At 44.5% G+C, this 288358-nt stretch overlaps 2 protein-coding genes and 1 pseudogene across 4 annotated transcripts; all 3 read left to right on the forward strand.

Annotated features, from left to right (window-relative positions):
* The first annotated feature begins 1078 nt into the window (after positions 1-1078).
* TSPAN14 (tetraspanin 14) lies at positions 1079-78213 on the forward strand. 3 transcript variants are annotated; one of them, XM_066242872.1, is made up of 10 exons: positions 1099-1197; positions 10368-10522; positions 33269-33366; positions 58566-58616; positions 60669-60815; positions 62103-62273; positions 71687-71812; positions 72972-73016; positions 75369-75488; positions 76500-78213. In XM_066242872.1, exons 3-10 carry the CDS (start codon positions 33286-33288, stop codon positions 76569-76571), a joined length of 813 nt encoding a protein of 270 aa, XP_066098969.1. In that variant the 5' UTR covers positions 1099-1197; positions 10368-10522; positions 33269-33285; the 3' UTR covers positions 76572-78213. The 3 variants fall into 3 exon arrangements, with proteins under 3 accessions (XP_066098968.1, XP_066098969.1, XP_066098970.1); XM_066242871.1 differs by lacking the exon at positions 10368-10522 and having other exon boundaries at positions 1079-1197; XM_066242873.1 differs by lacking the exons at positions 1099-1197; positions 10368-10522 and adding an exon at positions 14458-14564.
* Positions 23656-24663, forward strand: LOC136313079 (mesoderm-specific transcript homolog protein pseudogene; annotated as a pseudogene).
* Positions 78214-91647: 13434 nt separating the features above from the next.
* SH2D4B (SH2 domain containing 4B) lies at positions 91648-211296 on the forward strand. Its single transcript, XM_066242741.1, has 9 exons — positions 91648-92643; positions 93459-94323; positions 119363-119522; positions 120921-121068; positions 134879-135026; positions 162887-163103; positions 167727-167854; positions 198919-199139; positions 210875-211296. The coding sequence occupies exons 2-9, from the start codon at positions 94140-94142 to the stop codon at positions 210965-210967; spliced, it is 1299 nt and encodes a 432-aa protein (XP_066098838.1). The 5' UTR covers positions 91648-92643; positions 93459-94139; the 3' UTR covers positions 210968-211296.
* Positions 211297-288358: the final 77062 nt, after the last annotated feature.

Genomic DNA, 288358 nt, shown 5'->3' on the forward strand with positions numbered 1-288358 from the left:
GCAGAAGTGAGTGAATGGACAGGGTCTCCAAGGAGGTCCTTGAGCTGCCTAGGGTGTCACAGACAGCTGCATGTAGCCCCCTTAATAATAACAATAAAAAACCCCAAACTGGGAATGGACTGGAGTCTCCTTTTCAAGATCTCTTCTTTACATTGGCTTAACCTGATAGCTGCTTGGACTAGAATGTGGAGCAACCAGTCTCTTGCCCAGTTTTAATAGATCCGTATTTTCTGTTGCCCAACAGGTCAAACCCCGCCCTCATCCCCCTGAATGATTTAAGAATCATTAGTGTTCCTGTAGGCCACCCCACAGGACGGGTGGGCTGCAATTGCAAAAATCAGCCTTTCTAAACACCAGAACCCAGCCAGCAGTGTGAGCACCCCTCCACCCCAGATGGTTTCTCCAGTCTCCCTCTCCTTCCTCAAGAATCCTTCCAGCCACCACCTCAGGATGAAAAGTGAGGAACAAATCTCAGTTGGCGACTCAAAGAAAAATAGGTATTTTTATTACCAAGGCCAAAAGGGGCGAGTCTTGACTGCCCAGTTGCAAAGAAATAAAACAATGTCAATTTACTACCCTTTTCTTTAAGCCTGCCCCACCACCACTAGTTTCCTAGGCACGGCAGAAACACCACGGATTCTCAGTACAGCCATTTTTCTAATTCCACGCCCACTTCTAACCGGTCACCCTGTACTCCTCGAGATGTGGCCTCCCCCTGGTTCCCACAAATCATCCGGGTCGGGCCGGACCCAAGGTTCGGCTGGGCTGAGCGCTCCCGGTGGCCACAAAGCCCGCCCCGGCCTGTTCGCCTGCGCCCCGCCACCACGCGAGGGGTCGGACCAGGGCCGCCCCCGCCTCTAGCACCGCCCAGGCAGCTCAAAGGGGCGGGCCCAGGAGAGGTCCCTCCACCTCCGCCGTCGCGCGGGCTGGGGGAGGGGCGATCCGGCAGGGGTGGGGCGAGCGGAGGGGCGTGGCCGGGGCGGGCCGGGAGCGCGGGGCGCACTGGGCGGTGCAGGGAGCGGCCCCCCCTTCTCTGCCACCGCCCGGCGCCGCGCCCCCGGGCCCGCCCCTCCGCGCCCCGCCCCCGCCGCTCGGTCGGCCGGAGTCGCGCCCTCCCACCCCGCGCCGCCGAACTTGCTCTAACTTCCTCGGCTGAGCCTGGCGGCCCGCCGCCCCTGTCTTCTCCGCTGCGCCCAGGTGAGTAGAGCGCCGAGCCCCCGATGGAACGTCGGGCCCTGCCCCCCTCATTGTTTGAGGCCGACCCCTCCGAGCGCCCTCTGGGGACGAAGACTGCTCCCCAGGTCCAGGTTCGGCCCCCGGGCTCCCTCGTCCCCACCCGGGGGCGGCCCTGCGGGCGTTGCTGGCTTTGTTCGCCCAGATCGCTCGCGAGGGGCTGAAGGCCTTGGCCCAAACCCCGCGGAGCCGAACTCTGGCGCCGGGCGCAGTGAGAGCCACCGCGGGCCACCCAGCTGGCACTCGGGGTTCTTTCGCTGTCGCCCTTTCCGCGTCCCCGGACGGGTGCGCGCGGGGCGGGGCGGGTGTGGAGCTCCCGGAGAGGGAGGGAGAGAGGGGCTGGGTCTCCGCGGTTCGGGGCTCTGCTCCTTGTCCCCAGCTACAAGCCCTGGGATGAGGAGGGCACTCCTTACGCTCCGTACGGACCCCTCGGCCACGCGGAACTGGGGCAGGGGTGGAGGGTGGTGCGGACCAGGGAGAGCCGTCCTATCCTTCCTCCGCCCCTGGGGGTGCTACAAATCGCCCACCCCTGCGGTGCGTCCCTCTCTGCCTTGCACGGGTTTGGACCGCCGAGTTGGAGTAGTTCGTGACCCAGCTTCTTCGTGTTGTCGTTTGGGATTGTGCCTGGGAGCAAAGCCCGACTGCTGAGCTAGCTGGAGTTTGGGTCGAGTTGGGTCTGTGGCTACTGAGTTGGCTTCTCCGGGCCGTTTCTATAGGGGAAGGGTGGTGGTGGTGCCGGTCGATAGGAAGTGAGTGAGAGTAAGTGAGTGTGTGTGTGTGTGTGTGTGTGTGTGTGTGTGTGTAGGGACTTGGGTCCTGGGACCGTCCGGACACGTATCTCGGGGAAATGAAGTTTGGTCTCTGGCTGGAAGTGGTCCATGCTGTGTGTGTGTGTTGGCAGGATGCAGGGTGAGGGGCTGGTAGTCAGTCCTCCGCCCTGGTACTACTGGCCTGGTGGCTGGCTGTCCCTGGGCGCTGGTATCTGCTGGCATCTAGTCATCCTGTGCAGTGAATGCAGGGCATTGCATTGGAACCTCTGCAGGTGTGCTCTCCTGTGGTCTGCTCTCTAGGGGTCTTCCTGCATTCAGAGATGGAATCCTCAAATAGTAGCCTTCCTTCTACCCCTTGACCTCAAAGTAGGGCAAGTTAGTGCCTTCTGAGTGCTTTGGTTCGGTCTGGTCCCTGTTTGTGAAGAGAAACCTGGGGCCAGGCCATCAGCACCTCCTGCACCTGCACACTTCTACATTCAGCCAGCCCCTTGGGAGGCTGAGGCACCCTCCTTTCAGGGATCCTCCTGGGCCCTGCCACCCTCAGAATGAAGCCCATACTCGTCCATTGTGCACCTGTATGCCCTTTGAGCTCCTCTGTCAGTTGTCACTTTTTTTTCTATCCTGAGGATCCATACTGTCTGGGAGACAGGCCTTGGAAGCCCAGGTTACCAGTGGGGTTTTCCCTCTTACTGCTTCATCTTTGTTGCACCCCACCCCCACTTTAGCTGGAGAATTTCTTGATCTCTTCATCCCCACATCCCTGAACCCCATTGCTGGGTCACCAGATATGATCTTCGATTCATTTAACAAAGTGTGATTGAGACTCTGGGGTGCCAGGTTGCCAGGTGCTTTTGCAAGCCCTGTTCCAGGCTCACAGCTCCTTGGCTGGCTGTAAGGTCTGTGTGGTCTTAGAGCCCAGGCTGGACACATAGTCAATGCTCATAGTGTTTACTGAACTAAGCTAGGGTTTAGCTTTGTAGCAGCACTTAGGCATACTGAAGTTTGAGCCCACTGGTACTTCTGGGGGTCTGTGGCTGCTTCTAGGAAGAAAGGGCATGGAGAGGAAGGTGCTGCAGGAGGGTTGGCTGCCCTGGGAAGTGCTTCTTTTACTAGCTGGGCAACTGTGCTAATCTCTTGGGAGTGGTGAGGGTGCCTTCCTTCCCATGTTTGGGAGTGGGAGGACGAAGCTCATGCTCTTTGTGGGAGGGAAGGAGGCCTTACTTTCTCTGCCTGCCTGTCCATGGTGGCAGTGAGGTTTTCATGGAGGTCAGGGAGCAGGGAGTTCTGCAAGCCTTGGGCTCTGGAAACATTTCCTAAGGCCTAACTCTAGGCCAGCAAGTCCTTAGAGATTTGACTTGTTGCTTAACTTCAGTTGAGGTAGAATTCAGTTTGGCAGTGCTTACAAAGTGCCATTGTGCCAGTCCTGGGTAAACCTTTGCTGGGTTTAAAATCTCCTGCAGATTATGGACAAGCTTACAATAGTTATGTGGAAGGTTTAGTGTCTTGTAACAGTGAATTTACTAATACCATTTGTTGAGACTTATAACAAACACTAACCTAGAAACTTCACTTGTGTTAACTCTCTTAATCCTTGAAATGACGGAGTATGGTAGATCATATATGAATGTCCCATTTTACAGATGAGGAAACTGGCCTGGAAAGGTCACTGAGTCATTTACTTAAAGTTTTATTATGAACCTGGTTTCCTCATTTCTAAGCTAGATAATGCTTTCTTCTCAGAAGTGATTAAAGTTGATAAGACACTGAATAAGCCTGGCCCATGGAGGAAGTAGGGAATGAGCAAGTTCTGTAGTGCAGATGTCCTGTATCCTCTACCTCTGAAAGCATCTCAACTGTCTGGGGGCATAGCAGGTGCTCCTGAACTCCTCTAACTGACTGATGATGGAGCTTTTGTCTCCCTAAGGCTGGGGAAGGGAAGACCTGCCTTGCCCTGCATAGAAGACTGGGGAGTGAGTCATTGTCTGTATCTGTTGAGATCAGGGTTTGCTATGGTATCATTCCCCAAATTTCAGAGTCTTAAAGCAACAAAGGGTTATTCCTTGCTTACACCACACCTATTGCATATCTGCTTTATGTTGTTCTCTGGGACGCAGCATTCCTGGTCACTTGGACAGAGGGACAGAAAGTATGATGAATCTCACTCTTGCTCTTGACTTCTACTTCGAAGTGGCATTTCAGTGGCCAATGTAGTCATATGACCATACTTACCTCCAAAGTGTAGAGGGGAAGAAAATTGGAAACGTTTGGTGAACATCATGAATGCTTACCATCTGCTACCATCATGCTTTACACCAGGGGTTCCCAAACTACGGCCCCGCGGGCCACATGCAGCCCCCTGAGGCCATTTATCTGGCCCCTGCCGCACTTCTGGAAGGGGCACCTCTTTCATTGGTGGTCAGTGAGAGGAGCATAGTTCCCATTGAAATACTGGTCAGTTCGTTGATTTAAATTGACTTGTTCTTTATTTTCAATATTGTATTTGTTCCTGTTTTGTTTTTTTTACTTTAAAATAAGGTATGTGCAGTGTGCATAGGGATTTGTTCATAGTTTTTTTATAGTCCGGCCCTCCAACGGTCTGAGGGACAGTGAACTGGCCCCCTGTGTAAAAAGTTTGGGGACCCCTGCCTTACACTGTGACTTTCCAAGGTTTGGGTGTTAAACATTTCTGTGTCACCAGGAACATTGATTGTGAGGTCAGAGATGAACTGGGGTGCCACATTTGAACAGCAGAGGCGTGGTGGATAAGAATGTATGTTACAGTAGTGACAGGTGGTGTGCAGAAGCAGCTTACTCCTGGACCCTGAGCAAATTACTTGAGTTCCTTGGGTCTAACTTTGCTCATTCATTCATTCGTAGGCCCAAGGACTAGTGGTTTGTCCCAGGTAAAGGATTCTTATCAAACCTGGGGCTGTGAACTGGGGTGATGATCTCCATTTCTTGGTGGCCTTGAAAGATGGGAAGGGAAGCTTGCTCTACCTGTATGTGGCCAGCAGGGGTAGTCACCTTTCCTAGAAGCAGAAGCATTTGGAGGCATCCCTACAGGCTTTGTCCTTTCACTTCCATTTTTGGGACTCTGGGCTTGAGCTTGTAGGCCTAGGGATGTGGAAAGGAGAGATGGAAGGTTAATAAAGGTCGAAATCACAGGCAGATCAGGCTTGAGAGTGGGGTTGGGCTGGTTCTCTGGGCTGTGGAAGGGGTAGGACCCCTTTGTTAATTGCATTTTTCACTTGAGTCACCCTTGGAAGGGTGTTAGAGAGCTGGCCACCCTATGGACCTTGTTTTTGTGCTTTGTCACTTGCTTGGTTTCTGGTGACATCCAGCAGGGCCAGGGAACACTGGTGGAGATGGTGAGACTTAAATTTCTTCTGCTTTGTGGTTAACTCAGTATCCTTAGTTATGTTTCCTCCTTCCTCAGGGCCTCTAGTTGGCTGTCTGGCATAGAGGGAGAGGTGACAGTAGCCTACAGCAGTGGTCACATTCTTGGTTGGTCATCAGAGAGTCCCCAGGAGATTGCGTAGACCAGTGCTTTGAGAATCTTTAGTGTGAGCAAAAATCAGCATTGCTGGTTTGTCTTAGCCTCCATTACAGCAGTGCACTCTCTGCCTGAATCTGTTTGGGGTGCTCATTATGTCTCCACATCCACTTTATCCCTTAACAGTGTATTTATTTTCGGTTCAGATAGGGCAGGTGTGGAACAGCACGGGCCTGGCCAATGGGAAGTGTTCAGTGCCTTGGCCAGTTACACGTGAGGATGAATAACATTGTTCAGCTTGTAGAGTGGATAGTGGTGAGGTCTTTTGAGGTTTGTCTACTTTCTAGCTGAGTGACCTAGAGAAGCCTTTGATTTTTATTGACTTTTTTTCTCCTGCATTTGGTTTTCTCATCTGTATAGTGGGCAGAATATGTCCTTTCCTGCCTCTCCTGGGGTTGGGGTTACTGTGAAGCGGAAGTACACACTTCAGACTGGTGAAGCAGAATCTGGAGCTGCCGGTTAGGCCTGACACTGGGCGCTGCCGTCACACGGATGGCTCTCAGCGAAGTGCTCGCCAGCAGCTGCTTCTGGGAACCCTACTTCCTCTACTCTTGGGCTTGGTGGATTTGGGGGGGGGCAGGGCCAGGCTAGGCAGTGCTGTGGTTTTTCTTTTAGAGGCGGTAGGCTTGGTAGTCTGAGCTTAAGTGGGTCTGGGTAGGCTGGAGTTTAAACTCTTCACTTCTTCTTGAGGTCTGTTCTGCCCCCTCTCTGTGCAGCCAGGGAGAACCCTGGTGTTCATCAGCTAGATAGCTGGAGGGACCGACTCCTCCCTCAGCCTGTGCTGAGTAGCTAAGAGCCATTGGCTCTGAAGAGGCCTCTGGGGTCCTGGGTAAGAGATGACTACTTGGTGCTACCTCAGACTCAGTGTCCCTGGAATCTGGGGGAGCTGAGGCTGGGCTTCCCTGTCTGGGCAAGGCTTGGGGTGGGGCAGGGCAGGAGTGGCCCTGAGGAGGGGTTGGGTGAGCCTCCTCTCTGGGCTTTCCCTAACTATATGTACCAGCTGCTGGGCCTGTGCTGACCCGCTCTGGAGAGCCCGGAGAACATCAAAAACAGACTTTGAGGAATTCCTAGTCCTGACACCCAGGAGAGGGGCCTTCACAGCAGCTGGAGTTATAAGAGAGGAGTATCTTCTGAATCTCTTGCATCTGTAGCTTGGGGTCTGAGTGGTGAGCCTGGGAGAGTCAGGCAGCAGCATTTTCCAGGACAGAGCCTAGGCAGGGTGTGGGCTTCTGGCTTCCAGCTTCGGAAGCCCACCTCAGGACACCTGGGCTTACTGGAAAGTGGTCAATGGAAAGAAGGAATACAGCCATGTGAGCTTCAGATTTGGGCCTCCCAGGGAGGGGTGATGGGCCCCCCACACCTACTGCAGCAGTACAGGCTGTCCTGTGACTCTCGCAGCAGGAGTGGTTTGGTCCCTGACCTGGAGTGTCTACTCAGCTCTGCCCAGGACCTTCTGTGCGTTCCCGCTGCTGCCACCAGCTGCTGCTCCAAGGAGAGGCTCTGGTTGCCCACTGAATAACCCTTGCTGTGAAGAGACCCTATTTCCTCTCCAGGTGACCTCCCTAATGTCTGACTAGCCTGTGGCTTAGCTGTCTGGTTTCAGCCCTGCACCCCCTAGCCAAGGCAGACAGGGTTTGTCCCTGGGGCTTGGTGAGGGAGGCCATCTCCAGTGTGGTTCTTACACTCTGGGGGAAGGGTCCAGAGAAGACTTGGAACTCTGTACTATTAAGAAAAAAATTAGGCGTGGTCTGTGGTGGTGCAGTGGAGAAAGCATCGACCTGGAATGCTGAGGTTGCAGGTTCAAAACCCTGGGTTTACCTGGTCAAAGCACATACCACAAGCAACCAATGAACAACTGAAGTGAAGCAACTCTGAGTTGATATTCTCACTTCCCCTCTCTCTGTAAAATCAATAAATAAAATCTTAAAAAAATAATAATGAAAGAAAATTATTCTGACACTTGTTAAAACAGTAAGACAGACTTTATTCAGGACTATCGTGATAGGTCTAAGGGCTGTTACAATGGGGTTTTGCAGTGGGGAGAGAGACTGGGCTCAGCTCAAAATATTAGGGAAAAAAAAAGGAATTTATAGCCAAGGAGCAGAGTGGGATGGGGTGGTGGGGTCAATGGATGGAAGTTTCTGAGAGGGTAATTCTTTGCTAGCTGACTCAACAGTTTTTTTGCTTATTCAACCTAATATTAGGCAGGTTAGGGTGACCAGGTGTTACCTGGGATATTCATTAGGAGAATGATAAGTTTTGTCAGATAAGGAGGGTGTTTAGAATGGAGGGTGAGGAATCTGGCCAAACTGACTTAAGCAGGATTCTTGCTAAGAACTAGACTCTACAAGGGCGCACACCCAAGTTTGGGCCTAGTTGAGCAGAGGGCTCAGAAGCCTGACTGAAGTTTGGTCAAGGAATGACTGTCAGTGTCCAGAAGTTAGGCTTTGGCCTGTTGTAAAGCCAATAGCCAGGACCACCATGATCACAGCAGCCCGGCCCATGCAGGTTCGCATGGGATTCGGACAGTTGGTAAAGAAACAACGGAGCCAAAACCTGATGGGCCGTCATCTTTAATCCTAGCTTGCACCCGGCGGGCAAGTAAAAACACACACTGGGCTCCAAAACCCACTCACATTCAGTGCTCACAAAGCTACTGACTTAGCCGAGTTTCCTAGAATCAAAGGTTTCTAGCTCATCAGACTTATGCACCTCTGTTCCCCATCTCCTTCCTTCTCCCTGCACAAACTCTGCACAAACTGGCTTCTCACTCAACACTCCTCCATCTTGGCTGCTTCTCCTGACCTCCTCCACGTGGCCTTTCTCTGCTCCCTGCTTTCTAATGCTAATCTCAGGAACCAAGATAGCAAGCTTCCATTCTGCCCCCGTTTTATAGTGTAGAAATCAAAACCTTTAATCCAATATACAAAATAGGGAAGTCTCTAATACAAAGTCACTTATCTTGGGCATGATGGGATTGTACCACCCCACATCAAAAAGGGTAGGAAAGGCTTAATCCCAAAACCAAGCCCCAGGCTACAAGGATTCTGCCTGCCCACAGCCCACCCCACACATTAATATCACCTGGGCAACGGCCTCCACGTGGGCAGCGCCATCTTTAACAAAGTGAGCATAATACATTTTATCTGCCTGTGGGCATCACTTCCTGGTTTCTGGAAACCCTAGTCCCTTTTTTTTCTGCATCTGCTGGCTCCTTGTCCCTTGGCTCCCTCACTCTGCTAACTGGACTGCCCCTCTGTACTCAGGACTCAGCACGGGCCTGGGGCCTCGGGTCCCTCAGCCCACCAGTGTGGGCTCCTGTTGCCAGATCTGTTGGGAGCCAGACCCTAGCCACTTGACTGGACTCTCCTCCCTGCTTAATAACCCTCTTTCTTTGGCCTCTGTGCCTTGTGTTTCCTGCTCTCCCTATTCTGGGCAAACCTGTCTGACAACTTGATGGCTCTCTCCCTCCCCCCACCCCCAGGGACTCATTGTCTGAGCTAGAGGGGGGAGGTGCTGGGGAGGTGGATCTCTTCCCCTGCCTGGACTGTGCTTTGCGGGGGGCCTTCTGTCTGGCTGGATCCCCTACCCCTCCCTTCCTCTGGCTGAGGCCTCCAGCGCTGTGCCAGCCAACCTTGTTCTCTCTCCATGCCTGAGGCCCTCCTGGTTCTCCCTTTGTCCCTGCTCTCTACTTGGCTCACATGCACAATTGACCCCGTTTGCTGTTTCTCCTCTTCCTGTCTCAACAGCCAGCGTTTTGAGGAACCAGGCCACCCGCTGTTGTAAGAAAAACGTGTGTGAAGAAAACCTGTTGGCTGTGGGAGGGGATGGGGTGGGGTGGGTCCTTCCAGTTTCCCAAAGGCTCTATTGGCTTCCACTCCTGCAGGGGAACAGTGGTGGTAACAGAAGCTGGCTCTGTGTAGCCATCCTGCCCACCATTATCATTTTCTGCTGTTGTCCTAGCAGCTTCCTGTGAAATACAAGTAACTGTATAAACACGGATAAGTTTTGAGAGTGCATGCTAATAAAAGAGTTGGTGGTAGCCGTGGGGCGTTCGTTCCCAAGGGAGCAGGAGGAGGGCGAGGTGTGCACACAGGTGCAGAGCTGGGGTTGGGCAGGGCCTGCAGCTTTCTCTGTGGGAAGACAGATGAGATGCTGGGCAGGTGCCACCTGAGGGGTTGCAGGATTTGGTGGAAATGTCCGAGAATCCAAGTCTCCTTCCTCTTCTGCATTTACAACACAATGCCATTGGCCATCTTGGTTTTATGCTAATCACATAAGTACAGAGATCAAACCAACAAAATATTCTTTAAACTTCCTAAAATATTAATATTAATTCTGTAGCTTTTGGCACCTTACAACACTAGGGTCTGTGGGTTTTTTACTTCTTTTTGCAGGAAAGACTTCACAACACGAGTCCAGGTCATCTTAAGTGTAAGTTTATTAAAACTAGGGGCAGTAAAGCAAGAAAGGGCCTAGAATAGAAGAACCAATAGGAGAGAGCCTAGGTGGGGCTTCCTTGCCTCTCTAGAAACCTTATGGGAAAGAAATGAGCGGAGAAAACGGGTCCTGGGAGACAGGTTCAGGAGGTTGGCCAGGGATAAACTGTCACTGCTCACTGCCCCCTTGGTTGCAAGTCTCTTGAGGCCCCTTAGAGTTTAAATGCGCAGCATGTGGAGGGGACAGAAAAGGGGAAGGGGGAAGGTGCAGGCGTGCTTCCTGGAGGGGAGAGCGTTGGCTACTTTATTTGAAGATTTTTAAGGACTGAGAGTTTAGGGGAGATTTTTAACAAAAGTATTCATCATTTCCAGGTGTGACCTTCAGGCTGTGGTCCCCACTGATGGTCTCTCTTCACTGACAGCCTGCCCCAGGGCCAGGTGCATCAGCCACTCCCCCCAGGCAAGACACAACTGAGGCCGAGATGTTATCTGTAAGGGGTGACACTCATCTGGCTGTAAATTGCTTGGTTAGTTTATTTAGCTATTTGTCTGTTTCCCCATTCTTCTTGCCAAGGAATTTTCCTAGCTGCTGCTGCTGCTGCTTTTTTTTTTTTTTTAAATTTCCCATTGATAAGAGAGAGAGAGAAGCATTAGCTCTTGTACCTAGTTATTCCATTTAGTTGTGCACTCATTGGTTGCTTCTCATATGTGCCCTGAGCTGGAATCAAACTCTTGACCTTGGTGCACCGGCATGATGCTCTATCCACTGTATACCCAGACAGGGCCCCTAGTTTCTTCTTATCCTGTCTCAGTAGGATTCTGTGCAAGAGCAGCTGGGGGCTTTGAGCTGGAGTGGACCTGGCTTGTGAGGGGGCCAGACTTGGTCCCGGCAGCTGATGTATGAGGGGGTCCATGTGCCAGTGTGATTCCACTTGTGAAATCTCATCTGTGCTTCTTAATTTGGGGGTTTCTGACTGAATATTGAGCAGTCTCCAGAAAGCATCTATGGAACAGGTGAGTCAAACACATGCCTTCCTTTTTCTAGTCTTTCTCTGTGGTCTGGGCAGTCTGTGAGCTTGAGGTTATTAGGAGACCTTAGTGCCTGCTGTGGTGGCCTGGGAAGCGGGACTGGGGAGTTCTGCTGGGTAGGAAGAGCCATTCTCACGCCCTGCCCCTCAAATGGTCCCACCCAAGTGGTCAGGCCATTCCTGGTTCTAATAGGCATGTGTCATACTCCAGATAAGCAGGAAAGAGATGGATGGTTATTATATTGTTCCTTAGAGGGAAAATCACTGGGAGGAAATACATCAGTGCTTCGAGTGCAGAGTACTTATTGATGTGTCTGTTAAAGGAAGCTTTCAGCTACATATGTGCATCCCTTTAGAAGGAATAAATACACAAATCCATCTTGTGACTGAATTTTACAGCTTCCATTTCCTGAAAGGTACGTGGAGTTTAGTGGTTAAGGGGTTGGGGTTTTGAGCTTGGATTTTGGAGACACTGTTATTAGCTTGCCCTTGGAGTTGGGCCAGGCCTAGAAATCTGTGGCAGTTGCTTTCTTTAGCTGCTGGCATTGGGATGGGCTTGGAACACTGGGGCCTTGGCCTCCCGAGTGACTTGGAGAGCCCCAAGGAGGGTGCCTGCTGAGGCCTGGGGGGTGTGCAGTTCAACACCACCCCTCTTGCCAGACAGAACTAGTCTTACGGTCTCCCCATGGACCTGGCTACAGATGGTCGTTTGCATGGAATACCTTCAGGTTTCCCATCTGCCTTGTCAGAATTTGCTCTTGGTCTTCTTAGAAAACTTTGTGTTTTTGGACTTGGGGAGGAGTTGTGAGCCAGGCACTAGCTAGCGCACCTGAGTTGGTAAGTCTTTGCTCTGGAGGCTGGTACCTCCTTCCCCTCCTCCCCCCACTGCTCCCTGTTGTAGAGAGACGGCAGACACTGCTTGCAGAGGGTAAAAGCCACAAACTTCAGGGATTTGAAATGTGAACTAGAATGTATACATGATGTAAAACACAGAAAGATATACAGTGCAGAGGAACGCTTCCGTCCCTGACCCCGCAGTTCTGCTCCCGAGGCCCCTCCCCAGATGTGGGCCGCTTGGTCTCTGTACCTCGCTCTTGTTTATTTCCTTGCTGGTATCCTAATTATGCTGTTCTGCACTTACTGATTTTTACTCTAAAGTTTATCTTGGGATTTCTCCATTGCAGACACACAGTTTGGGCCATTCTTTTGAACACTGGCATGCTATTCCTCTGTGTAGTAAACTGTGATGCACTTGATCAGCATCCTGTTGCTAGACATTGAAGTTGCTTCCAGTATTTTGTGGCTCATGCTCACAGCTCTATAGTAGAGGTGGCTAGCTGAGGATTCCAGGCATTGGGTGCTTAACAGGAAAAGAAACATGCTGTTTTGATTCCAAAAGGAAGAACGATAGCTCCTGAGTTTTCCTTTTGGAGGGGCATCTTGTATTTGTACAGCTGGAGCCCCGAGCTGGAGGGCTGACAGTGGGTGCTGGTGTGCTGGCTCCCACACGCTCTGTTTCAGCTCAGGTCAGCCAGTCTCCGCAGCACCTGTTTGCAGCCCTCGGCCCTGTGGGCCGTGAGACCCGTGTACCCAAAACTGTGATCTAAGAGGGTGAAGAGGCGGATAGGGTATGGGCCACAGGGAGGCTTCTCTGTGTGGGTTCGAGCGCTGCAGGAGTTTGCAGGACTTGGGCAGAGCATGAGGGGGAGTCTTGCTGAGAAACAGGCTGGAACTGGGAATCAGCTTTTAGCAGAGCAGATTCTCCCTGTTTCAGGGGTTGGTGTGAGGGTCAGGCCTCCCGTCCTGGCCTCACTGGACCTTGCATTGTAGTGAGATTCCTCCATCTCCTGCCTGCTCTGCAGCCCTGGCTTTGCACAGCTGCAGGCTGCTTTGGGCCTGATGGCCACCCTGATTGTAAAAGCCTGTGTAGAGGCACCTGGTGTAAGTAGTAGATGGGTGTTCTGTTTTGAGCAGGCAGCTTCCTTTCAGAGCAGAAGCGGGGGTGGGAGGGTGGGGGTGGATAAGGGCATATGAGTCTTTCTTTTTGGGAAAGGTTGGGCGATGGGAGGGAGTCATATGAACAAGGGCATGTGGTGGAGCCATCTGCTGGGATTCTCCTGGGAGTCCCACATCCTTGTGGCCACCGTGTGCCTCTGAGATGACCATAGTCTTTCCTGTGTGGCTCCAGCTGCCCCATACCTGGGCAAGGCAGGGCAGGGCAAGAACCGTGGAGATACTTTCCCCCACCCTCACCCCCAGCAGAAAGGTGCCTGAGATGACCTTGACCTGCTGGGTTTAAGGCCTGTGCCCCAGTCTGTTTCTCCCATCATTGCTGTTTTTGCTGCTCTGTGAGAAATCCAGAGCTTCCCATGCTCTCAGTTCTGTTGTGTGGGCTTGGGGCTTTGGCAGCACAGAGGTTTCTATTGTGGTGGGTGGCAGCGAGGACTGACCTGTGGGCTGAGGAGGTGGGGCCTGGGCACTGACAGTGGAGCTATTCATGGGCTCTGCCCTGGTTTCCTGCTGCCTCTCATTGTGGATCTTTTTGGGGGAAGGGGAGGAGGAAAGGGGGTGGCAAGTGTTGCTATTGTTGCTGGCAGCAGGGGCCTAAAGTCCTTTCGTGGATGGATCTTAGCCACTCCAGGGCCCCTGGGCCCTGCTCTCTCTTCATGCCCCCCCCAATGTTAAGAGGGGCCCTGTCCTTCTGGGTACCTCTGTCAAAGATCCCCTTTCAAGACCCCACACCGTGACCAGGACCCTTCCGGGGAAGAGTTCTGAGCAGCTGGGCAAGGGGCGGGAGTGTCCTGTGCTTGTCTTGTCAGCCACCTGCCGGCTGCCTTTGGGAGTGGGTTCTGCCTGAGCAGTCCCGGCCCAGCTGCGCCCTTGGGCTGGGGCCAGGCACGCGCCTGCGTTGTTAGAAGTCTTGCAGGCCCCCACTTTTCTTTGTGCCTCAGTGTTCAGCTCAGTGTCCCCTGTTCCTCACTGGAACACTCAGCTGCAGAAAAGCCTGCTTGCTGGCAGCCTGGCTCGTCACCTCCCCCACCGCCTGAGCCACAGCCGTATTCCTTTGTTCTGCCATCTCTGGGCTCTTGAATCGCAGGCAGGCAGGCAGGCTGGGCAGGCAGCAAGTGGCGGTCTCCTAATACTGGCAGAAGCCCTTGAGATAGAGATCTTTCCACTGAGCCAAAGTCCTGTCCCCTGGCTGCACCCTGGCTTCCCCCAGCTCTAACCCCATCTCCCCAATGGCGCCAAGATTTCTCTTTGTTTAGAGAGGGTCTAGCTTTCTTTGTGGATCAGAGTGATGGTTACGTGTACAGTGGGACAGAGAGGTCTAACCTGTTTGTGGCCACTGAAGGTGTGTCTGTGAGAGAGAGGGAGAATTTGGGAGGGGATAGGAGAAAGGAGAGAGATGTGAGGGACAGCGGGAGCTGCACAGGCGCCTTGGGAGCAGTAGCCTTCTGGTCTTTGGCAGAACAAGGCACTCCCAGGCACAGAATCTGATCTTCTTCTACTCCCTGCGTGATCATGGCATCTCCCTTGCCAGGTGAGTATTATATACTTCTACTCCCTGATCCTTTTGCAGGACTTCTGTGCAGGAGAGTGTTAGCATCAATGGCTGGTGTGGATGGGAAAACCATTTCTTTTGATTTTGGTCTCTGTATGGGTCCCATCATACATATACAGAGGAACCAAGAGGAACCAGACCCTGCCCCTTTGCGTAGGAATGTCTCTCTTCTCCCCTTGTTTTTGATGGGCAGGAGGAGCCCAGTTTCACCCAAGTGTGAGGTTGAAGGTGTAGCTGAGGACCACACCCTTTCTGGAGGTGTGCCTGCCCCAACCCCTCTCCTGCTTTCTACGCTGCAAGCCGGCTGTCTTAGTTACCTGCCTCTCACATCAAGCTGTACGAAAACTCGAGCTTGCCCTGCTTTTTCTGTTTAGTTTCTTATTGTACCCTTTCAAAACCCATTCATCTTGAGATCAGCCCAACTGTCTTATCTGACTCTCATTAGCAAGTCTCACACATTAGAAAGCAAGTCCCAGCCCTGGACAAGGTGGCCCCTTGAAGTGTCCTTACTTCAACAAAGGTTTCACAAGATTCAGCAAAAAGGACTCAGTCACTGTCAAATGCATTGAAACATAGATATTGTTTTTAGGAGGTAGTTGGTCCCAGATGATGTTGGCAAAGGTCATGATTGAGGCAGCCTGGTATTCTGGAAAAGCACATGGAAGGAGAAGTCTGGGATTGAGTCTTGGTTGTGTCACTGGACTCTAGGTGACCTTGGCAATTCATTTCCATGGGCGTTGATCTCAGGAAAATGGAATGGTTGCCTAGATGAACTTTGGAAACTTTTTAGCTGTGTGACTTTCAGTTCTATGAATCTAATTCCAAAATGGTTGGTTACTACCCTGAACCCCTCTTGTCAACTCAGGGTATCTTTTCAAAACAGTGTAAAGAGGTGAGATTAACAGGGCATCGCTACCGGGTCACTTTTTCCTCGGGTTCTTGAGGGGTTGGTGGTGGCAGTGACACCTCTGCAGATGTGTGCAGTGTTCACATGGAAGCCCACTGTAAAGCCAGCAGGCAGGGCCAGGGCCAGGGCCAGCATCAGAGCAGCCCAGCCCATGCAGGTTCGCATAGGATTCGGACAGTCGGTAAAGAAACAGCGGAGCCACAAACTGGTGGGCCATAGTCTTTAATTCTAGCTTGCACCCGGCAGGCAAGTAAAAACACACACTGGGCTCCAAAACCCAATCACATTCAGTGCTCACAAAGCCACTGACTTATCCGAGTTTAATCAAAGGTTTCTAGCTCACCAGCCTTATTTTCCTCAGTTCTCCATCTCCTTCCTTATCCCAGATACAAACTCTACACAAACTGGCATCTCACTCAGCACTCTGCCATCTTGGCTGCTTCTCCTGGCCTTCTCCACGTGGCCTTTCTCTGCTCTCCTCTGCTCTCTCTTCTAATGATAATCTCAGGAACCAAGCGCCCAAGCTCCTTTCTGCCCCTATTTTATAGTGTAGATTCAAAACCTTTAATCCAATATACAAAATAGGGAAGTCTCTAATACAAAGTAACTTCTCTGAGGCATGATTGGATTGTACTACCCCACATCCCAAAACCAAGCCCCAGGCTACAACGATTCTCAACACACATTAATATCACCTGGGCGACGGCCTCCTCATGGGCAGCGCCTTCTTTAACAAAGTGAGCATAATACATTTTATCTGCCCAACACCCACCCTCTCTGACCCTGACCCTGACCCTGACCCTAAGGCATGCGCACTGGCAGTTCCCAGGGGCTGGGTGTGGCACCAGGAGCCCACCCATAAATCAGCTGCCTCAGATCTTGGCACTGACTCTTTTCTTGGAAGTGCCCATTCCCATTCTGGTAAAATTGAGGGGAAGGAAGTAAAAGCTCTTTATTTTCCCTCCAGCCAAAGTGAGGGCAGGATGTTAAAAGTAAAAACAAAACCAAGATAGAGATACCTACCCTCTGTACTTAAAGATCCCCTTTCATCCTTCTGAGGGCCTGGGTATAAATTTTGTGTATTTTGTTACAGATTCCAGGAGGCGGAACCACCCTTTCACTGGGGCCCCTTCAGGGGTGGGTATTTGGCCCTTTATCTGCCTCCCCCACCCAGCCTCCACCCTCCATCCTCTGCTGGGTCAGGATCAGCCTCTGTGTCACTGCTCTGGGCTGTGTTTCTGCTATGCGTCACAGGAGCCCTGTGGTCTGGGAAGATGCCCAAGGAGCCACGAATCCAGCTTCCCTTATCACTTGGTTGGAATAGCTTCCACAGCTGTGAAATGGGAATAAAAAGCTATAGGAATCCAGTGGGATGCACTAAAGTAATGAAGAAACTCTAAAGTTAAAGCATTCCTCCAGGAAAGCAGAATACATCCCTGAAAGTCAACACATGATAGAGATGGGTAGGCTTTCCTCCCGTGACCTGCCTTAGTGGCTCTTTCCTTCCCCAGTGCTTTTGCTTTTCCCTTCCGCATCTTCCATCCTCACTGTTCAAAGCACTGCCCACAGGCCTCTCATGGGCAGTGTTGTATCACCTGGGAGCTAGTTCAGCTGAATAATCTGGGGGCAGAGGATGTCTCACCTACAGTTTGTGAATCAGAATATGTTTTAACAAGATTTCCAAGTGATTTGCATGCACTTTCAAGTTTGAGAAGCCCTGTCTTGTTGTCTAGTACCTTCTTCAGTCTGTTGTGGTTTTGCAGTCGTCACCCTCCTTTCCTCTTTAAAGGTTGTCGACTCTAACCGGGTCTGGCAGCCCTGGCCCTGGGGCCCTACCCTGTCAGGTGTGCAGGTTACAGCATGTATACCTGGGCACTGGGGGTATCTCAGAGGCGAGTCTGGGCACTGAGAAAGCTGCCTTGGCTGGCAGCTGCGGGCATCTCCCCGAGCCTGCTGGCAAGGTCATCTTTGGGGCACAGAGCCGAGGGGTAATTGGAGCCCTCCTTTGTGTAAGGGCAGTGCAGAGCCTCCCTTGACCATCTGGTGCCACTCGCCACGCCCCGCCCCTCCCAGCTGGAAGTCAGCATTCAAATCAGATTGTAAATGTTGCTTGCTTTTTGTATAAACAAAACATTCTATATAAAGATGTTTTGGTATATATTAAAGTTCAAAGACATAGTCCAGAAGGGGCACTATAAGTTTATTTTTTGTAGTAGTTTTGTAGTAGAGAAGTTTGAGAGGCCTCTCCTGACTTTGCCTGGTTGCCCTCCCACCCCCTGCATTCTGGTCAGGTGGGTGAGGGCCTGTGGGGAGGAGCTTGTGCCCACAGGCCTGGGGGTGAGAGTGCTGGTGGGCTAGAGGAGCCCTCGGCACCCCTGCTCAGCACCCCCTGCATTCCGGTCAGGTGGGTGGGGGCCTGTGGGGAGGAGCTTGTGCCCACAGGCCTGGGGGTGAGAGTGCTGGTGGGCTAGGGGAGCCCTCGGCTCCCCTGCTCAGCACGCCCTGCATTCCGGTCAGGTGGGTGGGGGCCTGTGGGGAGGAGCTTGTGCCCACAGGCCTGGGGGTGAGAGTGCTGGTGGGCTAGGGGAGCCCTCGGCCCCCCTGCTCAGCACGCCCTGCATTCCGGTCAGGTGGGTGGGGGCCTGTGGGGAGGAGCTTGTGCCCACAGGCCTGGGGGTGAGAGTGCTGGTGGGCTAGAGGAGCCCTCGGCTCCCTGCTCAGCACCCCCTGCATTCTGGTATATTGTTTAGCGGGCTGAACAGCTCAGGTTAGCTGACTCTTTCTAAATTCTGCTCAGACTTTTTCAGCACTTTCCAACTATTGATTTGCATTAAAAAAATAGAAAACTACACCTCTCCCCTCCTCCCCCCTTATTTCTTTTCTCTTAACATTTTCAAAGCACTTGGTTTTATTTATTTTTCTCCATCATGTTTGGGAAGTTTGTTTAGTTGGCTCTGGGAAGCTTTTCCCCAGGCTGTTTGCCTTGCTCAGAGGAGACTGGGAGGCAGGCGCTGCCCCGGCTGGGTTAGGGGTGCTCCCAGTGCTGACCCTAGAGTGAAGAAGGTTGTGTGTCTGGGCATATTGTAGTAGACCGCAATTAAGGATACACAGATTTTTGAAATCTCAGAGCCACAATCTTTGTCTTTCAGGCGTGGAAAATGGAAGAAAAGGAGTAAATATATATAATTCTAAATTCTTAATTTTTTTTAATTTTTAGATTTTATTTATTCATTTTAGAGAGAGGAGACAGAGAGAGAGAGAGACAGAGAGAGACAGAGAGAAGGAGGGAGGAGCAGGAAGCATCAACTCCCATATGTGCCTTGATCAGGCAAGCCCGGGCTTTTGGGCCAGCGACCTCAGTGTTCCAGGTCGATGCTTTTACCCACTGCGCCACCGCAGGTCAGGCTCTAAATTCTCTTATAGTTTCTTTGTATTGGGGGGGAGGAAAATGGGGGTAGGGCAACTGCTACAAAGAGAAGATTTCAAAAATCTACAGCAGGTCAAACCTTGCATCACACTGGAGCCGCTCCTTTAATGATGCTGAAGACTCAGTTATTGGAGGGTTTATTTCTCCCCAGGAGTGGGCCCAGTCATCACCCAGAACCTCTGTGGTGTGTAGCAATGGTTCCCACCCGAACTGTGTCAGCCCTGTAAGGGCAGCCACATGGGTTGTGTCTCAGTGCCACCTGCAGAGCGGGGGTGGGGACACACTCGGCTCCGTTGGTGGTCTGAATCCGAGAACCTTGTTGGCTGCCATCATCTTGGGTTGCAGTGTGGCCTCTGCGTCTCAGGGCTCCGTGGCCCCTCCCAGACTGTGGAGCTCTTATCTAGTTCATGTTTAGATCATCTGCTCTGTGTAGCATTTCCTGACCAGCTTCCCACCTCCTCCTTCCTTTCAGCGCTGGTCCTGCCCTCCATCACCTACCTGACTCCCTTCTTAGTAGAGAGACTTGTGTTCCGAGTAAGGCATGGGTCTTACTCCAACTTCTTGGTCTCCACAGTCTCATGCTGGGTGCCTGGCATGCTGGTGTTTGAACATGCCAAACCAAGTCCCGAGGTGTCTGTCTCCCACAACGGAAGCCTTTTCACCCTGCGGGAGTGGTCGAGTACTCGAGTCTGTATGCTGATGGATTGCTGTGCCGTTGTCTTCCATCTTACCAGGCAGGGAGCCCTTGGCCCTCAAGTCTGTAGTTGAGAGTTTCAGAGTGGATAGTTGACACGTTGGCGTCCTGGGTTCTTGTCCACGTTGGAGATTTCACTGTAACTGGGCCCAGATTCTCTACATCTATGTAAATGGCTTCTGGGTGTAAACGTTTCATGTTCACTTCAGGTTTTCAGAAACAGGCCTGCTGCCATTAGTGCCCTGTGGCAGCCTGGTCTCTTCACCCTCTCATGAGCTGGCAGTTGCAGAGCCAGTAAGGTGCCAGGCCTCCTTTCACCCGGCTTTGTGAGAAGTTGGGGGCAGCAGCTATGGGTGTTGAGGCCCTGCCTCACCTGGGTGAGCCAGTGCCACCCTGATGCTGCGGGCGCTGTTGAATGAGCTGCTTGATGAGTTTGTCTCAAGATCTGTGTTTGGGCCCTTGCTTGTTTGTTGCCTGAATATTTTATCTCCACACACCCCCACCCCCATTATTAAAGGGAAATGATCACAAGCTACATTTTGACGTGAGGCCAGCCATTTTGTAGAGTCTTCCTTAATTTGGGTGTCTTTGATATGTTCTTAAAATTTTTTATTTATTGATTTTAGAGAGAGGAAGGGGAAAGAGAGAGAGAGAAAGAAAGAGGAAGGGAAACCTTGATTTGTTGTTCTACTTAGTTGTGCATTCATTGGTTTTTTTCCATATGTGCCCTGACTAGGGATTGAACCACCAACCTTGGTGTGTTGGGGCAACACTAACCGAATGAGCTACCTGGCCAGGGGTGTTTCTCTGCTTTCTCCTCATTATGCAAGTATTCAGTTTTGTCAGGTGTCCTGCAGTGTCCTCAGTGCATCCTCTTAGGAGGAACCAATGTTGGCTTAATTCATTACCAGTGATGACAATTAATGTAGTGTCTGCTGGGTTTCTGCACTGTTGAGTTACTATTATACTCTCTTTTTTTTTTTTTTTTTTTTTTTTTTTAGAGAGAGACAGACAGACAGGAGGGGAGAGATGAGAAGCATCAACATGTGATTGCACCACTTTAGTTGTTCATTGATTTCATTGATTGCTTCCTCATCTCTTCCTTGAAGGGTGAGGGCTCCAGCTGAGCCAGTGACCCCTTGCTCAAGCCGGTGACCTTGGGCTCAAGCCAGCGACCTTTTATATCCTTTGTAATTAGTAAGTGTCCTATAGAGAGAGACAGAGACTGTGTAAAACGTGCTGTTTCTCATGGAACGCTCCTTAACTAGTTTTAGAATTCCTTATGGTCTGAGTGTTTGTGGGCACCCCCCCCCCCCCCCGCCCCTGCCATGCAGTATTGAAATTCTGATGCCCTATTTGATGGTGTTAGGAGTTGAGGCCTTGGGAGGTACCTCGGTCAGGAGAGTCAAGCCATTGTGTAAATAGGGTTAGTGCCCCAAAGAGCTCCAGTGCCCCTTCCACCAGGTGAGGACACAGTGAAAAGGTGGCAGCTTGGAACCAGGAAGAGGGCCCTCAGCTGACCATGCTGGTACCTTGACCTTGGACTTCCCAGCCCCTAGAACTGTGAGAAATAAGTTTCTGTTCTTCATCAGCCACCCAGTCGGTGGTATTTTGTTACGGGACCTAGACAGATTAGGACAGAACCCACTGATGATTCTTAATAGAATTCGTTATTTGTCCTGGCTGCTGAATGCTGATGACTGTAATTCGATTGAGCCATTCTATATTATTTGGCATTCTGCTGTACAGAACTTCCCCTTTCCCCCACTTGTTTATGTAGCCATTTAGCTTTATATTAGAATTGACTTATATTATTCAGTGTTAAAACCCATTACTATTACTGCTTATTTTGAAGCTCAGATTGTGCCAGATTCGGCCTCTCTGTGTGTGTGTGTGTGTGTGTTGTGTGTGTGGCGGGGGGGGGGGGGTCCCTTCACACAGATTGCTGTGAAGGACAGCTCTTCAAATGCAAGTTTCCAGGTCTGTCACAGCCCCCGTGCAGGCTCCGTGTGTGGTTGGGCGAAAGCTCCCTGAGTGGTTCTGATGCCTGTAGGATTGGGACCAGCCCAGCCACCCACCCTTTTCACATGTGCCCCTCACAGCGCTGTCCCTACTCCCCCAGCGACCTGAATCGGCAAGTGACCTGCTCTGCCTGCCTCCATGCTGGGTTTTTGGGTCAGGTCTTTTTTTTTTTTTTTTTTTTAAACAAAGGCTCCTGTAGCTTAAAAAGTAATAAAAATAGTAAGTTTGAAAATCATTGGATTAAAGTAACCTTCATTCCAGGCTCAGCACTTCTTCCGCTGAGCCGGCACCTCCCTGCTTTCCTCTGACCCACATCCCCCCTCCCTCTGCTTCCTTCCTGCTTATAGTAGGGAGGTGGACAAAGGTCTCCTCACCGGATAATGAAGAGGCTCCGCCGTGCTCCTTTAAAGTCAGCAGGCTTGGACTGTGGGTTGTGGGTGGTGGAAACTCATAGTGCTGTGTTTGCTCTGCTCAGAGTTTCATACAGGAAGCCAAGCAGTTCGAACCCCAGTCCTGTTGGAGGGGCTGGTGGGACTCAGAGCTGTGGCTTGGGCTTTCCTGGACCTCCACGTGGGGGTCATCCCAGGGCTGGCAGCCAAGGGCCTGAAGATTTCAGAACTCTGGGACTTCCCTTTCCCCACACCTGTGTGGCCCTCCCTGACCCCTGTGTGGCTTTGTAGTGTCTTCTGGCAGTGAAGAGCCAAACTTGCAGATCCCTGTGAGTGGTTGCTGCCACTGTCCAGTTTCAGGGTTTTGGGCAGACCCTGGGGGTAGGGAGTTGGGCCTTAAGGGGTATGGGTTAGAGTTGTATGTGGACACTTCTGACTCTGAGGGTGTCAGAGCTGAGTGGGGAGCTCGTGGACCTGAGCCCCTCCTTCCCCTCTCAGAGGGTTCCTCTGTGTGAGGTTCTCAAGGGCATTGAGGCATCCTGCTCTTGTCTGCCTTTGTCACCCCACTCCTTCCAAGGGGAATGGAACCCATTTCCCTTGCATGTTCACTTGTCTCTTCCTGGGTTTCTCTTCTTGGACCCCCCTGTTCCTTTGGCCTGTGAACATTCTCCAGCACCCACTGGGCTCAGAGGATTCTCTTCCTAAATAGTAGAAATGTCCAGGGCCTAAGGTATGCTACTTGGCAAGATGCCCAGCTCCCTTGGAAATATGGCTGCCCTTTCCTGAGAGTGACTTGTGACTAGATATGTTACTTAATACTGAAACTTCAAAGACCCAGTGGAAAAGTTGAATCTGGAGAAAGAGGGGGAGAGGATAACTTGGGTTGTAGCTTGGGGATATATGGGTTATGGTGTTATCCAGGTACAGTGTCGTTCAAGGAGTTTTTTTCTTGCTTAGGGTCTCACATGGCCTAAATCAAGGTATTGGCAGGTCTGTGTTTCTTTCTGAAAGGTCTGGGGAAGAATCCCACTTCCAAGCTCACTCAGGTTGTTGGCAGAATCCAGTTCCTTGCTGTTGTAGGACAGTTCCTGGCCCTTGCGGGCAGCTCTTCTGTCTTAGATCCCGCAAGCAACGCATTACGTCCTTCCCAGGCTTGGCATCTCTCGACTCCTCCCCTCAGCAGGCAGCAAGCTCTGCTTTGAAGGCTCTCACACACAGTTACATTGTACTCAGATACTTTTCCTTTTTTAAGGTCAGTTGATTAGTCACCTTAATTACATCTGCAGTGTATTTCCCTCTTTCTTTCATATGGTTATAAATTATCTTTTCTGTTTTATTTTATTTTTTAACTTTGCTCAATAAAGTGATGGCAGTTAAAAATATTTTGAAGACTTTTAGTGATCTGGGTAAAAATGATAGATTCAGTGGATGCCCCTTATTTTACTTTATCCTAAAATGCCATGAAAGTTAAGATATAGAGGATTTGAAAATAGTAGTGGGAATGGAGCAGACGGAGACGAACTTAGGAGATACTGGAGAATTAAGATGAAAAGGAGGGGGAAGAAGGGAACTTGCTGGGATTCGTATCCACGGCTGCCTGGCTCTTTAGCTTCGTTCCATTCTGCCACAGGATGAGGGAGTGGTGGGCACAGGTGGGGCTCCTGGCAGTGCCCCTGCTTGTGGCCTATCTGCACATCCTGCCCCCCCAACTCTCCCCTGCTCTTCACTCATGGAAGTCATCAGGCAAATTCTTCACCTACAAGGGACTGTGCATCTTCTCCCAAGACTCTGTGGGTGTGGTCGGAAGTCCGGAGATAGTCGTTCTCTTACACGGCTTTCCAACATCCAGCTACGATTGGTACAACATCTGGGAAGGTCTGACGCTGAGGTTCCACCCCGTGATTACCCTTGACTTCTTAGGCTTCGGCTTTAGTGACAAACCGAGGCCACACCACTGCTCCATATTTGAGCAGGCCAGCGTCATGGAGGCGCTGCTGTGGCATCTCTGTCTCCAGAACCGCAGGGTCAACCACCTGTCTCACGACTATGGCGACATCGTGGCTCAGGAGCTGCTCAACAGGTTCAAGCAGAATTGATCCGGCTGGCTTACCATAAAGAGTCTCTGTCGAATGGAGGGTATATTTCCTGAGACTCACCGTCCCCTCCTCCTCCAAAAGCTTCTCAAAGATGGAGGCGTGCTGTCGCCCATCCTCACACGACTGATGAACTTTCTTGTGTTCTCTCGCGGTCTCAGCCCAGTCTTTGGGCCACACACCGGCCCTCAGAGAGTGAGCTGTGGGACATGTGGGCAGGGATCTGCAGCAACAACAGAACTTAGAGATCGACGGTCTCTTACAGTAAGTACATCAGTCAGAGGAAGAAGTTTAGAAGACGCTGGGTGGGAGCTCTCGCCCCTGTGACTATTCCTATTCACGTTATCTGCTGGCCTCTGGATCCGGTGAACCCCACCCGGAGTTCCTGGAGCTGTACAGGAAAACGCTGCCGCGGTCCACAGTGTCCATTCTGGATGACCACATTAGCCACTACCCACAGCTAGAGGATCCCATGGGCTTCTTGAATGCATATATGGGCTTCATCAACTCCTTCTGAGCTGGCGAGAGTAGCTTCCCTGCATTACCTCCCCTACCCTCTGACCTGTTGTGTATTCCCTTTAGAAAGAAATGCCCTAAAGTGGTCCTGTCCACCCAACACTTCTCTCACAAAGGTCCACCTGACTCACATTGGTGAACAGCACACAGTAGCGACGAGCCAGTGGGAGCACCGACCAAGGGTGACCTAACAGTCCACCTCCTGTTCCTTTGACATCTGACCAAGCGTATGAACTTGCCTTTGTGTGATTAGGAAACTGGTGAGCACTACTGCTCATGGATGCAGACAGACAGATGCTCTTTTGCATAAAAAGGCTTAACCTTTGTGTAACCATTTAGACGTGCTCATTTCTGGCCCAGCCCTGATTGGAATCTCACAGGACGAGGAGATGGCGCCCGCGTGCCTCTCCGTGAGCCACTTTCAGGGCACATGATGTTTAAGTTTCCTAAGCAGCTCAGCTTCATGGGAGACCGCATCTCCCTCGTCAGACTTTGGATTTTGTTTCCTCTGCTGCATCTAATTATAGACATTTGTTAAAGTAGATTTTGCTTTAAATACTGCAGTATCCTAAGTGTGCTTTAAGACTATGATTTACTTCCGTGTATTGTATATATTTTAGAAGGGTACTAAGCCAGCAGACACGCACTCTGGCAGCATAGTGAACCCTGTTAAACATATTTAACTAACAAAAAAATTGAACTAAATCCAATCTATTTGCAAAATATCCTAAAAAAAAGAAAAGAAAAAAAAAAATAATTTTCACAGGACATTGAAGACCAAAAGCATCTGTGCCCGAGATGAACTGTTATTAGCTGGAAAGACCAGCTAACAACAGTCTTGATTTTTCATACCTCAGTGCTGCAAAGTGTGACCCTCCTGAGCGAGCATGGAGGGAGGGAGAGTGCAGTCCGCGTCACGCTGAGTGTACCCCGGTTCCTTACCTTCCCCCTGGCAACCCCACTGGCTCTAATTCCTGTCCGTTCTCGACAGGAAAGTTCCAGAAACTCTTAATTAAGAACAAATTCTAGCCTGACCTGTGGTGGCGCAGTGGATAAAGCGTCGACCTGGAAATACTGAGGTCGCCGGTTCGAAACCCTGGGCTTGCCTGGTCACGGCACATATGGGAGTTGATGCTTCTAGCTCCTCCCCGCTTCTCTCTCTCTGTCTCTCTCTCCTCTCCCTCTCTCTCCTTTCTATGAATGAATAAATAAAATAATAAAATAAGTTAAAAAATATTAGGACATTTAAAAAAAAAAAAAAAAGAACAAATTCTGAAAGACCTATGAACAAAATGGTGCTGAATACTTTTTTTCTTAAGCCAGTTTCATTGTTTTAGTCAAAATAGAGTTAAGTGATTATTTTAAATTCTTTTTTCCCTAAAGTTAGCAACTTCAAGTATAACAACTGAAAGTGGAACAAGTGTTTATTTTCTATTAATAAAAATGAATTTTGACAAAAAAAAAAAAGATATAGAGGATTTTAAAAAAGGAATCAGTCTGTGAGGACAGGGGGAAGGGTAAAGGAGACAAGAGCAAGAAATCATTTGCAAGCCAGGAATAGATGGATGAGTGACCCAGTTTAAAATGTAGATGATATTGTCACTATGTTATGATTCTGGGGCGGAGGAGGGAAGGAGCATCAGAGGTGCTTCATACAAGACTTGCTTGAGAGCAGTTGATGTGGTCACACTCTAGATCCTGGTCCTTCCTCTGTAGTTGGTGGCGGCTGCCTCTTCTTTTTAGCTGGAAGTGGGAGATTGAATCTGCAGAAGGAAAACCAAGGCCTGGAGACTCAAGGTATCCTTGGAGGTTTCTGTGAAGACCGTCCTTGTGCCCCAGCATCTAGACTCCTGACAGCCAGCCCCATCACTGTCCAGGCAGGAGATAAAAGAAATCCTACAGGCCCAAGGGGAAAGAAATGAAGATGCTGAACACAGGAACTTCCCAGAAGATGGCCTGGCCAGATCGCCTCACACAGAAAGACTTGCCTGCCCAAGGGCTTGGTGCTCCTCAGTCATGAGGGTTACAGTACCTGATTATGACGGTTACCAAGGGTTACCAACATCTGAAGAAAGTGCCTAACATGCAGGGAAGCAAAACAAAAAGGAAAAAAGCAACTTAAAAGAGAAGAACATTTTAGAAAAAAAAATTAGACATTTTCTCAGAGAGATAAGAGAAATATTGTATCTATGAAATAAGAACAGAAGCCTGACCAGGCTGTAGCACAGTGGATAGAGCATTGGCTAGCGATGGTGAGGACCCAGGTTTGAAACTCTGAGGCTGTCAGTTTGAGCGCGGGATCATAGACATGACCCCATGGTCTCTGGCTTGAGTCCAGAGGTCGCTGGCTTGAGCCCAGGATCACTGGCTCAACTGCAGCCCCTTCCAACACCCCTCCCGCCAGTCAAGGCACATATGAGAAAGCAATCAGTGAACAACTAAGGTGCCACAACTACGAGTTGATGCTTCTCATTTCTCTCCCTTCCTGTCTGTCTGCCCATGTCTGTCCCTCTCTCTCTTTCTAAAAAAAAAATAAAAGAAAAGAAGTAAAAATAATAGGATACTACAGAAACTTAGATTCCAAAAAAAAGTATTAAAAATAAAAAAAATGAAGTCAGAGCAAAACTATTAATAGAATTATTAGAAGATAACGGTGAAGGAGTCAGTCTAGAACCATGGCCCAGTTTGTCTGTGACCTCCCGGAGAAGGCCCCTGCACTTCTAGATGCTACTGTGACTTACTCAGAGCCTAAGCTTGAGTGGCCACATTTGGTCACTGTGCCAAAGTGGAGATTTTGTTTTTCACCCTCAGTTGAGGTCCCTGCAACTATTCAGAGCTTGAAAAATGTAGTCAGTTGTGCTCAGACTGGTAGCGTCAAGCAGTTCATGGTTAAAGGAGCTCTCTGAATGAAATGGTGACCACTCAGGTGTGGGTGTGGTTTTATGTCCACGAGATCATAGGCAAGCATGGTGTCATTAGCCGTAATGGTTGAAGACCAATCTTTAACATCTGTTTCTTTTTGGTTTATTATTTGAATGTTCTTGGACTGTGATTAAAATGATATTTGAATTAAAAAAAATGTCAAAAAAGACATGAAGGATTCTTCTAGAAGATGAAGATGAAAAAGTGGATAATAGAGCAAAAGAGTTAAGAAAATGAAAGAATCAGCCAGAGTTTCCACCATTAATAGGAAGGAGTTGCAGAGACAGAGAACAAAGGGAAAATGCAGGTGGGAAAAATCATCAAGAAAAATAATTTCCTGGAAGAGCAGGATATATTGATTTCCATATCAGAAGGGCTCATCAGATTGAGCCAAGTGGATGAAACAGACCCAGACCAGGACTCTGAATTTCCAGTATGCTGGGGAGAAAGAGATAAGCTCACAACTTTACAGAGAGAGATAACAGAGTCAGATGCAGGGATCTGAGTGGTTTGGGGCTTCTCAATGTACGGGAATATGGAAGAGGCTGGTAGACTAATGGTTTCATCATTCTCAGTGTCATTGATTTCCAACCTGGAATTCTGTACACAGCCAAACTGTCATTTAGGTAGGTAGAATAAAGCTATTTTCAGATATACAGGGTCTGAAAACTTGCCTTTTGCACTGAAGGATTCCTCCACAAAGGTGAGCAAAGATTGGATCTCTCATCGGCTGTATTCCGCAAGGTGAAGGGAATTCCATGCCCCGGCCCAGATGGAAGCAGCTCTGAAGGCTTCAGGAGAGAGATCTTCCAGGAGAAGTAAAAATAGAATACCTGATGTGAATGCATTCTTGAGAGGAGATTGGGACAACTGGCATTGAATTTGGGGTAGAATATTGGCAAATTTGTAGAAAAGTAAGCAAATAGAAGAATCAGAGAATTATTAACTCCAGAGAACAAAAAGTTGCACAGGAAAAGAAATCATGATTTATATGGCTCACTCTGATAGCTCACATGGTCATAATAATGTAAACTTTGAAAATTACTCTAGCCAAAGCTATAGTTTAACTCTAACTGGAGTTAACTCTAATTGAGGAAGAAGTGTGAGGTAGTGGTTTGGGGAAGAGGCAGTTTGTACGGGTGTAAAGAGTTGATCTATCCTTGTCTTCCGGGGTAGGAAGTGAACAGGTAATAACTAAAACTGAAAGTACAAGGATAGTAGTAATACAGCATATTATGTACAGAAATTGCTAAGAGATATTTGGGATATAAACATTATTAGAAAAAAAAATACTCAACTGAGTAAATTTGGAGATCTGATTAGCTTTATTAAGCGATTCATAAATGAGGCAGTGCCCCATCTAGCAACTAGGAGGATGCTCAGAGGAATTGTATAAAATAGAAAGTTTTTATTGGAAAAAGGTGAGACAGGGGAGCTATTAACAAAACACTGAATTATTCTGGGGCCTGGAAATCTTTTCTTTGGGGGAAAAGAAAGGGGTTGTTACCATGCAGATCACCTCCGCTTTCTAAGGAGGGGATAGGAGAGGGCCCATCTGACAGATTACTGGTATGTGATCAGAGAATTCAAGACTGATTAATTGAGATTATGTTTCTGGGAGAAGTAGAAGCTGCAATTAGATCAGGTATTAACTCGGTTTGGTTTCAGGAACTTCTAGCACATGGGACGACATGGTGGACCTGTGATTCTCGTCTTGAACAACATCAAGATAGTGAGAAGTTGCAAGTGTCCCAGGGAAAGTTGAAGGTCTGGCCCACGGCCTAGGAACTGCTGTTTTTCTCAGCAAAGCTTTTACAATAGTTGATTCTTAGATTATATACAGGGGTGTGTGTATATATATACACAAACACACAGTTTTTTGGGGGGGAAACAAACAACAGCAAGTCTAGAATGCATTCCATGTAATAAGGGGAAATACTGTTTTATGAGACTCATTTTAGTTGAGCATGCAAGAATGTGTGCACTAGATTGATTTTGTTAAATGTGTTACTGTGGGCCATGGTAAAAAATTTGAAAGCTATTGTTTAGTGCTTACTCATTGCCAGTTCACTTTTTGCACTCTGTTCTTTAAATATTTTATGATTAAGCATGTGCTACTTTTGCAGTTAGAGAGACAGGGAGAAGAGGAGGAAGAAATCGTACAGGTTAATGTAACCCTAAAGTAGACAAGCCCTGCTTATAATGACTGTTGAGGGCACCACCCTGGGCAGGGGCAGCATTCTCCAGGCAGGCAGGCAGGCAGGCAGCACAAGCCTCTTACCCTTGGCAATGGCTTCAGCTTACATACTGGTAATGGTAAGTGTGAGAATGGAAACCTTTTTAAAAAATCACTTGTAAATTCCCCACCCATGCAACCATTTTCATGCTTGCATGTTCCATTTTGGCCTTTAACCACATGCTACAAATTGTTTCGTAATTGCAAATCACAATGTGCAGATTTCCTCCTTAAAGCATGCCCTTCTTCTTCCTTTGGTTTATTTTTTTGAGGTAAATTCTTAGTCATGCGTTTATTGGATTAGGGGTAATGACCATTTCTATGAGGGGGAGGAGGTTTGAATGTCTGTAACCATACTGCTTGCTAAAGGTTGATAACAGCTGACTGTGCCACCCAAGTCTGAGCATACCAGCCTCACCATGGGCTTGCTGCGACAGTGGGGGTGATTTTGTTAAATTAAAGAGCATAAAAGAACATCTCTGGATTGTCTTTAAATTTCATTTCCGGTGCTGTTGCCTATGTTTCCGTCTGTTAACTATATTGTCCTTTCATTTCAGTATAGTATCCATTTTTTGGTCATTTTTCTAAAATGAGTATTTTAAGTGTGGAGAGCCTTCTCTGTTAGCAGTGGTAATTGGTATCTGGGTCATGTTTACCCATCTTTTAGGAGGCTAAGACTCTGTGTTTCAAGGAATATGGTCTTTGCGTAAATTGAATTCATTAGTTGGTAGAGAGCCAAGTTCCTCTGCCGTGAGGAGCCATCTTATTTTTCTTCGGTTGAGAAAATAAGATGAGATGTTGCGTCCACAGTCACTGTAGAGTCATTTTGGCTGAATTTTGGGTCTGATCTGGGTTGTAGTTTCATCATCACTGCCTTTAGTGCCTTCTTGTGGTTCTTTGTGACTGTCACCTCAGGTTGGCAGCTTTATTCCTTCATTGAAGTGCTGAGGGCACTGGGCCAGGAGTCCAGCACTGGTCTGTTCCCTTCAGTCGGCAGTGCTGGAGGATGTGGCTTAGGCTGGGGTTCAAACAAGTCCCCTTACCTCCTTCCGTTTACATTCTGGGTTGCGCCTCTGTGGACACTAGGCTCTTCTTGTGTGTGACATTGACGTTCAGGACCTCCTTCTCCATCCCTGGCCTGAGAAGCAGGAGTGCACTGGCTGGAGGCAGCCTTTCCTCCCTGCCCTTCAGGTTACCTGGGGGGCCGGGCCGGGCCGGGGGGGACTAGGGGTAGTAGAGTGTCTTCTCTCCCCTCCCCCCACCCTGGGGAGGAATCAGCTGTTCTGAAGTGGCCATCTGGTCTCTTCAACGGTGACTAAGAGCCTGATGAGAAGGCTGCGGCCTTCAGAGGGCAGGAACTTGCCCAGGGTCAGGACGTGTTGTCGGAAGGAGTCTGCTGGGAGCACCTGGGCCCCTCTCGACAGCCACCTATGTGGCCAGACTGTGCTCAGGCCTCCTGTGTGTCTTTGTGTCTGTCCTGCAGTGCCTTTTGGGGTTGTGCTCTCACTTGTTCTGAGAGGGGACTTTTGTAGAATGGCAGGATGGGGGTGGGGTGGGGCTACCTTCTCCCTGGCCGGTTCGTGAGCCCAGACTGGCCTGTCTCTCCCGGCCACTGACCACACTCTCACCCCTCTCGGTCAGAGGGGATGAGCGAAGAGTGGTGTCCAAACCGCCTGTTGATTCCGCCCTGTGGGAAGATGGTCGAGCAGTCAGCACCTGTTTCTAGAGGAATGCGGTTTGCATACCCTTCTTGGCCCCACTCAGGGCAGTGGGCAGGCCAGTGAGGCTGTTCCCAGGAGCAGATTTGGCAGTAGCCACTCTTGCGGCCCGGCAGAAGTTGGTTTCTTTTTTTTTTTTTCGTTTTTTGTGTTTTTTTTTTCATTTTTCTGAAGCTGGAAACGGGGAGAGACAGTCAGACAGACTCCCGCATGCGCCCGACCGGGATCCACCCGGCACGCCCACCAGGGGCGACGCTCTGCCCAGCAGGGGGCGATGCTCTGCCCATCCTGGGCGTCGCCATGTTGCGACCAGAGCCACTCTAGCGCCTGAGGTAGAGGCCACAGAGCCATCCCCAGCGCCCGGGCCATCTTTGCTCCAATGGAGCCTTGGCTGCGGGAGGGGAAGAGAGAGACAGAGAGGAAAGCGCGGCGGAGGGGTGGAGAAGCAAATGGGCGCTTCTCCTGTGTGCCCTGGCCGGGAATCGAACCTGGGTCCTCCGCACGCTAGGCCGACGCTCTACCGCTGAGCCAACCGGCCAGGGCAGAAGTTGGTTTCTTACTGGTAATTGTGGGCGGGCTGTGTCCTCACTGCCAGTAGCAGTGTTTGTTTTTGCCGTGGTCCTGTTCTGGTGTGCCCCTCTTCTCACCCTGGAAAGTAGGGCAGATGGGGCTGGGGGCACTGTTCCTTTGTAGGCCTCAGACCCACTTTGCCTTGGGGGTCAGCTGGAGGCATGCCCTCCTTCCTCCTCCTTCAGCCACTCCTTTGGCTGCAGCAGGTGGAGGACGAGGGTGGGGTTCACCTGGGTTACCGTTGGGTTCAACAAGGAAAATAATAAGGTGAGTCAGGCCCTCTGAGTTCCTTTGCGGGCACTTCCTTCGGTGGGATTCTCTGGGAGACTTTGGGGGTGGACACAGATAGAACAGAGTGGCCCTGCCCTGGGGGTGGGGGAGGTTAAGCAAGGGAGCAAGAGGAGGAAAGAGTGAGGTGGATGCTGGGCTCGTGGGGTCTCCCCCACCCAGGCCAGGAGCTCCACTTCCCTCACCTCTGTGAGGACTGAGCTTGGCAGGCTGTCTCAGAAAATCTGAGATGAACAGACACCGAGCCTTAATTCGGGCTTTTCCTTACTGGCCACTGTTGGATTAAGTCTTGTCTTCCTGAAGTGGTCGAGTCCCCATTTCTTTGTTTGGCTCTTAACTCCTGGCTGCTGTGCCCCAGGTTGTGGCAGGTGGAAAGAACGTAACCCAGGAATCCTGTCCTTGGTTCAGATCCTGGGGCCTGTCATATTTTTGCCTTGGCCCTGAGCAAGTCACATGACCTTCCTAAACTCCTATTTCTTCCACCATACAGTGAAAAATATCAGTACCCAGTGGACAAGTGATTGCTTTCTCATATGTGCCTTGACCAGGGGGCTACAGCAGAGCGAGTGACCCTTTACTCGAGCCAGCAACCTTAGGCTCAAGCCAGCGACCTTGGGCACCAAACAGAAGTCCTGCTATTTCGGAGACACATATAAAAATTTCAAAATTTCTCCTCTTGTTTTATTGGTGTTTTCAGAAAGTTGAGTTAATTTGACTTTTGCCTAAGTTATAGCTGTCATTGATAGTGCACCTGTGCCAGACAGGTGAAAGAAAACACAGGGTAACAGTTCGGAGGTCTCGAGTCTGTGTGTGCGCCTCCCCTTTGTTCTTCCCTTGTGGGGGTGGTCTTGGGGGGGTGCAAACCGAACCTGCTGCCTCATGGCTCCACGTCTCCCCACAGGTCCTGCTCCTTAGAAGATGCACTATTATCGATACTCTAATGCGGAGGTCAGCTGCTGGTACAAGTACCTCCTCTTCAGTTACAACATCATCTTCTGGGTGAGTGCACAGGAGCAGCCGCCTTCCCTGGCCTAGTCCTTTATGTAGTAAATCATGATTCTCCACACACTTGTGATTTGCCAGGCCTCTGAGGCTCTGGATGGAATGGTGGGCAGGGCCAATAAGTCCTGCTCTAGCAACAAGTAAATTATAAAGTAGACCTTTAAATTAAGTGCTATGATGTGGAAGGCTAGGGTGATTGAAAACCAAACGAATTAAATGGTCCAGGTACTCTGGTGATTGAGTACCAGACTGCCCCAGCCTGGCCCAGATATGTGGTAGTCTCCCCCAATCCCTGTCCCATCTCGGCCTCAGGAATGCCCCAGTAGGAATTGGAGCAGGGTATTTAGTGTATATCTGCCTGTGGACCAGGCCCTGTTCTAGGCTCTGGGAGTTAAGGTTGGGCAAGTGCGATAATGCCCTGCCCTGTGGTGCTGTCTTTAACCAGGAGTGGTGTTAGCCTACTGAGCAATGGAGTGGATAGAAAAGCTCAGCTCCTGATCAGGGTGGTCAGGAAAGGACATTCTGAGGAGGTGGCTTGTGGACTGAGACCTGAATATGTGAAGAGGCAGCCCTGTTGGAGCCTGGGGAGGAATGCTCTAGGCGGAGAGAACAGCGTCTGCAAAAGGCCTGAGGCAGGAATGAGTTTGGCATATGGGAGGTATGAAAAGAAGGCCCTGTGGCTGGAGCTGAGTGAGTGTAGAGGAGAGGAGACAAGGTAGGTGAGGGCAGGCGGGGGAGCCAGGTCTTGGAGGACCGGGCAGTTCTCAGTAAGTGGTTGGACTTATTTTCTACTCTTCTTCTTCTTCTTCTTCTTCTTTTTTTTTTTTTTTTGTCATAGAGACAGAGAGAGGGACAGATAGGGACAGACAGACAGAAAGGAGAGAGATGAGAAGCATCAATTCTTATGGCACCTTAGTTGTTCATCGATTGCTTTCTCATATGTGCCTTGAGCAGGGGCTACAGCAGAGCGAGTGACCCCTTACTCGAGCCAGTGACCTTGGGCTTCAAGCCAGCAACCTTTGGGCTCAAGCCAGAGACCATGGGGTTGTGTCTATGATCCCATGCTCAAGCCAGCGACCCCATGCTCAAGCTGGTAAGCCTGCACCGAAGCCGACGAGTTTGGGATTTTGAACATGGGTCCTCTGCATCCCGGTCTGACACTATCCACTGCTCCACCGTCTGGTCAGGCTTATTTTCTACTCTTCAAGTAACTCTTGACAGGTTTTCAGTGGGATAGTGTGATCTGATTTTGGAATGGTTCTGCAGTTAAGGGGATGGATGGTGGTACCCTGTTCTGAGATGGGATTTTGGGCAGAAGAGTTTGAACGGTCTCCTAGCTAGTTACATAGAGTGTCACTTTCATGTGTTAGTGACCATTCTGGAGTCACCGGAAGGGGTGGGCTGGATGGAATCATTGAAGAAGAGTGTGCTGACTGTGAAGATGGGGGCCTGGAGGCTGAGCGCTGGCTGGCGCACTGGAGGTGAGGTTGAGGTAGAAAGTCCCCCAGGTTGGCTGTGAGAGCATGTCTTGAGGTACAAGGAGGACGTGAAGACCCTGTGCCGTGGAAGTTGGAGAGGAAGCCTTTCAGGCAGAAAGGAGCAGTCCACTGTGCTGCAGGGGGGAGAAGTGGATGAGCACAGAAAATTGTCATTGGCTTTGATGAGGTGGGGGTTGTTGTTGACCTTGACCATAGCTGCTCTGGGGGGACTGAATCCCACCAGGAGTTGGCTGAGAAGCCAGTGGGATGTGAGGAAGTGGGGACTGGTGACTCATGACAGTACCTGCAAGGACTCTTGCCTGAGAGAGCAGCAGAACAGTTGGACACTGGCTGGAGATGGTTCTGGGGGCTAAGGAGATACAGCAGGAGATACAGATGCCACTTTTCACTTCTACTATAGATTTTGGCATTTATTTGGATTGGAACTTTTTTTTAAAACATTTGTTTATTTATTTTTGTATTTTTTTCCCCGAAGTTAGAAGCGGGGATGCAGTCAGACAGACTCCCACATGCACCTGACCAGGACCCACCCGGCATGCCCACCAGGGGGTCATGCATCTGGGGTGTTGCTCCGTTGCAGCTGGAGCCCTCTAGGGCCTGAGGCAGAGGCCATAGAGCCCTCCTCAGCGCCCGGGCCAACATTGCTCCAACGTAACCTTGTAACCTTGACCGCGGGAGGGGAAGAGAGAGACAGAGAGGAAGGAGAGGGGGAGGGGTGGAGAAGCAGATGGGCGCTTCTCCTGTGTGCCCTGACTGGAAATTGAACCCAGGACTTCCACATGCCAGGTCGATGCTCTACTGCTGAGCCAACTGGCCAGGGTCTATCTAACAGTTATTTGTAATTATAGTTGACATTTAGTATCATATTAGTTTCAGGTGTACAATGTAGTGATTTCACATTTATGAAGTGATTCAACCTTATGAAGTGATCTCCACAATAAGTCTAGTCACCATCTGTCACCACACATAGTTGTTAGGACTGAAACTCTTGAGAACAAGGCAGATTAACCAAGACTTATTAGTCTTTCACCGCTGATTACATGGCATCATCTCCTGACAGTTTATCTCAAGGTTTTGGGGTTTTCTGTCCTGGAGACATAGGGTGAGATTCAGTGGTTTGGCCGTTCACCCCAGGCTTTCCCTGTACTTACAAAAGTTTTCACTACGCTCATCCTTGCCTCTGCAGTAGGGCAGTACTGGCCGTCTGATAAGGTCCCTGTGGGCTCTCCCTAGTGGTAGGACCGCTATCCTATCCTATCCTATCCTGTCCTGTCCTGTCCTGTCCTGCCCTGCCCTGCCCTGCCCTGCCCTGCCCTATCCTATCCTATCCTATTCTATCCTATCCTATCCTATCCTTCCTGTCCTATCCTGTCCTATCCTGTCCTGTCCTGTCCTGCCCTGCCCTGCCCTGCCCTGCCCTATCCTATCCTATCCTATCCTGTCCTTCCTGTCCTATCCTATCCTATCCTATCCTATCCTATCCTATCCTTCCTGTCCTATCCTATCCTTCCTGTCCTATCCTATCCTGTCCTATCCTATCCTGTCCTGTCCTGTCCTGCCCTGCCCTATCCTATCCTATCCTGTCCTGTCCTGCCCTGCCCTGCCCTATCCTATCCTATCCTGTCCTGTCCTGCCCTATCCTATCCTGTCCTGTCCTGTCCTGCCCTGCCCTATCCTATCCTGTCCTGTCCTGCCCTGCCCTGCCCTATCCTATCCTATCCTGTCCTTCCTGTCCTATCCTATCCTATCCTATCCTATCCTATCCTATCCTATCCTATCCTTCCTGTCCTATCCTGTCCTATCCTATCCTGTCCTGTCCTATCCTGTCCTGTCCTGCCCTGCCCTGCCCTATCTTATCCTATCCTGTCCTTCCTGTCCTATACTGTCCTATCCTATCCTGTCCTGCCCTGCCCTGCCCTGCCCTGCCCTGCCCTGCCCTATCCTATCCTATCCTATCCTATCCTATCCTTCCTGTCCTATCCTATCCTATCCTATCCTTCCTGTCCTGTCCTATCCTATCCTATCCTTCTTGTTCTATCCTATCCTATCCTGTCCTTCCTGTCCTTCCTGTCCTATCCTGTCCTATCCTATCCTGTCCTGCCCTGCCCTGCCCTATCCTATCCTATCCTATCCTATCCTATCCTATCCTATCCTATCCTATCCTATCCTATCCTTCCTGTCCTATCCTGTCCTATCCTATCCTGTCCTGTCCTGTCCTATCCTATCCTGTCCTGCCCTGTCCTATCCTATCCTATCCTTCCTGTCCTATCCTATCCTATCCTGTCCTTCCTGTCCTTCCTATCCTATCCTGTCCTGTCCTGCCCTGTCCTGCCCTGCCCTGCCCTATCCTATCCTGTCCTTCCTGTCTTTCCTGTCCTATCTTATCCTATCCTATCCTATCCTATCCTATCCTATCCTGTCCTGTCCTGTCCTGTCCTGTCCTGTCCTGCCCTGCCCTATCCTATCCTATCCTGTCCTTCCTGTCCTATCCTATCCTATCCTATCCTGTCCTATCCTATCCTATCCTATCCTATCCTATCCTATCCTATCCTATCCTATCCTATCCTATCCTACATGTGACTTCCAGACCTGCATTGCTCCCTTTCTGGAGCGAGTCCTCTGGCCCCACCTGGAGACCCTCCCCTGGCCAGCTGTATGCAGAGAGCCATGTGGACTGGGCAGGCTAGTTTCACACTTTGGCCACTTGTACACACAGCTGTCATTATCCCTGCCGGCTGTGCTCACTTGGCCTTGTGCCTTGACCTCTGATTCTCGTCTTGATTTTTGCAGTTAGAGTGAAACTCTCTCATGCTGCCCTAGCTGCGGGCCCTGCACCTTTACAGCACCGAATTCAAATAGTGGAGCTCACGAATCCAGACTTGTAGTTGTCGGTGATTGAAAGGCGCTGAGGCTTTATCGGAGTTTTGCAGAATTGGCTATATGTAGCCATGAGTTAATCATTTTTTCAGTTCATGTGCACTGGGGCAGAACAGGAAGGGACAAAAAGGAACAGTCAGGAAAATGAACCCTGAGAGAGCTTGGTGGGGAAGCCAGGCGCCTGGCTGGGGGAGGCTACCTGGCCCCTCCCTGCCGAGCTCTGTTACAGATGGTGTAGTCTTTGTCTGCTCAGGAGCTGGGTGTGTGGAGTGAGGCCCGAGGATTGGGGTGCAGATCCAGCAGGGGTGCGTATGGTGCAGCAGGAGGCTTTGGGGGCCAGTCTGAACTCTCACCTGAACTAGTGACCTTGATAAATCTTTGTATTTTCATTGTGAAATATTGATCTCACCTACCTGCTGCCTGCCTTACAGGTTGTTGAAAATGTCTGAAATGATATGCCAAGCCCTTACCTTTTAAGGGAAGGTCTCTCTTTCTTTTTTTTTTGAAAGAGAATAATATAATGAATGCCTACGTTCCCATCACCTAGCTTCAAAAATGACCAACTCATCCAGTCTTGTGAGACCTCTGTGCCACTCCCACCTCCAGCTATTTTGAAGCAAAACACAGAGGGACCGATTGCAGGGAGAGTTTTTATAGTATTTATTTTGCTTTGATGAGTTAACAATGAGCAGTGGAGCAAGTGGAAGGATTGCCTGGGCTCAGCAGGTAGGTTTGAATATGCAGAAGGTAACCTGTCCTTTTTCTGACCTGTTCTAGGTGCTAGAACAAGCAGAGGTTTTATTTAGCAATTTGTGTCATTCAGGATGATTTTCACAGGAACCTTTTTTGTAACAAACACCTGTAATACTCTAATAGTTTTCTTTTTTTAAAATTTAATTTAATTTTTTACAGAGACAGAGAGAGAGAGTCAGAGAGGGATAGATAGGGACAGACAGACAGGAAGGGAGAGAGATGAGAAGAATCAATTATTAGTTTTTCGTTGCAACACCTTAGTTGTTCATTGATTGCTTTTTCATATGGGCCTTGACCATGGGGCTACAGCAGACCGAGTAACCCCTTGCTGGAGCCAGCGACCTTGGGTCCAAGCTGGTGAGCTTTGCTCAAACCAGATGAGCCCACGCTCAAGCTGGCGACCTCAGGATCTGGAACCTGGTTCCTCCGCATCCCAGTCCGACGCTCTATCCACTGCGCCACTGCCTGGTCAGGCTCTAATAGTTTTCTTAAGTTTCTCTTCCTCCAGTTTAGGGGCTGAGATTTTTTCCAGGAGGCAGGTAATGGTAATACTCTCTGACCGTGAGAAATGTGGATGCCGCCGCTGTCTTGTCTGAACTGCATGTTTTACCGAGTGAGCAGTGAGCTGGGCCTCATGGCGTTCTATTTCTTCTTTTTTCTAAAAGTTTATTTTACTGATTTTAGAAAGAGGAAGGAAGAAAGAGGGAGAGATAGGATCATCAGTCTGTTCCCGTATGTGCCCTGACTAGGGATTGAACCAGCAACCTTTGTGCTTTTGGGATGATGTTCTAACTCTAACCAACCAAGCTATCCGGCCAGGCCTCATGTCCTTCTTATCACAAGGATGTCAGGAAACAATGCTGTCAGCCAATATAGCATTTTGAGGGCACTAGCATTTTTTTTTACATTTTATTTATTTACTTATTTATTTTATTTATGATTTTGATTTGTGTTTACATAGATTCAGTGTCCCACCAAATATACCTCCCCCACCCCCTTATTCCTCTTGCCCCCCCATGCCCCTCCCCCCAAAACCTTCCCCCTTTCCCTCCAGGATTTGCTGTCCTGTTCTCTATAATGCTGTGTTATGTATATATAATTTCATTAATCTCTTCTCTAATCCCATCATCTTTTCTACTTTCCCTCTGTCCACTTTCCCTCTGGTCCTGTGATCCCGCCTCTGCCTCTGTCCCATTGCTCAGTTCACATTGTTCATTGGATTCCTCAAATGAGTGAGGTCATATGATATTTTTCTTTCTCTGCCTGGCTTATTTCACTTAGCATGATAGTTTCCAGCTCCATCCATGTTGTCGCGAAAGGTAAGATTTCCTTCTTCCTCACGGCCACGTAGTATTCCATTGTGTGTATGTACCACTGCTTTTTAATCCATTCATCCACTGATGGACACATTGGCTGTTTCCAGATCTTGGCTATTGTAAACAATGCTGCCATAAACATAGGGGTGCATTTCTTCTTTTGAATCAGTGATTTGGTGTTCTTAGGATATATTCCTAAAAGTGGGATAGCTGGGTCAAAGAGCAGTTCCATTTTTTTTTTTTTCTTTCATTTTTCTGAAGCTGGAAACAGGGAGAGACAGTCAGACAGACTCCCGCATGCGCCCGACCGGGATCCACCCGGCACACCCACCAGGGGCGATGCTCTGCCCAGCAGGGGGCGATGCTCTGCCCATCCTGGGCGTCGCCATGTTGCGACCAGAGCCACTCTAGCGCCTGAGGCAGAGGCCACAGAGCCATCCCCAGTGCCCGGGCCATCCTTGCTCCAATGGAGCCTTGGCTGCGGGAGGGGAAGAGAGAGACAGAGAGGAAAGTGCAGCGGAAGGGTGGAGAAGCAAATGGGCGCTTCTCCTGTGTGCCCTGGCCGGGAATCAAACCCGGGTCCTCCTCACGCTAGGCCGACGCTCTACCGCTGAGCCAACCGGCCAGGGCAAAGAGCAGTTCCATTTTTAATTTCTTGAGGAATCTCCATACTATTTTCCACAAGGCTGCACCAGTCTGTATTCCCACCAGCAGTGCAGGAGGGTTCCCTTTTCTCCACATCCTCGCCAGCAATTATTTATTCTGTGTTGTTTTGTTGATGAGCGCCATTCTGACTGGTGTAAGGCGGTATCTCATTGTGGTTTTAATTTGCATTTCTCTAATGATTAGTGATGTTGAACATTTCTTCATATGCCTATTGGCCATCTGTATGTCCTCTTTGGAGAAGTGTCTATTCATCTCTTTTGCCCATTTTTTTATTGGATTGTTTATCTTCCTGATGTTGAGTTTTACAAGTTCTTTATAAATTTTGGTTATTAACCCCTTATCAGATGTATTGGCAAATATGTTCTCCCATTGTGTGAGTTGTCTTTTTATTTTGTTAATGGTGTCTTTTGCTGTGCAAAAGCTTTTTAGTTTGATATAGTCCCATTTGTTCATCCTGTCTTTTATTTCACTTGCCCATGGAGGTAAATCAGCAAAAATATTGCTATGAGAGATATTGGAGAGTTTACTGCCTATGTTTTCTTACAAGATGTTTATGGTTTCACAATTTACATTTAAGTCTTTTATCCATTTTGAGTTTACTTTTGTGAATGGTGTAAGTTGGTGATCCAGTTTCATTTCTTTGCAAGTACCTGTCCAATTTTCCCAGCACCATATGTTAATGAGACTGTCTTTACTCCATTGTATGCTCTTATCTCCTTTGTCAAATATCAATTGACCATATAGGTATGGGTTTATTCCTGGGTTCTCTGTTCTGTTCCATTGATCTATATGCCTGTTCTTATGCCAGTACCAGGCTGTTTTGAGTACAGTGGCCTTGTAGTATAACTTGATGTCAGGAAATGTGATACCCCCCACTTTATTCTTCTTTTTCAGGATTGCTGAGGCTATTTGTGTTCTTTTTTGGTTCTATATAAATTTTGGAATATTTGTTCTATATCTTTGAAGTATGTCATTGGTATTTTAATAGGAACTGCACTGAATTTATAGATTACTTTGGGTAATATAGACATTTTAATGATGTTTATTCTTCCTATCTATGAACATGGTATATGCTTCCACTTGTTTGTATCTTCCTTGATTTCTTTTATCAATGTTTTATAATTTTCTGAGTACAAGTCTTTAAGCTCTTTGGTTAAATTTATTCCTAGGTACTTTATTTTTTTTTTGTTGCAATAGTGAAAGGGATTGTTTTCTTAATTTCTCTTTCTGACAGTTCATTGTTGGTGTATAAAAATGCCACTGATTTCTGAATATTGATTTTATTTCCCGCCACCTTGCTTTATTTATCAGGTCCAGTAGTTTTTTGACTGAGACTTTAGAGTTTTCTATGTACAGTGTCATATCATCAGCAAATAATGATAGTTTTACTTCTTCTTTTCCAATTTGGATGCCTTTTATCTCTTCTCCTTGTCTGATTGCTGTGGCTAGGACTTCCAGAACTATGTTGAATAAGAGTGGTGAAAGGGGGCACCCCTGCCTTGTTCCTTATCTTAAGGAGATTTCTTTTAATTTTTGCCCATTGAGTATGATGTTGGCTGTGGGTTTGTCATAAATGGTCTTTATCATGTTGAGGATGATCCCTGTATCCCCACTTTGCTGGGAATTTTTATCATAAATGGGTGCTGGATTTTATCAAATGCTTTTTCTATATCTATTGATATTATCATGTGATATTTATCTTTTGTTTATGTGTTGAATCACATTGATTGATTTGCGGATATTGTACCAACCTTGTCTTTCTAGAATAAATCCCATCTAATCATCATGTATGACTTTTTCATGTATTGCTGTATCTGGTTTGCTAATATTTTGTTGAGAATGTTAGCATCTAAGTTCATCAGGGATATGGTCTATAGTTTTCTTGCTTTGTGTTGTCTTTGCCTGGTTTTGGAATCAGTATTATGCTTGCCTCATAAAAGGAGTTTGGACTTCTTCCCTCCTCTTGAGTTTTTTCAAAATTCAAGAATAGGAGTTAGTTCTTCTTTGAATATTTGGTAAAATTCACACGTGAAGCCATCTGGCCCAGGAATTTTGTTTGTTTGGAGTTTTTTAATTACTGTTTCAATCTCATTTGATGAAATTGGTCTGTTTAGGTTTTCTGATTTTTCTATATTGATTTTTGAAAGATTATATGTTTTGAGGAATTTGTCCTTTTCACCTTAGGTTGTCTAATTTTATGGCATACAGGTCTTCATAGTATTTTCTTACAATCCTTTGTATTTCTGCTGTGTCAGTTACTTCTCTCTCATTTCTAATTTTATTTATTTGAGTCTTTCTTTTTTTCTTGGTGAGTCTGATTAAAGGTTCATCTATCTTGTTTACATTTTCAAAGAATCAGCTCTTGGTTTTATTGATCCTCTGTATTGTTTTTATAGCCTCTATGTCATTTATTTTCTCTCTGATTTTTATTATTTGCTTCCTTCTACTTCCTCTGGGTTTTTCTTGCTGTTCTTTTTCTAGTTGTTTTAGATGCAGGGTCAAGTTGTTTAAGTTTTTTCTAGCTTCTTGAGGTATGCCTATAGTGCTATGAACTTCCCTCTCAGGACTGCTTTTGCTGTGTCCTATAAAATTTGAGTTGTTGTATGTTTGATTTCATTTGTTTCAAAGAAATTTTTGATATCTTCCTTGATCTCATTGTTAATCTAATCGTTATTTAATAACATGCTATTTAGTTTCCATGTGTTTGAATGTTTTTCAGTTTTTCTGTTGTAGTTGATTTCTAGTTTCATGCCATTGTGATCAGAGAAGATACTTGATATGATTTCAGTCTTCTTAAATTTGTTGAGACTCGTTTTGTGTCCTAACATGTGGTCTACCCTAGAGAATGTACCATGAGCACTTGAAAAGAGTATATATTCTGCTGCTTTAGGGTGAAAGGTTTTGAAGATATCTATTAAATCCAGTTGATCTAGTATGTCCTTTAAGTCTGCTGTTTCTTCGTTAATTTTCTTTCTGATCTAACCAGTGATGTTAGTGGGGTATTAAAATCTCCTACTATTATAGTATTGCTGTTGATCTCGCCCTTTATGCCCATCGAAATCTGCTTTATATGTATTAGGTGCTCCTATATTAGTGCATAAATATTTATAGTGATTATATCTTCCTGTTGGATTGTTCCTTTTATCATTATGTAGTGGCCTTCTTTATCCCTTACTATAGCCTTGTTTTAAAATCTATTTTGTCTAAGTATTGCTAACCCAGTTTTTTTTTTTTTTCATTTCCATTTTCATGAAATATTTTTTTCCATCCCTTTACTTTCAGTCTATGTGTATCTTGTTTTGAAGTGTGTCTCTTGTAGACAGCATATGTACGGGTCTTGTTTTCTTATCCATTCAGCTACCTTATATCTTTTGATTGGATCATTTAATCCATTTACATTTAAGGTTTTTATTAATATGTAGTTGTTTATTGCCATCTTATTCTTTAAATCTACACTCCTCTTTTACTAGATTTCTCCCCCCTTTGTTCTGTTCACAGCAGGCCACTTAATATTTTTTGTAGCATTGATTTGGTTGTAATGAATTCCTTGAATTTTTTTTTTTTTTGGTCTGGGAAGCTTTTTATTTCTTTTTCAGTTTTAAACGATAGCCCTGCTGGATAGAAAAGTCTTGGTTGTAGGCTCTTGTTTTGCATTACTTTGAATATTTCTTGCCATTCCATTCTGGCCTTACATTTTATTTTTACTGTAAACATTCTTTGGTTGCATTAGACGTGTTTCTATTGCAGAATCTCATTTTGAATTAAGAAAATGCAAATCAAAACCACAGAGAAGTACCACTTTTCCCCCAAGAGGATAGCTATTATGAAAAGAACAGAATATAACAGACATTGGCAAGGATGTGGAGAAATCGGAACCCTTGGGCACTGTTTGTGAGACCGTAAAATGGTGCATCTGCTGTAGAAAAATCAGGGTGGTTCCATGAAAAGTTACAAGGTAGAACTGCCCTCTGACCCCTGGTTCCACTCCTGGTGTACACCCAAAAGAACAGAAAGCAAAGTCTTGAAGACATGTTCACATACCTATGTTCATAGTGGCATTTTCCCCAATAGCCAAGAGGTAGAAAGAACCCAGGTATCTGCTGACAGATGAATGGATCAGTGAAGTGTGGTCTCTATGTGCAATGGAATAATCAGTCTTACAAAGGAAGGAAGTCCTGACACATGCGACAACATGGATGAATCTTGAAGATATTATGCTAAGTATTCCACTTATGTGATGTACCTAGAGCAGTCAAATTCATAGGAACAGAACGTAGATTGGTGTTTACCAGGGGTTAGGGGAGAGGAGAATGGGAAGTTTTGCAAGATAAAAAGTAAACGGCCTGACCAGGCAGTGGTGCAGGGATAGAGAGTCAGACTGGGATGCAGGGTACCCAGGTTCAAAACCCTGAGGTTGCTGGCTTGAGTGTGGGATCATAGACATGAATGACTCCATGGTTGCTGGCTTGAGCCGAAAGGTGTCCGCCTTAAAGCCCAAGGTCGCTGGCTTGAGCCCAAGGTCGCTGGCTTGAGCCCAAGGTTGCTGGTTTGAGAAAGGGGTCACTTGCTCTGCTGGAGTCAAGGCACATATGAGAAAGCACTCAGTGAAAAACTAAGGAGACTAAGGAGCTGCAACGAAGAATTGATGCTTTTCTCTCTGCCTGCCTGTCCCTATCTGTCCCTCTCTCTGTCTCCTTCTCTGTCTTTGTCGCTAAAAAAAAAAAAAAAAAAAGTTCTGAGGATGGGTGCCTGTCCTGTGGATGCGCAGTGCATAAAGCTTTGACCAGCAATGCTGAGATCACTGGTTTGAAATCCCAGGCTTACCTAGTCAAGGCATATACGGGAAGCAACTATGAGTTAATGCTTCCCTTTCCTCACTCCCTTTTTCTCTCTCTCCTCTCTCTAAAAAATCAGTGAAGTGATATCCTTTTTAAAATGTTCTGTGGATGGTTGTGATGTGGCACAACACTGAGTGTGCTGAATCCTACTAAGCTGTATATGTAAAGTGGTTAATTTGATATTATGTACACTTAGTACAATTAAATATTTTTCAAAAATCTCACCTGCACTTGCAGAGGAAGGGAAGCTGGGGAGGTGGCCAGCCCTTTATCTTTGTTCATTCTCCCCAGACCTGGCTCCAAGAAGAATTTGAGCTTTATCGGTGTTTCTGCGTGGATTCTCCAGGGTGGTTCAGGTGGTGTCTGCAGCTCCAGGCACTTCCCACCACAGATGCCGCGTGTCATTTGCGAGGGTTTGGGTCAAGCCCTTGCCCACATCTGTTTCAGAGGAGGACTGATTAGAAGTGAAGAGCCGAGGCCACTTGTGAGCACAGACAGCCCTGTTATAGAGAGGAAGGCCCGTTGCTGCCCTCCTCAGTGATGTGGGCAGGTCTGAGCTCAAGCTTCCCTGCTTGTAAATGCAGGAGTTTGCTTCTGCACCTACTGTCCAGCCTGGGTCTGAGCGAGAGGTGAGTGTGACCAGCCTGGCTGAGGCCCTGTCCTTCAGAGTGACCAGATGCCTCCATGAGTATTGTGTGCATGTAATTTATGGTCCAAACTGGGAAACTTAATGTTATTAAGAATTTTGCCAGAACAATAGGTGTCCCCTAGGACTGTCCCAGGCAAACTAGAACATGTAGTCACCCTGCCCAAGAAAGGCAAAGCAGGTCTGATAGGAAAGAACTTAATGGTCCGCTCCCTCCCCCTGCCTCTGTTCACGGCATCTCTGTGGGTGGAAAGTCTAGTCCCTTCCTCTGGCCTTTACTGTGCCCTTCCTTTCATGGGGAAGAGCAGAAGGACCTCCTACGATGGCTAATAGAGAATTGCCCACGTGTAAGCTGGACTCTGTCTCTGTAACATTGAACCCGAAGCCCTGATCCCGGGTCCAAGTGGTTTTTCCTCTTCCCTCCCAGGTGATGGATGCTGTCAAAGAGGAAAACGCCTGTGTTCTCTCACGTAGTGTCTTTTCATTTTCACTGCTGAGAAGTAGTTCCTTTTCTCTTCCAGTTGTATTTAATAAACGTGTGTAATTGTATGGAAATTCTACACAGGGCGCCCCAGTTTGACTGTCTTCCCTTCTCCTTGCTCCACTCTCCTGTCTGCAGTCACACAGAGTGCCTCATCCTGTGACAGAGTCCTTGCAGACTTGAGTGTGCATTTTTGTATACACACACCTAGTGTGCAACATGCCAGGTTGCCTCACAGTTGTTTTGATTGTGTTTTTGGAAATTCCTATATTGGACATTTAGGTTGTTTCCATTTCCTTCTTTCTTTATTTTTACTATCCCAGATAAGGATGCATTGATTAGTTTTGTGTAACTGGAATTGATTCCCAGGAGGGAGAGAGGAAATGGATCAGAAGATGTGTACATTGTTTGTACTGGCCTGACATATTTATGTAATCCACATTGCTTCTCCAGAAGGGCTGTCTCAGTTCCTAAGAAATGGAACACCTTATCACATAGCAGGTGTGTGTACTTTTCCACATTTAGGCTTGCCAAGAGTGGTCAAGGATTGCTTAATAAGGGACTCTACCAGTGCCAAGAGCTGCATGGGGAGCCCACTTCCTGGTCCCACCAGCTCAGCACACACGAGGCTAAGGACCCAGTGGGTATTCCTGAGCAGAGGCTGTCTGTGGTGCCTGCTGCTCTGTGGTGCCTTGCACAGCGATCACTGCGTGCCCACAGGGTAGTGTCAGAGCCGTCCAACTGGTGTGTGAGTGCGTCCTCTGCCAGCATGTCGTCAGCGTGGCCCAGGCTGTGGGGGTGACTGTCTTCCACATGGGACTCATTCTCTTGTTTGTACCACCACCCCAGAAATGCTTTTTTAAAATATCACCACTATTGAGGTATAAATGCAATAGAATAATGTTTAGCCGTTTTAAGTGTCCGCATTGATGAGTTGACATCTGTATACCATGTAACCACCGATCACCACAGTGAGGACAGAGCCTTGCTCCACCTGGGGAACTTCCCTGTGCCCATCTGCAGTCACTGCCCCACCCCCTCCTCCCGGCAGCACAGATTAGACTGGACTCGCGAACCTGACTCTATTAGGGTTTTTTTTCTGTTGTTTTTCTTTTTTAACATTGATTTCTTTTTTAAAAAAATTAAAAATTATTTTTTATTGATTGCTTTCTCTTTATTTTTATTACTTCCTTCTATTTACTTTGGGATTATTTTGCTGTTTTCTACTATCTAAGGTAGAAGATTATTAGATCATTGATTTTGAATCTTTTTTCCTAGTGTACATACATATTTTTATGCCATATGTTTTCTGCATCCCATATATTTCAATGTTTTCATTTCATTTGGTTAAAATATCCTGTGTATGCAGATTGTGCGTGTAATGTGTCCTTTCTTCCCCCTTTGGCTCATTTCAAGAGTTTCTCTTTATTTCTAATAATTTCATTTGGATTTAAAATAATATCTTTTATTTCTCTTCTCATTTATGTTTATTTTTTCCTTTAAATCCCTGAGCCTATTTAGAATATCTGTTTTAAAATCTTTGCCAATTCCATTTTCTCTGTCATTCCTGTCTTTCTAGTTACTGATATTTTTTCCTTATTACAGGCCACAATTTTTCCTCCTTTTTGCTGAACTAGTAACTGACTAGATGCTAGATCTTGTTTCTTCCACCTGCGTGTTTCTCCCTTGTTCAGCGTGGGCGACATAGCAGCATGCCTCAGGCTGGTCGACTCCACAGAGACTTGCTTCTCAGTGTCTGGAGGCTGGCAGTCAGGCTGGTTGACTCCACAGAGACTTACTTCTCAGTGTCTGGAGGCTGGGAGGCTGGCAGTCTGAGAGCAGGGGGCCAGCGTGGTCGGGTCCCTGTGAGGACTGTGTCCTGGCATGCACGGGGTTGTCTTCTTGCTGTGTCCTCTCATTGTGGAGGGAGAGTGCCTAGCCTTCTTCTGATGAGACACTAATGAAGACACTAATTCAGAAGCCCCACCTTCAGGACCTTCCCTAACTCTGATCACCTTTCCAGAGCCCAACGCAATGCCATCACAGAGGGGCCAGGGCTTCAACATATGAATTTGAAGGTGGAGGACCACCACAGACACTCAAGTTAACACGTAATATTTCCTTAACAGTATCGTCATTTGTGTCTAACATCTTTTGTTAAATATTGTGTATGAGATTCATTGATGCCACTGTACGTAGTTATAGATCATTCGTTCTTATTGTGGGAATGTGTCATTTGGGTTATTTACAGTTTTAGGCTATTAAGATCTGTTGAAGCCATGGCCGGTGGCTAAGTGGATAGAGTGTCAGCTTGGTGTATGGATGTCCTGGGTTCAATTTCTGATCAGGGCACACAGAAGCAACCATTGGCTTCTCCACCCCTCCACCTCCCCCTTTCTCTCCCTCTTCCCTTCCTGCAGCCAGTCTCTCGATTGGTTCAATTGTGACCTGGGTGCTGAGGATAGCTCTGGTCAGAGCTTGACAGCTTCAGGCATTAAAAATAGCTTGGTGCTCGAGCATTGGCCCTAAACGGGAATGCTGGGTGCATCCCAGTTTGGGTGTATGCAGGAGTCTGCCTCACTGTCTCCCCTCCTCTACAAAATAGATATAAAAGACCTATTGAAATAATATAAAAGCATAGCAGGGTTGTAGACCTGAATTATAGGGATGTTTCTGGGTCTCTTGGAGCTGAGCTGAAGGAAATCCTTTCGTTTCCAGGTCCAGATGGTTGTAGCGTGATAGCTGAGTGTGGACAATCCTGGCTCTCTGCCTGTTCTTGCACATATAGTTTCAGTGGAACAGCTCTGTCCAATTGTTTACATATCATCAGTGGCTTCTTTCCTGCTGTAACAGGAGAGTTGAGCAATTGAAACAGTACGCAAAGCAGAAAGTATTCACTATCTGGCTTACAGGAATGTAGACTCCTGGCTTAGTATTTGTTTTTTTGCCCACTGTTAATCACTGAACCATGCCAGTGATGGCGGACACTGGGGTCGAGTGAGGCTGGGGCGGGGTCTCCTTCTCTCGGTTGCTTGGGGAGCTGCTTGCCACCTCCCTTGGATAACTCTGCCCTCCTTCCTTCCTTTCCAAGGCTCTGATATAGTCAGATTCCTGGACGAGGCGTGGGGGTGCTAGGCTCTGTTATCAGGGAACACAGGCATCTGTAGAAGCTGCCCCAGATCCCTCTGGGCAGTCCTCACCCCTCTTCTCTGGGTCCCCGAGTGTGGGTTCACTGGCTGTGCTGGGAAGGGCACACAGCTTCTCATTCTCAGAACCGCCCTTCCGGCACGAGGAAAAGCTGCTGTGTGACCCTGCGCAAGGCACCATCTGCGCCATTTCCCTCTGTACTGAGGGAGCTCTGGGCTCCAGCATCCCTTCTGGCTCCCAGAACTTCCTGAGAAGTGGCTTGGTTTAGACCATTTGGAAGGAACATTCCCTGCTCTGTACAGGGTTCAGAGTGGTCAGCATCTTGAGGGGCAGGGCCTTCTAACCGCTACAGATACCCTGGTACTCCTCAGCCCACTGTGTTCTCAGGGCCAAGTTGGGATTAGGGTCTGTGCTCTCTGGTGTCCTTGCTGGCCAGTATTTGAACTGTTGGCTTTTCAAGGGGCCACAAGCATCTCTGATGTTCTCCAAACTCCCCAGGCTTGGAGTCAGGATCTCTTGTTTCCGAGAGTGCCAGGACCATGGGGTTTCTACCTGGCATGACTTCTGATGGCAAAGTTTAGACAGAAGTAGGTGCATAGGCCTCTGGAGATCACTGGCCTCCAACTGCTTCATTTTGCAGATTGGCACCCTGAGCTCCATGAGAGGATCGCTAGCTCAGGGCTACAGGGTGAGCTGAGACTGGAGCTGGGGCTGCTGGCTTCTTCCACTCCGGCCTGTGCTCTCCCCTTCACTCTCTCCCGGCTCCAGAGAGAAGAGTGTCTAGAGGTTCTGTCTCCCTAAACTCTGGTGTGCTCTTGTCTCCAGAGACCAAATAAAACTGGAAGGAAGGACTGTCTTAGGGCAAAGACTAGAGCTGAGAGTATTCTTCTTGGGGGGGGGGGCAGAGAATGTTTTCAACCCAGCAGAGGATGCTGGTGTCCTGAGGCCCCTGCTGGCCTCAGCTCTGCCTCCCCAGCGGAAGGGCAGGGCCTGCTCAGAATGGCTCTCTGCCCCAGGAGGATGCTTCTTTCAATTCTGTAGCCCTCCTATGGCCCAGGGAGGGTCACCCCATTTTGTAGAGGAAGACAAGTTTAGAGATGCTCCTGGACTGTCTTGGAGTCCTATCTCCAGGAAGTTGCAGGGTGGGGACTGGAGCCGGACCACTGACCTCTGCCATTGCACTTTCAGTGCTGCTCCAGACTGCCTTAAGTTTCAGTGGTTCACCCCTCGGGTTTCCTTCTGGTTTTCTTTCTTTCTTTTCTTTTTTTTTTTTTTTTTTGGTGACAGAGACAGAGTCAGAGAGAGGGATAGATAGGGACAGACAGACAGGAACAGAGAGGATGAGAAGCATCAATTCTTCATTGTGGCATCTTAGTTATTCATTGATTGCTTTCTTACATGTGCCTTGACTGCGGGCCTTCAGCAAACCGATTAACTCCTTGCTCGAGCCAGTGACCTTGGGTCCAAGCTGGTGAGCTTTTTGCTCAAATCAGATGAGCCCGCGCTCAAGCTGGCGACCTTGGGGTCTGGAACCTGGCTCCTCTGCATCCCAGTCCTATGCTCTATCCACTGCACCACCGCCTGGTCAGGCGCCTTCTGGTTTTCTCTGAGGCTCCCATAAGTGGCCCAGGGGAGGGGGCTTTGTGAATATTAGCCTCCATCAGGAGGCCGGAAGGGCAGAGCCTGAACGTGGTGTGCCTGCTGCTGCTTAGACTCGAGCGTGTTGAGTAAAGACCGGGCCACACAAATTGCCTAAGTACTTTCACACACACTGGGACAGACTTGTACAAGAAGCTGCTTTGGCATTCTTGATTTGAAACCGTCCTCCAACCCAGTAGGGCCTGGCCAGCTGTCTGCACACTGTTGTGACTTGAACCTCCTTGGGTGAGCGTGGCAGGCATGCTCACATGGTAAGTGGATCAGTGTGTCTTCTATGACAAGTTGGAGCTGGGTCAGCCTACAGTGCCCCAGAGAACCCCTCACCTTAGAGGGCCCTTTGCCTAAGGTGGAAAGGTCAATACTGAATCTTTACAGCCACAGTGATCTTCACCACCTGATGGACGATGGAGTCCTTGGCTTTAGAGGTGCATAGCTTTGAAGCCCCTTCTGTGAAACTCCCACATCCCCAGGTCCCTGTGGCTGGCCGCTCTTCTTGGCATGGGTGGCTGCCCTGTGGGTGGTGAAATGATGGATATCAGAAGGGTCAGAGACACTCAGGTTTGGTTTTAACTCATGGCCACCAGCTAGACATGTGACTTTGGGCAAATAACCAAATCATACTATATCTGAGTTTTTGTACTTGAAAAGGGGGGGCAATAGTACCAACGTTGTGGACACGGAAGGGCCTCTGTCGGGGTATTCAGTGTTTAACGCCGCGCCTGGCGCCCAAGGAAGGGCAGTGCTACTGCTGCAGTGGTCACTGCAGTGCATGTACCTGGCGGCCTGAGGCTGGCCTGCCTTTGGGCTTGTTGGGAGTGGGACCCTATTCTTTGGGAGGGAATTTAATCATAGGAGAGAGACAAGGAAGGTTACTCTAAAGCTGCAGGCTACCCAGCTGAACTGTCATGCCCAGAGGGTTGGCAGCCTGTGAGGACAACCCAGTCCCTTGACCATCTGTCTGAGAGTCCCTATGGGAGCTGGCAACGGTCCTGGCTCATTCACAGGGCTGTTGTGTGAGCTCCCAGACAGGTTACTTCCCGGTCTCGTCCTTCCTCAGTTAGCTCGTCTCTGAAACAAGTGTTGGTCCCCAGAGTTTCTGCCCTGGGCCAGAATTCACTAAACCCATGATCTGCCATGTGACCCCCTAGTTCCTGTCTTTTGTGGTGCAAGTTAACTATAGTTCTTCCTTTAAAACAGGATGGAAAAAAACACAAGCCCTTCTTTGAGCCCAGCCCTTTTGAGAGGAGAGCTGTGCTGGTGGTGGGGAGCTGGCACTAGTGGGCGCGATTGAGTGAGGGGTTTCTGGGGGGCAGGCCTTCCTCACCACCCCACATGGTGCCAGGCGGTGGGTGCGCTGTCATAGAATGCAGTGATCTGGGCTGGAATGCTTGTTGGGACACTGCATAGGGCATAGGGATGGACGGCCTCCAGGCCCTATCCTGCTCTGATCCTCGCTTCCTGGTTAGGGCTTGGCCTTGGCCCTGGGCTAGCCTGGGTGTTGGCTTGGCCCTCTCTTGCTTTGAATGCACTGGGATTGAGTGAGAGCTGTGAGAGCTGGGAGCGCCGGGGGGAGAGCAGGAGGACCCCAGGTAGGGACTGCTCTGCTTTGGGAGCTCTGGTGACTCACTCATTCGTGCCCACTCTACACAAAGGCCAGTACTTCTCCAAAACAAATCTGCCCTTAGAGGGCCTAGGTGGGGGAGACCCAGTAGACAGACAGACAGCTCATGTGGTCCTGGGTGGTTGCCACGAGGAAAGTCAAGCAGGGCAGGCGGGCAGGACAGTAAGGGGGGCATCTCTGAGGAGGTGAAATTCGAAGAGACTGGAATGAAGTGAGGGAGGAAGCCAGGAAGTGATCGGAGGAAGAACATTCAAGGCCAGGGGTCAGGAACCTTTTTGGCTGAGAGAGCCATGAATGCCACATATTTTAAAATGTAATTCCGTGAGAGCCATACAATATGTTTAACACTAAATACAAGTAAACGTGTGCATTTTATGTAAGACCAACACTTCTAAAGTATAATAAGTCTCTGAATTCTTTTTAATAGCATTGTTATGCTGTTGCTAACCAGTGATGAATAAAGTACTTCTTACCATTAATGAGACTTCTGGTGCTGCATGGTTTTGCTGATGGCTTTGTAGTCTGGTTGATATATGGTGAGGTTAAGCTTCATGCAGGCGTTGAGGCTTCCATCCGTTAAACGTGATCGTAGGTTGGTCTTAACGTTCTTTAGATGTGAGAAGACTGCTCACATGCATACGTAGAGCCAAACATTGTCAGTACAGCAATACTCACACACTGCAGTGTGTGGTATGTGATGGGAAGCGCAATCCAAGTTTTGACAATCAGCTGGTCCGTGGGTTGAAGTTTTTTCATTTCTCCCCACTTGTGTTTGCTCGCCAACTCTGCTTGCTGTCGTTCAAGTCTTTCCAAATCTTCATTCAGTGACTTGAACTTATTCAGCCACATGTCTGAGGGCTTTAGGTCAGCAGCTTGTAGCTCAAAATCTCTGACAGAGACACCGGGGGTGTAACTCAGTTTGGCACTGTCACTACACACTTGTGAGGATGGGTGATGAACTTAAAAAGATGAGTGTGCTAACGAAATTCTCCAAAGCGCGCTTTGAATGACTGCAGGAGATTAGATGCGAAGCCCGCTAGCTGCTGGAGATCAAGATGTTGAGCAGGGTCACTTGCTATGCATGCATCTTTAAACTCTCCCAGTTTTTCAAAGTGTAGTAAACGACTTGTTTCAATGTCTGTGATGAAGAGTTCCAGCTTGTTTTCAAATGCAAACACTGCTAGTTGAAGGGATAAGATTGTATTTCCAACACCTTGCATTTTCACATTGAGCTGGTTCAGATGTTCAGTCATGTCCACAAGATAGTAGAACTTCAGGAGCCACTCAGTTTAGCTAACTCAGGATGCTTGACATTTTTCATTTCAAGAAAAGTCTGGATTTTGCTCAGACAAGCTGCAAAATGGCTGAGCACCTTCCCTCTTGACAACAACACACATTGCTGTGCAGAAGCAGACCAGGATAATTATTCCCAACTTCATCCAGCAGTGTTTTAAACTGGCGATCATTTAAAGCTCAGGCAACAATAAAGTTGACCACCTGAATGACCAGCAACATCACCTCACCACGCTGCTCGTCACACATCTGAACACAAAGCGCCTCTTGATGTAGGATGCAGTGAAAACTTAGGATGGGTCTCTTTTCATGTTTACGAAGAAGCGCTATGAATCCTGTTTTTCCCCACCATGCACAGAGGACCATCAGCACACACCGAAATAAGTTTATCCATCGGTAGATTTTTTTTCTTTAGCGAACTCAGTGAAAGACTTGAATAAATCCTCACCTCTTAGGGGGTTGGCTCTTTCATAGGCAAAACAGCAAGACTTTCCTCATGTAGTGCGTCACGTCACCGACAGCATACCTTGCAGTCATGCTGAACTGGGATAAATGGCTTACGTCTGTTGACTTACAAAGCGAGAGAAAAGAATGGTGCTGCATTTATGTCCTTCACTTGTGTTGCCTCAGTTTGATTTGCCATCATGATGGTGCGATTGTGAACAGTTCTTGCCGACAGAGGCATGTCTTTTATTCTTTTGATTATCTTGTATTTATCCAAAAAGTCATCAAAAAGTTCATTGGCAACATCAAGCATGAATGTTTTGGCATAGTCCCCATCTGTGAATGGCTTTCTGTTTCTCACAATTGGTAAAGCACCAGCAAAGCTAGCCGAATTCCAGTCACCTTGTTGTGTCCAAACAGGGAGTTGCTGCTGACTAGCTTGCACCCTGCACAGTAGGTCTTGACATGCTTTCTTCCTGCTGTCCCCTGCTGGATATTTTGATGCAAATGTAGTATGGCGTGTGTCGAAGTGCCACTTTATATTTGACCATTTCATCAATGCAATTTTATCACTGCATATTAGACACACTGCAGAACCTACTCTCTCCACAAAGGCAAATTCCTCTGTCCATTCCTGCTGAAAAGTACGATACTTCTCATCTTTTTTTCTTTTAGCCATCTTCTTCATCAAAAGGATTCCCGCAATTAGCTAGCTGACTACTTGATTAAAAGGAGGGAAGTTTACTTCCTGACCTCACAATGACCCATGTACATTATCCAATAAAAATTTGGTGTTGTCCCGGAGGACAGCTGTGATTGGCTCCAGCCACCCGCAACCATGAACATGAGTGGTAGGAAATGAATGGATTGTAATACATGAGAATGTTTTATATGTTTAACATTATTTTTTTATTAAAGATTTGTCTGCGAGCCAGATGCAGCCATCAAAAGAGCCACATCTGGTTTGTGAGCCATAGGTTCCCGACCCTTGTTCTAGGCCAAGGAAATAGTGTCAGGTCTGTGAGAAAGGATGAATTTGGCAATTTCAAGGATTAGTAACAACTCCAGGGTGGTCCGGGAGTAGGGTTGGGGCACAGAGAGGAGTCGGAGATGATGTTGGTGATGTGGGTGAAGCCTGGCCATGCAGGCTTTTGTGGGCTGTTGCAAGGAGCTTGAAATTTACTCTGAGTGTAAAAGGAAGTCATGGAGGGGTTGGAGGAGTGGACTTATGTCCTGCTTTAAAGGGTTATTCTAGTTGGTTGGGGATTGATGAGGAGACCTTGTGGAGGCCCCTGAGGGGGTGGAGCATGGACCAGTAGGATCGGGGAGTTGGGTAGAAAACTGGCCAAATACACTACGAGTTCTAGAGATAGAGGGCCCTGGTAGGCGACTTTGGAAATGGAGGGAGAGAGAGGCGTCAAGTACAAGGTCTAGGTTTTCTGTCGTAAACAAATGAGTAGGTGGACGGTGTTGCTGAAACTAACAAGGAAAGAGTTGTAGAGGAGCTGGTTGGGGTTGGAGACCAAGGCTCCATTGGGGACATGGTGAGACTGAAATGTCTTTAGATCTCTCGGGTGGACGGGTCAGGTAGACATTATAGAGCACTTGACTGGGGAGCTGCAGCTGGGTTGGGATTTGTGGGCCAGTGGTGTACGGTAGAGATGGAATTTAGAGCCAGGGGAGTTCAGAGATCACCAAAATGACACAGGGGAAGGCAGGTCGAGGACTGAGCTGTGAGTTTCGCAGCATTTAGAGAACTCCGAAGAGGAAGACAAGCCAACAGAAGGGACTGAGAAGTGACAGGGAGGGTGAGGGGCAGCTGTGAATGTGTGTTTCATGGTCCCAGAGCTGAGTGGTCTGTGCAGAAGGGGATGAGCAGCTGTGCCCGAGGAGATTAGAAAAGCTGAAAAGAAAACTTAGGGCCCTGGCCAGTTGGCTCAGTGGTAGATTGTCGGCCTGGCGTGCAGAAGTCCCGGGTTTGATTCCCAGCCAGGGCACACAGGAGAAGCACCCATCTGCTTCTCCACCCCTCCCCCTCTCCTTCCTCTCTGTCTCTCTCTTCCCCTCCCACAGCCAAGGCTCCATTGGAGCGAAGATGGCCCGGGCGCTGGGGATGGCTCCTTGGCCTCTGCCCCAGGCGCTAGAGTGGCTCTGGTTGCAACAGAGCGACGCCCCGGAGGGGCAGAGCGTTGCCCCCTGGTGGGCGTGCCGGGTGGATCCCGGTCGGGCGCATGCGGGAGTCTGTCTGACTGTCTGTCCCCGTTTCCAGCTTCAGAAAAATACAAAAAAAAAAAAAAAAAGAAAGAAAAAAGAAAACTTGACTTCCAGCTTTGGCAAGAGGGGAGTCAGTCATCGGGGCTCTGCAGAATGGTGGGGAGGGGAGCCTGCACGATTCCGTCGGCAGCAACTGGTCGCCTTCACACTGGCTTACCATGCAGTGAGACACAGGAGAGGAAATGGTCACTTGCCCCATCAAGAAAACAAAGACCTTCATCAGCTGGTTGATTCCTGGAGGTGTGAGCAGCACAGTGTCCTGTGATGAAGGGGCCTGGCTGGTCCCGAGGGTGGAGCTCCTGTGCCGTGGGCACCCTGGCTGTGTGCTCAGCACTGGCTCTGGCGCCTGAGATGGTGCCTGACACTCAGGATGTACTCAGTCAGGGTGCTGGAGTAGAGTGAGTGAGTTAAACAGAGGTTTGGGATTGGGGCCCTTCTCTGCCACTGTTTGGTGTTTTGATCTTGGCCCTTTTTGGCCTGCGTTCCCCTTTGTAAAGTGGAGAGATCAAGGCCTGGCAGGACTTCCTCACTTGGGGTCCACAGGCTGTGTGGGAACCAACTATGAGAAGTACGCAAACCCTCTGAAATTCCCTCTAAAATATTGGGCGTACATGCACTTTCTGAAATTGGTCTGTGTTGCAAAAGAGGTGAAGAACTCCTTGGGCTTTCCTTACAAGGCCTTTCCTTCCTACTCCAGCCACCTGGGCTCAGTGGTGACATTGGCAGGTACGTCCTGAAGCTGGAGAATACACTTAGCAAAGTTGAGAGCCATAGACTCCTAGCTTCATTATTTATCAGGGGGTCCTGATACATGACAGCTAAATGCTGGCATGGTATAAAAGAGTTCAACAGAAAAACAGGAGGCTGAACAATGTGCAGATTGTGAGGTGTTCTATTTTATGTGGGAAAACCCTCCCTGGTCAGGAGTCTGGGTAGTATATTGGGTGTGGGGGTGGTGGGGTGCATGTGAGACAGCCTAGCCCCAGTGGGCTCCTGCAGGTGGGACGTTGGGATTGCTAGTTTCTTGGTGTGAACATATTGTGTAGTGCAGGTCTGTAATGACCTAGCATAGCCCAAGCATGTATGCCCTGAGGAGGAGGCTTGGCCCTGGTTATTTAGCAAGTGGCCTTGGCATCTGCCTGTCAGTGTTTGAGTCTGTCTCCAGGACTAGAGGCCTGAGGTGGGTGGCACAGGTGGTGCTGGGCTCTGCGCCCTTTACAGTGGTGCTGCTCAGTCCTATGTAGAGCCTCAGCTGGCACAGGGAGCCGGTGAAGGCACCTGGGGCAAGTGGCACAAGGAGTGATGTCTTCTTACACACCAGACAGTGTGTTGCAGTGGAATGGGAGGAAATAGCATAGCTCTATGTCTTTGACTGGAATCTCTCCAGGACAGTGTGTCCTGGACCCTTTCCTCTAGATGGAGCTCTGGGGGTTGAAAGAGTTTGTCCGAATGTTCAGTGAAGGTAGGTGCGGGTTATCCAGAGAGCCGTGCTGTCCCTTTGTTCTGGGGTATAGACCCTGCCATCTGCAGGGGCCAAGGGGCTTTCTTGCCTTTGACCTACCCAGCACGGACCTGAGCCATTGACAATCTCCTACCAGCAGTGTCGATCGTCCTCTCAGAAGCAAGCATGGTGCTGGTTTCCAGTCTGACTGTCTCTCTCTCTCTTCCCATCCCCTGTTCAGTTGGCTGGAGTTGCCTTCCTTGGAGCTGGACTGTGGGCATGGAGCGAAAAGGTAAGTGTAACTGTTACTAGGTCCCTGAACTTCATAGAGTCAGAACCAGGTTGGTCCAGCTTTAATCGTCTCTTCCTCCTTGACAAGCATTTCTGGTGCAAGGTAATCATTGTAGTCAGTAATCTTTACAGAGCCAGCTCTTGAAAACACTGAACTTATTATGAAAGCTGCTTCCCCATACTAGGGTCTCTGCAGGAGGCCAGGCTGGGCTGGCTCACAGTTTGAGCTCTGAGCATGGAGAGCCCTCTTTTCTGTTCCTGGAAGCTCCACATCGCCATGGGGCTTGTCACAGCTGTGTTCTGGGCAGGGCGGGGGCCACCTCCCTGACCCTGTCTGTGTCTCTGGGAGCAAGCGGGTCCCTGTGTTTGTTCCCAGAGCTCTTGTCCTTGCCCACAGAGAACTCCTGAATCAGGGTGCAGGGCTCCGTTCTGTGCCCTGTGGGGCAGCGCCGGGGCTCCTGCACCTCTGCACCAGCTTGCCCAGCCTGTGCAGGACAGGTAGGACGGAGACCAGGCTCTTCCTGTGCTGCCACATTTTGCTCTGTGGGTGGGTGGCTGCTGGGGAGCTGGTGAGGGCTGAACAGGGCCCTCACTACAGGGAAGGAGGAGAAGGGGAGAGAGGAGCAAGGTCCAGCAGGCCAGGCAGGAAACAGTGGAAACTGAAGCTTCCTCTTGAGCCTCAGGCCCAGGGCTCTTTCTTCAGTGGAGCTTCCCTTTGCCTCCAGATGGAGAAGGCAGGAGTGTTAGCTCTGTGGGTTTTCTTGCCATGGCCTTAGGCACTGGATAAGGTTCTCCTTTGGGTCTGGGCACCTTCAGGGTAGCCTGTGAACCCCTTAAGGCAGGGGTCCCCAAAATTTTTACACAGGGGGCCAGTTCACTGTCCCTCAGACCATTGGAGGGCCAGACTATAAAAAAAACTATAAACAAATCCCTGTGCACACTGCACAGATCTTATTTTAAAGTAAAAAACCAAATGAGAACAAATACAATATTTAAAATAAAGAACAAGTAAATTTAAATCAACCAACTGACCAGTATTTCAATGGGAACTATGCTCCTCTCACTGACCACCAATGAAAGAGGTGCCCCTTCCGGAAGTGCGGCGGGGGCCGGATAAATGGCCTCAGGGGGCCGCATGTGGCGTAGTTTGGGGACCCCTGCCTTAAGGGCAGAGGCTGAGGTGCAGTGTCACTTGGTCCTAGTGATCTGGAAGCAGGTGCAAGTCATGACTCATAGCACCATCGTGTGGCCACGGGACAGGAGGCAGCTTAGCCTTAGAGCCCTGTGTTAGGCTGATCTGTCTGCCACCTAGTCCCAGTTGGGTTGCCTGGTCTGGCTGCTGCCTTCTCCTCCCTCCTTTGAATCCTGTAGAATTGCTCTGTCCATTTTGGTTGCCACGAGTCGCGTGTGAGTATTTATATTTAAATTAATTAAAATGAAATACAAATTACATTTCATTTCTTCATTTCTACTTGCCACATTTCAAGTGCTCAGTAGCACATGTGATCAGTGGCTACCGTTTTAGACAGTGCACATACGGAACACTACCATCACCCAAAAAGATTTGTGGACAGTGCTGCCTTTGGTGCCCCTGCTGAGCGTGCTTTCCATAAGAGTGCCCAGACGGAAGCCACTTTGTGATGCTCTTCATGCCCCGAGCGCAGAGTCAGTGCCCGACATCCAGGGTGAGGCTGGCAGCGTGAGGGCGCCCTGAGCACAGGCCACGGGGCCCTCAAGGCTGCCTCCACGCTGGCCTGGCACAGGGACCCTGCAGGCTGCAAAAGGAGCACGGGGTCTGCCTCCGAGGAACCCCCAGCCTGGGTAGAGAGATCAGCAGTGCTGCATGGGAAGGCCCTGGGGCTGAGGTGGCCAGGGATCTGCTGGGGAGAGAGGCCTCTGAAGGGCAGGGGCCACACTCTTGCTCAGCTTTTTGATGACACGATTGAGCCGCGCAAATAGGTCCCTGTCCTCCGTTTCTTTCTGGGCACAGCCACTCCCCCCCAGGGCATCCTTGACTCTGAGGCTGATGGTGCTCCTCTTTCTGTTCTTTCAGGGGGTGCTCTCCGACCTCACCAAAGTGACCCGGCTGCATGGCATCGACCCCGTGGTACTGGTGCTGATGGTGGGCGTCGTGATGTTCACACTGGGGTTTGCTGGCTGTGTGGGGGCCCTGCGGGAGAACATCTGCCTGCTCAAGTTTGTGAGTGGCCCCAGGGATGGGGTGGGGTGGGGGGCCGGTAGGGGTGGGCTCTGCTGGGCAGGCTTATACCTTATCTGGATGCTTTGGTAGCAGCTTTCCAAGCCTTCTTGGGCCCCATCAGTGGTGGGAGGAGGCAGCCCTTTGTACCCCGCTGCCCCATCCTTTAGTAAGACTGCGGAAAGTGAGCTGAGCCAGTCCCAGCTGAGCCAGTCCCGCATCCCTATAGAAAAAGAAGGCTGCTTCTCTAGTTTCCAGCTCCCAGGGGGAGGAGTCAGCTGCTCCCAGGCCAACTCCCCTCCTCCTCTCCTGCCTTTTATCTTCCCACTGGAGTTCTAAAGGAATTGTTTGTTTGCTGCTAACTTTTGCCCTTCCTGGCTAAGATCAAAAGATGTTGTCAGTAACATTAGGAAATCATTTCCTTCCTCCAGGGTGTGTAGAATGTGCAGTGTAGAATCCTTAATTTGCTGGCAGAACTGCGAGTCACCAAGAGTTTAGTTTTGTGTTTACACACACATTCATTTTGGAATGCTTTCTGTTAAAATTAAATAGCACCTGATAGGGGAACACATAATTGTGTTTCGCGGCATATTATTCGTTGAATTCATTAAATCAAGCTTCTTCTGGGCTTAATTTAAAAAGCAAAATGTGTTTTTTCCTTTAAAAGTGTTATGGTTTATATCTTGTTTCTGTGTAAATGGAGATTCCATTTTGGAAGGCCTTGCGTGTGTGTGTGTGTGTGTGTGTGTGTGTGAGCGCGCTTGTGTGTGTATTACTCTTTCTCTTAGGCTGCTGTGTGGCCAATGGAAATGGTGGAGGGAAGTTGGCCCAGTTGGCGTGGAGGGGTGTGGGCCTATGGCTGTGCGGGCCCTTGCAAAATGCCACCACTGTTGTGGCAAGGGGCAGCCATGCTTCCGGAGATGGCTTTGTGCAGCTGACTATCATAAACTCGCATGCTAAGTGGGTACTGCCAACATTGGCAACTCCAGAGTTGTACAGATCCCTGCCAGGAAACTCACATGTCCTTTGTGAGCTCTGCAACTTCAGGCACGCTGTGTGCATGAGTGAGCCTCAGTCTTATTCACAAGAAATGGCTGACACACGGGCTTGGAGCTTTCTCACACTTTTACTCGCATGACTTTTAAACCAAGAGTGCAGTGATGTGGGCAGGGAGGAGTCTCCATTTTTAGATGTGGCGGGGTGGCCAGGATCACCCAGCTAATGATGTGATCTCTGGTCTGAGGCTGTGAGGCTGGCCGAGGGTCACCTGCTCTTCTCCTCGTTCCCCAGTTTTGCGGCACCATCGTGCTCATCTTCTTCCTGGAGCTGGCTGTGGCTGTGCTGGCCTTCTTGTTCCAGGACTGGGTGAGGGATCGCTTCCGGGAGTTCTTCGAGAGCAACATCAGGTCCTATCGGGACGACATTGACCTGCAAAACCTCATCGACTCCCTTCAGAAAGCCGTAAGTACCGCCCGCAGCGGCACCCTGACAGAGAGCATGCTTTCCTGGTTCGAGTCTGTGTGTGCCACTTGGGAACCAGGCCGGTTGGAACGTGGAGCACGGGAGCCCTGGGGGTCCACCTCTGCCGCTGGTCAGTTTAGCCTAGCTTGCTCATGGTTGCCTGGCGTCCAGGGTCTTTGTGTACCCTCCCTCCATTTGGATTGGGCAGGCAGCCCAGCCATCCCCGTGGCCACCCTCCCCCAGGAGCCAGTCCTCTCCTTTCTCCTAGGCGCCCAGACCTCTCCAGCCCTGGCCACGCAGGTGGCTGCGGTCCCCTGGGTGCTGTGGGCACCAAGGGGCAGGGCTTCATCTGCTAAGCGCGTGACTCACTGTCTTCCTCCCCGGGACCTTTTCCCCTTCCTGTTTGAGAGGGCAGAGCGGCTTGGAGGAAGCTTCCTGAGATTGAGAGGAATGTAACCACCCTGAAACATGTCCCTGGGGCTTTGAGCAGTCCCAGGCCTGAATGACCTTTTCTCTAGCTGGCTTCTGGCCGCTTTGTGCAGCTGCACCTGGAGGCTGGGATCACAACCAGCCCATCCCCTGGGAGGAATTCACTCCCCAGCACACCGGCCTCTGCAAGTCTCTCCTTTGATCTGTGCTCCACCAGAAAGCCCAGCTCCCTCAGGAACATTGTTTTTTTTAAAGAAAATTAAATGTAATGGGTGACATTGATCAATAAGAGTACATAGGTTTCAGGTAAACATCTCTATAGCATTTGAACTCTTGTTTGCATTGTGTGCCCATCATCCAAAGTCAGGTCATTTTTTATCACTATATATTTGTCCCTCTTTACTCCGCTCCCTTCCCACCTGGCCTCCCTGGTCACCACTTCACTTTTATCTATGTCCATGAGTCTCAGTTTTATGTCCCACCTATGTGTGAAATCATGCAGTTCTTAGCTTTTTCTGATTTATTTTTTTCACTTAGTATAATGTTCTCAAAGTCCATCCATGTTGTCGTAAATGGCAATATGTCATCATTTCTTAGGGCTGAGTAATATTCCGTAGTATATATGTACCACATCTTCTTTATTCAGTTATCTACCAAAGGACACTGGTTGTTTCCATGTCTTGGCCACTGTGAATAATGTTGAGATGAACCGTGGGGTGCATGGGTCTTTACATACCAGTGTTTTTGAGTTTTGGGGGTATATACTCAGTAGAAGGATTGCTGGGTCATATGGTAGTTGTATTCTTAATTTTTTGAGAAACCACCATACTTTCTTCTATAATGGTTGTACTACTTTACATTCCCACCAACAGTGAATGAGGGTTCCTTTTTCCTCCACAGCCTCTCCAACACTTGTTATTACCTGTCTTGTTGATAACAGCCAATCTAACAGCATTTCTCTAATAGCTAGCAAAGATGAGCATCTTTTCATGTATCTGTTGGCTATTTGTATGTCTTCTTGGGAGAAGTGTCTGTTCAGGTCCTCTCCCCATTTTTTAATTGGATTGTTTGCTGGTTCCTTGTTAAGCTTTGTGAGTTCTTTATATATATTTTGAATATTAACCCCTTATTGCAGCTGTTGTTTGTAAATATCATCTCCCATTTGGTTGGCTGCCTTTTTTGTTTTGTTGTCAGTTTCTTTTGCTGTGCTGAAGCTTTTTAGTTTGATATAGTCCCAATTCATTAAATTTTGCCTTTACTTCCCTTGCCTCTGGGGCAAATTTATAAAATATTTTCTATGACCAAGGTCTGTAAGTTTAGTATCTATGTTTTCTTCTATGTACTTCATTGTTTCAGATCTTATATTTAGATCCATTTTGAATTAATTTTTGTGCATGGAGACAAACTAGTCAAGTTTCATTCTTTTCCATGTGGCTTTCCAGTGTTCTCAGCACTGTTTATTAAAGAGGCTTTCTTTTCTCTATTGTGTGTTTTTGGCTCCTTTGTGAAAGATTATTTGTCTATATATAATATATGTGGTTTTATTTCTGGGCTCTCAATTGTCTACCTATGCCATGCTGTTTTGATTGTCATGGCTCTGTAGTATAACTTGAAGTCAGGTAGTGTGATAGCTCTGGCTTCAATCTTTTTTCTCAGGATTGCTTTGGGTATTTGGGGTTTTATATGGTTCCATACAAGAACGGTGATTTCTTTGTTCTATTTCTTGAAAAACAAAAACAAAAACAAAATTGAGATTTTAATGGGGATTGCATTGAATTTATATATTACTTTGGGTAATATGGCCATTTTAATTTTCACTATGTTAATTCTTCTGATCCATGAACATGATATAGTTTTCCATTTCATTGTGTCTTTTTCTTTCCTTTTAAATTTTATTTAGACAGTTAATTTTAAATTTTAAAATTTAATGTTTTCTCTGAATCTATGTACTCTAACTAGAGTACATAGATTCAGAGCAAACATCTCCAGATCATTTTGACATTTGATTATGTTGTATACCTATCACCCAAAGTCAAATTGTCCTGTCACCTTTTATTTGGTTTTCTTTATGCCCCTTCCCTCCCCCCACCCCCCCTTTCCTCCCTTCCCCTCCCCCTTGTAACCACTGCACCCATATCTATATCCATGAGTCTCAATTTTGTATCCCACCTATGTATGGAATCATACAGTTCTTAGTTTTTTCTGATTTATTTATTTCACTCAGTAGTTTTCAATATATAGGACCTTCACATTGTTTGTTAAGTTTATTCGTAGATTTTTAAAATTGTTGCAGTTGTAAAATGAATTGTGTTTTTGAGTTCATTTTTGAGTTCATTTTCTGAAGTTTTATTGTTGGCGTATAGGAAAGCAGTAGACTTTTGCATGTTGATTTTGTATTCTGTGACTTTATTCGCTTACTGTTTCTAATAGTTTTTGGGTGTAGTCTTTTGGGTTTTTTATATATAGGATCTGCAGAAATTGATGCCTTTACATCTTTCCTGATATGGATACCATTAATTTCTTTTTCTTGCCTGATTCCTCTGGCTAAGACTTCCAGAGCTATATATGTTGAATAGGAGTGCAGAGAGTGGGCAGCCTTGTCTTGTTACTGATTTTAGGGGAAAAGCCTCGGTTTTCACTATTTAGTTTGATATTGGCTGATGGTTTGTCATATATGGCTTTTATTATGTTGAGGTACTTTCTTTGTATACCCATTTTTTGAGTGTTTTAAGCATAAATGGACGTAGTATTTTATCAAATGCCTTTTCTGCATCTATTGATAGAATCATGATTTTTGTCCGTTTTGTTGATGTGGTGTCTTACTTTGATTGATTTACATATGTTGAGCCATCCTTGATGAATGAATGAATCCCAGTCGACAGTGACGTATTTTTTCTTTAAATATATTGTATTTGATTTGCTAGTATTTTGTTTAGGATTTTTACATGGGTAGGCATTAGAGATAATGGCCTGTAGTTGTTTTTGTGTGTGTGTTTTCCTTGCTAGATTTTGATATCAGGGTTATGTTGGCCTCATAAAATGTGTTAGGGAGTATTGCTTCTTCTTCAACTTTTTCGAAGACTTTGAGAAGGATTAGTACCAAGTCTTCTTGGAATGTTTGGTAGAATTCACTAGTGTAGGCATTTGGTCCTGGACTTATACTTGGGGGAGGTTTTTGATAGTTGTTTCTATTTCCTCCCTGCTTATGAATCTATTAAGGTTTTCTACTAGTAAGATTATATAGTTCTAGGAACTTACCCATTTCTTCTAGATTGTTGAATTTGGTGGGATATAGTCTTTTACAGTATTCTTATATGATGCTTTGTATATCTGTGATGTCTGTGGTAATTTCTTCTTTCATTTCAGATTTTGTTTATATGAGTCATTTCTCTTTTTTACTTAGTGAGTCTAGCCAGAGGTTTGTCAATTTTACTGATCTTTTCAAAGAACCAGCTCTTTGTTGTATTGATTTTTTCCCTATAGTTTTGTTTTTGTTTTCTTTTCCATTTAGTTCTGCTCTAATTTTTACTATTTCCTTTCTTTTGCCGACTTTGGGTTGCCTTTGTTCTTCTTTTTCTAGTTCTTTCAGATGTAATATAAGGGTGTTTACCTGGGATCTCTTTTGTTTCTTGAAATAAGCCTGTAATGATATATAAACCTCCCTCTTATTACTGCTTTTGCTGTGTCCCAAAAGTTTTGATATGTTTTGTTGTCATTCTCATTTGTATTTTTCTTTTCTTTTTTTTTTTTTTTTACACAGAATCAGAGCGAGAGTCAGAGAGAGGGATAGATAGGGACAGACAGACAGGAATGGAGAGAGATGAGAAGCATCAATCATCAGTTTTTCATTGTGGCACTTTAGTTGTACATTGCTTGCTTTCTCTCATGTGCCTTGACCAGGGGGCTACAGCAGACTGAGTAACCCCTTGCTCAAGCCAGTGATTTTGGGTCCAAGCTGGTGAGCTTTGCTCAAACAACATGAGCCTGCGCTCAAGCTGGCGACCTCGAGGTCTCAAACCTGGGTCCTCCACATCCCAGTTCAACACTCTATCCACTGCGCCACTGCCTGGTCAGGCTGTATTTCTTTTGATCTCTGCTTTTATTTATTCTTTGACTCAGTCAATTTTTTGAAGTATGTTGTTTAATATCCACATTTTTATGGGGTTTTTTACTTCCATTTTGTAGTTGAATTCTAATTTCAAAGCCTTATGGTCAGAGAATAGGTTTGATATAATTTCAATCTTCTTGAATTTGTTGAGGTTAGTTTTGTGGCCCAATATATAGTCTATCCTTGAGAATGTTCTATGCACCTGGAAAAAAATTATATAATTTGTTGTTTTGGGATGAAATGTTCTGTAAATGTCTATTATGTCCATTTAGTCTACAGTGTGTCATATAAGGTTGATATTTCTTTATTAATTTTCTGTTTGGATGATCTTTCTAAAGCCATCATGGTGTGTTGAGTTCTCCAAGTATGATTATTTTTGTCTGTATTTTTAAATCTGTTAGTAGATGTCTTATATATTTTAGTGCTCTCTGATTTACTGCATATATGTTGTGTTATGTCTTCTTGATATAGTGTCCGTTTACCATTATGAAATGTCCATTTTTGTCTCTTGTTACCTTTATTATCTTAAAAGTCAGTATTATGAGATATTAGTGTGGCTGTACCTGCTTTTCTCTGGGTATTATTTGCTTGAAGAATCATTTTCTAACCTTTCACTTTGAGTCTACTTTTGTACTTGCAACTTAGGTGTATCTCCTGAAGTCATCATATAGTTGGGTTTTGCTTGTTCATCCAATCTGCTACCCTGCCTTTTTATTAGTGTGTCAGTCCATTTACATTTGGGGTAGTTATTGACACCTGAGGGTTTCCTATAGCCATTTTATGTTTTGTTTCTTGGTAGCTCTGGGTCCCCTTTGGTTTTTCTCCTTTGTGTCTGTCAGTTGTTTTTGTCTGGTGATATTCCATACTTTATTCCTCTGTTAACTCTATTTTTTTTTATTTTTTATTTTTCTGAAGTAAGAAGCTGGGAAGCAGAGAGACAGACTTCTGCATGTGCCCAACTGGGATCCACCTGGCAAGCTGGCAAGCCCCAAGAGGGGGTGATGCTCTGCCCATCTGGAGTATTGCTTTGTTGCAACTGGAGCCATTCAGGCACCTGAGGCAGAGGCCATGGAACCATCCTCAGTGCCCGGGCCAACTTTGCTCCAGTGGAACCTTGGCTGTGGGAGGGGAAGAGAGAAATAGAGAGAAAGGAAAGGGGGAAGGGTGGAGAAGCAGATGGATGCTTCTTCTGTGTGCCTTAGCTGGGAATTGAACCTGGGACTTCCATATGCCAGGCTGATGCTCTACCACTGAGCCAACTGGCCAGGGCCTCTGTTAACTCTGTTTTTAAGTTACATGTTTCAGTAGTAGTTTTTCATAGGTGGTTACCATTAAGTTATTAAGTGAAAAATTTTCATATATACGAGAGTACTTTGTCTTATGAGTGCTTCTGCACTTCATCTTCCTTTGATACTGTAGATCTTTATCCTTTCCCTGTTTGTTATTATTGTCACAGATTATCCTTGTTTTTACTGTAATCTTGTTGAAACTTTTATTTGTAGTTTTGTTTTGTTCTTTGTATCTGATAGAATAATCCCCTTGAGTATTTCCTATAGTAGGGGTTTTCTGGGTGATAAATTCCCTCAGCTTCTGTATATCTGGAAAATTTTTTATTTTTCCTTTGTATTTGGAGGATAACTTTGATGAATATAGTATTCTTGGCTGTAATTCCACTCTTTCAGTACTTTGAATTTTGGGTCTACTCTCTTCTGGCTTGCAGAGTTTTTGCAAAGTCTGATGGTAACCTAATGGGCCTTCCTTTATAGGTTATGGTCCTGTTTTTCCTAGCTGCCTTGAAGATTCTTTATTGATTTTTGACAATTTTATTACAAGATGCCTTGGTGAATGTCTGTTTGGGTTGAGGTAACTCAGTGTTCTGTTTGCTTCTTACATTCAAGGATCTAACCCTTTCCATAGGCTTAGGAAGTTCTCATCAATTATTTGTTTGAATAGGCTCTCCATTTCCTTCTTCCTCTCTTATTTTTTTGATATATACCCATTATTCTTATATTACTCTTTCTGATGGGTCAGACAATTCTTGTAGAGCTCTCTCATTTTTCAAAATTCTTGAGTCTCTTTCTTCTGCCCTCTGTATCATCTCTTGTTGCCCGTCTTCAATGTCAATGATTCTCTCCTCTATCTGGCCTGTTCTGTTAGCTAAACTTGCTAGCTCATTTTTCAGTTCATAAATTGAGTTCTTTGTCTCTGTTTGGTTCTTTTTAAAAGTTTTAGTCTCCTTGGTGAAGTACTCGTTTTACTCATTAATTTGTTTTCTGAGTGCATTAAATTGCCTGTCAGTGTTTTCTTGCATCTCATTGAGTATTTTCAGAACTTTAATTTTGAATTTTCAATCATTTAACTTCAGGGTTTCCATGTGATTGAGTTTGCTTTCTGGAAAGTTTTCATTTCTCTCTAAACTATGTCTCTTTATTGTGTAGTCATGGTATTCCTTTTCTTCTTCCTTGATGGCATTTGAGAGTGTTATTGTTAAAAAATCAAGCACAAAACAACTACAAAAGAATAAAAATACAATAAAAATAGAAAATATAGAAAAATAAAAATTAAAAGAGAAAAAACAAAACACAAGAAATAAAAATAAAAATTAGAGAAACATAAAATTCAAAAGTAAAAAAGAAAAACAAAAATTTTAATTCTGGAATGTTTTCCTGTTTTATTCCAGTTAGTGGTGTTGCATTATAAGTGTTAACTCTGTCAAATTCCTCCACTGACTTCTGCTGAGATTTTGCTGTCACATTGGTAGGTGGGAGAAGTCGTGAGGGCTTTACAGCATTACAGCTTTAGCAATGGTGATCTCAGGCCTCTGGATGCTCCTCCCCACATTTCAACAGAGCAGGGGACCAGACACAGAGCACCTCTGTCCATCAGGGGAGAGAGTGGCTCTGGAGAGCTAGCTGTGTGGTCTGTCTCTGCAACTCTCTGTAACCATGAGGTGAGGGAGGTGATTCTGGGAGGTTGGGAGGCTGCACTTTGGTTTTCTCTGTCTCTGTCCCAGTGCAGGCTGCCGGCAGACCACAGGAGTGTTGGCTGCAATCCCTTGTTCTGGTGTGACTTTGGTTTAGTATTTCCCCTGCTACCCCTCCCAGCAGAAGGAGACCCAGTCATTACGGGCTCCTCCCCTTCCAGAGGCAGCCTCGAGTGCGTCTTCTGCCCCCACCTCAACTTTTCTCACCTTTAGTAGATTCCATGCACAGATCTTTTCAGGCAAACCTGCAAGCCCAGCTGGGGTTCCTTCACTGCATTATAGCTGTTCAATTTGTTGAAATTTCAAGGGGGAGAGCTCAAGGGTAACTCTTATGCCACCATTACTCAGATGTCTCTTAGTAAATTATATACGAAACATTTTAGTTCTGACAAGAAGATAAATTAGAGAGCATTAGAAATAACTTGACTTGCTGTTAATAACCAAAATTTGTTTACCCTTATTTCACATATTATGGGATACACAAAACTTTATTTATATGACCACAGAGATCCTTCCTGTGTTGTTAACAGTGACCTGTATTAGTTGGTGAGAGTCACCATATCCCAGCCATTTCTAATGTCCCTCAATGTACCTTTTCTGTCCAATGCCTCCATTCTTTTTCTACTGTGTATCTCAGGCTCACTGGTGTTAGGCATGCCTGGTGGCTCTTTCCCCATTGGCCTGAAAGACATTATAATTTTTCCCATTGCCTTCCTTTCCTTTTAAAAATAGAATTCCCCAGAGGTTTTCATTAAATTACGGTAATCATTAGAGCAGCTGGAGAGGTGGTGGGTGGAAAGTGGAATTTTACCGTAGAATTTAAACCAGAAACCATGGTTGTATGTTTATCCAGACTGCAGCCATAACACGTCAGCTATAAGAGCAGTGCAGAGACAACTTCTGCTTGAGGAGGGGGTGCTGTGAACGTCAGTGCTGCTTTCAGTGTGTTTGGTTTTACAATTTTTTAGACAAACGGAGATTCTCTTTGTAGCTACACAAGATAGTAGGGGTGGTGGGAAGGGGTGGACAGAGCTCTGGTTGTGTTCCCATTCACCCCAGTTGTGATTCTTTCCTTGGGAGTAGACTTTCAGCCACTGTTTTTTGTAAAGAAGCAAAAATGGTAAGTGAGACCAGCTTGGAAATTTCTTGGGGAGGAAGACATACTGTCTACATGGTGTTCTTTTGGGGAATGGTAGAAGACCACATCAGAGGTGCTGAGGGCCCCATAGGACAGTGAGATGCTCTGGGCTGGGGGTGGGACCAGAGTGAATGAATGTTTTGCCAATGTGCCACGACTGGGGCACAGTGGAGCCCGCTCTGCACTTTGGACCCAGGAGGCATCATGATCGCAGTTTCTTTTATAAAGAGCTACTTGGCACATTGCTTGGCATCTCTGTGCATGTGAGAGTCAGTAGGGTGGGCCTTGGTTTCTCTGGGATAGAGAGGCACTTAACCCTGTTGTCCCTGAGGCTGACATCGTGTGCTGGGCAGCCAATGCCCTGGCCAGGGGTCCTGAAACTTTTTACACAGGGGGCCAGTTCACTGTCCCTCAGACCGTTGGAGGGCCGGACTATAAAAAAAACTGTGAACAAATCCCTACGCACACTGCACATATCTTATTTTAAAGTAAAAAAAACGGGAACAAATATATACAATATTTAAAATAAAGAACAAGTAAACTTAAATCAACAAACTGACCAGTATTTCAATGGGAACTATGGGCCTGCTTTTGGCTAATGAGATGGTCAATGTGCTCCTCTCACTGACCACCAATGAAAGAGGTACCCCTTCTGGAAGTGCGGCGGGGGCCGGATAAATGGCCTCGGGGCCGCAGTTTGGGGACTCCTGGCCCTGGCTCAGGACCCCTGATGGTTCTTGGCTTTACAATTGCAGAACCAGTGCTGTGGGGCATACGGCCCTGAAGACTGGGACCTTAATGTCTACTTCAACTGCAGTGGTGCCAGCTACAGTCGTGAGAAGTGTGGGGTGCCCTTCTCCTGCTGCGTGCCGGACCCTGCGGTGAGTCGGCCTGTGCCTGGCAGGGAGCAGACGGCTGTCCGGGAGCGAGCCGCCCTGACTCTGGCTGATCTGGGCTGCTGCTCTGCAGATGGGACAAGTGCCTGCTCGCTCTCTGTGCACTGCCCCGGAACTCTGTGGCTCCGAAGTCTTCCATGGATAGGTTCCAGGAACATTTGTGCATGGGCCACCCGGGCTCTAGTGTCCTGGGTGAAGCAGGAGAAAACCGGCTTTGTTCCTCCCTGGGGGGGGGGGGTCTTACTCCGGTGCCTGGACACGCTGTTCTGAGTGTATCCAGCCCTGGCCTGCCCTCTTCACCCTCCTTTCTCTAGAGAAAACGCTCAGTTCTTAGGGTCCGCAGGGCCAGTGGGTGTACTACCACCTGGGGGTGGCAGAGAATTCTGCTCTGTTCTTTCTTCACCTGTCTTCATTCCCAAAGGAGCCCTGAATGTTTGCCTACTGAGTCTGAGTGGCACTGAGCCCTGTACAGAACCTGGGAGAGTTACCACATGGGCCTGGTGCCGGGCCACAGGGCTCTGGGCAGCTGGGGCATCAGGTCGCTGTGTGGGCGAGCTTCCCGGCTCAGGGAGGCTTGGGGTTGCTGGGGTTGCACGCTGGTGTCTGAGGTCCCTGCTGTCACCGTGAAATACTGAGCAGGTATAACTTCTCTCAGCACAGGGACCAGCAGACTATGACCCACGGGCAGATCTGGCCTGCTGTCTGTCTTTATGTGACCTTGAGCCAAGAATGGTTTTAGCCATTTATACGTGATTGAAAATTAAAAGAAAAAAGAATACTATTTTATGACTCGTGAATATTATATGAAATTTAGTTTTCATTGTCCATAATCCAAGTTGTAACAAAATATAACTGTGCCTGTTCCATTTTTATGTTGGCACGGGCCTCTCCCGTGCCCCTCTGACAGACAGCCAAATGGTTTTCACAGAGACGCTTCAGGAATACTTACTGTCTGGACTTTCACACAGGGAGTTTGCCCACCCATCCTAGCATGAAAGGTTAGTCGGCAGCGTGATTGTAGGACATGAGTTATAACAGAATTTGTGCAGATGTTTTCTGGTGTTTGGTTGTGACTTTTAGAGCCTTCTACCACTAACTTCTCAGGGGGAAAAAAATGACTAATTTTTCCTGATTTTTTTTACAGCAAAAAGTTGTGAACACACAGTGTGGATATGATGTCAGGACTCAGGTGAGAGCCCCAATCCATAACTCTGAGTTCTCCTGGTTTATTCTCTGTGGCCAAGCTTCCCAATATAGCGCATCTTCAAATTGGAGTGGGAAAACCAGGGTCGATGATGCTTAGAGGTGCTGTCTGAGCTGGAAGTGAGGTGACCAGTAGTGTGCCACTTGCTGCTGCCAGCGGGACTAAGGGGAATAGTGATGGGTGTGGTTTCAAGCCCTGTGAGTTCCGATCACAGAACCTTGTAGTTGTTGCATTAGTGGAAAGAGATCAGACAAAAGTTGTGGGAAACGAAGACTCCATTTTCCTTCTTTCCTTCCTCACTCTCTCCTTCTTTCCTTCCCTCCCTCTCTCCCTCTCTTCGTCTCCCCCCCTTCCCTCCCCTCCGTTCTTCTTCTTTTTTTTTTTCAATTAAGTGAGAAGTGGAGAGGCAGAGACAGACTCCTGCATGCACCCTGACTGGGATCCACCTGGCAAGCCCCTACCAGGCGATACTCTGCCTTGCTGGGCCTCAGAACTGTTGCTCGGCAACCAAGCTATTTTCATGGCTGAGGCTGAGACCATGGAGCCATCCTCAGTGCCTGGGGCCAACTTTGCTTGAACCATTCAAGCCATGACTGCAGGAGGGGAAGAAAGAAAGAGAGAGAGAGAGACAGAGAGAGAGAGAGAGAGAGATGGAGGGGGGAAGGAGTGAAGAAGCAGATGGGCACTTCTCTTGTGTGTCCTGACCAGGAATCGAACCCAGGACTTCCACACTTTGGGATGATGCTCTACCGCTGAGCCAACTGGCCAGGGCCACAAAAAATTTTAAGCGATTATTTGGAGCCCCAGAAGGTGTCTTTTATTTTTAGGGTTCAGGATGAAGCTGTAAGATCTTGTGGTGTAGTCCAGCTGCCACCTGGAGGCGGTGGTGACAGCTAAGAGGAAGCAAGCTCACGGGAAGAGCGGCTCCATCCTCTGGGGCTTTCTTTAGGCTGCAGGGAATGTGCACTTGGATGTGAAGAAAGTGGCTCTGGCGGCCTTTGGTGAATGACTTATGAATAACTGCTCTGAAGAAGAGGGATCTATACATACCCCTTTAGGCCATAGACAGCCTAAAGTCCTTCTGTACTGAGCTCCATGTCACAAGGATGGGTCTGTATCAACAGTAACTTCTCCGGTGATGGTTTTTCTTTTAATATGTGTTTTATTAATATTGGGGAGAGAGAGAGAGAGAGAGAGAGAGAGAGGAACGTCAGTCTGTTCCTGTCTTTGTTCTGACTGGGGATCGAACCAGCAGCCTCTGCGCTTCGGATGATGCTCTAAACAACTGAGCTATGTGGCCAGGGCTCCAGTTATGAATTGATTGCCACTCGTATTGGGTGCTAGGGCTCCCATAGTGAAGTACTGCAGACTATGTGCCTTAAACAACAGAAGTGTATTTTCTCAGCATCTTGCAGGTAGAAGTCCAGGATCAAGGTATCTGCAGGGTTCGTTTCTTCTGAGGCTTTTCTCCTTATTCTCACATGGTCTTCCCTCTGTGTCTTGGTGTCCTAAAATCAGGGCACTGGTCATATTGGATAGGACCCACCCCAGTGACTTCATTTTAACTTATTTGCCTCTTTAAACACACTCTTTCCAAACACAGTCACATTCTGAGTTATTGGGAGTTAAGACTTTACCATATGAGTTTTAGGGGGACAGTTTAGCCCCTAACACCACTAAAATAAGGGAAGGTCCCACCAGTGATGCCACAGCCGGGGCTGCTGGGTAAGGGGCAGGGCTGCTTGCTGGCATAGGGTGGGTGAGGGTGTGCATGTTCCCGGGAGATCCCCTTGTGCTTATGAGCCTCCTAGGGGTTGGGACCAGCACATTCAGAATCAGGGGAAACCCTGTTTTTATTACGGAATTCAGGACTTGTGTCTGGTCCTGCTAGGTCTGGCTTCCAGAGCCAAGCCTACTTGGACTGAGGGACATACTATGAGAAGCCACAGTCCTTCCCTCCTCTAGCCAGCTCCTCTGACTTGAAAGACACTAAACCCCCTTCTCCCAGTTTCTCTCTTGAAAAACAGCTTCCTTCTCCTAGCATTTAAGCCGCCTCCACCCGCCCCTTTCTCCGGGTGTGGGCTGTGGATGGGTGGGTGCACAAGGTGACTTATTTACCCCTGTGGGGCCCTCATGAAAATGGGTTAAAGGCCATAGTCTTGGTTAGGCAGGTTATTGATGCAAACCCCCGGGTAGGGGCAGGGACTGAGACAAGTCATAGTTCCTCCCGGTGGGTTCTCCCTGTCCTTGGCACTCGCCTTCCTGCTCCCTGAAGGAGCCCTCTGCAGGGTGGGGGCATCCTGCGGGGTTAGGCTCAGGTGTTGGGTTTTCCTGCAGCTGAAGAGCAAGTGGGATGAGTTCATCTTCACGAAGGGCTGCATCCAGGCGTTGGAGGGCTGGCTCCCGCGGAACATTTACATCGTGGCTGGCATCTTCATCGCCATCTCACTGCTGCAGGTCTGTTCCCACTGCCCCGGGTGCTGCCTTTCCGCTGCGACTGCACCTGTGTGTGTGACCCAGATTTCACGTGTGGGGATGGCGGTGGCCGAGGGGGTGGTGAGAGTTGGGTGAGTAGCTGGCAAGGGTCCGCCCGAAGCTCTGTCAGGAGAGTCAGCAGCTGGGAGCGCCGGAGGGGAGCCAGCTCGTCCAGCGCACAAAACTCGGGACGGGTGGGCAGCCCGAGCCGGTTCTGGGGCAGCGGCGGCTGCTGTGTAGGAAACACACACAGGAAAACATTGGGCTCTCACCTCACCTTGAAGACGGTGACTGGCCTGGACCTGCCGCCAGCCGGCCATCCACGCACTCCCTCCTTCACTCCCAAATGTGTCGAGGGATCGCAAAGCGAGGCTGAGGCAGAGCGGCTAGAAAAAGAAAGGAAAGATGTGCTTGCACAGGGGCCAGGGGGTCAGCTTTCAGAAGGACCGGCTTGTCAATTACAAACCACAGATTTAAAGGAGGGAAAGCAAAGCTCCTGTGGGGACCAAGTTCACATGAGTCTGTTCGTGGTAGAAAAACATCAGTCTTTCCGCAGCAGCGTCCAGTTGTCAGGATGTAGCCTCAGCTACCAGCTCAGTCAGAATCAGGGACAACCATGGTTTTATTAGAGGATTCAGGTTCAGGGGAAACGTCCAGGATTATTATTTTGGGAATCAGAACCAGTCAGTATGCCCGTGTTATTTTTGGTTTAACCCCGGGCTAACCCCGGGCACAGGGTGTGTCCCGGCCCGTCATGTGTGACATGCCGTTTATATTGGAGCTGAGAAGGGTCCGCCTGCTTTTATCCCCTTCAGGCTGTAGGGATTCAGTCTTATTGTTGGGCTGGTTTTGTTTTGCCACATGCCCCTCGCTTACTCTCCCCGCATCCTCAGTCTGTGGGGTGGGGTGGGAGTGCTGTGCCAGGTACCCCACATCACCTGTCTCTCCGGGTTCCGACCCTGACGCTGCTGCCTCTGCTGCCCTGGCTTTCAGATATTTGGCATATTCCTGGCAAAGACCCTGATCTCAGACATTGAGGCGGTGAAGGCCGGCCATCACTTCTGAGGAGCGGAGCTGAGCGCGCAGAGCTAAGCCACACTGTGGGGGCAAGCCCTTCTCTGTTGTCACCTTTATGTCCAGTGGGAGACAAGTGGACGCCCCCTGCCAGAGCCAGTGCCCCATCTTCAGCATCAGTGTGACGTGACCTCTTTGATCCTGGTTGCTGGTGCCGAAGACCGAGAGGCCTCGTCTTAACAAAAGGAACTGTGACCAAGACCTCTGCTGGGGTCTGCCAGAGACGGAATATGCCTTTGAGTGGGGACTGAGGGACAGGCAGATCAGAGGGTTTGACTTGGTCCTCCTGGAGCCCAAGTGTGTCTCCATGGAACCCTGGCCTCCTCACCACTCGTGACTCGGTGCTGGGCTGGAGGGCAGCCCTGTCCTCTGTGAGTGGGACATGGGTTGGGGGCCAGCGGGTGTGGAGAAGGCTTCTCCTGTAGCATAGGCGTGCTGCCTGTCACTGGGGGGGATAAGGGGACAAGTGGGTCCCAGAGGCTGGTGGTGGGGCCTGTGGTATCTGCATGAGCCCCATGTTGCAGAACCCTCAGCCGTGTCCATGTGAAGTAAGCCTGAGCCAGCGTGTGGACTGGGGCGCGGGGCGCCTGGTCTGCTGCCCCTCTAGCCAAGAGCCACCTCCAGTCTCAACAGCATTATGCCCGGAAGGCACGAGGGGGACTGTGGGCATGGTTCCTCTCTGAGAGTGGGCTCTCTTTTCTTAGTGTGTACATAGTTTATTTATAGGGGTAAGTACGTCCTCACACATCCCTTCATTTCCTCTGGCATCTCCTCCAAGCAGCCTTACACGGTGTCTGGGACAGATGCTGTCCCTTTCAGTTCCCTTGCGTGTCTCCAGAAGCAGCCCGTCAGCTTCTCTTTTCTGTCCCTAACAGCCCAGGTGCACACGCGTGTTCCCCCTCCCTCTGCACCCCCAGTGCACACAGCCATGCCTCCCCAGCCTGGCCTCATGTCTTTGGTCTTGGTGCTACTGAAACTGCCACCCGGAACTTGAATGCTGACTCTTCACTCACTGCGAGGCCAAGGACCCCGCCAGACAGCCAGCCTGGGACCTTTGGCCAGGGCTCCTCTTGAGGCTACATGCTAGCAACCAGCTGGCCAGCCTGGCACTGCCTCTTCCTGGAGAGAGAACTCTGTGACCAGTCCCCTGTGCCGTGGCTCAGACCCCTGCCTGCCATGGCGGAGAAGCTCGGGACATTTTGTTGCCAACTTTTGAGGTGACTCTCTCCTTCCCAACTGGGATGTCTGTGGTCACCATGTCCACCCCAGCTGTTGGGGGTATTCTGGGCTTGTTCTTAGAAATGAAGTCTGTGTTGTGTACTGAGCCCCCCAGGGATGGCCAGGCATCTGTGCTCCTTGGGCGAGGCTACCTTCTACTGCTTCTCTGGACCTTGTACTAGTTCTGTCCTCCTCATTCAGGGATTGAGCGCCACCTTCACTGACTTGCCGAAGTGTACACGCTAGTGTGGCGTGTACTGCTGGGTGTTTGTTGATGATGATGTCATTTTTTTCTTTTTTTTTTTTTTTCTCATTTTTTCCCCCTGTAGACTAGGGGAAGAAGAATGCTTGTGTTTTTAGGAAGTTTGATGCTTTTCTTTGCCAAACTCTTTTATGGAATATATCTTTATAATAATGCTGTTGTTTTGGTGGTTTTTGTTTTGGATCCCATCAAGATGGCTTAAGCATCTCGGTGGTAAACTCGCTTCCAAGGGAACCAGGACAGGGTGTGGCGAGACATAACAGAAGAGCAGATGGTAAAGGCCGTCCATTGTTGACACAATAGGAAATAAATTTTATCAAGTGATTTTTTAGATTCTGTGAGCCACTTTCAGTTATGCTTTGCATGGCAGTTACACTGGTGTAAGGGGACTGGAGGCCGAGCGGAAATGTTATTTCAGGTTCTTCCTGTCCAGACCCAGGCTGTAGGATCCAGGCAGAATGGCGGGGCAACACTGTGCACGGACCTCAGACCTGTGGGCCTGTCTGTGGCAGGGTGAGTGGTGTGCCCACCGCACCAGGCGCCTCTGACTCAGCCTGCCCTGGCACAAGCTGGTGGCCCCAGACCCGCCCTGCCAGTGTGTGGGCACCAGCAGCTTCAGGACAGCTCCTGCTGTCCCATTTATCCCCACAGAGCAGGTGGGTAGACCCCTTGCAAGTCTTTTCATTGGGTCACAGCCCCTTTCATAGGCAAGTTTAGAGTTGGGTTTGTTTTCCAATTAGTTTATGCAACTTTTTGGCCATTTTTTATTGTCTCATCTGATGCTGAGTAGTTGGATGAGAATAGAAAAATAAGCCTAGGATTGGGAGGAGGGTCTTCAACAAACACGGGCTCTGTGCAGACTGCCCTCTGGTCACTCCCCACCCACCTCCTCTCCCTTGACCCCACACAAACCCCCATCCCCACCCTCTTGCCTGCCCCCTTTCCTTCCCAGGCAGCTTCCTGTCTGGGCTCTGTGCCCTTCCTCACCACAGCCTGCCACTCTTCTCCCCGACTGATGCTGTTCCCTGTCACCAGACTCGCCACCCTCCTTGGCCTCTGCCGTGCCTGATATTGGGCCACTCCTTCGCAGAGCCTTCCACTTCTGTGGCTCAGGCTTGCCCGATCCCTGCCCTCTCCCACCCGTCCTCGTCATGCCTCCAGCCACACTGCTGTTGCCCGGGTCGCCCGTGTTTAGGGGCTCCTGCTGTCCACGGGCCCGGGAGCCGGCAGGAAGATCACCTGCACTGTATGTGAGGAGCCCGTGTGAGAGTCCCCACATGCACAACAATAAAAGCGAATGGATCAAGAACCTTCCTGGAACACAGGAAAGCTCAGAATACCTAATGGTAAATAAACCCAGCTCTGAGGAGGTCTTTTTGTGCCCCAAATCTGAAACTTGGAGAAAGGTAAGTTAGTGCCAAAGTTTTGGAAACTATCCTGGAGGTTTGGTGCCACCAGCCCTGAATTCTGAGGCTCTGATCGGCTCCTGCTGAGCAAAACCAAGGCAGGGCAGCCGGAGAAGCAGTTCCTGGGGACCATCCTGTTCACTGGGCTCTGGCAGGCAACAGGCATTTATTTAAAGAAGGCCAGAGTGCTGATTCCTACCTCTGTACATAGATTGGTGTGCTGGGTTTTGTTTCAGGGGCCTTTGGAGCAGAGCAGGGTGTGGCCCCCAGAGATCTCAGCGCCACCCTGCACTGGAGGCCCTGGCTCTGGGCAGCAGGCGCACTGCTCTGCCAAACCAGAGGGCGCTCTGTGTGGCACGGTGAGAACTTGGATGCAGCCTTTCTCTAGGGGACACTTACTATGCAGGGCTGCCCCTGGGACAGTAATGGGCATGCATATGAGTGCAGGCCACTGCAGCCCTAGGGACCCCTGGGGGGTGCTCCTCAGAAGAGGAGGAGGGCCTCGAGTCATGGAGAAAGGGAGGGAGGGTCTGCTGCAGTAGTCCCAACACCCAGGGTCTGTCCTGGGGAGAGCCTGTCACCCAATGTCCAGTGCCCTCAGCTGTACCAGGTGAGTGGGGTGGCTGTGTGACCTTCCTACGTAGACCTTTTCTGTTCTGCGGTCATCCTCGGGGTCTGTCCTGGGGAGAGCCTGTCACCCAATGTCCAGTGCCCTCAGCTGTACCAGGTGAGTGGGGTGGCTGTGTGACCTTCCTACGTAGACCTTGTCTGTTCTGCGGTCATCCTCGGGTCTGTCCACAGGCCACAGAGTTTTCCGGTCGTCTGCCTCTGAGTTGTGCTAACCTGTCCCCCATGATGGAGCTTGTGTCTGTCATTCAAGAGGGTGCCACCTGCCCTTCCAGGGCACACTGGCCTCTTGTAGCACTGTCCTCATGCGTTTGGGTGTGCTCTCCAAAAGTCCGGAGACCTGTACACCCTTAGGGCCTTTCAGCTTCTTCTAAAGTCGGCATGACCTGGCTTTTCCTCCTCAAAGACTGCAGTAAAGGTATGTTCGTTCTGAAACTACTTTGGGGCTCTCCAGGGTGGCTCACAAAAACAAAACATAAAAAAACAAAATAAAGCCCTGCAGCGCACGCTGTTGATGGGGACTGTGGCACAACTTTGGGAGGAAGAAAAAGGTGAAGGTACTTGTGAGTGGGTACGATACCCGTGAGTGGGTACAATACCTGTAAATGGTGATGCTTCTAGTGAAATTAGCGGCTTTGGAGAAGGAGGAAGGACGCATTCTGGACGGGTCTGCAACAATTCTCCTCCCCTCCCCTCCCCTCCCCTCCCCCCCTCCCCTCCCCTCTCCTCCCCTGCCCTGCCCTCTTTGTCAGCAGGGACTCCTAAAGCATGGTTTAATAAGCACCAAAAGCCTGACCAGGTGGTGGTACAGTGGATTGAGCGTCGGACTAGGATGTGGAGGATCCAAGTTCGAGACTCGAGGTCGCCAGCTTGAGCATGGGTTCATCTGGTTTGAGCAAAGCTCACCAGCTTGGACCCCAGGTCGCTGGCTTGAGCAAGGGGTCACTCACTCTGCTGTAGCCCCACGGTCAAGGCACATATGAGAAAGCAATCAATGAACAACGAAAGTGCCGCAATGAAGAATTGATGCTTCTCATCTCTCCCTTCCTGCCTGTCTGTCCCTCTCTCTGACTCTCTGTCTCTATCAATAAAAATTAAAAAAACAAAACCCAAAATAAATTACCACCTTTGACTGTGATTTTATCACCTCAAATGACTTCTAAGTAAAAGTTTAAGCATAGGAGAGTTAAGTGTGTCTTCTGTTCCCAGAGGCAGCCACCATGAAGTACCCATCCAGAAAATGTCCATGCATGTTCACGTCTTTTTCCCACAGATGAGAATCACGTTTAACATAGTAGTCTACAATTCATTTTATTTCATGTGTGTCAGAACTGTTTCCATCAGTGCAGAGCCGTCCGCCATGCGTTTGCGCGGTCACGCTGTCCCTTGCGGACTGCCCCACATGAATGAACCTTGTTCTGTACGTGGGAGTATGTTTACAGACCCAGGTAACAGGAACCCCGTTCAAACTGGTCTGAACAATGAGGGGAGGTTTTTGGCTCCTGAAACTGGAAAGTCCAGAGGTGGGGTGAGTTTCAGGGCTGGTTTGATCTGAGTGGCTCAGTGACGCCAGCAGGATCTGGTTTCCTTCCTTGTCTGCTTTGCCTTTCACGGTGTCCCCCTCACTCAGGCCAGGGAGAGGAGACCCTCCATGGATGACCCCAGGCCTCGCTGAAGGGGATGGTGTGGTGGAGAAGCTCCGGAGGGAAGAGGCTCCTCAATCCCCACGTAGCAGGGAAACAGCTCCCTGCAGGTGGGATACTGGAGAGAATGCCAACAATACGTCAGGCTTCCGTTAATGGGTGTTTAGTTGCTGCCGTGTTTTGCTCTTACAAGCGCTTATAAAAACCCAATGGTATGTTATTACTGGGACCACTTCCTAGAAGTGTTTGTAAGGAAAACATGTTTTAAGAGTTCTCAGGAAGGTAAGTTGATATAGTAATGCTCAGGGTTGGGCCGTCGCTGGTGTGTGACAAGGGTGCCCAGAGCATCCCATGAATGGGTTAGTTCTGGGCCTGAGGGGTGGCAGGGAGGGGTGAGGTCCCTCCAGGGACTGGCCCCCTCCCTGTAGCCCCTAGCTGAGCCAGATGGGCAGGGGAGCCCAAGCTCTCTGCCTTTGCCTTGGGAGATGGCTGGTTCTGTGGGAACAGACTGGGTGGCATTCTCCTGCAAGTAGGGCAGACTCGAGATTCCATGCTGCCCTCAAAGTTGCACATGGAGGGAGCCTGGGCAGACACTAGGAGCCTGGCACCGGCCAGACTGGTTGCACCTGGGATGTGGCAGTTGTGACATCAGAAGGAGCCTCATCTCACTGAAGACCCCAGTGCCCTGCAATGGGGCGTTAGAGTCCAGACACCGCTCCGCCTGCCCCGATGGCTGTGTGCTGTTCCTGGGTTCAGGCGGCACCCGGGCTGATGGGCTCTACTTGCCTGCCTGGCCGCTTCCCTGGAGAGCCGGCTACATGGCACATGGCAGGGGGACCCCAGGAAAGTGGGGAAGGGGTCAGGGAGGTCTCAGCTCTGGGATTGCCTCCTTAGGGGGACAGGGATGGGACTGTTGTGGGACTGTCCATTTCCTCCGGTGCCAGGCAGATTCCTGTGTGTTGAGACCTGTGCCCGGCTGGGAAGAGTACTGAGCATGAGTTTGAGCTTGGGCTCAAAACGAAACACCCCGAATACCTTAAGTGCCTCTGTTTCTTCCTTCCTAAAGTGGAGGTAATTATCTTTAGTTCACAAGGGTTCCAGGAGTGTTTAGAGGAGTGTCAGTGAGAGTCTTGGTCAACTTGAAAGGTGGTATTGAATCCTCAGTCACCTTACTAGCCCTGTGGCCTTTGATAAGTTATTTAAACTCTTAGAGCCTTTTTCATAAAATGAGGTTAATAATACACTAATGTGGGGTGGTTTCAAGGGGTAAGCAAGGTGAGATGGGTAAGCATTTAACATAGGACCTGGTTACTTGGTACAGATCTCCAACAGCACTGCTAATAAAATCATTGAAGAGGTTTTATCAGTAGCTACCACTTTCCCCCAGGCTGAGCCGCTTGAGTTACATGTGACACAGTGCAAACTCCCACCGGGCTGAAATAACACCCGCTTCCCTGTCCTTTAGGAACAACTTTTGAGGTCTGTGGGAAGCTTCCCCAGCATGTGGATTTTAAGATTTGTTTTCTCTGTTGTAAGGGTGGGAGGTGTGAGAAGGGGCTGCTGCTTGCCTGGAGAGTGGATCCTGCAGGGAACCAACTCAACCTGAGGAGTTGCCCCTGGACCCCCCGAGGAAGCAGAGTGGCCCTCACCTGCCAAGGAGCCCAGGGCTGTCTATGTAGAGGCCAGCCGCAAGGATCCCGCAGAGGGGCCACTGCCTGCCTTTGAGCGGTCTGGGTGGGATGGTCTGTGGGAGAAAGGAGGTTAGTAAGAATGGGAAAGAGAAAAGGGTCTGGAAGCAGGCATTGCACGTGCTCTGCCACCTTCCGGGGAAAAAAATCTTTATGTCTGAAAACGTGCTGGAAGGGAAGTCAGCCAAGAAGTGCGGCTACATCGGGTTCTGTTGGAAGGCAGTGTGAGCCCAGCGACCTCACTTTGGTGGCCTTGGCCGGGGCTCGGGTTGCTGGCTCTACTGTGGATTCTTCGGGCACAGCAGCCTTTCAGCTGTAGTGGTGGTGGGGTGGGAGCATTGTGCTTTCTTTTAGTTTCATATCTGTTTTTCTTTTCTGTTTTTTACAATCCACACAGCTGAGGTCCAATATGAGAAGTGGAGCGGCCTCTGGGAGGAACTGAGCCTCTTGTCCCTGGATGTACACAGACCCCTCCTGCTGCTGGGGTTTTGGGGATGGGGCAGGGAGGGGGTTTGCTTTGCACGGACCATGGCAAGTCTTTCCTTCTCTGATGGGCAGCGGTTCTTTCTGTGCCCTCTGTTAGAGATGATGCCCTTTCCCCCCAAAAGGCATCATTTATAGAAATATTATACAGTATATGCATATGTCAAATATTTTATATAACTAATTAAATGAGAGCTGGTAAGACTCACACAGTTTAAAGGAGAAATCACAATGAACCTATGTTGAGTCAAGGAATGTTTGACTGCCTTTTTTATTTTCCTGGGGAAGAGGGGTCAATTAAGCCACATTGGGATATACTACATATATGTCCATAGACAAGAAGTATTTTGCATGAACTCTACAGCTTAGAGTAGAAGAGCTCACCGGCTGAATTCAGAATCAGGGCCAGATAAGTGGAGGGTGTGCTCTAAGCAATGTATCGTTTTCAACCAGACACACCCAGAATCTTGCTTCCTTGTCCAAATTTTCTTCCACTCCTGTCCATCTGGCAGAGGTCACTTTTTAAAATAGTGAGCTCGGAGGCTAATCTAGAGCAGCCACTTTCTCACTACAAAGTGGAGGCTGGGGGTAGGGCCTGCCAGGTGCCCTAGGGGAGGGGCAGCCCTTGTGGGAGGCGTCCCCAGAGCACCGGCTGCCCCTCAGTAAGGAATGGATGAAGGACTCGGGCTGTCTGCTGCCCGGAGAACCTGGTGTCAGCAAAGCTGCTTTAGACTGTTTCCCTGTCCACTCCCAGAGACACCTCAGTCGCTGGGTCCCAAATCGAATTTGTCTTCTCTTCCCCAACCCCAAATGTTACCCATACCCCATCCTGTTCCTTCCATCTTCCCAACCTTAGCCAAAGGCACCGCGATGCATCCACCCAATGGCCAGATTCAGGAGTGTGGGTATCACCTCGGCTCTGAGGACCAAATCAACTCCATAGGCAACAGAATATTAACTCACCTATTCTAAGAATTAAACCTTTCATCAAACCAAGAGATCCCAATGTTGCACTCCCTGGAAACCTGTCATGACAGTTTGGTGTCCCTCTCTCTTTTTTCCTTCTGAACCATTCCTGGATGACTTGATTGCAGTATGTGCATTCAAATCTCTTTTCCAAGACAAATGCATTTTGCAGTGAGTTGACCTTCCTTCTGTGGCTCTCGAAGCCATTCTGAGAAGCTCAGGGCGGGAGGACTTTGGTAGTATTCTCATATGAGAGCCTTACTGGAAGTTTGAAGAACCTGTAATAGAAGTTCTTCCATTAGGAAGTTCTAAGAAACTGGGGCAGTATTTCCATAGGAAAGAGAACCTGTAGTTGAAGCTCTCCCCCTGGCTGATGATCTTTGGTTGCCCCTGAGGCGGACATGGGGGCGAGCCCAGGGCTCCGCAGTGTGCCAGTACCTGGTCCAGGAGCCGGACACGCTTGGGTTCTCAGCTGCTGGCCGGGCAAGGGCACTGTTGCATGTTTCTAGTGGTCAGGACTGGGGGCTTGCTGGGGCTGGGTCCATGGTTTAGCTGGGATTGCAGCTGAGAGGAACAGTTGTAAACTGTCTGTAGTTGGTCCTGGGGAACGTGGGGGGTTTGGTGGTGATGCTCTGCCTGCCGGGGATGAGCCTCTTTGCCATCTGGGGCCTGGAGTTGCTTCCTGCCCTTAGAGTTAAGAATTAGTCCTGGGCTGAGCGGGTCAATCTGTTAGACTGCAGAGCGGCCTCATTCCGAGGGCATTCAGATGGAGTAGAACGGTTTTTAATTATCAGGGCTGGGGCTTCAGGAGAGGTTTATGGGGCCAAGGATGTGGGCGAGGGGAGGCCAGCTGTTCGTGTCAGACAGCTGAAGGAGAGGCGGCGGCCCGCTCTCTGCCCCGAGGACCCAGGGCTTCCTACTCCACTAGCTGTGTGCAGGCACACGGGTCTCCGCTTCCCAGGAGCAGGGGACTCCCCTCTAGAAAGTGCCTCTCTTCACTGTGTCACTGTCTCTTCACCATGAGGCTGAGAAAGAGGGGCTGGGCAGTGAGAAAGTGGACTGGTTGCATTCAGAGGGACCTGAGCCTGGGAGGACTTCCAGGAAGGGGCCTTAGAGATGGTCTGGCCCACGTGCCCCACCTTAGTGTTCCATTCTGGCCATCTCCGAGCATCCTTGGCAAGTTGAAGAGAGAGAGAGCCTAGCCACTGACCTGGTCAGGACATGTGGGTTGTGATGCTCTTAACTCACACAAGATTAAGTAAAAGAGAGTTGACCAGCTCCAGTGGCAGGGAGGGACAGGTCGTCCACAGAGGGACCAGGCCTTATGGACTAGAACGCACTTGACCCTGCCAGGGTGTTTCCATCGGCATCTGCCTCTTTGTGCACGTCGGCCCGTCTCTCCTACCTTGCACAGGCTGGTGCCAGCAGCCCTGAGATAGCACCTGTTTAGAAAATTAGCTGACTTCTTCTAGTGTTTCCCTATCAATGCCAGGTCTAAGCCTGTCTGGGACTCAGGACTTTCCCCTTTAAACCAGGGGAGTCTGGGAAGCTTGCTGGGCAGACAGAATCAGCTACCACAGCCCACCACCCCCATCTAATATTTTGATTAACCAAGTTAGTGAGGAGTCAGGTTCCTGATTAAGGAGCAGGAAAACAGAACTCACGTTGTCACCTACCGTGACATATAACTTGGCACACTCACTCAATGCTGACAGAAGCCCCTGAGCACTCTGATGACTTACGCAGATATAGAAGAAGTGAAGGAGTTGTGGAGACTGCCCAAGTAGTCAGACCCGCTGGCTGCAGCCCTGGGCTCTGAAGTTAAAACCATAAATGCATATGTTTGTGCTGTTGTCTCTTCATTTACAAATGTCGTTTACAAATGTCTAGAGACCCGTGCTCTCTGGAGGTACTCCGATCCCACCAATTCCATGGGGGCAAAAAGCCTAAGCCCTCCCATGAATTCTGCTAATTGCAGGGACTCATGTTCCTTGCAGCCCGTGTGCCTTCAACTTCTGTGCCCGTTAGTGGTCTCTGTTTTGTCCCTCCTGTGTTCTGGCAGAACTGGATAAACTTCACTTCCCTCCCACCCCCACATCCCCAAATAAGAAATCTACTTACAGCAAGTGTTTTGTGTATGATATCATTTCGGTGAATGTTTGGTGGGAATGTAAACTGGTGCAGGCACTCTGAAAAATAGTAAGGAGGTTCCTCAAAAAATTAGGAATAGAACTACCGTATGACCCCGCAACTTCGCTTCTGGGTATTTATCTGAAGGATACAAAAACTCTCATTTTAAAAGATATCTGCACCTCAGTGTTCAATGCAGCATTATTTACAATAGCCAAGACATGGAAGTAACCCAAATGTCCACTGATTGATGAATGGGTAAAGAAGATGTGTATGTATGCAATGGAATATGACTCAGTCTTAATAAAGGTGGAATCTTGCCATTTGCAACAACATGGTTGGATCTTGAGGATTTATGGTAAGTAAAGTAAGTCAGACAGAAAAAGACAAGTACTGTATGATGTCACTTATACTGGAATATGAAACAAACAAAAATAAACTCAGAGGCAGACAACAGATTGGTGGTTACCAGAGGGGAAGAAGGGTAGAGGGAGGGTGAAATGGGTAAAGGAGATGATTGCATGGTGAAGAATGGAAACTGGCCTTCGTGGTGAGCACATGGGGTATATACAGGTGCTGAGTTATAATGGTGCGTGCCTGAAACTTACGTTACAAACCAATTTTACCTCAATTAAAAAAAGGATTTGGGGCAGGGTGGTCTGCAGTTTCAGGTGGCAGCTCACCGTAGTTCAGCCTCCCATACATGCATGTCCAAACCTAGTAAGGTTTCTAGATCACGGGCCTTTCCTTTTAATAGAATCTGCTTAAGCCTGACTGGTGGTGGCATAGTGGATAGAGTGTTGACCGTGAACGCTGAGGTAGCCTGCTTGAAACCCTGAGGTCGCTGGCTTGAGCACGGGGTTATGGGCTTGAGTGTGGGATCATCGACATGATCCCAAGGTCAGCATCTTGAGCCCAAGGTCACTGGCTTGAGCAAGTGGTCACTGGTTCAGCTGGACTCCCTGGTCGAGGCACGTATGAGAAGCAATCAATGAACAACTAAAGTGAAGCAACTATGAATTGATGCTTCTCACTCTCCTCTCTTTTAAATCAGAATAAATAAATAATCTGCTTAATCTCCTTAGAGAGGAGTAGGGTTTAAAATATTCTTTTTCTTGATGCGTAAAACAGGGGTCATACTACACATAATATTTTACAGGTTACCTTCCCCCTTAGTAATAGTGTGAGCACCCTCTTATACTAACAAATATTCTTTTCTAATGGCTGTGGAGCATTTTATCCTACAGATGTGCCATGATTTATTCACCTAAACCCTGTTTATTGAACCCATCAATTATTTTGAAATGTTCACTATTGTGACTAGGTTGTGGTAATTACTCTTACATATGCCACAGAACCCACAGAGACCACGACCACTGAGGACGTCCTAGTAGGATTCCAGGTAACAGGAGAGGGTCTAGTCAGTTGTTCCTGCTCTGCTCGTTGAATGACTAGCCATCCTTCCCCTTGCTCCCTGATATTAATCGCCACTTTGAGCAAATGCTAAATAATTACATATGTACTTGGATCTGTGTCTAGGCTTTCTCACTTCAATCTGCCTGTGCTTGTGTCAGAACTAAAATGTTTGATTTTGTGTGTTTGAATACTGGCAATAGTGTTCAATTTTCCTCATTATTTTCTAGGCTGTTCTCATCTGTTAATTCTTTTGGCTAACTTGGGAATCATTTTATCAAGCCTGTTCCCCACTTCCCAATTAATTTTCAGGTTTGGCTTGAAATTGTATCAAATGTTTAAGGTAATTTGAGATTTTATTATTTATGTATTGATGCTGAACAATTCCTCGGAAGTTTAGCAGCTTAAGACTACCTAGCTATGTTCTGAGGGGTTATAGCAACCGCTTTGCAGGGTGGTTCTGGCGCAGTCCCCCTTGTGAGGGTTCGGTGAATCTCCTGGCCGGGGCTGCAGCCTCACTTGCCTAGGCCCTCTGCCTGCCTCACTCACGTGACTGCTGGCAGGAGGCTGTAGTTCCTCGCCCCGTGGGTCTCAGACATGGTTTTCCCGGAGTGAATGAAGAGAGGAGAGAGAAAGTGAGAGAGCACGAGAAAGAACCCAAAGGGGAAACAAAAATGTCTTTTATTGCCTGGTCTCAAAGATGACAGATCATCACTTCTGGAATATCCCACTGACCACACAGACCAACTCTGATATGAGTAATGTGGCCACACAAGGTCATGAATACCATGGCAGGGATTCCCGAAGGCCTCTTGGGGGCTCACGAACACAGATGAGTTGAACACTAGCCGTAGATCTTCCCAGTTGTGAATGTGCTGTGTTCCTGTACCTACTTACATCCCACGTATGCTTTCAGTGAAGACTTTTATTTTTCTTAACGTAGGTCCCCACACTGTTAAACTCTTTCCCAGTATTTCATAGCTGGTTCCTACTGTGAACGGGATCTTTTTCACCTTGTATTTTCTAAGTAATTGTTGCACTCATACAGGGACACCATTGATTTTTATGGCCGTAATTTTTCAGTAGAGCTTAACTGGTGACAAGCCAGAAACTACTCTAGACTTTCACTGAGCCCTTGGATTGCAAAACTGAGACCAGGCAAGATCCTAAATGTGCTCTTGGGAGCAGCTTCCCCAGGTGACTATGTACAGGGGAGGTGGCAAATGTAAGAAGAGCCTTCCTGTAGCTCAATGGTCCCCAACCCCCGGGCCGCGGACCAGTACCAGTCCGCAGAGAAAGAATAAATAACTTACATTATTTCCGTTTTATTTATATTTAAGTCTGAGCGATGTTTTTTTTATTTTTTTTTATTTTAAAGATTTTTTTAAAATTTATTTTAGAGAGGAGAGAGAAAGGGAGAGAGAGACACAGAGAGGGAGAGAGAGAGGAGAGAGAGACAGAGAGAGAAGGTGGGGAGGAGCTGGAAGCATCAACTCCCATATGTGCCTTGACCAGGCAAACCCAGGGTTTTGAACCGGCGACCTCAGCATTTCCAGGTCGACGCTTTATCCACTGCGCCACCACAGGTCAGGCGAGATGTTTTATTTTTAAAAAATGACCAGATTCCCTCTGTTACATCCGTCTAAGACTCACTCTTGACGCTTGTCTCGGTCACGTGATACATTTATCTGTCCCACCCTAAAGGCCGGTCCGTGAAAATATTTTCTGACATTAAACCTGTCCGTGGCCCAAAAAAGGTTGGGGACCACTGCTGTAGCTGATCCTTACGTGATGGCTGTGCCAAGGCATTTCCAAGGCCAAGGTGATGGAGTTCTCTGGCCAACATTTGATCCTGTCTTTGAGGTTAGTGTAGGAGAGAACAGCCATGGCAGGCAGCCTCTGCCTGTCCACCTAGTGTCCCACAGAGTCAGCCCATCTGCCTGTGACTGGTTCTGCCTCCAGCAGAATCCTGCTCTGGATGCCTCCCCAATTTGTACAGGGCTCTCATCAATTCCACCTGGAAAATTCCTCCATTCATTCTCTTTTCTGCTAGGTGCTTATGTAGCACCTGCTTTATGCCAAGCAGTGTTCTAGGTCCTGAAGGCATCAGTGGAAACCTGCCCTTGTGTCGCTTGTTATCTACTAAGGAGACATAGACAGAAATACAGATGAGTAAGTAAAATGATTATTTTACAGTATCATTGTAAAATTGATAAAGGAAAAGAGCAGAATAAGGAGTCTCAGAAGTATAGGGAGCTAAAAGTTTGAGCCAAGACCTGAAGGAGGCGAGTGAGCCATGTGAAATCCCATGAGTGTCAGGAAGAAGAAACAACTGGTATAAGTAAGGCCCTGGGGAGGGACAGTGTCCTGGTTCCAGGTGTGTCTGCAGAAAGCCAAGGAGACTGGCAGGATGGAGCTAGTGATGGAGGGTGAGTGCTGAGGGGCTCTCTGAGGTGGGGGCAGATCACCGGTTCCTGTAAAGGCTTTGCCTCTGAATAAAGGGGAACCATGGTAAGATTTTTAGCAAAGAATGACATGATCTGAGTTTAAAACGGATTTTAGGTGGAAGCAGTGACACCTGACAGGAGGCTCTGGGATGAGGAATGTTCCCCAAGTCTGCGCTCCTTGATTACCCCTAGCTACTCCCCTATGTAAGCATCACCTCTGTTGTTGACTTTGGCCAAAGTTTGTCTACTGTTTTCCCTGCTGCCTGCTCTTCCTGACTCCTCTTGAAGCCAACACCAGAGCTGCAGAGAAACTCCTCCAAGCCCTTCTCCAGCTTCTGACCTCTGGTGACAGACTAGCCTCCCAGGCTAGGGACGCCTGGCTTTGCCTGCACCTGTCCCGCTCTGGGCATGGGTGCTGGTATGGACAAGGCTGTGCCCGCTGCCCACCAGCACTGACTTCTAGAGGGCAATATTTTGGAGTCACATTTTTAAAGGACTTTTGAAATACAATTTATTTCTTCATATGGATTATGTATCTTACTGCCTAAAACAATAGCGTTGTCTAAAGTGGCCACCCTCCCCATATCCAGAAGAAAGCAAAACCCATGTGCGTTCTTCCATATGTTCTTCGTCTGCACAGAATAGACACAGAATTTAAAAAATGCACTGCACTGTGCACAGTATTCAGCACGTCTCCTTTTCATTGCATCTGCCGTGGCTATCTTCCCTCGCCAAAGCAGACGTGGCAACTGCACCCTCCTTTATCACAGGTGTCATGGTCCGTCCTCAGCAGCCCCCGACGCCACAGAGGGGACTTTCAGGTTGTGTACCGTCACTTGCACGGTATTGTGTGTGCGCAGTCCTGCCCCAGAAAAAATTGCGCTGGCATGCAAAATTAAACACAACACATAGGCCAATGGAAAATAGAAACAAAATAAAACCAGTGGGGAGGCGGCAGAAACCTACATCTGAACATCCCAGGGTACCTGGCCTCTCTTCAGTCACCAGGTACTCTCCCGATGGAACCGCCGCGGGCTCCTTTCGTGCGTGGGCCCTGCCGGGGAAGTCCGGGGCATTGGCAGTCACTGTGTCCCGCTGCTCTCAAATCTCGGAACGTCCCCACGCGGTGCGCTTAGCCAGGGTGCCCTACACGCAGGTTGTCCTTTTCCTCTGGGCCGCCAGGCGGCGCCCCAGGCCGGGCCGAGCGACTTGCTCCGCCAGGTGGGCGCTGGCGGGCGGGCGCCAGCAGGGGGCGGTGTCACCCGGCCGGCAGCTCCCGGCCGTGCCCGCTGCAGCGAGTCTGCGAAGAACGGTCCGGCCGGCGCCAGGTGCGCGCGGCGCCTGGCCCTTTCCCCACTGCCCCCGGGTTTCCCCCTGCGGCACACAACCGGAGGTCCTTCCTGTCTGGCTACTGCCCACTTCCCCGAACAGTGTCACCACCGCAAGGGTGACACGATCACCGCTCCGCCGGGACGCAGGATCTCACACCACACGCTTTCTGCCTGCTCCGGCCACGGCGCGCAGCGCCCTCCCGCCCTCCGCGCTGCGTATGCGGCTGGGGGCCCAGAAAGAAGGGAGGAAGTCGCCGCCAGCAGCTCTCTTCGTGTTCCTTCTCTCCTGTCTCCTCTTCGGGCCCGGCTCCCACCCAGCCACGCAGAGGGCACGAAAGAGAACAGATGTGTGGGAGACGAGAGGAGGCTGTAGAGGGTTCTGGGTCTAAGAACCTGAGAGGGACCAGGACGCCCGGTGGGGGACGAGGGGTAGTTGCTGAAAGTGTGAGGTGAGGAGGACAGAGAAGAGGGCGTGGTGGGACAGAGTCCAGGGCCACAGTGCTGCTTGGCAGGAGCCTCCTGTGGAAGCGCCAGGGTATGGGTCACGCTGGGACAAGCCACTAGATGGCGGGGAGGGGCAGCCTGCCCCTCTTGCTTAAAGTGCATCTGAGCCTCCTTAATTTTTCTTCCTGTCACCTGTGTTCCAGCACTCTTGAGTGCCTGATCCACCTTTGGTCCTCATGGGGTGAACTGGGACATGAAGATCAGCGATGCAACCAGGCCACAATGCCAAATGCCAAATCCTGTTTATTTTCTCCTGGTTGGGTTACATTTTTAAACCCTCAAAAGATTCATAGTTGCCATTGGATGTCAAATTTGAAAATTGGGTCCAGTCCCAGTGTAGCAGCTTATTGATTGGGTAGCCATAGCCACGCCACTTACACCTCTGAACCCCAGTTTCCTTATCTGAATACAAGGGCAGCTGTGAGGAGCTCAGAGCACCTATTAGGCTGGGTTTTTGGTCTCAGCAACAGCAGCTCCTACCTATCTGAAAGCCAACTGGGTCCGTCTGTCCAGGGTGCTTCCAATTCTGCTCACAGAGAAGATGCAACAAACAACAGAAAGATCAGTGACAGCAAGCAGAATGGACGGCTATTGAAAGCACATGCATGGCTTTAGAACCTCCTTACAGGGAAAGGGGAGAGGATGTCTGCCTCCTCCTGTCCTTGAACTCCACAATAAAGCTCCTTTAGTTAGCCCTCCTGATGGCATTTTATTTTCTTTCTTGGCTATAATACAGAAGGAAGCTCTTTCTTCCCCTCAGGCAGAGTTTTAAAAGCATTACCTCAGGATGCCAGATGTCCTGGAGAAGAAGGGAGGAAATGTGGAGCGTGACGGGACGACAGAGGAGCCGGAGGCTGCTGGCTGGCTGCTCTGGCCTGTTTGAAATTGGCTCAAAAGACATGGAATCAGTCGGCAAAGCTGCCTCCTCCTCCTCCTCCTCTTACCTGCGGAGGAGAGATCGGTTCCTGGCTGGCCGGGGCAGTGTCATCGATACAGCTGGTGTCATCGTTACCTTCCACTAACAGATCACTCGACACCTGTGGCCCAGACAGGGCTGTGCCTGGGCATTGTCCCTTGGAGCTGAAGGCTTTGACCCTCCGCATTGTCCCTGAACCTCAAGGAAAGCCGAGATACAGGCACGGCTGGGATGCGATGCTTGGTCACCCAGCAGAAGGACGAGGTTGTTCCTGGTGCCTGCGTCCCCTTGTAGGGTCCCCGCTGCCTCTTGGCTTCCTGCTACCTTGCCCCTGCTGCCGTTCTGGGCAGAGGAGACGAATTTGTTCCTTCCGGGGAGCTGAGACAGAATGACGATGCTGGACAGAGAAGGGGCTCTTGGAGTGGCCCTGGAGTGAGGAGCCAGGCTGAGGAGTAGGCTGGCGTGTCCCACCTGTCCGGGTTTGCCGGCTGGCTGCCCTTCTGGCGTGTGCATCCAGGTGGCACCATGCTGCAGCAGATCCTGTACGATGGGTACCTCGACCCTGAGCTCCTCGGAGAGCTCAGTGATGTGCAGAAGCACATTCTCTTCTACAAAATGCGAGAGGAACAGCTGCGGCGCTGGCGGGAGCGCGAGGCTTGGGAGGCCCTGGCCCAGGCGGAGGGCCTCAGGCCCCCGAAGGTCAAGCGAGGTATGTGCTGGGGAGTTACACGGGGTCCGGTTGTTGATGCCAGGCTACGTTCTTCTTTAAAATGGGCCCTGGCATGATGCGGGGTTGGAGCTTGAAACCCTTGTTCCATGAGTGTCTGTTCCCATTAGCATGAACCTCTAGTTTTTGACTAGATCTGTAGGGCTCCAAGGCTGCAGACGGGGCTACCCAGAGGGTATGATGGTGTTGAGGAATGGGACTTGCTTTGTCTGTGGGAAGCTCGAGTTCTGGGAGGCCTGAATTCTGGGTGGACACCAGTGAGGTCTCAGATTGTCTTAGACACAGTTGGTGATTGCCTGGGGATGAAGAACCATATTCTTGACCCTCATTCGTGGTTCTGGGACAGAGGCCAGGTGCAACCAAGATGCGCAGTTGCTCCCTGCCTTGTGTGGGCAGCACAGGGGTTCTCAGTGAGGGCCAACACCGGACAGTTTCCCGCCTCCCTGACCTCATGTGAGAGTGTGCTCCAGTGGGCATCTGGGGAGGGCGTGTCAGGGAATTTCCTGCACAATAAGTAACCAGCCCCAAGTGGCAGTGGCAAGGGCCCAACCTTCATTTTAGTTGGCTTACCTGCTCTCATGTGCCAGTCAAGCCCAGGGACTGGCGCACCTTGAATGAGGGCACCCTGAAGCAGGTGGGCTTCTGTGGCTTGGGGTGGGCTTTGAGATCTGCCAGGGGTGGTCCTCCGTGTGAATGCTCACATCAGAGTGTGCAGAACCCATTCTTCTTCTCTCTGGCTCACTCCCCACCAGTTTCCTTTTGGCCTCCATCTGTTCTCTGGAGTGAAGTGCAGACTTGATCTGTTTAAAGTTTTCAGTCTTGGACAGAGTCCTGTTTCTGCACGGGGCGTGCTGGCCTCTTGCGCATCTAGCTCCTGCTCTCCACTCCAGGCCCCTGCTGGACAGTCCCCGGCCACGTGCCACAGGCTCCACTCTCCCCATCGGGACTCGCTCACTGTAGCTCTGTCTCTGCAGGAATAGTTCTTCCTGTTGGAATGCCCCTGCCTTCACCCTCCTGACAGCCTCCTTCAGGACCAGTCACCTGCCCTGACGGGGAGGTTCCTGGCACAGGGAACTACTTACTCCCCTGCAGCTGCTTGGCGTGTGGGACCCACCTTGACCCTAGCGCTTGTCACATTGTCATTGTCATTCATCATCTGCTTACCTAGCTCCCCCAGGGGACTCAAAGCGCCTGGAGTGTGGGACCTTACTCCATTCTGTCTTCCCTTTCTGGGTCTGGCACAGACTGTTAAATTCTCATTTTGAACAAGACACAGCAGGACCTCCAGGGGGCAGAGCTATGACTTGGCTGCGCATGGCTGGTGCTGAGCCCAGGGCCTCTGGGCTGGGCTGTGTGGGCAGCAGAGTCGCGAGCTAGGGAAGATGACAGGCTGCCTCTCCGGCCCCACCCGGCCTGAGCCCCGGGGCCTCGCATGGGCTGTGCAGAGCCTCTTCTGGGAGGAAGACAGATGCCTGAAAATTTAACTGCAAAAATATTTTTACGGTGATTTGTCACACAATGACATCTACATTTTCATGTATAAATTATACATTAAACTCATTTGGGTTTCTGGTGCAGATGACTCTTTTCTGGGTAATTAATTTTCTGATTTATAAAGAATGGAAAAGGAATGTGTGTATTCCAGGTCAGGGTCCCATTCAGGTCTCAGCCCTGTGCTTCAGTGCCGCCTGTGCACTGTCTGGGCAGATGGGGGCGCTCTGGGGGCTGGCTGTGCCCCAGCGGCTGAGAAGCTTCTTGCTGCAGGGTCCAGGATGCATAGTGCCTGCTCCCTACCCTTGGCCCATGACAGAACTTTTCAACAACCTTGTCAGTGAACTTCGCATTTACCAGATGTCTGCCCCCACTGAATGCTCTTGTAGTCCTGTGACTCCATTGTAAATGAAGCCACCGCTCACAAAAGTGACACAATCCATCCAAGGTCATCTAAATCCTAAGAAATGGAGTTGGGATATACATTCCATGACTTTGACCTTGGGTCTAGTGACCAGTGTTTTTCTATTCACTCACTCATTTATTTATTTATTTCATGAGAGAGACAGAGAGAGGGACAGATAGGGACAGACAGACAGAAAGGGAGAGAGATGAGAAGTATCAATTCCTCTCTGTGGCAACTTAGTTGTTCATTGATTACTTTCTCATAAGTGCCTTGACTGGAGGTGTGACCTTGGGCTCAAGCTGGTGAGCCTTGCTCAAACCAGATGAGCCTGCACTCAAGCTGGCACCCTCAGGGTTTAGAACCTGGGTCCTCCGGGTCCCAGTCTAATGCTCTATCCACTGTGCCACCGCCTGGTCAGGCTATTCATTCACTTTTGAATTATGACTTAAGTTCAACAGATGATCTGTGTACTCATTCATTTCCTCATTTATTCTCTTACCCAACATTGTAAGTGCTGACTTTGGTGCACTGGACAGAGCTTTAGCAGGGAACGCAGCCAAGTAGAGTGCCAGGAGTTAGGCTTGGTGGAGGCAGCCACATGGTGGCTCAGGGCAGGAGTGTGTGGGGACAGGCTCCATTGATGGATATTTCCTCTTCCTTACCTTCATAGTCATCCCTTCCCATTTTTTGCCCCTCCTCACCAAGTTTGTCCTGAAGGAAGCATCTGCTATGCCTTGTTGAGCTGTGCTCCAGCCCCTCGGGACTTCAGTACAACTTAGTTCTGGTAAACTTGGGATGAGGCTTCACCTCCTGCTGCCCATTGACCTAGTCCCACTGGTCTGCTAAGGCCTCCATCCCACCCTGTCATTTCTGGAGACATTGCCTAGCTCTTAGCAGGCCTATGGTGCTGTCTCTGGGGCTCAGGTGTTAGAAGGCAGGGCAGGGCAGGGCAGAGCAGGGCAGGGCAGGACCGGGAAGAGCAGGGCAGGGCAGAGCAGGGCAGGGCAGGGCAGGGCAGAGCAGGGCAGGGCAGGACAGGGCAGGGCAGGGCAGGGCAGGGCAGGGCAGGGCAGGGCAGGGAAGAGCAGGGCAGGGCAGAGCAGGACCGGGAAGAGCAGAGCAGGGCAGAGCAGGGCAGGACCGGGAAGAGCAGGGCAGAGCAGGGCAGGGCAGGGCAGGACCGGGAAGAGCAGGGCAGGGCAGGGCAGAGCAGGGCAGGGCAGGGCAGGACCGGGAAGAGCAGGGCAGAGCAGGGCAGGGCAGGACAGGGCAGGGCAGAGCAGGGCAGGGCAGGGCAGAGCAGGGCAGAGCAGGGCAGGGCAGAGCAGGACAGGGCAGGGCAGGGCAGAGCAGGACAGGGCAGAGCAGGGCAGAGCAGGACAGGGCAGAGCAGGGCAGGGCAGGACAGGGCAGGGCAGAGCAGGGCAGGGCAGGGCAGAGCAGGGCAGAGCAGGACAGGGCAGAGCAGGACAGGGCAGGGCAGGGCAGAGCAGGACAGGGCAGGGCAGAGCAGAGCAGGGCAGGGCAGGGCAGAGCAGAGCAGGGCAGGGTAGGGCAGGGCAGAGCAGAGCAGGGCAGGGCAGGGCAGAGCAGGGCAGAGCAGGACAGGGCAGGGCAGGGCAGAGCAGGACAGGGCAGAGCAGGACCGGGAAGAGCAGAGCAGGGCAGGACCGGGAAGAGCAGGGCAGGGCAGAGCAGGACCGGGAAGAGCAGGGCAGGGCAGAGCAGGACCGGGAAGAGCAGAGCAGGGCAGAGCAGGGCAGGACCGGGAAGAACAGGGCAGGGCAGAGCAGGGCAGGGCAGAGCAGGGCAGGACAGGGCAGAGCAGGGCAGAGCAGAGCAGGGCAGGGCAGGGCAGGACCAGGAAGAGCAGGGCAGGGCAGGGCAGAGCAGGGCAGGGCAGGACAGGGCAGGGCAGAGCAGGACAGGGCAGGGCAGGACAGGGCAGGGCAGAGCAGGACAGGGCAGGGCAGGGCAGGGCAGAGCAGAGCAGAGCAGGACAGGGCAGGGCAGGGCAGAGCAGGACAGGGCAGGGCAGGGCAGAGCAGGACCGGGAAGAGCAGAGCAGGGCAGGACCGGGAAGAGCAGGGCAGGGCAGGGCAGAGCAGGGCAGAGCAGGGCAGGGCAGGGCAGGGCAGAGCAGGACAGGGCAGAGCAGGGCAGAGCAGGACCGGGAAGAGCAGAGCAGGGCAGAGCAGGGCAGGACCGGGAAGAGCAGGGCAGGGCAGGGCAGAGCAGGGCAGGGCAGAGCAGGGCAGGGCAGGGCAGAGCAGGGCAGGGCAGGGCAGGACCGGGAAGAACAGGGCAGGGCAGAGCAGAGCAGGGCAGGGCAGGGCAGGGCAGGGCAGGGCAGGGCAGGGCAGGGCAGGGCAGGGCAGGACAGGGCAGGGCAGAGCAGGACAGGGCAGGGCAGAGCAGGGCAGGGCAGGGCAGAGCAGGGCAGAGCAGGACAGGGCAGGGCAGGGCAGGGCAGAGCAGGGCAGGGCAGGGCAGGGCAGAGCAGGGCAGGGCAGGGCAGAGCAGGGCAGAGCAGGACAGGGCAGGGCAGAGCAGGGCAGGGCAGGGCAGAGCAGGGCAGAGCAGGACAGGGCAGGGCAGGGCAGGGCAGAGCAGGGCAGGGCAGGGCAGGGCAGGGCAGAGCAGGGCAGGGCAGGGCAGGGCAGGGCAGGGCATGGTGTGTCTTATTCCTATGAATCTCTGCTCTTCGGCTATGCCTGCAGAGAGGGTAGGAGTAAATTCTGGTGATATGGCTCATTCCAGTTTACAGAAGCTTAGGGTTTTCCATTAATCCTGGAACACACGTTTGAGGGTCGCACAGACATAAGCTTGAGTGAAAGGTGACAGTTATGGCCAGACACACAGTCCCCTGATGATGCAGGCATGTCTCTGCTTTCTTCCCTTTGTATTGTGGTGAGAACCTCGTGATGCACCGCCCTGTTGTGGAAGATGTACTTGTGGCTTAGGGTGTTTCCTCATCAGCCCTCATGCTTGCTGTTTTGTTCCGTTTCTGCCAACCTTTGGTGTTCGACAGGAGTTGGTGTTGTCAGGTTGAGACTGGGAAGGCATGCAACATTTTGTTCCTGCAAGACTTAAGCCAAGCCCCCACAATTACTGTGACCTCCGCAATCTCTTTACCTTCTAGAGGCCTTTCAGCAGCACAGGGACCCACAGCCCATCTCCGGAGCGCGGCTGCCCAACCTCCGGCCCCTGTGCTTGCTCTGTCCTGCCAGGCTCCTGGGGCTGGAGTGGGTGTTGCCCGGGACACGGGACTCGGGGCACCTGTGTTCAGACTGCTCTGAGGACTCACAGAGCTTCCCCACTTGGCCCTGTCAGTTCTCCCAAAATTGGCAGCTTCTGTCGGAGTTTCATCCATTCCTCCGTGGCCACCTCCTTATCCGTCTGGACGTCCTTTGCCCGGGAGCCAGACATCTTTCTCCACTCTCCTTCCCACTCTCCTTTAACGTGGCTGACCACGGCCACACTGTGACCCAGACCCGTGCACGCGGGGAGCTGGCTTATTGTCCTCTGTGTTTCTTGCTCTCACAGCCTGCCCTGCATTAGAACCTCCACGTGCCTTCCATGCTGGCCCCTGGCCTGTCCCTTACTCTGCCCTGTGGAGTGCTCTGCATCCAGCTGGCTTCCAGCCCTGGGCCTCTGTTCTCCACGGCTGGGGTCAGCAGTGGCTCCCACCTCCTCACCCCCTCTCTCTTCAGCTCAGCCTGGGCAGCTCCCAGAAGCAGCTCTGACCTGGGTCTGAGGGAGACGCCCTCCTTAGCATCCTCTGTTTGTCGCTGCGTTAAGTTACTCTTGCTGCCTACCTGCCCAGGCTCTGGTGCCCCACGGGGGCCTTGTCCATGACTAATGAAGATGTGGGACACAGTCCTTCTAGCTGGGCATCTGCCTTCTCTCTGTTACCTGGGAACCACTCAGTAACTATGACAACCTTGCCTGGAGCCCTGATCCTTCCTAGCCTCAGTGTGTTCCCTTCCCCAGAATGGAAGTCCTGACCTTGAACGCCAGTCCTGGCTGCAAACCTGTACTTGCTCGCAGACGTTCCTACTGCAGCCCTGTTCTCAGGGGCCCCTGCCGCACGCTTTCCTCATGACCCTCTCTCTGCGCAGCAGCCCGAGTGCCTGCTCAGGAGATGAATTAGCTCACGCATACCCCTTCCGCAGTGGCGTCCATTCTCACAGAAAATACAAATGTCTTCTGCTGCCCTCTGCCCCCTCTCCAGCCTCACGCCCCCCACTGTGCTCCTCTGCTCTTCTTCCTAACCCTCCCAGGCTGCTCCCACCCCTCGCTCATTCCTCACGTAAATGTTGGGTTCTGACCACCCACTCTCAGAGAACCCCATCCCAGTCTCTTTTATTTTTTATTTTTTTTTAATTTTTATTTTATTTATTCATTTTAGAGAGGAGAGAGAGAGATAGAGAGAGAGAAGAGGGGGGGGGGGGAGGAGCTGGAAGCATCAACTCCCATATGTGCCTTGACCAGGCAAGCTCAGGGTTTTGAACCGGCGACCTCAGCATTTCCAGGTCGACGCTTTATCCACTGCGCCACCACAGGTCAGGTCAGGCCCATCCCAGTCTCTTTTAAAACACCCTGCCTAGTTTTCTCCATAGCATTCACCACTTCTAAAAGTATCTTTTTATTTTTAATGATGGTCCAATCCACACAACATAAAATTTACTATTTTAACCATTAAAATGTGTACAATCCAATGATATTTAGTACATTCAAAATGTGCTTCCACCGCATCCATCTTGTTCTAGAACATTTTCATCACCCCAAAAGGAAAGCCTGAGCCCCTTAGGCAGTCCCTTTCCTCAGCCCCTGGCACCACTAGTCTCCTTTCTGGCTCCACGGATTTGCCCTTCTCTTCCTTCTCCCCTCCCCCTCCTTCTCTCCTCTCCCCCTCCACCTTCTCCTGCTGAGTCAGTTTGTCCAGTTGCGGTCAGTCTCTTCCACTAGCCTAAAAGTGCCATGAGACCGTGGGGGTTGCTGGCACGTTCCTGTCCAGGTGAGGGGACGAAGACTAGGGTGTGGGTGGGTGAGTGGCTGCCAACACCCTTGCGTCCCTTCTGCGCTCGAGGGGATTGACAGAGCGGCAGGTATTAACAGATTTCCTTTGAATGGAAACCTGCATGTTGGGCGGTGTGACTCCCCTAGACTTTGAAAATCTTCCATAGAGTATAAAGATCCCAGTGTGCTCGAGTGGGGCAGGGGTCCCCAAACTATGGCCCGCGGGCCACATGCAGCCCCCTGAGGCCATTTATCCGGCCCCAGCCGCACTTCCGGAAGGGGCACCTCTTTCATTGGTGGTCAGTGAAAGGAGCACATTGACCATCTCATTAGCCAAAAGCAGGCCCATAGTTCCCATTGAAATACTGGTCAGTTTCGTGATTTAAATTTACTTGTTTTTTATTTTAAATATTGTATTTGTTCCCGTTTTGTTTTTTTACTTTAAAATAAGATATGTGCAGCGTGCATAGGGATTTGTTCATTAGTCCGGCCCTCCAACGGTCTGAGGGACAGTGAACTGGCCCCCTGTGTAAAAAGTTTGGGGACCCCTGGTGTGGGGGATATACTACAGAAGCCAAAGCCCAGCCTGTGATGTGTGTGTAGTGTGCTCACGTGGGGGATGTACTACAGAAGCCAAAGCCCAGCCTGTGATGTGTGTGTAGTGTGCTCACGTGGGGGATGTACTACAGAAGCCAAAGCCCAGCCTGTGATGTGTGTGTAGTGTGCTCGCGTGGGGGATGTACTACAGAAGCCAAAGCCCAGCCTGTGATGTGTGTGGAGTGGCAGGTCTGTCATTCTTCTCCTCATGCAGATAACTCATTTCGTTCTCATTCCTTGTTTTAGGATTTTGACTTAGATTTTAGTTCGACCAGTCCTGCCTTTTGTCTTTGCATTTGCTTAGTGTATGTTGCCTAAATCTTTTTTTCCCTCCACTTTTGGTTACCGTTTTGTTTTAGGAGAATCTATTGGAAAATATATAGCATATACTATTTTAAAACTTTTTTTAAAAATGTACTCAAATTTATTTTATCATTAACATTATTTATTGAAGATGAGCAACAAGGATATTTAAAAATTCTTCTTCATAATACAAGAACACAGTAGATAGATAATACATACAACATAAAAATATGTATTAACTTATTGTTTTTATTCAGGCTTTAAGTTCTGTTAATAATTTAGGAGTAAGGCTGGGAAGAGATCCCATTAGTTTTCCCTAACTTCACTCTTGCCTCATTTGTAAGACATATCCTGATTTCAGAAATGTTAAAATATGTTTTCAAATCAATGAAATATGTGTTTATTTCTGTTTGAGTCAAAAGATAAATATGAAAAGTTTTTTTTAATTTTTATTTATTTATTTATTTATTTATTTTTTACAGAGACAGATAGAGAGTCAGAGAGAGGGATAGACAGGGACAGACAGACAGGAACAGAGAAAGATGAGAAGCATCAATCATCAGTTTTTCGTTGTGACACCTTAGTTGTTCACTGGTTGCTTTCTCATATGTGCCTTGACTGCGGGCCTTCAGCAGATCGAGTAACCCCTTGCTGGAGCCAGAGACCTGGGGTTCAAGCTGATGGGATTTTGCTCAAACCAGATGAGTCCATGCTCAAGCTGGCAACTTCGGGGTCTCAAACTTGGGTCTTCTGCATCCCAGTCCGACGCTCTATCCATTGTGCCACCGCCTGGTCAGGCAATATGAAAAGATTTTAAAAATTGTCTTGATAAAAGATACCAAACCGAGGTTCAAAAAGAATAAAACAAGAGATAAAGGAGAGAAAAATATTTGTAATACATATTTATAACAGACAAAGGATTAGTATCCAGAGAACATGCAAATGCTCTCCAAATCAGTGGCAAAGATAAACAATAAAAAAATGGGAAAAGGAGATGGATGTGCAGTTCACAGGAGTGAAATTTCAAATCACAATGACCATGTGGACAGGTGTTCAAACTCACTAGTAAACCACATCAAAGCAAATTAAAACAGTAAAAATGGCAAAAAGTTTATAAAGTTTGATAGTAGTCATGTTGATGAGGATCCAGGCAAACAGATATTTCCTCTCCTGCTTTCAAGAACTTGGGCACATGGGGATGGGGTAGACCCAAAGGCCAGTGCCTGCATTGCCAATGGAAATGGGACTCTCCTACAGAGTCACGAGAACAGCATAGGAAGATGAGGTGTAGTGGTAAGATTTTACTGGAGCAAAACTAAAGGACTCCCCAGATGCCTGGTGTCTCATCCATGACCAGATGGCTCAGCTCTGTTCTGTTATGGAAAAAGTACTGGGCCTGGTTGTTAAGCCTTATCCGGAGGGACCCAAAACATTGAAGACATGAACAAAGTCCATCGATTACACATCAAAGCTTTATTGTCTAGCTTGGCCAAGCGGCGGCAACTCCGTCTGAGGGAGAGCACGCTGGTCCTTTGTCCTACTTAGTTTTTATAGTTTTGTAAGTGGGAAGTACAGAAGGAAAAATTGTAATTAGGAGCCCTTTACCACTATTGGTTATAGTCATATGTCCTTTAACACGATAGAACCATGTTCAATTTGGAAGCCATACATCATTTTGGAGAAAACAAAATTTACAAATCAACACAATGATAGAAAGATGTCTCTTTACATATTAAAAGGCATTCCTATATTTTCTAGTGTTCATCCGCCATCTCTCTGTCCAGAGTCACACGTGTTAACCACACGCATTTACATAAGAGAGGTAGTTTCTGTGGGGACAAATGCCCGCAAATGGCTCATTGCTATAAGAAAAGGTTTATTTTGGCTTTTCTCTTCCTGCACCTGGCTAGCCATGTACCCCTTTCCCTACAGGTGTGGTGGAATGTCTGGGGATCCATGTTCTCCTCCCCTTTGCATTTACAATACAATGCCAAGGGCCATCCTGGTTATGCCAATCACACAGTACAGAGACTATTTCTCACAATTTCTCTGCACTCCTTAATGCAAATTAATAAAATGTTCTTCAAGCCTCCCAAAATATTAATATTAATTCTGTAGCTTTTGGTACTTTACAACACCTGCGGGTGAGGTGGCGCAGTGGCTCCTCACTGGTGAGCATAAGTGCCTACCCGGAGAGGCAAAATCCAGAGCCATAATGCTATCACCCTGGGCTCTGGTAGTCCAACATAGTCTCTGCTCCTGGCTGTGCTCCTGCCCGGGCTTGGACCCATGCTTGGAGCCATATGGATGCTGTGGAGAGAGAATGCAATGCTTGTGAATGAATGAGTGCTACCAGTCCTTTGTTAAGCTTTGATTAGACAGGAATCCTTGGGTTATGACAGTCTCAACATACAACATTTCGAGTTTATGACACTGACTCCCATAAAAAATTGAAACGTGAGTGTTTCAGCTTACGCCATTAGCGTTGTACTTATGGACTACATGGGTGAACTATTTTAGTTGTGCGCAGTGGAAGAATACGCAGTAGTGGCATATGAGTGAGGGAGCTGGCTTCCCTCAGTATGCTTATTGATGCCATTTTGGACTGTTAAAAGCACAAGTGTTCCTTCTGTTTGTGTTAGGTGAGGGTGTGTTTCAACACCTACACCAAAAATTGGGTTACGTCACTGTTATAGGAACAGAACTGTGTCATAACCTGAGGATCCCCTGTATTACCTTGGGTTTGGGAGACAGCAGGCTGTCTTTCAAACTAACCAATCTCTTTCCTAATCCTTCACGTCTTGTGCTGGATCCTCCCCCTGTCCAATCTCTTTTCTGGATCTTCCAGGGTTTCATGTCCTTTTTCCAGTTTGATCCTTTTCCCAAATTTTCCCAGGCTAGACTCCACCATTTTATGTCACCATTTTGGCTTCTACTTGGCATGCTCCAAAGTTTTGCCTTGTCATCTGGTTTCTATGGCCTATGTGCTTACCTTTACCTGCCATCTTGGCTTCTACTGTGCATGCATCCAGTAGAGGAATTTCCCCTTACTGTTCATTCCTCCCCCTACCCCATATTCCAATGAATGGACCTGTTGTCCTCTGGGGAGATCGGAAAGCTGGAAAGCCAGTCCTTCCCCCTATAAGGAAGGATGGCAGGAAGGGGAGGAGTGCTAATCTCCTTGGCAGGAACTTGGCTATCCCCTGAGGTGTCTGAAGCTGTAACTTCCAGAGTTAAGCCTGATTAAGTGAACCTTCCAGACTCTGTCAGGTTTAGGTTTAGCCAATTTTGTTCCCTTCTTTTTCATTAACTCCTAGCTGCCTGCACTAACACCTGGTGCTCTACACCTAGTCAGTGGCCCAGCAGAGAACCTGAGTTTCAGTGTGTGTAGTTCTCCCTCCTTCTCCTATTCTCCTCCCCTGCTTTCTCCTGGCTGCTGCCTAAAGCCCAAGGACCGATCAGACTGAGTTTGCTCAGCTCTGGATGGAAGAAAGCAACTCTCCTGCTTGGTGTCGGGTCTGAGCTTGAGGATGCTGGGCTGAGCAGTCCAGGGTTAACTTCTCTTCCTTTGTCTCGGGGGGATTATGCCTGCTTCCTCACTGCTTCACACTCTCCACTTCCCTGCCTCCCCTTCCAGCTGGGAGGTCAGCAGGAGCAGTTTCTGAGAAAGGCTACCAGCTGGTTATCTCCTGACTCCCTGTAATCTGACTCCAGGTCCCAGCTCCGAAGTTCAGAGTAGCTGGGCTGAAGTAACAGGTTACAGACAGCTGCCTGTCGCTAGGCTCTCTCTCCCAGTGACTAGCATTACTGCTTTCCAGGTTTTTTTCACATAAAAATTAGCAAAGCTGCTTAGGATTTTCCCATATGAAATCAGATTTTGCATTAGATTTGGGGGTCTAAATTCTTTGGGTGCATTTTCACACTTATTTCCCCCAAGTCTGCTCAAAATTACATGACTTTAGGTTTCAGGGATCATTTGTTTTTATGCTGTTATTTCATAGATGTGCTTATTTTCTTGCCACCATGGTTGGGTTCTTACACTCTGCGAGATGCTAAAGAATGAAGAAGCCTAGTCCTGCTCCCAATATATCTGCAACTCTTCCAGTTTACAGATTAAGCTGATTGTGCCTCAGTATTGTTCCAGATGAGAAAACTGAGCTAGGCAGGAGCACTAGTAAGCCTGGGGTCCAGAGAACCTCCCTGGCCACTGACTCTGCTGTGTCTCAGGACTGAAGGGAGGTGGGGCTGGAGTGCAGGCCTGGGGATTTTCCGGTGATAATTATAGCAAGTCCCAGCATGCACAGGACATTATGGCCCTGGTGGAAGATCTTGGGTTTGTCCCTAGTTCTTCACATAAGAGAGGCAAGGCTTCTGCAAGAGAGGTAGCCTTGAGCTTGGGGAGCTATTTCAGGAGCCATGGTATAATCACAAGGTTGGAGGGAGTGATGTGCCATGGCTACCAAGGTTGGATGGGAGGATGATTAATGTGACTGACCCCATGTCTGTGTTGCTGATTCTTAGCATGTACCTTATTTCCCCATGTGTAAGACACAACTTTTTTTGAAAATTTTGGGGTCTAAAAACTGGGTGTGTCTTATACAGTGATTGTAGATTTTTTTACTTGCATTTCCCACTTCTTCACACTTGTTTTGGCGCTCATTGTTGAAGACAGTGATTCATCATCAGACACAGATGAGGACAAGCTAATGAATGGGAGTTGTGACAGTGATGAGGAGTTGTATGAGTCTTAAGATGAATAAAACTTGAGTTCAATAACTTTATGTAATACATTTTTTTTCAAAATTTGGGCCCCAAAATTAAAGTGTGTCTTATACATGGCAGTGTCTTATATATGGGGAAATACAGTAGTCCTGAGTACAACATAAAGCAGCCTGGCATTATAGACAATGACTCTTATGCCCACCCCATGCTGGCTTTCACATCCTTTGTGCAGGAGGCAGTTTGTACAATGGTCAGAGTGCTGGATTCAGATGTTAGCTCTTTCCTTTTTCTAACTGTAGCTGTTTTCCAGTCATTAATTTGACCGTAGAAAGTTATATAAGCCTTCCTGAACCTCAGTTTCCTCTCAGGTAAGTTGGGGATGATGATAATAGACTTTATCCCAGATTTGTGGGTAAGGTGAAGGTGAAAATAGATGGTCTTGCTGAAGCCTGGTATGTTGAAGGAACCTGATGAATATCAGCACATTGATCACAGGCCTGGGTGAGTTCTTTTCTGTTCTCCCTCCGCCAGAAGATTAAGGTTCACAGCTTAAAACAAAAGGCACCTATGTTAAGAAAAAACACCAGCTGTTGTGGTAGCCACCTCCTTGCAGGATTCATTGGAAGGCACCATTACATCATAAGTGGGTGATCCCTTGGTAGATCGATTATCTATCTATCTATCTATCTATCTATCTATCTATCTATCTATCTATCTATCTATCTATCATCTATCTATCTCTATCTATCTATCTATCATCTATCTACTTTAATCTATCTATTTATCTATCTATTCATCCATCCATTCTACTATCCATCCATCCATCCATCCATCCATCCATCCATCCATCCATCCATCCATCCATCCATCCCTCTATATCAATTTATTTTGAGGAATTGGCTCACATGATTGTGGAGACCAGCAAGTTCAAAATCTGAGGACAGGTCTGCAGGCTGGAAACTTAGATGGGATTTCTAGGTTACTGTTTTCTTCCTGGGAAATCTCCATTTTTTGCTCATAAGGCTTCTAACTGATGGGATTTGGCCTACCTATGTGATGGAGGATAATCTGCTTTACTTAAAGAGAATTGACTGCAAATGTTAATCATACCTATCATATACCTTCACTGCAACATCTGGATTAGTGTTTGACCAAATAACTGGACTCTATAGTCTAGCTACATTGACACATAAAATTAATCATCTCAGCCTATAACAAAATTTTTGCTGCATCTACAAAAACACTTGTTCTTACCTACTTCGAGTGTGCTGATCTGAAATCTGACATTAGTTTTTCTCTGTAAGCTACAGTTTTTTTTGCAATTCAAGATTTTAGGTTTTCATCTTTTGGTAAAATTTTCAACATTTAGATTAACATAATGAAGTAGAATGTCTTCTTGGGCATCATCTTTGTGAAAATATAATAATTTATATTATATAATGCAGTAAATACACTAATACACTAAAAGATATGATTGCATCAGAATTTGTCTACAATTTCAAAATAGAACATATTAAAACACTTATTTTAATCATAAAATTTGTGCAAAACTTATTTAAATTTTGTTCAGGCAAAAATTTGCGTTTGTAGCTCTTGCGTTTGTGTACTTGTTGAGGACAATCTCATTTGATGCGCTAGCAGTAATCTGCTCATCACTAACAGCTCCAAGATTTTCGGGAAACTTATCAAGGTGACTGTTCAGGAAGTGAATCTTAATGCTCATGTTACAGCCAATGTCGCAGAAAGCCAACAGCATCCTTTGAACCAGAAGTTCATAGTTTTCTGCTTTTTTGTTGCCAAGGAAGTTGTTTATAACTCCACAAAAGACTGCCATGCTGCTTTCTCCTCCTTATTCATCTTCCTGGCAAATTCTTCATCACATATGAGGGTTTGAATTTGAGGTCCATCGAATATACCTGCTTTTATCTTCTCGAAAAACAAGGCAGGGGAAGCAGAAATAATATATTGAAAGCATTCACTTTCTTTATTCAAAGCCTGAATAAACTGCTTTATTGAGCCAAGTTTGATGTGAAGTGGGGGGAAAATGATTCTGTCTAGATTAACTACAGGTTCATTCACAATATTTTGCATCCCTACTTCCAGAGTTTCGGGTTTCAGCCACTCCTTCTGTGTCCAGTGTTTCTCTCGAGCTTGGCTGTCCCACAAACACAGAAAGCAAGGATACTTCATGAAATCTCTCTGTTGTCCTAGCAGGAAATTTACCATTTTAAGATCCATGCAAATGATCCAGTTATGCTCCTCATACTTCAGAAAGTGGAGGACAATTCTTATGTCATTATAATCTTCTCACAGATGAGTTGAATAACCAATAAACATAACCGTTGTGTTGGAGAACACATTTCAGACTCCGTTTAGAGCTGTCAAGAAATAGCTGCCATTCTGTTGGACTGTAAATGGTAACATCTAGCTGGCTGAGAAGACTACTGATATCATGACAGTAAATAAAGTGTTTGTCTTTGGAAAAAAGTCCACAAAAATTTGTTCACGCTTCCTGAAATGGGATACTTTAGCTGACTGGTGAAGTACATTCTTTTCTTGAAGCCTGGAGGCTAATAACTCAGCTGCTTTCTTTGATAGGCCCAAATCTCTTACTAAGTCATTCAATTCGGATTGGCTAAACTGCTGAGGGGTTAATGACTGTTTGGCATCAGAAGAAGACCCTTCAGATTCTACAACCCTTTCCTCATGCATCTTATCAAAATACACTTGATCACCACGTTCACTTTCTTCGTCCTTAGAAGAAATAAAACCATTGAAAACTGGAACCGGGAGTGTCTCGGAGTGTGGGATAGGTCATACTGCTGAAGAAATATTAGGATATGCGATCACATGCCGTTTTTTTCTTGCCGATGCCCTTTGTATGGATCAGACAGAAATAATAGTCACTGCTGTGGTCCTTAGGTTCACGCCAAACCATGGGAATACCAAAAGGCATTCCTTTGCGTTTTTCTTTTGTCTAGTCATGAAGCATTTCCTCACAATTATGACACACAATATGAGGAGCTCAATTCTTGTCTTGCTTGCCAAAGGAAACTTGAAAATAGGCAATATATGCACGTGTCGCAAATGATGAAATATTGCGCCTTTGACGTTGAAGTGTGTAACAGCCACATATATAACAGAAGGTGTCAGGACTATTCTTACATTTACGCCTACTTGAAGAAGCTATGATTCAATCTTAAAACAAAATAAGAGGGTGTTTTTATCAGAAAATAATTTTTTTTTTACATTTAAAAACAACTACAATTATGTAAAAGTGATGTTTGTAAAACCTTAATTGCCTTGTGGTTATGTTCAATCCAAGAGTTGTTGCCCTTTAACTCTAATTTAAAAACCAATACATGCCATTAACTGTAACAAAAAAATTAAAATTGCATAAAAACTAGAGCATGCACCAAAAAACGAATTTCATATTTGGAATCAGCGATGCAGAAATATATAGAAACAATTCTAAAACCTCATGCAACAGAAAATGAAAAAAATTTGTTCCCCAGTGAATTGATTCTACCCACAGGTAGTAAGCACCTACTATGTACAATGTACATCTACTTTGAGAGATGCTAGGAGTCTGCTCATTGTCTTCCTGATCTTGCTGGGGTGGCCAGACATTTCAAGACATGTTAGGTAAAGGAAAATTCTTCCAAGCTGTCTCCCAGAATCCAAGTTCAGCAAGTGCGGACGAAATCAGGAGTCTGAGCCAGAGAGACTTTTCTCCTGGTTTCCTTTTTGCGCTTCTATCTGCACACTTGCTCTTGCAGGCTAGCTCCTGATGCTGCTCTTTTGCAAGCACAGTTTCTCTAATGCTATCCCAGATCTGAATCCATGTGGCCTTCTACCTCCAAGACCCATTATCATCAAATGACCCCCATGCATTTTGCCCCTCAGTTTAGATTCCGTTCAGTGGGCATCTGATTGGAAGCTGTGGTTCACACCTGTGAGCCAAGAGTCTGGGGTCATGGAGAAAGTAAGGCTGCTGCCTTTCAAAGTGATGGGCTATGAGAAGCACATCTAGAAAGGAGGTTGGATATGATGGCTAAACTGATACCATCTCTTCTTAGGATGAACCATCTTGTCTCAGTTTTAAAACTGAAAATTGTGCAACCCAGGAATCCCCTCAGTTCCAGACAAATGGGGGCCTACATCTCTGGTATATTAATCACACAGAAAACTTCAATAGAAAAATGTGGGTTTAAGGAATAGGAGAGTTGGTGTTGTAAGTGCCAATTAGGTGTCAAAGAAAAGGAAAATCTTGCTGGGCCATTTCTGTAGGTAGTGACTCTGCAGCTCGGTAATGAAGGAAAAGTAGACAAGACAATGTGGTGGGCATTTATGGCTTGGGCTTTCCAGCACTTGAATACCCTTCCTATGTGGAGGGAATTTAGGAGATAAAGGGGGATGATGTTACTTTCCCCACTCCTTAAAAACTAGAATATATATGTGGAAATTAAAGGTCCAAGTTCTATTTGCTGGAAAAGAAACGTTTTCTCCATTGAATTCCATTGGCAGTCTTTTTTTAAAATAAATTTTTATTCATTTTAATGGGGTGACATTAATAAATCAGGGTACATATGTTCAAAGAAAACATCTCCAGGTTATCTTGTCATTCAATTATGTTGCATACCCATCACCCAAAGTCAAATTGTTTGTTGGCAGTCTTATTGAAAATCAATTAAATGTATATCTGTGGGTCTATTTTTGAACTCTGTTCTGTTCCACTGATGTATATATCCATCCTTATACAAATACCACAACATTTGTAACTTTATAGTAAATCCTGAAACTAGCTCTATAGTAAATCTTGAAACTATATTGTGTAAGTTATTGAACTTTGTTCTTTTTCAATATTATTTTGGCTATTCTAGGACCTTTGCTTTTTCACATAAATTTTAGAATCAGCTTGTCAATGTCTAGCTTCCTAGAAATTTGAATCTATAGATCAGTCCAGGGTGAGTTGACATATTAATGCAGTTGAGTTTTCTAGTCCATGAGAAAGGTATTTTGCTCCATTTATTTAGGTCTTCAATTTCTTTCAGCAATATTTTTAAGACGAGACAGTACATTTTGTTAAATTTGTCTCTGTTTCATGTTTTTTGATACTATTGTAAATAGTATTTTAAATTTTAATTTTTACTTCTTAATTTATAGAAGAGTTGGCAAAGTAGTTGAGAGAATTCCCATATATTCTTCATCTGGTTTCTCCTAACTGGTAACATTTTATCACCATGGTACATTGATCAAAACTCAGAAATTAACATGAGCAATGAATTTTAATATAACAAGTACAATAAATTCATTGATATGGTTTCAGGTTCTACATCACAACTAACATTTAAGAAACTACCACTTGCGGGGGTAGGGAGTGAGGGTGTTATATTGAGTGGACACTTGAATCCATGTTAACACAATAAATTAAAATCAATAAAAACTAAAAAAAGTGAAAAAAGGAAACTACCACTTATTCAAGTTTTGATATAGTATCAAAAATGTTATCAATAAATATCTAAAAAACCATCAAATTTTTTCTTTTATTCTCTTTCCTAACTACATATATGCCAAATTTTAAAAAATATTTCAACTAAAACTACCTATTGCCATGGGGTGAATGCAGAGCAAATATAAGAGTGTGGCTGCATTCTATCAAGCTGGACATTAAATAGATTTGTAAAAATGTGAAACAAGGCAACTCTTCCAGTTAGTTTTTTTGTTTGTTTTAGAACATATAGCTATTTTTTTATAAAAATGTTATATATGTTAGTGTGCAATGGATTAGCCATTATTTCAAATAAATATTTTTAAATTTCTCAGTTTTAATTTTAAATATGCTAAATATTGATAGACATAGCTTACATAAACAAAAACTCTTTGAGATACCCAATATTTTTAAAGACTGTAAGGGATTCTGAGAGGAAATTATTTGATAACCACTGCTTTAAAGGATGTATTGTATAATGAGTTAACTTTCTTACAATGCATGTAGACTAGTGCTATCTACATATACCATCCTTGATAGAACTGAGAAAAATCATCATTGAAATTGTTTTATAAGGCTTATTTCTCTCACAGGACCCCAGTAGAAAAAGATTGTTCTAGACATTAGTAGGTTAATACATATAAAATGTGTTGAACTGTGATCAGAAGATGAGCCCTCTATAAATGTTAGCTATTATTATTGCTTTTATAGTTACAATAATTTAAGTGTATTCTGATATCTTCTCTGATTTGCTAGGTTTTAATTACTTCTATGGTATGCCTTTTTGTGTAGAAATTTTAAGCTTTAATCTATATTTAAATTTATCGACACTGTCTCTTGTAGTTTATTCTTTTTAAGTCTTGTAGAAGAAATTCTTCCTTTCCACAAATGGGAATAATGATATAATTTTATAACGATATGCTTTTATAATTTCCCCTAAAAGTTTCCAAGTATCCCTTTTCACAAACTCACGAACCCAGTCTTATCAAGCTCACCAGTGACCTCCATGTGGCTGAATCTAGTGGCCAGTGCTCAGTCTTCACCCCATCCACCCATCAGCAGTCTTTAACACAGGTGAGCTCTCTCCTTTGATTCCTGGAACTCTATCTCCTCCTGGCTTCTGGAACAGTGCTTCTGGAACAAGAGACTTTTGGTTGTTCTCCTTCCCCATTGGCTTCTTTGTCCTTGTCTCCTTTGGAGGAGTGCCCTGGCTTCTGTCTTTGGACCTCTTTGGTTTTCTCTCTATACTCATTCTCTACCTGCTCTCACTCAGTGTTGTGGCTTTAAATGTCCCTCCACTGATGACTCCAAAAATTTACATATTAGTTCTAGCCTTTCCCCTGAACTCTATTTTATCCAACTGCTTCTCAGATGTCTCATAATCTCAAACTTAATCTGGTCAAAACAGAAACGCTGATTTCGCCAAGCTGTTTCTTCCAATTTACCCATATCAATAACATGAACCATTCATTCTGTTGTTTAAGTCAAAATGTTAGAGTTTTCTTGTTTTTATTTTTTTTCTCTTTCACAGCTTAGATCCAAAATTTAAGCAAATAGTGTATTTTCCTTTAGAATATATCCTAAATCTTAACCATTTTCCTCCTCCTCCACCACTACCACCTTAGTCCAAGAAATGGTCGTTCTTCATCTGGACTATTCTAAATGCTACTGGCCTACAGGTATTCTTGTTCTCACTTGTTTTCTGCACACCTAGGAGAGTCAACATTTTGAACTATGACTGAGATTACGTCACTTTCCCCACTCTCAATTTCTAATGGCTTCCCACCTCATGCAGCATAAAATCCAAAGTCTATACCAATGCCAGGCCAACAATGGCCAACAGGATTGGGCTGCCATGCCTCTCCAACTTTATTTCCAGCCTCGTGGCTATTTCTTGAACTTGCCAAGATCCTGTCTTCAATAATCATTCTGTTCAGGCTCCTGTTTATTCTGGGGGGATCCCCTTTACCCTGTCGGGGTCACATTCATGGTGACCACTCTTTGCTTGAGGACCCACAGACTTACTGTTTCACTTTTCTGTTTGGTGTAGATTTCTTGGAAATATTTCTTATATTCCTGTGCATTTTTCTTTTTATTTTGCATCAACTACTATTATATGTTTTGAGAAGAGTGATATATATTCATGGGGATATCAAAAAGAAAAGCCTTAAGCCTATAATTTTTCTTTTGAACTCACTGTTATTTGTATTCATATTTTTTACTACATTTTCCCTCCTAGATAATGTGTAATTTTAGTTTTGATGTCCCCTACAATCCATAGGTTATCAAGGAGATATTTTCTTGATTATAGAGCAATTAATATTTTTAATGGCCCTTTCCCTCCATTGATTTCTAATTTTTGTATTATTATTTGAGAATATAAAATTTTTCTCATAATTGCAAGACCAAAATAAAGAAAACAGAGTTTCAATATTTAAGGTGCAAAGTCCCCATCATGAGAATATATACATTTTCAAATTCTCTTTGCATTGTTAGAGGTTTGTGTTTTATGCAGTTGTCTGCTATGCTGTATGTTGTATAAAGTTTTATGACTGTTGTCTCCTCTTTGTGGGTTGCATATTTTATTGTCACATAATATTCTTTGTCTTAACACATTTGTCCTTGAATCTGCTGTCTGACATTGTCACTTCTGCTTTCTTTTTCCTTATCTTTGTACCATCTGTTGTCACCTACATCTTTATTTTTGACCTTTTTTTAAGTGTATGTTTTATTTAAAAAGCACACAATTGGATTTTATTTTTTAATCACATCTGATAGTCTCAGGTTGTTAATTACAAAATTAATTCTGTTCACGTCTTTGTATTAAGAAATACCCTTAGGGTTTAGGGCTTCTGTCTTATTTTGCATTTGTTCTCTGTATCAGGGACGTGCTTGACTATAAATAACAGAATTCATGACTAACAGTTGTTTAATAAGATAATTCATGTTTATTTCATATATAAATAATTTCATATTTATATATCATATTTTATTTAATAATTACAGAACTATATTCTTTGAAGTTCCTTGTTTTTCTCAAATGACAAGAAATGTGGAGATGAACTGCAGTGGGCAGTGTTGATTTATCTGCTTACCCAGATCATCAAGAGCCCTCTCCTCTCTTTCTGCTTACTCATCCTTATTAGCCTGTGGTTCTCTTCCTCATGGTTGCAAAAGACTTCCAGCAACTCTGGGCATCATTTCTTTATTCCAAGGAAGAAGAAGTAGGTGAGATAAAAGAGCAAATGATGAAGGGGTTTCTCCTAAGGAGTCTTCACCTTCTGTTTAGAAAGAGATATCCTTCACTGGGACTTCTGCTTACATCTACTTTGTCAGAATTTAGGACATCTGGTCACTCCTAGATCAGTCATTTGCCAGTGAGCATAATATTACATGATGGGTTTAGATCAATTTGATCTGTCCTTTGAAACTAGGGTAGAAACTTGCGTGACGTGAAACTAAGGGTTCTCTGTTAGTCCCTGAACAAATCCAGGTTTTCTTAGGGAGGTGGGCGGGAATGGATGCTGGGTAGGTGATTGACAGCATCTGCTGTAATAGTGGCACATTATGTGTTGTTTTCTCTTTTCCTTTTACATAGTTTTGCAGGATTGGTAAGCATCTTATCAATTACTTTCTCCCACTATTAATTTGGAAGTTTTATAATTCTAGTAGTGATTGCCCTCCTGTTTCTATCAGTCATAATAAAACCAGTGTTCCTATATTACTATATTGCTTTTAATATCTAAAAATGGCTGTGTTCCACGTTAATCAGGGGAATTAATGCAGCCTTCTACAATGGATAAACATCGAAACCTCACGGCTTAATGTGATGGAGGTTTATTTCTGAACACATCACTGTTTGGGGTTGATTGGGTAGCTCCTTTTTGAGATTTGCTTTCAAACACTGAGTTGTGGACCAGGCGCAAAAAGTTTTTCTTGCAATTCCACCATTTTGGAGAAATTTGTTTCCAGCTGGGATGAAAGACAGTATGTGGACAAGGCACACACACTCACTGCAAATAGCCTCAGCCTGACAGAGACACCGATGTCTTCCCCTGTCCTGCCACAGACTGGAATCCAGTCACAGATGCCATGGAACTGAAGGAAGCCGAGTAAAGTAGTCATCTTCTGGGCTCCCAAAGATGAAAGGCAGGGCTGGACGCAGCAAGTCACTGTCACAGATTGCATTATGGTCACTCATACATTTTGTTCTCCATATAAATACATTCACCACCATTTTAAGGCGGACACCCTAAAGTCACATCCAGTCACTGCATCCAAGCCCAAGCGTTCTGTATTTGTCTCTATCAGGTTCAATGTGGCTAAACAGACATGTCACCTACACACACCTGCCTTTAAGACACAGTGTACAGTGGTGGAGTGGGCTTAGACTGCCCCCTGTGGAGAAGGAAGAATGTGAACCCCCCACTTGGTCACTAGTCAGTGGCATTTCTGAAGTCTTACAGTTGCGGCTGTGTGAGGTTTCTCTGCTCTGCAGTGAGGGGACAGCCTTGAGTGGATGCTGACTGCCCTCAAGGAGGACCCCCTTATTCGTTATTCCCCTTGGCCTCATCTGTAGTGAGTATTGAGGGTTGTGCCCTTCTTGGGCCATGTAGCCTTTGAAACCTGCCTTCTGGTCATCAAGGTTGGGGCATGAAAGGGTTGTTAAATCTTAAATAGTCAAAGCCTTTTTTTTTTAAGTGATAGGAGGGGAGATAGAAAGATAGATCCCTGCATGTGCCCCAACCAGGATCCCCCCGGCAATGCCTGTCTGGGACTGATGCTCTGCCCATTTGGGGCCATACTTGCAACCAAGCTATTTTTAGCACCTGAGGTGGAGGATTCACAGAGCTATCCTAAGTGCCCAAGGCCGATGTGCTCTAACCAATCGAGCCATGGCTGTGGAAAGAGAAAGAGAAAGAGATAGAGCAGGGGGAGAATTAGGGGAAGAGAAGCAGATGGTTGCTTTTCCTTTGTGCCCTGACCAGGAATTGAACCCAGGACTTCCACACGCTGGGTTGATGCTCTACCACTGAGCCAACTGGCCAGAGCCAAAGGCTTAGGCTCAAACACTTAAGAGACTTGTAATCTGTTTGCTTTTGTATCCCAGTAACAACATCCAGTTTGTTTCTAGACATGTTTCACAAACTGCCTATACGTCTTTGTCACTTTACCTCTGTGTCTTTCTCTCTCAACTGAAGAGGACCTGCCTTTAGGCTTTTCATAAAAATAAGTGCCTAATGTGCTTTCGTAAAAATAAGTTCCTACATAAAAGTGAGACTAAGAGACATTGATAAGAGTGTGGTGGTTATGGGGGGAGGGGGGAGAGGGAGAGGGGGAGGGGGAGGGGCACAAAGAAAACTAGATAGAAGGTGACAGAAGACAATCTGACTTTGGGTGATGGGTATGCAACATAATTGAACAAGATAACCTGGACATGTTATCTTTGAATATATGTATCCTGATTTATTGATGTCGCTCCATTAAAAAAATAAAATTATTAAAAAAAAAGTTCCTAATATGCTTGTGTAGTCTGATTCCCCTATAGAGCAGAGTCAAGGGTGGGATTAAACGCACCAGGATTTTACTAAGGAAATGCGTGTGAGATAAGGAAGGGCAGGGGCTGGAGTAGGCTGGGAGAGCCATCACACCGCAGGGTCAGTCTGACCTTGAGTGAGGGAGATGGGAAGTCAGGTTGGGAGGAGGTGTTCTAGGAAGACATGTAATCCAAGGAAGGCTTGTCAAGGCCTCAGGGAAGTTGCCCATCAGAGAAGTCTAACGTGTCCCAGGAACAAGCCTGCCTTGCTCAGTCAGAGGTGGAAGACGCCTCTGGGAAGAGTGACACGGGGCGCGCATGTGAGCACGGAGCCGGAGCGCCCAGTTAGTTATGCTCCCTGTAGCTGGGTGTCGGAGCACACTCTCATGGCTGCCATGTTATCTGTACCCAGGACACTTTACTCATCTTACTAGTAAGTCATGCGAACCTTTTAAAAATTTCATCTCTTGCAATTTGGACACAAGAAGGACGTGATCTTTCCAATCTTACAAAGTCCCAAATTTCTGTATTCTCTCTATGTCCTTCAGTGTCTACCTGCAAAGTACACAGTTCTTTTCTGGAAGTAATTTCTTCCTCCTAACACCTTGCCGAACACAGCCGCTAGCAACCAACACACGCTACCAGTGTTCCCTTGTCCAGTCTCTTCCCTGAGAGTGACAAGGTCAGAGGCACAAGAGTCTGCTTTTTAAATTATGGGGTCTAACAAGTTTACCCAATATTTTGCTCCTGTGTAACATGGCTCTCCAGCCATTCAGCCTCCTGAACATCTCTCGACACCCAACCCTCTCAGGCTGTGACACTGAGGTTTCCATTTCAGTGGTCCACCACTTCGGGGATAGATTTCCATTTTAGTCATGGATATCAATAGAATCTGTTGCAATAGGAAAGCTGAAAAATCTCAGTGGCTTCATACAGCACAGGCTCAATTCCTGCTCACGTCGCAGGTGGGTGTGGGTCAGGTAGGCTCAGGGGCCTCGCTGCTTCATCCAGCACCTCCACCATCTCCAGTCCCTCATTTTCAGCCAGTGGACGGTGAGGAGGGAAAGGGAGAGGGGAGAGGAGAAGTTTCACTGGCTCCTCACTGCTTCAGCCCAGGAGTGCACAAGTCCCTTCCTTCAGAGAGGGCTGCACTGTTACGGACTTTCTCTTTGCCGAAGATGTGAGGGGAGTTTGGCCTCAGACACCCACTCCAGACTTAGATAGCTGCTTCAGCAGGCTGAGCTGCTGTGTTGCTCCCAAAAGGGAGTAGGAGGGAGAGATGGGTGTGGACCTATGCTCAGGCCAGTATCTTTCTGGAATCCTCTTTGATGATGACAGTGTGCTGCAAAGTGGTTGGCTACCATTGACCAACCTAGGTCATTTTTTACTAAACAGAACCCAGACCTGACCTGTTTCTTCTTTCCTCCGTGTCCCTCCTGATGTTGTGAAGCAGCAAGTGGCAAGCACATCCGGTGGCTCTTGGGGGCGGATGGCGAGGTCTGGGTCTGGATCATGGGAGAAGGCCCTGGCGACAAGCCCTACGAAGAGATCTCTGAGGAGCTGATTGCAGAGAGGGCACGACTGCAGGCACAGAGGGAGGCCGAGGAGCTCTGGTGAGAGGTGTCAGTGGGTGTTGGGTAAGGCCTTGGGTGGGTTCCAGACAAGGACAGTAGGTGGTGGAGAGCAGGAAGGACGGGCCAGGCAGCTGGCTGGCAGTTTTGAACTCTGTTAATATTAGGTGACCAAACCACCAAAGTCTTGCATCAGATATATTTGGTGGGTTCAAATCCTGGCTCCTCCAGTTAGAAGTGAGCTAATATGGCCCTCAATTTTCACATCTGTGATGTGGTTATAGCAACATTCTTTCTATATCTGGGTGTGGTCTGGCTTCATCAGAACAAGTCATATGACATGCTTCTGCTTTTCCTCTCAGCTGTTTCCGGGGCAGTAGAGCAGTTTAGATCCGCTTGTTTCTTTCATGGACATTTGAGCCCCAGTGGGATTTGGAGTTAGAGTTCTTTCATAAACAACTTTTAGTATCTTTCGTTAAACTTGGATGCCAACATTTCTCCCCCACTCCAGTATTTAGTGACAATTTTTTAACTGTGAAATTGTTCACAACAACCCAATGCCTGCCACCAGAGATAACCACAGTGAGCATTTTGGTAATACAGATGTTTCTTGACTTACGACGGGGTTATGTCCTGGTCACCCATCCTAAATTCAAAATATCAGTAAGTTGATAATGCATTTACTACAGCTAATCTACCTAAAATCACAGCTTAGCCGAGCCTACCTTAAACGTGCTCAGAACACTTACATTAGCTCACAGTTGGGCAAAATCATCTAACACAGTGAGTACACTGTGGGTTTTTGGCCTGTGATCTGGTAGCTAGCTCTCTGTCACTGCCTAGCATCACGAGAAAGTATCTTCCAGCCTATCAGTAGCCCTGAGAACTAGCAAAGTTTAAGATTCAAGGTCCAGTTTCTACTGAATGTGTTTACCATTGTAAGCCAACAAATCATAAGTCAAACCAGCATAAGTCGGGGACCGTCTGTGCGTGCTTTGTAAACAGCTTTATTCACACCATAGTAAATTGATGAATATAATTCCACAACATTATTTAAGATGACTATATAGGATTCTCATTATATGGGAAACCCAATTCTCTGGTCTGGTTGATGTACATGTGGGTTGTTTGCCATTCTTTATGCTTTAAAAATCCTCTGATGAGCATCTTCTACCGATGCCTTTGTGAACTTGAGTGAGAGATGGGATTTTAGAGTCTTTTTTGCCCCTGGCTTCCAGAACAATTCTGTTGATTTATGTACATGTATGGGAGCATGCCTGTTTCTCTCCACCTTTGCCAACGTTGAGTTTTGGTGACCTTGGACATCTGTCATTCTGATAGGGTAAGAAATACTGCCCATAGTTTTTATTTGAACTTCTGTTGTTATGTAGCCCTTTGGCTTCCCACATGTGTTTATACCTACTGCTGTTCTCTTGGAAGGAGACAGAAGGAGGCAGAGATCACCAAGAAGTTCCGAGATGCTCTGGCCAATGAGAAAGCCCGGATCCTGGCGGAGAAGTGGAAAGTGGAAATGGAGGACCGCAAGGCTGCCAAAGTCCTGGAGGAGCGCATTCACGAGGAATTCAGGGTGAGCTAGTGGGGGGGCATCGCTGCGCTGCCACCTGCTCCAGCTCCCTGGCCACTGGGGCTGACGCCTGGTTTGGACAAGTCCTTGGCCACTGGTCATCACTGAGTGCATTATGAGAACAGAAAGCTGGCATGTCTGAGCAGGAAGGGAAGAGACATGCCATTTGGTCCCATCCATTTCTTACTGTACAGTTGAGAAAACTGAGGGTCAGACAGAGAAGGGACTTGCCAAGGCCATGTGTAGTTAGGGACAGAGCCAGAATCAGGACACAGGTCTTCTGCCTCCCAAACCAAGATTCCTGAAATGAGTTCTGGAAGGAGCAAAGCAAAGTTTGTGGTCATGTCAACCTGGGATGCAGTTCTGCTACTGCTTACAACTGTGTGACCTTGGGAAATTTGCTGGACTTCTCTGAGCCTTCACTTTCTTGTTTGCAATATTAGGGTAATAACAATGCCCAATTTGAGGTTTTTGGAGGATTCAAAGAAATGAAAAGTGCTCATTTCTGACCCTGATTAGGGAGCTGTTGGCAACCTTGCATGCCTCCTCATTCTGGGGGAGTTTGGAGCTGGTAAAAGAGTGTTATAGTCCTCTGTTAGAAGCTTAGGTAACCTAAAAATTTTTTTTCCTGCTTTCTATTTTGAGATTTTTCTTTTGCTATAGGAATATATATTTTGGGGGGTTTTTAGAAAACTCAGAAAATGCATATAAGCAAAAAGAAGATAATCATTCTGAATCACAACAATTATATTATTTTGTGAAGTGTAGATTAATTGCATTTGCACATTAAAAATGTTTAATCTCCCTTTTCCTTATAATGATTAAGCCCCTTAAGATTATTTTTGTTGCAAATATTTTTCTTAGTGCTGTATTGTTTTTTCTTAGTTTTGATTATAATGTTCTTAAATATATGAAAGATTAAAATTTTAACTAGTTAATTGTATCAATCCTTTTTTTTTTTCTTTTTCTTTTCCAAGTGGGGGAGGGGATAGAAAGACAGACTCCGCATGCGCCCTGACTGTGATCCACCCTGCAACTCCCATCTGAGGCCTTGATCACAACCTAGCTTTTAGCGCCTGAGGCAGAGGCTCCACCACAGAGTCATCCTCAGCGCCCTGGGCAATGTGCTCAAAGCAGTTGAGCCATGGCTGCAGGAGGGGAAGAGAGAGATGGAGAGAGAAGGGAGAGGGGGAGGGGTGGAGAAGCAGGCGGTCACTTCTCCTGTGTGCCTGGACCAGGAATTGAATGTGGGACATCTACACACTGGGCTGACGCTCCACCACTGAGCCCACCAGTCAGGGCTATGTCAGTCTTTTTCTTTATTATTTGTTTTATATTTAGAAAGCTTTGTGCCACCACAAGCTTGTAAAATACTAAGGTAAATTGTTTCCTATATCTTCTGTGATTTGGTTTCTTTGCATTTGATTTTTCTTCACTTTGGAATGTGGTTTGATATAGGGCTCTAGCTTTAATTTCTTCCGAATGGTGACCAGTTGCCTCCATGTCATATATTATGATATATATTTATCTTCTCTCATTGTACTCCCTGACTTGATTCTTATTCCTTCTGGATCTCTTCATGGATTTTTCTTCTATGTTTATTCCTGAGCCAGATTTACTTATTTAATTCTTGTGGTTTTAAAATAAACCTTAACATCTGTTACGGTGAGAACCTATCATTCCTCTTCATTTCCAAAATGACCTTGGCTAATCTTATACCCATTTTTTCTATGAGAGATACATTTGAATTACTATTCGTCTCCCTGCAACAACAACAAAAAACTGCATTGGCCTTACTGTTATATTTGTGGAGGATGACATTTTAAATTCTTGACTCTTCTTGGTCAGGAGTGTGGTATGTTCTTCTGCCATTCAAAGCTTCTTTTTGTTTTAATGACTATTTGTTTTTATTAATACCTGTAAATGCATTGGCCATCTAACCCCAGACATCCACAGTATGCTACATGCTTCAAGTTCACTTGTCAACGTCTATTTTTTGGACTTTGGTAAAATTTACTGTATTATTTAAGTATGTCACATTTCTTTTTTAGTTAAACCTTAGGTTTCATTTTTTTTATTGCTATTGTAAATGAGATTGTTCTCATTACCTTAAAACCTATTGTAATTGACAGTTATAGATTTATATTGTTATCTAATTTTAATAATTTAATTTTCCCTTGAGTTAATTTTTTTTTGTATTTTTCTGAAGCTAGAAACGGGGAGAGACAGTCAGACAGACTCCCGCATGCGCCCGACCAGGATCCACCCGGCACGCCCACCAGGGGGCGATGCTCTGCCCACCAGGGGGCGATGCTCTGCCCCTCCGGGGCCTCGCTCTGTTGAGACCAGAGCCACTCGAGCGCCTGGGGCAGAGGCCAAGGAGCCATCCCCAGTGCCCGGGCCATCTTTGCTCCAATGGAGCCTCGGCTGCAGGAGGGGAAGAGAGAGACAGAGAGGAAGGAGAGGGGGAGGGGTGGAGAAGCAGATGGGCGCTTCTCCTGTGTGCCCTGGCTGGGAATCAAACCCGGGACTTCTGCACGCCAGGCCGACGCTCTACCATTGAGTCAACCGGCCAGGGCCGAGTTAAATTTTTAAGGAGATTTTGTTGAGTTTTTAAGTGAAATAATATTTACTCTCAAAACATTTTATTTAAAAAATTTCAAACTTGCAGAAAGGTTGAAAGAAAAAGAAAATGAATACTCACATATTCCCCAATTAAACTCACCAGTTATTAATATTTTGACACATTTGCATTCTCTTTCTCTTTGTGCATATACACGCATGCCCACGCATGTGTGCGTGCACACACACACACACACAATACTAGTGACCCTCAGGAACTTAGGTTTGACCTGCTTGGGTCCACTTATATGCGCATTTTTTCAATAAGTACTGTAACTGTATTTTCTTTTTCTTAGAATTTTCTTCTTAACATTTGCTTTTCTGTATATTACTTTATTATAAGAATATAGTGCATAATACATGCATCATAAAATATATGTTAATTGTTTATGTTGAGGCATCCAGTCAACAGTAAGCTATTAATAACTAAGTTTTTGGGTAGTCTAAGTGATATGAGAATTTTCAACCGTGCAGCCATTAGTACCCCAACCCCCACGTTGGTCAAGAGTCAACTGTATATGTGTATACATATATTTGTGTATACACACACATATGCATATATACACTTTGTTATTGCTGTTGTTTGCTGAACAGTTAGAAAGGAAGTTGCAGACATCATACTCTTTAACTTGGGTTAGCAGTCTATATTCTGTAAAGAGCCAGATGGTAAATATTTTAGACTTTTTGAACTATATTTTCTCTCTCACAACTACTGAACCAGGCCACTGATGCACAAAGCAGCCACAGACACATGTAAACAAACAGGTGTGGACTTTATTTTAAATAACGGATTGAATCCAGGTTTGGCTCGGGAGCCTTAGTTTGTTTACTCCTGATGAAATCCTCAGTCCTTCAGTGGCACCTCCAGTATGAAGATGTCTCGCTGCAGAGCCACAATAATCATGATCACACCTGCTGCAATTAACAATGACTCCACATCAGTATCTAAAATCCAGTCCATGCTGGAGCTATGTTTAGTTTATACTGTTTGATTTTGCATATGATTACTTAAGTCCGAAGGAAACCAGTACTTTTTATATCTCTGTAACAGTGAGAGTCACCAGTTCCAATCTCTGGCCTCTCTCTTCCCTAAAAGAGAGGGCTGAGCCTCAGAGGCTGTTAGGGTGACTCAGTGGTGCATGAGTCAACTCACAGGAGACTAAGGAGGGATTGAGTCCCAGCAGAGAGTTTTGTGGTTGATGGTCTCCTGCAGAACATCAGTACTGAAGGAAGATAAATTGTGAGCATTCTGTGTTAGGGTCACTGAGGATTTATAAAGTCAGGCATTCAGGTTCACTGAGGGACCTGAACGGAAGCTTTTGGTGTTATTTCCAAAGAAGGTTATGGCCATTCTGTTTTTGTTTTTTGTTTAAAAATTAATATGCTAAATGCCAAGTGCCCAAGCTTTAATGCACGCAATTACTCTGACTTGTCGCAGCTGCACTTTGGGGAGCCTCAGAAATGTGAGCGGTGTCTCAGGGCTCCGCAGGGGCTGACAGGTGGCAGGGCACCCCTGGCAGAAGGTCAGGTCAGTGCTCGAGCTGCATGGTCCAGGTTTAGGAGCAGGGATGCTTCCTGCCAGAGCCGTCTGTAAAGGAGCTTCCCTGCACAGTGACGAGCTCCTCATCCCAGGAAATGGTTAAGTGGAGGCTGAAACAACATCTGAAAAGCTTTCTGTGGTGGATTAAACACACTGGCAGCAAATTCTGTGCCACTCCTCCTCCAGGCAGTGGGGTCTCTGCAGGCTCTTGCGCCCTCTGCCTGGTGTCTGGCTTTGATCTGTAGGATGCACTTTGATCTGTGAAAACGGCTCTGTAACTTCTAAGGGTTGGCTGTAAGAAATTTGCAGCTTCCACTTCGGTCCCTTTGGCCATGTTCACTTTGGGAAGCGACCTGTAAGAGCCCTTCCACCTGAGATTACCATGCTGTGAAGAAACCGAGCAAGCCAGAGAGGAGGGGCTGTGGGGGCACTGGACAGGGGGCGAAGCATTCTTGGTTCTTCCAGGGAATGAATGACCTAAACCAAGTGATTGACCTCAGCGGGCACCATGTGCAGCAGAAGGGCCACCCAGCCAAACCCTGCTCAAATTATTATTACTTTTTAATTTAAAAAATAATTATTGATTTTAGAGTGAGAGAGAGGAAGGGGGGACAGAGAGAGAGAGAGAGAGAGAGAGAGAGAGAGAGAAACATCCTGTATGTGCCCTGACTGGGGATCTAACCGGCAACCTTGGCGTGTTGGGATGATGCTCTAACCAGCTGAGCTACTGAGTTGGGTCCCTGCTGAAATTATTCACCTACAGAATAACAAGCAAATCAGATGGCTGTTGTTCTGAAGCACTCACTTTTCTGGTATTTATTAATCAGCAGTAGACACGTGAGACAGCTGTGCAAAAGGAATTTATGCGTCAGCTTAGAGATTGGCTTGGATCATTTTTATTGTCTTCCAACACCAAGATTCTAATAGAATGTGAATCTTGTGTGTAGCAACACCATTTATTTAATTTAATTTTTCCCCTCAGAACCTAAGTGCAGGTTGTCTGGGGTGGTGGTAGCAATCAAGTCCCTACCCTCCGAAGGCTTACAGGGCCAGAGGAGAGAGGGACAGCTCTGTGAGCAACGCCTAGTCCCAGCCGTGCCCGGGGGACCACAGCTGAGGGCAGAGGGGCACCTTCCGGACTCTGGGCGCAGCGAAGACAGGAAATGGAAGGAGACATGTGGAACGATGAACGTTCCGCTGCGGGGAGAGAAAAAAGCACAGGATGGCTGGATCCAGACATAAACCTCCAAAGGCTGGCTGTGGAGCGCTTGGATGCTACGTCAGGAGTGGACTGTTCTCTGCACACAGAGCAAAGCTGTGAGCATCTTGATACAAAAAGGGACACGGTCAGATCAAGTTTTATGAGACCAACTGGTGGTGGTGGTGTGATTCACATAATGAAAACTTGGTGGAAGGCCAGGACAGTCAGGAGATTTTTGCTGTGGTCAAGGTGGGAAAAGATGAGTCTCTGACTATGGAGGGAGATAGAAGGGGATGGACATGGAGAAATGGTGGTGAAATCAACTAGGTTTGACATCAGTTAAATGCTGGGGTGAGGGAAAGCAAAGGGCAAATGTGTTAGAGCCACAGGCTGGGGGATGGGTGCACAGAGCCCCTCCCCTGTCCTGGAGAGCAGACTTGGAGGAGAGAGAATGTGCTTGACTGGATATGCTGAGGTCTCACCGCCCGGCAGAGGGCGCCAGCTGGTGGGGGGAGGAGAAGAGAGAAGCTGGATGCTCAGCCGGTGGGAGAGGGAGGTTGGCTGGGCAGCCTGTGCTGAGGATGTAGGCAGGTTCTGTCTATTTTTCTGGTCATAAGAAAGATAACAGTGAAAATTCCTTTTAGAAAGTGGAGGCGGAAATCCAAGAATCTTGTGTTGGGTTAAAAGAGGGAACTTCAATATAGAAGATACAGACAGCTGGAAACCTGCTTTTAAATGTCATTCTGTTGTAGATGGTGCCATTTGAATGCAATTCACATGCCTATGAAAGTGTTCCTTTAGAACAAAAGAGATCATGAGGCCAGATAAAATTTGCATTTTATTTTCCTGCTTTTTTAACTCATGAGACTGCTCTTTAGATGCTTCTTCCTCTGCTTAAGACCACAGAGCACGGACAGCAATGGCCCTGCTTTCTCCCTCTGCTTCTGGTCCTGTGACTTCCTTCCATACCTCCCAGCCTACTCCCCTTCTGCCACTTCCACTTTCCCTCAGAAGCAGCAGACACAGTTAATCCAGTTATCATGTTGTCCTTTGATTTTTCTCCATTTTTCATGTGAGAGGAGGGGAGATAGTGAAACAGACTCCTGCAAGCATCCCAACCTGGATCCACCCAGCAACCCCTGTCTTGGGCCAATGCTAAAATCAATGGAGCTATTTTTAGTGCCTGAGGCTGACACTCAGACCAACCGAGCTATCCTCAGGGCCTGGGCCAATGCTCAAACTAGTCCAGCCACTGGCTGCAGGAGGGGAAGAAGGAGAGAAAGGAGAGAGGAGGGGCAGAGAGCAGATGGTTGCTTCTCTTGTGTGCCCTGATGGGAATCGAACCCAGGATGTCCATATGCCAGGCCAATGCTCTATTTACTGAGCCAACCTGCCAGGACTCCATTTTCTATTGAAAGCCATTCTTTATTTTTCTTTTTTTTTCCTTTAAGGTTGGAGTTCATTTTGGCCACTTAATGACACCTTCCAAAGCTATAGAAACTACCCCTGCCTTGTTCCTAATAATATCACAAGGGGTTAGAAAATTTTTTACTTTTTGATTTTTCTCCTGAAAATCATAGACTTTATCTGAGTTTCTTCTCATGAATGAGGCTGGCATCAATGAGACAACATTATGTGGTTTACTCTGTTCCCATCATGGAGCATCACAAAGTCCCATCTTACCTTCATCTGTTGATTAATTCATTCACTCTTCTGGTCATCGTAGGGAGTACCTACTATCTTCTAGGCCCTGCCGGGACTGGAGCTGCAGGAATAGGTGGCACAGGGCTGGCCCTGCCTTTGTGGAGTGTGTTACCTCACAAAGCACAGTGGTATTATTGGGGCCATGCTAACAACAAAAACCACTGTGCTTTCCATAAAAAGCATCTGTCTTGGAGATATTTCTCATTGGGGTGAGGCAAATGGGCCCTGTGGGCTCCTGTGGTGTGCTGTTACTGATGGGTTATCAGGAGAAGGGGGATTGAATAAGCTGGATAGTTCAGAAGGCCTTTCTTTGCCAGAAAAAGGCAATTGATTCCTAAGGTAGAAGGGGGAGTGTTTGCATATCTGCCTTTCGGCTGCATTGGCCTTTGGCTGCTGCACATAAGAAAGATGGACCTTTCTCCAGTGATCACAGATGGCCAAAGGATTCTGATTGTTGCAACAAAGATGAGAGTTTTCTGCAATTTAACCTGTGAGGGTTGAGCACTGTAGAAGGACCATGGAGAGTGAGAGACAATGCTTTTTATTTGTAGTCGCAAAATGTTTTCTTTTGTCATCCTTGTGAAGAGCTTGCTTTTGTCACATAAGTGGCCAGTCATTTTCCTTTGAGATGGAGGTTGCTGCAGGCTTCTGGCCCCCTGAGTGTTGTAGCTCTCAGGGAACAATGGCACTGCCAATTATGCATTTGTTTATACATTTATTTGGGAGTGATCCCCCCACCTTTATCAATGATTGACAAATAAAAATTGTATATATTTAAGGTGTATGTTGTGTTTTGATATGTGTATACACTGTGAAATGATGACCACAGTCAAGCTAATTAACATATCCATCACCTCACCTTCTTACCTTTTTTTCTGAGTGGGTGGTTAGAACACTTATTATGATTTACTCTCTTAACAAATTTCAAGTATACAATACAGAATTAACCACAGTCACCATGCTGTACATTAGAGCTCCAGAATTTATTCATCCGACATAACTGAAACTTTGTACCCTTTCACCAAACATAGCCTACGTGTCTGCTGACTGATGAATGGATAAAGAAAGTATGGTATATGTACACACAATGGAATATTAATCAGTCTTAAAAGGGAGGAAATCCTGCCATTTGCACCCACACAGATGGACTGCGAGGTCACTACGCTCAATGAAATAAGCCAGACACAGAAAGACAAATAGTGCATGATCTCACTTCAATCTAAAAAAGTTGAATTTTTAGAGGCAGAGGGTAGAACGGCGGTTGCCAGGGGTTGGGGGGGGGGGGTTGGGGCAACAGGTGCTGTCAATTAACTTGCTGCTTTATATTAACCCCATGTGTTTGGAATGGGAACATTGCATTGTAATTTGAGGTGAGTGGTCAAATGCCATTTGACCACTTTCCTATGGGGTGTTCTCCTTATTATGGGCTGAATTATGTCCCCCTACAATACATATGTTGAAGTCCTAACCCCTAGTATCTCAGAAGGTAAGCATATTTGAAGATAAGGTCTTTAAAGAGAGATAATTAAATGAAGTCTTTAGGGTGGGCCCTAATTAATTATCACTGGTGTCCTTACAAGAAGAAGAGATCTGGATACAGACATGTGTGAACACAAAGGAAAGACTATGTGAAGAAACAAGCCAAGGAAAGAGGCCACCAAATGAAACCAACCCTGCCGACACCTTGATCTTGGCTTCTGTTTTCCGGAGCTGAGAGACAGTGAAGGTCTGTTGTGTAAGCCCCCTGGTCTATGGTACTTTGTTTTGGCAGCTTCATTTCTACCCTCCTTGTTTGTACAAGGGAGTGGGACCAGAGCGTTGCAGCCTCTCTGGCCCTGACAGGCCTGGACTGGCCTGTCCCTGAGATCTGTACCTGCCTGGAAGGCCCCGGGGGCAGGCGACGGGTCTGCAGTGCCTGGGGGGAAGCTGTCTCAGTTGGTGCCCTGGGTGTTGAGTGAGACAGTGACTGCAGTCTGAGATTAGGGAGCCCCAGAGGAGGAAGGGAAACCCACTGTGTGAACTGTGAAGTTCTGTGCCAGTGTGCAGGGAGGTTGTTGTGCCATTGAGCTGCTAGTGATCAGTGAAGGTGAAATACAGCATCAGAGTAAAACTCAACTTATTCTGCTTTGGAGTCAGACTGACTCTGGTTCCAATTTTGCATTAGTCATTAATCCTCTGTCCTAGTACTTTCCGTCTTAAAACCAGATAACTCACCCCATTTCTATCCTAACCCCACATTTCCTGCCCCCCCCCCGCCACTTCCTGTTTCTGCCCCTTTTTACAGGAAATGTCAAAAGGGTTGTCACTTTTCCTCTCCACCCTTGCTGCCTGGACATGGCTCTTCTTCTGTTAGGGCTGCTTGTCAAGCTCTGCCACCACATCCTGTGGCCTCGTCCCTAGGTCCCTTGTGGCGGCTTCTTTGTCCTTATCTTTTATGGTGTCTCAGCAGCCTGCAGCTCAATTTACTCCCTTTTACTGGAAACTCTTCTCTTGGCTTCCCCTACGGACATCGCCTTTCTGGGTTTTTATCTTATGTCTTGGCCTCCTTCTCAAGCTCCTTTCCTGACTTCAACTCTCTTCCTCAAGTTTTAAATGAAGGGGTATCCCAAGCCAATTTGGGTGTCTTCTTTTGATCTGCGTTCTTGCTCTTTGTGACTACATGAAGTCTCATGGCTGAGAGGGATCATCCTATGCAGGTAACTTCTCAGTCAGTGTCTTCAGCTTGAACTTGACTTGAGCCCCAGGCTCACACATCCCACTGCCTCTTAGAATCTGATGGCATCGCAAGTGCATCACAAATAGAATTTTGACCTTTTCCCCTTCGGCCACAGAGGAGAATTCTCACTCAAATGTGCCAAACCCATTTGCAGTTGTGGGGCCAGTGCACCTGTGGATCCCTCTGCCTGGAAATATCTCCTCCTGCACGTCATTTATCGGCCTCCTTCTTATTGTTCAGGGCTCAGATCAGGTCACCCCTTCTGAGAGGGCTTCTGGTCATGCAGCCTGCAGTGGCTGCCTAAATTCACCCTGTCATTTACCCTGTCTTAATTCTCTGCCCATGCAGCTTCCATCCTCCCTCTGACCAGAAGGAGATGGGATTGGAAGGGAAAGGTCTTGGGCTTAGTGCTTCAGCCGAGGAGAGAGAGCTGGGGAAGGGCAGCTTGGAATCGGAGGGTGAATTCAAGTCTGGACTCTGAACAGGAGATTGCAGCCAGGGTTGCCCTTAGGGTGGACAGGGTCAGCAAATATTTTATTTTTGTGGTGTCTTTTACTATAACAAATGAACAATTTGAGCCACATAAAACCAGCTTGTTGGCTCCATTCTGGTGCCTCAATCTTAAACGATCCTGCGATGAAAGTGCTGTGCTGGCCAGGAGGTTTTATTTGCTTGCCAGGCTCTCCTTCTGGAAGAGCCGGGCCACTGGGCCCCAGGCTGACTCCATACATATGAGTCCCGGCTCCTGGGGGCATTTGGTTAACCCCTTGCCTGTGGTAGAAGGTCAGTGAGTACCCTGAAGGGGAGAAACAGGGACTGGGGCTCATGCGGGACATGGTCTGGCAGGAACACTTGCCTGTATAGACTTGTTGCCCTTGCCAATCCTAGCAGAACTCTTTCAGGCCATTCCTGGGGGACTTGGGAGAAAATTTGCAAAGAAGGCACTTCAAAGCATGGTGTTTCCATGAAGAGGTCCTGCTTGCTTGGGTCTGAGGACTGTCTTGCCCTCAACCTGCCTCCACCACAGACTCCCAGAATGCTGGTGGTTGGACACTACCGAGAAAGGAAAGAGGAAAAGACACTGAGTGATCTCCAAGAGAGGACCCCTAGCTGTTTACACTTGAAGGTTTCTCAGTGAAATGGCTGGTTCTTCATCCAGTCATCCTAGAGTGAAGCCCACCATGCAAGGAAGCCTTGTCCATACACTCTGAGTCTCCCTTCAGATACTTACTTTCTCGCTTGAATATAAACAGTCAGGGACCATCAGATGTCTGAGGGAAGCCTCCAACATGAATGACAGACACCAAATAAAACAAAACAAAAACAACAACAAAAAAGAGGAAAAAAGCTCTAAAACCCTTCGAGATGAGCTACTGCATTCATGAACAAGCACAGAGGGCAATGAAGCCAAAAGGAACAACCCAAGAATAAGAAAGAGACCTTGGGAATTACAAATGTGAGAGCTGAAATAAAAAATTCAGTAGAAGATTTGGAAGATAAAGTCAGTGCAATCAACCAGGAAATAAACCACAAATAAAAGAACTGGAAAAAAGAGAGACCTGATAAGGCACTGAGAGGATCAACTCAAGAAGTGAGCTTTTCAACAAAGAGGATTTCTAGAAAATAAAGAGAGAAACGAGAGGAAAAGAACTTGTCAGAGAAGTCCAAGATGTGTTGGCGAGAAGGACCTGAGATTCCACAGTGAAAGCGCCTTGAGTGCCCCATAGAATCAAAGAAAGAAAATCCAAACCAAGTTCAGAGTGTCAGTGATTTAGAAAAAAATTATTGCCTTATGCAGAAGAATAAGAATACCAATGGCAGTCCTGGATACAGAAGATAAAAGAGATACAATCTTCCAAATTCTGCAGGAAATGATTATTAGACTCTATGAGCTCATCTACATGAGCAGTTATATGTGAGGATAGCATAGAGATGTTTCCAGGCCAGACTCAGAAAGGGTCTTTTTGTGCATCTGTACCTGAGGAACATAAGCTATGTTGCTGCGACCTGAAGAAGTGGCAAAAAATAAAATAAAAAATAAAATAAAATAAAGAAAATAAATAAATAAATAAACAAAATCACAGAACAAAGAAACAAGGGCTTCACCTCAGGGAAGGCTAAGAGGTGAGCCCAGTGGATGGGGGGGCAGGCAGCTAGACAGCAACCAGCTGAAAGTGGAGAAGGTAAGATGGTACCTGGGGGTGGGGGTGTTCCTCAGGAAAAGTTAATATCCAACTTCAAGCAAAAATAATGATTAACTCAGGACAAAGCAAGAAAAATATTTGAAAGAAAAAAACCCTACTTTATTACCATATTTTATTGAATTTAAGGTTCTATTAATGTCCCTGGCTGGTTGGCTCAGTGGTAGAGTATCAGCCTGGTGTGTGAATGTCCTGGGTTTGATTTCTGGTCAGGGCACACAGGAGAAGCAACCATTTGCTTCTCCACCCCTCCCCCTTCTCTTTCTCTCTCTCTTCTCCTCCCGCAGCTATGGCTTGATTGGTTTGAGCACCATTGGCCCCAGGTGCTGAGGATAGCTTCATGGAGCTCCGCCCAGACACTAAAAATAGCCTGGTTGTGAGCGTGGCCCAAGACGGGCAGAGCATCGGCCCCAGGTGGGGGTTGCCGGGTGGATATTCCCTTAATGGCGCATGTGGGTGTCTGTCTCTCTATCTCTCCTCCTCTCACTCGGGGGAGGTGCCATTGATTGTAAAGTGTATCATTATTTTAAGAAAAAAGATTAAAAAAACTTGTTGCCTATTGAAAAGGCAAGTTTTCAGTTGTGAAACATGCTGCTATTTCAGAGACGTATCTTAGATAGTTAAAAAATGTACTTCTTAGAATTGATGGCTGTATCACCTTACTGGACTTTGCACTGCTGACTGATTTAACCGCATTGTGATGTAAATTTATCATACAGAAGAGGAGAGGAAAAGTATGGATGTGTACTTGTCTGGGAAATGTAAGTGCTAAGTACTCATGTACAGGCAGAAAGGCAATAGTTAATGTCTAGAATTAATAAATCAATAGCATTATTCAGACATAGATGTAACCCCATGAAGGAATAGCTAAAATAAATGAAAATGGTGGTCTTTGGGCACAAACGAGGGTGTGATCAATTGGAATGAAGTGGTTTGGAGAATCACTGTTTTCATAACAAGTCCTGGGCTTATAATGCATGTTTAACATGTGCATGTCACTGATATAAACGAGCGTGGAGGAAAATACACATGCATGATCTTTTGGAGCTTAAAAGTGGGACAAGGCCTGACCAGGTGGTGGCGCAGTGGATAGAGCGTCGGACTGGGATGCGGAAGGACCCAGGTTCGAGACCCCGAGGTTGCCAGCTTGAGCGCGGGCTCATCTGGCTTGAGCAAAGAGCCCACCAGTTTGGACCCAAGGTCGCTAGCTCCAGCAGGGGGTTACTCGGTCTGCTGAATGCCCACGGTCAAGGCACATGTGAGAAAGCAATCAATGAACAACTAAGAAGTCGCAATGCGCAACGAGAAACTGATGATTGATGCTTCTCATCTCTCTCCTTTCCTGTCTGTCTGTCCCTGTCTATCTCTGCCTCTGTTAAAAATAAATAAATAAATAAAGTTTTTAAAAGTGGGACAAAAGTTGGAGATTTGGGGCCACAAACCTGCTCTTTGAAATATCTTACCTGAATGTAAGGTTAAGATGTGATCATATCCTGCTTAATTCACCTCTAGGAAGACCAGGAGCCCCCACTTCTTCCCCTAGAATGGAAGTGTGGCCAAGGATGGCCCAGAGTCCTCTTATCTCTGCAGAGAGCTTGACTTTACAAATTGTTCTCTGAGTCTCACGCACTGGATCCTTCCCCCAGCTGTATCAAGTGTGACGATGGCTATGTCAGGTGTGCAGGCACTGAGACGGTGGCCACCGCTGGTTCGCCGCACCCCGCCACAGCCGCTCTCTTCCCTGTTGTAGAGCTGCAGCGGCACTTCTCCGCCCTCAGATAGTGTCACTGGTACCTAATGACGTTTATTCTGTCCCCACGCTATTTTAGAAGAAGGAGGAGGAGGAGAGGAAGCGAGGAGAAGAGCAGATCCGCCTGCGAGAGGAACAGAGGGCGAAGGAACTCTACTGGACCCTGAAGCAGGCCCAGCTGCAGAGCCACGGCAGCGAGAAGGAGGAGCGGGAGTGGGAAGAGCAGTGTGAGTACAGCCTGGCCCTCCAGCTGGAGGCCTGCCTGTCTCCCCACCCGCTCTCCTCGCACTTGTTTATTGCTTGCCCATCATTCCAGTCCACTCACTCAGCCAGAAGCCTTTACTGGGGCCAACCGTGTGCCCGGTCCCGCCCAGGAGCCAGAGGGTGAGGGCTGCCCCTCAGGGAGCTTACATACCTGCAGGGGAGATTTCTTACACTAACAAAGAAAACCCTGCATTTCCCAAGTTACCAGGAATGTTTTGGCTCTGTGCTAAGCTCTGGGGTATAGAGATGAGGGAGTGTGGTGCTTATCCTGGAGAACTCACCAGCCAGGCAGGAGATGGACATGCAGGCTAAGGGCTTCAAGGGACAGTGTCCATGCAGCATGTTATAGCGCAGCTTGATGGTGGCGTGGGGACAGCCGAGGCATGGAGGCTGGAGAGGACACTCTGAATGGAGTGTCCAGCATGTGTAAGAGCATGGTGACAAAGGAATGTGGAGTGCTTAGGAAGGTGGAAATGTATGAGGTGCCAGTAAAGTTTGGAGTGTCGGGCGGCATGGAGGTAGGTGGAGAGGGAAGGGTGGCCGGCTGGAAGGGTGGTGTTTTGGTGTGCCCTCGGGCTTTCTGTGACTCACGGTGGTAGGAGATGCAGACGTGCAAGGGACTGTCTTGCAGGAAGAAGTTCTTACTCCCAGATTCCTAGAAGCAGAGGACCCGGTGCGCCACTCAGGAGCACATGGGGTAGAATCAGGCTCAAGCTCAAGCAGGAGAAAGAGGGAGTGAAGGGAAGATGTGGGCAAGAGCCTTTCTTGTGGTTTCTGTGGAAAAGGTAAGGCAGGCAGGGCAAGCAAGCTTATGTTTGGCTAGCTGGAATAATTCCAGTGGGTTCCGGGATGCAGGGGCTATTTCCAGTTGTTTGGAGCCTGGTCCAGGAGTGATTAGGGCAGATGGATGGTGTGACCCAGAGTGTAAGAACTAGACAAACAAAGTGGTTGGGATATGGGCTTTGGATTAGTTGGTTTGCATGGGAAAGGCACCCGTGAAGGACCATCCTCTACACTCTTTAGGAATTGGCCAGCTCTAGGGGGTGCAGTCTCTAGGATTAGCAAGGTCCCAGATGCCAAAAATATAAGAAATACAGAAAATAGAAGGGCATTTAACAAAGGGGCACAGGGGCACCTTCTGAAGGTGAGTGACAGGACTGAAGCTGGGCTTGGGAGTTACAGGAGGTGGCAGCTGAGTGCTGCTCTTTGGACGCAACCTGGTCCAAGGCCACAGCAGGGACAGCAGAGATGTGAAGTGACTTCCACTTCCCAGCCCTCTGGTCCTTAGACTTTCTTTTTTCTTTCTTTATTTCTTTTTTTTTTTTTTTTTTTTTTTTAGAGCGAGAGGAGACAGAGAGACAGAGAGAGAGAGAGAAGGGGGGAGGAGCAGGAAGCATCAACTCCCATATGTGCCTTGACCAGGCATACCTAGGGTTTTGAACCGGCAACCTCAGCATTCCAGGTTGACTCTTTTACCCACTGTGCTACCGCAGGTCAGACCCTCAAACTTTCTTAACCATATGTCAGATTCATTAAACAGACTTAAAATTGAAGTACCATTCACACAAAATAAAATTCATCCCTTTAAATTGTACCATTCATTGGTTTTGAGTCTCCTTACAAAGCTGTGCAACCATCACCACTATCTACGGTAATTCCAGAACATTTTCATCACCACGAAAAGAAACTTTGTACCCACTGGTTACTCCTTCTGCCATACCCTGGAAACCACGATTCTGATTTCCGTCCCTCTGGATTTGCCTATTGTGGATATTTCATATAAATAGAATCATACAGTTGTGGCCTCTGTGTCTGACTTCTTTCATTTTAGTGTGCTCTCAGGGTTCACCATGTTATGGTACGTACGTATCAGCACTTCCTTTTTATGTCTGAATAACATTTTTTTAGATTTTATTTTTATTCATTTTAGAGAGGGGACAGATAGAGAGAGAGAAGGAAAGAAGGGACGAGAAGCATCAACTCCCTTATATACCTTGACCAGGCAAACCCGGGTTTTGAACTGATGACTTCAGCGTTACAGGTCTACGCTTTATCCACTGCGCCACCATAGGTCAGGCCTGAATAAAATTCTAATGTTTATCCATTCGTAAGTTGAATGACCTTTGGGTTGTTTCCATTTTGTGGCTATTATGAATAATGTCGCTCTGTACATTTGTGTGTTTTTGTGTGAACATATATTTTCAATCCTCTTGGATATATACCTAGGAGTGGAATTTCTGGGTCTTTTTTTTTTTTTCATTTTTCTGAAGCTGGAAACAGGGAGAGACAGTCAGACAGACTCCCGCATGCGCCCGACCGGGATCCACCCGGCACGCCCACCAGGGGCGACGCTCTGCCCACCAGGGGGCGATGCTCTGCCCATCCTGGGCGTCGCCATGTTGCGACCAGAGCCACTCTAGCGCCTGGGGCAGAGGCCACAGAGCCATCCCCAGCGCCCGGGCCATTTTTGCTCCAATGGAGCCTTGGCTGCGGGAGGGGAAGAGAGAGACAAAGAGGGAAAGCGTGGCGGAGGGGTGGAGAAGCAAATGGGCGCTTCTCCTGTGTGCCCTGGCCGGGAATCGAACCCGGGTCCTCCGCACGCTAGGCCGACGCTCTACCGCTGAGCCAACCGGCCAGGGCGAATTTCTGGGTCTTATGGTAACACTGTTTAACATTTTGAGGAACTGCCGTACTGTTTCCAAAGCGACTGCACACTTTTATATTTCCACAAGCAGTATGTGAGCATTCTAGTTTCTTCCCATTCTTGCTAACACTTGTTCTCTTTGTCATTTCAATAATAGACATCCCAATAAATAGTGAGGTGCTAGCTCATTGTGGTTTTGATTTGCATTTTCCTGGGGATTAAGGATGTTGGATATCTTTTCATATCCCTATTGGCCAGCTGTATGTCTTTTTTGAGGTAATATCTATTTAGGTCTTTTGCCCATTTTTCAATCAGGTTATTTGTTTTTATTGAGTTGTGTGAGTTCCTTATATATTTTGGATATTAACCCCTTGTTGGATATGTGGTTTGCAAATATTTTCCCTGTACCATAGGTTGCTTTTTCATTTTGTTGATTTCTTCCTTTGCTGTGCAATAATATTTTAGTTTGATGTAGTTATTTTTTATTTAATAAAGTTTTTTTTCAAAATGTACAGCTGGTGGGATATGTTGTTCATGCTCTGCACTGGAGCTGGGCACCTCCGCCTTTGGTGTTTCTGGTGTAAATGACTTGAGATCTGTGCTTTGAAACTGGTTGAATAAGTTCTTCACCAAGGAGCTCCTGCAGGGCTGCCCTGGGCGAGGAGCTGTGGGATTTCAATTTTTCAGAGACAACAGTTGGGGGTGAAGCTTATCGTTGAGAACTTCCTTACAGAGTTTGTCATATGTTGCTTTGTCAAACAAAACTAGGTTATTGAGCTTGTTGCAAACTTTGCTGTTGGACCACTTCTATTTGACCTTGCCCCGACGTGTTCACTGGGTCTTTGCCTTTCTTGGCTGACTGTCCTGCATCTTTCTTCTTTTTGTCCCTGGGTGGCTGAGCGAAATCCAAGCAGCTGCTACCACTGCAGCCTCGCTAACATGTTGGGGGACAAAAAGGCATTACTTGTTTATATTTGCTTTTGGTGTCATATCCAAAAAAGATCATCGCTAAGATCAATGTCAAGGAAGTTCCTTACCCCTATGTTTTTCTTCTAGGAGTTTTACAGTTTCAGGTCTTACATTTAAGTCTTTAATCTGTTTTGAGTTGAATTTTGTGTATGGTATGAGATAGGGTTCAATTTTATTCTTTGGCATGTGGATATCCAGTATTCCTAACACCATTTATTGAAGAAACAATGCTTTCTCCTTTGTGTACATTTGATAACTTTGTTGAAGTTTAGTTGGCAGTATATGTATGAGTTTATTTCTGGACTCTCTTTTCTATTCCATTGGTCTACATGTCTGTTATTATTACAGTACAATACTGTTTTGGTTACTGTAGTTTTATAATATTTCTTGAAATTAACAGGTGAGATACCTCTAGCTTTATTCTACTTGCTCAAGACAGCATTAGTATTCAGAATCTTTTGTGGCTTCATAGGGGATTTAGGGATTGTTTTTTCTAAAAATGCCATTGAAATTTTGAATCCATAGATCACTTTGAGTAGTATGGGTATTTCAACAATGATGATTTTCCCAATCTGTGAACACAAGATATCATTCCATTATTTTGTGCCTTCTTCAATTTCTGTCATCAGTGTTTCATAGTTTTTAATGCACAGGTCTTTCATCTTCATGGTTAATTTTTTTTCTAAGTATTTAATTCTTTTTGACACTGTTGTAAATGGATATCTTTTTCTTAATTTCTTTTTTGGGTAGTTTGTTGTTAGTTCTTAGAAAGACTGATTTTTTTTTGTATCCAATTTTGTTGATTTTGTATCTTGCAAGTTTACCAAATTTGTTTATTCTAACAATTTTTTTTGCTGAAATCTTTAAGGTTTTTCTGTATTTAATATCATGTGATCTGCAAACAGAGACAGTTTTACTTCTTTCTTTCTGATTTGCATACATTTTTTTTCTGTATGTAACAGGGATAGAGAGCAGGACAGATAGGGACAAACAGACAGGAAAGGAGAGAGATGAGAAGCATCAATTTTTTGTGGCAGCACTTGAGTTTTTCATTGATTGCTTTCTTATATGTGCCTTGACTGGGAGGCTACAGCAGACCAAGTAACCCCTTGCCCAGGCCAGCAATCTTGGGCTCAAGCTGGTGAACCTTGCTCAAAACAGGTGAGCCTGTGCTCAAGATGGCAACCTCGGGGTTTTGAACCTGTATCCTCCGCCTCGCAGTCCAACGCTCTATCCACTGCGCCACCGCCTGGTCAGGCTAGATGCATTATTTTATTTTTTTTATTTTTTATTCTTTTTGTATTTTTCTGAAGCTGGAAACGGGGAGAGACAGTCAGACAGACTCCCGCATGCGCCGGACTGGGATCCACCTGGCACGCCCACCAGGGGTGACGCTCTGCCCACCAGGGGGCGATGCTCTGCCCCTCCCGGGCGTCGCTCTGTTGCGACCAGAGCCACTCTAGCGCCTGAGGCAGAGGCCAAGGAGCCATCCCCAGCGCCTGGGCCATCTTTGCTCCAATGGAGCCTCGGCTGCAGGAGGGGAAGAGAGAGACAGAGAGGAAGGAGAGGGGCAGGGGTGGAGAAGCAGATGGGCGCTTCTCCTGTGTGCCCTGGCCGGGAACCGAACCCGGGACTTCTGCACGCCAGGCCGACGCTCTACCACTGAGCCAACCGGCCAGGGCCAAGATGCATTTTTTTTTTAATTTCTTTTCCTTTCCTAATTGCTCCGTCTATCTAGGTGGACTTCCAGTATTATGTTGAATAAAAGCCAAGAGAGTGGGCAATCTTGTCTTCTCCTGATTTTAGAGGAAAAACTTTTACTCTTTCACTATTGAATATCATGTAGCAGTGGGCTTGCCCTATATGGCTTTTATCACATTGAAGTACATTTTTTTTCTTTACCTAATTTATTGAGAGTATTTGTCATGAAAAGATGTTGAATTCTGTCAAATGCTTTTCCTGCATCTATTGAGATGACAATATGATTTATATTATTCATTTTGTTAATGTGGTGCATCACATTGATTGATTTGCCTATGTTGAGCCATCCTTGCGTCCCAGGAATATATCCCATTTGCTCTTGGTATATAATTATTTTAATGTACTCTTGACATTGGTTTGCTAATATTTCATTCAGAATTTCTTTTTCATTTATGTTTATCAAGGCTATTGGTTTGTAATTTTTTTCTTGTATTTGGCTTTGGTATGAAGATAATTCTGGCCTTCTAAAATGAGTTGGAAGTGTTCCCTCCTCTTCAAATTTTTGGAAGAGTTTGAGAAGGATTTTTAAATGTTTAGTAGAATTCACCAATGAAGCCATATGGTCTTGGAATTTTCTTTCTTGAGAGGTTTTTGATTACTGATTCAAATTTCTTACTAGTAATTACTCTGTTCAGATTTTCTATTTCTTCACAATTCAGTCTTGATAGGTTGTGTGTTTTTAGAAATTTATCCATTTTTTCTAGGTTATCTAATTTCTTGGTGAGTAATTGTTCACAGTAGATTCTTATGACCCTTAGTATATTTATGATATCAGTTGTAATGTTTTCTCTTTCATTTCTGATTTTATTTATTTGTATCTTCTTTTTTTCCTTAGTCTGACTGAAAGTTTTTTTTTAAAAAAAATCAACTTTAATTTTGTTAATCTTTTCTACTGTTTATCTAGTGTCTATTTTACTCATTTCTGCTCTAATCTTTACTGTTTTCTTCCTTCTACCAACTTTGAGCTCAGTTGTCCATCTAGTTCTTTGAGGTGTAAAGTTAGGTTATTTCAATCTTTTTCCTTTTTGTAGGAATTCTCACTACTGCCTTTCTGCTTTGAATGGCTTCTGCTGCATTCCATGTTTTGGTATGTTGTGTTTCCGTTTTTACTCATCACAAGATATTTTTTGATTTCCCTTTTAATTTCTTCTTTGACTCATTTGTTATTTAATTTCTATATCTATTTGAATCATTCATTATTCTTTCTATTATTGATATCTAGTTTCATACTATTGTAGTCAGAAAAGATAGTTGATATGATTTCAATCTTCTTAAACATTTTAAGACTTATTTAGTGACTTAACCTATTATCTATTCTGAAAAATGTTCCGTGTGGGTTTGAGAAGAGTGTATATTCTGCTGCTGCTGAATGAGCTGTATTGTGCATGTCTGTTAGGTCCACTTGATCTTAAGTGATGTCATGTCCAATATTTATTGATTTTTATGACTAAATTTCATTATTGAAAGTGGGATACTGACATCCTTATTATTGTATTGCTGCTTATTTCTTTCTTTGGATAAAATTTACTTTATATATTTAGTTGCTTCAATGTTGGGAGCATATTTATTTATGATTGTTATACCTTCTTAATGAATTGACCTTTTAATCATTACATAATGATCTTCTTTTCTCTTGTTACCATTTTTGGCTTCACGTCTGTTTTGTCTGATACAAGTTTAGCTACCCCCTGTTCTCTTTTTGTTTCCACTTGCATGGAATACCTTTTTCCATCCAAGAAGGGAGAACATTGGAAAAGACCCTGTGGGGGAAATGACATTTGGTTTGAGAAAAGTGGGAAGGTCAAGAAGGCAGAGAATAGCACCCAGCAAAAGCAAAGTTATTGTGTACATAGGGTGTGGGGCATGTTTTAATGTGACTGTAGCCTGAAGTTCAAGGATGAAAGTGAGGCTAGAAAGATGAGATGGTCAAGAGCTAAGAAGTATTCATTCATTCATTTAAATTCAGAATGGAAGACAACGTAGGGCAAAGGCTTATACTGAAAAGATAAGAACAATTAGGAAGTCACATGAGGCTACTGTGGTGTGGGGAAGGAGCGCCAGACTAGCAGGACTGCCCTAGCTCTGCCTCTCACCAGTGTGGCCGTGAGCAGGTTCTTGCTCAGTTTCTTCATTTGTAAAATGGGGCAATCATTTTGTGTTGAGGCTTGTTGGGAGGCTGAGTGAGAGGGAAAAACACAGGTGTTTCTAAGTGGTAAAGGACTGTCGCTGGTGAAGTGTTTCTCTGTTTGTAGCTACACGATGAGATGGAAAGTCGTGGGCCGGGCTGGTGTTTCGTCAGGGATGGAAAATGGAAATCATCTGGCCCCGTGCTGCCTGATTGCTAATTAATGTTCTGCGTGGCAAGAGAAAATGGAAAAACCTCCAGAAACAGAGGAAAGATATGATAATACAGGTCCCTTTTGGTTCCTCACTTTATGCTTTCTTAAAAGAATGATGAGCTAAACTTCGCGGCCTGCCATTCAAATCCAGCAAAGCCATTCTGCACTCAATTAATTTAATATGAAAGATAGAGTGGGCCATTAATCTACCCGGAGCAGCAGTTTTTGATAAAGCACTTAAATTAAATTCTCCAAGTTAGAAAAAAAGAATTGTTCCCTTTGGTATCACTTGAATACAGACTTAGTTATTCAGTTCAAACAGCAGAGCACACTCTGGCTTCTGCAGCACTCTGAATAGATCAGGCAGAAATCCATTTAATTATTTCTCAACGGTAAACTGTTGGAGTGTGGCGTTAAGTAACATCTAGTTACCCCGACATTTAGAGATGAGCCAGGAGGACTCGGTCAGTGATATTGTTGACAGGAATTGGAGGAATGTTATTGTTAACCTTTCCCTCCATTCCTTCTTGAACTGTGTGATTCCAGTTGGCCCCCTCACCCACAGTTTGCGCCTTGCCAGGTTGTTGTCAGAGTTTCATGAGAAACCGTGTGCCCAGACCCAGGATGGAGTCTGGTTATATGGGCTCCATTTTCTTCCTTCCAGAAAGATCTGAGTTGTGCAGTCTGGGTTTAACATCAGTGATTCTAAAATGCTTGGGACAGGTAGAGCTGCAGGGGCTTGTGGAGATGCCTGTGCTCCGGAGAGGGGTAGGGGTAGAGCAGAATTTATGGCTGGGAGGGAAGCTGAAGTATGCCACAAAAAGGACTGTTTCTATCCACTGACAGGATGGAAAATCATGCCCTAACTCATTGAAACTGCTCCTCAAACTATGGTGCCATGTGATTTCTTTTTTAATTTAGAGATTAAATGTAATGGGGTGACACTGATCAATAAGAGTACATAGGTATCAGGCGAACATCTCTTAGCATATGAACTGTTGATTGCATTGTGTGTCCATCACCCAAAGTCAAATCATTTTCTGTTACCACATATTTGTCCCTCTTTAGCTCTCTTCCCCGGTAACCACTTCACTTTTATCTATGTCCATGGGTCTCAGTTTTATATCCCACCTATGTGTGAAATCATCTACTTTTTAGCTTCTTCTGATTTACTTATTTCACTTAGTACAATGTTCTCAAGGTCCATCCATGTTGTCATAAAAGACACTATGTCATCATTTCTTATGGCTGAGTAGTGTTCCATTGTATATATGTACCACATCTTCTTTATCCAACTTTCTATTTTTAGTTGTTTCCATGTCTTGGGCACTGTGAACAATGCTGCAATGAACATGGGGGTGCATGTGTCTTTACGTACCAATGTTTTTTAGTTTTTTGGGTAGAACTCAGTAAAGGGATTGCTGGGTCCTATATTGAATAGTAATTCTATTTTTAATTTTTTGAGGAACCACCATACTGTCTTCCGTAATGGCTGTACCAGTTTACATCCCCATCAGCAGTGAATGAGGGTTCTTTTTTCTCTACAGCCTCTCCAACACTTGTTATTACCTACCTGTCTTGTTGATAACAGCCAATCTGACAAGCGTGAGGTGGTATCTCATTGTAGTTTTGATTTGCATTTATTTAATAGCTACTGAGGATGAGCATCTTTTCATATATCTGTTGGCTATTTGTATGTCTTCATGGGAGAAGTGTCTGTTCAGGTCCTCTTCCCATTTTTTAATTGGATCGTTTGCTTGTTTTTGCTGAGCTTTGTGATTCTTTATATATTTTGGATATTAACCCCTTATTAGAGCTGTTTGTGAATATCATCTCCCATTTCGTTGGCTGTCTGTTTGTTTTGTTGTTAGGGTCTTTTGCTGTGCAGAAACATTTTAGTTTGATATAGACTCATTCATTTATTTTTGCCTTTATTTCCCTTGCCTTTGGGGCAAATTCATAAAATGTTCTCTACTACCAAGATAAGTTTAGTACCTATGTTTTCTTCTATGTAATTTATTGTTTCAGATCTTATATTTAGGTCTTTGATCCATTTTGAATTAATGTTTGTGCATGGGGACAAACTGTAGTTGAGTTTCATTCTTTTGCATGTGCTTCCAGCACCGTTTATTGAAGAGGATTTGTTTTCTCCATTGTGTGTTTTTGGCTCCTTTGTTGCAGATTATCTGTCCATATATATGTAGTTTTATTTCTGGGCTCTCAAATCTGTTCCATTGGTCTGTATTGCTTCTTCTATTTTTTGGAAGACTTTGAGAAGGGTAAGTACCAAATCTTTGAATGTTTGGTAAAATTTACTAATCCATCTGGTCCTGGATTTTTCTTTTTGAAGAGGTTATTGATAGTTGTTGCTATTTCCTCCCTGCTTATGAACCTATTTAGTCCACTTCTTTGTGGCTCAGTCTGGGAAGATTGTATAGTTCTAGGAACTTATCCATTTCTAGACTATTGAATTCGGTGGCATAGAATCTTTCATAGTATTCTAGTATGATCCTTTGTATATTTATGATTTCTGTGGTAATTTCTCCTCTTTCATTTTGAATTTTGTTTATGTGAATCATTTCTCTTTTCTTCTTACTGAGTCTAGCCAGGGGTTTGTCAATTTTATTGATTTTTTCAAAGAACCCACTCTTTGTTGTATTAATTTTTGCTATAGTTTTTTTTTTATTTTCTTTTTCTGAAGTGAGAAACAGGAAGGCAGAGAGACAGACTCCTGCATGTGCCCGATTGGGATCCACCCGGAAAGCCTGCTAGGCAGCAATGCTCTGCCCATCTGGGGTGTTGCTCTGTTGCAACCAGAGCCATTCTAGTGCCTGAGGCGGAGGCCATGGAGCCATCCTCAGTGCCTGGGCCAACTTTGCTCCAATGGAGCCTTGGCTATGGGAGGGGAAGAGAGAGATGGAGAGAAAGGAGAGGGGGAAGGGTGAAGAAGCACATGGGTGCTTCTCCTGTGTGCCCTGGCCGGGAATCGAACTGGGACTTCCACACGCCGGGCTGTCACTCTACCACTGAGCCAAAGTTTTTTATTTTCTATTTCATTTAGTTCTGCTCTAATTTCTACTATTTCCTTTCTTCTGCTGACTTTGAGGTGCCTTTTTCTTTTTCTAGTTCTTTCAGATGTAACAGTAGGTTGTTTGCTTGGGATCTCTCTTGTTTTTTGATATAAGCCTGTAATGATATAAACTTCCCTCATTACTATTTTCATGGCATCCCAGAAGTTTTGATATGTCCTGTCATTTTTGTTTGTATATATCTTTCAATCTCTGCTTTTATTTCTTCTTTGACTCAGTCAATTTTAGAAGTGTGTTGTTATTTATTTCCACATTTTTGAATGTTTCTTCCTTTTTGCTATTGAATTCTAATTACAAAGTCTTATGATCAGAGAATATGCTTGATATAATTTTAATCTTCTTGAATTTGTGGAGGTTAGTTTTGTGCCCCAATATATGGTCTATCCCTGAGAATGTTTCATGCATTCTAATCTGATATTCTGGGATGAAATGTTCTGTAAATGTCTATTATGTTCATTTGGTCTAATGTGTCATTTAAGGTTGCTATTCTTTATATTAATTTTCTGGTGTGTTGAGTTTTCCAGGTATGATAGTGTTTTTGTCTGTTTTTATTTTTAGAACAGTTAGTAAATGTCATATATTTTGGTGCTCCTGATTCAGTGCATATATATTAAGAAATATTATGCCTTTTTGATATAGTGTGCTCTTTATCATTATGAAATGTTCATCTTTGTTTCTTGTTACCTTTGTTGTCTTAAAGTCAGCATTGTGACATATGAGTATGGTTACACTTTCTTTCTTTTGGGTATTACGTATTTGCCAGGAGAATAGTTTTCCAAGCTTTCACTTTGGGTCTATGTTTGTTGCTACAGCTTAGATATGTCTTTTGAAGGCAGCAGAAGGTTGGGTTTTTCTTTTTGATCCAATCTGTACTCTGCCTCTTTATTAGTGAGTTTAGTCCATTTACAAGTTTCAGTTCTGTGAAATTCCTGGCTGACCTCCACTGAGATGTTGCTGTTGCAATGATAGAGGCAGGGCTGCAGTTGCATTGATGGGGAAGGCGAGATTTAAGGGCTTTATGGCTTTAGCAACGGTGATCTCAGGCCTCCAGATGCTCCTCCCTTCATCTCAACAGACCATGGGACCAGATTCAGAGCATCTCTATTCTTTAGGGGAGGGAGTGGCTCTGGAGAGCTAGCTGTGGGGTAAGTCTCTGCCACTGTCAGTATGCATAAGGTGAGGGAAGAGGGATCTGGGAGGCTGGATGGCCATACTTTGTTTTTGGTTTTCTCTGTCTCCTTGCTGAGTGTGGGCTTCTGGCAGACTATGGGAGCACTGGCTGTGACCCATCGTTCTGCTGCTTTGGTTCAGTATCTCTCCAAATTATCTCTAATCTCTCTGCTCCTCCCAGCAGGAAGAAACTTCGTCACTCCTGGTGTCTCCCCTCTCAGCAGCCCTGGCAGACAAAAACCCAGACAGTCAGGGTCTCTCTCCTCTCCTCTCTGGAGCCTGACCACAAGTGCTTCTTATCCTCTGCCACCTTCAACCCTTCCCACCTTTAGTCCATTCAGTGGACAGATCTTTTCAGGCAAGCCTGTGAGCCTAGCTGGGGTTTCTTTGCTGAGTTACAGCTGTTCAATTTGTTGAAATTTCAAGGGGAGAGCTCAAGGGTGTCTTTCACACTGCCATTACTCTGATGTCATCTAATGGTGCCATGTGATTTTGGTTTTACAACTCAGAATAATGCCAGTGTGAGTTCCCACATGCTTGGCTTATGTCTTGCTTTGTGTTCTCTCTTCTTTTGAATTGCTGAAGATTCCTCAGAGGCTTAAAGTTGTCGCAAGATGGAGTTATTCTGAGAATGCTCATTTTAAGGGACCCCTGAAGTTGCTCCTGGTGGCCACAGGGATCACTGTTGGCAGCCATCAGGAATTGCAAGCAGGACAAGGTTGGTAGGCAGATGACCTCGGAAACTTTGGAGCCCAAGTGGAGAGAGCTCTGTCCCTTGTCTGCATTTAGCTTGGGTGAACCTTGTTTGCTTTCCTTGAGGCTCATCTCTCAGGGTTCACTCTCTGGTATCAAACCTCTTATTCACCACGTGACAGCTGCTCCAGCAGCCACTGGAGGCCTGGGTGGACATCCTTCAGTATCTGCACTGTCTGTTTCCCTTTCTCAGGAGTCAGGAATCATCTCCTTTTTACAAAGATTTAATTTTCCCCATTTTCCTGACAAGTACTCCTGACTCTACTCAGCTCCACCCCATCCCAGGTCGTCCCTGTCTGCACCCCTTTGCACCTTGACCAGAATGGATCCTTTCTAAGATGGCCTTCTAGTTATCTTACCTCACAGTGAACACAACAATGTCAACAGATAACATTTAACAAACCTCTGCCATGTGTTAGGGACTGTTCAGTCTCCTTCTACATACTCTTGTTTACCTATGAGGATCCCATTTTACAGATGAGAACATAAAGATGTGGTAATTCAAGTTGCTCAAGGTCACATGGAGTAGAAAATGAAGCAGAATTTAAACACATCTGCACAATTAAAATCTCTTCGTTTATAGAGGATTACTCACATTAGTGATATTATTCTGTTTACCCAAGGTTACTACAAACTGATATTGCTCTGAAGAATGCAGTTTCTCTGTAGAATGGAACTGGATCATTTGGGTCCTGCAAAGCATGGAGTTTTTCTATCTGGGCAGAGGTTGGGAGAGGTCTCAAGGAACATAGATAAGTTCTCTAGAAAGAGGTCTCATGAAGAGCAGCTACTAATGATCTTTATTTTTTAAATTTTATTTAAGTGAGAAGAAAGGAGATAGAGAGACAGACTCTTGCATGCACCCTGACCAGGATACACCCTGCAAACCCCATCTGGGGCCAATGCTTCTATCAACCAAACTATCCTTAGCACCCAAGGCTGATGCTAGGACCAACTGAACTATCCTCAGCACTCAAACCAATCAAGCTACTGGCTGCAGGATGGGAAGAGGGAGAGAAGGGGGAGAGTGAGAGGAAGAGAAGTAGATGGTTGCTTCTCATGTGTGCCCTGACCGGGAATTGAACCCAGGACATCTGCATGCCAGGCTGACACTCTAACCACTGAGCAAACAGGCCAGGGCCATGAATGATCTTCTAGAACCCTGTGCCTATGGGTCCTTTCCTTCTGGAATCTCACCTCTACCTCAACATATTCAAACTCAGTCCTCCTCTTCCTCTTCTTCCCAACTGGCTTCATCACCTGACTGTCAAAGGCAGAAAATTGGCTGTCATTCTGGTCTTTCTTATTTGCTTACCATCAATCCACAAACTTACCAAGTTGTAAGGATTCAACCTCCTTAATATTTTTTGAATTTACACCCCTCCTTCCCATTATCCTGTCTTAACTTTAACCCTCATTGTTCTTTTAATTCTTGCCCCTCTCAATTCATTTCCAACAATGGAGCCAAATCAATTTTTGAAAAGTGCAAGCAGCATCCTGCTCTCCAAGTTAAACCTTGTCAGTGGCTTCCAATTACTCCTCGGTAAAACGTTCAAGTTCATCAGCCACTATTTACGGGTCTCCTAAATGGCCCTTTCTGTTCCTGCATCCTCATTCTCACACCTCCCTATGAGAGCTTCCCTCTGGCCATGCTGACTCATTCCAAGAGGGATGCCTGAACTTCCTTTTTTTTTTTTGCCTCTGGGCCTCTCTTTTCCTGAGCTTACTCTGCTTGGAATAGATTGAATCTTGGGTGTCTGCCAGGCATTGGCTTAGAGGTCATTCTCCAGAGGATGTCTTTACCTGGAGCCCCACAAATCCTGTGAGCACCTCACCACAGCTCCACTCACCATTTGCTGGCACATTTTTTTCTGCTAGCAAAATAAGACAGCAAAGTCTCTGAGGGCAGAGACTGTCTTGCTTATGGCTGTACACACATGCCTTTGCACCAGCTTGGTAGCCAGCTGACATTATGCCCTTGTGAAAATTAGTAAAAGGCTCAGATTTCTCAAGACTTTGCCATCTGCTAAAAAATTGTTACTACATCTGCAAAAATCTATGATGATCATGTGGTGACTGTGCCCCCTGCAGCTGTGCATCGCACAGCTTGATCCTGCCCAGCACGTAGCTGGCATAAAGAAGGCACTAAATACACCCGTGCTAGATAAACATGCACCCCCTACCCAAATGGGCTATTTAATGTGTTGAAAACCCTGCCTCTCACAATGACAAGCCTGGTTGTATTTCTGGAGCTATGTAACTGCTCACAAAGATTCTTCCAAGAGGAAAACCAACTTGTGTCATCTCTTTTGTTAGAGAACTGAGCCCCTAGGGGCCTTGTACACAGGTAAGGGCATGATTTTAGAACAGCCTGGGAGTTTTGACAGCCCTTAGATGAAGGAGGGTACGTTTCCATGGAGAGAAAACTAAGACTCAGAGGGATGAAAACTTGTTCTAGGCCAGACAGAGAGTCACACCAAGCAAAAGGCTCACCTCCCCACTCCCCCAAGAGGCAGGGGCAGCTGAAACTCCCAGGTCTGAGATGGCGGAGGTTGGACTCCAAAAACTGTGATTCTGGGTTTCTTACTGAGCAGGAGGGTAGGAGGGTTCCAACCAGGCAATAGCGGGGAGCAATGTCTCGGTCCTGAGCAGGTGACCCCAGACTTGACGGGGTGGGCGCACCCCTGTGACAGGAGGGCAGGCCAGAAGGGACCTTTCCTTCTGGTCTGCAGAAGAGAGACGAACAGCTGGGCACACACAGCTGGGCACACACCAAGACCATAAGGACAAGCAGTTAGGTGCACTTTGGCTTCCTCAACAAACTGCGATGTTACAGCATGTCCATTTTTTTTATTATTGTAGTAAAGTATACAACTTAGAATTTACCATTCTCATCATTTTAAGTGTCTAGCTCAATGGCATTGGGTACATTTACACTGTACTACCATCACCATCATCTCTAGAACTTTCTCATCTTCCCAAATGGAAACTCTGTGCCCATTAAATTTTAACTCCCAATGAATGAGTGACATCAGAGAAATGGTGCCGTGAGGGGTGCTCCCAATATCTTCCCCTGAAATTTCAACAAATTCAACAACTAGAGACAGAAAAACAATCTCAGGAACATCTGAAATATACACACACCAGACAAAGGTATGATTAGGTGAAAAGGTGGCTGAATATATAACCCACTCTGAAAGAAATAAGACAGAGAACGGAGTATTCCTTTTTCCTCACTGTTCTGAGGAAGGGCTGCTTTCACCTGGGACTGAGAGAAATGGAGGATTTGGGGCAGAGGGAAGAAGAATGGGATACGGCAGATGATCAGAGGAGAGAGTGCCCTGGCTCGGCCTGAGATCACGGGCACAGCTAGTGCGGGCAGCAGATTCTGATGGAGGTAGCCAGAGCAGGTTGCCTGCGGAGGCTGGCGCCAGAGCGGATTTGGGCTTTGTGCACTCCCAGTCCACAATCGCGGGTGGTATGCGAGTGCCTCCACCTGTCACCTCTGGTGTGGGCGCATGTGTTCACAGGTGGAGGGGCTAGGCCCAAGATTGTCAGCAGTCGACTTCTGCATGGGCTATATCCAGTGTTTCTGTGTGGTGCCAGTTCCCTGACCAACAGCATGGGAAGTGCACAAGGGCCAGGATCTGTAGGCCTGGACCTGTCCAGGTGGAGCGCCTCTGCAAGCTGATACAGGTCAAAAAGCACATTCTTGTGACACAGACCTCTGAGTACACTGCGGAAATTGTGGGGGCTGGGCTATGGGTTTCCAAATGGGGCACAAGGGAGAAAAGCCTGTGGAGATTAGATCTGTGGAGCACTGAGGTATACTAGACATGCCTGGGGGCCCTTAGAAAGGTGCCTGATCAGCAATTGGCTCCCTACCCTGCCTGTTTTCTCTGGCAGCTCTGGTTGGCACAGCCTTACCCAGAACTGTGCTTTGAACGGTGCTGGAGGAAGAACTTGGCAGCTCTTAGAGCCTCTTGCTCTGCAAGCAGTGGGGCAACTTCACAGTTAAGTCCCCAGGCTGCTAGCTCAGGAGGGATCAACATAGGGAGAGGCACCTGGAAAACTTACTCTCCTATTGTTAGAACCTGCAAACCCTAACAAGCCCGGCCTACCATGGGACTGAGGCCCAGCCTACATCATTGCCATAGTGACACATCAGCAAATCTCTACTCAAAATCTTCACAGGGACAAAACCTGTAGTACAGTGCCACATACTGAAAAGAAAAAGAAAAAAAGAAGCTATCTCTCAAAACCAGGAAAAAATTACAATTTTTATAACTTTTTAAAAATTTTTTCTTGTTTTTTATTTTTATTTTTCCACTCTGGTCATTTTATCTTCTTTCCATCTTATTCTTTTCATTTTGAACTTCATTATCCATAGGTGTTACATTTTTCATTCTTGTTTTTTTTTTAATAAGGGTTACATTTCAAAAACCTTAACCTTCTTTTTTCTTCTTTTCTCTTTTTTCCCCTTCTACTTTTTCTCTCATTCAATCGTCATTTATCAACAAATTATTTTATTCTAGATTCATATTTTTCTTTGAGGCATTTTGTGTGCTTTTACTTCATTTCTTATCTCTTTGTCATTTTCCCCCAGCTCTGGCTTCCTATTCTATGTAGTTTTTGTTCCACTGATCATAATAGAATTTTCATTTTTTCACTGTATTTTTTCAAATTTATTTTATTTTTTTTTAAAATCATCTTGTATTAATGTTATTAACAAGACCACTCTCAAATGCCATTAAGGAAAAAGAAATCAAATATCATGGATACAAAAGACAGAGATGTAGCTCAGATAGATGATGAAAAATCTCTAGAAAAAAATTTCAATTGTTTGGAAATCTTGGAGCTAAATGACAGAGAATTAAAATTGAAGTCCTAAAAATAATCTGGGAAATACAAGAAAGCACAGAAAGGCAATTTAGAGAGCTCAAAAAAACAATTCAATGAACAAAAAGAATAGATCACCAAGGAAATTGAAACTATGTAAAGGAATCAAACAGAGATAAAAAAAACTCAATACATGAACTGAGAAATGAGGTAACAAGCTTAGCTAATAGAACAGGCCAAATAGAGGAGAGAATTAGTGACATAGAAGATAGGCAACTAGAGACACTACAGAGAGAAGAAGAGAGAGACTCATGAATTAAAAAAAAAATTAGAATGCCCTACAGGAATTGTCTGACTCCATCAGAAAGAGCAACATAAGAAGAATGGGTATATCAGAAGGATAAGAGAGAGAAATGGCATGGAGAACATATTCAAACAAATGATAGAGGAGAACTTCCCAAGCCTGTGGAAAGAATTATAGCCTCAAATCCAAGAAGCAAACAGAACACTGAGTTACCTTAACCCAAACAGACCTACTCCAAGACACATCGTAATGAAATGATCACAAAACAATGACAAAGGTAAAATCCTCAAGGCAGCCAGGGAAAAGAAAAATGCAACATATAAAGGAAGGCCCATTAAGCTATCATCATATTTCTCAGCAGAAATTCTAAAGCCAGAAAAGAGTGGACCCCAATATTGAAAGTACTGAAAGAGAGGAACTTCCAGCCAAGAATACTATACCCATCAAAGCTATCCTTCAAATACGAAGGGGAAATAAAAACATTCACAGATATAAAGAAGATGAGGGAATTTATCACCAGAAAACCCCCACTTTAGGAAATGAGAAAGGGGGTTATCTGATCAGATACAAAGAACAAAACAAAACAAATTCACAAGTAAAAGCTCCAACAAGATCACTATAAAAACAAGATTAGTCTGACCTGTAGTGGCACAGTGGGTAAAAGTGTCGACCTGGAATGCTGAGTTCGCTGGTTCAAAACCCCAGGCTTACCTGGTCAAGGCACATATGGGAGTTGATGCTTTCTGCTCCTCCTCACCCTTCTCTCTCTCTGTCTCCTCTCTCTCTAAAAAAAATAAAAAATAAATAAAAAAATGAATACACAAAATCTAAAAAGAAAAAAAAAAGATCTACCAGAAGACATTTAAAAAAATTAAAAACAAGATTAATCTGTGACAACAAAAACAAAAAAAGGGGAGAGGACAAAGATTAGCAGTAGCAAAGGAGGATGGAGTGCAGAAGCACTCATGAGATAATGTACTACAATGAATATGATATGTATCATTTTTATTACCTAATGGTAACCACCCTTGAGAAAACCACTACAGAAACACATGGCTTAAAAATAGAAGAAACAGAGGAAAGAAGAATGGAATACAACCAAACAAAACTAAATGACAGAAAACAAAAGAGAAAAACCAAACAAGATACAGAGCTATCAGAAAGCAATATATAAAATGGCAAATGGAAACCCTCAAGTTTCAATAATTACATTAAATGTAAATGGATTGAACTCATCAATAAAAAGACACAGAGTAGCAGAGTGGATCAGAAAAGAAAATCGAACTGTAGGCTGCCTTCAAGAAACACATCTAAGCTACAAGGATAAAAACAAATTCAAAGTGAAAGGTTGGAAAACGATTGTCCAAGCAAATAATAGCCAAAGAAAAGCAGGTGTAGCCATACTCATATCTAACAATGCTGACTACAAGACAGCAAAGCTAATCAGAGACAAAGATGGTCATTTCATAATGATAAAGGGGACATTGTATCAAGAAGACATAACACTTCTTAATATATGTGCACCAAAACAGGGAGCACCAAAATATATAAGGCATCTACTAACTGATCTAAAAATACAAATCAACAAAAATACAATCCTACTTGGAGATCTCAATACACCATTGATGACTTTAGATCATTCATCCAAACAGAAAATCAATAAAGAAATATCGTCCTTAAGTGAAAAACAAGAACAAACAGACATAATAGACATCTACAGGACATTTCATCCTAAAACGTCAGAGTATACCTTTTTCTCCAGTGTATATGGCACATTCTCAAGAATAGACCATATGCTGGGCCACAAAACTAACATCAACAAATTCAGAAAAATTGAAGTTATACCCAGCATATTCTCTGACCATAAGGCCTTGAAACTAGAATTCAACTGAAAATAAGTAAAGAAACCCACAAAAATGTGGAAATTAAATAACATACTTCTAAAAGGTGAGTGGATTAAAGAAGAAAGAAAAGCAGAGATCAAAAGATACATTCAGACAAACGAAAATGACAATACAACATATCAGAATCTCTGGGATGCAGTGAAATAGAGAACAGAAAAACTATAGAAAAAATCAATAAAATAGGAGCTGGTTCTTTGAAAAGATCAACAAAATGGACAAACCTCTTGCAAGACTCACTAAGGAAAAAAGAGAAAGGACTCGTATAAACAACATCCAAAATGAAAGAGAAGAAATTACCACAGATATCATAGATATACAAAGAATTATTGTAGAATACTATGAAAAACTATATGCCACCAAATTTAACAATCTAGAAGAAATGGATAAATTCCTAGAACAATACAATCTTCCTAGACTGAGTCATGAAAAAGTAGATAGACTAAACAGACCCATAAACAGGGAGGAAATAGAAACAATTATCAAAAACCTCTCAAAAAATAAAAGTCCAGGGCCAGATGGTTATACTAGTGAATTTTATCAAACATTCAAAGAAGACTTGGTTCCTATTCTACTCAAAGTCTTCCAAAAAATTGAAGAAGCTATATTTCCAAATACATTTTATGAGGCCAATGTAACGCTTATACCAAAACCTGGCAAGGACAACACAAAAAAAGAAAACTACAGACCAATATCTCTAATGAATAGATGCTAAAATCCTAAACAACTAAAATACTAGCAAATTGAATACAACAACACATTAAAAAAATAATTCATCACGATCAAGTGTGATTCATCCCGGAATCACAAGGATGATACAACATATGTAAAACAGTTAACATAATACACCATATCAACAAAACCAAAAACAAAAACCATGTGATCCTATCAATAAATGCAGAAAAGTCATTTGATAAAATACAATATCCTTTTATGTTTAAAATGGGTATGGAAGGAAAATATCTCAACATAATAAAGGCCATTTATGACAAACCATCAGCTAACATTATATTAAATGGCATAAAACTGAGGACTTTTCCTCTAAAATCAGGAATAAGACAAGGCTGCCCACTCTCTCCACTCTTATTCAATGTAGTGCTAGAAGTTCTAGCCAGAGCAATCAGACAAGAGAAAGAAATAAAAGGCATTCATATTGGAAAAGAAGAAGTAAAGGTTTCACTTTTTGCAGATGCTATGATCCTGTATATAGAAAACCCCAAAGACTCCACAAAAAGACTATTAGAAACAACAAGTCAATAAGTAAGGTTGCAGGATACAAAATTAATATACAGAGAAGTCTATTGCCTTCCTATATGCCAACAATGAAACTTCAGAAAATGAACTAAAAAAATCCCTTTTACGGTTGCAACAACAAAAAAATAAAATACCTAGGAATAAATATAACAAAAAATATAAAGGACCTATATAATGAAAACTACAAAGCATTGTTAAGGAAAATTAAAAAAGATACAATGAGCCTGACCTGTGGTGGCCCAGTGGATAAAGCATCGACCTGGAAATGCTGAGGTCGCCGGTTTGAAACCCTGGGCTTGCCTGGTCAAGGCACATATGGGAGTTGATGCTTCCAGCTCCTCCCCCTTCTCTCTCTCTGTCTCTCCTCTCTCTCTTCTCTCTCTCTCTCTCTCTCTCTCTCTCTCCCTCTCCTCTCTAAAAAATTGAATAAAAAAAAAGATACAATGAAAAGGAAAACTATTCCTTGTTCTTGGATAGGAAGAATAAATATAGTCAAAATGACCATGTTACCCAAAGCAATATACACATTTAATGCAATTCCCATCAAAATTTCAATGTCATTTTTTAAAGAAATGGAACAAAAAATCATCAGGTTTATATGGAACTATAAAAACCCCTGAATAACCAAAGTAATCCTAAGGAAAAAGAACAAAGCTGGGGGCATTACAATACTTGACTTCAAATTATATTATAGAGCCACGATAATCAAAACAGTATGGTATTGTAAGAAAATTAGACACCCAGACCAATGGAATAGAATAGCCCAGAAATAAAACCACATATATATGGTTAAATCATCTTTGATAAAGGAGCCAAAAACATACAATGGAGAAAAGAAAGCCTCTTCAATAAATGGTGCTGGGAAAACTGGAGAGCCTCATGCAAAAGAATGAAACTCAACTACAGTTTGTCCCCTTGTACCAAAATTAATTCAAAATGGATCAAGGACCTAAATGTAAGACGTGAAACAGTAAATTACATAGACAAAAACATAGGTACTAAACTCATGGACCTTGGCCATAAAGAACATTTTATGAATTTGACTCCAAAGGCAAGGGAAATGAAGGCAAAGATAAATGAATGGGGCTACATCAGACCAGAAGCTTTTGCACAGCAAAAGAAACTGACAACAAAACAAATAGACAGCCAACTAAATGGGAGATGATATTTTCAAACAACAGCACAGATAAGGGCCCAATATCCAAAATATATAAAGAACTCACAAAACTCAACAACAAACAAGCAAACAATCCAATGAAAAAATGGGAAGAGGACACGAACAGACACTTCTCCCAGGAAGAAATACAAATGGCCAACAGATATATGAAAAGATGCTTATCTTCATTAGCTATTAGAGAAATGTAAATCAAAACTACAATGAGATACCACCTGTTAGATTAGCTATTATCAATAAGACAGGTGTCGGAGAGGCTGTGGAGAAAAGGAACCCTCATCCACTGTTGGTGGGAAAGTAAAGTAGTACAATCATTATGGAAGAAAGGTTCCTCAAAAAATTAAGAATAGAACTACCCTATGACCCAGTAATCCCTCTACTCAGTAGAGTCTACTGGATATATACCCCCAATACTCAAAAACATTGGTATGTAAAAACACGTACAGCCCCATGTTCATTGCAGCATTGTTCACAGTGGCCACGACATGGAAACAACCAAAGAGCCCTTCAATAGATGACTGGATAAAGAAGATGTGGTACATATGCACTATGGAATACTACTCAGCCATAAGAAATGATGACATCGGATCATTTACAACAACATGGATGGACCTTGATAACATTATACTGAATGAAATAAGTCAATCAGAAAAAACTAAGAACTGTTTGATTCCATACATAGGTGGGACACAAAATTGAGACTCATGGACATAGATAAGAGTATGGTGGTTACCAGGGGGAGAGGAAGGAGAGGGAGGGGGTAGGTGGAGGGGACGGGCACAAAGACAATCAAATAGAAGGTGACAGAAGACAATTTGACTTTGGGTGATGGGTATACAACATAATCAAATGTCAGAATGATCTGGAGATGTTTTCTCTGAATTTATGTACTCTAATATAATTGATCAATGTCACCCTTTTAAAAATATTTGTCTAAATAAAATTAAAAAAAATTAACTCCCCATTCCTCCCTTCCTCAGCTCCTGGCACTGTCCATGCCACTTTCTGCTCTATGAATTTAACTGCTCCAAGTCCAATAAAGGGAATATAAGCAGAGTTGTGCAATATTCGTTCTTTGTGTACTGGCATATTTGTGTAATATAATGTCCTGAGGGTCACCCATGTTGTAGTATGGGTCAGAATTTTCTTCCTTTTCAGGGTGATGCACAGGATTCCATTGGACGTGTATACCGTGCTTTGTTTATCTGTCCATCCAACGATGGCCCTTTTGTTTCCCCTTTTTGGCTATCGTGAGCAGTGCTGCTGTGAACATGGGGGTACCCATATATTTTCTTTAAATCCCTGTCTTCAATTCCTATGGGTGCACATCCAGAGTAGAATTGCTGGATCACATGATATTCATACGTTTAATTTTTTATGGAAATGCTCTACTGTTTTCCACCGCAGCTGTTCCCGTTGTCATCCCCACCAACAATACCCAAGGGCTCCAATTTCTCCACACCCTTGCTAACACTTGTGACTTTCTGTTTTTGTATTAAAAATATGTTTTATAGTAGCCATTTTGATGGCCGCGAGGTGGTACCTCATGGTGGCTGGTGTGCTTTTTCACATCTGAACTCAGCCTTCCCTCTGAGGTCTTGTGTTTTCATGCCCTCTCAGTCATCCTATGGCATTTAGGTGAGACAAGGCTTACTCTTCTGGTAAGAGGTGGAGAAGGGAGACACTGGAACCCACCTCAGAAGGGAACAGTCACACCCCCCTCTGTTCTTCGTGCAAAGTGGACCCTGGCAGTGCCTGCTGGGCACCTGTAGAGAGTCACGTTGAACCAGAGTGTGGGCTGCGAGAGGCAGCAGGTGCCTTGGTTTGAGCGCTCACTCCGCAGTGGGTCCTCTGGGGCACGAGGACAGCCCTGATACTCGCTGACTCATGGCAAAGCTGCCATGGCTGCTCCTAGCATAGCTCCTAGTGTTAGTTTTGGCTGTTTTCACTGGGTTAGATGACTATTCCATGAATTCTGGTTTTCCATAGCAGGTTCATGGGATACAGTTTAAACCCATCCCTGATTCTGAGAAGGAAGGAAACAATTTTTTAAGATTCTGAGTGTAATTTAAGGGAAGCTATTTATAATTGTAGCAGGACAGATTCCATGGGATGTGCCAACAAGGGTGCCCCCTCCTGGACTGGCCAAGAACTGTTCATGCCTCCATTTTGGACACAGCAATGCCAGGGCTAATGAGAATGAAGATTTTAGTTAACTTACCATGGTGCTAACTGATTCTAAGTAGTTTATGTTATTAGCTCTCTTAATCTTCATAAGAACTCGATGAAATAGTGCCTATTATTATCTTCATTTTACTCCTGAGGAAATGGCAGCCCAGGGTGATTAAGTAACTTGTTCAATGTCACACAGCCAGTGAATGGTGATGGGATTGAACCTGGGCAGCCTGGCTGCAGACATTGGGAGATTTGAAGAGAGGGTCAGGTATAGATGCCTGATTTAATGAGATATTGCTTTTCCAAAGCATTTCCTAGTTCATAGTGCTAGATGTTTCCTTTAATCTTCATAAGAACTCAGTGAGGCAGACATTCATGTCATTCTCATTAGACAGATGGAAACTGAGGCCTAGAGACATCCAGAGACTTTCTTAGGAAAGCTGTGTGTAATGTCAGTGAGGATGAGGAGAAAAGGGAACCCCAGTGCACTGCTGGGGGAGTGCAGATAGGTTTAACCACTATAGAAAAAAACAGTATTAAAAAAACCCCAAACTAGCTCATGGTCCAGTGATTTCCTGGTTATGTATCCAAAGGAAATGAAAATAGGACATTGAAGAGACATCTGCACTCCCATGTTTATTGAAGCGTTAGTCACAATAGCCAAAATATGAAAACGACCTAAGTGTCCAACAGTGGATGAATGGACAGAGAAGATGTGGAAGACACATGCACACATGCACACACACACACACGCAGACACACAGACACACAACAATGCAATATTCAGCACGAGAAAGAAGGAAATCTTGTCATTTGTGACAATATGGTTGGACCTTGAGGTCATTATGCTAAGTGAGATGAATCAGACAGAGAAAGACAAATACTGTATGTTCTCATGTACATAAAATAGCCCATCTCACAGAAACAGAGAGTAGAATGACGGTTCTGAGGGGCTGGAGGAGGTGATAGAGGAACTGGGATGTTAGTCAAAGGGCATAAACTTGCAGTTGAAAGATAAATACGTTTGGGAGGTCCCATGCACAGCACAGTGATTAGAGTCAACAATACTGTATTGTGTACTTGAAAGTTACTAAGAGACTGGATTTTAAATGTTCTCATCACCAAAATGGAATGATAATTATTTGATGAGATGGAAGTGTTAACTAATGATATGGTGGCGGTCATTAAAATATGTAAATGTAGCAAGCCAACACTCTGTACACCTTAAACTTACACAACGCTATATGTCAACTAGATCTCAAAAAGGAAAAAAAAGACTATATGGAGAGAGAGAGAAAAAAAATAAAAAGAAAGCTGTCTGACCCCATAGCAATCCCCTTTCCATAATCTGATCTGGGTGGCAGGCTGGCTTTGCCAAGGTCACAGCTTCCTGTGCAAGCAGCACCCCGTGCCCTCCATGCTGCCTGGCATTTCTGAGCTGAGCCGGGTGCCTGCACACAGCAGCTGGTCTTGGTCAGTGAACACGGTTGCACAGAGGAGAGTTTGCAGAAGGGGTGGGAGGTGGGGCACGTGGTGGGCCTCACCAGGTGAGTGCTGCCGCCCCTGAACTCTAACAGTCCTGACATGACCCTGCTTCCATCGTGCTAGAGACATGTGTTTGTCCTGTTTCCCCAGCGAGGCTCGAGCACTTTGAGGAAGGGGCTGGTTCGTGTGCTCTCTCTCCAGCACAGGTGCAGCCCCAGTGAAACAATAGGTAATTAAACAGTCACCCAAGCCTGTGTATTGCCTGCTGATCAATATGTAGGTGTTCCAGGCAATGGAATACAGCAATGAATAGACCAAAGAAAATTCCCACCTGCCCTCATTGAACCCCCAGACCACGGAGCCTCTGCATGTGACCCTCACTTCCATAATCACCAGCAGGGGCACAGACTTCACACTGCCTTTCTTGGTTCTGGGGATGTGTATTTCTAGAAGAGGTTGGCAATTTGGAATTAGAAGTGCTGTATTTCAGGAACAAGGTTATTGACCTTGGAGCCTCTGAGTGCTGACAGAACACAGTTCTCTGACATTGGTAGGTTGTAGGTGCTCACTGCATGTGTACTGATAGGAGTCAGAATAGACATATAGGGGTAAGATTTTACTGCAGAAGGGGAAGGGGACCTGCTTGGGCCAGGGCTCACTGGTCATGAATAATGAGAAGAAGACAACTGGCTTCAGGAGTTCTCTACAAACGATGGGATTTTAGAGGCACATAGGAGCCCAACAAGATGCAGTCAGACTACAAAATAGTTGGTTTTAAGGTTAGACCTTGCCTCCAACAGGTTTTGTTGCCTCGCTTGGCATTTCCCCAGTCTCAGGACACCCTTTCGGGTTTTAGAAGCAGTAATGTGCAGGTGTCTTTCCAGGGCCACCTGGCTGAGACAAGACCCTGTCTTGAGGAACAGAAAAAGCTGGAAGGCTGAGGAGGGGGGCATCTTAGAGTTTTGTAATCTGTGGAGTGACAGAGCTATCAAAGAATCCTCACCCCCTCAACCTCCAGTGCACTCACCTGAGAGCTCTCAAACCCACAGGGAACTAATGAGATAGGGCCCAGAATCGAGATACCAGGGTTTCTTTCCAACACTCATCCTGGTAGCAGAAAGGATGTTTCCTGGTCTGGTTTGGCCACTGACCCAGCTGGGCAAGTCACTGTCTTTCCTTGGGCCTCCCTTTCCACAGGACTAACATTAGGAGGTTGGACTGGATGGTCTTAAATATTCTTTTGGATTTTGTGGGAAAGAGCAGGGGCTCTGGTGTCAGATACACCTGGTTTTAAATTGAAGACAGCTTGCGAGGTGGGGGTCCGTGCATGGGTTTTAGAACCAGACATGCATGGGCTCCAGTCCAGGCTCTGCCCATCATTAGCTATCTAATTTTGGGCAAGTTAACTACCCTCCTGGAGGCTGTGTTTCTGATGCAGATTGGTGGTGTGCCGTCCTCATGGGTGGTGGGGGAAGTGTCTACCATGAGATATTGCAGAGAGAGCACGCAGCCCAGGGCTGGGCACAGAGCAAGCCTACAGTGAATGTGGGCGATGACAGTGGTGTTTGGAGACACTGACCACTATGAAAAGCACCCCTGAAGCTGTGTGGGGTAGGCACAGGGTGTGAGAAGCTGCTCTGAGCAGGGCACTCCCAGGAAGGAATATATATGGAGATGCAAATTTCCACCCCAAGCTTTCTTGCTCATTCTGGGGCAGGGCCACAGGAATGGCCTGATGACCCTAAGCTGTTATGAATGTTTTATCCCCACAGGGAGAGGCTAGTTTGGGGCTGCTGGTTGGGCTGGGCTTGACCTACCTCTCACCTGGGCTCTGCTGAGCCCGTGTAGGGGACTCCAGTGCATCCTGGGACGGTGAGTGAGGCCCTAGGCCCCTGGCCCAGTCCTGGCCCTGCTCAGTGTGTGGCTGGGCTGTGGCTCTAGGAAGATGTGCTGTCTCCCTTTCCAGTGCGCCGAGCCAAAGCTGCGGACGAGGAGAGAAGACGCCGAGCCCAGCGCGCCCGGGACGAGTACCGGCGCCTTTCGCTCCGCGCCGTGCAGAAGGGCACCGTTGCTGGCCTTAGCTTTATGTTCCGAGAGCTCGGCCAGGGCCATGAGCAGGAAGCCAGACTCTACCACCACTTCCCAGGTCCCGGCCCACCGCTACCGCTTGCAGTGCCTGGCAGGTGGGTCTGGGTGGGGTGGGGGACTCTGCATGGGGAGGTCTGGCTGGGGACAGGGCCTTGGATGGGGGCACGGGGCACCTGGGAGCCAGTTCTCGTTCAGCCTCCAAGTTGCTGTGAGACTTAGGGCTAGTCATTTCCCTTCTGTGGGCCTAGTGTCCCAGTCTGTATAATGGGGCAGGAGGGGTAGGGGAGGGCATTTCTAATAATTCTGGAATTCTGGGAATCTTAACCTTTTTGGGATCTTCGATTCCGTTGAGAAACTAAAGGGAGCTGTGTATCCTCTTCCCTTCAAAATGTGCATATATCAATACCCAAAAGTGTTTACATATAATTTCAAACTCTTAAATAGATCCCTGGTTAAGAACTTGTAATGTAAGACCTCAAATAGATTACCTATGGCCCAGTGGCCTGGACACCAGGGCTGGCTGTCATCTGTAACCACAGGCAGCGCTGGTGCATCCTGGGCTCTGACAGCAGGTTTGTGGGTGAGGTGGTGGGTTGCAGGAGGCTCACACACACTGGTGTCACTGCAGGCTCTCAGCAAGGGTACTCAGGTGACTGCCTGTGATTGCCAGGACCAAGAATAAAGTGGTTGCCTGGCACCTCTCCACCTTCTGCCTGTGCCCACCTGTGGCCAGCCCAAAGATGTGTGCCCCATCATGCTGAGCAACCGCCTCCCCCAGGGAGGGCTCAGAGGCTGGGCGGTGAGTGCCTGCTGGCATCCCAAATCATCCTAATACACAGAAGAGTCCATTCACCCCCAGGTAGAAGAGGGCTGTCTGAGCTTTGCTTAATTGGGATTTAGGATTAGTCATACCCCACTTCACCCTCTCCCTGTGCTGTAGGGAGAGTTGACAATGTCTAAATTTCTTCTTTACTTTCCTTCTTCATTTTTCCCTTCCTTGTCATTTATGTGATTCACAAACCAGAAAGTTTAAAAAGATACATAGAGAAAAGACCGACTCCCATCCTTGGCCTCTTTCCCCAAGGGAAGCACTGTCCTTAGTTTATGTATTTGCAGAGTCCCTTTTTGTCATTGCTAACATCAAAAGTCACATCCAATCTCTTCACTTTTGCATAGAAGTTTGCATATTCCACACAGGTTTCTGCAATGTGATTTTCCCCCATTTATTTTTAGATCTTTTCATATCAACTATTAACTATTTATTTGTATTTAGTTTTTTTTTTATAGTTGCATAGTATTCTACTGTAAGGATGCTGCAGTTCACTTATATATAAAAAAATCTATTAATAAGATTGGTGTTGTGCCTGACCAGGCGGTGGGGCAGTGGATGTAGAATCAGACTGGGACACGGAGGACCCAGGTTCGAGACCCCGAGGTTGCCAGTTTGAGCGCGGGCTTACCCAGCTTGAGCACATACTCACCAGCTTGAACACAGGGTCACTGGCTTGAGTGTGGGATCATAGACATGACCCCATGGCCACTGTCTTGAGCCCAAGGTCGCTGGCTTGTGTAAGGGGTCACTTGCTCTGCTGTAGCCCCCTGGTCAAAGCACATATGAGAAAGCAATCAATGAACAACTAAGGTGCCGCAATGAAGAATTGATGCTTCTCATCTCTCTCCCTTCCTGTCTGTCCCTCTCTCTGACTCTCTCTCTCTCTGTCTCTGAAAAAAAAGAAAAATAATGATAAGATTGGTATTGTTTGAAATCTTTGGTCATTACCAACAGTGCTCTTAATGAATAACCTTGTAGACATTAATTTTATACACATACAACTATTTTTTGCAAGAGAGGTCCCTCAGATGAAGATCACTGGCTGAAGGGCTGTGTCCACTCACAGGACTGATGTTTGTCTCAACTCGCTTTTCCCGGGGTGGGGGAGCCAGTGACCCTCTCATCCTTTGGCCTTGCCCACAGCCTGCTGACAAACTTTCGTTTTGTATGTGATGTAATATTTCAGTGAAAATTTTAAATCGTAGTTCTGATTTATGAGTGAGATGAAGTATTTGTGGTTTAAGGACCCCGGTATTCCCGCACCTGTCTGCTCCCTCCTCTGCCGTTACTTCGTTGTGCTGTTCTTCTCCTCATCCCCCATTTCTAGGAATTCTTTAAATATCAGGGAGGAGGACCCTTTTGCTTGTCATAAATACTTTTTTCTCCTGTGTGTCATTTGGCTTTCGGTTTTTGTCATAAAATTTTCTGTCATGCAGGAATTCTTGATTTTTACGAGGTCAGATGTATATTTCCTGACTTTGGAGACATAGAAAAGCTTCTCTTTTTTGGCAGTTTTCCAGGAAAATGAAAATTTGTCATTTTGAAGGAAACAGGTGATTAGTCTTTCAGGCCCACATGATGGAGCTGCCTGGACCGTGGTGCCCCCTGACGCGGGCGGCCCCACAGTGAGCCATCACAGAGGACCAGCAGCCAGGCGGACGGAGCGGCAGCCCCGGGGGCCTGGGGAGGCCATGCATGTGCCTCCCTTCTGTGACAGCCCTGGGGGAGGTCCCCATGGCCTCACTGCCTCAGCTCTGCAGCACGGGCACTGGCCAGCATGCCCTGGTCTGACTGTGCTGAGGGGCCGACACACACGCTGTGGCTGGGAGGGAGTTCCAGGTGCAGCAGCCAGGCTACAGGCCAGGTGGCTTCTCTGAGCACCATCCTAGCATTTATATTCTAGTGATTCAGATTCCCTGCTTAGAAACAGAGGGCAGGAGTGAACAACTTTTTTTGCTGTTATTTATAACCTCCTCTTGCCTTCTAAGGAAAATGAGTCCCAGAAACCAGAGGAGTGTTTCCCTTTGAGCAGTTACGTGCTGGGGAATGCAGGTTTGGGGGGGGGGGGGGAGGCAGGGCTGCAGCTGCCTAATGGAGAGGAAAGGCACCCGAGGCAGCTGAGGGGGTCACCTCAAAATGCGAAGTGTGGGGCAGTAGGAGCAAAGCTGGCAGGGAGAGCGGAGGGCCTGGGGAAGCAGCGGAGAGCAACTGCACTGCTGGAGGCTTTAAGCCACGCAGTGGAACTGGAGCCTCGCCTGCTGTCTTTCTCATGACAGCTTCCCTAAACTTTCATTGTTCGCTACTGTGAATGTGTGTAAGTGGATTCATTTGAGGGCAGGTAAAAATATGAACTCATTCTGGGGTTTGTGGGGAAGTGCCGAATTCCGCATCAAAGTGTTGATACAGGACAAAAACAGGGCGTGAGCTCAGGGACAGTTCATTTTATGAAAAATGATGACAACAGTGGTGAATTCTTCCCCCCTTCTTTTCCAAGTGAGAGGAGGGGAGATAGACAGACTCCTACATGCTCCTTGACAGGGATCGACCCTACAACCCGTCTGGGGCCGATGCTCTGCCCATCTGAGGCTGTGCTCGCAACAGAACTATTTTTAGCACCTGAGGTGGAAGCTCCATGGAGCCATCCTCAGCTCCTGGGGCTAATGTGCTCAAACTAATCGAGCCATGGCTGTGAGATGGAAAGAGACAGAGAGAGAGAGAGAAAAGGGGGAGAGGAAACGGTGGAGAAGCAGATGGTCGCTTCTCCTGTGTGCCTTTACTGGGAATTGAACCTGGGACATCCACATGCTGGGCTGACCCTACCACTGAGCCAACCAACCAGGGCCCACAGTGCTGAGTTCTCAATGCCATTACTATTAAGTGGATAGCAACGACAAAGTAAGAATCTACCATGTCTGTCAGTCCGCTGGAAGGGTGAAAAGCTGCAGTTGTTCAAGCTGGGCCAAGGCCTGCTCTTCTGATGCCGGATTTTCATACCACAGATTCACACAATGTGGTCTCACTATCTATTCATTCAGCACATAGTTGGGTGTGCCTGTCATAGGTCATGTGTCATCACGCTCTAACTGTGCTTCCTGTCAGTGTAGCTTCAATAGAAGAAGAGTTTATGTGGCCCATCTAAGAACCACAGTTCAGACACAGAAACAATGAAATCTTGGCTTATTTGCGAGAAGATATAAAAATATGCAATTCATTATTCATGCATTCTTCTAGTGACTCTATTCCTCTCACTCTCAGTATCTTCAGTCCCTCAGTATACCCCCCTGACCCCATCAACGCTATCAAGAGTCCAGCAGTGCAGTCCTCTGTCTGTATCTTCCTTATTTCCCTGGGGGCGATTCAGGCTGTCTCCACAGCTTCGGGGGCTCTGGTTTCTCTCTGTCCACGGTTCCGATTCTGCCTTACAGAAGCAAGGAAGGGAGCTAGCTGGCAAAGGCAGGTGTCCCCTGAGAAGGCTGGGGAGGGCCACACCAAGAGGAACTCTCTTTGGCAGGCTGTGGGCAGGGACAGGAGGGGGCACATGCATGTTCTTCATTTTGCTCCTGTTCCACCAGGAGCCTCCTATGGATGCTCGTGTTTGCACCTGGCCGTCCTAGAGGGAAATGTGCCTTTTATTTCCCTCAGACCGCCTCTCCTGTCCTCTTTTCTGCTCCCACCTGCACAGCTTTTTTCAAAGCAATTGGTAACAGTTTTTTGGGGAAATACTAATAATAGCTGATACGTTGTAATCTGCAAAGCGCCTTCAGGTACCTGGGCTCATTTAATCCTCTCCACAGGCAGGGGCATGGGCACATGCTCATTATTCTCACAGTGGCCTCCCTCCCCCACCCCTCCCGTCCTGACTCCCACACTCCCTCTTTCTTTTCAGCCGGACTTGGGAGCGCCCACTGCGTCCTGTCTCCAGAGAAGTCATAGTCCGCTGGTTTAAGGAGGAACAGCTGCCTCGCCAAGCCGGCTTTGAGAGGAACACGAAATCCATTGCCCCCTGGTTCCATGGTAGGATGTCCAGCTGTCTGGGTCTTCGGGGTAGCTACCTCCCCATCTCCAGCCCTTTCTGAGACTGGGAAGGAAGTCCTGAAGGACTGTTATAATTAGGGGAGCAAGTGACTTTCGGCCGCTAATTGCACTCTGCCCACAAAGGTGGGCCAATCTCCCAGGGTTAAGGATCAGTCTCCTGGCTCACCTGGGTCAGAGTGGAGTGGACAGAGGTCTCTTGCTTCTCATCTACTTGCCCACTTAAGTGTGCTGAATTCAAGGAACGGGTTTTGATTTCCCCAGTGCCTGTGCTGAAATGCAGAATGGCCTTCCTTGAGACCCTAGGAGACAAAGGCATGACATCTCTGAGCAGGAGCCCAGGGGATGGGAGGTGCCAGGCATACTGAATGTGCATTCCTTCTTTCTGCTGGGAAGAGAGGTTCATGACTGGCCCACTGCTCTCACCTCACAGCCTCCCTGGCCACCAAGGGCTCCTCAGAGGCATCTTCTCTATATTCACAAGCCAGTGAGCTCTCAGTGGGCCACGAGCTCCTGGTGGGTGGGGCCCCCATTGTATTCTGAGCCTGCGCTCCCAGGTCCTGGCCATGGCCCCGCACACAGCAGGCCCTGAGCAAAGGCTTGTTGATTGAATGACTGAATGGCTGCGTAGAGAGGTCAGAGTTATCCAGACACAGAACCTCAGAACTGGGAAGCTCCCGGAATATCTTATTGCTTTATTTTTACAGATAAGAAAAGATCCCAGAGAGGGGAGAAAGTTTTCATAAAGTCACAAGGAGACTTGTAAAGTCAAGTTCAAGAATATATGTCATGACTCATGACCCTGGTCCAGAGATCAGAACATCTAGAGAACTCAAGCAGGAAGCAGGACTGGGATTCCAGCAGAGATTTGCTACAGGGAAATAGGAGGGGCTACTGGCCGTCATGCCTTTCTGTATTAGTTACTGACTGCTGTGTAACAAATAACCCTCAGACTCAGAAGCTTAAAACAAATAAGCATTTATTATCTACTGGTGAGTTTCTGAACCAATAGGCAGTTCTGGGATGGGCCAGCCTCGGATGCCCTGAGCGGCGCTTGCTCCTGAGCGCCCGGCAGCTTGCAGGTCCACGGGGCCGGCTCGTCCAGGATGGGCTTCTCTGAGGTGTAGCCTCTCTGAGCCAATGGGCTCTCATTTTCCAGCAGCCTGGCCAGGTTGTCAGGTTCTCTGGATAATTTGCGTCTTGGCCTTGCTCCCTGAGTCTCCCTCCCCCCTCAAGCCCGGGTTTGCCTGAGCACTCCCCTGGTCAGATCTGATCTGTCCGGCCACAGCTAGCACCCATCTGACCTTCTGCTGACCTCCTGGAAGCTTGACAGGCCTCCGTGTTGGCTGGCATTCTCTGCATTGGTCTTGCTTCCTGGCCAGCTTCCAGTGTTCTCGGTTCCATACAGGGAGAGAGCTGAACCAGTGTCATGGTAGGCACTGGAGATGGGCATCTTGAGGGCTGTTAGGAGGCCCTTGAAGACAAGCTCTGGACATGGCTCCAGGAAGGGCAGCTGGAGTGATCAGAAGAAGTCATGTAGGGGCGAGCAAGGCCATGTGTACTGTCATCCCCACCTCCAGGGGCCCAATATGTTTGTGCCCTGTGAAGTGCAGACAATAGCCACACTCCGTAGACGGGATGACTGAGGCATCGCGCTGTTGAAGGATTGCCCCAGGACGTGCAGGTCCCAGGGCCCCTTCCAGTCCAGGCCGCAGGAGCGTCCTCCCTGCTCTGTGTCTTTCATGCTGGCCCCTGTACAGATCATCCTCCACAGTGTCCTGAGAAGCCAGATCCTGCCACCCCCTGATCCACCCCCTGCTTTCCTTTGTACTTGCAATGAACTTCAAACTCCGTGCGGGGCCAACAAGGTCCTAGGTGACAGGCCTGCCTTCCAGCCTCATGCTGTATCGTTTCAGTGCTTTCACAGCTCTGTCTCTTTCCCGTTCCTCAAGCACGCCATTTGCTTTTCCACCTCAAGCCCTTTGCACTTGCTATGGCTCTTTCCCTAGCTTGTTAGCGTGGCTAACACTTTCCCACTTTTCATCTGAGATATCCCCTTCTTGGAGGGGCCTTTCCCGAACCCTTACCTAAAGCAGCCTTCACCAATTTCTCTTGATTTACTGTGTTTATTTCTTTAATATTACTCACCCAACTGGTATTTATCTCATTATTTTCTTAATATCTGTTTTACTACCTCATTGTAAGCCTGTGGAAGTAGGCCCTTGTCCATTTTCCCTAATGCCTAGCCTACTAAGTATCCATGGGGAGAGAGAGTGAAGGCAGAAATGAGGTGTCAGAGTTGAGATTAGACTCCAGTCTTTCTAATTCCAAAGGACAGTCCTTGCTTCTCCGCACTGGGCCTTGGTAGGTGTGTGAGTCCCCTCAGGGCCTGATGAGCGAGTTTGAGCTGAGAGCAATCAGAAAACCCAAAGCCACACCTCAGAGGCTAAACCAGCCTTCCCTGTTGGCCGCAGGCTCACTGGGGCCAGGCCCTATGCCTTAGGCATCTCTGTATTCAACCCTCTCCTCTGCTTTTCGCCTGCCCAGAATCAAGGCTGAGACACACTTGCCATCCTTTCCTATTGGCACTGTTGCTGAGCTCTTCCACTCAATGAACATGGGCACTGTGTCATGTGACTGTTGTGTCACTTAGATAATGCGTGGTTATGCCACAGTGAGAGATGATCCCTAAGTCTCAGGGACTTCCACCGACCAAGACATTTCTTACTCGTGTTACATGCCCGTTGGGAATTTGACTTAAGTGGGCCTCGGACTGAAGGAGTTGACTCAGTTGGAAACTCTAATGATCTCATGACAGAGGGAACAGAAAGGCATGGCACACCACGGCCTGGCTCCTGAAGCTTCTTCCTGGACCTGACGCATACCATCATTGCTCGCAGTCCTTCGGCCAGAGCCAGTTTGGTGTCTGTGGTGTGGATGGACAGTCTCGAGTGACAGTAGTCTATTATAATCACCATCCCCTTCTGGACCCCTTCTTTCTCCCTGGCCTCCATGCGTCCAGCAGAAGATGGAGTGGCTCTTTATGGCTTGGAAAGACAATTTACTTTCCTGGGTGACTTAGGCAGGTGTGCCTGGAGCTGGTCCTGGGCATTCACTGCCTCTCACCTCTGTCCCAGTGAGGTGTCCCTGTAGCTCCCGAGAGAAGCTTCTGTTTGAATCATTGATTTCCTCTTCATGCACACATTATTATAATCATGGAAGCACAACGCTTCCATCTTAGGCACCTGTGTAGTGAGACTCAAAAGTTCACTGGAGCGGGGGTTTGGGAGGGCGCTGGTCACTCTGCGGCTTGAAGCAGACGATGGAGGAGGCAAGATGGAGGTGGAGGTGCCCAAATTCATTTTTAGCTTTATTTTTATCCTTATTAAAAAAACAAAAACAAAACCCAGAACATATGTTTTATGTTGTCCCAGAACAAACAGAACCATGATTTCAGTTTCGCAATTTATGTAACTGATCTTGTGTTCTTCTGACAGTTCTACCATAAAGCATGTAGGAAAGTTGCTAATATGTGGACTGGAGCTTTTAGTGACAAAGTTTTCATTGCTCTGTGACAGAACGAAAGAAAAAGGCTCACATGGAGGGTGGCCAACTCTCTCTGCCTGGAAAAGACTGTCATATTCTATGATGATATTCTTTTCTCTGTTTTAGTGTCAAAATGTTCTATCTTTTATGACTTGATGGTCATGGTAAGCAGTAGTTGTTTGTATATATTGCCTTTGCTCAGAATAAAAAAAGTGACAGCCCTATGTTGCTTTTTCAACTCTTTAGAGTAAGTTTACTCATCCTAAAATCCCAATGTCTGGAGCTGCTGCTGTGGCCTAACTCCTTTCCCGATGTGGGGACTTCCTGAGAGTATTCCTGGTGGACTCCTGTACTAACGGGCAGCCTGCACCCGGCCGATGGTTAGGGAGTCTCTGCTGCAGAGCGGCTGGTGTGGGCTGGGCATCTTGGCTGGGTGGCTCCGTGTGTCTCACGCTCGTCCTGGGACCAGCAGGCTAGCGCAGGTGTCTCTTCTCAGGGACCAGAGAGCACGTGGCTGCATGCCAGACTCTTGCAGTCTACTCTTCAAACCAGCCCTGTCACCTTCCCCTCGTGCCGTTGGCTGCAGTCTGTCACAGAGTTGAGGGTGGAAAACACAGTCTGATCCTTTCCTGTGAGGACCTGCAAAACCAGAGCTGTGAGGACAGAGAGGGGAGGAGGATTTGAACCTATAATGCAGTCTTTCACAATCCTAATATAAATCATTTTTCTCCTCTGGGTAAAACATTCCTAGTTAATTTAGCTGAATTTTAGATGCAGGTTAAAAATGACTACTGCTACCTCTATTTCCTTCCCTTCCCTCAACTCCATTGGGTTGTGTTGTGGGTAAGGCAAAGGAGTCTATAAGACAGGCCCCTCTAGAATCCAGTTCTGTGACTTTGGGTGTGTCCTTGAAATTCCCCATCTGTGAAACCGGGATTGTAACCTCGACTTTATGGGACGCTTAAGAAGATGAAGCCAAGCAACTGCTTTGCCCAATACAGTGAGCACGTCTGTGTGAGTGCTGCAGTCTCCGGGGTCCGAGTCAGCTGTCAGAGACCCCCCCCCCGCCGGGGAGCAGAGTTTGGGGAAATGGGTTCAGAGCACAAAAGGGGGGACTGGCCTCACGCTTCTACCATGGGGTTCTTGATAATTAAACAGTTCTTCCTCTGTTAAAAAGAGAAAAAGTGGTAAGGTCATTCCCCTTTTCTCCTTTTTCTTAATTGTTATGTTTCGGGGGTTATAAGAGTGGCTTCTAGTTATCTAAAAATACTCCTGAGAAAAGTGAGTGCGTATGAGCTTGGCTTTGGGGGAAAAGTTCTATTTTTGGACTTCAACATGTATCTAAAATTAAGAACATTCATCCACTGCCTGCACATTGGCTCAGTTGGAAACCATTTCTCTTTCCTGAGCTTTACTTCTAGAAAACAGTCACAATGCAGGTAGTGGTTTATTGTCTTGGCGACAGCCCCTGGCTGTCTTGAGGCTTGCCCTCAGGCTTTGGCGGGGAATGGAGCTGTGCAGCAGATGGTTTAACTTTAGTAGGTCTTAGAAAACTATTCCTGCAGGATGCTGCTCGGGTGCTGGGAGTGCATCTCAAGAATGGCCTCACCTGCACTCGGGTGGGCTGTTATCGTCAAGCTTTTTCTGAGTATGAGGTGGGAGCTTCACTAGGGAGGAGGCACCACCTCCCATCCGCATAGGCCATGTGGTCAGCAGGGAGCCCAGCCGTGGGGCGTGGTGCCCATGCCCCTGAGTGGCGGTGTGTGTGTGTGTGTGTGTGTGTGTGTGTGTGTGTGTGTTTTGCTATCTGTCTTCCCACACTGCGACTTCAGAGCATAGTTAGGGGAGAGGGATGGTGAAGGTCATAGGGCTGAGAGGTTCTAGAACGATCCACACCTTCAGATTTCCTGTCCACCTTGCTCTTGAGCACAACACACAAAGATGTGTCTAAAGGAAGGAAGACAGTGGAAGTCATGGGAGTCGTTAATGATTACTTGGGGAATGTCAGTCTGGAAAAGAGACGCCTCATGGGCTGGATGGGGGAGCGTAGCCACCACCTCTCTCTTTTCAACTTTTATGAATATGTTTAGTAATAGTGGTTCTGTTATTTTAGTGATGACAGCCCCAGACTGTGGACCTTTGCAGACAATTCCAATCTATTGGGCGTGGCAGTTACTGATCCGAGCGGCCTGGGAAGTGCTCTCTGTGTGCAGCGGGCTCACGTGAAGGGAGAGGAACAGGGTCATCCAGACCCGTCCTGACAGTGCTCAGCTCATCCTGCACAACCCCTTCTCAGTCCCTGTGTCTTTGACCCGGTGCCTGAGTGTCTCTGGTTACTGCTGAGTACGCTGGGCACAGGCTAGAGGGACCGGACGCCGCAGGCCAGGGGAGGTGTTGTCACTCTGGCCTTCCTGGAGTGGGAGCAGTGACTCCTGTGAGTGGCAGGAAGCTGCTCTCAGGATGACACAACCAGGGGCCCTGCCGCTGGGCAAGGTGAGGCTGCGGTGGCACAACGGCTCCCTGGGGCTGGCAAGGACAGCTTGGGTGGCAGGAGGGCACAGAGGCATGCAGGGTCCCCACCCCGCACTCCTGTCACCCTGAGCCTAGTGACCTAGTGACAGTCTCTTCAGTACTGTCTTAAGAAAGGGAGATTATTAAAGAGGACAGAACAGGGTTTGGGGCTGGGAATTCTGAAGAGACACATTTCACTTCAATAGAAGAAAGAGCTTTTGATGGCTGCAGCTCACTCTCGGGCAGTGTGGGTGGCTGTGGACTCCCCAGATAGGGGAGTGGGGGCCTTGGAGCTTTCTGTGATGCAGTGTGGTTCTGAAACCATGTTCTGCTGTCATTGTTCCAGGACCTTGGGCTCTGCTCCTGCCGAGCTTTCCCAGTTTTCTCAGGGGACAGGGGCGTTGGAGAGGCCAGCCAGGGCTCAGAAGTCTTCGGGCTGAGGACCGAGGTGTCCTCCTGCCAGCTGTCGGGCATTTTCACCTGGGTCACTTCTCTGTGGCAGGTAGTATGTTGGTCCCAGAGCCCAGGCATAGGCAGTGGTGACCCCTCTGGATGGCTCTTCCAGAAGTCCTACAGGTAAGGGGCAGTTACACCAGGCCGTCCTGCAGGGAAGCAGCCCCTGCAGGGGTGGGAAGGATGGGGTCCCGGGCGGCAGGGGCTGAGTGGGAATGGAATCGGGCTTGACCCCTCTAACCACATGCGCAGAGCGGTCACTTCTCTGAGCTGCACAGAACAAGAAGGAGCTGGTGTTGGCGATCCCTCCACACGTGGCAGCCACGCCATCTTAGGTCTTGCCCGGGTTGTGTAGATATGCAGGGGTTTGATCACCATCAAACACCATCTCCTGGGGCACTCGCAACTGCTTCTTGAGCTGGCCACACTGAGGCCCAGAGAGCTTGAGAAACCAGCGCTTATTTACCCAGCGGTAAGCATGAGAACCAGGACACGATGCAAGGCTTCTGGCTCTTAGTTTTTCCTACTCCATTCTGTTGGCACCTTAAATACACTGTTATCGAGGAAAAGAAATTGGGAAAAAAAGATGTCCCCTCTGGATTTACAATCTCTTACCGTATAGTCATTTGAAGGTTTATGCCCAGCCTGAGTTCTCCATTTTAAATCTTGCCCCTCCTCATTCTGTGACCTTGCAGGGCAGACCTGGCCCTGGGCTCCTGGCCCAGCATGAGGGAGAACCTGGGAGTGCCCTGTCCGATCTCTGTGAGGACTCTCAGGAGCTAGCGTGTCTGCGGCTGCGTCCTTGCAGAGAGTGAGCCGGCTCAGGCCCCTGTCCTTGGCTTCCAAGATCAGTAGGAGGAGAGGAAACTGTAGTGCAGCTTTGGAACCTGTTTAGAGGTGGCAGCTGGAATGGGGACCTGGCAGTGTGGACCCAGGCACTAAATCCATGTTAAACAAGAGGCAGCTGAAGAAACCAGAGGTAGAGAAAGCAGTAATACCAACTTTGCAGTGGTGTTATGGGGATTAAATGCATTAATATTGTAGTTATAAAGTGTCTAGAACAGCTGTTCCACGTGGTCACTACCGCCCACTAGTGGGCGATCCAGCTTTCATGGTGGGCGGTAGCGGAGCAACCAAAGTATAAATAAAGAGATAGATTTAACTATAGTAAGTTGTTTTATAAAGATTTATTCTGCCAAACAGCAAAAATCCGACATAAAGTACTTGGTAAGTAATTATTATTATATGCTTTACTTTGCTGTAACTCTGCTTTATAGATTTTATAAAGTAAAGTTACTTCCCTACTTTATATATCACCATTCCTATGGAACTGGTGGGTGGTTAGAAAATTTTACTACTAACAGAGATAGAAAAGTGGGCGGTAGGTATAAAGAGGTTGACTTTCCCTGGTCTAGAACATGGCTGACATGCAATAAATGCTCCTGTTTGTTACATGGACTAAATAAACACGGTAGCCTTTGGAGGTGAACGTCAGGGTTTGCAGTGTATAAATTGTGGCTTCGTACACTGCTGTCACTTGGAAGGAAAGAAAAAGTCAACATCAGTTGATTCTCCACAAAAGGAGGGTGGTACTTATTTACTCTAAAAACTGTGCAAGTCTGAGTTTTCTTTCTTATGAATATGATGCTCATTTTGAAATGTTTCTTAAAAGTTGTGAGGGATAATGCGTGGGTCATTTGGAAGGATTGTGAGCATGTCACGGTCCATCATGTCAAGTCAGGTTGATAATTTTTCTCTCTTATGTAGAGTTTGGAATGGAAAACTTCCACCAACTCTGATCCCAAATGCAAAAATTTCTACGGGAGAAAAAAAGTAGGTCAGTTGACCTACTTTCCCCTTAAGTTCTTGCTTAAGCTGTTTCAACCAAGAAATAAAGGAATCTTTTTTCTTCTTTAGAAAATTCGTGCACTGGCTATAAAGTCTCCAAAAAGGATTACAGAGAGGAGTGAAATTATGTTTTGCTTTAAGAAAACAATAATGGTGTTTACCAGATTTTAACTCTTTCATCTGTCTATAGTTGTACATTCTTGATTTCAGATCCTGTCTGCGATCGACCTAACACTTTCAGTTCGGGTGCTCTGATGGGGTCTCTTTGGTTTCTGGCCCACAGATGTGGGCAACTAAACAGTATGGGAAGAAACAGGGGTTGGAGGACCTAGGTGAGTTGGATTTGATAGAACCGATAGTGTATATCTTCTATCTGGATTTTTAAAAAAGCATAGGGTAGCAATCAATGAAGCTGTGACTTCTGCTTATGTCATTGCTTTAAACCAGTGGTCCCCAACCCTTTTTGGGCCACAGACTGGTTTAATGTCAGAAACTATTTTCACAGACCAGCCTTTAGAATGGGACAGATAAATGTATCACGTGACCGAGACAAGCGTCAAGAGTGAGTCTTAGACGGATGTAACAGAGGGAATTTGGTCATTTTTTAAAAATAAAACATCGTTCAGACTTAAATATAAATAAAATGGAAATAATGTAAGTTATTTATTCTTTCTCTGCGGATTGGTACCAAATGGCCCACGGACCGGTACCGGTCCGCAGCCCGGGGGTTGGGGACCACTGCTTTAAAATTCTTCTGATAGTCCCATCATGTTTCTGATGATTATAAAAAATTTCTCATACCTCCCAGACTCCAGAAAGTTCCTATCATAGGTTGGGCACTTCTTCGACTCCAGGAAGCTGTCTTTGGTTTTCTGTGCTCCAGGCGTGTCCCGCGGCTCCCCTGCACAACCAGCTCATCCCAGCCCGGCACCGGGCTCCAGCCCACCCACAGCCCTTGGCTGCATTCCCCTGCACAACAAGCTCATCCCAGCCGGCACTGGGCTCCGGCCCACCCACAGCCCTTGGCTGCATTCCCCTGCACAACCAGCTCATCCCAGCCCGGCACCCGGCTCCAGCCCACCCACAGCCCTTGGCTGCATGTTTTTGTGAGGAGGTATGGGGTGGAGCAGGAAGGCTTGGGGTGAGGGACACAGTCACTGTCTTCGAATCACTAATGCCCTCCAATCTAGAAGGGGCCTCAAAGCTAGAACTTGGAGCACTTGGTGAAAGCTACACGGTCCTGACGTTGGTTCAGTCTGACTTTTAGCATTTAGTTGTCCTGTGGTGGAATAAGCTCCCTCAAGGAGTTGTGAGCACCCACCACTCAGGGGTGTAAACTGAAGCCGGCAGCCCCTCCATCAGGACCATGAAAGTGTGGACGGTCCATTGTGATGGGCTTAGCTCAGATCACACGACTCTTCTCCCCTGCAGGAGCCGTTCTTTCTCTACTTATCCGAGAAACAAACATGGTGGCTTTGATGTTCACTAGAGAACAGAGTCCAGTCACTACAGTAATCTGAAGGCTTTCTGAAAGTAAAGACTCATGAAATATTTATACTTAATTATTAAAAGTTTATCAGACTCAAATTACCTTCTGTTTCTTAACTGAATTCTTTATAGAGTCACTTGCTTACGAGTATCATTAAAAATAACAATGCTGCTTTTGGGCCCTGGGGTCATCCTCCTTACCAGCCCCCAGGGTGCAGGAGGCAGGAGAGGCCCCCCCAGGGATCCTGCAGGGGATCAACATGCTTGCATATGTGAGGGAGGCATGGTTTCTCCTGCAGATCACAGTACACCGTCTGCCCCCTGCAGACAGTGGAGCACTACCTACACTCATGCTCATGTTTGTTTGGGTGCACAAAGAAAATGCAGTTCCATAATTTTTCTACAATTTCTCTGATCCCATGAAGTCATCACCTCCCCTTCTCTCCCCAGGTGGTGGGGAAATAATAAACTCCAGTCCATTTTAACTTCATCATATTCAATGGTTTAGTCTGTGAAGTTAACTCAGTGCCTCCTTCTGGGAAAACCAGGTCCTTAGGATTTCCTTCCTTCTCTTCCTGCTTTTCTTCAAGGGGGCATCTGTCTGGGGCTTCCTTCACTGTGGGGAGGTGGTGAGGGCAGGGCTGCCGCGCCCATGTGCAGACCTGTCCTGCCTGAGGCTGTGTGGCTGAGGGGATATGAGTGGCTGAGACCCACGGCCCTGCTCTGCTTTCATGCCCTGTGCCCTGTCTGGGGCTGTCTATCTGGAGGTACACAGAAGCACCAGGTGGATCGGTGGCATCTCTGGGCAGAGGTGTTCCACTCCTCAGGTGTGTGCTGGTCGGTGTCCGTGGGGATGTGATTCATTGGCTGCGCCTGTGGGGTCATGCTGGCTTTTATGTTTCACTGGTCATTTACTGAGCATTACTTTGTGCTGACATTGAACTCTGTGTGTCCAGTAAGTACTCAACTCCTAGTGTTTGGTTTACTCCTCACACTCCTCTCTGGAAGCGGCGATGATCTGGCAGTTAGATACACAGTGCTTACGGTGTGTGAGCACTCTTCTGTGCGCATCACACATTGTAACTTACCCAATCCTCTTATGGCTGCGCACTTGCTGCTAGCATTGGCCCTGTTTCACAGAGGAGGATCTGAGGCACAGGAAAATGAGGCCACTTGCCCGCGGTGCACTGTCAGTAAGTGGGGGCAGTGGGATTCAAACTCTGGCGGCCTGGCTCCAGAGTGCATGTTCTTACAGTGATGCAATGTAGCCTTGTCAATATCCCATGGGTGAGGGTTAGAGGCCCCAAAGGCTAAGTAACTGCCCTGGGGCATGAAGTGCTGGGGGTGGGGTATGTATATCAGTTTCCTTCTGGTTTGGGATGTTTCCTTCAGGGTAGGAGATGGCTATTCCTTTGTGAGGCACCCAGCCATCTCTAGATCATGGGACCAGCTGTTCCAGATGCCATGCCTTATTCTTGGCTGGGGCAAGTGTCTGAAGCCAGTACCACCTGAAGCCAACACCACTCATCCCATAGAAGTCCTGAAGTGTGCCATCCAGTCTTCACACACTGCAAAGTCCTCATGCAACAGAAAATTGAGTAAAACAGGAAATTGTCAGTGTTTGGGATTGTTGAGTTACCCGCGCAGGGGCGCGAGGAGGCAGGCTCCTTGTGTAAGTAATTTAAATAATTTATTTGCTGATTATTAATATTAAGCTTCTGTTGCATGCTAGGCACGGTGTTAGGTGCAGGGCCTGTGATGGAGAACAAAATAAACGACTTTCCTGCCCTAATACAACTTACATCCACTTGCAATTAACAGAACAGTGAAAACAGTATAATGAAAAAGAGAATTTATTGGATCATATGACTGAAAAATCCAAAGGTAAGCCCAGCTTCAGGCTTTGCTTGATCCAGGCAAAGGACCTGGCCTCTCTCCGTCTCTAGCTCTGTGGCTCTCCATGTTTCCTTCTAAGGGAATATATCAGCTCTGGCTATGTGTCTGCATTCTCCTAGCTCATATCCAGTGGAAGAGAGGGTATGCTTTTCTTTTTCTTTTTTCTTCTTCTTCTTTTCCAAGTGACAGGAGAGAAGATAGAGAGACAGACTCCCACATGTGCCCTGACTGGGATCCACCTGGCATCCCCCGTCTGGGGCTGATGCTCTGCCCATCTGAGGGCCATGCTGGCAACAAAGCTATTTTTGGTGCCTGAGTCAGAGGTTCCACGGAGCCATCCTCAGTGCCAGGGGCTGATGTGCTCAAATCAATTGAGCCATGGCTGTGAGAGGGGAAGAGAGAGAGAGAGAAGGAGGACAGGAGGGGTGGAAAAACAGATGGTTGCTTCTCCTATGTGCCCTGATCAGGAATCGAACCCAGGGCATCCACATACCAGGCTGACACTACCACTGTGCCAACTGGCCAGGGCAACACTTTTTTTTCAATAGTCCCAATACAAGTCCCAATATTCTGACTTATTGGGTCTGATCTGGGCACTTGACCAATCACTATGGTCAGAGGAATGAGCTCTCTGGTTGGCTAAGCTTAAGTCATATAACTGTCTCTGGAATGGGGCAAAGTCTATCCCATTGCAGCTGCGTAGATTGAGTGAGAAGGTGTGGCTTTCCCAAAGAAGAATAGATGGTCCCGAATGGACAAGGCCCATTGATGTCTACCACAGAGAGGACAAGAACCTGCCCTGTCTCCTAGTGAAGCTGTCAGCAGTCAGGGAGACTGGCATGAGTCACCTAATAGACTTATACTTCCAGTGGAGGTTAGTGCCACACAGGATCCTGGGTCGCCAGTTTCAGAGGTCATTTTGCTGGGTAGTTGCACCCTCTGTCATGATCTGTGGCATCAGTGATTTGAACCTGGTATGTCTTCACCTTGGACTAGACTGTTGTGGGCATGGGGTGTTGTTGTCTCTTGTGTATAAATATATGTGGACCCGAGAAGCTTATCCAGTGAAACCCTCGTCTCTGCAGTTAGCTGCAGTTAAATTTCATTTGGAGTTATGAAAAAATGAAGGCATTTGAATTCATCCATCACAATCTCTGTGGCTTTAGGATGCTTGGAGAAACTCTTAAGAATGAAAAGCTTAATAATTCCAGCCTCCTTAATGATATCGCCTGGAAAGCATGGCAATAAGAAAGGGAAGTCACAAAAATGAATGAGAAATAGCTCAGCGGTAATGGATGTGTTGTCAGCGACGAGGCGCAGCTGCCGTGAGAGCTTTCCGAAATAAAATTGAGTCCCATAAAACGGAAAAGTTTGTGTCCGGGCTGCGTGCATTTCTTTCCTTTCGGGGAGAAGCTCTAACAGAAATAAAAGGAGCTCACGTGGTTCCTGAGGTTCAGTTCTGAGCTAATGACTTCAGGGACTGGTGTGGAGGTAGAGGAGGGAGGAGTTGGAAACCAAATCCCAGGTCTGCGTTGGGCTTTGCTGACACGAGGATTTATGGGTCCATTATAGCACAGCATCTTTTAAAAGTATGCATAAAGTGCCTTCCCTTTCCTGAGGCCACTGTTGATTAGCACCGAGGAAGTCAATATTTTGATAGCAGATGTGAAGTTGTTGGCAGTGTTGGAGAGCATCTGCAGGGAACGCAGGGGCATGAGCAGGGACGAGGTGGGAAGAGTACCCTGTGGACTGCTCACAGCGCAGGGAGGAGAGCGGGCAGGAGCTGCTGGGCACACACCTGCCTGTGACGGTCGTGTGGGCTCCTGAGAGAGTGGCATCAAACTTAGACATCTGTGCTGTGACCACGCACATCTCTGCTTCTGGGTTCCCTGCCTTCTCATTCTCACCAGGTGCAAGTGTGGGCATGGAGCTACTGCCCTGAAGAGGCCTCTGTCCCCTGACCATGGCCACATTCTTCCCTGCCGAGACCAATAGGGGGCACTGCAGTCAGGGAGATTGCCTCTGATACCCAGTACCCAGAGAAGCCTGGGGTACCCTTCGGCTGTCTTAGGTGCACCCGTCTATCCCCCTTTAGTTCTTACCAAGAGCCCAGATCTGTATGCTGACTTTCTGCCTGTTTCCAGAATACAGCCCTGTTTGCTTCTTTTTTTTTTTTTTTTTAATAAATTTTTATTAATGGTAATGAGATGACATTAATAAATCAGGGTACATATATTCAAAGAAAACATGTCTAGGTTATTTTGTCATCAAATTATGTTGCAAACCCCTCGCCCAAAGTCAGATTGTCCTCCATCACCCTCTATCTAGTTCTCTGTGCCCCTCCCCCTCCCCCTAACTCTCTCCCTCCCTCCCTCCCATGTCCTCCCTCCCCCCCCACCCTTGGTAACCACCACACTCTTGTCCATGTCTCTTAGTCTCATTTTTATGTTCCACCAATGTATGGAATCATGTAGTTCTTGTTTTTTTCTGATTTGCTTATTTCACTCCTTATAATGTTATCAAGATCCCACCATTTTGCTGTAAATGATCCGATGTCATCATTTCTTATGGCTGAGTAGTATTCCATAGTGTATATGTGCCACATCTTCTTTATCCAGTCTTCTATTGAAGGGCTTTTTGGTTGTTTCCATGTCTTGGCCACTGTGAACAGTGCTGCAATGAACATGGGGCTACATGTGTCTTCACGTATCAATGTTTCTGAGGTTTTGGGGTATATACCCAGTAGAGGGATTGCTGGGTCATAAGGTAGTTCTATTTGCAGTTTTTTGAGGAACCACCATACTTTCCTCCATAATGGTTGTACTACTTTACAGTCCCACCAACAGTGAATGAGGGTTCCTTTTTCTCCACAGCCTCTCCAACATTTGCTATTACCCGTCTTGTTGATAATAGCTAATCTAACAGGGGTGAGGTGGTATCTCATTGTAGTTTTGATTTGCATTTCTCTAATAACTAATGAAGCTGAGCATCTTTTCATATATCTGTTGGCCATTTGTATCTCTTCCTGGGAGAAGTGTCTGTTCATGTCCTCTTCCCATTTTTTTATTGGATTGTTTGTTTGTTTGTTGTTGAGTTTTATGAGTTCTTTGTAAATTTTGGATATTAGGCCCTTATCTGAGCTGTCGTTTGAAAATATCAGTTCCCATATAGTTGGCTGTCTGTTTATTTTGATATCAGTTTCTCTTGCTGAGCAAAAACTTTTAATTCTGATGTAGTCCCATTCATTTATCTTTGCCTTCACTTCTCTTGCCATTGGAGTCAAGTTCATAAAATGTTCTTTAAAACCCAGGTCCATGATTTTAGTACCTATGTCTTCTTCTATGTACTTTATTGTTTCAGGTCTTATATTTAGGTCTTTGATCCATTTTGAATTAATTTTAGTACACGGGGACAGGCTGTAGTCGAGTTTCATTCTTTTGCATGTGGCTTTCCAGTTTTCCCAACACCATTTGTTGAAGAGGCTTTCTTTTCTCCATTGTGTGTTGTTGGCCCCTTTATCAAAAATTATTTGACCATATATATGTGGTTTTATTTCTGGGCTTTCTATTCTGTTCCATTGGTCTGAGTGTCTATTTTTTTGCCAATACCATGCTGTTTTGATTATCGTGGTCCTATAATATAGTTTAAAGTCAGGTATTGTAATGCCCCCAGCTTCATTCTTTTTCCTTAGGATTGTTTTGGCTATTCGGGGTTTTTTATAGTTCCATATAAATCTGATGATTTTTTGTTCCATTTCTTTAAAAAATCTCATAGGGATTTTGATGGGAATTGCATTAAATTTGTATATTGCTTTGGGTAATATGGCCATTTTGATTATATTTATTCTTCCTATCCAAGAACAAGGAATATTTTTCCATCTCATTGTATCTTTTTCGATTTCCCTTAACAATGCTTTGTAATTTTCATTATATAGGTCCTTTACGTTCTTTGTTATGTTTATTCCTAGGTATTTTATTTTTTTTGTTGCAATCGTGAAGGGGATTATTTTTTTGAGTTCGTTTTCTAATATTTCATTGTTGGCATATAGAAAGGCTATGGACTTTTGTATGTTAATTTTGTATCCTGCGACCTTACTGTATTGGTTTATTGTTTCTAATAATCTTTTTGTGGAATCCTTCGGGTTTTCGATGTATAGGATCATATCATCAGCAAAAAGTGATACCTTTACTTATTCTTTTCCGATATGGATGTCTTTTATTTCTTTGTCTTGTCTGATTGCTCTGGCCAGAACTTCTAGCACCACGTTAAATAAGAGTGGAGAGAGTGGACAACCCTGTCTTGTTCCTGATTTAAGGTAGAAAGTGCTCAGTTTTATGCCATTTAATATGATGTTGACTGATGGTTTATCATATATGGCCTTTATCATGTTGAGATATTTTCCTTCTATACCCATTTTGTTGAGAGTCTTAAACATAAAATTGTGTTGTATTTTATCAAAAGCCTTTTCTGCATCTATTGATAAGATCATGTGGTTTTTGTTCTTTGTTTTGTTGATATGGTGTATTACGTTAACCGTTTTGCGTATGTTGAACCATCCTTGAGATTCTGGGATGAATCCCACTTGATCATGATGTATTATTTTTTTAATATGTTGTTGTATTCAATTTGCCAGTATTTTCTTTAGTATTTTAGCATCTGTATTCATTAGAGATATTGGTCTGTAGTTTTCTTTCTTTGTGCCATCCTTGCCAGGTTTTGGTATGAGGGTTATGTTGGCCTCATAAAATGTGTTTGGAAGTATTGTTTCTTCTTCAATTTTTTGGAAGACTTTGAGTAGAATAGGAACCAAGTCTTCTTTGAATGTTTGATAGAATTCACTAGTATAACCGTCTGGGCCTGGACTTTTATTTTTGGGGAGATTTTTAATAGTTTTTTCTATTTCCTCCCTGCTGATTGGTCTGTTTAGGCTTTCTACTTCTTCATGACTCAGTCTAGGAAGGTTGTATTGTTTTAGGAATTTATCCATTTCTTCTAGATTGTTGTATTTGGTGGCATATAATTTTTCATAGTATTCTACAATAATTCTTTGTATTTCTATGATGTCTGTGGTGATCTCTCCTCTTTCATTTTGGATTTTATTTATTTGAGTCCTGTGTCTTTTTTCCTTGGTGAGTCTTGCCAAGTGTTTGTCAATTTTGTTGATCTTTTCAAAGAACCAGCTCCTTGTTTTATTGATTTTTTCTATAGTTTTTCTGTTCTCTATTTCATTTATTTCTGCTCTGATTTTTATTATCTCCTTTCTTCGGCTGGTTTTGGGTTGTCTTTGTTCTTCTTTTTCTAGTTCCTTAAGGTGTGAAGTTAAGTGGTTTACTTCGGCTCTCTCTTGTTTATTCATATAGGCCTGAAGTGATATGAACTTTCCTCTTATTACTGCTTTTGCTGCATCCCAGAGATTCTGATATGTCGTATTTTCATTTTCATTTGTCTGTATATATCTTTTGATTTCTGCGCTTATTTCTTCTTTGACCCATTCATTTTTTAGAAGTATGTTGTTTAGTTTCCACATTTTTGTGGGTTTTCCCCCTCTTTTTTGCAGTTGAATTCTAGTTTCAAGGCTTTATGATCAGAAAATATGCTTGGTACAATTTCAATTTTTCTAAATTTGCTGATATTGTCTTTGTGGCCCAACATATGGTCAATTCTTGAGAATGTTCCATGTACACTAGAGAAAAATGTATACTCTGTCGCTTTGGGATGAAGTGTCCTGTAGATGTCTATCATATCCAGGTGTTCTAGTATTTCATTTAAGGCCACTATATCTTTATTGATTCTCTGTTTGGATGACCGATCTAGAGCCGTCAGCGGTGTATTGAGGTCTCCAAGTATGATTGTATTTTTGTTAGTTTTTGTTTTAAGGTCAATAAGTAGCTGTCTTATATATTTTGGTGCTCCTTGGTTTGGTGCATATATATTAAGGATTGTTATGTCTTCTTGATTCAACTTCCCCTTAATCATTATGAAATGACCATTTTTGTCTCTGAGTACTTTTTCTGTCTTGTAGTCAGCATTATTAGATATGAGTATTGCTACACCTGCTTTTTTTTGGGTGTTGTTTGCTTGGAGTATTGTTTTCCAGCCTTTCACTTTGAATTTGTTTTTATCCTTGTTGCTTAGATGTGTTTCTTGTAGGCAGCATATAGTTGGATTTTCTTTTTTAATCCATTCTGCTAGTCTGTGTCTTTTTATTGGTAAGTTTAATCCATTTACATTTAGTGTAATTATTGACACTTGTGGGTTCCCTACTGCCATTTTATAAATTGCTTTCTGTTAGTTTTGTATCTAGTTTGATTCTTCTCTTTTGTTTTTCTATCATTTGTTTTTGTTTGTTTGTGTTCCATACTTCTTTCCTCTGTTGCTTCCTTTTTTAAGTCAAGTGTTTTTGTGGTGGTTTTTTTAAGGGTGGTTACCATTAAGTAATGAAAAGGGTACCTACCATATTCATTGTAGTACCCTATCTTATAAGTATTTCTGCACTTCATCATCCTTTGCTACTGTTAATCTCCATCCTCTCCCCCCTTTTTTTCCTTTGTTGTCACAGTTTAAGTTTGGTTTTATTGTGTTCTTGGTGGAGCTGTTACTTGTGGTGTTGTTTTCTTTTGTTCTTTGAATCTGGTTGGAAAACCCCCCTTAGTATTTCCTGGAGTGGGGGCTTTCTGTTGATAAATTCTCTCATCTTTTCTGTATTTGTGAATGTTTTTATATCTCCTTCATACTTGAAGGATAGCTTTGATGGGTATAGTATTCTTGGCTGAAAGTTCCTCTCTTTCAGGGCTTTAAATATTGGGGTCCACTCTCTTCTAGCTTGTAGAGTTTCTGCTGAGAAATCTGATGATAATCTAATAGGCCTTCCTTTATATGTTGTACTCTTCTTTTCCCTGGCTGCCTTGAGAATTTTTTCTTTGTCATTGGTTTGTGTCATCTTTATTATGATGTGCCTTGGAGTGGGTTTGTTGGGGTTAAGAAAACTTGGTGTTCTGTTTGCTTCTTGAATTTGAGGCTTTAGTTCCTTCCACAGGCTTGGGAAGTTCTCGTCTATTATTTGTTTGAGTATATTCTCCATTCCATTTTCTTTCTCTTCTCCCTCTGATATACCTATTATTCTTATGTTATTCTTTCTGATGGAGTCAGACAATTCCTGTAGGGCTTTCTCATTTTTTATTATTTTTGAGTCTCTTTCTTCTTCTCTCTGTTGTGCCTCAAGTTGTTTGTCTTCTATTTCACTCATCCTATCTTCAATCTGGGCTGTTCTGTTAGCTAAGCTTGTTACCTCGTTTTTCAGCTCATGAATTGAGTTTTTCATTTCTGTTTGATTTGTTTTTATAGTTTCGATTTCCTTGGTAATATATTCTTTGTGTTCATTGAGTTGTTTTCTGATCTCCCTATATTGCCTTTCTGTGTTTTCTTGTATATCTCTGAGTATTTTTAAGATTTCTATTTTAAATTCTCTGTCATTTAGCTCCAAGGCTTCCAATATGTTAAGTCTTTTCTCCATAGATTTTTCCACATCTATTTGTGTTACCTCTCTTTCTTTTGTATCCATAATATTCGATTTCCTCTTTCTTATCGGCATCTGAGGGTGGTCTTATTGATAGCACGCAGGCGCACTCCCTCGCGGCTTGAATGAGCGTTGCTGCTGCGGTAGCTTCCTTCACACCCTCGTCTCTCAGATTCAAGTGATAACAGTCCTTTTGCTTTCAGTTTATGTGGAACTCCGGAATGCTCCGAGGATAAATTTTTCTGTTTCTAGTTGATAAATTTGTTGTGATTTAGGGGAGAGCTGTCGGACGCGCTTCTCACGGCGCCATTTCCGTGACGTCACTCCCTGTTTGCTTCTGCCTCAGCCCCTCGGCCTGTGTGGCTTCAGCCAAGGCAGGGTTGGTTTGTGTCTAGCAGCCTCCATGGTCCAAGCTGCCATTGTTTCACTTGACATGGCCAATAGGAATGTGGATTCATTTTATTGTCCACAGAAGAAATTCTAAACCTAAAGAAAGGTTTAATTTTTTAAAATTGATTTTAGAGAAAGAAGAAGGGGGAGAGAGAGAAAAACATCAATTTGCTGTTCCATTATTTATGCATTCATTGGTTGGCTCTTCCATGTGCCCTGACCAGGGATCAAACCCATAACCTTGGTGTATTGGGGTAACACTCTAACCAACTACCTGGCCAGGGAAAGAAAGATTTAAAGAGTTCATTTGAACCAAGAGTTGAGGACCTGGCCTGGAAGTAAAATCTCAAAGGACTGAGAAAATGCACCTGAAATAACAGTGTTGCATTTTTTTTAATACATTCAGAATCTAAAGAGAAAATCCATTGGTGCTGGATTAAGGAGGCAGGAGAAAGCAAAGTGGGGAATCTCTAGGATTGGATAACAAGGAAAATGGGGGGACATATACTTCTTTTACGTTGGTGGGTAGAAGATAGTGAACATTGAATGGTTACAACAAATAGAGATGGTAAATGGGGAACAAGATAATAAGTTTCCCTGTGGTTGTGCCACGTTGCCAGGGTGCGTGCTTCCGTGGGGTCTGGCAAAGAACAGTGCGCTGATGGTTTGCACTAATCTTAGCCCAAAGGCTGGGAAGTGATCTCTGCCATTTTAAAGGTATGTTGTGCTAGATGCACAAGAACAATGGACAGGGCTGGTTTAAGGTAAAGATGAACTTTTTACTAAGGAAGCTCTAGGCCTGGGATGTGATTCCTCATCATGGCCTGACCAGGAGGGAATTCATGGTCTGTGTGGTGACTTTCAGTCACTGAGCTTGTCATGCCTGCCATGCAGCTGCTTCCCACTTGGTTCACATACTGTTGAAGAGAGACCTACTTGCGCAAGGCCAGGCCATGAGTGGCAGAGACCTGGTGGAAACAGACCTGTCCGCTTTAGTGCTGCTTTCTACAGGGTAGTTTCCTGCATCTTGTGGGCCCTGGGGCTAGGCCTACCCAAGTGGCACCATCTCTGCTTGCAGAGGTTTGCCACTACTCCCCACCCTCAGGCCACCGTGGGCACAGCCCTGGACAGAACCAGACCTTCTGGGCATGGCTTCTTGAACCATGGTCAGCCTTATAATCGGTCAGTTCCCACAAGCCTGACCTTGGCCCCTCGGAACAACAGTCCCTGGAGAGGCCTTAGCAGGCTTTGTGGCTGAATCCGCATGGTTCTTTCTGTGAGGCCGGTAAGTCCAGTGTCAAGAGCTGGTTGTGCTAACCCTTGCCTTGTGTAAACTTTTTCCTGGGGCCCTGCAGGTAAATCTCTGGAGGTGGGACATGATTTGGATATGGGTTGTAGCTGGGACTACAACCCTTATGAAGAGAGAAGGCTACTGACAGTTTAATAGTAATATGAGCCTTGTGCATATGACTGACATGGGAAAGAAGGCTGTGCCTCTCTCCTGCTCTGCCACTTGCTAGTGTGAGGCCCTGGGCAAGCCACTCCCATTCTCCAGCAAGATTTTCCACTGTGTAAAATGGGGAGGATAAGTGCCTGCATGGAAGGGTTATTATGAAGACTGAATGAGCCAGTGGTTGGCATAGAGTTGCATTCCATAACTGGGGTGATAATTTTTCTTTCTTCTTTTTCATGTGAGAGGAAGAGAGATAGAGAGACAGACTCCTGCATGTATCCTGACTGGGATCTACCCAGCGACCCCCTTCTGGGGCCCATGCTTTACCCATCTGGGGCCATGCTCATAACTGAACTATTTTTTAGTGCCTGAGGCAGAGGCTCTGTGGAGTCATCCTCAGCGCCTGGGGTAATGTGCTCGAATCAATAGAGCCATGGCTGCAGGAGGAAAAGAGAGAGAGAAGGGGCAGGGGGAGGGGTGGAGAAGCAGATAGTTGCTTCTCCTGTGTGCCCTGACCGGAAATTGAACCTGGGACATCCACACGCCGGGCCAACGCTCTACCACTGAGCCAACTGGTCAGGGCTGGGGTTATTTATAATCTTAATTCATGATTTAGTTAACAATGCTGGGGGCCTAGTAACTTCCAGACATGAGTCTATACTGGGAACAAGACAGACAAAATCTTTGTACTCATAGATCTTAAGTTTACAAAATTATGATTATTCTTATATAAACTATTTACCTTTCTTGCATAAGTTATATCATACACTACTATTTTTCTACAACTCCCCCCTCCCCCTCCCCCAATTACAATTAGAGATCTTTTAGGTCTGTTTCCACATCACTGGTTCTCAATGGGGGTGATGGCGGTGGTAGGGTGATTGTGCTCCAGGGGATAGTTGTCAATGTCTGGAGACAATTTAGGTCAGGGGTCTCAAACTCGCAGCCCGCGGGCCGCATGCAGCCCGCCGAACAATTTTGTGCGGCCCGCAGACTAATCCACGAAGTTCAAAATATTTTGGATAAAATTAAGTAAGCCTAGGGGCCTACTTGTATTTTTCATTTCTCTAGCATCCTAGCTAGATATTAGCTTAGTTAACAGCAGTTGTGATGCGAACTACAGTTTCTGGTCGTTTTGTGACACTGAGTAAACTGCATGTACGATTGTGCTTGTTGTACTGATCTTTTTTTGTTTTCAACTGCAGTGAGAAAAGTGTTGCGTAACAGTTGCCTTTTGTAGACCTAGTGCGGCCCGCCGAATGGCTGTGATCTTGCTCTGCGGCCCACATGCTGAGTTGAGTTTGAGACCCCTGATTTAGGTTGTCACAACTGTGAGGTGCTATTGGCATCTGGTGGGTAGAGATCAGAGCTGCTGCTAAACATCCTACAATGTACAGGACAGCCCCATGACAGGTACTTATCTGGCCTGAGAAACCCTGATCTGTGTCTAGATTTGTATCTCTATCTCCTTTAAACATTTAAATTGTTGCTAGAAGAACACCCACAGGCTTAATTTATTTACCTGTTTTTGTAAGATTTCATCTTAGTCTAGAAATGTTTCTTTTTAATGCCTAAAAAAACCCAAAAACCTTTAACATTTCCAATTAAAGATAACCCTGTTTTCTCAGATTTAAGAGTCTCTTTCATTTTTACTTGGTTACTTTCTAGCAAATGTTCAATCATTTTAAGCTGGAAGTCCTGCCTCTGCGTTCTCAAATGTTCTCTCCTATTTTCCAAATGGTGTCTGAATGCAGGGGAAGCTCATGGCCTTGGGAGGGAGCCAGAGGAGGTCAGCAGCTCCTCTCTGGACCTTGTCCTTTGTTTTTACCCATCTTCTGATGGTCCACACTGCTAGAACTGCCTCTGACTGTTAGGTACTAAGGGGAGCTGGGGCCTGGGCATCCTCTTTCCCACACACTTGGCCCTACCTTGACTCCTGCTGGGGCTTCTGAGTTTCAGCAACTCCCATTAACTACTGTTGGCTGAGCCCACCCACTTCAAAGCCTCAGCTCTGGGGTCACCTTGCCTCTTTTCTAACTGGGTCCTTAGGAAGCTGGACCATGCTCTTAACGATCTCTACCTTTGAAAAACCCCTAAATCCTGAGGGTTGAGTTTATAAGTCACCTCTTTCATCCCTGCCCCCCATAGTTCATTGTCATTATTGAAAGAAATAAGGCCATTTCTTGTCTCTGCATTTACTCACTCATCTTCATGTCTACTCTCCACTCCCCCTTTCAGTAAGCAGCATTTCTGGTAAGCTTAACTTTTAGCTGTTGAAAGGGTTCCTGTGTGTTTATTTATAGGAGATATGTATGCTCTTTATTTTCTCTTGGAAATGATGTATGTGATTTAACCTTGATGCTTTACTGAGGCTAATTTTTATGTGAAATTTGTTTTTCTGAACTGTTCAATGGAAACAAGGGTCAGGAAAGTGTTCTGCGCTCCACAGAGGGCTCTCCACCCCGTCTGCCGTCTCTACCTGTACGGGTGGCGGCGCCCCGGGACAGCAGGCTCTGCTCCCCTCCCCTCCATGGGTCTGGACCTTCTCCTGTTTTGTTTTCTTTGTCCTTGTCTTGCTCCATTTTGATTCCATGCCCAGTGGTGGAAGGTGCTCTGGAGCGTCTCACCTTCTTGTGAGACTCCCCAGGACTGGGGAGGGCACATCCCTCCCTTGTTTTAGCTGCTGCTCGTTCAAGTTGCTCTCCTGCCTGCTCTCTGCTCTTGGGTCCATTGATTCCCCTTGTTTCTTCTTCTTCCTTCTATCTAAGCACTTGATATCTTGAAGGTCTTGTACTGGTCATTTGGACCCATGGTATTTGTCTTTGGGGCTCATAGTTGGCACCTCATTTTATTGTAAACATAGTCTGTGGACTTTCGGTCTTGCTCTTTAGTTGCTCTCCCTGTTTTTATTTGGGGATTAGAAGAGATTAAAAATGATGCTGCCACCACCATCAGTTCCCAGAATCTACTCTCATACCCTGTCCTTAAAAGCTTGTGCATGAAAGGTGAGGTGCTTTAATATCAGTTGTGTTTCTTACTTGATCACTAAGCACTCTGCTATGAGATCTATGCTTTGTGTACCCCTGGTCTTTTATTTCTTTATTTTAATGTTTACTTTATTGATTTTAGAGAGAGGAAAGGAGAGAGGGGGAGAGACAGGAACATCAATCTGTTTCTGTTTGTGCCCTGACTGGGGATTGAACTGGCAACCTCTGCGCTTTGGGACGATGTTCTAATCAACTGAGCTGTCCAGCCAAGGCTGGTCTTTCATTTCTAGTTGTTGCATAGTATTCCATAAGGAACTGCCACCTAATTTTTCCCACCTCCTCCCTTAGTAATGGATCCTCAGACTGCGTCCAACTCATCACCAGCACAATTAATCTAAGTATCAGATTCCTTGCACTAGACTCTTACGAGCCTGCATAAGGATTCTTTTTTTTTTTACTTTTTTTATTTTTTTTATTTTTTATTTTTTGAAGCTGGAAACGGGGAGGCAGTCAGACTTTCGCATGCGCCCGACTGGGATCCACCCGGCACGCCCACCAGGGGACGACGCTCTGCCCATCTGAGGCGTCGCTCCGTTGTGACCAGAGCCACTCCAGCACCTGAGGCAGAGGCCACGGAGCCATCCCCAGCGCCCAGGCCATCTTTTGCTCCAATGGAGCCTTGGCTGCGGGAGGGGAAGAGAGAGACAGAGAGGAAGGAGAGGGGGAGGGGTGGAGAAGCAGATGGGTGCCTCTCCTGTGTGTCCTGGCCGGGAATCGAACCCGGGACTTCCTCACGCCAGGCTGACGCTCCACCACTGAGCCAACTGGCCAGGGCCCATAAGGATTCTTTATAAGGTATCTCAGGGTTAGAATTGTTGGGCCTGAGGATCTATATGACTAGAGGTGCCAGCGGCTCTCCGTAAGGCCGAGCCAGTCTCTGTTCCCAGCAGCCATACACTAGAGTTTCTCTGCCCCTGTGTGCAAATCCCTCACTAGGACAGAGTAGCAAGTCCTGGATCCCCTTGGTGTTCACAGGAACTCGGAGGCTGGTAGCCACCCTCTTCATACTGTTCTCTCTCCAAACACACTGTTTCGGCTTGACTGTGGCTTCGTTGGGCAGCCACCCAGCACCTGCTATTTCTCCATAGACAGTGGGCACAGGACTCCTTTGCTTTAAGCTAGCTCCTCAATCCCTCTGGGCTGGGGTATGTGGGAGAGTGAGTGGGGCATTCTTTCCGTCCTCACACTGACCCCAGCCCCAGCTAGGAAAAGCTCTTGTCTGGCAGAGACTTCTCTTACTACTCATTCTCTAGCCCTCTGAAGTAGCTTTATAGAACCCTGTGTCAAACCTCTGACTAGTACTCTGAATATACAGGGATTTTCTAGAATGTAAAAATCACTTTTTACTTCTTTGCCTAGTCTAGCTTGCAAGACTATTCACTCTCTAGCTCAGCAAGTCTCAGATCTGGCTACATATTAGAATTAAATGAGAATATTTTAAACATTACTGATTATTGTGGTGTCCCCAAAATAAATTAAACCAGGCTCTCTCAGTGGACCAGTGCTGGGAACCATGCTTTAGAGACTCAAGACAGCCAACTTTGGCAGTTAAAGCTCATGAGTGACTATTTATTTCTAGGTGATAATCTCCCCAGTCCCCAAAGGACATTGACTGATTTAGAATGAATGTCATAGCAGTGATATGTGGGGAGCTGCAGAACAATAATATTAGTATATTTTTAAATATTAGACATTGAATATATACAGTGTGTGCACATACATATGTGAAGGGAATAAGGAAAACTTCCAAGGTGAAAAATCCCCCATCCTGGGAAGCCCCTGAGTGCTTCTCACATTGTAGCCCTCATCCATCCTTCAGATAAGACTCTTATCCTGAATGTTCTGTCCATCATTTCTTTACTTCATTTACTGTTTGTATATTAATCTCCCAAAACTATAGTGTTTAGCTTTGTGGGTTTTTCAATTTAATATATGGAACCATAGTGTATTTATTTTTCAGTTATTTATTTTCAGTTATTAGCTTATTTTGCATTTCATTGAAAAAAAATTTCTCATTGTAGTTTTTCACCTTTGTTGTTTGGTGTTTGTATCACTCTCAAAGCCCATCTTTTGGTGGTGTACTTAACATATTCTAAAGTTAATATATATCTTTACTCTCTTCCTCTTTTTTTTAAGTGAGAAGAAGGGAGATAGAGAAACAGACTCCCTCATGCCCCCAAACTGAGATCTACTCAGCAACCTCCATCTGTGGCTGATGCTTGAATCAACCAAGCTATTTTTAGCACCTGAGGCTGATGCACTTGGACCAACCAAGCTATCCTCAGTGCCTGGGACTGATGCTCAAACCAATTGAGCCACTGGCTGTGAGAGGGGAAAAGAGAGAGAAGGGGAGAAGGAAAGGAAGAGAAGCAGATGGTTTCCTTTCTTGTGTGCTCTGCCCAGGGATCAAACCTAGAACATCCATACACTGGGCTGATATTCTATCCACTGAGCTAACTGGCCAGGGCCTTTACCCTCTTCCTAAATAATTTTTTTTTAAACTTCAATCATCTTTCTCCTGATAAGATGGTTCTGTTTTTTAAACCCTCAAATTATCCATTACCATTATTTTGTAAGTCAATAAACATGTATGTTAAGTTGACCTACAGAATCTATGCTCATCATTCCTCTGGCATCTCAGTTTCTCTGTCCAGGACCATGTTCCTTCTACCTGACATACAGCCTTTAGAATTGCCTTAGTCATCGATTCTCAAAGTTTTTTCTGAAAAATTTTTTTTCTTTTTTGCCATTCTCCTTGAAAGATAGTTTCATTAAGCACAGTTACTTTTCTCTCGGCGCACTGAAAATATTATCCTATTGTCCTCTGGCTTCAGTTGCTGCAACTGGGAAGTCAACCATTAGTTTATTTGTTTCTTCTTTGTAGGTCACCTGCTTTTTCTCTCTGGTTGACAAAATGAGACACTGAGCAGCTTTGTGCAGTTTCACTGTTATGTGTCATTGATAAATTTTCCATGGTTTGTTCTTTAAATATTGTCTCCTCTCCATTCTCCTCTCCTCTTTGTGATTCATATTATACAGGTGTTAGACCTTTCATTTCATCCTTCAGGCCTCCTGAGGCTTTGATTAAACTTCTCTTATGTTAGTTACATTGATGTAACTGTCCCATGGGTCTGTCATTCTTAGTCTTCACTGTGACTCTTCATTCATCCTGTCCCTTCTTCTCACCTTTCACCTTGTTACCACTCCTTACTGCTTGCAGAGTCCCACTTCACACTCCCCTTTGTTGTCTCTACAAAGCCTGTCTTGACTTCTGTAGGCCTCCTTTATCTCCTCCTTCTTGTGTCTTGAACAGCACTCACCGTCCTCTGCATGAGATAGCATGGTGTAGACCAGTGGTTGTCAACCTGGTCCCTACCGCCCACTAGTGGGCGTTCCAGCTTTCATGGTGGGCGGTAGCGGAGCAACCAAAGTATAAATAAAAAGATAGATTTAACTATAGTAAGTTTTATAAAGATTTATTCTGCCAAACAGCGAAAATCCGACATAAAGTACTTGGTAAGTAATTATTATATACTTTAACTTGCTGTAAGTCTGCTTTATAAATTTTATAAAGTAAAGTTACTTCCCTAAAAGAGATACAAAAGTGGGCAATAGGTATAAAAAGGTTGACTACCCCTGGTATAGAGCAAAGAACACTGGGTTTGGAGTCCAAGGACCCGAGTTCAAATTCCGGCTTTACCACTTAATAGCTCTGTGACCTTGCATAAGTCACTTCTTTTGTTGACCTTCAGTTATGTGTCCCTAGTTGTGAACTGATGACTGTAGGGTTATTAGGAACACTAACAAGATGAGGGCCACAGAGTGCCAAGATAGTGTCCAGGGCCGGCTTGGCATAAAGCTTCTCATGTGACCTTCACTGTGTCCTTTTGCATCTCTACCTTAAATGGAAGCCATTTCTGGCAGCCCAGTGGTCCAGCAGCTGGATTCCAATGCTACAGCTTTGGGAACATGGCTGTGAAGTAATTCTTAGATGAGGAAGTTCTCAATAGGTTCACATTCTCCAATTTATACCCATTGATTGCATTTTCCACCCTTGGACATCCTCATATTCTCCTATTTAGGAAACCTCAGTACCTCCCCATTGCCCTCAGAAGTAAGTCTATAGTTTTTCTAATGATGCGGAGAGTGCTCTGGGGCCTGACTTCTGCCTGTCACCGTGTACCTTGCCACCGCCTAGCTGCCACCTTAGTCCCCTCTCTGGCCATAAAGAACTGTGTGCTAATTCCTTCTGCAAACTGCCCTTTTTGCCTCGCTCCTCTGTTTTACCCTTTCTATTCTCAGTCTGCTTGTCACTTCCCTCCCTGGGCTCCAGAGCTGGGCGGGCACCTTCCTTTGATAAACCACAGCAGTGGAGGCCACACCTCCTGTAGCCTTGATTTCTGTCCAGAGTCAGAGGTTTGGAAGGCAGGAAGTATTTCCCTTTCTGTACTAACTTCCAGGTACCCAGCATGGGGCCTGGCTCCTAGAGAGTGCCTAATAAATATTTATTAAAGGAAGTAAAGAAAAAAAAAGGAAACTAAAGGAAAAAGAGAATCCATAGGAAAAAGCTACAGTTTCCATTGTCTAAGGGTGAGAATGGGCTCAGAGAGAATCTGTGGTGGCATTCTCCAGGCATCACTCGAGAACAGCTCTCTGGACCTTTGTCTGGGGAGCTGCATGCCTCAGCCAGCCCTGGTCACGAGCTGAGTGAGAAAGTCCTCAGGAGCCAATGGTGTGCTCCCTCCCCAGCTGGAAGGAGATTGCTGTGTGTTTAGGAGGGACACAGGTGGGATGAGATGGGATATGACTGATGTTTTGTGCCCAGAGTACTTGGCTTGGAGGCGATTGGGTGAGGTGGGGGGAGGGCAGAGATGGGAAGGGCAGAGTGAACGAGGCAGGGAAACATAACAGGCTCTCCTTGCTGGCATCCTACGTGTCCCCCACTGAACCACCAACCAGTTCTCTTGGGAGTTGGGTTTCTGTGAAACGGTCTTTGCCATCCTGAACTATAAGGCTGGCTGTATCACCTTCAGTCTTGGGCCAAATAATTTTTATTTCTAGGTCAGTATCAAAGAAGGGGCAGAATACACAGGACGTACTCTTGAACCACCAGGAGAGTGTCCCCAGAGTGGCCCAGGTTGGGGTCCAGAGACAGTCCCCCTTCAGAGGAAGTCACCCGTAGCAGCCTGGCAACATTATGAGTATTACTGCTACCAGCACAAGGTGGACCCAACACTAGCACATGTATATATGTAGTGTAGCCAATGCAGAACAGTTACATCATATTAGTTAGGCATTATGTTCTCAGGCATTGTGATAAGCACATTAAAGGATTAATATAATGAATTCTCAAACAACCTTATGATGTAGGTAGTATTATCAGTACTGTTTAATAGACGAGGATGTCAAACTGGGTTTTAGAGGGGCTTAAGTAACCTGCCCAAGGACACTTACTGATCAGGTTCCTGAGCTGTGACTTTTGTCCATGTGACTTTGCTCCAAACCACTCCCGAGCATCTCAGGCATTTTGAGGAACAAAGACAAAGGTTTTGGTGTTCATTTTGGTCTTCCAGGAAGCAGAGTACAAGAGATTTATTGGAGGAAATGCCCATGAGGGGTAAAGGGGACACGAAGCAGGAGAAGGTGGGAGAGTCTTCAGACATGGCACAGGTCTGACTCATATGAAAGGAGAGAGGGTGGGAAGGGTGATTGGGAGGAGGAGCCTGGTACTGGAGTGCAGCTCAGAGAAAATGCCCGTCAGGCTGATGGGAAGCCCTGGAGCAAAGACCGCTCCCTGGAGGAGACCCGCATTGGGCAGGAGTGGCAGTGCTGCGCCCCTGTGCTCAGTCAGGGAACCTCCTGTGCTCCGAGCTGGGGGCACACAGCCTAGTATCCTTTGTGTGAGAAGCAGCCTGGGAGAGCTCGCCTCAGTGACAGATCCTGACTCCGCAGTAGCTGCAGGCTGTCAGCTCCCTCTCAGCTCCTTGCAGCAGGTCTGTCCTCAGGGGAGGCCTGAGCAGCGTGCTCTGCAGTGGCCATGGCTCTGTCCTTGAGCTGCTCATGGCCTGCTAACTCATACACTGTGGAGTTTGGGCAGGGGGTTATGCAAGCCCCAAGGTGGGATGTTCTTGCAGCCTCCTGGGATAGAAGCCATTCCTGGGAGGGCTGAGCAGGCTGTATACTGAATAAAGGGGACACGCCAAGGGGCTAGCTGGGAGGAGGAAGGGTTGAAATACAGAAACGTGAGCCATTTTGGTCCAGAGAGGCACCCCTTTCTAATTCAACCACTCTGAGAGACGTCTTTTACTAATTTTCTGTTATACTGTATAAAACTGTATTGTATATGACTGCAGAATTGGAGAAAATTTTGTTCTTTGAACTATAGTGAAGGTTAATGATGTGCCTCTATTAAGAAACTGTTTGTTTACTGGCCATTGGTAGACCGAGGAAGTCTTTTCACTTCTTAAGAGGAAATAGTGTTTTCAGGTGCTCATTTATGGGTAGCAGAGAGATAACGGACAGGAATGATAAGTCATCCTGGTCTTGTCATTAAAGCAGGACTCAGGGCTCTCCATGGGGCCATGCTTGTTGACTTGGATTCATAATCAATAGATGCTATAATTCTGGGCCACCCCTAATTATTTGTAATGAATCCAATTTAGTGTAGCTTATTTTAGAGGAGAGTGTGCTAAACTCAGATCCTGTGAAAACGCTGTCCCCAGGCTGACAGCTGGTTGCTCGGAACCAAGCTGGCCCCTCTGTGGCATGAGGCCAGTGCTAGACAGCCCCTGATGCCCCTCCTTCGTTTGACAGAGGCTGAGGGGTAGGGATATTGGGAAAGGGTGGTGGGGGAAGTTACAAAACCTGCTAACTCATCTTTTTATCTTTTTTAAACCAGGAATTATTAGCCGAGAAGATGCAGAGGACCTCCTTGAGCACATGATGGAAGGAGCATTTCTGGTCCGGGTCAGCGAGAAGATCTGGGGCTACACCCTGTCCTATCGCCTGCAGAAGGGCTTCAAGCACTTTCTTGTGGATGCCTCGGAGGACTTTTACAGCTTCCTGGGAGTGGACCCCAATCGCCACGCCACACTCACTGATCTCATTGATTTCCACAAGGTAGCACTCTGGGAGGTGCTGGTCGGGGTTAAAGCTGGTGGGAACTTGAGCGAAAGGGAGAGCTGAGATACAGGCAGTCTGAGAGGAGGCTGGAGAGTGAGCAGGCAGGGCCACAGGGATGTGGAACATCGAGGTAGCAGAGACCGGAGGTTGTCTAGACCAGGCAATGTCGATCTTCTCTCTGGCCTACCCTCTGACCCTTGTAGGCACTGCAGGAGGGTCCCCAGCCTTCCTCTCCCCTTCAGCACCTGAGTGCTCCTTACTGTCAACACCAGCCTCTGTCTGAGACCTCTGCTCATCCCCAACTCATTCCCAGAAAGACCCCCCCCCCCAGAGGACATTCTAGAAAGGCCACTTGCAGCTTTGTAGAGTTGGCCAAAGCCTACCAAGCCTTCCGTGGTTAGAGAAGCTTTTCTCCTAGAGTTACCATATCTCTTGTTTCAACTACAGCTTTACCACTTAGAATGTGTGTGACCATGGGCAGAATTCCCAGTCTCACTGAGCTTTAGTTTCCCAGCTGGGCAATTGGGCATAAGCAATACTTAGCTCAAATCCTTTGAGCATTCAGCAGGGGAATGTATGTAACTGCACTCTGTGAAGTGGTATGGAAGTTTTCCAGAACTCTCTTTGCTATTTGTTCCCCTGCCATGGACCTCACGTTGAGAAAGATGCTGCCTTCCAAATGGTCTATGTGGAGAGAAGCAATTTCCATGTTCGTGTGGCTGTTGGTGCCAGTAGTAACTGGGAGGAAAGCAAAGGTGGAGCTCGGTGACTTAGAAGGGCAGGACCCAGGGATTCCAAGAGACAGAGTTGTAGCTCAGGGGTCCACTTGAGCTTTGCAGGTGTAGAAAGTTCCAGAGAATTCCTTGACTGTCTCACTGGACTTTTGCTATAACAAGGACTCTTGGCTTTGTATTGCTTTTTCTTCATGGATGTCCCCAGGGCTCAGGGAACAACTCTCAGCCTGACCTTATAAGTAAAGTACATAGAAGAATCACCCATTTACAAATACCTAGACACGTGGACGAGAGTACTGCCTGGGAAACTAGACTAACCAGGATGGAGGCAGGCTTCTGCTTGTATTGGGAAAAGCTTCTTAACAAGCACAGGGAAGAGAAAGGAATAGGTGTGTGGATGTTGGCGCCTTCTCTGTGTCAGGCGCTCTGCGTGTGGCTCTGCATCCATGTTCTCATTTACTCTTCACCATTGCTCTGTGAGGCAGGCACCCATATCAGGAAGGGGAGTGTGAGTGACCTGTCTGAGTTTTCATGGCCAGCCCAGCTGGGTCTAGGAGTTAAGCCTTGGGCTATGCGCTTCTAACGATTATGCATTTCCCACGAATCCACCTGGCTGGCTTGTGTTGTCCAATGTAGGCTGCTCTGAGCAGTGATGCGTTCTGTGTCCTTGGAAGCATTCAAGCAAAGGGTAAATGTCCATCTCTCTGAGATGCTGGGGGCAGGTTCCTGAATAGGAAGGCTAAGCCAGATGTCTTTGAAGGTGTTAGGTGTTTTGTCTCCCCAGAGTGTAAGGTTTAAGACTGCTGATTGAATTTCTAACACTAAAAAGAGAGCTTCCTCTATGGCACTGTGGAGACCTGGTAGCCAGTTTTTAAGTTAAAATTTTAATTACACAATTGATTTATGATTACAGTCTAAAAAAATCAAATATAATACTAAGTGTAAGTATTGTTCATTTCAAATCCCAGTTTCCATTTTCCCCCCTGAGTTATCAGTTTGCATGTACTGATCTAAGTATTTCCTGGGCAGGAACATAGAGACTTATGTACATAAGGAAATATATAATTAAAAAATATATTTTCACATAAATTGGGTAATCCTTTAACAATAAGTCAGCAATTTGATTTTAAACATGCTTATTATATCATAGAATATAGTTTTTTAAAAGTGTGGTTCTTGGAATGAGGCTGCCAAGTTTTAAATGCCCACTTCATTATTGTATGTTTGGGCAACTACTCAAACTCTTGTGCCTTATTTCCTTCTCAATATGATGGGTTTAATAATAACACTCATTTTTAAGGTCACTTTGAAGTTTCAATGACATACCACTGTCAGGTACTAAAACAATCTAGATGACATTTTTAAGTGAGCAGGACACTGGCTGTTATTGAGGTATATCTACAACAACATGTGTATTGCATCCTTGTAACAATCTGTGGTGTTTCATGGAATGGATGTATATTACAATTTAGTTACCCATCCTCCTTTTGATGTGACACAGCCTTTTGAGCTTCCTGGTTTTCACCATCACAAACCCCTGCAGAGACTTGCTTGTATATGTTACTCTGGGCACACGTGGGAGTATTTCTTTCTTTTTTTTCATAAATTTTTATTAATGTTAATGGGGTGACATCAATAAATCAGGGTACATATATTCAAAGAAAACATGTCCAGGTTATCTTGTCATTCAATTATGTTGCATACCCATCACCCAAAGTCAGATTGTCCTCTGTCACCTCTATCTAGTTTTCTTTGTGCCCCTCCCCCTCCCTCTTCCCCTCTCCCTTCTACCCTCCCATGCCCCCCCTCCCCCCCACCCCCAGTAACCACCACACTCTTCTCCATGTCTCTTTGTCTCGTTTTTATGTCCCACCAATGTATTGAATCATGTAGTTCTTGTTTTTTTCTGATTTACTTATTTCACTCCGTATAATGTTATCAAGATCCCACCATTTTGTTGTAAATGATCTGATGTCATCATTTCTTATGGCTGAGTAGTATTCCATAGTGTATATGTGCCACATCTTCTTTATCCAGTCTTCTATAGAAGGGCTTTTTGGTTGTTTCCACGTCTTGGCCACTGTGAACAATGTTGCAATGAACATGGGGCTACATATGTCTTTACGTATCAATGTTTCTGAGTTTTGGGGGTATATACCCAGTAGAGGGATTGCTGGGTCATAAGGTAGTTCTAATTTCAGTTTTTTGAGGAACCACCATACTTTCTTCCATAATGGTTGTACTAATTTACATTCCCACCAACAGTGAATGAGGGTTCCTTTTTCTCCACAGCCTCTCCAGCATTTGCTATTACCTGTCTTGTTGATTATAGCGAATCTAACAGGGGTGAGGTGGTATCTCATTGTAGTTTTGATTTGCATTTCTCTAATAACTAATTAGAGATGAGCATCTTTTCATATATCTGTTGGGTATTTGTATTTCTTCCTGGGAGAAGTGTCTGTTCATGTCCTCTTCCCATTTTTTATTGGATTGTTTGTTTGTTTGTTGTTGAGTTTTATGAGTTCTTTGTATATTTTGTATATTTTGTATATTAGGCTCTTATCTGAGCTATTGTTTGAAAATATCATTTCCCATTTAGTTGGTTGTCTGTTTATTTTGTTGTCAGTTTCTCTTGCTGAGCAAAAACTTTTTAGTCTGATGTAGTCCCATTAATTTATCTTTGCCTTCACTTCTCTTGCCTTTGGGGTTAAATTCATAAAATATTCTTTAAAACCCAGGTCCATGAGTTTAGTACCCATGTCTTCTTCGATGTACTTTATTGTTTCAGGTCTTATATTTAGGTCTTTGATCCATTTTGAATTAATTTTAGTACAAGAGGATAAGCTGTAGTCGAGTTTCATTCTTTTGTATGTGGCTTTCCAGTTTTCCCAGCACCATTTGTTGAAGAGGCATTCTTTTCCCATTGTGTGTTGTTTGGCCCCTTTATCAAAAATTATTTGACCATATATATGTGGTTTTATTTCTGGACTTTCTATTCTGTTCCATTGGTCTGAATGTCTATTTTTCTGCCAATACCATGCTGTTTTGATTGTCGTGGCCCTATAATATAGTTTGAAGTCACGTATTGTAATGCCTCCAGCTTCATTCTTTTTCCTTAGGACTGCTTTGGCTATTCGGGTTTTTTTATAGTTCCATATAAATCTGATGATTTTTTGTTCTATTTCTTTAAAAATGTCATAGGAATTTTGATGGAAATTGCATTAAATTTATAAATTGCATTGAGTAATATGACCATCTTGATTATATTTATTCTTCCTATCCACGAACAAGGAGTATTTTTCCATCTCATTGTATCTTTTTCGATTTCCCTTAACAATGCTTTGTAGTTTTCGTTATATAGGTCCTTACATTCTTTGTTATGTTTATTCCTAGGTATTTTTTTTTGTTATTGTTGCAATTGTGAAGGGGATTGTTTTTTTGAGTTTGTTTTCTAATATTTCATTGTTAGCATATAGAAAGGCTATGGACTTTTGTACGTTTATTTTGTATCCTGTGACCTTACTGTATTGGTTTATTGTTTCTAGTAATCTTTTTGTGGAATCCTTCGGGTTTTCGATGTATAGGATCATATCATCTGCAAAAAGTGATAGCTTTACTTCTTCTTTTCCGATATGGGTGCCTTTTATTTCTTTGTCTTGTCTGATTGCTCTGGCCAGAACTTCTAGCACCACGTTAAATGAGAGTGGAGAGAGTGGACAACCCTGTCTTGTTCCTGATTTAAGATGAAAAGTCCTCAGTTTTATGCCATTTAATATGATGTTGGCTGATGGTTTATCATATATGGCTTTTATCATGTTGAGATATTTTCCTTCTATACCCATTTTGTTGAGAGTCTTAAACATAAAGTTGTGTTGTATTTTATCGAATGCCTTTTCTGCATCTATTAATAAGATCATGTAGTTTTTGTTCTTTGTTTTGTTGATATGGTGTATTACATTAACCGTTTTACGTATGTTGAACCATCCTTGAGATTCTGGGATGAATCCCACTGGATCATGATGTATTATTTTTTAAATATGTTGTTGTATTCAATTTGCCAGTATTTTGTTTAGTATTTTAGCATCTGTATTCATTAGAGATATTGGTCTGTAGTTATCTTTTTTTGTGCCGTCCTTGCCAGGTTTCGGTATGAGGGTTATGTTGGCCTTGTAAAATGTGTTTGGAAGTATTGCTTCTTCTTCAATTTTTTGGAAGACTTTAAGTAGAATAGGAACCAAGTCTTCTTTGAATGTTTGATAGAATTCCCTAGTGTAACTGTCTGGGCCTGGACTTTTATTTTTGGGGATGTTTTTAATAGTTTTTTCTATTTCCTACCTGATAATTGTTCTGTTTAGGCTTTCTGCTTCTTCATGACTCAGTAAGTAAGGTTGTATTGTTCTAGGAATTTATCCATTTCTTCTAGATTGTTGAATTTGGTGGCATATAGTTTTTCATAGTATTCTACAATAATTCTTTGTATGTCTATGATGTCTGTGGTGATTTCTCCTCTTTCATTTTGGATTTTGTTTATATGAGTCCTTTCTCTTTTTTCCTCGGTGAGTCTTGCCAAGTGTTTGTCAATTTTGTTGATCTTTTCAAAGAACCAGCTCCTTGTTTTATTAATTTTTTTCTATAGTTTTTCTGTTCTCTATATCATTTATTTCTGCTCTGATTTTTATTATTTCCTTTTTTTGGCTGGTTTTGGGTTGTGTTTGTTCTTCTATTTCTAGTTCCTTAAGGTGTGAAGTTAAGTGGTTCACTTGGGCTCTCTCTTGTTTGTCCATATAGGTCTGAAGTGATATGAACTTCCCTCTTATTATTGCTTTTGCTGCATCCCAGAGATTCTGATATGTTGTATTGTCACTTTCATTTGTCTGTATATATCTTTTGATCTCTGCATTTATTTCTTCTTTGACCCATTCATTTTTTTAAAACTATGTTGTTTAGTTTCCACATTTTTGCGGAGTTTTTCCTTCTTTTTTGCAGTTAAATTCTAGTTTCAAGACTTGATGATCAGAAAATATGCTTGGTACAATTTCAATTTTTTTGAATTTGCTGATGTTATTTTTGTGGCCCAACATATGGTCAATTCTTGAGAATGTTCCATGTACACTAGAGAAAAATGTATACTCTGTCGCTTTGGGATGAAGTGTCCTGTAGATGTCTATCATATCCAGGTGCTCTAGTGTTTCATTTAAGGCCAATATATCTTTATTGATTCTCTGTTTGGATGATTGATCTAGAGCCGCCAGCAGTATATTGAGGTCTCCAAGTATGATTGTATTTTTTCAGTTTTTGTTTTTAGGTCAATAAGTAGCTGTCTTATATATTTTGGTGCTCCTTGGTTTGGTGCATATATATTAAGGATTGTTATGTCTTCTTGATTCAATGTCCCCTTTATCATTATGAAATGACCATTTTTGTCTCTGAGTACTTTTTCTGTCTTGTAGTCAGCATTATTAGATATGAGTATTGCTACACCTGCTTCTTTTTGGATGTTATTTGCTTGGAGTATTGTTTTCCAGCCTTTCACTTTGAATTTGTTTTTATCCTTGTTGCTTAAATGTGTTTCTTGTAGGCAGCATACAGTTGGATTTTCTTTTTTAATCCATTCTGCTACCCTGTGTCTTTTTATTGGTAAGTTTAATCCATTTACATTTAGTGTAATTATTGACACTTGTGGGTTCCCTACTGCCATTTTATAAATTGCTTTCTGTTAGTTTTGGATCTTGTTTGATTCTTCTCTTTTGTTTTTCTCTCATTTGTTTTTGTTTGTTTGTGTTCCATACTTCTTTCCTCTGTTGGTACCTTTTTTAAGTCTTGTGCTTCTGTGGTGGTCTTTTCAGGGGTGGTTACCATTAAGTAATGAAAAGGGTATCTACCATATTCATTGTAGTATTCTATCTTATGAGTGTTTCTGCACTTCATCGTCCTTTGCTACTGTTCATTTCCATCCTCTCCCCCCCCTTTTACTTTTTTGCTTTTGTTGTCACAGTTTAAATTTGGTTTTATTATGTTCTTGGTGGAGATTTTACTTGTGGTTTTGTTTTGTTTTGTTCTTTGAATCTGGTTGGAAAACCCTCTTTAATATTTCCTGGAGTTGGGGTTTTCTGATGATAAATTCCCTCATCTTTTCTGTATTTGTGAACGTTTTTATTTCTCCTTTGTACTTGAAGGATAGCTTTGATGGGTATAGTATTCTTGGCTGAAAGTTCCTCTTTCAGGGCTTTAAATATTGGGGTCTGCTCTCTTCTAGCTTGTAGAGTTTATGCTGAAAAAATCTGATGATAATCTAATCAGCCTTCCTTTATATGTTGTATTCTTCTTTTCCTTGGCTGCCTTGAGAATTTTTTCTTTGTCGTTGGTTTGTGCCATTTTCATTATGATGTGCCTTGGAGTAGGTTTGTTGGGGTTAAGAAAATTTGGTGTTCTGTTTGCTTATTGAATTTGAGGCTTTAGTTCTTTCCACAGGCTTGGGAAGTTCTCGTCTATTATTTGTTTGAATATATTCTCCATTCCATTTTCTCTTTCTTTTCCCTCTGATATACCTATTATTCTTGTGTTATTTTTTTTGATGGAGTCAGCAATTCCTATAGGGCTTTCTCATTTTTTAAAATTTTTGAGTCTCTCTCTTTTTTTCTCTGTTGTGCCTGAAGTTGCTTGTCTTCTGTGTCACTAATCCTGCCTTCTATCTGGCCTGTTCTATTAGCTAAGCTTGTTACCTCGTTTTTCAGCTCGTGAATTGAATTTTTCATGTCCGTTTGATTTGTTTTTATAGTTTCAATTTCCTTGGTGATAATATTCCTTGTGTTCGTTGTTTTCTGAGCTCCCTAAATTGCCTTTCTGTGTTTTCCTTTATATCTCTGAGTATTTTTAGGATTTCTATTTTAAAGTCTCTGTCGTTTAGCTCTAAGGTTTCCAATATATTAAATTTTTTCTCCATAGATTTTTCCACATCTATCTGTGTTACTTCTCTATGTTTTGTATCCATGATATTTGATTTCCTTCTCCTTAATGGCATCTGAGGGTGGTCTTCTTGATAGCACTTATGAGAATTAATAAAGACTAAAAAGTAAAAAAAAAAAGTAAAAAAATGGAAAAAAATTTGGAAAAAACCCCACAATAATTATTTATTATTTTCCTCCCATTTTCTTTCTTCTCTTCCCCTCCTCTCCCCTCCTCCTTAGGAATATATCATAATGAACTGGAATTATATTATGCTAAATGGAACAAAAACTGCCTATAATGGAGGCCCTGAGTTGGGGGAAAGTGTTCAAAAGACAAAAAAGGAAGTAGGGACCCACAAAATGCAAAAAAGGAAAAAATTTGGGTCAAGTATAAAATTATTTGTTTGTAAGTGATGGTCGACTAAGAGATATAATGAGAGGGATAAGAGGGAAACAGAAGAAAGGGGGAAAAAAAGAAAAACTATTGTATTAAGTGGAGCAAAGACTGAATAGAATGGAGATCTTGGATTGGGAGGAATGCTAATGAGTTAAAAAGCAAAGTAAAAAGCACCCAAAATGCCACACACACACACACACACACACACAAAAGAAAAACTTGAGTCCCAAATTAAATAATTTGTTTGTGATTGAGGATTGAATGAGATGAAAAGTAAAAGGAGAAAAGAAGAATCTAATAGAAAGGGAGAAATAAGAAAAAGGGGAAAAGGAAAGGAAGAAAAAAAAAACAAAAAAGAGAGAGAGTTAAGGGTTTTGGAGTGTAACCCTCATGGAGAGTAAGAAAGAAGAAAAGAAATAAAATGTAACACTTATGGGTAGTGTAGTTCAAGAAAAGAAAAGAGTAAGACAGGCAGAGAATAAAAGGACCAAAGTGGAGGAAATAGAAATAATAATAGCAAAGGCAAGAAGATGAAAGAAACAAAAAAATAGTGGAACAAATTATAAAGTCTGTGGATTTTTCTTGATTTTGAAAGGTTAACTTCTTTTTCCTTTTTCTTTCCTCTCCCTCTTCCTGGTCGGTGACTTTGTACCCCAGGCTCTGCCCCTGTGGCATGCTTAGGTAGGGATTTGCAGTTGATGAGACTCTATGGCAATGTCATATATTTGGCTTCAGTCTCGTTGGTAGTCAAGGCTTGTTAGCATTTACAGGCTCCAACAATGAGAGAGTCTGTTTTCCCAGAGCCTTTCTCCTAGTCTCTCCTTCCTGAATTAGCAGCCTGATGATCCAGCTATGAGGCTGCCGCTGCCTCTGCCTGGGGAGTAGGAGGCTCAAAAAGCTGGCAAATCCCCACTCTATCCCCACTCAATGCAAGGCTCTGGTAAGGCTCTGACAGTCAGAGCTGCCAGCGTAATCAGGCAGGGCTGGGAGCTAATTGCTCTCAAGGCGACTTTCTATGAGCCTCCAGGCCTGTTCAGCATGCCTAGCACTCTGTGGGACCACTCTCCCAAGGCTTTCTGCACTTTGTAACCTGTTTTGGCTGGGAAGAAGATGCCCTAGTCGCTGTTTGCAGTACAGGAGGTCTTAACATCTGCCAAGTCCCTCTTTTTAGCATATATCCTTGAGGATGAAAGCTCTGCCAATCAGAAGTTGCCCCCACCCTTTTAGCAAGAGGCACTAAAAAATATCACGCCTCTTGTCTTAGATCGCTGAACTAAGAGAGATCTTGTCAATTAGAGCCACGTAGGTCAGTTGGGAGGTGAGTAGCCTGTGGATTAAGCTAATTTCAGTGATTGGATCTGCTGATCTGCTGCAGAAAGGACTGCAAGCTGCCCGCGCACCCCTCCCCTGATGCTTGATTGTTAGCTTGAATGGCTGGTTGAGGCGCCCCGCCCACCCAGAGAAGGTAGGGCGTGGGGAAGTTCGCTTTGGCGCACTCCCCATGTGCCGCTGGCAGCTGCTGCTTGTTGCACAGGCGGTTGCTCGCGGCACGCGGGCGTTTGCTTGCGTGGGCTGATTCACCACAGGCACACTCTTTCCTCGGCTTGAATGAACGTCCATGCCACAGCCTAGCTTCCTCTACACCCTTAGCTCCCCCCAACTCTCAGTTCCAAGTGAAAGCAGCCTTTGCTCAGGTTAGTGAGGAAGGCAGAGTGTTTCTTTCTCCGATTTATTTCCTTTAGGTTTGATTATATATTTAGTCAATTTTTCGCACGACCCTACCTTCGCCTTCAGTGTGTAGAACTCCCAGATGCTCTAAGGATAGATATTTCTATCTCTGGTTGATGAACTTGTTGAGATTTTGGGGAGATTTGTCGGTCGCAGTCCTCACGGCGCCATTTCTCTGACATCACTCCGGGAGTATTTCTTGGAGATGGATCCCTTGAACAGGGATTGCTGGGTAGAAGACTATGTACATTTTTAATTTGAACATATCTGACAGATTGCCCTCCAAAAATGTAGTGCCAGTTCACGCTCCTGCCAAAATGCTATACGGCTGCTGTTCCCTCACGCTGCTGCCGGCACTGGGGCATATACCTCCATCAGCTGGGCAGACACTGAATCTTACTGTGGTTTCACTTGCATTTCTCTTATCACCACTGAGGCTGAAGCTCTGTTCATATGTATAATGGCCACTTGAATTTCTTCTGTGAATTGTCTGTTCATATCCTTTGCTCATTTTTTTTCTTAGATGCCTCTTTCTTATTGCTGTGTCAGTTCTTCCAGCAATTACATGCTCTTTGGTTATGTCCATTCTCCTCTTTGGTTCTTCCATTAAAAATTGCCCTGTAATTTAAGTGGGCATCCTCTTCATTTCCAGATAGTCTTTTTTTTTTTTGTTTGTTTGTTTGTTTTTGTATTTTTCTGAAGCTGGAAATGGGGAGAGACAGTCAGACACGCTCCCGCATGCGCCTGACCGGGATCCACCCGGCACGCCCACCAGGGGGTGATGCTCTGCCCACCAGGGGGCGATGCTCTGCCCCTCCGGGGCGTCGCTCTGTTGTGACCAGAGCCACTCCAGCGCCTGGGGCAGAGGCCAAGGAGCCATCCTCAGTGCCCGGGCCACCTTTGCTCTAATGGAGCCTCGGCTGCAGGAGGGGAAGAGAGAGACAGAGAGGAAGAAGAGGGAGTGGGGTGAAGAAGCCGATGGGCACTTCTCCTGTGTGCCCTGGCCGGAAATCAAACCCAGGACTCCTGCATGCCAGGCCGACACTCTACCACTGAGCCAACCGGCCAGGGTCTGTTTGTTTGTTTTTAATAATAGCCCATTCTTGTTTCATGGATGATTTATCTTCTCATTCCACTATGGAGATTAATATATATCTCTAAAAGTCTCTTTCTATTTGTTTTATACACTTGATTTTTTTTTTTAGGGGGGGAGATCGGTTCCTGTTGTTGAGATTGGCACCTTTCTTTCATGGTTGTGATTTTCCATAAATATTTATAAATTTTGAGCTAGGAGGTGATCTTTCAACTGTGAATTTCTTGCTTGTCCAACAGTGGATACAGTTCCTTAGTTTCCTTCTCAGTATGATGGGTTTAATAATAGCACTCATCTTTTAGGGTCACAGTGAAGTTTCAATATAATATCACTGTCGAGTACTAAAACAATCTCTAGATTGACATTTTTAAGTTTTCAGGACATTGGCTGTTATTGACTATTTCCCAAATCCAGTTACATTATTCTGTCAGGGTTTGAGTTGATAGTGAATAAATAGTTCATCTTTTGGGGATGGGAGTGTCTGAACTTTGTGACCTCCCAAGGAACCGTGTGCTTCCCCTTACTGTCTGCCAGCCTGAGACAAAGACCTCTGCTCTCTGGGGGTCTCTGACCTGCCCTGCTGATATCCACTAACCCTCACATGAACTCCTCTGAAAAATATCATCCTGTATATCTTTTGGTTTTCAAGTATTCCTCAGCATTTTTGCTTTGTTGATGGCCTTTCTTACTTTCCCATACTTTTATAAATTTATTTGTCTTCAAAAGCAGATTTTTCTCCCTGAGATTTATAAAAATTTGAGGAGGAGGCAGATACATATTCTTAGTTCTTATAAGATTATTTCCCTTTCTTGATTATAATGATTTTTTTTTAGGAGGAAATTATCACTGTTTCAGGAGGAGAGTTGCTGCAGGAACCCTGTGGACAGAGGCACAGCCCACCAGACTACCATCTGTTGTTTGAATGAATTTTGCCCCCTATCCAATTGGACTCCTTTGATCATCCTATTTTTTGAACTAAAGAACTTCTCGGCTTAAATCCTTCTGGTCTTCTGGAAGAATCACCACCATCCAGAGAATTAAATAGATTAGTATGTCTGAAGAGATATGAAATATATGGCATGTGTTGTACTGGTCCTGGTCCCAATGCTCAGGATGGAAATGGCTAATAATGGATGCAAATCTTTTATGAAGAGTTTAGCTGTGACCTCAGAAGATGAAGCCTATTTGTTACAGCTGCTCTGAACTTAGCTCCTAGAGCCCACAGGTTGTTTTATAATCCAAAAGAACTCCAGTACCGAACTCTGCATTTCACACATGGTGTCCATTCAATAAATGTTTGTTGAATGAATGTATGCCTTCTGAAAGTTTTCAGCATGAATCCATGATTTCTAGTATGTTATTTCTTACACACCACTGTTCATAAAGTCATGAGAGATTATAGAAGAAATACTGTAAATGGAAAACATAGACGCTGCATCTTTTTTTTTTTTTTTGTATTTTTCCAAAGCCAGAAACAGGGAGGCAGTCAGACAGACTCCTGCATGCGCCCGACCGGGATCCACCCGGCACACCCACCAGGGGGCGATGCTCTGCCCATCCAGGGCGTCACTCTGTTGTGACCAGAGCCATTCTAGCACCTGAGGCAGAGGCCACAGAGCCATCCTCAGTGCCCGGGCCAACTTTGCTCCAATGGAGCCTCGGCTGCGGGAGGGGAAGAGAGAGACAGAAAGGAAGGAGAGGGGGAGGGGTGGAGAAGCAGATGGGCACTTCTTCTGTGTGCCCTGGCTGGAAATCGAACCCAGGACTCCTGCATGCCAGGCCGACGCTCTACCACTGAGCCAACCGGCCAGGGCCGACGGCTGCATCTTTACTAATGTTCCCCATCACCCTCATTGACATTCTCATTGGAATTATGAAAGCCCCTGGGTCCCGGCTTCTAGACTGGTACTGCTCTGTCTTCCTTACTTGTCTCTTCTTCTGCCATACCTCCTCTGTCTGGAATCATATCTTGGCTCTCGTGGTAATACTGAAGAAGTGGTTGTATGTATTCCTATAGATGAGCCCCAAATCTAGGGTGAATTATAATTTAAGAATGGCTTGTAGGCATCTGGTCAGGTTGCTCAAATGATTCCCCCTGCCTACATAGTTCATGGATTTTTGATTCTACTGTCCACTTAAGTTGAGTATATTCTTCCTGTTAAGAAGAAAACTCTCCCAGTAATTTCTCAGTAACTCTCAGAGATGACCCATGTTTCACACTCAGGGACATATATATATATAGAGAGAGAGAGAGAGCATTGTGTTTGGTGAGAGTAAAAAGATGAATGGCCTCTGTGGAAGTCAATGACTTGGTTTACCTTACTTGATGGTTGTATCAAACATCTCTTTCGTTCTACTTAACCTCTTTCCTTATCTGTTCCTTATATCCTCAACCTCTTGTTTCAACCCCAGTCGCCACCACTGAAACGAATTTTATGTGGGCTCTGCACTTCCCCACTGTGTCTATCAGCTTCACGTGAGCATAAGCCACGATACTCTGCCACATGTGGTGATCTGGGCCTCTCATTTGCTGTCGCTGCAAAGGCATAAGACACTGTGCAACCAAGAAGGATGAACCTTTTATCAAGGGGAGACAGTGGCTGATACATCAGTTCTTCCCCCTTTCTTCTCTTGAAGGGAGTTTTCTGAGAGGTGGTACTTAACACAACCTCTTAGTAGACAGTCCTGCAGGATCAAGCAACTAGTCATAATGAACCCAAGTGGTGGTCAGATCAGTATCACATCCCCGTGTTTGCTCTTCCTCCTTCTCTGCCTCACTCCTCTTTCTCTGTCTTCTGCTCCCCTGGGATCAAACTGCAGAGTAAAGTAGCAGCATATCATCATTTACCATAGGCTATGCCTTCCGGGGAAGCCAGGGTAAGTACCCACCACACAAATATGTTTAATAAACTCAATTTTGCAGTCTGTCTCCATGGCTTCCCTCCTATCTGCCCATCTCACAAGACCCCTGAATGGATATATGCAGTGATGAAGGGGACCTGCTTTCTGAACTCCAAAGTGCTTTCAAATACCATAACTGATATTATTAAAATTACCTTCTTCCTATTGGACTCAGAGGAAACAAATTTTAGCTTTGGCTACGCTACTTACTCACTCACTGACTTTGTTTGAGTCATTTAACCACACTAAAACTCAGTGTAACTGAGAAGAGAATTTTCTCTATGGCCATCACTGAGTTTTTTGACAGATCAGTTCAATGATAAATATGAAATCTCTGTGCAACTGAAAGGAATTGCTAACAGCAACCATGACAACAGCAACAATTATTTTGTGTTTAGCAGTGCTGTGTCAAGGGGATAGGATGTGATGATTTTCCAGGTGCTAGAATAAAGTTTTAATTCCAAGAAGTAGCAGCAGCTTTGCAAGCAGACCAAGATGGCCTGAGAATGTGAGTCCCTGAGCTGTTTTTTCTGTCACCCTAATTAATATGTGATAGCTAACAGCTGAGGCTTCCATGCCTAACACATTTATTTCATTTTATTTTGGGCTTGCATTTTCTGCACATCTCGTATATTTTAGGTTTTACCTGGCCTTAAAGTAAATATCTTGTCAGTTGTCCTGCAAATGAAATTACTGTCTGGAAAACTGCAATTTCATCTTGAGAATTTTATTATGCTAATAAATGTCAGGATTCTCAAATAAAAGGAATTGCCTCTCCCCCCCAGCCTTACAAATATAATAATAATAATAAAAAACAGCTACAGGACTCAGCAAAGGAAAAATTTACAATCTATAACTAGTGAGAGAAGTTGTAAAAAACACTACACAAGCTGATGAAAAATAAATTTCAAGGGATGAAAGAGAAGTTTCTTTGGGTGCAGCTTCAGAGAGCTCCTTGAGTGGTGGAGCTGGGGCCCTGTGCTCTTGGGCATGGGAGCGATCTTGGGAGCACAGGCTAAGGGATGCTGCCGAGAGGGGACCGTTAGAGGAGACACGTGGACATGACAACCTGGGCGCCTGGGGACTGTGTCCCCTTTTGTGTCCTTGAACCCTTCATTATCCTCAGTACTAAGTTTAGAGACAGAAAGACCTTTGTTCTGTGACCCCAACTGTTTGGGCCACAGTTTCTTCTGTGAATTAGGGTAGACAGTGCCTGTCTCAGGGTGGCTGAGACAATGACACAATGTGAGATGTAGTGATATAAATGACAAATATTATTTCAGCGTGTGTATGAAGTCTCACAACCATGCTGAGGGAGATGATGATCTCATCTCCATCTTGCGCATGGGGAAACTGAGGCACAGAGAAGTTCAGAACTTTCTCAGGGCCACTTCTTTGCGTTATGTCACTGAGACTCATGAGTCTGGCTTTGTTCGGAGTCTGCTAGGCCTCAGGCCAGTCCTTCTCAAACTGGAATGTGCAGATCAAACACAAGGTGATGTTCTTGAAACACAGATTCTCCTTCCATGGATGTCGAGCAGGCTTGAGTTCTGTATTCTAACAAGCTCCCAGTGCTGCTGATGCTGCCAGACTGTCGACCAGTGGTCACTGCAGGCCAAATTCAGCCTGCTGCCTGTGTTTCTGAGAGCTCAGGGTGGTTTTTACACTTTGAAATAATTGGAAGAAATTAAAAAGAAGAATAATATTTTATGACCTGTGAAAATTATATTACATTCAAATTTCAGTGTTCATAAATAAAGTTTTATTGAAATACATCCATGCTCATCTGTTTGTGTAGTATCTTTGGCTATAACCTCAAAAGTCTAAAATACTTAATATCTGGCTTTTTACAGGAAAAGTTGGCTGACTCCAGCTTTAGATTATTGTGCATAAATTGGGGATTATTTTGCTTCCTTTCTCTGACTTTTAAAAATCCAGTCTGAGGAAAGATTCTAACACCATCCTTTGTGCTTTAGAGACACCTAAATAAACACGTGACCTTTTCTAGTAGTGTTCTCATTTTACATTTGACTCTCAGCTCATCTCTCGTCACCAAAAAAGGAGGCTTGTTCCTTTCCTTGGTTAAAGGATCTTAACCAAATGTAAGCAAGTCTTATCACAGATGTAGATACTCTACATGGGCATAGAAGCACTTGCTACCTGGAACTTGCCATACTTTCCCACATTAACTGTGTCTGTATCTGCAACCCTTCAGTCTGTGAGGTCCTGCAGGTCAGACAGTGCCATGTGTGTGGTGCCTGGAACAGTTGATGCTGTTGAATTGCATTTGTCATAGATTAGGGACAAGAGAACTGTGCAGAGTTTGAACATCTGCTCCAACCTTTAGAGGAGCCCTGCAATAGAAAAGCCCAGGCAGAATCCACTTTCAGTTGTTAAGGGCAATAAACATGTGAGCAAATACACAGACAAACAGTTGGGATTGAAAAGTCAAAGACAACTCTGCTAACACCTCGTCTGAGATGGGACAGCTGAGAATATAAAGAGCCATCACATGTTGGCTCACCTTTTCTCTGACTAGCAAACCAGAAACAGTACTCCCCTTATTCACAGTGTTGCTTTCTGCAGTTTCAGTTATCCACGGTCAACTGTGCTAAAACTGAACATATTAAATGGAAAATTTCAGAAGAAAACAGTTCATATGTTTTAAATTGAGAGCTGTTTGGAGGTGCGTGGTGAATCTTACCTGCCCGGGACATTCCTCATCCCTTCATCCAATGTCTGTGCTGCACACACTGTCTGCCTCATAGTCACCAGGAGTGGCTGGGGATCGATCCACTGTCATGTAGTATCACACTGCTTGTGCTTAGGTAACCCTTGTTTTACTTAACAATGCCACATTAACATAATTTTTATTACAGTATATTGTTATAATTGTTCTATTTTATTATTAGGTATTGTTGTAACTCTTACTGTGCCTAATTTATTAATTAAATTTGGTCATAGTATGTATGTATAGGTGAAAACAGTATGTATAAGGTTTGATACTATCTGTGGTTTCAGGCATGGCTTGGGAGTCTTGAAACAAATCTCTTGAGAATAACAGGGAATATGGTAAACTGAGCTAAGCTGTAGCCAGCAGGGGAAACTGTCCAAGCTCAAATCCTTTAACCAGCTATGCAGAGCCATATATTTTAATAGGACATCAGATGAACTGATCTAATAACTCCATGTTTTTTTATTATAGAAAATATACATAAAATTTATCATTTTTAAATTCAGTAGCATCAAGAACGTTCATATTGTTGTGCAACCATCACTCCATCCTTCCACACCATTCTTCCTCTTGTTAGACAGAAACCCAGGACCTATTAAACGAGAACTTCCCATCCTTTCCTCTCCCAGCTCCTGACACCAGCATTCTACTTCCTGTCCATATTCATTGGATGATTAAGGTAATGCATAGAGGCGGAATCATGCTGCACTTGTCCTTTTCTCACTAGCTTATTTCAGCTAGTATCATTTCTTCAAGGTCCATCCACACTGTAGCATATGTCAGGATTTTTCATTTGTTTGTTTTTAGGTTGAATAATATTCCACTGTATGTGTATAGCACATTTGGTGTACCCATTCCTCTGTCAGTGGGCCTTTGGGATGCTCCTCCATTTTGGCTGTTGTGACTAGTGCTGCAATGAACATGGGTGTGCATCTGCTTGACTTGAGTTCTAAAGTTCTCCAGGGTGTTCCAGCAACTCCCCGCTTTGCAGATTCTGACCAATCCCTGCCAAGGCCATTCTGGGATCAGCTCCCTAGTCTCAATAAGTAACCTTTCCTAACTTCCACCCTCTGAGGTATTTCATGATTCCTCTGGTATGTGTGTGCTCTACCTTGTGGCAACAAACTCACAAACTACTTTGGTTACAGGTGTGCTCTGGGTGGGCCTTAGCTAATTGGCATTTAAAAGATGATAAGGCGTTGGGTCTGTGATAACCACTTAGTAAGAGCTGAATGTCCTCTCTCCACTGGCCATGCTAAGAGCAGCTATGTAAGTCCCTACAGTAAGTAGTCCTTTGTGCCGTTTATATCCTCACCTCAGAGGACGGGTTTGCGGGTCTGCTGGGATGTAAGCTCGTTCCTCAGGAGACTGTGTGATGTGGAGGATGGTGAGGTTGCAGAGCTGGAGGCAGATGCCAAAAATGGTTTTGCTAGGTGCTCTTCTGAAGGGAAATCTTTTCACCCTGGGGGCACACAATGTCAGAGGCCCAGCGGTTAGAGTGACCCCCTAGAGGGAAACTGCAGGAGAGGATGCCTCTACAGTGTCCAGGCCCTGGGGAATGGGGAGGCCAGTAGAGCCTGTGCATGGTGGGCCCTTCATCATCCCATTGGCTTCTGCCCTCCACAGACAGCCCCCCTGGCCTGCCCCTGGGCAGAAGGAAGCAGCATAGTGACAAGGGGGTCATCAATATAAACCTGAATTTAATTGGCAGAACAGAAGAGGTTTCTAAGAAAAGAGAAAACTGGCATAAGCAAAGTTGTGGAGGCAAGAAGATGTGTAAGTGTCTGTGTGTGTCTGTTTGAAGACAAAAGCCTTAGATATGACACACAGGGGTCATTCAGACCCAAACCCAGGTGCGTGCACATGTGTGTGTGTGTGTGAAGGCTTGATATGTGCTTGTTAGCATGTTATAACATTCTGTTATCTAAACTAAACACCTGCAAAACTAAATTCATCATGAGGGATGCAGTACCCACATTCTTAACCATCAGTCGGCAACTTGGACACTCCTGAAAGCCTATGGGGCAACAGTAGTTTGTGTTGCTAACTTGGCTGTTGACCAAAATTTCAGCCTAGATCAGCGGTTCTCAACCTGTGGGTTGTGACCCTGGCGGGGGTCGAATGACCAAAACACAGGGGTCGCCTAAAGCCATTGGAAAATACACATTTATTATACAATACATTTTTAAATAAAATATGTATTTCCGATGGCTTTAGGCAACCCCTGTGTTTTGGTCGTTCGACCCCCGCCGGGGTCGCGACCCACAGGTTGAGAACCGCTGGCCTAGACCTTCAATGACTTGCTTTGCTCTGTGTATCTTCTCCTGACTACCTTTTATGTCTTATGCTGGCATGCCTCTGGTTAATTTCCCTTGTATTCGCACATCTTCATGGGTTTTTGGTGAATTTTCCATTTGGCTCATTCTGATTGGCTATAATTATTGCCTTTCATTTTGCCATTCTTTAAAAATTCTTCTTCCCCTTGGCAGCTGTGGAGTGATTTGGTCAAGGGGAGCCCACTGCCTTGGGTATGGCGTGTGTACTTTCAGCCTCCTATTTCTTCTGGTAGTTGGCTGTTGAACAGAACTGCAGAAGGTACTTTGGGATAATTAAACCTCTTTTATCATTTCCAGTTTCTAAGGATTATGAAAAGTAAGTAGCACTTTCAGCTTATAAGCAAACAAAAAAACCCAGAACAACCCAAATATTATGCTGAAATACAAAATTTAGTATTCTTATAAATAACCAAATCCATAAAAACATCTAGGAGCTAGTAGCCCAGCGTTGGACTCTAGCACTCTATTTTAGGAACAAATCAGACATCTCTGCAAGTCTGCCTAATAAAATATTGTTTTCCATTAACATCTCAGCAATTTATTCAAGAGCCATGGGATCTCTGAACAAATGGTCCATTGAGAAACTAATTAACGACACTACATAGAAGCGGCCTGAACCTTAAAAAGCAGATGCTAACTCATAGCTGAAAGAGAAATGCAAAATCATTTAGGAGCAACTTAACTTTTATTACTTAGTACCTACAAAGGGAGGAATACTTTGTGTCATAAACCCTTACCTGACACAGTTATAAAAGAGGAGAGGGAACAGCAAGATGGCGATGGAGTAGGCAGACGTACCAACATCCACCTCCTAGAACCAAAGGTGATTAAAACTTAATTTTAAGAACCATCTTCTGGAAAAACCAACTTTGGACTAAACTAAGAGGACTCTTTAACCAAGGAACACTAAAGAAACCACACAGAGACTGGTTGGAAAAGCAGAAACGCAGAGAGGGCTGCCCAGCTCCCAGGAGCAAAGGGCAGCCCAGAGAGACTCATGTAGCGGGAAGTGAGTTTAGCGGAGAGGGGAGGGTCCTGAGCCCCAGGAACAAAGCCCCAGCATGCAGCCCCAGAGCCTAGAAGAGGCGTATGGACAGTGTTTAGCTGTGAAACAAGTCAGGATACTGTTTGTGAGAAAGAGACAGATTTATCAGACCCAGGATTCTTATTAAAAGGACCGCGCAGAAAACCTCTCTCACAACCACTCACCTGGGGTTCCGGGGGATGGGGAGAGAGGAGAGGACCAGAGTAGCAGGAAGAGAGGGTAATCTAGGAGGCACAGGGAGAAACATTTTGAAGGATAGCCACCCTTACCCCTGGGCTGAGTCACTCCCCAAATCTGAAGCAAATATTTCCCATGGAAACAGCAATACCAGCAAAGAGAAGCAGGACACCAGCCAAACAAGCTCTCCCATGGCACTCAGAGCAGAGCTGCTTAGAAGGAGGGAGCTTTCAGGACTACAGTATGGAGTGTTAGGGTTTGAGCTGCAGCGCCCCCACCCAAACCGCTGAGGGCTCACCGGAGGTGGGCAGTGGCAGGACATGGAAGCACAGTTCCGTAGGCAAGGGCAGAAGCTGGCCGGCCACAACTGAGGCCTGGGCATGAGCTCAGTCTTGCCCAGCGGGGGCAAAGGGGATGTGCAAAAGTGGTCTGGCCTAGCTGCGGCCCACCTGCAATCCAGCCTGTGGGGGAAGGGCAGGAGCCCCAGAAGGGATGGAGACCAGCCACTGAACAAGGGTGCGCAGGCACGCAGCCTCACCCGATGGCAGAACCAAGCCTTGTGGCCCAACACAAGAGCCGGCTCCTTCTGCGGGGCTGGGGCAAAAGCACAGAATAGGCAGAGACTTGCGACTGGGCATGGGTGTGCAGCCCCACCTGGCCCACAGAGCTGAGGCTTGCAGCCAACCCCCAGTGGGTTTCTCCTGTGGGGGTGGGGTGGGAGCCTGGGAACAAGTGGAGACCTGCAGCTGAGCAAAGGTGCTCACTCCTGTCTGTGGTGCTGAGGCTTGTGGCCCAGCACAGCACATAACCCCACCTGTGGGGGCGGGGTGAAGGTCGAGGCTGCGAGGCTTATAAACCCTGGGCATGTAATCACAGCCCCTCCTGTGGAGGAGAGGGGGAAACTGCAGAAACAGCTGCAGCGGGCTGGCACTGGCAACACTCATACCCAAATGCCCTAGGCATCAGTGGCAGAGGGGGTGGCAGGCCTGCAGACAGACCACACCTAGGGAACACAGAGGCCACACATTGGACCCCAGTGGCCAAAACCTTCTTATACACAGACAAAATGAGAAGGCAGAGAAATGGAACACAAATGAATCAAGAGAAATCCCCAGAAAAGGACCTGAATGAGTCAGATATAATCAAATTACCAGATGGAGAGTTTAAAATAATTGTTATTAGGATGCACAAAGATCTTAGAACAATAATACATGGTCATTATGAACACCTAAATAAAGAGATAGCAAATATAAAAAAGGACATTGAAATAATAAAGAATCAGTCAGAAATGACAAATATTATACAATATCAGAAATGAAGACCACAATGGAAGGAATTAAAAGCAGGATGGATGAAGCTGATGATCGAATCAGCGAGTTAGAGGACAAGATAAATGAAAGCATAAAAGCAGAGCAGAAAAAAGAAAAGATACTGAAAAAGTATGAAGAAATTCTAAGAGAGCTCTGTGACAACATGAAGAGAAATAACATCCGCATCATAGAGGTTCCTGAAGAAGAAGAGAAAGAACAAGGGATAGAGACTTTGTTCAAACATATCCTAGCTGAAAACTTCCCTAAATTAATGCAGGAAAAAGTCTCACATGTTCAAGAAGCACAGAGAACTTTATTAAAGAGAAACCCAAGGAAATTTACACAAAGACACATCATAATTAAAATACCAAAGCTAAATGATAAACAAAAATATTAAAAGATGCTAGAGAAAAAAAGGCTATCACCTACAAAGGAGCCCCCATAAGGATGACTTCTGACTTCTCAATAGAAACACTTGAGGCCAGAAGGGAATGGCAAGAAATATTCAAAGTAATGCATAAAAAGAGCCTACAACCAAGACTACTTTATCCAACAAGGCTATCGTTTAAAATCGAAGGAGAAATAAAAAGCTTCCCAGACAACAAAAACTCAAGGAATTCACTACAACCAAACCAATGCTGCAAGAAATGCTAAGGGGCCTATTGTAAACAGATCAAAGGGAAAAAGTATATAGGGAAAAAAGAATATAGCAAAAGGGGAATACAGTTTTAAAGAATAAAATGACAATAAACAACTACATATCAATAATAACCTTAAATGTAAATGGATTAAATGATTTAATCAAAATAGGGTAGCTGCGTGAATAACAAAACAGGACCAATACATATGCTGTCTACAAGAGACACACCTTAAAACAAAAGATGGGTCCTGGCCGGTTGGCTCAGCGGTAGAGTGTCAGCCTGGCGTGCGGGGGACCCGGGTTAGATTCCCAGCCAGGGCACATTGGAAAAGCGCCCATTTGCTTCTCCACCCCCCCCCCTCTTTCCTCTCTGTCTCTCTCTTCCCCTTCTGCAGCCAAGGCTCCATTGGTGCAGAGATGGCCTGGGTGCTGGGGATGGCTCCTTGGCCTCTGCCCTAGGTGCTAGAGTAGCTCTAGTCATGGCAGAGCGACGCCCCAGAGGGGCAGAGCATCGCCCCCTAGTGGGCAGAGCGTCGCCCCAGGTGGGCGTGCCGGGTGGATCCTGGTCAGGCGCATGCGGGAGTCTGTCTGACTGTCTCTCCCCATTTCCAGCTTCAGAAAAATAAAAAAAAAAAAAAAAAAAAAAAAAAAGATGCACATAGACTGAACGTAAAAGGATGGAAAAAATATTTTATGGAAATGAAAATGAAAAAAAAGCTGAGGCAGCAATACTTATATCAGACAAAATGGACTTTAAAACAAAGGCTATAGTAAGAGATAAAGAAAGTCACTACATAATGATAAAGGGAGCAATCCAACAGGAAGATATAACCATTATAAATATCTATGCACCTAATATAGGAGCACGTAAATATATAAAGCAGACTTTGATAGATATAAAGGGCGAGATCAACAGCAATACTTTAGTATAATATTAGGGAATTTCAATGCCCCACTAACATCACTAGATAGATCCTCAAGAAAGAAAATTAACAAAGAAACAGCAGACTTAAAGGACATACTAGATCAACTGGATTTAATAGATATCTTCAGAATCTTTCACCCTAAAGCAGAAGAATATACATTCGTTTCAAGTGCTCATGGTACATTCTCTAGAATAGACCACATGTTAGGGCACAAAAGCAGTCTCAACAAACTTAAGAAGATTGAAATTATATCAAACATTTTCTTTGATCACAATGGCATGAATCTAGGAATCAACCACAACAGAAAAACTGAAAAATACTTAAACACTTGGAAACTACATTGCATGTTATTAAATAATGAATGGGTTAACGATGAGATTAAAAAAGAAATAAAAAAATTCCTAGAAACGAAAAATAATGAGCATACATCAACTCAAAATTTATGGGACACAACAAAAGCAGTCCTGAGAGGGAAGTTCATAGCACTACAGGCATACTTTAAGAAGCTAGAAAAAGCTCAAATAAACAACTTGACCCTGCATCTAAAAGCACTACATAAACAACAGCAAGTAAAGCCCAGAGGTAGTAGAAGGAAGGAAATAATAAAGATCAGAGCAGAAATAAATGACATAGAGGCTAAAGAAAAAATACAGAGGATCAATGAAACAAGGAGCTGGTTCTTTGAAAAGGTAAACAAGATTGATGAACCTTTAACCAGACTCACCAAGAAAAAAAGAGAGAGGACTCAAATAAGTAAAATTAGATATGAGAGTTGAGAAATAACAACTGACATAACAAAAATACAAAATATTGTAAGAAAATACTATGAAGAACTGTATGCCAAAAAGCTAGATAACCTACCTAGATCAGTGGTTCTCAACCTGTGGGTTGCGACCCTGGCAGGGGTCGAACGACCAAAACACAGAGGTCGCCTAAAGCCATCGGAAAATACATATTTATTATACAATACATTTTTAAATAAAATATGTATTTCCGATGGCTTTAGGCGACCCCTGTGTTGGTCATTCGACCCCCACCGGGGTCACGTATCACAGGTTGAGAACCGCTGACCTAGATGAAATGGACAAATTCCTTGAAACATATAATCTTTCAAAAATTAATCTGGAAGAATCAAAAACCTAAACAGACCGATTACAACAAATGAGATTGAAACAGTTATCAAAAAACTCCCAACAAAGAAAAGTTCAGGCCTGATGGCTTCACAAGTGAATTTTACCAAATATTCAAAGAAGAACTAACTTCTATCCTTCTCAAGCTATTTTTAAAAATGTAAGAGGAAGGAGACTCCCAAGCTCCTTTTATGAGGTGAGCATAATTCTGATTCTAAAACCAGGCAAAGACAACACAAAGAAAGAAAATTATAGGCCAATATTGCTGATGAATTTAGATGCTAAAATCCTGAACAAAATATTAGCAAACCGGATCCAGCAATATAAAAAAAAAATTATACATCATGATTAAGTGGGATTTATTCTAGGGAGGCAAGGCTGGTAGAATATTTGCAAATCAATCAATGTGATTCATCACATAAACAAAAGGAAGGAGAAAAACTACATGATAATTTCAATAGATGCAGAAAAACATTTGATAAAATCTAGCACCCATTTATGATCAAAACTCTCAGCAAAGTGGGAATACAGGGAACATACCTCAACATGATAAAAGCCATCTATGACAAACCCACAGCCAACATCATACTCAATGGGAAAAAATTAAAAGCAATTCCCTTAAGATCAGGAACAAGGCAGGGGTGCCCTCTTTCACCACTCTTATTCAACATAATTCTGGAAGTCCTAGCCACAGCAATCAGACAAGAAGAAGAAATAGAAGGCATCCAAATTGGGAAAGAAGAAGTAAAACTATCATTATTTGCAGATGATATGATATTGTATATAGAAAATCCTAAAGTCTCAGTCAAAAAACTACAGGACCTGATATATGAATTCAGCAACGTGGCAGGATATAAAATTAATACTCAGAAATCAGAGGCATTTTCATACACCAACAATGAACCATCAGAAAGAGAAATTAAGGAAACAATTCACTTCACTATTGCAACCAAAAAATAAAGTACCTAGGAGTAAATTTAACTAAGGAGATTAAAGACTTGTACTCAGAAAATTATAAAACATTGATAAAAGAAATCAAGGAAAATAAAGGGAAGTGGAAGCATATACCGTGCTCATGGTTATGAAGAATAAACATCATTAAAATGTCTATATTACCCAAAGCAATTTATAAATTCAATGCAATACCAATTAAAATACCAATGACATACTTCAAAGATATAGAACACATATTCCAAAAATTTATATGGACCCAAAAGAGAACATGAATAGCCTCAGCAATCTTGAAAAGGAAGAATAAAGTGGGAGGTATCACACTTCCGGATATCAAGTTATACTACAAGGCCATTGTACTCAAAACAGCTTGGTTCTGGCATAAGAACAGGCATATAGATCAATGGAACAGAACAGAGAACCCAGAAATAAACCCACACCTTCATGGAGAGCTGATATTTCACAAAGGAAGTAAGAGCATACAATGGAGTAAAGACAGTCTCTTTAACAAATGGTGTTGGGAAAATTGGACAGCTACCTACAAAAAAGTGAAACTAGACCACCAACTTACACCATTCACAAAAATAAACTCAAAATGGATAAGACTTAAATGTAAGCTGTGAAACCATAACATCTTAGAAGAAAACATAGGCAGTAAGCTCTCCGACATTTCTCACAGCAATATATTTGCCGATTTATCTCCACGGGCAAGTGAAATAAAAGATAGGATAAAGAAATGGGAGTATATCAAACTAAAAATCTTTTACACAGCTAAAGACAATAAGAACAGAATAAAAGGACAAACTACATAATGGGGGAATATATTCAACAATATGTCTGATAAGGGGTTAATAACCAAAATTTATAAAGAACTTATAGAACTCAACACCAGGAAGACAAACAATCCAATCCAAAAATGGCAAAAGAAATGAATAGACCTCCAAAGAGGACATACAGATGGCCAATAGGCATATGAACTAAATGCTCAATCATTAGAGAAATGCAAATTAAAACCACAATGAGATATTACCTCATGCCAGTCAGAATGGCGCTCATCAACAAAACAACACAGAGTAAGTGCTGGCAAGGATGTGGAGATAAGGGAACCCTCCTGCACTGCTCGTGGGAATGTAGACTGGTGCAACCTCTGTGGAAAACAGTATAGAGATTCCTCAAAAAATTAGAAATCGAACTGCCTTTTGACCCAGCTATCCCACTGTTAGGAATATACCCCAAGAACACCATAGCACTGTTTCAAAAGGAGAAATGCACCCCCATGTTTATGACAGCATTGCTCACAATAGCGAAGATTTGGAAACAGCCCAAGTGTCCGTCAGTGGATGAGTGGATTAAAAAGCTTTGGTACATATATACTATGGAATACTACTCAGCCATAAGAAATGATGACATTGGATCATTTACAACAACATGGATGGACCTTGGTAACATTATACTGAGCGAAATAAGTAAATCAGAAAAAACTAAGAACTATATGATTCCATACATAGGTGGGACAAAAATGAGACTCAGAGACATGGACAAGAGTGTGGGGGTTACAGGGTGGGCAGGAGGAGAGGGAGGGTGTTGGGGGAGGGGAGGGGCACAAAGAAAACCAGTTAGAAGGTGACGGAAGACAATTTGACTTTGGGTGATGGGTATGCAACATAATCAAATGTCAAAATAACCTGGAGATGTTTTCTCTGAACATATGTACCCTGATTTATCAATGTCACCCCATTAAAATTAATAATTATAATTAAAACAAACATTCAAACAAACAAACAAAAAATAGGAGAGCCCGGGCTGATCCGTGTCGCTCACGGAGCAGTTAAAGAGAAACTGTCATGATTCACAATAGAGACTTATGTTTTCAATTAAGCAATTCAATTATTGGTTTATAGGAACTACCATTTCTCCCAGCAATTTTAAAAGCCCCTGAACACTGCTTTTTAACCAATTGTACTCAAAAGTACAATTGTCGCTCAAACAGGAGAGTTCGAGATGCATTTCAGAGGCTCTCCCAAGCCTTTCCTTTCATCTCTGTTTCTTACTTCTTCAAGTGGAATTACTTTTCTGTCCCACTGAATATGTTATACCTTCTTACTTTTCTTTTCCTTTTAAATACATACATTTTAAAAAATTTTTATTTATTGATTTTAGTGAGAGAGGAAGAAAGAGAGAGATTATAGAAAGATCTATGAAAATTCTAAGGCAGAATTTTCCAAGAATAAATTTTAGGTTATATCTTTAACTAGATGAATATTCACAGAAGTCTAAGAAATAACTGGATCATGGAAATACTGGCAATGAGGATAAAATTTGAGTATGAAACTGAATGAACTAAGGATAATTACTATTTTTATGACTTTGTTCAAAATATTGCTGATTTTTTAAATCTGTTTTTTTGTAAGATATAAGAAAACTTTTTTTTATTAAAGCAATTTGGTAAAGTATACCTTTTTAAGCATTTATCTTTTTCTCCCTACCTGACCCCTCCAGATTTTGGAAACTCTTAATGAGTGAATATTATAATTTTCATAAAAATATGTTTGTTAGCATAAACCCAATAAGAGTCTGTTCTCATAATAACAGAACACAATTGGAAACTGGTTTTATTAACCAAGACTTTTACTGGAATGTCATGTTTGAGAGAGACAGTCCTAGACTCTGGATGTCACCAACAAAGCTTTAAGGACTTAGTATTGAGTTTGGAAGCTGATCAAAGCCCCTTGAGGAATGGCCTGGTACCTTGCTTATTTACATGGTTCATACAGTCTTCCCAGGTCAGGAACAAAGGTGGCTTTCCTGGTAGATGGCAAAGAAAGAAACTCAAGACATTTTGGGAGTCCTTGAGAACTTGAGAAATTTACCCTAGTCTATTGATATTACAGGCAAAGCTAGATAGCAACTATGTGTCTTGGTTCTTCACCCTGAGAGCCTTAGCTCAGTCTGGAGATTCCCTACGAGAGTCCTGTTATGATCAACTGCTGTTCTTGTGTTTATGCAAATCATCAGCCAAAGTGAAACTGGATTTAATACAGTAAATAAATTGGTCTTAATTTGGCACTTTGATAAAACTGAGGGTAATTTTAGGGGGCGGAATTGTGTTTTAATAGACTCCGTAACACACAGTTGTGAATATTAGACTCTAGTTCAGTTGTCTTTAAAGTTTCATTTTTCACTATAAACTGAAACTGGATCTGAATTTTTCTAAGTTTCTTCACTGTTTGGCTATAATTCTCCAGACCAATTTTCATTTTCCTCCTACCCTTTGACTTGAAATGATTGAGAACTAAAACTTTTCTTTCTTCTGAGATTGCAGATGCAAATTACAGCCCAAGGATGTGATAGAAAGTTGAGACATCCATCCCACAACAGCTCACACTTAAACACCCTTAGTGACCGATGCTTGTGTAAACCATGTCGCGTTTACCTGAGTGTCTGAGGACATCATCAGAGACATTCGGTCTGCAGGCAAGGAGGAGGCAGCAGGCTGTCCCTGCTTGCTTTCATGCTAGCAAAAGAAACAGTGAGCCTCACATCTAGAAACCTTCTTGACTGGCTTATAATTTGCTCTAATTATTAAACCTTTGTGTTCCCTTCTGTTCTCAGAGGCATGACCCTCATTAACTACCTGCCCACTTGTTAATGCTACACGAGGCTCGCTCAAGCCCATCTGCATCAGCGCTTCCTGACGGGAGACCCAGCATGTTAACCTAATTGATTATTTTCAGGACTGAATAACTGAGTCAATGGAATATGGAGCAATCTACCAACTTTGCTTTCCAGAATGTAAAATTTTATTATTTAAAAGGAGGGGCAGAGGGATCAAAGTCCTGCCACTTTGAAACTGCTTTTTTTGGGATATTCATTTTAAGCTGTTTATGAGGAAACAAAAGACTTAAAAGTAACCTTTGACCCTCTCCCTTTTTCTGTCCAAGAGAGTCAGACAGAATAAAAACCTGCTAAAGAAAGGAAATCTTAGGGTCCTCAATCCTTTCCAGTGACAACGGCAATGGCCTCTTGTCAAGGGGGTGGTGACAGGGTTAGTGGGAAGGAATGAGCCACAGACTGTTTTTACCTTCCCATTTTCCCATCAGCTCCTCTCCACATGTTACAGCTTTCTTGCCCTCATATTCTTTGTAGCCACAGGGTGTAAGAGTTGTACCTACTCGGTTGCTTCTTCCCTTTGTCCTTAGCTCCTCTACATTCTCTCCAGCCTTTGGTCTGCCTCCTCCCAGAGGCTCTTCCTGCTGCAGCACACACTGTCAGTCCTCCTCCGAAAGCCTACTACACTGCCTGAATTCATAGGCAGTAGTGTCTGGGTCAGCCCTTGGTTGTCTGCTCATCTCCCCAGTTGGACAAGGGGCTCTGAAGAAGGCTCAGGCCTGGGTCTGTAGTGAGCCACAACCCTCCTGTCCTATGTGGTCAGAAAAGATTTGCTGATTGAAAAGGACACCAAGCAGAGATGATATATCCTGGGAAACGTATTCACATAGAGATGGAGTAGCCCAGCAGCGCCTGCACCGACTAGAGGTGAGTTTGGAGGGAGAGAACCATGTGGGAACCTGCAGAACTCCTGGAGGATAATGGGTGACAAAGTTCTGTTCCACGTTGTCTCATCCCTGATCATGGCCCGTCAGAGATGCTCGCTTGAAGGATGAGGCAGAAGTCCTGTCAGAGAAGGCGTTGCTCTTCTGTGCTTCTCAACCCTGACTACAGGGTAGCAACACCTGGGGGTGTGTGGGGAGGGTCTTAAAAGGAATTCTCATGCATGGCCTTTTGCACTTCTTGCAGGCTAATTAAAAGAAAATCTTGGGGTGGGCTGGGGACCCAGGCACCTTAGTTTTAAAAATCCATCCAGACGATTCCAATGGCAGCTGAGGTTGAGAAGCACTGGGCTATAGATGGCTCTGCCCCACTACTGTGCTGGGATTTCACGGAGTCATTTACAAAGCTGCCAGCTGTTCCCGTTGGTTGTGCCAACAAGAAGAATACACTCATGGATTTTTATTTCTATAAAATATAGTCAATAGTCCCAACAGTCAACAAGAGAAGGTTCTTAAAGCCACATGCTTCTGGAGAAAATTGGGGTCTGGGCCTATCTGCCAGGAGGAGGAACTCAGAGGGATGGGAAAGAGGTCTCTCTGTGGAAGAAAAAGGTGCAATCTTTTCAGGTGTTTTAAAACTTTCTGTTTTGGGAAGGACACTGGAGCTCGGGGTGGGAGGGAGGCTGGAGGGCGGGGTGGGAGGGACAAGGGCAAGAGGGCAGAAGGATGGGGAGCCTGAGGAAGGGCATGTATGTTCTGCGGTTTGGAGTTGAAGGAGGAACTCGGACAGTCTGAGGAGGACTTGGTGACTGGAGCTCAACACCCCGTCTGCCACTTCTCTTCCCCTTGAGGTTAGTGTCGCTCTCCCTGGAGGCCCTGATTAGACCTCTGTACTACTGTCAGCCCTGGGTGTGGCTGGGAGGGGCAGGGGAAAGGACAGAAGTATAGCACGCTTAGGGACCCTTCTCTGTGCCCCTGCAGCAGGAGGCTTCTTTCCCTCTTAGCACTTGCTACCCTGTATGACCACCAACTGGGTAAGAGTTATGAATTACTTACATGATAACTTGCACAAGAAAGTGACACATTTTCTAATTTTTCTAAATATAGCAACACCCAGCTCTGAGAGTCAGCTTATGGAGATGCCAGGTCCTGTTATTTCTGGGCTCTGCTTCCAGGAATGCCCCGAGGCTTACACAATCCATGGTGGGGGCTGCTCCTTTCCCTTTGCTTTGTTGGCAGACAATGTTACCGTGTCCCTCTGAAGGTTGCGCTGGTAGTGCTCTGATTCCCAGTAAGGGCAGAAACCCAAACCATTCCCTTCTTCAGCTGATTGGAGGAGCTGCAAAAAAACTCCTTCTAGGTCCCAATGTTCAAAGCTGCAACCTCCTCACCTTAGACTGGCCATTCTCATTGGGTTCACGTGGGGAACTATAAAAACTTCTGATGACTGGTTCTCACCTCAAGGTCTTTTGATTTGATTGGCCTGAATGTAGTCTGGGCATCGTGACTTTTAAAATTTTCAGGTGATAATAACCCTCAGCCAAGCTTGAGGGCTCCTGTCAGCTCAGGTCCTCACCACCGGGCACAGAGAGGGTTCACAGCCTACAGAGGGTGAGGGGTCACCATCAGCACAGAATGCTAAGTCTCCCAGTGGCCCAGGTCCAGTGTCTTTAAAAGCCTTGTGCAGGCTGAAGACAGTGGCTGCAGCGTGGTCCTCAGCAACAAGTGTGGTACCACTTGCCCAGATTTTTAAAACAACAGCTTGTTCATGTACTCACTATCAGGTAGAGGAAATCCAAGCCTTCAGTCAGCACCGAAAGCCCTGAGCTTCTCTTGGGGAAGAAAGACAGTTACTTCTCAGCCAGATTATAGGACATCTCTAAGAAATCATCCACACTAGTTAACTTGTCTGCATCTGTCTTTTTTCTTCTTCTTTACCATGTGAGAGGAGAGGAGATAGAGAGATAGACTCCCACAGGATCCACCTAGAAACCCCCATCTGTGGCCAATGCTCTGCCATCTGGGCCATGCTTGCAACCGAGCTGTTTTTAGCACCTGATGCAAAGGCTCCACGGAGCCATCCTCAGAACCTGGGGCCCATGTACTTGAACCAATCGAGCCATGGCTGTGGAGGTAGAAAAGAGAGAAAGAGAAGGGGGAAGGAGAAGGAGGGACAGAGAAACAGCTGGTCACTTCTGTGTGCCCTGGCCGGGAATCAAACCCAAGACACCCACAAGCAGAGCAGATGCTCTACCACGGAGCCAGCCAGCCAGGGCCTTGTATCTGTCTTGAATGCCAGTTCCCTGACATCAGGGACTACCTCTGTGAGTTTACTGTTATCTCCTTGCTTTACCAGACGGAGCCTGATAGTCAGTTGTTACTGCTAGAATAGATGAGAGTTGAAGGGGTGGATGAATAGATGGGCAGATGCACTGTGAGTGTGCGCACAGAGGAACCAGGGTCACTGCCTCCTGACAGGGTCTGAAGAACCAGCCTCCCACATGGGGTTTATGGTTCTTTCCAAAAGCCAGAATCGGTGAGGATCATCTGAGAGCAGAGCAAGCTATAAATTCAATTTTTAAAAAGGCCAGAACCTCAGAGCCCTCTGAAGTTTTATTTTAGCTATTCACGTGGTTGCAGTTTAAGATTTTATAAGAGCAGCCACTGCCAGCCTCTCTATCTTGTGACATGCAGACCCCACGACGTAGTAGAAAGAAAGGGCACTGCTAAGAAAGCCATCAACCTCGAAGAGCGACCTTTCAGATACGATGGTTTATAACAGAGGGAAAAATGCTGCAGAAAAAAGAATAAGATCTCTTTCTGGCATTCTTTTTCAGCTACCTTTATTCCTGGAGGAAATGTCTTTAAGCCGCCTTTTACCCCATCACTGTGTTGGTCTCCTTCCTGCAGCAGGACAGACGGGAGTCTGCTAGCCAGAGAGACCTCAGCACTGGTGGGGGGAGGTGGGAAGTGGCTGTTGTCAGCTCCTGTCCTGACCTGGTTTCATCCCAGCTGTGCCCTGTCAGCATGCAGACCCGTAGGCTTTTGCCAGTCTTCCACGTGAGTAGGAAGCAATTCCTGTCCCTGCAGCACAGTTCATCTTTGGCTGAACCCAGAGCTTCAGGCCCTGTCTGAAAAAGTCTCAGTGCTCAGGAAAGCCTGGGCTCTACTGGGTGCAACAGCAAATGGGAGGAAAGATGGGTGTTTCTGCTCCATGGAGATCTCATTGGAGGGCTGGGTTTCAATGTTTAGATTAGTGGTTTTCAACTTTTTTACACTTGAGGACCAGTGAAAATAGAATAATTTCAGGGATCACTAAGGCAGAAATCACCCTGAACATAAGCAAATTTAACTAAGATCATTGGATCTATAATCTTTTTTGTTTGTTTGTTTTTTGTTTTGTATTTTTCTGGAATGAGAAGCGGGGAGACAGAGAGACAGACTCCCACATGCTTTAGACCGGGATCCACCTGGCAAACTTACTAGGGGGCGATGCTCTGCCCAACTGGGCCGTTGCTCCATTCAACCAGAGCCATTCTAGCGCCTGAGGTAGAGGCCATGGAGCCATCCCTAGTGCCTGGGCCAACCTTGCTCCAGTGGAACCCTGGCTGCGGGAAGGGAAGAGAGAGACAGAGAGAAAGGAGAGGGGGAAGAGGGAAGAAGCAGATGGGCACTTCTCCTGTGTGCCCTGGCTGGGAATTGAACCCAGGACTTCCACATGCCGGGCTGATGCTCTACCGCTGAGTCAACTGGCCTGGGAGGGTCTATAATCTTCATACAACAGTAGGTATGGTTAACTCTTTTGCGGACCAGCACAGAATTTCTGGTGGATCGATCCATAGACCAGCGGTTAAAAACACTGGTTTAGATGATAATTGGCCCATTAGAATATGTATAGAAAAGCAAGAATTCAGTCATTCATTCATTTATTCAGAAATATTAGCATTGGCCAGGGTCAGGCACACATGGATTTCCTAATCTAATTCAGAGACTGAATATCTGAGCAGAAATAATAAATGTGATTCAGGTGCTGAGGTAAGCACACACTGAGATTGAAGTGGGGATGTCAAAACGTAACTGGTGAGTGGTGACTGCTTTAGATTGAGTGACTAGGAAAGCCTTCTTTGAGGAGGTGACATCCGGGCTGAGGTCTGAATGACAAGAATTAGCCAACCATGCAGGGATCCAGGCAAATGGAGCAACTGTGAACAGCCTGCATCAGGAATAAACTTTGTGTGTTTGAAGAGTAGAAATAGGAGTTGGGCTTCAGTTTATAGATGGATAGGAAGTATGGCAGGGATGGCTAACTATTCACTAAGCTTTTTTCTCCTTGGGGCCCAAGTCTTGGCTATTTTCTAGCCACTCTTGACATTTGGGGTGACAATCTGATTAAGTTTTAGCCAATGGAATGTGATCACAAGTGATAGTGGCCGCTTCCAGCCTGGTCTGTAAGAATCTCCATGTCTATTGTTCATGTCTTTACTTTTTTTTCTGCTGGTTTAATGGAAATGAGCAAGGTGATACTGGGAACCATGTTTTGAAGATTTAAAAAATATTGTCTGTTTGATTTTTGGAAGTGCAGATGGATTCCTGTTTTGGATACATTAGGCTTGAAATGCTGGTTAGACACCCACACGTGTTTGCACGCTACCAAGCTGGAGGGCATGCAGTCATAAAGCAGACCACCCTCACTTATGACACTAACAGCAAGTTCTGAGACTTTTAAAACCCCTTTGTGTTTGATAATTACTAGAAAGAATCACAAAATGCTCTGACAGCTATTGTATTTGTATTTATGGTTTATTATAAGGAAGGAACACAGATTAAAATCAACCAACCAAAGAAGTTTATAGTAGAATCCAGAGGTACCACATGTGGAGCCTCCATTGTCCCCTCCCTGTGGGTCAAGCAGGATAGCAGCACTTTCCCAGTATCCCTTTTTGACAACGTGCATGGGGCACGGCCAACCAGAGAAGCTCACCCAAGCCTCAACATTCAGGTTGTCTACTGGGGCTCCATCACATAGGTGTGATTGATGGCCGTTGTGGATGATCTTAATTTCCAGTCTCTCTGGATGTGCTGATACCATGTTGCTTAAATCCCCCGCCATAAATCACACTGTTAGGTTATTTGTTGTGATCCAAGGCTCTCAGGCAAATAAAGACATTCCCATCAGACATGACATTTCAAAGGCTTAGCGCTAACCTCCCAGAAGCCAAGTGCAAAGAATAGATCGCTTTACAGGCAAGGTAAAATTCTTTACTACGTGACATCTAATGCAAATATGAAGTAAACAGGTGGATAGGAGTTTAGAGCTCAATGGAAATAGTAGAGCTAGAGTTAAAATGGTTGGAGAGTATTAGACATGGGGATTTTATTAAAAGCCAGTAGCAGATAGAGAAAGTTCAGGAGCCAAGGACAAAGCCCAGTACACCACCATTTGGAAGTCTGAATTAACAAAAGACACTGAGTGGTGTCAGGCAGTGGGGTAGGAAGAAACTAGACACTTTCAGGGAGCATCTGAGGTATATGATCAAAGGTATTAAAGCCATAAATATAAGAGTGTTTGATGGAGGAATAATTAGTAGTATTTAATGGAATTCTTACTATGCATTAAGACATGCTTTCATTGTACATAGCATTCTGTGAACTATCTTCTATAAATTCTCCATTTTATAAAAATTACTAACATTTAGTAAGTGCTTAATATGAGTTACGACTGGTGTTCACATTGTGTGCAAGGCTCTGTGAGGGATCTTCTCCATTAAATTCCCTATATTGTGGAAGAGGTGTTAAATCTTAAGAAGGTAACATACCTGAAAAAACTAGATTCACTCCATGTCCGTCTGACTTCAGAGCCCCTGCAGTTAAGAATGAGGGCATACAGTGTCAGTCTGGGCAGTAGGGATTGAGGAGATGCTTTCTGCAGGATCCCCATGGGGAAGCAGATGTATAACTGCACTGTGTAGCAGCAGAGGCCAGAGAGGCTAGCCTGGTATACTGAGAAGATTTCCTTTGACCCAGGGAAGCCCTCCCAGTAGCTTGGGCCCTGAGTAAGGCACAGAGAGTAGAGGAGGTATTCAAGCTGGTCTGTGGTTGAGGAGGGGGTGGACCTGTGTCCTCCTTCCAGGTCACCCTGCTACTCTCATATGTGAGAGGCTACTTCTGGGTCTAAGCTCTCTTTCCTTCTATGCTTTCTGGGCCATTAAGTGTAACTCAAATACCACAATCCCCACTCCCCTCAAGTTTTTCTTCCTGCGTCTTCAGTTTTCTTGAATGAAAACCAGCTAATCAATAAATTGCAAATGGGTACATGCCTCTTGGTTGTTGCCAGCTAGAGCTATCCCGAACACTAATTATGTGTCAGATGCTGTGTTAGGTGCATGTCAACAAGGTGGGTGTTATTATTCCCATGTAAAGGTGGGGGAACTTCAGAGGGGTCGCAGAGCCAGGATTTAAACTGAGCTGGCCTGGCCCTAAAGCTTTTCCGCTTAACCCCTGTATATAACTGACCATCCCCTGGGTGACATCTCTTGATGTTGTCCTGGACAATGTGCAAGCTCGTTCTGTCAGCCTCACTGGTTAAACATGGGGTTGCTGTGTTTCCTCCCTCAGGCAATCAGAGAGAAACCATTAGGTTTTGAGATTTTGGTGAAGGACTAACAGCAGAAACATGAGCTGTTTCTGAGAAACAACAGCTAAGGAATAATGTGAACCTTCACTGAATGTCTGGTGGGCAGAGGAGGACAGACACCTACCCACATCTGGAGCCAGCAGAATGTGCTGACCCTGACATTCTGACTGGGAGGTAGATGTTCGGTGTGTGCGTGTGTGTGTACATGTGTGTGTGCGTGCATGCACGTGTCTGTGCGAATGATTGTTTCCAAATAACCGATTCTTCAACTTCAATGTGTTTAAGGAGGAATCCTTTGTGACTTAAGCACTGTTCCCTTAGGTAAGTGGAAAAACAGTGCTCCATAATGTCCTTTGATTCTCTTGTCAGGCCTGAAAGCACACGGTCTCTGCTGTCAGTCCGTTTTACAGGTGAGGAGACACAGACCTGGAGAGGTTGAGCCAAATGCCCAAAGCCACCTGGTCAGTTAATGACAGAACAGGACCCCCATATGAGTTCTGCTCTAACATACTGCCTTCGCAATGGACTAACTCTACTGACCAACCTTGCCCATGGGTCCCAGCAGAGGCATCCAACCTCCTTCCAGGAATGGAGAGAAGAGAAAATGTGGAGACAAGAGCTATTGTGCTTCTCCATGAGAAACAGTCTACAACATTTGATTATTCCCAGATCCAAACCAAGCATGGCAGCTGGGCTAGTGGCTAATTCTTATTCTTGCCCATGCACAGAGGCAAATGGGATATTGAATGCTCATAAGGTGTCATTGTTGCATTGATGCAGGTGCTTGGAGTGATTGTACCACGAAATTTACCTGGCAGCCCAGCAGTGAAATTGCAGCTAATTAATTTTGCCTGACTTGATGAAATCCTCATCATTCTTAATCCTCTCTTTGCTCTTGGCCAGGCAACAGGGGAGGGGGACGCGAGTAGAAATGTAAGCTGTAACTTGCAAGGTTGCTTCTACCTGTGGTACCTGACATTTTCCCTGGAGGCTACACTGGGTGTTTGAGCTCAGACATTCTCTTCTCACAGGTCTAGTGGGAAGGAAACCGGAGGTTTTTGGGAGGTTTCGTTTATTTCCAGCAGGACTGCAGAGGAATCTGGAACAGTGAGCCTGGAGGAAGAAGGAGAAAGGGATTTAAGAGTCTTGCTATGCAGATTTGATGGAAGAATTTAGAGAACTTTTTAGAGCTGGAAAAGTTCTTAGAAGTCATCCTTTCTATTCTAGCCCTGACTTATAAAACTTATTTTTGAGTTACATTGGACTGAGCCCTGGGAATCTGACCTAAAAGGGATAAGCTTGGGCAAGAACCCATGTGGCTACTGTCCAGTGCTTGGTAAGCACTGTGGCTGCAGTGATGGGCACCTGATGCAGGCCGCCTGTTTAGATTCCACTGAACCATGACTGACTATCTGGATGTTTTGGCTGGTGAAGCAACCCTGTTAGGCAAATAGTGGGGTTGCAGCCAGAGCTTCTGCACCTACCTAGGTCCCAAGCTTAGGGAGCAAAGCAGCATGGGTCCCTTCAGCTACGACTCTCTGTCTCCAACAAATAACAAGGCCCCTTTCGGGGAACCTTGTAGAATGTTTTGTTAATCATGATCAGGGCCCTTCAAGCCCAAGCCATTTCTCAGAGATCTCTTTTCTTCCTTCCCTGGGCCCTATTTCAGTGTTTCCAACAGATATTCTGATACACAGCCTGGTAGTGATAAGAAGCAGACTTCCCATATCTCTCCATTCTTGCAGTCTTGGTCACTGGTCTCTGCTCCTCCTAGGAATGCCAGCTCATAAAGGGTGGTATTTCCTGACAGAAGGACTTGGATTTAGGAGTCCTGGGAAACCACGGAAGGGTTTTCTTCCTCCATCACATTTTTTTTTTTTTTTACCATATTTTTCATTCCATAAGATGCACCCCCCCCAAAGAGTGGAAGGGAAAATGCCCATGTGTCTTATGCAGCAAAAAACACAGTATTTTATTAAATATTTTAATGCAACATTTGGTTCAGAATATTTTTTTTTCTTATTTTCCTCCTTAAAACCCTAGGTGTGTCTTATGGTCAGGTGCGTCTTATGGAGCGAAAAATATGGTAATTTAATAACTTTTTATTTTACAATAGTTTGTAGATTTACAGAAGAATGGCCAAGATAGACCAGAGAATGCCCTCATATAGCCCACACCCTGTTTCCCCGATTATTAACATCTTACATTAGATGGATACCCTATTAATAACTAAAATGCATACTTTATTTAGACTTCCTGAATTCTTAGCTACTGTCTCTTTTTTGCTTCAAGATCCCATCAGGAATACCATATTATATATATTTATTTAGTGGTCATGTCTTAGGCTCCCCTTGACTGTGACAGAATCTCAGACCCACTGAAGGGTTTAAAGAAGGGTGTTATATGGTGAGATTTGAGTTTTCAAACATGGAGACTGGAATGATGGGGGAGGTTGCCCTCTCAGAGATGAGCTCCAGGGCCTAAATGATGCCAGGTGGACTTGCTGGCCTCTGGACCCTCAGTCTGCATGGCAGGGAGTGGGCAGTGGGCGATGCTGTCCCAGCCAGAGGCACTGTCACAAATCTGTTTCTTTTATCTAGGATTTTAGATTTATTTTTTATTTGTATCTATTTATTTATATGTGTCAGCAGGTATTTCCTATTTCTTACTGTTATTTGTTATAATTTTTCCTCTTTTGTCTTGATCAGTCTTGTCAAAGTTCTATGTTTTTAATTTCTTCAAAGAACTAGCTTTTGGTTTCATAAAATGTCTATTTTTTTGGATAATCAATTTTATTTATTTTTGCCTTAATCTATATATCATTTTCTGCCTTCTTATTTCTTTTCTTAGCTCTGTTATATTTTTTAACTTCTTGAATTGAATGTTTGTTTTCTCAATTTTTATTTTTCTTAATGAATTTATGAATATCCAAATGGATTTGCTTCAGCTATTCCCACAAATTTTTAAATCAGGTGTCTTGTTACTGAGTTTTAAGTATTTATTAATTTCAGTTATATTTTCTAGCCTAAAGGTTACTTAGTAATATGCAATCCTGTTTTCTGATTTGTGAGATTTTGAACTTAAATTTTTATTGGTCATTTCTAATGCCATTGTATTATGAGTAGACCATATCTCTGTGCTAGTAAGTCCTTAGACCTTATTAACATATCCATAACCTAATTTGTGGTCATTTCTCGGTGTATGTTATTTATTTAATTTCAAAGACTGCATACTGTATATTTAGTGGGTATGAAGTCCTCTGTATTCAGTAATTGTATAATTCAAATATTCTATAATTTTGTTTAATTTTTATTGATTTATTTATAATTTTTTGAGAGGAGGCATTACATTTTCAGCGGTAACTGTTGATTTATATATTTCTTCCCACAGTTTTCTCAGTTACTGCTTTATAAATATTCATAATTATATTTTCTTACTCTGCTATTCCTTTTGATCAATATATAACATTACTCTCTGTGCTATTGTAACCAAGAATAAATATGCTATATTACTGATTTACTGATATTAGTCTGACTAGCTATAAAATAGAGCTAAATAAGAATGTACGAACAAAGTAAGCCTATAAAAGAATTTCTGTAAAATGTTAAATCCAGTTTGTTGCTCTGTTTTTTTTATTTTTATTACTTTTTGGGTTTTTTTGTTGTTAGCGAGTAAGAGAGAAAGAGAGAGACGGGCAGGAAGAGAGAGAGATGAGGAACATCAACTCGTAGCTGTGGCACTTCAGTTGTTCACTGATTGCTTCTCATATGTGCCTGAATAGAGAACTCCAGCTGAGCCAGTGACCCCTTGCATAAGCCAGCGACCTTGGGTTTTAAGCCAGTGACCACGAGATCATGTCAATGATCCCATACTCAAGCTGGCAATCTCGAGGTTTTGAACCTGAGATCTCAGCATCCCTGTCTGACGCTCTATCCACTGTGCCACCACTGGTCAGGTCAGTTTGTTGCTCTTATAACCATGATTCAATATTACTGGTTTAGTGATCACAGCTATATATTCTGTAACAAATCAAAAGTATATAATTAATCCTATACTTTCACCTCTGGCCAAGCTCATTAAAGTTAAAAGGCCTGTTTCCTCACAGTTGATGCACATCAAGAGTTAACACCTGAGCAAGAATAAGTGGGAGATCTGTGCTCCTCAGCCTCCCCCTCTTTCTCTTGCTCCCTCCATTCTGAAGCTGCTGTTCTGGTTCTTGATCAAGGCCAAGACGACAACGTGACTATGGGAATATGTGGAAAACTGTTACATAGAACAAAACCCCTAGTCTTTTAGTTACTTGCCAGCTTTAGTTTCTGTAACAACCAAGGAAACAAACTCCAACCTCAGATATGCCAGCTTCCAGGGAATTGCTGACCTTCAATAACTGACTGGGCCAGCTGGCACTTTGTCCCCTTAGCAAAGAACTCACCACGCTGTCCTTTTGGTGCCTTTCTTCTATATTTGTTCATTCCTCCTCCTTATCTCTCCTTATAGAAACCCCTTCCTGCACCAAGAGAGTAAGATGGATTTTTGAGAACAGGCATGTCCCATCTTCTCAGGTGGCCGGCACTTGAACCGAGTTCTTTCCTTTCCACCAGCACCTGTGTCATATAATGGATTTTCATGGTGACAGGCAGTCAGACCTGTGGGTTCTTCTTCCAGTTTCACTTTGAGTTTCATTTTTTTTTAGAAATTAATATTGCTTATTCAGCTTTCTTTGGCTTCATATTTGGTATATCTTTCTCTATTTAAATTTTTTATTTTCTCTATTTTTTGGTTTGAAACATTTCTAAGACAACATATTGGTGAATATTGTTCTCTTCAATCCATTGTTGAAGTCTTGTTTCAAGTTGGTAGGTTTAACCTGCTTGGATTTTTTAAATTATTATTAGATTAGAAATTATTTCTATATTATGTCATATTTTTTAATTTGTTGCATGCTTATCCTTTTTTCTATTTTTTATTGGGTAGGTTGAGTGTTTTTTGCTGCTGATATGAAAGCCACACACTCTATTTTTTTCCCTTACTGTAATTTATCTTGTCTAATTCTACCAGCTGTCATTGCCAGTGGTGTAAAGGAAGAGTAGTGAAAATGGGAAACCTTGCCTTGTATTTAACTGTCAAATAAATGCCTTCAAGTGATTCCCCATTAAATGTGATGTATGCTGCAAAGAACTATATTCTTTATATTATCAAAGTTAAGGATAAAACTCATTTTCCCTCTCCTCACTTGATCCAGTTAATGATGAGTTTAACAGTCATCCACTTTCATACTTTCTTACTTTCCAGGCTTGTTAATATAGCCATGTGTCATTTAGCAATGTGGACGCTTTCTGAGAAATGCATTGTTAGGTGACTTCACCATTGTGCAAACATCATGGAGTGCACTTACATCAACCTAGATTGGATAGCCTACTACACATGGAGGCTGTATGATATAGCTTATTGCTCCTTATCTACTAGTCTGTACAGTGTGTCACTATACTAAATACTGTAGGCAACTGTAACAGAATGGTAGGTATTTGTAAATCTAAACATAGAAATGGTGCAGTAAAAATATAGCATAAAATATGAAAAATGGTGTACTTGTCTAGCGCACCTACCAGGAATGGAGTTTACAGGACTAGAAGTTGCTCTGGTGAGTTGGTGAGTGAGTGGTGAGTGGATATGAAGACTTAGAACATCACTGTGCACAACTGTAGACTTCATAAACACTGGACACTTAGGCTACATAAATTTATAAAAAATATTCTGCTTTCTTCAAAATAAAATAACTTAAGCTTACTGTAACTTTTTAACTTTATAATTTTTTTTACCTTTTCTACTCTTTTGTAATAACTTAAAATACACAGCTGTGCAAAAATAGTTTCTTTCTTTATATCTTTATTCTATATGCTTTTTTTCCTATTTTTTATTTTTGTTTTTATCTTTAAAACTTTTTTTTTTTTTTGCATTTTTCCAAAGTTGGAAACGAGGAGGCAGTCAGACAGACTCCCACATAAGCCCGACCGGGATCCACCTGGCACACCCACCAGGGGGCGATGCTCTGCCCATCTGGGGCATCTCTCTGTCGCAACCAGAGCCATTCCAGCACCTGAGGCAGAGGCCACAGAACCACCCCCAGTGCCAAGGCCAACTTTGCTCCAATGGAGCCCTGGCTGCGGGAGGGGAAGAGAGAGCCAGAGAGGAAGAAGAGGGGGAGGGGTGGAGAAGCAGATGGGTGCTTCTCCTGTGTGCCCTGGCCGGAAATTGAACCCGGGACTCGTGCACACCAGGCCGACACTCTACCACTGAGCCAACCGGCCAGGGCCATCTTTAAAACTTTTTAATCAGAAGCTGAGACACAAACCAACACATTGGCTAAGGCCTACACAAGATCAGGATTATCAATCTCTATACCTTCCACCTCCATACTTTTCCCCACTGGAAGGTCTTCGGGGACAGTAACATGGAGGGAGCTGTCATCTCCAATGACCATGCCTTCTCTGAAGACCTCGTAAGGGACCTGTCTGAGCCTCTTCCTGAGGAGGTGTCACTTATTTTAGAAATAGTTCATGGTGGTTTGCTTGGTTTCTTTCTTTCTTTTATTTTTTATTGTTATAAATTTGCTGTGGGCAGATAATACACCACCATGACCATTACTCCTTATTAACAAAAATATTTTAGTGTTGGGTGTCCACATTTTTAAACTTTTTAAGGAGCTTCTTGAGGTCTGCAAAAGTTTCTAAACACTTCACTGTGGATTTTCTTGGAGGTTTTTCTTTTTCTTCTCCCGTGGTTTCTTTTCCTCTTGCCTCTCCTTCAGCAATGTGTTCTTGTTCCAGTTCCAACTGCTCCTCGTTAGTCAGTTCCTCAGGAACCACCCCCAGACACTCCTTAACATCATCCCCATCCATACCTAGGGTATAGTTGTTTGCCATCTCAGTTACAGCCTTGTTGATTTTTTTAACCTTTCATCCTTTGCAAATCTCTTGAAGTCAAGGACAAGACTCTTGAGTGTGTCGTATTCCAGGTGCCATTTGTACACTCCTTGGTGACATCACCCCAAGCCCAAGCAAGGCTCTTTATGCCATCATAGATGTTGTAAGTCTTCCAGATTCGCACCAGTGTTTTCTGAGTGTCTTCCTTCCTTGTAACAATAGCCTGGATAAAGGCCATTCAAAGGTAGTAAGAAAGCTTTAAAAGCAGCTATAACTTTTAATTTTGTTTCCAGTTCAATCACTCAAGGTGGCCTCATTCTGGCAGCATTAGCAGCAGATGTCAAACACTTATATGGCGCAATGAACAAAACAGCATGAAATTCAGTCAAGCAGAAGAAATGGTACAACCAAGAGACGTAGTAAATGAGGTATATGAGGTTGCTGTGAGGTTAACATATTGTTTAACAGCAGACTGTTTTTTAATAAGTAAAAAGAGTACACTATAAAATAACAATAAAAGTATAGTAGAGCAAATACACAAGCCATTGATATAACCAGTTACTACCATTAGTAGGTGTTTTGTACTATACATCACTGTGGCCCTGCACTTTCTTTTTCCTACCTTTATTTATTTATTTATTTTTTAAAATAATTTTATTTTTTTAATGGGGTGACATCAATAAATCAGGGTACATATATTCAAATACAACAAGTCCAGGTTATCTTGTCGTTCAATTATGTTGCATACCCATCACCCAAAGTCAGATTGTCCTCTGTCACCTTCTATCTAGTTTTCTTTATGCCCCTCCCCTTCCCCTTTCCCTCTCCCTCTGCCCCCTCCCCCTGTAACCACCACACTCTTATCAATGTCTCTTAGTCTCACTTTTATGTCCCACCTACATATGGAATAATGCAGTTCCTGGTTTTTTCTGATTTACTTATTTCCCTTCATATAATGTTATCAAGATCCCACCATTTTGCTGTAATTGATCCGATGTCATCATTTCTTATGGCTGAGTAGTATTCCATAGTGTATATGTGCCACATCTTCTTTATCCAGTCATCTATTGACGGGCTTTTTGGTTGTTTCCATGTCCTGGCCACTGTGAACAATGCTGCAATGAACATGGGGCTGCATGTGTCTTTACGTATCAATGTTTCTGAGTTTTGGGGGTATATACCCAGTAGAGGGATTGCTGGGTCATAAGGTAGTTCTATTTTCAGTTTTTTGAGGAACCACCATACTTTCTTCCAGAATGGTTGTACTACTTTACATTCCCACCAACAGTGTATGAGGGTTTCTTTTTCTCCACAGCCTCTCCAACATTTGCTATTACCTGTCTTGTTAATAATAGCTAATCTAACAGGTGTGAGGTGGTATCTCATTGCAGTTTTGATTTGCATTTCTCTAATAACTAATGAAAATGAGCATCTTTTCATATATCTGTTGGCCATTTGTATTTCTTCCTGGGAGAAGTGTCTGTTCATGTCCTCTTCCCATTTTTTTATTAGATTGTTTGTTTGTTCTTGAGTTTTATGAGTTCTTTGTAAATTTTGGATACTAGGCCCTTATCTGAGCTGTTGTTTGAAAATATCATTTCCCATTTAGTTGGCTGTCTGTTTATTTTGTTATCAGTCTCTCTTGCTGAGCAAAAACTTCTTAATCTGATGTAGTCCCATTCATTAATTTTTGCCTTCACTTCTCTTGCCTTTGGAGTCAAATTCATAAAATGCTCTTTAAAACCCAGGTCCATGAGTTTAGTACCTGTGTCTTCTTCTATGTAATTTATTTTGACAGGTCTTATGTTTAGATCTTTGATCCATTTTGAGTTAATTTTAGTACAAGGGGACAAACTGTACTCCAGTTTCATTCTTTTGCATGTGGCTTTCCAGTTTTCCCAGCACCATTTGTTGAAGAGGCTTTCTTTTCTCCATTGTGTGTTGTTGGACCCTTTATCAAAAATTATTTGACTATATATATGTGGTTTTATTTCTGGGCTTTCTATTCTGTTCCATTGGTGTGAGTGTCTATTTTTCTGCCAATACCATGCTGTTTTGATTGTCGTGGCCCTATAATATAATTTGAAGTCAGGTATTATAATGCCCCCAGCTTCATCCTTTTTCTTTAGGATTGCTTTGGCTATTCGGGGTTTTTATAGTTCCATATAAATCTGATGATTTTTTGCTCCATTTCTTTAAATATGTCATTGGAATTTTGATGGGAATTGCATTAAATTTGTATATTGCTTTGGGTAATATGGCCATCTTGATTATATTTATTCTCCCTAACCAAGAACAAGGAATATTCTTCCATCTCATTATATCTTTTTCGATTTCCCTTAACAATGGTTTGTAGTTTTTATTATATAAGTCCTTTACATTCTTTTTGTTTGTTTGTTTGTTTGTTTTTTTTTTTTTTTGTATTTTTCTGAAGCTGGAAATGGGGAAAAACAGTCAGACAGACTCCCGCATGCGCCCAACCGGGACCTTTACATTCTTTGTTATGTTTATTCCTAGATATTTTGTTGTTGTTGTTACAATTGTGAAGGGGATTATTTTTTTGAGTTTGTTCTCAAATGTTTCATTGTTGGCATATAGAAAGACTATGGACTTCTGTATGTTAATTTTGTATCTTGCAACCTTACTGTATTGGCTTATTGTTTCTAGTAGTCTTTTTGTGGATTCTTTGGGTTTTTCGATGTATAGGATCATATCATCTGCAAAAAGTGATACCTTTACTTCTTCTTTTCTGATATGGATGCCTTTTATTTCTTTGTCTTGTCTGATTGCTCTGGCTAGAACCTCTAGTACCTATTAACTAAGAGTGGAGAGAGTGGACAACCCTGTCTTGTTCCTGATTTAAGGAGGAAAGCCTTCAGTTTTGTGCCATTTAATATGATGTTAGCTGATGGTTTATCATATATGGCCTTTATCATGTTGAGATATTTTCCTTCTATACCCATTTTGTTGAGAGTCTTAAACATAAAATTGTGTTGTATTTTATCGAAAGCCTTTTCTGCATTTATTGATAAGATCATGTGGTTTTTGTTCTTTGTTTTGTTGATATGGTGTATTACGTTAACTGTTTTACATATGTTGAACCATCCTTGAGATTCTGGGATGAATCCCACTTGATCATGATGTATTATTTTTTTAATATGTTGTTGTATTCGATTTGCTAGTATTTTGTTTAGTATTTTAGTATCTGTATTCATTAGAGATATTAGTCTGTAGTTTTCTTTTTTTTTGTGCCATCCTTGCCTGGTTTTGGTATGAGGGTTCTGTTGGCCTCATAAAATGTGTTTGGAAGTATTGCTTCTTCAATTTTTTGGAAGACTTTCAGTAGAATAGGAACCAAGTCTTCTTTGAATGTATGATAAAATTCACTGGTATAGCCGTCAGGACCTGGACTTTTATTTTTGGGGAGGTTTTTAATGTTTTTTTTCTATTTCTTTTCTACTAATAGGTCTGTTTAGGCTTTCTGCTTCTTCTTGACTCAGTCTAGGAAGGTTGTATTTTTTTTTATTTTATAAATAAAATTTTATTTTAATGGGTGACACCAATAAATCAGGGTACATATATTCAAAGAAAACATTTCCAGGTTATCTTGTAATTTAGTTCTGTTGCATACCCATCACCCAAAGAGAGATCGTCCTCCATCACACTCTATCCAGTTTTCTTTGTACCCCTCCCCCACCCCTCCCCCTCTCTCTCCTTCCCTCCCCCCAAAGCCTGTAACCACCACACTCCTGTCCATGTCTCTTAGTCTCGCCTTTATGTCCCACCAATGTATGGAATCCTGCAGTTCTTGTTTTTTTCTGATTTGCTTATTTCACTCTGCATAATGTTATCAAGATTCCACCATTCTGCTGTAAGTGATCCAATGTCATCATTTCTTCTAGCTGAATAGTATACCATGGTGTATATGTGCCCTATCTTCTTTATCCAGTCTTCTATTTTTTTTTACAGTGATTAAAAGCCTTTAAGCAAACTCTTGGCCAATACAGCAAGAATCCATTAAAGAGTAGTGTCCTTAACATGTTCACCAAGTCCAAGTTGGCCCCATCACCATGCCAAATCCTGAAAAATGCAACCCACCCACAGTTCGGTCTGTTAGAAGCTGTCACAGGGAGCAGGAGTCCAGAAAAAGTCCACATCCAGGAAAAGTCCGCATGGCACTGGAATTGTTGTCACCATTCTATACTTTGCAGCTCATGTCCAAGTCCCAATGACCGCTGCTTCTAGCTGGTAATGATTCAGGTAGACTGGAAAAGCCATTTGCAGAATGCGTGGATATGGAGCTTTTGTTCTCCTCTGCCTGGAGAAATGAGACCAGGTTGCTTTTTCCTGGAGCTCTGCGACTGTGGCATGGTAAAGGGAACCTTGGGATACACTAAGCTGGGTGGCAAAAGTAGATTCACAATAGAAGTTGGCAAAAGGGGGAAAGAGAGCTCTAAATTAGGAGTAGGTCCCAGCCTGAAATATGAGTGGGGCATTGAGGTAGGAGGGATAAAGGAAACACTATGTATTAAGCAAAGCAGCAGAAAATAGGACTATCAACACCCACAACAGAGACCTTTGAGGGAATAAAACCTGACTATTCAGGCAAAACATAGTTAAGTGACCCTTGTGCAAATGAGATCAGTTTACCTGCTTCTTGGAAGAAATACCCTAGGCTCATCCACAGTGTCGTAGATGGGGCCGACGGCCCTGGGCACCTTCAGCCTTCAGTGGCAAACCCCAGCTTTCTGGGCAAGGTTAAGTCATAGGTGGCTGGAGCAGGGCTGGAAGAGACTGAACCCTCCCTTAGAGGAGCAAGGGGGAAGCCTACCTTCCAGTGTCCCTGTTTCCTCACAGCAGAGGCATGTAAGCCTGGCAGGCTTTAGCTCAATGACCTTCCTTTCCACTATTGAAGCAGGACCCAGATGGCATCCTATGAGACCCCTTTGGGGCATTGGAGCCTTTAAGGGTGTATCCTAAAGCTGGTAGTTCCCCTGATCTCTATCGAGCTTTTTCTGCCTCTAGGTATCTTAAAAGCCATGCTCAGAAGATCTCGCTGAGGGGTTTGAGGATCCCCATCTGCCTATATAAATCTTTTCCATATATCTGGAGCTATTTGGAAAAGGACAAAACAGTGTTATTAGCTGGATCTAATAAAGAAAGTAGTTTGCAGATGAAAAAGATTTGGTGTCTCCTGTTCATCAGCATTCAAAAGAAATGTAAATTTTTTTTTAAGTAAAAAGCATGATATGGTAGATCCATAGGAGTTCCAGGATATGATTACCTCCTTTAAATTTTTTTTTAAATTGACCTTAAAATGTTTGCTGAGTACACTTTAATAATACCTTAACTTTAAAGATTGTAAGCATGACAAAATACAGTAAATGCTTTTGCTCCATATGCAGGAGCATTTTCAGTTTAGCCAGTTTAGGAACTCCAATAATAGAACAATGCATACAGACCATGAGCTATAACATGCTTAGCAGCCTCTCCTGTTCTGACAGAGGTTACTATAGATCCAGAATATGTATCCACTGTAATGTGGACATACGACTGTTTGCCAGATGAAGGTATATGAGTAACATCCATCTGCCAAAGTTGTCCTGGTAGGGGTCCTTGAGAGTTAACTCCAAATGAAGGGGCAGTATAGTACCCCTTGGACAGGATTTCCCAATCTGCTGTGCTGCTTCCCGAGAAAGTTGAAACTGTTTACGCCGGGCTGCAGCGTTCTGGTGATGAATAGTATGAGACTGACTTGCTCGGTCTGTCATGGTTGCTCCATATACTTTTCTTTTGGGTAACTTGATCAACAAGGGCATTCCTAGGCCCTGGCCAGTTGGCTCAGTGGTAGAGCATTGGCCTGGTGTGCAGGATTCCCGGGTTTGATTCCCGGCCAGAGCACATAGGAGAAGTGCCCATCTACTTCTCCACCTCTCCCGCTCTCCTTCCTCTCTGTCTCTCTCTTCCCCTTTCGCAGCCAAGGCTCCACCAGAGCAAAGCCACCCCGGGCACTAAGGATGGCCCCATGGCCTCTGCCTCAGTCGCTAGAATGGCTCTGGTTGCAACAGAGCAACACCCAGATGGGCAGAGCATTCCCCCCTGGTAGGCATGCCAGGTGGATCCCGGTCAGGCACATGCGGGAGTCTGTCTGACTGCCTTCCCATTTCCATCTTCAGAAAAATACAAAAAAAAAAAAAAAAAAAAAAAAAAAAAAAGAGAGAGAAAAAAAGAAAGGGCATTCCCTTGTGTTAAAGCTCCAGGGAGCATGGAGTGAGCTTGAGTATGTCCTATGAAACATGGAGCTCTATGTTGACATATAAGTCTTTGAAGAAGGAGGAACTGCTGAAATAGTTCATCAGCATTTTTCTCTAAGACAGCAGTCTTTATAGTGGAAACACCATAAGTAAATATTTGCTGTCTGTCTATAGATTAAAGGGGGAATATGGCAAATGCTGAAAAGCCATGATCTTTGTGCCCCTCCCCTCCCCCAATTCCCTCCCTCTCCTCCCCCCACCCTGTAACCCCAACACTGTTGTTTATGTCTCTGAGTCTCATCTTTATGTCCCACCTATGTATGGAATCATATACTTCTTAGTATTTTCTGATTTACTTCTTTCTCTCAGTATAATGTTATCAAGGCCCATCCATGTTGTTGTAAAAGATCCTATGTCATCATTTCTTATGGCTGAGAAGTATTCCATAGTATATATGTACCAAAGCTTTTTAATCCACTTGTCCTCTGATGGACACTTGGGCTGTTTCCAGATCTTCGCTATTGTGAACAATGCTGCCATAAACATGGGGGTGCATTTCTTCTTTTCAAACAGTGCTATGGTGTTATTGGGGTATATTCCTAACAGTGGTATAGCTGGGTCTAAAGGCAGTTCGATTTTTAATTTCTTGAGGAATCTCCATACTGTTTTTCACAGTGGCTACACCAGTCTGCATTTTCACCAGCAGTGCAGGAGGGTTCCCTTTTCTCCACATCCTCACCAGCACTTATTCTGTGTTGTTTTATTGATGAGCGCCATTCTGACTGGTGTGAGGTGATATCTCATTGTGGTTTTAATTTGCATTTCTCTAATCATTAGTGATGTTGAACATTTTTTCATATGCCTATTGGCCATCTGTGTGTCCTCTTTGGAGAAGTGTCTATTTATTTCTTTTGCCCATTTTTTGATTGGATTGATTGTCTTCCTGGTATTAAGTTTTACAAGTTCTTTATAAATTTTGGTTATTAACCCCTTATCAGACGCAATGTCAAATATATTCTCCCATTGTGTAGTTTGTCTTTTTATTCTGTTCTTATTGTCTTTAGCTGTGCAGAAGCTTTTTAGTTTGATAAAGTCCCATTTGTTTATCCTGTCTTTTATTTCACTTGCCTGTGGAGACAAATCAGCAAATATATTATTGTGAGAGATGTAAGAGAGCTTACTGTCTATGCTTTCTTCTAAGATGCTTATGGTTTCACAACTTACATTTAAGTCTTTTATCCATTTTGAGTTTATTTTTGTGAGTGGTGTAAGTTGGTGGTCTAGTTTCATTTTTTTGCAGGTAGCTGTCCAATTTTCCCAACACCATTTGTTGAAGAGGCTATCTTTTCTCCATTGTATTTCCTTACCTCCTTTGTCAAATATCAGTTGTCCATAGAGCTGTGGGTTTATTTCTGGGTTCTCTGTTCTGTTCCATTGATCTATGTGACTGTTCTTATGCCAGTACCATGCTGTTTTGAGTACAATGGCCTTATAATATAACTGGATATCCAGAAGTGTGATCCTCCCTCTTTATTCTTCCTTTTCAAAATTGCTGAGGGTATTCGTGTTCTCTTTTGTTTCCATATAAATTTTTGGAATATGTGTTCTATGTCTTTGAAGTAAGTCATTGGTATTTTAATCGGTATTGCATTTAATTTATAAATTGCTTTGGGTAATTTAGACATTTTAATGATGTTTATTCTTCATAACCATGAGCACGGTATATGCCTCCACTTATTCGTATCTTCCCTGATTTCTTTTATCAATGTTTTATAATTTTCTGAGTACAAGTCTTTAATCTCCTTGGTTAGATTTATTCCTAGGTACTTTATTTTTTTGGTTGCAATGGTAAAGGGGATTGATTCCTTCATTTCTCTTTCTGACAGTTCATTATTAGTGTATAAAAATGCCTTTGATTTCTGAGTATTGATTTTATATCCTGCCACCTTGCCGAATTCATTTATCAGGTCTAGTAGTTTTTTGACTGAGACTTTAGGGTTTTCTATAGACAATATCATATCATCTGCAAATAATGATAATTTTACTTCTTCTTTGCCAATTTGGATGCCTTTTATTTCTTTTTCTTGTCTGATTGCTGTGGCTAGGACTTCCTATTGTTGAATAGGAGTGCTAAAAGGGGGTACCCCTGCCTTGTTTTTGATCTTAAGGAGATTGCTTTTAATTTTTGCCCATTGAGTGTGATGTTGGCTGTGGGTTTGTCATAGATGGCCTTTATCATGTTGAGGTATGTTCCCTGTATTCCCACTTTGCTGAGAGTTTTGATCATGAATGGGTGCTAGATTTTATCAAATGCTTTTTCTGCATCTATTGAAATTATCATGTGGTTTTTCTCCTTTCTTTTGTTTATGTGGTGAATCACATTAATTGATTTGCAAATATTGTACCAGCCTTGCCTCCCCAGAATAAATCCCACTTGATCATGGTGTATGATTTTTTGTATATATTGCTGGATCCTGTTTGCTAATATTTTGTTGAGGATTTTTGCATCTAAGTTCATCAGGGATATTGGCCTATAATTTTCTTTTTTTGTGTTGTCTTTGCCTGGTTTTGGAATCACAATTATGCTCGCCTCATAAAAGGAGTTTGGAAGTCTTCCTTCCTCTTGAATTTTTTGAAATAGCTTGAGCACGATAGGAGTTAGTTCTTCTTTGAATATTTGGTAGAATTCACTTGTGAAGCCATCAGGCCCAGGACTTTTCTTTTTTGGGAGTTTTTGATAGCTGTTTCAATCTCATTTGTTGTAATTGGTCTGTTTAGGTTTTCTGATTCTTCCAGATTGATTTTTGGAAGATTATATGATTCAAGGAATTTGTCCATTTCATCTAGGTTGTCTAGTTTTTTGGCGTACAGTTCTTCATAGTATTTTCTTACAATATTTTGTATTTCTGTTGTGTCAGTTGTTATTTTTCCACTCTCGTTTCTAATTTTATTTATTTGGGTCCTCTCTCTTTTTTTCTTGGTGAGTCTTGTTAAAGGTTCATCAATCTTGTTTACCTTTTCAAAGAACCAGCTCCTGGTTTCATTGATCCTCTGTATTGTTTCTTTAGCATCTATTTCATTTATTTCTGCTCTGATCTTTATTATTTCCTTCCTTTTACTAGCTCTGGGCTTTACTTGCTGTTCTTTTTCTAGGTCTTTTAGATGGAGGGTTAAGTTGTTTATTTGAGCTTTTTCTAGCTTCTTGAGGTATGCCTGTAATGCTATAAACTTCCCTCTCAGGACTGCTTTTGCTGTGTCCCATAAATTTTGAGTTATCATTTGTTTCTAGGAATTCTTTAGTTTCTTCTTTGATCTCAATGTTAACCCATTCATTATTTAATAACATGCTATTTAGTTTCCATGTGTTTGAATGTTTTTCAATTTTTCTATTGTGGTTGATTTCTAGTTTAATGCCATTGTGATCAGAGAAAGTGCTCGATATGATTTCAATCTTCTTAAATTTGTTGAGTCTGCTTTTGTGCCCTAACATGTGGTGTGGTCTATTCTAGAGAATGTACCATGAGCACTTGAAAAGAATGTATATTCTGCTGTTTTAGGGTGAAAGGTTTGAAGATATCTATTAAATCGAGTTGATCTAATATATTCTTTAAGTCTGCTGTTTCTTTGTTAATTTTCTTTCTTGAGGATCTATCTAATGATGTTAATGGGGTATTGAAATCCCCTACTATTATAGTATTGCTGTTGATCTCGCCCTTTAAGTCCATCAAAGTCTGCTTTATATATTTAGGTGCTCCTATATTAGGTGTGTAGATATTTATAATGGTTATATCTTCCTTTTGGATTGCTCCCTTTTTCATTATGTAGTGACCTTCTTTATCTCTAACTATAATCTTTGTTTTAAAGTCCATTTTGTCTGATATAAGTATTGCTACCCCAGCTTTTTTTTCATTTCCATTTGCATGAAATATTTTTTTTCCATCCTTTTATCTTCAGTCTGTGTGCATCTTTTGGTTTAAGGTGTGTCTCTTGTAGACAGCATATGTATGGGTCCTGTTTTTTTATCCATGCAGCTACCCTATGTCTCTTGATTGGATCATTTAATCCATTAACATTTAAGGTTATTACTGATATGTGATTGTTTACTGCCATTTTTTTCTTTAAAACTGTATTCCTTTTTTGCTATATTCTTTTTTTCCTTTGATTTGTTTACAACAGGTCCCTTAGCATTTCTTGTAGCCTTGGTTTGGTTGCAGTGAATTCCTTGAGTTTTTTTTTTTTTTTTTTTGTCTGTAAAGCTTTTTATTTCTACTTCAATTTTAAATGATAGCCTTGCTGGATACAGATGTCTTGGCTGTAGGTTCTTGTTCTGCATTACTTTGAATATTTCTTGCCATTCCCTTCTGGCTTCAAGTGTTTCTGTTGAGAAGTCAGAAGTTATCCTTATGGGGGCTCCTTTGTAGGTGATAGTCTTTTTCTCTCTAGCATCTTTTAATATTTTCTTTTTATCATTTAGCTTTGGTATTTTAATTATGGTGTGTCTTGGTGTTGGTTTCTTTGTTTCTCCTTAATGGAGTTCTCTGTGCTTTCTGAACATGTGAAATGTTTTCCTGCCTTAATTGGGGGAAGTTTTCCGCTATGATATGTTTGAACAAAGTCTGTATCCCTTGTTCTTTCTCTTCTTCTTCAGGAACCCCTATGATGCAGATGTTATTTCTCTTCATGTTGTCACAGAGCTCTCTTAGAGTTTCCTCAGACTTTTTGAGTTTCTTTTGTTTTTTCTGCTCTGCTTCCGTGCCTTTATTTATCATGTTCTCTAACTTGCTGATTCAATTCTCTGCTTCATCCATCCTGCTTTTAATTCCTTCCATTGTGTTCTTTATTTCAGATATTGTATTTGTCATTTCTGACTGATTCTTTTTTATAATTTCAATGTCTTTTTTTATATTTGTTATCTCTTTATTTAGGTTTTCGTAATGGCCATCTATGGTTGTTCTAATATCTTTGAGCATCCTAACAATCGTTATTTTGAACTCTGCATCTGGTAATTTGGTTATATCTGCTTCACTTAGGCCCTTTTCTGGGGATTTCCCTTGGTTTATTTGTGTTGTATTTCTCTGCCTCCACATTTTCTCTTCACGGGAGTGGCTGTAATCACCTGCTCGGGTGCACAAGGGTTGGTGGCCTTGGCCTTTGCCCCGCTTCTGTGTGTGATGTTATGCTCGGTCCTGAGGGCACTGGTGAGCACCTTTGCTCAGCTGCGGGTCTCTGCCTGTTTCCGGGCTTTCGCCCTGCCCTTGCAGGAGGAGCCCGCTCGAGGAATGGCTGCTAGCCTTGGCTCTACTGCCGGGCAGTACTGCATGCCCAAGCTCAGCTCAGTAGCGGAACTCCGCCTCTTCTGGGCTTTTGGCTCCACCCCCGCGGGAGGAGCCGGCTACCAAGTCAGACCACAAGCCTGGGTTGCATGGGCGGGGCAAGGCTGTGCTCCTGCGCCCTTGCTCAGGGGCTGGTCTCCACTCTTTCTAGGGTTCCTGCCCTTTTCCCGCAGGCTGGATTACAGGCTGCTGGCAGCTGAGCTTGACCGCTTCTGCATGCCCCCTTCTCCTTAGCCGGGCAAGATTGAGCTCACACCTGAGCCCAGTGGTGGCCAGCTGGCTCCCGCCCCTGCCAGCAGAACCGCGCTTTTGTCTCCCACTGCCGCCTGCCCTCCGGTGAACCCTTAGCCACGTGGGTGGGGGTGTTGCAGCTCGGACCCTAAGACTCACTACTGTAGACCCAAAAGCTACCTCCTTCTAAGTGACTCTGCTCTGAGTGCTGCGGGGGAGCTTGTTTGGCTGCATCCTGCTTCCCTTTGCTGGTATTGCTGTTTCTGGGGGAAATAGTCACTTCAGCTTTGGGGAGTGACTCGTCCCAGGGGTTAGGGTGGCTATCTCCCAAAATGTTTCTCCCTGTGCCTCCTAGATTACAGTCTCTTCCTGTTACTCTGGTCCTCTCCTCTCTCCCTGTCCCCAGGAGGCCCGGGTGAGTGTTTGTGGGAGAGATGTTCTGCGCGGTCCCTTTAAGAAGGATCCTGGGTCTGAGAAATCAGACTCTTTCTCACAAACAGTATCCTGACTTGTTTTCAGCTAAATACTGTCCTTACGCCTCTTCTGGGCTCTGGGGATGCAGGCTGGGGCTTTGTTCCTGGGGCTCAGGACCCTTCCCCATCTGCTAAACTCACTTCCTGCCACGCGAGTCTGTCCCTGCTGCCGTTTGCTCCAGGGAGCCGGGCAGCCCTCTCCACGTTTCTGCTTTTCCTACCAGTATCGATGTGGCTTCTTTAGTGTTCCTTGGTTGAAGAGTCCTCTTAGTTTAGTCCAAAGTTGGTTTTTCCAGATGATAGTTCTTAAAATTAGTTTGTAATCCAATTTAATTCTGGAAGGTAGATGTTTGTACGTCCGCCTACTCTAGCACCATCTTGTCTCTCCGGAAGGTTGTATTGTTCTAGGAATTTATCCATTTCTTCTAGGTTGTTGAATTTAGTGGCATAAAGTTTTTCATAGTATTCTACAATAATTCTTTGTATATCTATGGTGTCTGTGGTGATTTCTCCTCTTTCATTTTGGATTTTTTTTATATGAGTTCTTTCTCTTTTTTCCTTGGTAAGTCTTGCCAAGGGTTTGTCAATTTTGTTGATCTTTTCAAAGAACCAGCTCCTTGTTCTATTAATTTTTTCTATAGTTTGTCTGTTCTCTATTTCATTTATTTCGGCTGTGATTTTTATTATCTCCTTTCTTCGGTTGGTTTTGGGTTGTCTTTGTTCTTCTTTTTCTAGTTTCTTAAGGTGTGAAGTTAAGTGGTTTGCTTGGGCTCTCTCTTGTCTGTTTGTATAGGTCGGAAGTGATATGAACTTCCCTCTTATTACTGCTTTTGCTGCATCCCATAGATTCTGATATGTCGTATTGTCATTTTCATTTGTCTGTATATATCTTTTGATCTCTGCACTTATTTCTTCTTTGACCCATTCATTTTTTAAAAGTATGTTGTTTAGTTTCCACATTTTTGTGGGATTATTTTCCTCTTTTTTGCAGTTGAATTCTAGTTTCAAGGCTTTATGATCAGAAAATATGCTTGGTACAACTTTGATTTTTCTGAATTTGCTGATGTTTTTGTGGCCCAACATATGTTCAATTCTTGATAATGATCCATGTACACTGGAGAAAAATGTATACTCAGTCACTTTGGGATGAAATGTCCTTTAGATGTATTTCATATCCAGGTGCTCTAGTGTTTTGTTTAAGGCCACTATATCTTTGTTGATTCTCTGTTTGGATGACCAATCTAGAGCCATCAGCGGTGTATTGAGGTCTCCAAGTATGATTGTATTTTTGTCAGTTTTTGTTTTAAGATCAATAAGTAGCTGTCTTATATATTTTGGTGCTCCTTGGTTTGGTGCATATATATTAAGAATTGTTATATCTTCTTGATTCAGTGTCCCCTTAGCCATTATGAAATGGCCATTTTTGTCTCTGATTACTTTTGCTGTCTTGTAGTCAGCATTATCAGATATGAGTATTGCTATGCCTGCTTTTTTTTTTGGAAGTTATTTGCTTGGAGTATTGTTTTCCAGCCTTTCACATTGAATTTGTTTTTATCCTTGTTACTTAGATGAGTTTCTTGTAGGCAGCATAGAGTTGGATTTTCTTTTTTAATCCATTCTGCTACTCTGTGTCTTTTTATTGGTGAGTTTAATCTGTTTACATTTACTGTAATTATTGACACTTGTGAGTTCCCTATTGCCATCTTATAGATTGCTTTCTGTTAGTTTTGTGTCTTTTTTGATCCTTCTCTTTCGTTTTTCTATCTTTTGTTTTTATTTGGTTGTATTTTATACATCTTTCCTCTGTTGCTATCTTTTTTAAATCATGTGCTTCTGTGGTGGATTTTTCAATGGTGGTTACATTTAAGTAATGAAAAGAGTTCCTACCCTGTTTATTTTAGTGCACTATTTTGTGAGTACTTTTGCACTCCATCGTCCTTTGCTACTGTTAATCTCCATTCTCTCCCCCCCCTTCTTTTTGTTGTTGTCACAGTTTAAATTTGGTTTTATTGTGTTCTTGGAGCTTTTACTTGTGGCTTTTTTTTTTTTTGTTCTTTGTATCTGATTGGAGAACCGCTTTTAGTAATTCCTGGAGTGGGGGTTTTCTGATGATAAATTCCCTCATCTTTTCTGTATCTGTGAATGTTTTTATTTCTCCTTCATATTTGAAGAATAGCTTTGATGGGTATAGTATTCGTGGCTGAAAGTATCTCTCTTTCAAGACTTAAATATTGGGGTCCACTCTCTTCTAGCTTGTAGAGTTTCTGCTGAGAAATCTGATGATAATCTAATGGGCCTTCCTTTATATGTTGTATTCTTCTTTTCCCTGGCTGCCTTGAGAATTTTTTCTTTGCTGTTGGTTTGTGCTAATTTCATTATGATATGCCTTGGAGTAGGTTTGTTGGGGTTAAGAAAACAAGGAGTTCTGTTTGCTTCTTGAATTTGAGGCTTTAGTTCTTTCCACAGGCTTGGGAAGTTCTCATCTATTATTTGAGTATGTTCTCCATTCCATTTTCTCTCTCTTCTCCCTCTGATATACCTATTATTCTTATGTTATTCTTTTTGATGGAGTCAGATACTTCTTGTAGGGCTATCTCATTTTTTTTAATTTTTGAGTCTCTTTCTTTTTCTCTCTGTTGTGCCTCAAGTTGCTTGTCTTCTATTTCACTAATCCTACCTTCTATCTGGCCTGTTCTATTAGCTAAGCTTATTACCTTGTTATGTTTGTTTTTCAGCTCGTGAATTGAGTTTTTCATCTCTGTTTGATTTGTTTTTATAGTTTCAATTTCCTTGGATATATATTCTTTGTGTTCATTGAGTTGTTCTCTGAGCTCCCTAAATTGCCTTTCTGTGTTTTCTTGTAGATCGTTGAATATTTTTAGGATTTCTATTTTAAATTCTCTGTTGTTTAACTCCAAGTTTTCCAATATATTAAATTTTTTCTCCATAGAGTTTTCCTCATCTATCTGTGTTACCTCTCTTTCTTTTGTATTCATGATATTCAATTTTCCCTTCCTTAATGACATCTGAGGGTGATTTTGTTGATAGTATTAATGAGATTTAATAAAGAAAAAAGTTAAAAAATAAAAAATCAAAAAGAGTTGTTTTTTTTTAAAAAATTAATAATGAAGTAAAGAAAAATAAAAAAATTAAAATTAAAAAAGGAAATTATTCCCTCCCCTCCTTTTTGCCTTTCCTCTCCTCTCCCCTCTTTCTTGAGAAAATCTTGTGGTGAACTGTGAATTATATTGTACTAAATAGAACAAACAATTCTGTAATGGAGGGCCTGAATTGGGGAAAAGTAATAAAGGGGGAAAAAATAAGGAAAAAATTTGGGTCAAGAATAAAATGATTTGCTTTTAGGTGTTGGTTGACTAAGAGTTATGATGAGAGGAATAAGAGGGAAACAGGAAAATGGGGGGACAAATTAAAAATTACTATTTTATTTAGTAGAACAGGAACTAGATAAAATAGAGAGCCAGGGATGGGAGCACTGCTAGTGAGTTAAAATGGTAAAGTAAAAATCTCCCAAAATGCCACAAACATAAGTTTGAGTTCCAGATAAGTTAATTTGTTTTTTATTGAGGTTTGAGTGAGAGGAGATGTAAAGGAGAAAGGAAGAAACTAATATAGAGGGATAAAAGAAAGACAGAGAGAGAAAAAAGAGGAAACTACTAAAAGAAGAAAAAAAGAGAAAGGAGAGAGAGAGAGAGAGAGTTAAGGGTTTTGGAGTGCAACCCTCATAGAGAGAAAGGAAGAGGGAAGAAAAGATAATGGGAGATTGTAACACTTATGGGTAATGTAGTTCAAGGAGAGGAGAAAATAAGACCGGCAGAGAGTTAAATAACCAAACTGGAGGAGAAAAAAAAAATCAAGAATGAAGATGAGAGAAACAAATGAACAAATATAATAAAATGGGATATGTTATAAAGTCTGCAGATTATTCTTGATTTTGAGAGGTTATCTTCTTGCTTTTTTATTTCTCTCCCTCTTCCTGGTTGATGACTCTGTCTGTACCCTGGGGTCTGCCTCTTTGGCACGTTCAGGTAGAGGTTTGCAGTTGATAAGTCTCTATGGTGATGTCATGTATTGTGCTTCAGTCTCGGCAGTTGAGGCTCAATAGCATTTATAGGCTCTGACAGTGAGAGAGTCTGTGTTCCTGGAGCCTCTCTCTTAGTCTTTCCTTCCTCAATTAGTAGCCTGATAATCCAGCTATGGGGTTGCTGCTGCCTCTGCCTGGATAGTAAGAGGCTCAAAGAGCTGGCAACTCCCCACTCTATTCCCACTCAGCACAGGGCTCTGGGTAAGGCTCAGTCAGTCAGAGCTGCTAGCATAATCAGGTGGGGCTTCCGCCCACTCAAAGACCTCTGGCTCTGCCACTCTGTTTAGTAACATGGGCGGGTACCCAGTCCCATGGTGCTTGGAGAAAACTCTCGCTCACTATCTGCACGCGCAGACCAGGATACCAGGCCGGCAGTCTCAGACTCTGAGTGAAACCCCCACCCACATGGAAAAGTTGCAGCGTTGGTATTGGCTCTCGCTCCCTCCCCATGCGCGGCTTTTTCAGGGCACTGGGACGGCCCGGAGATTCCACTTTTGGCCCACACAATGGTCTCTGACTCTGCCTCTCTGTGGGATAACACGGGAGTCCACTCCCGGGGTTTCGAAGGAATCTCTCACTCACTATCTGTGTGCGCCGACCAGGAGATCGGGAAAAATGGCTGCCTCACTTGTCTTTCTTTGTCTGGGTTTGGCACAAGTGTTAGCTTGTATTGCCTGGGTTGCCACAGGAACAGTTTTTCCTCAGCTTGGATCTCCGTGCCACAGCCTGGTTCAGCTGTTTGTGCCGTGGCCTGGATATATTCACCCCCTTTGCCCGCCTTAGTTCCTATACTCTCAGTTCCCAGTGAAAGCAGCCCTATTTAGGTTAGTGAGGAAGGTGGAGCATTTCTTACTCCCTATTTCCTTCAGGGTTTGATTATATATTTAGCCAATTTTTCGCTTGACCATACCTTTGGGTGTATTGCAAAACATCTGGAGGCTCCAAGGATAGGTTTTTCTGTTTCTGGCTGAAGATCTTGTTGAGTTTTGGGGGAGATTTATCGGTATCGCTTCCTACCGCGCCATTACTCTTAGCCCTGCACTTTTACACTACTGACAAAGCATCAGGTTTGCTCACACCACATCCCCACAAACACCCGAGGACTGCAGTGTGCTGTGATATTATAATGGTTATGCTGTCACTAGGTGATAAGAATTTTTTGGCTTCATTATAATCTCATTGGAGCACCATTGTATGTATATGCTGTATGTTGTTGACCCAAATGTCATTATGTGGCTTATGACTGTATAGTTTGGAGTGCTTCTAAATACAGTAACATATAATGTATACATTTTCTTTTTTAGAAACAGTACTATATTAAAATAATAATTTTGAAGTAATATTTATAGTATATTTCATATAAAGTATTATGGCAGTGACAATTAGTTGTTTACCCTAATATCTGTTTTCATTTAACAAAACGCCTGATTTTTTACCAGGGCACATGGCTGCATGACTAAAAACTACATTTCCCATCATTCTTCACATTTAGGTAAGGCCATGTGATTAGATCCCAGACAATAAGATTAAATAGCATTGTTATAAAAGAGTTCCTGAGTGCTTTGTACCTTTTTCCTCTCCTTCCTTCCTTGCTTTTTGGGATATGGATGTGATGGCTGGAGCTTCATGTTGGAACAAGAACAGGAGGGCTGTCCCTTGGGAATGGTGGTGACTGATGATTCTGCCAAAACTATCTCAGCCCTGTCTGCTTACTGTCAGACTTTGAAACAAGAGAAGCATAAACATCTTCCTACTTTAACCCACTGTCATTTTGTGTCACTGGTTTTATTTTTTTTATTATTAATTTTAATGGGGTGACATTGATAAATCAGGGTACATATGTTCAGAGAAAACATCTCTAGGTTATTTTGACATTTGATTATGCTGCATTCCCATCACGCAAAGTCCAATTGTCTTCCATCACCTTCTAACTGGTTTTCTTTGTGCCCCTGACCTCCCCCAACACCCTCCATCTCCTCTCCCACCCCCATACCAACCATTCTTGTCTACGTCTCTGAGTTTCATTTTTATGTCCCACCTATGTATGGAATCATATAGTTCTTAGTATTTTCTGATTTGCTTTATTTCACTCAGTATAATGTTATCAAGGTCCATCCATGTTGTTATAAATACTCTGATGTCATGATTTCTTATGGCTGAGTAGTATTCCATAGTATATATGTGCCAAAGCTTTTAATCCACTCATCCACTGATAAGCACTTGGGCTGTTTCCAGATCTTCGCTATTGTGAACAATGCTGCCATAAACATAGGGGTGCATTTTTCCTTTTGAAACAGTGCTATGGTGTTCTTGGGGTATATTTCTAAAAGTGGGATAGCTGGGTCAAAAGGCAGTTTGATTTTCAATTTTTTGAGGAATCTCTCTACTGTTTTCCACAGTGGCTGAACCATTCTGTATTCCCATGAGCAGTGCAGGAGAGTTCCCTTTTCTCCACATCCTTGCCAGCACTTATTCTGTGTTGTTTTGTTAATGAGCGCCATTCTGACTGGTGTAAGGTGATGTCTCATTGTGGTTTTAATTTGCATTTCTCTAATAATTAGAGATGTTGAGCATTTTTTTACATACCTATTGGCCATCTGTATGTCCTCTTTGGAGAAGTGTACATTCATTTTCTTTGCTTATTTTTTGATTGGATTGATTGTCTTCCTGGTATTGAGTTTTTATAAGTTCTTTATAAATTTTGGTTATTAACCGCTTATCAGACATATTTTCAAATATGTTCTCCCATTGTGTAGTTTGTCTTTTTATTCTGTTTTTATTGTCTTTAGCTGCGCAAAAACTTTTTAGTTTGATATTCTCCCATTTGTTTATACTTTTTTATTATTATTAATTTTAATGCTGTGACATTGATAAATCAGTGTACATATGTTCAAAGAAAATATCCCCAGATTATTTTGACATTTGATTAATGAAATGTTTATCCTTTTATTTCACTTGCCCATGGAGATAAATCGGCAACTATATTGCTGCGAGAGATGTCAGAGAGCTTACTGCCTATGCTTTCTTCTAAGATGCTTATGGTTTCATGGCTTACACTTAAGTCTTTTATCCATTTTGAGTTTATTTTTGTGAATGATGTAAGTTGGTGGTCTAGTTTCATTTTTTTGCAGGAAGATGTCCTATTTTCCCAACACCATTTGTTGAAGAGGCTGTCTTTACTCCATTGTATGCTCTTACCTCCTTAGTCAAATATCAGTTTTCCATAAAGGTGTGGGTTTATTTCTGGGTTCTCTGTTCTGTTCCATTGATCTATATGCCTGTTCTTATGCCAGTACCACGCTGTGTTGAGTACAATGGCCTTGTAGTATAACTTGATATCCGGAAGTGTGATACCTCCCACTTTATTCTTCCTTTTCAAGATTGCCGAGGCTATTCATGTTCTCTTTTGTTTCCATATAAATTTTTGGAATATGTGTTCTATATTTTTGAAGTATGGCATTGATATTTTAATTGGTATTGCATTGAACTTATAAATTGCTTTGGGTAATATAGACATTTTAATGATGTTTATTCTTCATAACCATGAGCATGGTATATGCTTCCACTTGTTTGTATCTTCCCTGATTTCTTTTATTAATGTTTTATAATTTTTCAAGTACAAGTTTTAATCTCACTGGTTAAATTTATTCCTAGGAACTTTAATTTTTAGTTTCAATGGTGAAGGGGATTGCTTCCTTAATTTCTCTTTTGACAGTTCATTGTTAGTGTATAAAAATGCCTCTGATTTCTGAGTATTAATTTTATATCCTGCCACTTTGCTGAATTTTTTTTATCAGGTCCTGTAGTTTTTTTACTGAGACTTTAGGGTTTTCTATATACAATATCATATCATCTGCAAATAATGATAGTTTTACTTCTTCTTTTCCAATTTGGATGCCTTTTATTTCTTTTCCTTGTCTGATTGCTGTGGCTAGGACTTCCAGAACTATGTTGAATAAGAGTGGTGAAAGGGGGCACACCTGCCTTTTTTCCTGTTCTTAAGGGGATTGCTTTTAATTTTTGCCCATTGAGTATGATGTTGGCTGTGGGTTTGTGATAGATAGCTTTTATCATGTTGAGGTATGTTCCCTGTATTCCCACTTTTCTGAGAGTTTTTTAAAATTAAATATGTTATTTTATTTTATTTTTATTTATTTATTTATTTATTTTTTACAGAGAAAGAGTCAGAGAGAAGGATAGACAGGAACAGACAGACAGGAACAGAGAGAGATGAGAAGCATCAATCATCAATTTTTCATTGCAACACCTTAGTTGTTCATTGATTGCTTTCTCATATGTGCCTTGACCGTGGGCCTTCAGCAGACCGAGTAACCACTTGCTTGAGCCAGTGACTTTGTGTTCAAGCTGGTGAACTTTTGCTTAATCCAGATGAGCCTGTGCTCAAGCTGGTGACCTCGGGGTCTCGAACCTGGGTCTTCCGCATCCTAGTCCGATGCTCTATCCACTGCACCACCACCCGGTAAGGCTTTCTGAGAGTTTTGATCATGAATGGGTGCTGGATTTTTTCAAATCCTTTTTCTGCATCTATTGAAATTATCATGTGGTTTTTCTTCTTCCTTTTGTTTATGTGATGAATCACATGGATTGATTTGCAAATATTGCATTAGCCTTGCCTCCAAAGAATAAATCCCACTTGATCATGGTGTATGATTTTTTTCATATATTGTTGGATCCAGTTTGCTAATATTTTGTTGAGAATTTTAGCATTTAAATTCTTCAGGGATATTGGCCTATAATTTTCTTTTTTTGTGTTGTCTTTGCCTGGTTTTGAAATCAGAATTTTGCTTGCCACATACAAGGAGTTTGGAAGTCTTTTTCTTGAATTTTTTGAAATAGCTTGAGAATGATAGGAGTTAGTTCTTCTTAGAATATTTGGTAGAATTCACTTGTGAAGCCATCAGGCCCAGACTTTTCTTTGTTGGTAGTTTTTTGATAACTGTTTTGATCTCATTTGGTGTAATCCATCTGTTTAGATTTTCTGATTCTTCCAGATTAATTTTTGGAAGATTATATGTTTCAAGGAATTTGTCCATTTCATCTAGGTTGTCTAGTTTTTTTGGCATACAATTTGTCATAGTATTTTTTTTTTTACAATATTTTGTATTTCTGTTGTGTCAGTTGTTATTTCTCCACTCTCATTTCTAATTTTATTTATTTGAGTACTCTCTCTTTTTTTCTTGGTGAGTCTGGTTAAAGGTCCATTGATCTTGTTTACCTTTTCAAAGAACCAGCTCCTGGTTTCTTTGATCCTCTGTATTGTTTCTTTAGACTCTATGTCATTTATTTCTGCTCTGATTTTTATTATTTCCTTCCTTCTAGTAGCTCTGGGCTTTACTTGCTATTGTTTATGTAGTACTTTTAGATGCAGGGTCAAGTTGTTTATTTGAGCTATTCCTAGCTTCTTAAAGTGTGCCTGTAGTGCTATGAACTTCCCTCTCAGGACTGCTTTTGTTGTGTCCCATAAATTTTGAGTTGATGTATGCTCATTATTTTTTGTTTCTAGGAATTTTTTTATTTCTTTTTTAATCTCATTGTTAACCCATTCATTATTTAATAACATGCAATGTAGTTTCCAAGTGTTTAAGTATTTTTCAGTTTTTCTGTTGTGGTAGTTTCCTAGATTCATGCCATTGTGATCAGAGAAAATGTTTGATATGATTTCAATCTTCTTAAGTTTGTTGAGACTGCTTTTGTGCCCTAACATGTGGTCTATTTTAGAGAATGTACCATGAGCACTTGAAAAGAATGTATATTCTGTTGCTTTGGGGTAAAAGGTCTGAAGATATCTATTAAATTAAGTTGATCTGGGGAGATGACATCAGAGTAATGGCGCAGTAGGAGGCTATACTGATAAATCTCCCCAAAAACTTAACAAGATCTTCAACCAGAAAAAGAAAAATCTATCCTTGGAGCCTCCAGATGTTCCGCAATACACCCGGAGGTATGGTCGAGCGAAAAATTGGCTAAATATATAATCAAACCCCGAAGAAAATAGGGATTAAGAAATACTCCGCCTTCCTCACTAACCTAAATAGGGCTGTTTTCACTGGGAACTGAAAGTATAGAAAGTAAGCCGGGCAAAGGGGGCGAATAGATCCAGGCCGCAGCACAAATGGCCAAACCAGGCTTTGGCATGAAGATCCAAGCCGAGGAAAAATTGTTCCTGTGGCAACCCAGGCAATACAAGCTAACACTCACGCCAAACCCAGATAAAGAAAGAAAAGTGGGGCAGCCATTTGCCCCAATCTCCTGGTTGGTGCACACAGATAGTGGGCGAGAGATTCCTCTGAGTGCCTCGGGAGTGAATGCCCATGTTATCCTACAGAGAGGCAGAGTCAGAGGCCTTTGTGTGGGCTGAAAGCAGAATCTTGGGACTACCCCAGCACCCTGAAAAAGCCGTGCATGGGGAGGGAGCGAGAGCTAATTCCAACACTACATCTTTTCCGTGCAGGCGTGGGTTTCACTCGGAGTCTGAGACTGCCCGCCTGATATCCTGGTCAGCACATATGGAGAGTGGGCAAGAGATTTCTCTGAGGGCCTCGGGAGTGAGTGCCCATGTTACCTCACAAAGAGGCAGAGTCAGGGGCCTTTGTGTGGGCTGAAAGTGGAATCTCGGGCCGCCCCAGCACCCTAAAAAAGCTGTGCATGTGGAGAGAGCAAGAGCTAATTCCAATAATGGAACTTTTCCGTGCGGGTGGGGGTTTCACTCAGAGTCTGAGACTGCCGGCCTGATATCCTGGTCTGCGCATGCAGATAATGAGCGGGAGATTCCTCAGAGCGCTCCGGGAGTGGGCACCTGCCTGCCTACCCATGTTACAGAACAGAGCGGCAGAGTCAGAGGTCTTCATGTGGGCAGAAGCCCCGCCTGATTATTCTAGCAGCTCTGACTGATTGAGCTTTACCCAGAGCCCTGTGCTGAGTGGGAATAGAGTGGGGAGTTGCCAGCTCTTTGAGCCTCTTTTTTTAAAAAATTTATTTTATTTTACTTATTCATTTTTAGAGAGGAGAGAGAGAGGGAGAGAGAGAGAGAGAGACAGAGAGGGAGAGAGAGGAGAGAGAGAAGGAGGAGGAGCTGGAAGCATCAACTCCCATATGTGCCTTGATGAGGCAAGCCAGGGTTTCAAACCGGCGACCTCAGCATTTCCAGGTCAACGCTTTATCCACTGTGCCACCACAGGTCAGGCTATGAGCCTCTTACTATCCATGAAGAGGCAGCAGCAACTCCATAGCTGGATTACCAGGCTACTAATTGAGGAAGGAAAGACTAAGAGAGAGGCTCTGGGAACATGGACTCTCTCACTGTCGGAGCCTATAAATGCTAATGAGCCTCGACTGCCAACGAGACTGAAGCACAATACATGACATCGCCATAGAGACTTATCAACTCCAAACCTCTACCTGAGCATGCCAATGGGGCAGACCCCAGGGTACAGAGTCACCAACCAGGAAGAGGGAGAGAAATAAAAAAGCAAGAAGATAACCTCTCAAAATCAAGAATAATCCACAGACTTTATAACCTATCCCATTTTATTATATTTGTTTGTTTGTTTCTCTTATCTTCATGTCTTGATTTTTTTTTCCTCTTCCAATTTGGTCATTTAATTCTCTGCTGGTTTTACTCTCTCTTCTCCTTGAACTACACTACCCATAAGTGTTAAAATCTTCCATTATCTTTTCTTCCCTCTTCCTTTCTCTCTATGAGGGTTGCACTCCAAAACCCTTAACTCTCTCTCTCTCTTTCTCTCCTTTTTTCATTTTTCTTCTTTTAGTGGTTCCCTCTTTTTTTCTTCTTTTTTTCCCTCTTTCTTTTCTCCCTCTATATTAGTTTCTTCCTTTCTCCTGTATGTCTCCTCTCATTCAATCCTCAATAACAAACAAATAATCATATCTGGGACTCAAACTTCTGTTTGTGGCATTTTGGGGAGTTTTACCTCACTTTTTTTTTTTAACTCATTAGCAGTGCTCCCAACCCTGGCTTTCCATTTTATCTAGTTATTGTTCCACTAAATACAATAGTAATTTTTTAATTTTTCCCATCATTTTCCTGTTTCTCTCTCATTCCTCTCATCATATCTCTTAGTCAACCAACTCCTAAAAGCAAACAATTTTATTCTTGACCCAAATTTTTTTCATATTTTCATTTTGTGGGTCCATACCCCCTTATTTTGCCCATTTATTACATGTCCCCAACTCAGGCCCTCCATTATAGGCATTGTTTGTTCTATTTAGTACAATATAATTCACAGTTCACCACAAGATTTTCTCAAGAAAGAAGGGAGAGGAGAGGAGAGGAGAAAAGGATGGGGGTGAATAATTTTTTTTAATTTTAATTTTTAAAAAAAAACTTCTATTTTTTATATTTATTTTTTTAACTTTTTATTCTTTATTAAATCTCATTAATACCCTCAACAAAACCACCCTCAGATGCCATTAAGGAAGAAAAAATCTAATATCGATACAAAAAAAAGAGAAGTAACACAGATAGATGAGGAAAAATCTATGGAGAAAAAAAAAATTTTTTTTTTGCATTTTTCTGAAGCTGGAAACGGGGAGAGACAGTCAGACAGACTCCCGCATGCGCCTGGCCGGGATCCACCAGGCATGCCCGCTAGGGACGACGCTCTGCCCACCAGGGGGCAATGCTCTGCCCCTCCGTGTTATCACTCTGCCATGACCAGAGCCACTCTAGCACCTGGGGCAGAGGCCAAGGAGCCATCCCCAGTGCCCAGGCCATCTCTGCTCTGATGGAGCCTTGGCTGTGGGAGGAGAAGAAAGAGACAAAGAGGAAGGAGGGGGGGTGGAGAAGCAAATGGGCGCTTCTCCTGTGTGCCCTGGCTGGGAATAGAACCGGGGTCCCCCGCACGCCAGGCCGATGCTCTACCCCTGAGCCAACCGGCCAGGGCCAGAGAAAAAATTTAATATATTAGAAACCTTGGAGTTAAATGACAGAGAATTTAAAATAGAAATAAATATACTCAGAGATATACAAGAAAACACAGAGGCAATTTAGGGATCTCAGTAAACAACTCAATGAACACAAAGTATATATTACCAAGGAAATTGAAACTATATAAACAAATCAAACAGAGATGAAAAACTCAATTCATGAGCTGAACAATGAGGTAACAAGCTTAGCTAATAGAACAGGCCAGATAGAAGGTAGGATTAGTGAAATAGAAGACAAGCAACTTGAGGCACAATAGAGAGAAGAAGAGAGAGACTCAAAAATTAAAAAAAAATAAGATAGCCCTATAGGAATTATCTGACTCCATAAAAAAGAATAACATAAGAATAATAGGTATATCAGAGGGAGAAGAGATAGAAAATGGAATGGAGAACATACTCAAACAAATAATAGATGAGAACTTCCCAAGCCTGTGGAAATAACTAAAGCCTCAAATTCAAGAAAAACAGAACTCTGAGTTTTCTTAACCCCAACAAACCTACTTTAAGGCACATCATAATGAAATTGGCACAAACCAACAGCAAAGAAAAAATTCTCAAGGCAGCCAGGGAAAAGAAGAATACAACATATAAAGGAAGGCCCATTAGATTATCATCATATTTCTCAACAGAAACTCTACAAGCTAGAAGAGAGTGGACCCCAATATTTAAAGTCCTGAAAGAGAGAAACTTTCAGCCACGAATAGCCTATCAAAGCTATCCTTCAAATATGAAGGAGAAATAAAATCATTCACAGATACAGAAAAGATGAGGGAATTTATCATCAGAAAACCCCCCACTCCAGGAATTACTAAGGGGGGTTCTCCAATCAGATACAAAGAACAAAAACAAAAACGAAAAAAACCAAATCCATAAGTAAAAGTTCCACCAAGAACACAATAAAGCCAAATTTATACTGTGACAACCACAAAAAAAGGGGGGGAGGGGATGGAGATTAACAGTAGCAAAGGATGATGGAGTGTAAAAGTACTCACAAGATAGTGCACTACAATGAACAGGGTAGGAACCCTTTTTATTTCTTAATGGTAACCACCCTTGAAAAACCACCAGAAAGGCACATGATTTAAAAAAAATAGCAACAGAGGAAAGATGTATGGAATAGAAACAAATAAAAACAAAAGCTAGAAAAATGAAAGAGAAGGATCAAACAAGACACAAAACTAACAGAAAGCAATCTATAAAATGACAATAGGGAACTCACAAGTGTCAATAATTACAATAAATGTAAACAGATTAAACTCACCAATAAAAAGGCACAGTAGCAGAATGGATTAAAAAAGAAAATCCAACTCTATGCTGCCTACAAGAAACTCATCTAAGCAACAAGGATAAAAACAAACTCAAAGTGAAAGGCTGGAGAACAATACTCCAAGCAAATAATATCCAAAAAAAAAGCAGGCATAGCAATACACATATCTGATAAAGCTGACTACAAGACAGCAAAAGTACTCAGAGACAAAAATGGCCATTTCATAATGGCTAAGGGGACACTGAATCAAGAAGACATAACAATTCTTAATATATATGCAACAAACCAAGGAGCACCAAAATATATAAGACAGCTACTATTGACCTTAAAACAAAACCTGACAAAAATACAATCATACTTGGAGACCTCAATACACTGCTGGCGGCTTTAGATTGGTCATCCAAACAGAGAATTAACAGATATATTGGCCTTAAAGAAAACACTAGAGCACCTGGATATGATAGACATCTAGAGGACATTTCATCCCAAAGTGACAGAGTATACGTTTTTTTTTTTATTTTATGTATTTATTTATTTATTTATTTTTTTAAAGATTTTATTTATTCATTTTAGAGAGAGGAGACAGAGAGAGAGAGAGAGAGAAGGGAGGGAGGAGCAGAAAGCATCAACTCCCATATGTGCCTTGACCAGGGAAGCCCGGGGTTTCGAACCAGTGACCTCAGTGTTCCAGGTCGACACTTTTACCCACTGCGCCACCGCAGGTCAGGCGAGTATACGTTTTTTAATAGTGTACATGGATCATTCTCAAAAGTTGACCATATGTTGGGCCACAAAAACAACATCAGCAAATTCAGAAAATCTGAAGATGTACCAAGCATATTTTCTGATCATAAAGCCTTGAAACTAGAATTCAGCTGCAAAAAAAGGAAAAAACCCCCACAAAAATGTGGAAACTAAACAACATACTTTTAAAAAATGAATGGGTCAAAGAAGAAATAAGTGCAGAGATCAAAAGATATATACAGACAAATGAAAATGACAATACGACATATCAGAATCTATGGGATGCAGCAAAAGCAGTGATAAGAGGGAAGTTCATATCACTTCAGGCCTATATGAACAAACAAGAGAGAGCCCAAGCAAACCACTTAACTTCACACCTTAAGAAACTAGAAAAAGAAGAACAAAGACAACCCAAAACCAGCCGAAGAAAGGAGATAATAAAAATCAGAGCAGAAATAAATGAAATAGAGAACAGAAAAAGTATAGAAAAAATTAATAGAACAAGAAGCTGGTTCTTTGAAAAGATCAACAAAATTGACAAACCCTTGGCAAGACTTACCAAGGAAAAAAGAGAAAGAACTGATATAAAAAAAAAATCCAAAATGAAAGAGGAGAAATCACCACGGACATCGTAGATATACAAAGAATTATTGTAGAATACTATGAAAAACTTTATGCAACTAAATTCAACAACCTAGAAGAAACGGATAAATTCCTAGAACAATACAACCTTCCTAGACTGAGTCAAGAAGAAGCAGAAAGCCTAAACAGACCTATTAGTAGAGAAGAAATAGATAAAACCATTAAAAACCTCGCCAAAAATAAAAGTCCAGGCCCAGACGGCTATACCAGCAAATTTTATCCAACATTCAAAGACTTGGTTCCTATTCTACTGAAAGTCTTCCAAAAAATTGAAGAAGAAGCAATACTTCCAAACACATTTTATGAGGCCAACTTAACTCTCATACCAAACTCAGACAAGGATGGCACACACACAAAAAACTACAGACCAATATCTCTAATGAATACAGATGCTAAAATACTAAACAAATTACTATCAAATCAAATACAACAACATATTAAAAAAATAATACATCATGATCAAGTGGGATTCATCCCAGTATCTCAAGGATGGTTCAACATATGTAAAACGGTTAACGTAATACACCATATCAACCAAATAAAAAACAAAAACCACATGATCTTATCAATAGACGCAGAAAAGGCTTTTGATAAAATACAACACAATTTTATGTTTAAGACTCTCAACAAAAAATGGGTATAGAAGGAAAATATCTCAACATGATAAAGGCCATATATGATAAACCATCAGCTAACATCATATTAAATGGCACAAAACTGAAGGCTTTCCTCTTTAAATCAGAAAAAAGACAGGGTTGTCCACTCTCTCCACTCTTAGTTAATAGGCACTAGAGGTTCTAGCCAGAGCAATCAGAAAAGACAAAGAAATAAAAGGCATCCATATCAGAAAAGAAGAAGTAAAGGTATCACTTTTTGCAGATTATATGATCCTATACATCGAAAACCCCAAAGAATCCACAAAAAGACTACTAGAAACAATAAGCCAATAGAGTAAGGTTGCAGGATACAAAATTAACATACAAAAGTCCATAGCCTTTCTATATGCCAACAATGAAACATTTGAGAACAAACTCAAAAAAATAATCCCCTTCACGATTGTAACAACAACAAAAAAATATCTAGGAATAAACATAACAAAGAATGTAAAGGACGTCTATTATAAAAACTACAAACCATTGTTAAGGGAAATCGAAAAAGATATAATGGGATGGAAGAATATTCCTTGTTCTTGGTTAGGAAGAATAAATATAATCAAGATGGCCATATTACCCAAAGCAATATACAAATTTAATGCAATTCCCATCAAAATTCAAATGACATTTTTTAAAGAAATGGAGCAAAAAGATCATCAGATTTATATGGAACTATAAAAACCCTGAATAGCCAAAGCAATCCTAAAGAAAAAGGATGAAGCTGGGGACATTACAATACTTGGCTTCAAATTATATTATAGGGCCACGACAATCAAAACAGCATGGTATTGGCAGAAAAATAGACACTCACACCAATGGAACAGAATAGAAAGCCCAGAAATAAAACCACATATATATAGTCAAATAATTTTTGATAAAGGGTCCAACAACACACAATGGAGAAAAGAAAGCCTCTTCAACAAATGGTGCTGGGAAAACTGGAAAGCCACATGCAAAAGAATGAAACTGGAGTACAGTTTGTCCCCTTGTACTAAAATTAACTCAAAATGGATCAAAGATCTAAACATAAGACCTGAAACAATAAAGTATATAGAAGAAGATATAGGTACTAAAATCATGGACCTGGGTTTTAAAGAGCATTTTATGAATTTGACTCCAAAGGCAAGAGAAGTGAAGGCAAAAATTAATGAATGGGACTACATCAGATTAAGAAGTTTTTGCTCAGCAAGAGAGACTGATAACAAGATAAGTAGCCAAGTAATTGGGAAATGATATTTTCAAACAACAGCTCAGATAAGGGCCTAGTATCCAAAATTTACAAAGAACTCATAAAACTCAAGAACAAACAAATAAACAATCCAATAAAAAAATGGGAAGAGGACATGAACAGACACTTCTCCCAGGAAGAAATTCAAATACCCAACAGATATATGAAAAGATGCTCATCTTCATTAGTTATTAGAGAAATGCAAATCAAAACTGCAATGAGATACCACCTCACACCTGTTAGATTAGCTATTATTAACAAGACAGGTAATAGCAAATGTTGGAGAGGCTGTGGAGAAAAAGGAACCCTCATACACTGTTGGTGGGAATGTAAAGTAGTACAACCATTCTGGAAGAAAGTATGGTGGTTCCTCAAAAAACTGAAAATAGAACTACCTTATGACTCAGCAATCCCTCTACTGGGTATATACCTCCAAAACTCAGAAACATTGATACATAAAGACACATGCAGCCCCATGTTCATTGCAGCATTGTTTACAGTGGCCAGGACATGAAAACAACCAAAAAGCCCATCAATAGATGACTGGATAAAGAAGATGTGGCACATATACACTATGGAATACTACTCAGCCATAAGAAATGATGACATCAGATCATTTACAGCAAAATGGTGGGATCTTGACAACATACTAAGTGAAATAAGTAAATCAGAAAAAAACAGAAACTGCATTATTTTATACGTAGGTGGGATATAAAAGCGAGACTAAGAGACATTTATAAGAGTGTGGTGGTTACGGGGGGTGGGGGGTGAGGGAGAGGGAAAAGGGGAGGGGGAGGGGCACAAAGAAATCTAGATAGAAGGTGACAGAGGACAATCTGAGTTTGCGTGATGGGTATGCAACATAATTGAATGACAAGTTTACCTGGACATATTTTCTTTGAATATATTTACTGTGATTTATTGATGTCACCCCATTAAAAAAATAAAAGGATAAAAAAAATTGAGTAGATCTAGTGTGTTCTTTAAGTCTGCTGTTTCTTTGTTAATTTTCTTTCTTGAGGATCTATCTAGTGATGTTAGTGGGGAATTGATATCCTCTACTATTATAGTATTGCTGTTGATCTCGCCCTTTAAATCCATCAAAGTCTGTTTTATAAATTTAGGTGCTCCTATATTAGGTGCATAGATATTTATAACGGTTATATCCTCCTGTTGGATTGCTCCCTTTATCATTATGTAATGACCTTCTTTATCTCTTACTATAGCCTTCGTTTTAAAGTCCATTTTGTCTGATATAAGTATTGCTATCCCAGCTATTTTGTCATTTCTATTTATGTGAAATATTTTTTTCTTTATTTTATCTTCAGTTTATGTGAATTTTTTGTTTTAAGGTGTTTCTCTTGTAGACAGCATATGTATGAGTCCTTTTTTTTTATCCACACAGCTACCTTATGTCTTTTGATTGGATCATTTAATCCATTTACATTTAAGGTTATTATTGATATGTAGTTGTTTATTGCCATTTTATTCTTTTTTTAAAATATTTTTAATTTATTCATTTTTTTAGACAGAAGAGGGAGAGACTGAGGGAAAGAGAGAGAGGAGAGACAGAGAGAGAGAAGTGGGGGAGGAGCTGGAAACATCAACTCCCATATGTACCTTGACCAGGCAAGCCCAGGGTTTTGAACCGGCGACCTCAGCATTTCCAGGTCGACACTTTATCCACTGCGCCACCACAGGTCAGGCCGCCATTTTATTCTTTAAAACTGAATTCCTCTTTTGCTATATTCTTTTTTCCCTATATACTTTTTTTCCTTTGATCTGTTTACAACTGGCTCCTTAGCATTTCTTGCAGCATTGGTTTGGTTGTCGTGAATTTCATGAGTTTTTTTTGGTTTGGAAAGCTTTTTATTTCTCCTTCAATTTTAAATGATAGCCTTGCTTGATAAAATAGTCTTGGTTGTAGGCTTTGTTTTGCATTATTTTGAATATTTTTTGGCATTTCCTTCTGGCCTCAAATGTTTCTGTTAAGAAGTCAAAAGTCATACTTATGGGGGCTCCTTTGTAGGTGATAGCCTTTTTTTCTCTAGCAGCTTTTAATATTTTCTCTTTATCACTTAGCTTTGGTATTTTAATTATGATGTGTCTTGGTGTAGATTTCTTTGAGTTTCTCTTTAATGGAGTTCTCTGTTCTTCTTGAACTTGTGAGACGTTTTCCTGACTTAATTTAGGGAAGTTTTCAGCTCTGATATGTTTGAACAACATCTCTATCCCTTCTTCTTTCTCTTCTTTTTCAGGAACCCCTATGATGTGGATGTTATTTCTCTTCATGTTGTCACAGAGCTCTATTAGAGTTTCCTCAGTCTTTTTGAGTGTCTTTTCTTTTTTCTGTTCTGCTTCCATGCCTTCATTTATCGTGTCCTCTTACTCGCTGATTCTATTCTCATCCATCCTGCTTTTAACTCCTTCCATTGTGGTCTTCATTTCTGATTTGTATTTGTCATTTCTGACTGATTGTTATTTATTTCAATGTCTTTTTTTATATTTGCTATCTCTTTATTTAGGTGTTTGTAATGACCATGTATTGTTGTTCTCAGATCTTTGAGCATCCTAACAATCATTATTTTAAACTTTGCATCTGGTAATTTGGTTATACCTGACTCATTCAGGTCCTTTTCTGCGGATTTCTCTTGATTCATTTGTGTTGCATTTCTCTGCCTTCCCATTTTGTCTGTGTAAAAGAAGGTTTTGGCCACAGGAGACCACTGGGTGTGTCCTTTCTGCAGGCCCACCACCCCCTCTGCTGCTGCTGCCTAAGGCATTCAGGTATGGGTGTTGCTGGTGCCAGCCCACTGGGGCTGTTGCTGTGGTTTCCACCTCTTCTTCACGGGAGGGGCTTTGATCACATGTACAAGCCTTGGTGGCCTCGGCCTTTGCCCTGCCCCTGCATGTGGGTTTTTGAGCCGCACTTGGCCACAAGCCTTGGCCCTGCCTGATTCTGGGCTTTTGCCCTGACCCTGTGGGAGGAGCATTCTCATGGGACGGCTGTTAGCATTGGGTCCATGGGCCAGGTGGGGCTACATGCCCTCCCTCTGTCGCAGGACTTTGCCTGTTCTGGGCTTTCACTCCACCCCTGCAGGAGAAACCAGCTTGTGCATCAGGCTGCAAGCCTTGGTTCCCATTGGTGGGCGAGGCTGCACTCCTGTACTCTTGCTCAAGGGTGGGTCTCTGCCCCTTCTGGGGCTTCTGCCCTTCCCCCCACAGGCTGGATTGCCAGGAGCCGGCAGCAGGGCTTGACCACTTTCATGCATCCCCTCTGCCCCAGCCCAGCAAGACTGAGCTCACACCTGAGCCTCAGTGGTGTCCAGCTGGCTTCTGCCCTTGCTGAGAGAACCACGCTTCTGCGTCCCACTGATGCCTGCCCTCAGGTGAGCCCTCAGCCATGTAGGTGGGGGCACTGCAGTTTAGACCCTAACAGTCTCTACTGTAGTCCTGAAAGCTCCCTTCTTCTAAGTGACTTTGCTCTAAGTACCGTGACAGAGCTTGTTTGGCTGATGTCCTGCTTCCCCAGCAATACTTTTGCTGGTATTGCTGTTTCCAGGGGGAAATATTCACTTCAGATTTGGGGAATGACTCAGCCCAGGGGTGAGGGTGGCTGTCCCTCAAAGTGTTTCTCCCTGTGTCTCATAGATCACACTCTCTTCCTGCTGCTCTGGTCCTCTCCTCTCTCCCCATCCCCCAGAGCCCCAGGTAAGTGGTTGTGGGAGAGGTTTTCTGTGAGATCCCTTTAATAAAAATCCTGGGTCTGAGAAATCAGTCTCTTTCTCACAAATAGTATCCTGATGTGTTTCCAGCTAAATACTGTTCATATGCCTTTTCTAGGCTCTGGGGCTGCAGGCTGGGGCTTTGTTCCTGGGGCTCAGGACCCTCCCCTCTCTGCTAAACTCACTTCCCACCATGCGAGTCTCTCCCAGCTGCCATTTGCTCTGGGGAGCTGGACAGCCCTCTCCAAGTTTCTGCTTTTTCTATCAGTCTCAGTGTGGCTTCTTCAGTGTTCCTTGGTTGAAGAGTCCTCTTAGTTTAGTCCAAAGTTTGTTTTTCCAGATGATGGCTCTTAAAATTAAGTTGTAATCCACTTTGGTTCTGGGAGGTGGAAGTTTATACATCCGCCTACTCCATCGCCATCTTGTCACCTTTGTGTCACTGTTAATTGCAACTAAACTTAATACTAACTGCTATAGTTAGAATTTGGGGGTATTTATTTCTTATTGCCCATCATTTTATATTATTACTTTTATGTTATTTTGATTTAACATTTGGTCTGAGAAGCTGGTCTTTGGATTAGTGAAATTTTAGTTTGTATTCTAGTTTTGTCATTTATTAGCATAAAAATGGGACTATTTTTCTATTTTTAACTCCATTTCTTTATTTTCAGATGGTTAATAACATGCATCTTGAGCAACTATTATGACATTTAATGTTTGTAAAAATGTGTAATGGAATACTTGTTATGTAATAGCTGCTTGATACATTTTTTTTGTCGTTCTCCTGTTTACTCCCCATGTTGAAGAATCATATCGTGCTCCATAGTATAATCCAAAATATTTCTCATATAATAATTATTATATTTTGCTGAATTATTCCATGATTTCTGCCCTGTTTACTAACTCGGTCTTTTTCCTGTTAGTCTCAGGGTATCTGTGCCATTTGCCAATATATAGATGGGGGTGAGTTATGTATGTTGTAATCTATCACCTTCAGTCGTGGGATTCAGCTGGTTCACACAGGTTCAGCAGAACTGATTTCTAACTTTTTGTTGAGTTGAGCAAATCAGTTGTTAAAATGGTGCTTGTAATCAGGGTTCTCTCTAAGGTAGGCACCTGGGCAGCTGTCCAATGTGGAAATCACAAATTGACATTACTTACTCTTTTTTAATGTTCGTCTGCGCAACAGCATATTCTAAGTGCCCACAGCAGTGTTCATTCGGTCCATAGGTGAAAACAATCGCAAGTGAGGACACCAATCAAAAAGCAATATGGAAATATCTTAAATAACTGTTTTATTGTTTTTTTTGTGAGGTATTATTTAATATTTTTTCATTAATATTTAAAACTCTTATAACATTATCTCACTTTGTATACCTCTTTTATTGTTCTTAGCTATTAAATGCATGAAATAATAAACTACCTTTTGGTATCTCTTTTTTATACTTAAAACAGTCATTAGAGCAGAGAACTGGTTGTTAAATTATTTGAATACACCACTGATCACCTTTAAATTTAATTTTCAAGTTCAACAGTAAACTATGTATTCAAACTCTTTGGAGTTTCATTAATAAGGAGTAATGTTCATGGTGTATTATCTGCTTACAAGCAAATCTATAATAAATTTTTTAAAAAGTGATGAACTTCAAGTTTTCTGCAGTGAATTAGTTTGGTAGCATTTTGTTCAGTTCATTCAGTGGGATAGGCCCTCTGGATATGTGACAACTAGATCAATAGGAGGTAAGACATTGAATAAACAAGTTTGCTGAAGAAACCATAGAGAGGACTTATTAGTGCTAAGGGAATACTGGTGATCTAAGGTAAGTGTTCCTACATCAGACTGTACCAGAAGAACTGTTTGAAGAGGAATGGGGCTCTCCTTGGTAGATGACTGGAAATGCCCTGAGTAGATAGATCCTGGGACAGGCATTTAGTGGAGAGAAGGGAGTGGAGTGCTGAGGCATCACGGTGAAATAGCTCGGCTTGCCTGCGCACCTGGATGTGACTATAAACTGGTCCAGGACAGGCAGTAACTTGCTCACAGTATGTACAGTTCTGGGGCAGGATGGACTGAAGGCTACAGGCAGATACTAGCCAACACAGTGTTTTCAGAGGTTTTTTTGGAGTGTATTTCCTGAAGACCTGGGAGGCATCAAAAGGAGGATTGGTTTATTCAAGCGGAACCATCCATGGGCAGAGAAATTAAGAAGCTGCTGCAAGTCATCCACATGAGCAATGATAAGAGCTGGAATTGAATCATGTCATCTAGGGATAGAGAGAAGGGAATATGTTTGAGACATACCAAGGAGACAGAATTGACAACACTCGGCTGCTGATTAGATAAGAAGTTTCAGGACTGACTTACTTTTCAAAGTGAATGGCTGAATGAACAATGAGGCCATTAGCCAGGACAGAACATCCATGAGGAGAAGACAGTGGGGGCAGATGCTGAGCTTAATTTGGGACATGTTAATATGATGCAGTGCTTTCAGAAACCCTTTCCTCATCCTTCTCATTTTTATAGGGTGCTTCTTGAAACCAACTGTCACGTACCTGCCTCTCCAGTTGGCACATAGTAGCAGCTCAGTTTCTAACATGTGATGATTTGGGGAAAGTATTTTACACACACAATGGAGAGGAAAGCTCGGAGCCGAGTGTTTTCAGAGAAATGGCATAGGAGTTTAGAAAGGCTGATTCAATGCATGGGGAGTTCTTTTGGTTCAAATCCTCAGGAAGTTCCTTCTAGGAAGGATAAGTGAGCTGTCAATGGACAATACCTAAGGAGTCTCTGAATTATGGAAAGCATGTAGGAACAGATGAATGGAGAAAACTCATGTTGGACAGTCTGTGAAGTGGTGGGAGCCCCATGGCCTGTGTTCATCCCTGGAGGGGACCAACTCTGGGAATAAGAGTGATTTCTCCATAAGTGCAGCAGGTAGGCTGGTGTCCCCAATGCCTTCTTACTGCCCCAGTTAGCCCAGGACAATGACAGGGGTATGTACTCCTAGGTGAGAAAAGGAGGAGGTGGTAAGTTGAAGGGAAAGGCAAGGCAGTGCCTATAGGAACTACCCAGGAGGGGGTCCTGTGGTCCCCAAATGAGGATGTACTCTGCCCTGCAGCCCAGCTGCTTTTCTTCCCACACAGACCTCAACTCAGCCTGCCCCCCCCCCGCCACTCTCCCAATTCTCTTCCCACAGAAAGCCACTGCATTAATGGGGAAGGTAAGACTGTGGGAAGGATGTGCCAACCTGCGAAATGAGCTAAAATCTTAGTTTGTATACTTTGTGTGTTTTTAAATTAAATTTTTTGAGGTGACAGAGGTTAATAAAATTATATACATTTCAAGTGTACAATTTTATATATCACCTGTATATTGCATCAAGTGTTTACCACCCCAAGTCAAAATCTCCCGTCATCATATATTTGACCCCTTGGGGCAGAAAGGTAAAAAAGATGAGGAGATTAAGACCTACAAATTGGCAGTCTTACAGAATCATCATGGGGATGTAAAGTTCAGCTTTGGAACCACAGGCAATATTATAATTACTATGTTAGATAGGTATGAGATTTATTGGAGTGATCACATTGTAAGTTATATAAATGTCTAATCACTGGGTTGTACACCTGAAACAAATATAATATTTTTTGATTGTCATTGAAAAATAAAAATTTATTTAAAAAAGTCAAAGTGGCAAAAGAAGCATGACCTTTTGTGTTATGAGCCTGCTCTAAGTCCTTCAATGAATCCCAATCGCCTCCTTTTCACAAGACATCCCGTATTCTTACATTCAATAAACACTTCTTAATACATGAGTTTCTATTGTGTGCAACCAAGAAATCATGATTAATATAGGAAGAATATTAAGAAGTCATCATTCTATTGTCAGAGGTACAAAGACTGGTGAGTATACATTCACCCCTCTGACCTTGTCTCTGAGAAGGAGGTTGAACTCCACTACCCTCTCCTCTTTCTCTTCTCCTCCTCTCTCCTCACTCTGAACTTCAGGGCAGGGAAGGTTGAGCTTCTCAGATTACAAAACAACTTTGATTGAATTCAAACTTATTTCTGCTGCCTCACCATATCAGCAAGCACTCTGGTGTGTCCACTCCTGCTTGAAAACCTGAAATGGTGGGGAGCTCACTACTTTATGTGATAAGTTCACATTTTAAAGAGCTCCAGTTGTTAAAATGTCATTCTTTTATCTTTCTTCATTGAATCCAGATATTTAGTCTCAGAACAATTCTGTTCTCTTTTCATCATCATCATCATCATCATCATCATCATCATTATCATCATTTTAACTATTTGAAGTCAGACACAATAAGTGTTCTTCTTTAAACTAAACTTCTGGGCTTTTAAATGCAATTACTCACATTATTTTGAGTTAGCTTGACTTCTTGGTTGGTGTTCTTTGTCAAGATTCTGGTTAAGGAGTGGTGTCAGAGAAATGGCAGTGTGAGAGATACTCCGGATCTCCCTTTTTGAAATTTCAACAAATTCTACAACTATATGCAGAAAAAAAACCCCAGATGAACCTGAAATATACACACACCAGATAGACAAAGGTATGATTGTGCAAGAAGGTGGGCCAAAGATAGAATCTGCTTATGGAAGAAAAAAAGGCTAGAGGACTGAGTCTTTCTCTTTCCTCACACCCTTAGGGAGGGAGGAACTGTTGGCGCAGGCTCTGTCTCAGAGCCAGAGCCAGGAGAAGAGGAGAGTTTGGGGGGAAGGAACTGAGATAGGGGTGATGACCAAGAATGGGAGCAGGGCTGTCTCCCGGAGTCTGCCGCACCCGTTCATGATTGTAGGTGCTGGGCACTCACAAAGCCCATGGTGCGCTCCCAAGAACAGTGCGTGAATAGCTTGTGGAGAGTCTCCCAGGAGGCGCTGGGGCACACGAGATCTGCATGTGCGATTGGCAGAGTTTAGCCTTGTGTGCAGGCTGTGCTTGATCTGTGATCTCTGCCCCACCTGCTCCAGAAGCTCCAAAACCAACTTGCAGCCCACAGCCTCTGCCCTTCCCAGAGCTGTGCTCTGAGCACTTAGAGGAGGGATCGAACTGTGTCACCCCAGCCTCCTGGTTCTGCATTGCTTCCCTTGCTGTGCAAACTGTGGCAGTGATGCATTCCCCTCAGCTGGTCTTCAGGCTGCTCTCTCCTAGGAGAGGCGGGGGTACCCGGGGGCTTGATCCCCTGATTGTTGGGATGTGTGGGGTGGGGAGCAAAGGACCCCTGGTTGGCCATTGCTAAAGCCATAAAATGGCAAAGCCCTAACAACAAGCCCCTCCTACACCTCAGCAGAACTTCACTCAAGAATCTTGCAGAGGCAAATCTTGTAGCATAGCACCTCCTACCGGAAAAAGGAATAGGTTACCTCTCAAAACTGGAAAAAGACATTTTTCTTCTTCTTCTTTTCTTTTCTTTTTCTGCTTTATTCCATTTTTTTCTTCCCTTTTCCTTCTTTCTCTGTTTCCCATGTGAACTTCATTATCCTTAGTTGTTATATATTTTTTATTTTTGCAAGGGTTTCATTTCTGACATTTTCTCTTCCCTTTTTTCTCTCTCCTTCTTCCATCTCATTTTTTAAATTTCCTTTTTCTTAATCTTTTTTTTTTGACTCTCAGTTGAAAGTAATTTTTCATCAAATTATATTTTAGACTCATACTTTTTTTGTGGAGTTTTTCTTGTTTTTGACTTCACTTTTTTCTATTTTTTATTTTTTTCTCAGTTTTGGCTTTTAGTTTTCTGTTGTTTTTTTCTACTTATTATTTATAGAATTTTTATTTTATCACTGTATTTTTCTTATTTTTTTTAAAATTATTTTTCAGTTATCTTGTTAGTTGTATTAACAATACCACTCTCAAATGCCATTAAGGAAACAAAATCAAATATGGATATACAAGACAGAGATGTAGCTCAGATAGATGATGAAAAATCTCCAGAAAAAAATCTCAATTACATGGAAACCTTGGAGCTTAATGACAGATAATTCAAAGTTGAAGTTCTAAAAATACTTAATACAAGAAAACACTGAAAGGCATTTAGTGAGCTAAAAAAAAGCAACCCCCCCACAACTTAATGAACAAAAAGAGTACTTCTCCAAGGAAATTGAAACTATAAAACAGAACCAAACAGAGATGAAAAACTCAATACATGAACTGAAAAATGAGGTAACAAGCTTAGCTAATATAACAGGCCAGATATAGGAGAGAATTAGTGACATTAAAGATAGGCAACTAGAGATACTACAGAGAGAAGAAGAGAGAGACTCACAAATTGAAAAAAATGAGAAAGCCCTACAAGAACTGTTTGATTCCATCAGAAAGAGCAATATAAGAATAATGGGTATATTAGAAAAAAAAGAGAGGAAAAAGCAATGGAGAACATATTGAAACAAATAATCAACAATTTCTCAAGCTGTAGAAAGAGAGCCTCAAACCCAAGAAGCAAGCAGAACACCAAGTTACCTTGACCCAAACAGACCTACTCCAAGGCACATTGTAATGAAATGATCACAAATCAATGACAAAGAAAGAATCCTCAAGGCAGCTAGGGAAAAGAAGAATATAACATACAAAGGGAGGCCTATTAGGCTATCATCATATTTCTCAGCAAAAATGCTACAAGCCAGAAGGGAGTGGACTCCAACATTTAAAGTACTAAAAGAGAGGAACTACCAGCCAAGAATACTCTATCCATCAAAGCTATCCTTCAAATATGAAGGGAAATGAAAACATTTACAGACATACAGAAGCTGAGGAAATTTATTACCAGAAACCCCCACTACAGGAAATACTAAAGGGAATTATCCAACCAGATACAAAGAACAAAACAAAACTACAAGTAAATATTTTAACAAAATCAAAATAAAAACAATAAGCCCCTGTGATAACAATAACATAAAAGGGGAGAGAATAAAGAACAGCAGTAGCAAAGGAGGATGGAGTGCAGAAGCACTCATAGATAATGGACTGTAATAAATATGACAGTTTTTCTTCTAATAACCTAGTGGTAACCACCCCTGAAAATGTCACTACTAAAACACATAACTTAAAAAAAGAAAAAACAGAGGATAGAAGCATGGAATATCACCAAACAAAAACAAATGACAGAAAAACAAAAAAAGAAGAACCAAACAAGACACAGAACTATCAGAAAGCAGTACATAAAATGGCAATAAAAAATCCTCAAGTATCGATAATTACACTAACTGTAGATGGATTGAACTCAATAAAGAAGCATAGAGTAGCATATTGGATCAAGAAGCAAAACCCAACTGACTGCTGCCTTCAAGAGACACACCTAAGCTACAAGGATAAAAATAGATTCAAAGTGAAAGGTTGGAAAACAATTATCCAAGCAAATAATATCCAAAGAAAAGCAGGTGTAGCCATACTCATATCTGACAATGCTGACTACAAGACAACAAAGGTAACCAGAGACAAAGATGGACATTTCATAATGATAAAGGGGACATTGTATCAAGAAGACATAACACTTCTTAATATATATGCACCAAAAACAGGGAGCACCAAAATATATAAGGCATCTACTAACTGATCTAAAAATACAAATCAACAAAAATACAATCCTACTTGGAGATCTCAATACAGCATTGATGACTTTAGATCATTCTTCCAAACAGAAAATCAATAAAGAAATATCGGCCTTAAGTGAAAAACAAGAACAAACAGACATAATAGACATCTACAGGACATTTCATCCTAAAACATCAGAGTATACCTTTTTCTCCAGTGTATATGGCACGTTCTCAAGAATAGACCATATACTGGGCCACAAAACTAACATCAACAAATTCAGAAAGATTGAAATTATACCCAGCATATTCTCTGACCATAAGGCTTTGAAACTAGAATTCAACTACAGAAAAAGAAGTAAAGAATCCTACAAAGATGTGGAAATTAAACAGCATACTTCTAAAAAGTGATTAGGTCAAAGAAGAAATAAAAGCAGAGATTAAAAGATATATACAGACAAACAAAACTGATAACATGACATATCAGAATCTCTGGGATGCAGTGAAAGCATTAATAAGAGGGAAGTTCATATCATTACACACTTATATAAAAAACAAGAGAGAGCCCAAGTAAGTAACCTAACATCACATCTTAAGGAACTAGAAAAAGAAGAATAAAGGCAACCCAAAACCAGCAAAAAAAAAAAAAAAAAAAAAAAAAAAAAGGAAATAATAACAATTAGAGCAGAAATAAATGAAATAGAGAACAGAAAAACTATAGAAAAATTGATACAATAAAGAGCTGGTTCTTTGAAAAGATCAACAAAATTGACAAACTCTTGGCAAGACTCACTAAGGAAAAAAGAGTAAGTACTCATATAAACAAAATCCAAAATGAAAGAGGAGAAATTACCACAGATATCATAGATATACAAAAGGTTATTGTAGAATACTATGAAAAACAATATGCCACCAAATTTAATAATGTAGAAGAAATGGATCAACTCCTAGAACAATACAATCTTCCTAGACCTGCGGTTTTCAACCTGTGGGTCGCGACCCCAGCGGGGGTCAAATGACCAAAACACAGGGGTCGCCTGAAGCCATCGGAAAATACATATTTCTTTTTTTTTTTGTATTTTTCTGAAGCTGGAAATGGGAAGAGACAGTCAGACAGACTCCCGCATGCGCTGACCTGGGATCCACCCAGCACGCCCATGGGGGGGTTGCTCTGTCACGACCAGAGCCATGCTAGCGCCTGGGGCAGAGGCCAAGGAGCCATCCCCAGCGCCCGGGCCATCTTTGCTCCAATGGAGCCTTGGCTGCAGGAGGGGAAGAGAGAGACAGAGAGGAAGGAAGGGGGTGTGGAGAAGCAAATGGGCGCTTCTCCTATGTGTCCTGGCCGGGAATCGAACCCGGGTCCCCCGCATGCCAGGCCAATGCTCTACCACTGAGCCAACCGGCCAGGGCCAGAAAATACATATTTCTGATGGCTTTAGCTGCTGAGAAGCCGCGCTACCGTCTGCAGCAGCGCTATTCAGCTTGAACGCACGCCGTTATGGACGTGCGTTCCAAACTGAATGCCTGCGGTCATGCGCAGACATGATTGCATCATCCGACCGGGGCCTAAGGGGCGGGGAAAGTGGGGGGAACGCTCCACAGTCCATAGCAGCACATTACGTGTGTCCAGCCCTTGCTGACATCATCAGTGGGCGGGTGCAGCAAGCGCCGGAGGACAGAAGCCTAGGAGGCAGAGAGGCAAGAGGCAGAGAGCCAAGAGAGCCTGCAAGACAGCAAGACAGCCTGCTGGTGTAGAAAAGGTTAATAATGTAAATACAGCACACACACCATACACACAATACTGTGTAAGTGTAAGGTGCTTTCTGTGTAATCATTACACAGTACACAAAGCAGCTTACACTTACACAAAGCACGATACATTTACACAGTGTGAACTACATTGGTCTTATACTATAAGAGACCACTATAAGATGTAGTTCACACTGTTCCCCAATGTATTATTATCTCCCATATCTCCCACTATTTTCCCATATTCTGAATGAGGAAACTGCTGAAATCAGCGGTTTCTGGCATTGAATCCACCTCCTATTGATTTCATTGGCAGTGCGGCAGATTTTGTGGAAGAGAACTCCTGAGAATCTCAGGTTACCACACAATCCGCCGCAGCCTCCTTTTGATTTCAGTAAGAGGCGGAGAAATGACAGTTTTTGACACATTTCTTCCTCTCCTATTCAAGTCAATGGGAGGCCGCAGCAGATTCCGCTCAAATATAGAGCATGTTGCTTAATTTTTTCCACGCTAGAACTTTTCCTAGAGCAGAAAAATTCCAAAGGTGGAATCTGCCACCCCCAATAGACTGAAAGAGGCCTCACATTGAGGAATCTGCTGTGCGGATTCTGCAGTGCAAAAGATCTGCCTCCTATAGAAGTCTATTGGGGGTGGCGGATTTCACCTTTGGAATTTTTCTGCTCTAGGAAAAGTTCTACCATGGAAAAAATTAAGCAACATGCTCTATATTTGAGCGGAATCTGCTACGGCCTCCCATTGACTTGAATAGGAGAGGAAGAAATGTGTTGGAACTGCATTTCTGCCATACGGGGGATCTCTCTTCTGTGGAATCCACGGGTTTCCCATTGAAGTAAATGAGATGTGGATTCCACCGCAGAAACCGCTGCTTTATAGGGTGAAAGAGCCCTAAAAGATACCATGCTGTGCAGAAACTGCAGTGTATCCTATGATGTAGTTCACACTGTTCTATATAGAAAACTTGCCACTAATCTGGAAAAAACAGATCCATTAGTTAAGCAGCTATTTACGGAATAGTAGCCCCAATACACTAGGTAAGGAGGTCCATTAGTAATAAATATTTCTCAATATATAATTAAATATTGTTTTTTGTGATTAATCACTATGTTTAAATTATGTTTGATTTGTAGCAATGAGAATACATAATGCATATCAGGGATTTACATTCTGAATCATAACTGTAGCAAAATTACAGTTATGAAGTAGCCACCAAAATTATTTTTTGGTTTGGGGTCACCGCAACATGAGGAACTGTATTCTGGGATCACGGCATTAGAAAGGTTGAGAACCACTGTCCTAGACTGAATCACAAAGAACTAGAAAGCCTAAATAAATCCATAAGCAGGGAGGAAATAGAAACAACTATCAAAAACCTCCCCAAAAATAGAAGCCCGGGGCCAGATGGCTATACTAGTGAATTCTGCCAAACATTCAAAGAAGTTTTGGTTTTTATCCTTCTCAAAGTCTTCCAAAAAATTGAAGAAGAAGCAATACTTTCAAATACATTTTATGAGGCCAACATAACCCTCATACCAAAACCTGGCAAGGACAACAGAAAAAAAGAATACTATAGACCAATATCTCTAATGATTACAGATGCAAAAGTTCTGAACAAAATACTAGCAAATCAAATACTACAACACATTAAAAAATAATTTATCATGATCAAGTGGGATTTATCCCAGAAATACAAGGATGGTTCAACATACGTAAAACGATTAACAGAATACACCATATCAACAAAACAAAGAACAAACACCATATGATCCTATCAATACATGCAGAAAAGGAATTTGATAAAATACAACATCCTTTTATGTTTAAAATACTCAACAAAATGGATATAGAAGGAAAATACCTCAACATAATAAAGGCCATTTATGACAAACCATCAGCTAACATCATACTAAATTATAAAGAACTGAAAACTTTTCCTCTAAGATCAGGAACAAGACAAGGTTGCCCACTCTCTCCACTCCTGTTTAACATAGTGCTGGAAGTTCTAGCCAGAGCAATCAGACAAGAGAAAGAAATAAAAGGCATTCGTACTGGGAAAGAAGAAGTAAAGGTTTCACTTTTTGCAGATGATATGATCTTATATAAAGAAAACCCCAAAGACTCAACAGAAAGGCTATTAAAAACAATAAACCAATACAGTAAGAAATTGTATTGTCACAGGATACAAAATTAATATACAGAAGTCTATTGTTTTCTTATATGTCAACAATGAGACTTTGGAAAAAATAACTGAAAAAAATCACTTTTACAGTTGCAACAACAAAAAAATAGGAATAAACATAACAAAGAGTATAAAGAATGTATATATTGAAAACTACAAAGCATTATTAAAGGAAATTGAAAAAGACACAATGAAATGAAAAAATATTCCTTGTTCTTGGATAAGAAGAATAAATAACAGTTAAAATGGCCATATTACCCAGAGCAATATACTATACAAATTTAATGCAATTTCTATTAAAATTTCAATGTAATTTTTTAAAGAAATGGAACAAAAAAATTATCAGGTTTGTATGGAACCATAAAAATCCCTGAATATCCAAAGTAATCTTAAGAAAAAAAACAAAGCTGGAGACATTACAATACCTGACTTCAAATTATACTACAGAGCCATGATAATCAAAATAATATGGTATTGGCAGAAAAATAGACACACAGACCAATGGAACAAAATAGAGAGCCCAGAAATAAAACCACATATATATGGTTAAATCATCTTTGATAAAGGAGCCAAAAACACACAAGGGAGAAAAGAAAGCATCTTCAATAAATGGTGCTAGGAAAATTGGAAACCCACATACAAAAGAATGAAACTTGACTACAGTTTGTCTCCTTGCACAAAAATTAATTCAAAATGGATGAAAGACCTAAATATAAGATGTGAAACAATAAATTACATAGAAGAAAACATAGGTACTAAACTCATGGACCTTGGCCATAGAGAACATTTTATGAATTTGACCCCAAAGGCAAGGAAAGTGAAGGCAAAGATAAATGAATGGGACTACATCAGACTAAGAAGTTTCTGCACAGCAAAGAAACTGACAACAAAACAAACAGCCAACTAAATGGGAGATGATATTTTTAAACAACAGCTCAGATAAGGACCCAATATC

The sequence above is a fragment of the Saccopteryx bilineata genome, chromosome 9, assembly GCF_036850765.1.
Source record: "Saccopteryx bilineata isolate mSacBil1 chromosome 9, mSacBil1_pri_phased_curated, whole genome shotgun sequence".
NCBI lineage: Eukaryota > Metazoa > Chordata > Mammalia > Chiroptera > Emballonuridae > Saccopteryx > Saccopteryx bilineata.

Bases quoted from the DNA above. Each gene is read 5' to 3' on its own strand.
- TSPAN14 (XM_066242871.1), top strand. From the start codon at position 33,286: ATGCACTATTATCGATACTCTAATGCGGAGGTCAGCTGCTGGTACAAG. The intron at 33,367-58,565 runs GTGAGTGCACAG...TCCCCTGTTCAG, and splicing joins GTTACAACATCATCTTCTGG to TTGGCTGGAGTTGCCTTCCT. The intron at 58,617-60,668 runs GTAAGTGTAACT...CTGTTCTTTCAG, and splicing joins TGTGGGCATGGAGCGAAAAG to GGGGTGCTCTCCGACCTCAC.
- SH2D4B (XM_066242741.1), top strand. From the start codon at position 94,140: ATGCTGCAGCAGATCCTGTACGATGGGTACCTCGACCCTGAGCTCCTC. The intron at 135,027-162,886 runs GTGAGTACAGCC...CTCCCTTTCCAG, and splicing joins GCGGGAGTGGGAAGAGCAGT to TGCGCCGAGCCAAAGCTGCG. The intron at 167,855-198,918 runs GTAGGATGTCCA...TTTTTAAACCAG, and splicing joins CATTGCCCCCTGGTTCCATG to GAATTATTAGCCGAGAAGAT.